Source organism: Oncorhynchus gorbuscha, linkage group LG12, assembly GCF_021184085.1.
Source record: "Oncorhynchus gorbuscha isolate QuinsamMale2020 ecotype Even-year linkage group LG12, OgorEven_v1.0, whole genome shotgun sequence".
NCBI classification, from domain to species: Eukaryota; Metazoa; Chordata; class Actinopteri; order Salmoniformes; family Salmonidae; genus Oncorhynchus; species Oncorhynchus gorbuscha.
Genome location: NC_060184.1, coordinates 34,969,431 through 35,229,583, shown reverse-complemented (window position 1 = coordinate 35,229,583; position 260,153 = coordinate 34,969,431). Strand labels below are relative to the sequence as shown.

At 43.0% G+C, this 260,153-nt stretch overlaps 4 protein-coding genes and 2 long non-coding RNA genes across 9 annotated transcripts; 2 read left to right on the top strand and 4 right to left on the bottom strand.

The window, feature by feature from the left end:
- Nucleotides 1-3,426: 3,426 nt before the first annotated feature.
- Nucleotides 3,427-7,166, bottom strand: LOC123991674 (lactoylglutathione lyase-like). 2 transcript variants are annotated; one of them, XM_046293323.1, is made up of 6 exons: nt 7,010-7,144; nt 6,542-6,738; nt 6,053-6,193; nt 5,590-5,657; nt 5,387-5,476; nt 3,427-5,200 (listed from the first exon to the last, which is right to left on the bottom strand). In XM_046293323.1, the coding sequence occupies exons 2-6, from the start codon at nt 6,616-6,618 to the stop codon at nt 5,058-5,060; spliced, it is 519 nt and encodes a 172-aa protein (XP_046149279.1). In that variant the 5' UTR covers nt 6,619-6,738; nt 7,010-7,144; the 3' UTR covers nt 3,427-5,057. The 2 variants fall into 2 exon arrangements, with proteins under 2 accessions (XP_046149279.1, XP_046149278.1); XM_046293322.1 differs by having other exon boundaries at nt 3,428-5,200; nt 6,542-6,624; nt 7,010-7,166.
- Nucleotides 7,167-15,055: 7,889 nt separating this feature from the next.
- On the bottom strand, nt 15,056-19,298 carry LOC123990929. The gene is made up of 2 exons (XM_046291954.1): nt 16,479-19,298; nt 15,056-15,725 (listed from the first exon to the last, which is right to left on the bottom strand). The coding sequence occupies exons 1-2, from the start codon at nt 18,962-18,964 to the stop codon at nt 15,641-15,643; spliced, it is 2,571 nt and encodes an 856-aa protein (XP_046147910.1). The 5' UTR covers nt 18,965-19,298; the 3' UTR covers nt 15,056-15,640.
- A 5,305-nt stretch (nt 19,299-24,603) lies between these two features.
- On the bottom strand, nt 24,604-31,498 carry LOC123991673. Its single transcript, XR_006830831.1, has 4 exons — nt 31,423-31,498; nt 25,542-25,620; nt 25,144-25,400; nt 24,604-25,008 (listed from the first exon to the last, which is right to left on the bottom strand). It is a non-coding gene; the product is annotated as an uncharacterized LOC123991673 (long non-coding RNA).
- An 89-nt stretch (nt 31,499-31,587) lies between these two features.
- Nucleotides 31,588-34,091, top strand: LOC123991672 (4-galactosyl-N-acetylglucosaminide 3-alpha-L-fucosyltransferase 9-like). Its single transcript, XM_046293321.1, has 2 exons — nt 31,588-31,819; nt 32,550-34,091. The coding sequence occupies exon 2, from the start codon at nt 32,558-32,560 to the stop codon at nt 33,656-33,658; it is 1,101 nt and encodes a 366-aa protein (XP_046149277.1). The 5' UTR covers nt 31,588-31,819; nt 32,550-32,557; the 3' UTR covers nt 33,659-34,091.
- Nucleotides 34,092-57,203: 23,112 nt separating this feature from the next.
- On the top strand, nt 57,204-64,697 carry LOC123991671. Its single transcript, XR_006830830.1, has 3 exons — nt 57,204-57,316; nt 58,547-58,603; nt 60,989-64,697. It is a non-coding gene; the product is annotated as an uncharacterized LOC123991671 (long non-coding RNA).
- A 2,367-nt stretch (nt 64,698-67,064) lies between these two features.
- LOC123990928 (leucine-rich repeat and fibronectin type-III domain-containing protein 2-like) lies at nt 67,065-230,926 on the bottom strand. 3 transcript variants are annotated; one of them, XM_046291950.1, is made up of 6 exons: nt 230,161-230,926; nt 187,814-187,938; nt 143,870-143,983; nt 137,645-137,745; nt 94,782-96,178; nt 67,065-70,021 (listed from the first exon to the last, which is right to left on the bottom strand). In XM_046291950.1, the coding sequence occupies exons 5-6, from the start codon at nt 96,155-96,157 to the stop codon at nt 68,986-68,988; spliced, it is 2,412 nt and encodes an 803-aa protein (XP_046147906.1). In that variant the 5' UTR covers nt 96,158-96,178; nt 137,645-137,745; nt 143,870-143,983; nt 187,814-187,938; nt 230,161-230,926; the 3' UTR covers nt 67,065-68,985. The 3 variants fall into 3 exon arrangements, with proteins under 3 accessions (XP_046147906.1, XP_046147907.1, XP_046147908.1); XM_046291951.1 differs by lacking the exon at nt 230,161-230,926 and adding an exon at nt 203,740-203,869; XM_046291952.1 differs by lacking the exon at nt 67,065-70,021 and adding an exon at nt 93,602-93,734.
- Between the last annotated feature and the right edge of the window lie 29,227 nt (nt 230,927-260,153).

The window sequence follows — 260,153 nt, the reverse complement described above, 5'->3', positions numbered from 1 at the left end:
GATTTATCCAGGATTACATACCATTGATTCCTGCATGAACGCCCCCCTCACTTATGCAATCTCTATTTTTTACACTTTAAGCGCCATCTTCATGCATGTGTGAAACCACAGTTACCAACGTTTTTTTTAATGACTAACCCAGCTCATCTCTGAAGTTACTGTCTTTGTGATACATTTGATATTCTCGGTTTCCTCTCATTGTCTAAGGGGTGGGTGGCACAAGTTATCAAAGCCACAGTCAAAATTGGCCAAATGGTAAAAATTCATTAACACAGGCATTTGCTTTTTGGACTTAATTTAAGGTTAGTCGTAATGTTAGCAGTGCAGTTATGGTTAAGGTTAAAATCAGACTCTAAGAAGATACCTTGTAGAAATAGGCAGAGTTTAGTCATTGTTATGACTGTGGCTGTGGTAAAGTCTACTTTGCCATGTGATTACCATGTGGAACAAATGTAAATAAAAGTATAGTTGTCATAGCTAGCTAGCTACCGGTGCCCCACCTCCCACCTGCTGTGTACCGGAGTCCTAACAATGGCCGTGTTCGAGAGGATCAAAACTGTGATGTATCATGGGTAAATTGTGACTGACTGATCTACAAATAATAATTAGAAGTTATTTATGATAATAAATAATTAGACACTTCTTGTAAATCTACATAAGGAAACTACTGATGCTATGGTTACCAAATAAATAGGCTGAATGGTCTAGTTGGCTAAATCTTTACAATTTGAATAAAAACGCGATGTCGAAAATACGTGAAATGATCCACATCTCTGTTTATTGCAGACACAGGCTGGGATTAGATCAACCTCAGCCAAATAACACCAGGAGCAGCTAATCATCCTGGCTTTAGTAAATCATCTTCATTCTCAGTTTGTCTCATCCAAATATATCCAATAATTTCTCTGTATTGTGTTGATAAAAGGTTATGTAGAAGGGTGAGCCGGTTAAGGATCGATTCAGACAAGGTGTTCAAATTGTACTACAAGCGACAGTTTATTCAGAGTGAGAATATCTGGTACACGTAAATACGGCTCTCCAGTTCGCTCGCACAGAACAGCAGGAAAAGAGAAAGAGTGAACCGTTACAATACAATTTATACAAAACAGAAAGTAGGTTGATCCTGGGAGATCGGATCTTTGGATTGGTTCAGCTGGGCCGTCCGTCTGTAGTCTTCCGCCATTGGCTCAGCTGGGCCGTCCGTCACTCTAGAATCCCGCCGTCACATCCGTTCAGCTAAAGGAGACTGTGTGTGCTGGTTTGGCAGTCAGTGTGTAATGTGGGAGCTATCCTGTAGGGGACCCCACAGGCTTTACTGTGAGTTGTAGCCATGTATTTAGCAGTAGGCTGATCACTTGCATAAGAGAATAGCAATTCTTTACAATTGTTACGAGTAATCCCATCCTTTTCTTTTAGTCAGTTTCTTAGGTGTCCATAGTATACCCAAGCAGATTAAAGAATATATATACAGTACCAGTCAAAAGTTTGGACACTCCTACTCATTCAAGGTTTTTTCTGAATTTTTACTATTTTCTACATTGTAGAATAATAGTGAAGACATCAAAACTATGAAATAATACATATAGAATCATGGAGTAACCAAAAAAGTGTTCAAAATATATTTTACATGTTAAATTCTTCAAAGTAGCCATCCTTTGCCTTGATGACAGCTTTCCACAATCTTGGTATTCTCTCAACCAGCTTCACCTGTCATGCTTTTCCAACAGTCTTAGAGGAGTTCCCACATATGCTGAGCACTTGTTGGCTGCTTGTCCTTCACTCTGTGGTCCACCTCATCCCAAACCATCTCAATTGGGTTGAGGTCGGGTGATTGTGGAGGCCAGATGACCTGTCCTTACACAGCCTGGAGGTGTCATTGTCCTGTTGAAAACCAATTATAGTCCCACTAAGTGCCCCATAGCACTCACTTCTGTCATCATGAAGTTCTTCGAGAGGCTAGTCAAGGATCATATCAGCTCTATCTTACCTGACACCCTAGGCCCACTTCAATTTGTTTACCGCCCCAATAGATCCACAGATGATTCAATCGCCATGTCACTGCACACTGCTCTCTCCCATCTGGACAAGAGGAATACCTATGTAAGAATGCTGTTCATTGACTATAGTTCAGCATTCAACACCATAGTAGGTCTGAATCCCTCATATAAAATTCAACTGCACATATGTTTTGAAAATATACTGTACTTAAATATATTTTGTGAAAATGTAAGTTAAAAATAGTTTAATTGAAAGCTAAACCTTGTTCAAAGTATCTCTGTTTTTCTAACAAGCATTGCAGAACGGGTTACAATTTCAATTTCATCCCCCAGAAAAAATAACAAATATTATGTTTGTGCTGGTTGATAAAATACTTTTATTTATGAAAAAGATGTTTGAAAAGGGTATTTTGTTTTTAAATGATATAGTTATTTGGAATGGTAAAGTTATGTCTTTCATGGAGCTATTGGAATTGTATGGGAAGGTCTGCTCAATCCCAAGATTACAAACAATTGATTACAGCATGAAACCAAAAATGGAAAAGGAGGTGGCAGCGGGAGGAGGTAGGGAACTGGTCTATCTACCCAATATAAAGGATCAAAACTGGCAGAGGTACAAAATAGCATAAATAGGAAAGTATACCAGTTTCATTTGAGGACCAGGATGTTTACAACTGTGCCATACAGATTGCAAAATAGCTGTCAGTCTTGTAACTACCACTTTCTGCCACTTTCAAGGAGCGGGACAAACCCGGAAGCTTATAAGAAATCCCGCTATGCCCTCTGACGAATCATCAAACCGGCAAAGTGTCAATACAGGACTAAGATCGACTCGTGCTACACTGGCTCTGACGCTCGTTGGATGTGGCAGGGCTTGCAAACCATTACAGACTACAAAGGGAAGCACAGCCGAGAGCTGCCCAGTGACACAACACCATTATCCCAGAAACCCTATACCCACTCCAATTGGCATACCGCCCCAATGGTGTCAGAGGAAGGCCCTAAAAATTGTCAAAGACTCCAGTCACCCTAGTCATAGACTGTTCTCTCTGCTAACACATGGCAAGCAGTACCGGAGCGCCAAGTTTAGGTCCAAGAGGCTTCTAAACAGCTTCTACCCCCAAGCCATAAGACTCCTGAACACCTCATCAAATGACTACCCAGACTATTTGCATTGCCCCCCTCCCAACCTTTTACACCGCTGCTACTCTCTGTTGTTATAATCTATGCATAGTCACTTTAATAACTCTACCTACATGTGCATATTACCTCAACTAACCGGTCCCCCCCACACATTGACTCTATGCCAGTACCCCCTGTATATAGTTTCAGTTTCGCTATTGTTATTTTACTGCTGCTCTTTAACTACTTGTTACATTTATTTCTTATTCTTATCTGTATTTTTTTAAACTGCATTGTTGGGGCTCGTAAGTAAGCGTTTCACTATATGGTCTACTACACCTGTTGTATTCGGCGCATGTGACTAATACAATTTGATTTGATTTATTTGGTCAAAATCAATTTTCTGCAACATGACAGTTTGCTAAGAGCTGGCAGCAAGCTGATAGGTTGGCTGTTGGAACCAATAAATGGCGCTTTACCATTCTTGGGTAGCGTAATTACTTTGGCTTCCCTCCAGGCCTGAGAACAAACACTTTCCTCTAGGCTCAGATTAGAGATATTACATTTAGGAGTGGCTATATAGTCAGCTACCGTTCTTAGTAGCTTTCCAACCAGGAGGTTTGTCATTATTAATCCATAACAATAATATTTCCACCTCTCCCCACTCTAAAAAAATCTAACTTACAATGGTTTTCTTTCATTATTCATTTTTTTTATGCATGAATACGATGACTCACTGTTCGTTGTTGGCATTTGCTGCCTAACTTTTCCCACTTTGCCATTTAAGTAATAATTGGCATCATCAAATGGTTCAAGATAAATGAGCCATCTGATTTGATGAAAGATGGAGTTTAATTTGTCTTTCTGCCCATAATTTCATTTAAAGTACTCCAAAGTTTTTTTTCCATCATTCTTTATTTCATTGATTCTTGGCTTCATAATACAGTTTCTTATTTTTTGTTGTTGTAGTTTATTCACATCATTTCTCAATTTGCAGTAAGTCTGCCACTCCTTTTGCCCCATCTCTTTCAACTATACAAAATACATCATACCGGTTTTATTTTTAAAGTTATATACCTTGAAAACGTGATTGCTGACATGCAAATTATTGTGGGACAATATCAACAATGGACTAACGAAACATATACCAACAGATAGTTTTTGGGTGGAGTTTTCTTTAAGTATATTTTCTTGAGATATGAAAAAGGAAGCATGTTCTCAGGAAGCATGTTCCTCAGCTGTGTATTTTTCCTTATGTGGAATAAACAATTATTATCATTGTCAACTTTCTCTTTCTCTGCACTCTTCTGAACAGGAATTCAGAAAGTACCTCAAAACATCTTTTTTGGCACTGAAATTATACTTATAGTGTACTTGATCACTCACAGCAGAGTTTCATTAAACAAATCAATGGTTCAACTTAAAAACAACTCTAAGTGTATTTTTAATGAATATACTAAAGTACAATTAAATTATATGAAGTATTTGTAAGTGTGTTTAAGTGTAATTATTATTATTATGATAATGAACATATAGTATACTAAAACACTGAAAACAATTAATTAAAAATACAATTGTAATAAGTGTGTTAAGTGTAATGATAGGTAACATATAGTTTAAAGACTGAAAATCAATGCATTTTAAGTACACTTGTAATAATTGTATTGAAGTGTAATGATATAATATGTATAGTAAACCTAAGATATACTAGAAAAGTACATCTCGTATTTGCAGTATATTATATGAACTTGTAGTATATTTAAGTATACGTCAGTATATTTGTAATATATTAAAATATACTTCCGCTATTGTTATTTTAAGTAGGCCTTCAGCGTGTATCTGTATGTGATCCCAATCGTAAGCAAATACTCAATCTTCACCTCTTAACTTCCTCACATAACACCCGTTGGTTCCTCCAATTTCTCTCTTACTTTTTCATCACATCCTTTTTCTGACCAAGTCAGTTTGTACTATCTCAGTTTGACGCTTGGATGACGTTACGGTGAACATGTTGTTTGGACTCAAAATCTCAATCCAGTATCCATCAGGATCCTGTATAAAGGCCAGTCCCTTCATTTTACCTGTGTGGAGAAAGAACTTTGAATGTTGCATCCACAAATTGAGAGAATACCAATAAAGCAGACTGATACAGATGAAAGTAAATTGTTATGTTTCCTACACACAAATGTGTTTTTCAGAGAGACCCTAAACATAACACAAAGTAATTGTGTGAGAGGTTTATGTCAGGGAAGAGAAAAAATAAATACCATCATCTGGCTTCTTAACAAATGTTACTCCTTTTTCTTCAAATACTTTGCAGGCTGCATAAACATCAGGTACAGCAATTCCGATGTGCCCTGTATGATAGAGTGGAGAGGAAACATTTAAATCATGTGAAATTGCCTCATGGTGGAAAAGGAAAATGGCACATTCAAAAGGTTGAATTTAAAAGATCACATCGTTTTCTCACCAAAACCTTTTGGCTCAGCGTTTCCGTTGTGATAAGATAGATTTTCATCTGATTCAGAGCCCCAGTTGCTGAAAGAGAAGAGAGTAAAGAGAAAAATATGGCATCACCATCATAGTATTGCGACAGGGTAGGAACCATCGTTTCTAATGAACATAGTAAGAAAAAAAATGACAGACATTGTTTTCAGAAGACAGACGGAAGACAGAGGGACAACTAATGAAACAAATACCGAAAGATCATTTTTGGGTGAAATCATTCTTTAACACCTATGAATGGGATACTTAAAGAGTTACTCATTGACAGCCCACGAGCTACTGATAGCTTGGCGATCTGCCTGTTGGACACCCCTGGTTTGATGTTACTGGATCATCTTCTATTATATTCCATTTTTACAGTTCACTTCATAGTTCTACTTACTAGCAGATCTGAAATCTATGTGCTTGGTTTTAAGTGGGGTGCCTACTGTGTGAGTTCAATGGTGGCTCGTCGGGAGAAAGTCCATGCTGTCTTGTCCTTTATGTCTGCAGGGATTTCCTTCTTTTCCTCATAACCCAGGAAGTAGAGTGTGAAACACATTGATGGGAAGTCTATTTTCTGCAGCAACCTGAGGCAAATAGCAATCACAACTGGTTCAACTGGTGGGACAATTGGAGGTGAAGATGGAGAATTACAACCCTCAAGGATCAATGAAAAGGTCACTACATCACATGCAAAAGCAGAGGTTCATTTCTCATAACTCTGAAGCATCCAGTTCAAACTGATCACTCTACATAAAGTTAAAATGGACAGGGCCACATTAACCACAAAGGTAGAAACACATGGGAGAAGTTTTAGTCGTAAACATATATAAATCACTATTTCTTGTTCCAGAGAATGAGAACTCATCTAGAGGGGTAGAGTACTTGGCCTGAAGCCCCTTCATCTTTGTGTGAGAGAGACGTCTGGGACTCACGTCATGCCCATGATGCGTGTGTAGAAGTCTAAAGACTTGAGTGGGTCTTTCACCCTCAGCATAGTTTGCTGCAACATGTAATCCTGGGGAGGGACAGAGGGAGACAGAGAGAAGAAGGGGGAGTGTCGGGACGAGTTGTTGCTTGCAAAATATGTCTTGACCCCCTTACTTCTCAGCTATGTTCTCAGCTTGCAACTCTAGAAGAAAAAGAAGAACTTAAACTAGAGCCAATACATTACTCAGTATAAGTAATTACATTCTAATGCCTGGGACTAGTTCCCTAAATGTTTTTTTCCATTGGTATTTGCTATAGGGGCTTGGCTATACAGCCTACAACTCACATAGCTGAGGCCGGAGACTCTTGCTCAACAACAGGTTTGCTGAGACAGACTGTGTCAAGTGAGTAAAATAAATCTACTGTGAATAAGTGACAAAGAAATGCTAGACATTCTACTGCGTGACACTAACCTGGGTGATAGGGTCCCCTTCTTTGCAGGCTGCGGACACAGCCTCATCCGTAAGTCCTTTATCTGTCATTTTGCAGTGAAAGACCAAATTGACAGCAGGCAAATTCACAGGCCGAGTAGCTTGGGATAGGCGCTCCCAAAGCTGACTGTGGCAAGTCGAGACAATTGACAGCGAAGTATGACACTCCCTAAAGTTGGCAGGTAGGAGGGGTTCACAAAAAAATGTAACCGAAAGCACTAGGAGAGTATGTTAGTTATAAGTGTATAACCAATGCCGAGGAGGTGTGCATTGCAATGGAGGCTACAACTGTCAGAAAGCCTACTCGGTTTTAAGTGACACAGGACCCTGGCAGAGTAGAGGAGTAGGTGCAGAAGGATCTATGACAACTTTCCCTGGTAAATAATACTGTTGGAGCTATAAATGTGTGAAAAAGCAGGCCCTTACAATCCCCACTGTTAGACGTTTCAAGAATGTGGAATTGAGTGATAGGTTAGACATGTAAATAACACGGAGGGCCTACACTGTATGTATGGTTGAATTAAATGGAATTAATGATTGAGTGGGCATGATGTAATTAAACATCCTAAAAATATATGTTTTGAAAAAAGCACATTCCTTTACCACTAGAGGTGCTTAAAAATCAATAGTTCAAAATTAGGATATTATTTTTGATGTTGTGTTGTTTTGACAAAATAGCAATATTATTTTTGCACTAGTAGGCTTTACCTGCACCAAACTCCCGTATTTTAACTTCCTAGCTTGTTCTCCATCTTCTGTATAAATAGGGAGCCAATTTGTTTTCAACAAATTCCAGTCTTAGCATCTGCTTCATCTTTTGCTTGTAAGCTGGAATCAGGAGGATATAATTATGGTCAGATTTGCCAAATGGAGGGGGAAGGAGAGCTTTGTACCTGTCTCTGTGTGTGGAGTAAAGGTGGTCTAGAATTTTTTTCCCTCTGGTTGCACATTTAACATGCTGATAGAAATGAGGTCAAATTGATTTAAGTTGCCCTGCATTAAAGTCCCCGGCCACTTGAGCCAATCAGTTGTGTTGTGACAAGGTACAGAAGACAGCCCTATTTGGTAAAAGACCAAGTTATTATTATGGCAAGAACAGCTCAAATAAGCAAAGAGAAATGACAGTACCAAGTTACTTTAAGACATGAAGGTCAGTCAATCTGCCAAATGGGAAAGTTTCTTCAAGTGCAGTTGCAAAAACCATCAAGTGCTATGATGAAACTGGCTCTCATGAGGACCGCCACAGAAAAGGAAGACCCAGAGTTACCTCTGCTGGAGAGGACAAGTTCATTAGAGTTACCAACCTCAGAAATTAAAGGCCAAATAATTCCTTCACACAGTTCAAGTAACAGACACATCTCAACATCAACTGTTCAGAGGAGACTGCGTGAAGCAGGCCTTCATGGTCAAATTACTGCAAAGAAACCTCTACTAAAGGACACCAATCAGAAGAAGAGACTTGCATGGGCCAAGAAACACGAGCAATAGACATTAGACCAGTGGAGATCTCTCCTTTGGTCTGATGAGTCCATATTTGAGAGTTTTGGTTCCAACCGCCATGTCTTTGTGGGACACAGAGTAGGTGAACGGATGATCTCTACATGTGTGGTTCCCACCATGAAGCATGCAGTAGGAGGTGTGATGGTGTAGGGGAGCTTTGCTGGTGACACTGTCTGTGATTTATTTAGAATTCAAGGCACACTTAACCAGCATGGATACCACAGCATTCTGCAGCAATACACCATCCCATCTGATTTGCGCTTAGTGTGACTATCCTTTGTTTTTCAACAGGACAATGACCCAACACGCCTCCAGGCTGTGTAAGGGATATTTGTCCAAGAAGGAGAGTGATGGAGTCCTGCATCAGATGACCTGGCCTCCACAATCACCCGACTTCAACCCAGTTGAGATGGTTTAGGATGAATTGAACCGCAGAGTGAAGGAAAAGCAGCCACCAAGTGCTCAGCATATGTGGGAACTCCTTCAAGACTGTTGGAAAAGCATTCCGGGTGAAGCTGGTTGAGAGAATTCCAAGAATGTGCAAAGCTGTCATCAAGTAAAAGGGTGGCTACTTTGAATAATCTATAAATGCAGAGGATGCGCACAGTGCGCACAGTGCAACAATATGATGAAGTGTGAATATTTCTGCCACCCACATACAGGAAAACGGTTCCAAATAAATGTCATTATTACGTGTTCCACCACCCATGTTATTTACATTATTAAATGCCCATGTGGGATGTGCTATGTAGGTAAAACCTCTCGTTCTCTCAAACAGAGAATCAGTCAACATAAAAGTTCAATCAGGAGAAATGACAGGGATTATCCAGTTGCAGTGCATTTGAATGACCTAAAGCATGACATTTCTACCATTAGATTTTGTGGCATAGAGAGAGTTAAGATATCAGAGGGAGGTGATATTAATAATACTCTGAGTAAAAGATAATACTTTTGGATTTTTACCCTCCAGACATTATTTCCTAAAGGTCTTAATGATGAAATGTCTATGTATGTTATGTTGTAAATGAGAATATGAATTATGCCCCCATTTCAGATTTTTCATATGATGTACCCAATAATTAATGAAAACTTGCTTGGTAGGTCTATATCCTCATTGTGGTTTTACAGACGTGTTTAATACGTCTTATTTACACACTTTATTTGAATATTTATGAAATGCATATTGTTATATTTGGTAGCACTTATTTATTTTTCCTTTGCCTCCAACCACTTCGATGCGTGGAACGGATGTGGGTGGGGCCAGGTCTACAAAAGGGTGCTAATTTAAAAAGAAAAAACTCACAAAAGCTCTGACAAAGGCTGTGAGGCCGATACGTAAGCTTATTAAAAAAGATCAGTGCTACTATCAAGAGCAGTGTGTGGTTTCCTTTTTCCTTCATCCTGTTCAACTGTTACCATGCACCTGCAAAAAAGATCGCTCAGATGTGCGAGTGCCTTTTGAATTAAGAATCTATAATCTAAAATATTTTGATTTGTTTAACACTTTTTTGATTACTACATGATATTTGTTACTTTATAGTTTTGATGTGTTCACTATTATTCTACAATGTAGAAAATAGTAAAAATAAAGAAAAACCCTTGAATGAGTAGGTGTGTCCAAACTTTTGACTGTTACTTTATATATATATAAAACAGGCAACCCAAATATTTTGGCATTAATAAGTGTCACATATCAGTTTGTAAACAATGTAAATAAACAATCATTGAGTTAATAAAGCAGCATACAAACATGATGTCATTTTTGCTTTCTTGACTAAGGCAGCTCCAAAATGAAGGCGTTTCAGCCTAGCTCAGTGCTTTCTGTGGTGGAGGGGCAGCCAGCAGAGAATACAGAGCGTGGGGTTTGGTAATGCTCTCTAGTTGTCGTGTGATTTGCTCAGTGTTCTGATGCCATGAGGATACTAAAGTCACCACAAAATCAAAGGGAGAGCTCGAAAATTCAAGCCCATTGGGTGCTGTTATAGAGTTACATCAGAAATGCCCATCCTAGAAGGCTAAAGGTCATAAAATGACGTTAAAACACGTTATATCTACCGTAGCTTTAATTGTATTGATCATGTCAACATCATACTTTCAAAATCTTGGCAAGCAAGCTAGCAGTTATCATCATGAATCAAGTCGACAAACTACTTGCAAATTCTTTTCAATCCTTTTCATATAAAGAGAAATTATAGATAAGACGTATTGGTGCTCATCGGCCATGAACATTAGACAACAAGTTGAAAATCGCAAATTCAACAATGAATGGTTTGGAAGAAATCATTGTCGAACTGAAAACATTGCAAAGCAATCAGTCTGGGTTTAAGGGTCTCTTTTCCAAGCTTAAAATGATAAACATTTGACATTGGACATACTGTCAATCCAGCATGACTTTTGCCACGTTCAAAACAACTGGAAACTCGGAACTAGGAAATCTCAGACTTTAGTGAGTTCAAGACAACTGGGAATTTGGGGGAAAAAACAAGCTTGGACTGGGAAAATAAGTTTTGAATGGTCATCGAACTCGGAATTCGGAGTCAAGAACTCTTTGCCTCTTTCTAGAGCTCCGACCTGAAGATTACTGACATCATGATTCAGTATAGTTTTTTTCTTCAGATTTCCCAGTTGTCTTGAAAGTGCCCTAAGTCCAGAGAATGGTAGACATTGATGAATGGTAGACATTGATGAACCTTCCTGTTCAAGTGAGCACAGCACAACACGTCGAGCCCAAAAATGTATGGTATGCCGCTGCATAAATGATGTAATATGCCAGGGAGATTTGTATAATGTAGCTAAGAAAGTAACACTAAGTGTATGTTGTGTAGTAAGCTGTTTGTAGCCCATGTGCCTCATCCTAAAAATTTGGTCCCTTTCCTCCACATAACTTAGCCTACTGTTCTGACTTGGTGGCGCACATGTAGCCTATAGCCTGTTTTAGAGAAATGCCATCATTGAATATTATAAGAGCTTTCATTGTCTGCTTATATGCCCCCTTTATTTATCATACGGTTCTGACTTGGTATACAGGGAGAATACTGTAAAACGGCCCATGTTCTGAAATCTGACACTGTACAATTAAAAAAAGCTGAACAAATAGTTATATTGACTACGTCCGTCCTAGCTCACTCCTTAATGTCTTACCTGAAATTACGGATGGCCTCTTATCCACTCATTGTCCTCTTATACCATAGTTTGTACATCTCAATTGTCAGTCAAACCACATTTGTTTAAGCAAGTCAGCCATATCAGCTATGTTTTTTAAAGGCAGTAAATTAAGATGAATGAACTGTTTCTCTACCAGACAAAGCTCCGCTGATAGCCAGGTGTAGCGGCGGTAAGGATTCACTCCATGGTGCTGAAAAGAAAGTTCTGCTGTTGGGACAGCTTTATGTATGCCCTAACATACCTCCTTACAGTTTGTGGGCACCGTTTGTCACCGTTGTAGTGCAATTAATGTTGTGATGTGTAGAGGCTTTGCTGGCATGGATCTAATAAATATTTGGGGAGTTCGCCCCACCAAGATTAACATGCTAAAATCGCCGCTGCTAATAATGAAAGAAAATCATTGTAATTTTGAATTCTGTAAAGTTAATGTGGTTGAGGTGGGAAAATGATTGTCGTCCATTTAAGTGATAATGCCCAAGAAGCCGGTGTTTGGACGATTTATCGGCACGGGTGTTGTTTTGTCTCGGGCCGGCAAAACGTGCCAATATATCCTCCAAACACAGGCTTCTAGGGCATTATACAACAGGTTACCAATGTAATTAAATAATGATTGACATATTATAATTAAAAACGTTATTTAGTTACTATTTCATCCTTCCTACCAGATATAGTCCCGAAACAAATCTAGGGTTGCTACCCAAGCAGGCTGGTCATTCGTTTTATTGGTTCCGTTGCCAGAGACGCGACCCAGTCGTTCAGTCTTTTTGTTCTGTATTTACGGACGCGACCCAGTCGTTCGTTCTAAATGTTCCATTGTCATACTGGCTGGCAACATTCTTATTTATCCCTTGCCTGCTAGCTAGCCAACTAATTTAGTTACGTCAAACAGCATAGACAGAATAACAGCAGCAGCTGCATTTGTTTATTAAGCTATTTTTTTGTGACATGTATTTGGATACGTCTATAACGATGAGCTGATGAGGCACTATTTCACCTGCCATAGAAAATGTGCTCTCTTGTTAGGACACTTTTCAGAGGAACTAGCCAACCACACAGAGCTCTAACACTAACTTCAAACTGAAGCTGGAAAGACTGTTTCGTTTGACCTTTTTTTCAATTGACATTTCTTTGTATATATCCATAAAAAAAATGATGCCAGCTGATTCATGATTTCGACTGGCTGAGAAACGCTGCCTGCCTCTCTCTCGTCCACCCCGACCCCTACACGGTCATTACAATGGGACAGTTTGAAATGTAACATTTAAACAATGTTGTAAATGTCAGAGAGACAGACATCAAGGTTTATACAAATCTCTGCTGTTGAAAACTAAATGTTAGTGTAAAAGAAATGTGAGATAATGTCTAGATTCTTTTTATAGTGGAGAGCTGATGATACAGTGGATTGCGCAGTCAGATGGAACAGAGTAAATAGGTATTTTAACGTCATAGATTTAACCGGTGCTAATTTGTGGAATAGACAAAGTCTAGAATGCGCTTTTAACCAATCAGCATTCAGTATTTAATACTTAAATGGAAAGCTACTGAACATGGTAGCGGACTATATTGCCACTCCTATTTTTAATCTTACCTGGAGGGAAACCAAAGTAATTCCGTTACCCAAAAATGGTAAAGCACTGGTTATATCAGTTGACCAATCAGCTTGCTGCCGGCTCTTTGCAAACTTTTGGGAAAAATTGTGTTTGACCAAATATAATGCTATTTTTCTGTAAACAAATTAACAACATACACTCAGCATGCTTAAAGAGAAGGGCACTCAACATGTACTGCACTGACACAAATTACTGATGATTGGTTGAAGGAAATTGATAATAAGAAATTTGTGGGAGCTGTACTCTTAGATTTCAGTGCAGCCTTTTGATATTATTTACCTTAACCTGTTGTTGAAAAAACATATGTTGTATGTCTTTTTAAGTTCTGCAATATAGTAAATAGGTTATTCAAATTCCATATCAATTCAAATTGTTTTAGAAAATGAGCAGTTTACTCTTTCCTGAGGAAGACATACTCCATTATCAGGTCAATTAAAAAACAAGTGTATAACCTATAACAACAGAATATAACCTATAATGATTGTCATGCCAGAGGTGTCATGCCCATAGGGGGCACAAGGGCATGTGCCGCCTCAGATTTCTCCTTTTACATTTTATTTATTTATTAATAACTAAACTTGATTTTTTTTTAGCCCACGTTTGATCACAATTATTTAGAACGAGATCTGTCAGCTGTATTTTGTGCACTGACTGGACCAGACAAAGAATACCTCCCCATTCTCCCTAGTAAGTGTTTCCTTCCAAGGTGCACCACGGAGCAAAGACATGCTAGGTAGGATTCTAGATACTCTAGTATCTAGTGCGTGCAGATATTATCATCAGTGGAAGAGGAGAGAGAGTGTCGAGTGACACACACATGGGGGTTTGATCTGATTTTAGCTGCAGGTGATGGGCAGGACTCGTAGGGGGTATATTTGTAAATTAATTTGATCAATCTACCGTATGCACCATACTGATTCCTTCTTGAATAAATAAAACTAATACATTGTGTTGTGTATCTGTAATACTAGCCACCTAGCTTGCTAGCTAGACAGCTGGATAGGTTCCCAATCTCCCAACATCCTAACTAGCTACCAAGCCGTTTCAGGCTATCAATCAAGTTAATCAAGTTGTCTAAGCGTCTTAGCTGGCATGTTTTAACTATTGGATCATGATACTGTATACCAGTGTGGCAGTTGTACTAAACTCGTAAGGCATAAAAGTTCCTAAATAATCAATGTGTATCATTAATTCAATTGAACAGGTAAACATTATGCATAATTATTATGGAAAGGGCTGTTTCAGGTGTTTGACTACCCCCCTCAATCCTCACATACTTTGTGCCCCCTCTAAAACAATGGGTACATAATGCCACTGGGTGTCACGCCCTGACCATAGAGAGCTGTTTATTCTCTGTTGGTTGGGGCGTGTTAGTGACTAGGGTGGGTCATCTAGGTGATTAATGGTTTATTTTGGCCTGGGATGGTTCCCAATCAGAGACAGTTGTTTATCGTTGTCTCTGATTGGGGATCATATTTAGGCAGCCATTTCCTCATTGTGCTTTGTGGGATCTTGTCTACAGTTAGTTGCCTGTGTGCACACGAGTAGCTGTCCGTCCGTCGAGTTTCTATTAATTAAAATATGTGGAACTCTACGCACGCTGCACCTTGGTCCAATCATTTTGACAAATGTGACACTGGGACTCATGCTCACAGAGAATTGTATGTGAGAGGAATCAGGAAGCTATTTATGGCTGGGTGAGGTAATGTGCTGTTTAAGTTACTACTCTTCTCATGAAGCACAGACAACAAAAAAATGTACAACATTTCTTAGGAACAAAGTTAGGAAGAAGTAGAATTAAACTAAATACAAAAAAGGTGACTATGAATAACAATAATAATAAAACAACATTTATAAGCAAACACTGTAGTTACTGTATAACAAAAATGCCAACAGTTCAAACACAAATGCTAATTCAAAAACAGTATGACATGAACAGGAAACAAATAATTTTACCAGTATATAATTAGTCATAGTCAATCATACATTTTCATTTTCACCAATGTATTGACAGATTGCAAATATTATTATTATCATATATTATATCATTATTAATCTTCAACAAATCCTAATTTAGTACATTTTATTGTTTGTTGGAATAACGTTTTCAGTAATTACTGTAAAACTTAAGATTTCAGAGGAAGTTATAGAACTAACACATGTATTTAGTATTTTTCTCCATTGCAACCTAACACACTTTCTTAGAATAAACGTCTTCTCTCATTAGAAGAGATGGAAAACCTCTAGCTTTCAGAGTCCTAATCCATAATCCCTTTCTATGCTCAATCATCACCCTCTAATTCGCTTGGTAGATTCTGCCCTGGCAGGCTGCCATGAACTACTGCTCAGGGTTCAAGTCAGTAGGAGCAGCATCACTTGGATCTGATTGGTTCTCCCCTTCTGTCACAAGACCCTTGACCATCCTATAAAACAACAGGAAAAGAATAGGCTTCAGTGCATGGGTGGATTATGTGGGGTAGCGGACCAGGTAGCTGAGAGATGCAGTGGGGAAGGAGAGCTAATCTGTTCAGGATTATGCCAAAAGGTGGTTTTCAAGTTAAATCTGGAGCCAGTAGGTAGGGTGTGTGGGTGATGGTGATGGAAACACTGCTAACAGGATATTGGGTTAAAAAACAGATGCCAGCATTCCGGAGTCGCCTCTTCACTGTTGAAGTTGAGACTGGTGTTTTGCGGGTACTATTTAATGAAGCTGCCAGTTGAGGACTTGTGAGGCATCTGTTTCTCAAACTAGACACTCTAATGTACTTGTCGTCTTGCTAAATTGTGCACCGAAGCCTCCCACCTCTTTCTATCCTGGTTAGATCTTCAGTTTCTTGGCAATTTCTCGCATGGAATAGCCTTCATTTCTCAGAACAAGAATAGACTAGTGAGTTTCTGGCCATTTTGAGCCTGTAATCGAACCCACAAATGCTGATGCTCCAGATATCAACTAGTCTAAAGAAGGCCAGTTGTATTGCTTCTTTAATCAGAACAACAGTTTTCAGCTGTGCTAACATAATTGCAAATCGGTTTTCAAATGATCAATTCGCGTTTTAAAATGACAAACTTAACATGCACACGATGGTGCACGCGGACGCCTCCCGGAGCCTGTTTGATCATCACATAAGGTGCATTGAACTTTTAGCTAGACCCAGGGAGTAAAGGGAGACACTCACCTCTCACTGTTATTGGTGATATTTGACGCACTTCCTCCAATCCTGGCCTGTGATGTGCCTGGGACAAGGGACTCGTCTCGTTGTGTCATCAGGCTGGGTCTCTGGTCAGACTGGCTGCGCCTACTGACAGTCTGGGACCCTCGTGTGGACAGCCTTCCCCGGGAGGGCTCACCATAGACCCTGGGTAGCGTAGAGCTACAGGAGGGGGTCCAAATCTGGGAGTTCGATTGGCTATTTTGACAGAACACCGATCGGGCATCATTGAAGGACACTGAGGGTGACCTGTCTTCTTCACCACTCTTCTCTGTGCTCAATCTCAGGACCCGGGGTGAGGATGGACGTGAAGGTGGATTAGGCTGTGATAAAGCAGGGGGGATTGGTAGTTCTTGTTGAATAGAGGGACAAGAGGGTGGTAGGCGAACTCTGTAGACTGTTGGGATGGTTGGTGGCATGCTGGTGGGGTAACACCCCCCCCCATAGTGGTTGCTGCTTCCTTGCCTGAGGCTCACCCCAGCTCTAAGGGGTCCTCGAACCCCCTGATCAGGTCTCGTAGGAGTAGATTCAGTTGCATTCCGCAGGTGGATGATCTTGCAGGCCTGACTGTATAGCGATGTAGCCTGATGATCTCCCCTCACCATGGTATCTTGCCTGATTGGTCCGACACTGCCACGGTTGGGCAGAACCGTCATGGTCTGCAACGAGGCCCTCAGGCGCTGACAGGTGGTGCTTGTTTGGTGTGGCACAGGGTGGCCCCTACTGGTGATGTCCTCCTCTTCCCCGCCCTGATCATCCGGGTTCTCCTCGTTGCTCTCATAGGAGTTGTCCATCAGGACCTCAGGGGGAGGTGGGGGCAGGTAGTCCACATCTAGGTCCTCCCTGCCTTCCACTGGCCAGGGAGGACCTGGAGTTTCACTCCTCCTAGACCCCCTAAAGTGTGTACTAGTGAGACTTTGGACTTGTCTAACATCCGTCCCACCACTGAATGTGTTTATGAGTCTTTTGACGGAGTTGCGGCCAGGGGGTTGTGGTGCTATAGCTGGTAGAGAAGTTGGTGTTTGGTTTGCCTTCGCGGACCCTTTGAGTTTATATCTAGAAACCTTCCTCCTTCCTGAAGAGTGTCTCCTCAGAGTGTCGTCTCCCATCCGCTGGTCCAGATCTTTCTGTTGCAGCTCCTGAACATCGAAAGATTCTATAGACTGTGAGTGTGGCGGTCTCACTGGCCTGCCCAAGGGGGCAGCGGTCTGGGGTTGTTTGGGTGGCTGCCTCTCACTGCACTTGGGGGTCTGAATGGGGTCTGACGAGGAAGAGTTGGACCGCACCCTCCCTGACCTCTCTTCATCCTCCTCATCTTCATCATCATCCACTTCCTCATTTTCCTCCTCACTTTTATTAAGGCACACCTTGTCAGGTGAATGGCTTAGGGGTGTGGGGCGAGCACTGCCACCGGGCCTAGAACTCCCCCGTTGGCGACGTTGACGCTCTGATCCCGTCAGCGACTCATTCTCTCCCCCAATGCCGCTGTCCTCGCTGTGAAGAGACAAGTCATCGAGGTTGCACTTGGCGGCTGCCTCCATGCATTCCCGCACCTGGCTCAGACGCACCTCTACCGCTCGCTTGGCCTGCAGCCTCTTGCCCAGTAGTTTAGATAGCGAGGCAAAGTAGTCTGCCGCCTCTTCCAGTGCGGTGTCTCCCAGGCGTTGGACCGAGCTCCCCACCAGCTTAAACTTTTCAGTGGAATCCTGGAGCAGCTGCTGCAGCAGGTCTGGCGGGGGTTCTGATGGGTCAGCACTGGGCTTGGCAGGGATGGGATATGGGGCCCTTGTCTTGGAGGGCCAGGCCATGTGGTTGCCATGTTCCTTCAGCATCAGCTCGCCATCATCAGCCATCTCCTCTAGGGCCTGGTTGACCTCCTCGAAGAGCATTACAATGACTGTTATGATGGGCTGCAGGGAGAGGTGGGTCTGGGCGACCTGGTCCAGCATCTCCAGCAGGGTCTCACACTTGGAGATGTTCGGGTTCAGGTATTTATAGGCGGCCTGGTGAGCTCTCACAATGTGTATGGGGAGGTCCACCTTCCCCTGCATGATGGAGGTATTTATCTCCTTTTCTTTTCGGCAACCCTGTTTGACGCCCTTATTTTTCCTTTGCTGCTCTACCTTTTTCACCTGCTTTTCCAGTAATTTCTCACCCTGTATGTCTCTCACCTGACATGTCATTTTGACCTCGATTTCAGAGACAGCCCCTGGGTTTGACACAACGGCTGTGTTGGGGGCCATGTCCGACACTTTGCCCAGAGGGGCAATAGGATTCACCTCTGATAATGAGAATTCCTCTAAATCTTTGTCAATATCCATATCGTCAATATCTTGGTTTTCTCCCTCAACAGGTTTGATGTCACCCAACTTTGGTGGTCCTGGCAGCGGATCCTTGTGGATCCCATCTGCGACCCCGGGGAAAAGCTGACCCTTGGATGGGGAACAGCCCATTTTTACGTCCAGATGTCGGAAAAATAGTTTTGATTTAAGTTCTTTGTTTACGATGTAATTTCAATAAAGAGATACAGAACCAAATCTTTAACCGCTTACGTGTGGATAGTCTTGCTCATCCATTGGTGCGTATGTCTGATTGCCTTTGAAAACTTGTGTGTTCAGCAGGGTGCGTATCTTACAAAAACTTAACAGCAATTCAACTTCTCAATCCATCTTCTTTACTGGGTTCTTCAATAGATGGCTCATACCGACTATCTATCATTTTTAACATTCTTCTGTGTTTCGTGGATGTGCAGTCCGGCTGAGGCTTCTGGAAGCTATGCAGTCCTCCCCAACGAAACGGAGCGAGAGAGACTGAGGAGATAAACGGATCAAGTAGGATTGGAGGACTCATGCACACAGATGGTCACATTAAGTGAATGATGCACGCACGCACGCACACAAATGCACATAATACTAAGCCCATCAAGGTAATCGGGGCCAAGTTTGTCAGGTGTCTTTTTCAACCTCTTCCACCATAGGTCTAATGAATGTTTACAGGCAACAGGCAACAGTGGAGTTAAGATACGGGTCAAATCAGAGACAGGAAGCTGCCCATGTTCTCTAGTTGAGTTACTTTGTTTTGTTCCCAACTATCCAACTATTCTTGTTCACAGACACATACCACACTCTGCTCCGTGTGTCCTGTAAAGTTTCCCTTGTCTTGTGGTTCTAAATGTACAGACGTGTTATTTACTGAATTGAAAAACCGATATAAAGTCATCTACAAGTTCTAAGTTCATTTTGATAATAAATCAAACCAATTGATCAAACCAACGGTCCATACTGAATTGCAATACATACAAGTTTGAATATAGTTATGATTGATCAGTAGACACCAGAAGTCATAAAATACAGGGTACATTGAGATGTTATGTTTATAGTTTCACTAACACCTCTGTTAATCTTCTTTCTGAGCAAAGTGACATCAGGGAGCGAGCTTTGCGAGAATTGAAACCCCCCTCGCTCCAAAGCTGAACATTTCCCAGTGAGGTGTATTTTATAACCTTGAATTCCTCTTCTGGTGCGTGCCTGTCAAGTTTCCCAGAAGAGACACATGATTGTGATTATGATACTCTACACAGACGGAAATTAATGAACCACAACAGGGATCATTATGCTAAATTAGACATGCTGTATTTTCTCAGTGCCTAATCTACTCATACCAAAGCATACATAAAAACCTGTTTGCTCTGCTTGGATCGTATACATTTAGACATATTGAATGTCACAGCTGCTGTCATACACTGGACAGGTCATACTTGTGGGCATACATCAGGGCTAAGATAGGAATCCAGGGTAATCATGCCCAGTCTGAGCCCATAGCCAACTGTCTCAACACAGTTAGTATCTCACTGTAATCCCTGCCACACCTGGTTAGTCAGGTGCACACACAAATGTAGGCTACCAGGAAATCACCTCCCACTGGGCACAAACTGCTTTAATCAACATTGTTTCAGCGTCATTGTTCGATGTATTTTGTGATGTGGAATCTAGCTGGAAAATACATTGGATTTGTTGTTTTGAGGCTGGCATTTCAACCACAGGATTTTGTCATCATGGTAACCAGATTTCAACAGACAAACCTTGTATAAAATATGTTGAATTTCTACCTTTAAAACACTGTCAGATCTTCAACATTATATCCACTATCAGAAAACGAACTAAAGGCTGGGCAGCTCCTCCTACTGCAGAATGTATCCACAGCTACCCTTTGGTTTCCCATCCAGGTTTTTAACCCAGTACAACCCTGCTTAGCTATGATATTTGTCACTGACTATTACCAATGTGCTATCATGAAAATGATTGAGAGGTCTCCACTTAAACTAAATAGATTCACTGTTGCTATCGAAGTCATTCCAAAGGATAGGTTTAACAGAGCAAATTAAATGTAACCATACTTTATCACACATACTGTATATCATCATTGAAGCTATTTAGGCCTATATAGCATTTGCAAAGTCATCAACAGCTATCGTTTCAATTGAACCTAGAATTAAACTAAAATACAATACAACAGGCCTAAGATTTCAAGATCTGGTTGATATCAAAATGTATATTTAATGATACTGGATTGTGTTTGGTTGTCAATGCAACCAAAAATCAAAGTTAAAGAATAGGACTAAAATCAAATCAAACTTAATTTAAGCATACAAATACACGGGATGGAGCTAAACACAAGCAAAATCCTAGAGGAAAACCTGGTTCAGTCTGATTTCCACCAGATCTATGATCAACAACCAATTTGACAGAGTTTGAAGAATTTTATAAAGAATAATACAATAATTGGCAAATGTTGCACATTCCAGGTGTGGAAAGCTCTTAGAGACTCCAGAAAGAGTCACGGCAGTAATCGCTGGCAAAGGTGCTTCTACAAAGTATTGACTCAGTGGTGTGAGATACTTCTGTATTTCATTTTCAATAAATTAGCAAACATTTCTAAATCCTTTTTTTCCCCGCACTTTGTCATTATGGGGTATTGTGTGTAGATGGGTGAGAGGGGAAAAAAAACTTTCATCCATTTTGAATGTGTTTTCGGGCCCTCCCTTGGTCGTATTCTCACGGGGCAGAAATCTCAGAGATGAATTGGTAAACTCTGATTTACCACCCCAAGATATCTCTGCACCAACTTCTATTTACATCCCTACTGGATGGAAACTACAAGTTGTACTCAATGCAATGGCACTTATAAATGTAGATCCTTTAAACACCCTCAAACAGGGAAACAGACCCCAATCAAAGGTGTAATCACGTGCTCCACTAAGGCAGTTATTTATCTTATAACTTGTCCTTGTGGTTAAAAACATGTAGGTTAAAACAAAGTATGAATTAAAAGTATGAATCTCTGGGGCATCGTAGCTGCATTTTAATGAAGTACGCTGAGAGTCGGGAGGCAAGTTCAGGGAGTGAATACATTTCATCAATAAATGATCATAAGAAACACAAACAGTGCACCGACATTTCACAGGAACATAAATAATAACGCCTGGGGAAGGAACCAAAGGGAGTGACAGATATAGGGAAGGTAATCAAGGAGGTGATGGAGTCCTGGTGAGTGTCATGAGGTGCTGGTGCGCGTGATGGTGACAGGTGTGCGGGATAATGAGCAACCGGATGACCTAGAGGCCGGAGAGGGAGCAAAGGTGACAGTACCCCCTTCCCGATGTGCGGCCCCAGCCGCAGGACCCAGACCAAAGGGACGATCCGGGGATCAGGAGCGACTGGCCACGTCCGCTGAGGTGTCAAGCCGGCTCATACTGCTCTGTCTACTAGAGATGAATGTACTTTGGTTCGATAAGTGCAAATCAATCCCAGAACAACAGCTAAAGACCTTATGAAGATGCTGGAGGAAACAGGTACAAAAGTATCTATATCCACAGTAAAATGAGTCCTATATTGACATGACATGAAAGGCCGCTCAGCAAGGAAGAAGCCACTGTTCCAAAACCGACATAAAAAAAGCCAGACTTCGGTTTGCAACTGCACATGGGGACAAAGATTGTACTTTTTAGAGAAATGTCCTCTGGTCTGACTCAGTTACACCAGCTCTGTCAGGAGGAATGGGCCAAAATTCACCCACCTTATTGTGGGAAGCTTGTGGAAGGCTACCAGAAACGTTTGACCCAAGTTAAACAATTTAAAGGCAATGCTACCAAATACTAATTGAGTGTATGTAAACTTCTGACCCACTGGGAATGTGATAAAAGAACTAAATGCTGAAATAAATAATTCCCTCTACTATTATTCTGACATGTCACATTCTTAAAATAAAGTGTTGATCCTAACTGACCTAAGACAGGGGATTTTTACTAGGTTTAAATGTCAGGAATTGTGAAAAACTGAGTTTAAATTTATTTGGCTAAGGTGCATGTAAACTTCCGACTTAAACTGTAAATACCAACTCTATATTTGAAAATGCCCCAAAAAACTCTACATACACTAACTCTATTAACACACGGCAAACCCGACTCAATATCTAATCTCTGTCAAAACACTAGCACGTTTTTTCTATCCAGGAGGAACAAATAGTATTTTGAAAGTCGTTGTGCTATGATTGACTAACAGTTTATAGCATTACAAAACTGCATTACTTTTCATGTCTCAGTTCTACCTGCTAACAACAGGCAATACGAAATGCATTGTTTTTTATAAATCAGTTTCCTTTTACTGTAAACCACTCTACATTTTTTGGTTGAGTGTCGAATGTGTGCATTTTTGGCAACAATGCTATCTAAAAGTGAATGAGTCATCTTTACTTTATAGAATGTACAGCAGAAACAAATAGTGACAGAATTGCTGCAGTAAAAGCTTTATTAGCAACAAGAAATTGCTGCCAGTGATCAACAACACATCCAACATACATGGCCTTTGGTTCAACAACACATCCAACATACATGGCCTTTGGTTCAACAACACATCCAACATACATGGCCTTTGGTTCAACAACACATCCAACATACATGGCCTTTGGATCAACAACACATCCAACATACATGGCCTTTGGTTCAACAACACATCCAACATGCATGGCCTTTGGATCAACAACACATCCAACATACATGGCCTTTGGATCAACAACACATCTAATATACATGGCCTTTGGTTCAACAACACCTTTGGTTCAACAACACATCTAATATACATGGCCTTTGGTTCAACAACATGGCCTTTGGAACATACATGGCCTTTGGTCAACACACATGGCCTCCAACATACATGGCCTTTGGTTCAACAACAACACATCAACAACAACATACATGGCCTTTGGTTCAACAACACATCCAACATGGCCTTTGGTTCAACAACACATCCAACATACATGGCCTTTGGTTCAACAACACATCCAACATACATGGCCTTTGGATCAACAACACATCCAACAAACATGGCCTTTGGTTCAACAACACATCCAACATACATGACCTTTGGTTCAACAACACATCCAACATACATGGCCTTTGGTTCAACAACACATCCAACATACATGGCCTTTGGTTCAACAACACATCCAACAACACATGGCCTTTGGTTCAACAACACATCCAACATACATGGCCTTTGGATCAACAACACATCATCTAATATACATGGCCTTTGGTTCAACAACACATCTAACACACATGGCCTTTGGTTCATCAACAACACATCCAACATACATGGCCTTTGGTTCAACAACACATCCAACACACATGGCCTTTGGTTCAACAACACATCCCTTTGGTTCAACAACACATCCAACATACATGGCCTTTGGTTCAACACATAACATGGCCTTTGGATCAACAACACATCTAATATACATGGCCTTTGGGGGGGGCCTTTGGTTCAGTAGGGGGGATAGGAAAGGGGAGTAGGGGGAAACGCTTGGCCTGCCTTAGGGGAGATGTCTCTGCAGGGGGCATAGGAAATTTGGGTGAGTAGGGGGAGGGGAGTAGGGGGTAGGAAAGGGGAGTGGGGGGTAAGGGGGGGAGTAGGGGGTAGGAAAAGGGGAGTAGGGGGGAGGGCAGTAGGGGAGTAGGAAAGGGGTGGTAGGGGGAGGGGAGTAGGGGGAGGGCAGTAGGAGGAAAGGGGAGAGTAGGGGGGAAAGGGGAGTAGGGGGGAAGTAGGAAAGAGGTGAACCAGTTTGTGATTGCATGTGAATGGTGGAATGCTACATTGTCCCATGCAATCACAAATGTCCTCATGTTTCCTCCCACCTGTTCCCTTCCTGCTTCTGGCACCAGTTGTTGGTCAAGGTCATCTAAAAAAAAAAGATTAAAAAAAAAAAAAAGAAGGCGCTCAGTATTGTAGGAACCAATCTGGCATTTCTGCAGGACCAAACCAGCACTCGGGATTGCAGCACACATTATGATACTTGTTCCTCTCTGACCCGGCACGTCAACGGTGGCCCTTTTCCCGATTACGTTTCTTCCCCGCCTCCATGTTTCTGCCAGGTTAAACCCTGCCTCGTCTACATAAATGATTTAATGTGGGGTCTGATTAGCCTCCAACTCCACAACTTTCTGAAAGAAGTCAAACACAGTATGCGTAAATGCTTTTCAGTATGTCCTACTGAATGTACTGTAACCCATGTTTACATTTAGAGTAGCATAGTGTAAAACTCACTGTAGAACAAGACATAAATGGATAGACCATACCTGGACGTATTGGTGCCGGAGATCCTTGACCCGCTCACTGTTCCTTTCAAAAGGAACTGTGCACAACTGTTTCATTCAAACTGTGTTTGGTCAGAGTCCGAGCCAGTGGTAATCAGGCTGATGCTTTCCACGTTGTGAAATACCAGGTTGTCCTCTACAATTCAGGTATGATTTTTTCTCAGTTTTATTGCATTGTCAGCAATGACCAATCCTACAATGGCATGCTCTTGGTCTTCACTGAGGAGCTTTCCTCTTCCCTGAGAGGGAGGAAGACGTTGCGTCCTTTAGAGGAACAAAAATACTACATATGTATTTGCATTGGGACTGGTGGCCTACAGTTACTGTGGGACATAGCAACAGTAATGATAGAAGAAGCCCTTGTGAAATGCATTACTTACCTGTTGGTTTGCTGAAAATTCCAGATAATGGAAGCCATGGTTAATCTCAGAAGATTAGGCAGGACTCTTTCACCAGCCTCTTTCAAATCATATCAAATCAAATTTTATTTGTCACATACACATGGTTAGCAGATGTTAATGTGAGTGTAGCGAAATGCTTGTGCTTCTAGTTCCGACAATGCAGTAATAACCAACAAGTAATCTATCTAACAATTCCAAAACTACTACCTTATAGACACAAGTGTAAGGGGATAAAGAATATGTACATAAAGATATATGAATGAGTGATGGTACAGAGCGGCATAGGCAAGATACAGTAGATCTCAGTGATAGACCATGGTTTATCACATGGTCTATGATGGTGGCTCTTATTTCATCAGTGACAACAGCTCTTACTCGCCTTTGAACACCACCACACATTCTTACTCCTTTCCCTCTACCTCTCCTTCTTCATTGTCCTGGTCCAACTACTCCTCTGCCTGGTCCAGCTACTCCTCTCCCTGGTCCAGCTACTCCTCTGCCTGGTCCAGCTACTCCTCTCCCTGGTCCAGCTACTCCTCTCCCTGGTCCAGCTACTCCTCTGCCTGGTCCAGCTACTCCTCTGCCTGGTCCAACTACTCCTCTGCCTGGTCCAGCTACTCCTCTGCCTGGTCCAGCTATTCCTCTGCCTGGTCCAACTACTCCTCTGCCTGGTCCAACTACTCCTCTGCCTGGTCCAACTACTCCTCTGCCTGGTCCAGCTACTCCTCTGCCTGGTCCAGCTACTCCTCTGCCTGGTCCAGCTACTCCTCTGCCTGGTCCAGCTACTCCTCTCCCTGGTCCAGCTACTCCTCTCCCTGGTCCAGCTACTCCTCTGCCTGGTCCAACTACTCCTCTGCCTGGTCCAACTACTCCTCTGCCTGGTCCAACTACTCCTCTGCCTGGTCCAGCTATTCCTCTGCCTGGTCCAACTACTCCTCTGCCTGGTCCAACTACTCCTCTGCCTGGTCCAACTACTCCTCTGCCTGGTCCAACTACTCCTCTGCCTGGTCCAACTACTCCTCTGCCTGGTCCAACTACTCCTCTGCCTGGTCCAGCTACTCCTCTGCCTGGTCCAGCTACTCCTCTCCCTGGTCCAGGTACTCCTCTGCCTGGTCCAACTACTCCTCTGCCTGGTCCAACTACTCCTCTGCCTGGTCCAACTACTCCTCTGCCTGGTCCAACTACTCCTCTGCCTGGTCCAGCTATTCCTCTCCCTTGACCAGACATTATTTTTTCTCTCTCTGCTCCTCTGTGTTGTTCTGTATCCACATTAAACAAAGAGTCCCCTTTTTACTGTGTATGTCCATGCAATTAAAAGAACTTCAACACCTGGCTATGTCTCCGATTGAGATTGGAATCAACTGTGGTTGGTCTAATTTACACAAGTTACAGTAAATCATCTATTTCTCAATCTGTTCATTCAAAAAAATGCTTATCAGCTATTTCAATATAGCTTTTGAGCTGCTGTTTTTGCAGAAGTAGAGGCTTTATACTATATTTAAGGTTTTGAACATTAGGTCTTCATTTCTGGAATGCTGTGTGCAAGCATTTGTAAATAAGACAAGAAAGATCCATCATTTTGGAATTGGGTGAGCTTGTATGTAAATAAAATGTAAGCATTTTAGAAACGTGTTAATTGACTGGATATTCTGTGAAAACAACATAACTTGTGTTAATGGTGTATGGTCCACAACAGACAGATGATGTGATAGTTGTGTTGAGAGTTTTGAAAATGTGACTATAGATTGGACTAAAGGATGTTAGCGATTGTAAAGACACTCATTTAAAATGGCTGTTTTTTCAGTAAATGTTGATCAATGTTGCCATCAAAAGGTTGTATGAACCTCTACAGGTGTATTCTTCAACGAATATTCTTCACATCTTTAAAGTGTACACGTGGCGCCACCTGGTGGTCTAGATTGACAGTTTGCCTGTTTGTAATAAAATGTTGCCACTGTCAGTAGTTTCCTCAGTAGACAAGGCCACATAAAGTAAGTATGGGAGAGTGGGGTAAATTAAGCCACCACATAACTTGAGCCACCCCTTGTTTTTAGGAAACCATACACAAAATGAATAATTTTACCAAATAGTTAGGAAGACGTCCTAATTTCCTGGAGTCTGTAATATAGGAAACTAAATGGAAAAGTGGTAAGCAAGTTAAGTATAAAAAACTGTTTTTCACCAAGTCAAATTAATTTCTTGTGTTAGAGGTTCCAGTATCTAAACCAAAATAGATTATTTTAAGATTGTTCTATACATCAATTGGTGTCTCTAGCTTCAACATGAGGTTGTAAACCTAGCATGAAGTGCATCCTTGTACCTGTGTGGGCTAATATAGTAATAATGTTCTCCTTGGGGTAAGTGTTTGTTAGGCATTAAGCCTGTGTTAAAAGATGCAATGATTAAAAGACTAAAAAGTGATTGTGATTGTGTGGAATGGTGTTTGGGAAATAAAGATAGACAGGGTTTTAAAAAGATAGAGGTAATATTTAATTCAGTACAGAAATTGGTAGGCGGCTCATCTTACCCTGTCCCTCAGCTCAACTTGTGCCAAGAGACCACTTTTTTTTTGGGACAAGCTATGTTCTCAAAACGGCAATGTTTACATGAATTCTGGTTATTTCCAGGGATACACAACATCCTGAAATGTATGTAGATATATTTGTTAGAAAGAATACAATATTTCCCTCAATGGAGTGATGTTACATGTAAAAAAAGAAATCTCAATTTACCCCACTCTCCCTTAAGTAGCCTTGGCCAGAAAGGCTCATAGGAGCAGGAGCCCATCTCCTGCTTCTGTAGAGTGGCAGCTTGATGTACAAGTACATGTCCTGGACAAGACAGTAGGCTATCGCATGGCCTTACCTCCAATCCATCTCCTTGATGCTGAGTGCCGAGCAGAGACGCATCAGGTCCCATTTTTTTGTCTTTGGTATGACTCGGCTGGGGAACAAACTCCCCGACCTTTCAATCTCAAGGTGAACCCTCTAACCACTGAGTTGGCGAGGCTACATGGTACCACCTAATTGCTATTGTCCACCTTGCAAAAGAGGTTTCTAACCTCAATGGTCTTTTATGGGTTACATAAAGGTTATTTAAAAAAAAAAGAGGATCAATTCAAACCACAGGTTTTCAATAAGGTTTAAGTCTGGAGGCAGAGCTGGCCATTGCAAAATGTTGATTTTGTGGTCATAGGACCGGTTCCAATCCAAGTGCCAATGCTGTCTATTAAACTCTAGGCGGTGCTATTGTCAGATGACATGAGTTCTTTGGCCACGCACACCAGTGGTGGGTTTGGCGTCGAAAAACAGAAGCATTATGCAGAGAAGTAACTCATACCTACGGTAACATATGGCGGTTGCATATTTGATGTTATGGGACTATTTTGTTTACCCTGGTCCTGTGGCCCTTGTTAAGGTCAACAGCATCATGAGCTTTACCAAGTACCAGGACATTTTAGCTCGAAACCTGGTTGCCTCTGCCAGGGTGCCAATACATTTGACACATCTTTTTTTAAAGATTTATTCTACTACTTGTTAAACAAAATCTCTTTCTGGAGCAATTGTATTAATAAAATATAACCTCCTCAGCAGCAGGAGCATGTGAATGTAAGGCTGAGAGATTTACCAGCTAAAGGAAACCGTGAAGCATTTTCCTATCAGAGTTGTGTTTCCATCAAATTGACTTGTTGCAGATACAAACAAGTCTGTTCTTAAATACATAGAGTACTGATGTTTTTTTGTCACTTAAAATGTTGTGTAGGCATAGCGGATGTGCCACTCTGACATTGGCATTTGCGCTCTAGCCAACAGCTTGCAGATACAGTGCAGCTATAAAATAATACATGATGAGATTATTACGGACAAAAGTGCAAGATTATTTTTATCGATCGTCATGTCACCAGAATAAGACCCTCGATATTTATTGAAAGAACCGTCAACCTCATCACTGTGCACTTTTACCACTCTGTGAAGTTCATCATAGCTTATTTAACCTGTAGCCTAATAAACTGCATGCTTTCCCATGATGTGGTGACATTATTATCAGACATGTAGGCTACTTGGTTGATGATCGGCAACAGACAGCTCATTCAGCATCAGAAGAAGAAAATACAGCCAGACTGTCTTCAGTGTTCTTTCATGCACAATGATGCACCTGTCCTTTCTGCTGCATATCAGCTATTCTTATTTGTTCTTGTCGATTCATGTAAAAAACATTTTTTTTAAAAGGTACGCAGCTTTGAATGTTTTTATGTGTGGTATGATTGGTAGTTAGCCTATTGCAGATCTGGGCCTGGCGTCAGGGCTGGAAAATGCCAGGGTACCAGTTTTTGCATGATGAAATTGCAAACTAGTGTGTGTTTGGCATACCAACTACTGACATACTGTCTTTGTTTGACTTACCTGTATAGGTTCAGCTAGGTTGTTAAATGTTCTTCTTCAATAAGATCATTCTGACATGTAAAAAAATCTAGCAGATAGACCTACTAGCCTGACATATAGGCTTAGCCAGCTAGTTGGCTAGCTGCTAGCTAGTAGCCTACGTCAAATCAATTCAGACCTGCTACCCATTTCATCTGAACTATATCAGACACATCTGAAACACAATGTAAAATATACCAGAATAAACCGCTAGCTATCTGCAGTAGCCTAGGTTTGTTTGCATACACTTCTTATGACTGGCAGAAAACAAACCTACTCTACTGCAAGCAGCTGTGTTGTCCAAAAAATTCTGTATTAAATAAATAACACAAAAACAGGGCTACAGTGCATTCGGAAATTCCACATTTTGTTACATTACAGCCTTATTCCAAAATGAATTAAATAGTTTTTTTCCCTCATCAATATACATCATTTGCTGGTGTGGTCCAAGTATGGGTTTAAGGATTTAAAAAGAAAATCTATCTGAAAGTGTCTCTTTTCCAAGATTAAAAGGATAAACATTCACATACAACACCATGGGCCAGAAAATGTTGGATACATGGGCCGTGCTGTCAATGTAGCAGGACTTCATCCAGAGAATACCACAGTTGGATGACAAAGTTTGATGACAAAGTCCTAGCTCGCTCATTAATGTCTTAATCTAAATTACGGATGGCCTCTTATCCGCTTGTCGTCCACGTATGTCGTAGTTTGTACAGCTTAATTGTCAGTAGAAACCACATTTGTTTAAGCAAGTCAGCCGTATCAGCTATATATTTTTTAAAGGCAGTAAATAAGGCTGAATGAACTGTTTTGCTGCCAGACAAGGCTCCACTGATAGCAAGGTGTAGCAGTGGTAAGGTGTTGGGACTGCTGTTGGGACTCTGCTGTTGGGACAGCTTTATTTTGGCCCTAACAGTTTGTGGGCACCATTTGTCACCCTTATAGTGCAATTCAAGTTTTGTTTAGTGCTGTGTAGTTGTTACGGTTTTCTTCTGGTGAAAGAGAGGAGGACCAAAATGCAGCGTGGTTATCTTTATACATCTTTAATGAAAGATGGGGGGGGGCCCACCATGATTTACATGCTAAAATCGCCACTATAGCTAACTAACATTACTTGTTGGTGGCCCTTTATAACTAATCTGGTGGAAGCTAGAAAATTTGAGCGATGGTCAGGTAACGTTATAGTCACACAGCTTTTACTTTGAAAGCTGCAAGCACATGTATCTTGTTGCAGCCCCTCTCCATGCCCAACCAGGCAACTGTTTAAAATGTGATTTTATCTTATTTTACTAGTTTCGGAAGTGTTTGCACATATGCCAAGAGCATGCTTGGCATACGACACCGAGTACCAAGTGTGGAATGTTAGCTTAAAACAGGTCTGGATTTCAGGCTTTACACAGGTATTCAAATTCATTTCACAAAGGTTTTGTGCTTACCAGCTATTAGGTGATATCAGATATGTTTGTTTAGTAGATCTTCTTGGCAGTCATTCTCCATATGCTTAGAGATTGAAGGTTCATCCAGGTCAGGTAAGGGCAAAATGAATGCTCATTGGCTGTGGCTAAGACCTTGCCCCTCCCCTAATTTCCTTTGAAACGTAATGAGAAGGCTTCCTGTTTCTGTAAGAGGGTCTGTCGGTGGTTTCTTCCTTTTCAAACTTAAACAATAGCTATATCTTTTGAAGATAATTGAACAGATTACTACCAAAGTGACAGTTACAAAACTCATACAGCTGCACAGTTCTCACTGGGAGTGTGTTTGAATTAACCCGCAAAGCAAGAATAATCACCAAGCAACTCTGAATACTCTGTGACAAGAACAACCTGTTGACTGGTGAGTCGTTATCTTTCTCTCTTTAATTATATAACTCATTAAACTACAGACTTAAACTAAGACCAAGGTTTGCTATGCAAACATGGTTTCTTAGTTTCATATGTCTGTTGTAAACAGGAAGGGAGGGGATCCTCTTTGAGGTTCATGTCAGAGTGAGTGCAGTTTTGAGTAAAAGTAAAATAATCCAAAACACGTATGGCTGTTTACTGTATTGGCTAACCCTCAGGTTGAGTCTGGTTTAATGTTTTTACACAAAAGAGCACAGCATAAGGCAACACAAAGTAGAACTGCAGGTTAGTACTATTAGATAAGCAAAATTGTAAACATTAAAGCACACCTCACCCACCATTGTAAAAATCCCATTAACTTGTGTTGTACTGAGAACAAAAGTTAACTATTAACTTAGACATAAAACTGAGGTGGTGGGTGAGCCATGAGCACATTTCCTTATTGGAAGGAGGAGGTTTACACCCCAGTTATTGGGTTCATAGGTGGTTGTCTTTCTGATACAGGGGGAAAGTATGGTTAAAAGCAGAATAGGTACTTTTGAAGCAAGTCTGACTAGTTGGTTCAACTTCGCTGATGTGTAAAAGGATATGGTTTACAGTTCCGGGCTTTCTGCCTTTGTTGCATTTGTTATGTTTTCATACTTCCTGTACACAAAACAGGTTGTTAATACATAAAACAAGATTGATCTGACTTAAAATAATAAGTTCTCTGTTTTTTGCAGGACCAAAAATGGCTTCTGGATTGGAACGTGTCATCCTGTTCTCGATTCTTGGTCTAGGAGGATTTCTGATGCTGTTTTTAATGTACCATATATCAGCTCCTTCTCAGATCTGCCCCCCCAAGCCTGCTTTGCCAGGTCCTTACTCAAAGCGACCTGAGAACAGGTCCTTGTCTAAGCAGCCAGAGCCAGAAAAGCCCATCATGCTGTTGTGGTTCTGGCCTGAAAACCGCAGGTTTGATTTTAGCGATTGTGCCACTTACTTCAACATTGATAGCTGCCACCTGACAGATGACAGGTCTCTGTACAACAAGGCAGATGGTGTGCTCATCTTTCACAAATCCATCAAACACGATTTATCCAACTTGCCTCCATCACCTCGACCACCATTCCAGAAGTGGATTTGGTATCACGTGGAATCACCTACAAACACAATTAGGATACCTGGTCTAGATAACCTTTTCAATTTGACCTTGAGTTATAGGGAAGACGCAGACATCCCTGTTCGTTGGCGTTTGACTGCAAGGAAAAGCCAGGGTGAAGACTTTGTGTTGCCAAAGAAGGATAAATTAGTTTGCTGGATTGTGAGTAATAAAGACCCTGCAACTGGAACAGGGGTACGGAATAACTATTACAGAGAACTGGCCAAACATATTAAAGTGGAACTCTTTGGCAAGGCCTTTGCTAGATTCTTGAAATATGAGGATTACTACTCAACACTCTCCAGCTGTAAGTTCTACCTCTCCTTTGAGAACTCAGTCCACAAAGACTACATCACAGAGAAGCTAAACGGACCACTTGCAGCAGGAACAGTGCCAGTAGTATTGGGCCCACCGAGACAGAACTATGAAGACTTTGTCCCAGGAGATTCCTTCATCCATATTAATGACTTTCCCGATGCAAAAGCCCTGGCTGAATTCCTCCTCAAGTTGGACAAGGATGATGAGGCATATCTGCGCTACTTTCAGTGGCGTAGAAACTTCTCTGCTCAGCAACATCTGGTTCAACTGAGTCAAGAGTTCATCCAATCTATTTGTTATGGATGTGACCATGTAGGACAACATAAAGAATACCGGGTTGTTCACGACCTTTACAAATGGTATTTTGTGTAATTAGTCACTTAGCTTTTATCCTAATTTGCATGTCTATTATCTTCAATATACCAAAAGGGTATCTTGATTTATCCCACAGCACATAGGGAGTGCATACACCGCATCAAATGTTTTAGTGACCAGCCACAGATGGGTGTCTGACTGCCAACATTTTTGCGAGATTCTACATGTAGAATCACTTTACACTCTGTTTGCACATTATGGCTGGCTCTCTGTTCAGATGTGTAAAGTACTCTCGGCCAACAGACACTTCTCCGTGCCTTTATACTCACATTTGTCTATGAAAACTTGGTATTTGTAGACTGGCCTAATATACACTGCTCAAAAAAATAAAGGGAACACTAAAATAACACATCCTAGATCTGAATGAATGAAATATTCATATTCAATACTTTTTTCTTTACATAGTTGAATGTGCTGACAACAAAATCACACAGAAATTATCAATGGAAATCAAATTTATCAACCCATGGAGGTCTGGATTTGGAGTCACACTCAAAATTAAAGTGGAAAACCACACTACAGGCTGATCCAACTTTGATGTAATGTCCTTAAAACAAGTCAAAATGAGGTTCAGTAGTGTGTGTGGCCTCCACGTGCCTGTATGACCTCCCTACAACGCCTGGGCATGCTCCTGATGAGGTGGCGGATGGTCTCCTGAGGGATCTCCTCCCAGACCTGGACTAAAGCATCCGCCAACTCCTGGACAGTCTGTGGATGGAGCGAGACATGATGTCCCAGATGTGCTCAATTGGATTCAGGTCTTGGAGAACGGGCTGGCCAGTCCATAGCATCAATGCCTTCCTCTTGCAGGAACTGCTGACACACTCCAGCCACATGAGGTCTAGCATTGTCTTGCATTAGGAGGAACCCAGGGCCAACCGCACCAGCATATGGTCTCACAAGGGGTCTGAGGAACTAATCTCGGTACCTAATGGCAGTCAGGCTACCTCTGGCGAGCACATGGCCACCCCACACCATGACTGACCCACCGCCAAACCGGTCATGCTGGAGGATGTTGCAGGCAGCAGAACGTTCTCCACGGGGTCTCCAGACTCTGTCACATCTGTCACATGTGCTCAGTGTGAACCTGCTGTCATCTGTGAAGAGCACAGGGCACCAGTGGCGAATTTGCCAATCTTGGTGTTCTCTGGCAAACGTCCTGCACGGTGTTGAGCTGTAAGCACAACCCCCACCTGTGGACGTCGGGCCCTCATACCACCCTCATGGAGTCTGTTTCTGACCGTTTGAGCAGACACATGCACATTTGTGGCCTGCTGGAGGTAATTTTGCAGGGCTCTGGCAGTGCTCCTCCTGCTCCTCCTTGCACAAAGGCGGAGGTAGCGGTCCTGCTGCTGGGTTGTTGCCCTCCTACGGCCTCCTCCAAGTCTCCTGATGTACTGGCCTGTCTCCTGGTAGCACATCCATGCTCTGGACACTACGCTGACAGACACAGCAAACCTTCTTGCCACAGCTCGCATTGATGTGCCATCCTGGATGAGCTGCACTACTTGAGCCACTTGTGTGGGTTGTAGACTCCGTCTCATGCTACCACTAGTGTGAAAGCACCGCCAGCATTCAAAAGTGACCAAAACATCAGCCAGGAAGCATAGGAACTGAGAAGTGGTCTGTGGTCACCACCTGCAGAACCACTCCTTTATTGGGGGTGTCTTGCTAATTGCCTATAATTTCCACCTGTTGTCTATTCCATTTGCACAACAGCATGTGAAATTTATTGTCAATCAGTGTTGCTTCCTAAGTGGACAGTTTGATTTCACAGAAGTGTGATTGACTTGGAGTTACATTGTGTTGTTCCCTTTATTTTTTTGAGCAGTGTATAAGGACCTTCTCAGAGAAGGTCTTTTAGAAATGTTCTCTGTTTCTGTTCTGGAGGTGTTTCCCTGGTACAACTTGTAATAAATTGTATAGATTTTTATTGGTATTATCAATGACTGCTCTCCTTTTGTTTCATCTGGAAAATCCCTTTACAACTGTGTTATTGTACAGTGCATTTGGAAAGATTTCAGAACCCTTCACTTTTTCCACATTTTGTTACGTTACAGCCTTATTCTAAAATATATATATATATTTTTAAATCCCTATCAATCTACACACAACACTCCATAATGACAAAGCAAAAACAGATTAATTACATTTACATAAGTATTCAGACCCTTTTCTCAGTACTTCGTTGAACCACCTTTGGCAGCGATTACAGCCTTGAGTCTTCTTGGGTATGACGCTACAAGCTTGGCACACCTGTATTTGCAGAGTTTCTCACATTCTTCTATGCAGATCCTCTCAAGCTCTGTCAGGTTCGATGGGGAGCGTCGCTGCACAGGTATTTTCTGGTCTCTTCAGAGATGGTCAATCAGGTTCAAGTCCGAGCTCTGGTTGGGCCACTCAAAGACATTCAGAGACTTGAAACATGTCAAATGTTTTTTATAATCAATCCTCAGGTTGTTTTTAAAATATATATTCGATAATATATCAAACGGGAGTGTAGGTTTTTCAATAGGACAGGGAGAAACAATGGCCGCTTTACTCTGGTGCGCAAAACTCACTCTGAGAGCCCCCACCTATCCACTTACGCAATGTGATCTTTCTCGCTAATTTTTCAAAATAAAAGCCTGAAACTGTGTCTAAAGACTGGTGACACCTTAGGGAAGCCGTATAACAAGGAATTTGGTTGATATCCCTTTAAATGGAGGATAGGCATGCATAGGAACAGAGAGGTTTCAAAATAAGAGGCACTTCCTGATTGGATTTTCCTCAGGTTTTCGCCTGCAATATCAGTTCTGTTACACTCACAGACAATATTTTGACAGTTTTGGAAACTTCAGAGTGTTTTCTATCCTAATATGACAATTTGCATATTCTAGTTTCTGGGGCTGAGAAATAGGCAGGTTCAAAAATACCTCCCCCTGCACGCAAAAGGTTAACAAAGGGCTTTCCAAGAGCCCATTCTATAGAGTAGAGAGAGAAAAGGGGCAAAGGTATTTATGGGGGTCATAAACCTCACCAACAGGGAAACGTCATGACACTGGCAATACAGATGGTCACAGATACCAAATAAAATAAAATCAAAAAATCATATCAAATTTTATTTGTCACATACACATGGTTAGCAGATGTTAATGCGAGTGTAGCGAAATGCTTGAGCTTCTAGTTCCGACAATGCAGTGATAACCAACAAGTAATCTAACTAACAATTCCAAAACTAAGTGTAAGGGGATAAAGAATATGTACATAAGGATATATGAATGAGTGATGGTACAGAGCAGCATACATTAGATGGTATCGAGTACAGTATATACATATGAGTATGTAGACAAAGTGGCATAGTTAAAGTGGCTAGTGATACATGTATTACATAAGGATGCAGTCGATGATGTAGAGTACAGTATATACGTATGCATATTTTATTTTTATTTATTTTTTATTTCACCTTTATTTAACCAGGTAGGCTAGTTGAGAACAAGTTCTCATTTGCAACTGCGACCTGGCCAAAATAAAGCATAGCAGTGTGAACAGACAACACAGAGTTACACATGGAGTAAACTATTAACAAGTCAATAACACAGTAGGAAAAAAATGGGCAGTCTATATACAATGTGTGCAAAAGGCATGAGGAGGTAGGCGAATAATACAATTTTGCAGATTAACACTGGAGTGATAAATGATCCGATGGTCATGTACAGGTAGAGATATTGGTGTGCAAAAGAGCAGAAAAGTAAATAAATAAAAAACAGTATAAAAACAGTATGGGGATGAGGTAGGTGAAAATGGATGGGCTATTTACCAATAGACTATGTACAGCTGCAGCGATCGGTTAGCTGCTCGGATAGCTGATGTTTGAAGTTGGTGAGGGAGATAAAAGTCTCCAACTTCAGCGATTTTTGCAGTTCGTTCCAGTCACAGGCAGCAGAGTACTGGAACGAAAGGCGGCCAGTATGAGGTGTTGGCTTTAGGGATGATCAGTGAGAAACACCTGCTGGAGCGCGTGCTGCGGATGGGTGTTGCCATCGTGACCAGTGAACTGAGATAAGGCAGAGCTTTACCTAGCATGGACTTGTAGATGACCTGGAGCCAGTGGGTCTGGCGACGAATATGTAGTGAGGGCCAGCCGACTAGAGCATACAAGTCGCAGTGGTGGGTGGTATAAGGTGCTTTAGTGACAAAACGGATGGCACTGTGATAGACTGCATCCAGTTTGCTGAGTAGAGTGTTGGAAGCCATTTTGTAGATGACATCGCCGAAGTCGAGGATCGGTAGGATAGTCAGTTTTACTAGGGTAAGCTTGGCGGCGTGAGTGAAGGAGGCTTTGTTGCGGAATAGAAAGCAGACTCTTGATTTGATTTTCGATTGGAGATGTTTGATGTGAGTCTGGAAGGAGAGTTTGCAGTCTAGCCAGACACCTAGGTACTTATAGGTGTCCACATATTCAAGGTCGGAACCATCCAGGGTGGTGAAGCTAGTCGGGCATGCGGGTGCAGGCAGCGATCGGTTGAAAAGCATGCATTTGGTTTTACTCGCGTTTAAGAGCAGTTGGAGGCCACGGAAGGAGTGCTGTATGGCAATGAAAGCTCGTTTGGAGGTTAGATAGCACATTGTCCAATGACGGGCCAAAAGTATATAGAATGGTGTCGTCTGCGTAGAGGTGGATCAGGGAATCGCCCGCAGCAAGAGCAACATCATTGATATATACAGAGAAAAGAGTCAGCCCGAGAATTGAACCCTGTGGCACCCCCATAGAGACTGCCAGAGGACTGGACAGCATGCCCTCCGATTTGACACACTGAACTCTGTCTGCAAAGTAATTGGTGAACCAGGCAAGGCAGTCATCCGAAAAACCGAGGCTATTGAGTCTGCCGATAAGAATATGGTGATTGACAGAGTCGAAAGCCTTGGCGAGGTCGATGAAGACGGCTGCACAGTACTGTCTTTTATCGATGGCGGTTATGATATCGTTTAGTACCTTGAGTGTAGCTGAGGTGCACCCGTGACCGGCTCGGAAACCAGATTGCACAGCGGAGAAGGTACGGTGGGATTCGAGATGGTCAGTGACCTGTTTGTTGACTTGGCTTTCGAAGACCTTAGATAGACAGGGCAGGATGGATATAGGTCTATAACAGTTTGGGTCCAGGGTGTCTCCCCCTTTGAAGAGGGGGATGACTGCGGCAGCTTTCAATCCTTGGGGATCTCAGACGATATGAAAGAGAGGTTGAACAGGCTGGTAATAGGGGTTGCGACAATGGCGGCAGATAGTTTCAGAAATAGAGGGTCCAGATTGTCAAGCCCAGCTGATTTGTACGGGTCCAGGTTTTGCAGCTCTTTCAGAACATCTGCTATCTGGATTTGGGTAAAGGAGAACCTGGAGAGGCTTGGGCGAGGAGCTGCGGGGGGGGGGGGGGGCAGAGCTGTTGGCCGAGGTTGGAGTAGCCAGGCGGAAGGCATGGCCAGCCGTTGAGAAGTGCTTATTGAAGTTTTCGATAATCATGGATTTATCGGTGGAGACCGTGTTACCTAGCCTCAGTGCAGTGGGCAGCTGGGAGGAGGTGCTCTTGTTCTCCATGGACTTCACAGTGTCCCAGAACTTTTTGGAGTTGGAGCTACAGGATGCAAACTTCTGCCTGAAGAAGCTGGCCTTAGCTTTCCTGACTGACTGCGTGTATTGGTTCCTGACTTCCCTGAACAGTTGCATATCACGGGGGCTATTCGATGCTATTGCAGTCCGCCACAGGATGTTTTTGTGCTGGTCGAGGGCAGTCAGGTCTGGAGTGAACCAAGGGCTGTATCTGTTCTTGGTTCTGCATTTTTTGAACGGAGCATGCTTATCTAAAATGGTGAGGAAGTTACTTTTAAAGAATGACCAGGCATCCTCAACTGACGGGATGAGGTCAATGTCCTTCCAGGATACCCGGGCCAGGTCGATTAGAAAGGCCTGCTCACAGAAGTGTTTTAGGGAGCGTTTGACAGTGATGAGGGGTGGTCGTTTAATATAATATAATATATAATATAATATATATGCCATTTAGCAGACGCTTTTATCCAAAGCGACTTACAGTCATGTGTGCATACATTCTACGTATGGGTGGTCCCGGGGATCGAACCCACTACCCTGGCGTTACAAGCGCCATGCTCTACCAACTGCGGCTCCGTGGCGGATACAGGCAATGAGGCAGTGGTCGCTGAGATCCTGGTTGAAGACAGCGGAGGTGTATTTGGAGGGCCAGTTGGTCAGGATGACGTCTATGAGGGTGCCCTTGTTTACAGAGTTAGGGTTGTACCTGGTGGGTTCCTTGATGATTTGAGATGAATAATATGGTAAGTAAACATTATATAAGGTAGCATTGTTTAAAGTGGCTAGTGATATATTTACATCATTTCCCATCAATTCCCATTATTAAAGTGGCTGGAGTTGGGTCAGTGTCAATGACAGTGTGTTGGCAGCAGCCACTCAATGTTAGTGGTGGCTGTTTAACAGTCTGATGGCCTTGAGATAGAAGCTGTTTTTCAGTCTCTCGGTCCCAGCTTTGATGCACCTGTACTGACCTCGCCTTCTGGATGATAGCGGGGTGAACAGGCAGTGGTTCGGGTGGTTGATGTCCTTGATGATCTTTATGGCCTTCCTGTAACATCGGGTGGTGTAGGTGTCCTGGAGGGCAGGTAGTTTGCCCCCGGTGATGCGTTGTGCAGACCTCACTCCCCTCTGGAGAGCCTTACGGTTGAGGGCGGAGCAGTTACCGTACCAGGCTGTGATACAGCCCGCCAGGATTGTCTCGATTGTGCATCTGTAGAAGTTTGTGAGTGCTTTTGGTGACAAGCCAAATTTCTTCAGCCTCCTGAGGTTGAAGAGGCGCTGCTGCGCCTTCTTCACGACGCTGTCAGTGTGAGTGGACCAATTCAGTTTGTCTGTGATGTGTATGCCGAGGAACTTAAAACTTCCTACCCTTTCCACTACTGTTCCATCGATGTGGATAGGGGGGTGTTCCCTCTGCTGTTTCCTGAAGTCCACAATCATCTCCTTAGTTTTGTTGACGTTAAGTGTGAGGTTATTTTCCTGACACCACACTCCGAGGGCCCTCACCTCCTCCCTGTAGGCCGTCTCGTCGTTGTTGGTAATCAAGCCTACCACTGTTGTGTCGTTCGCAAACTTGATGATTGAGTTGGAGGCGTGCGTGGCCACGCAGTCGTGGGTGAACAGGGAGTACAGGAGAGGGCTCAGAACGCACCCTTGTGGGGCCCCGTGTTGAGGATCAGCGGGGAGGAGATGTTGTTGCCTACCCTCACCACCTGGGGGCGGCCCGTCAGGAAGTCCAGTACCCAGTTGCACAGGGCGGGGTCGAGACCCAGGGTCTCGAGCTTGATGACGAGCTTGGAGGGTACTATGGTGTTGAATGCCGAGCTGTAGTCGATGAACAGCATTCTCACATAGGTATTCCTCTTGTCCAGGTGGGTTAGGGCAGTGTGCAGTGTGGTTGAGATTGCATCGTCTGTGGACCTATTTGGGCGGTAAGCAAATTGGAGTGGGTCTAGGGTGTCAGGTAGGGTGGAGGTGATATGGTCCTTGACTAGTCTCTCAAAGCACTTCATGATGACGGAAGTGAGTGCTACGGGGCGGTAGTCGTTTAGCTCAGTTACCTTAGCTTTCTTGGGAACAGGAACAATGGTGGCCCTCTTGAAGCATGTGGGAACAGCAGACTGGTATAGGGATTGATTGAATATGTCCGTAAACACACCGGCCAGCTGATCTGCGCATGCTCTGAGGGCGCGGCTGGGGATGCCGTCTGGGCCTGCAGCCTTGCGAGGGTTAACACGTTTAAATGTCTTACTCACCTCGGCTGCAGTGAAGGAGAGACCGCATGTTTTCATTGCAGGCCGTGTCAGTGGCACTGTATTGTCCTCAAAGCGGGCAAAAAAGTTATTTAGTCTGCCTGGGAGCAAGACATCCTGGTCCGTGACTGGGCTGGGTTTCTTCTTGTAGTCCGTGATTGACTGTAGACCCTGCCACATGCCTCGTGTCTGAGCCATTGAATTGAGATTCCACTTTGTCTCTGTACTGACGCTTAGCTTGTGTAATAGCCTTGCGGAGGGAATAGCTGCACTGTTTGTATTCGGTCATGTTGCCAGACACCTTGCCCTGATTAAAAGCAGTGGTTCGTGCTTTCAGTTTCACGCGAATGCTGCCATCAATCCACGGCTTCTGGTTAGGGAATGTTTTTATCGTTGCTATGGGAACGACATCTTCAACGCACGTTCTAATGAACTCGCACACCGAATCAGTGTATTCGTCAATATTTTTATCTGACGCAATACGAAACATGTCCCAGTCCACGTGATGGAAGCAGTCTTGTAGTGTGGAGTCAGCTTGGTCTGACCAGCGTTGGACAGACCTCAGCGTGGGGGCCCCTTGTTTGAGTTTCTGCCTGTAGGCAGGGATCAGCAAAATGGAGTCGTGGTCAGCTTTTCCGAAAGGGAAAAGGGAGTACAGGGCCTTATATTCGTCGCGGAAGTTAGAGTAACAATGATCCAAGGTTTTACCACCCCTGGTTGCGCAATCGATATGCTGATAAAATTTAGGGAGTCTTGTTTTCAGATTAGCTTTGTTAAAATCCCCAGCTACAATGAATGCAGCCTCCGGATAAATGGTTTCCAGTTTGCAAAGAGTTAAATAAAGTTCGTTCAGAGCCATTGATGTGTCTGCTTGGGGGGGATATATACGGCTGTGATCATAATCGAAGAGAATTCTCTTGGAAGATAATGCGGTCTACATTTGATTGTGAGGAATTCTAAATCAGGTGAACAGAAGGATTTGAGTTCCTGTATATTTCCTTCATCACACCATGTCTCGTTAGTCATGAGGCATACGCCCCCGCCACTCTTCTTACCAGAAAGATGTTTGTTTCTGTCGGCGCGATGCGTGGAGAAACCCGTTGGCTGCACCGCATTGGATAGCGTCTTCCCAGTGAGCCATGTTTCCGTGAAGCAGAGAACGTTGCAGTCTCTGATGTCCCTCTGGAATGCCACCCTTCCTCGGATTTCGTCAACCTTGTTGTCAAGAGACTGGACATTGGCAAGAAGAATGCTGGGGAGTGGTACGCGATGTGCCCGTGTCCTGAATCTGACCAGAAGACCTCCTCGTTTCCCTCTTTTTCGGAGTCGTTTTCTCAGGATCCGCGTCGCGGAAAACATATTCTTGGTCGTACTGATGGTGAGTTGACGCTGATCTTATATTCAGTAGTTCTTCTCGACTGTAAGTAATGAAACCTAAGATGACCTGGGGTACTAATGTAAGAAATAACACGTAAAAAAAAAAACTGCATAGTTTCCTAGGAACGCGAAGCGAGGCGGCCATCTCTGTCGGCGCCGGAAGTAGTAGATATTAGTAGTAGATACCAATAAAGTTGGTCACGGATACCTTTAAAAAAGATAGGGGCATGGATCAGAAAATCAGTCAGTATCTGGTGTGACCACCATTTGAAACATGTAGGTATTACAAAAAACTTTCCAGTTGGTCCATGCGTGCTTTGAGTACACGTCCTGGAATGTTGCTCACATTGGCTACGGAGAGCATTATCACACAGTCATCTGGAACAGCTGGTGCTCTCATGCATGCTTCAGTGTTGCTTGCCTCGAAGAGAGCACAAAAGGCATTTAGCTTGTCTGGTAGGTGAGGTTTCCCTTTGTAGTTCATAGTAGTTATCATGCCCTGCCACATCCTACGAGCGTCAGACCCGGTGTAGTAGGATTTGAATCTTAGTCCTGTATTGACGCTTTGCCTGTTTGATGGTTTGTCTGACGGCATATTGTGATTTCTTATAAACGTTCGGATTAGTGTCCCGCTCATTGAAAGCGGCAGCTCTTGCCTTTATCCATGGCTTCTGGTTGGGATATGCACGTACGGTCACTGTAGGGACGATGTCGTCGATGCAGTTATTGATGAAGCCGGTGACTGAGGTGGTATACTCCGCAATGCCATTGGATGAATCCTGAAACATATTCCAGTCTGTGCTAGCAAAACAGTCCTGTAGTGTAGCATTCATGTCATCTGACCACTTCTGTATTGAGCCAGTCACTGGTACTTCCTGCTTTCGTTTTTGTTTGTAAGCTGTTATGCTGGTGAATGAGGACCCAAAAGCGACTTAACGAAAACAGAGTCTTTATTCCAGTATATGACAAAAGTAATAATCCTGGATATATCAAGGAGAAAACAAAACAGGAAAAACTGAAATCCACTCGTAGTTGCGAGGACTGACTGGAGACTCGACCATAGACTGCAGGTTGCTTCGGGAAGGCACCGACCGTAGCAGACTAAGACACCTGCTCATACGCAGCCTCTGAAGAAGATAAAACACGACAGGGCGAGACAAGGACACAGAACAGCGAACATCATACAAGGATCCGACAAGGACAGAAGCGGAAAACAGAGGGAGAAATAGTGGCTCTAATCAGAGGGCAAAATAGGGGACAGGTGTGAAAAGAGTAAATGAGGAACAGCTGGGAGCAGGAACGGAACGATAAGGAGAGAGAGCGAGAGAGGGAGAGAGGAAGGGGAAGAGAGGGATAGAAAGAGGGAAAGAACCTAATAAGACCAGCAGAGGGAAACGAATAGAAGGGAAGCACAGAGACAAGACATGATAACCAATGACAAAACATGACATAAGCAGGAATTAAGAGGATATAATTATGGTCAGATTTGCCCTATGGAGGGCGAGGGAGAGCTTTGTGTTCATCTCTGTGTGTGGAGTTAAGGTGGTCTAGAGTTTTTTTTCCTCTGGTTGCACATGTGACATTCTGATAGAAATGAGGTGAAATGGATTTAAGTTTGCCTGCATTAAAGTCCCCTGCCAATAGGAGTTTCGCTTCTGGATGAGCATTTCCTTGTTTACTTATGGCTTTATACAGTTCGTTGAGTGGGGTCTTAGTGCCAGCATCGGATTGTTGTGGTAAATAGATGTCTACGAATAATATAGATGAGAACTCTCTTGGTATGTAGTGTGGTCTACAACTTATCATGAGGCATGCTACCTCATGCAAGCAATACCTTGAGACTTCTTTAAGTTTAGCCCACTGCTTATCAGTGGGCTAAACACCAGGCTTTTATCATGTATAAGCCAGAAGAGAAGAAACAATGATGCGAGTTTCAATTTATTCGTTTATCAAGTTTTCTTTTCTCTTGATAATGAGGAAAGCCATCACTGGAGAAGCATAATGGAATTGTTATTACCATTTGAAATATGTTTAAAAGTTCCGAGATCAAAATTCCTATTAAGATATTATACATATTGAGGTAATCATTAAACAGATAACAAATCATACATTTTCTGTAGGCTACAAAAGCGTAAAATTCAGCACTGCGATTAAAATGTTATCCTGTATTTAGTCTCCAATCTGAGACATTTGCATACAACTTATATAAAAAGGTTTTAAGAAAAAAAAATGTTTTACCAAATATATCTTCCATTTTATTTGAAACTTGAATCACAGATATGATCATAATTAGCATCCATTCATTTCATACAGGGGTTTGCATTTATAAAATCATACATAGGACCTACAGGCTCATCACACAGATATCTTGATCAGTCGTGCTAAAACATTCATATGGGTCAATAAATAAATAATGTAGACAGATTTAAAACACGTTTAAAGCCCGTTAAGCTGTCCAAGCAGTTGGCAGGGTAGTGGTTTCAAGGAGGAGGGTATGGGAAGCTCATCCAGGCTGTCAGCTCTGGGGGAAGCTGCCTCAGATATTTTTGCATAGCGATGACAAACAATGGAGCTGGCATCTGTCCAACAAGTTATTTTAATTTGCGCTCACCAAGGACTATGGACCAACAAATAAATCTTGGGTATAAACATTAACAGGTTGTCAAGACACAGATTTTTGGCCCCGATGTTCACTTTGGAGTCCCACAGCTGTCCCAAAATTACATCTAGTGGTGTCACACCGTTGTGATCCTCTGCCAGTGGCGAGGCTCCATTTCCCAATAACAGAATGAATGCTTCGGAGCTCACAGGCCAGATGTAGTGGGGTCTTACCATTCTTCATGTGAAAACATCCGCCTCGGTTCATATATGACTGCAGACTAGGTTAGTCGATGTGCTTCTAGGTCGCTTACCGTTGCGACCTATTCAACCTGCTCAATGAACTCCATCTGTCACTTCAGGGGAGGATGACAGCTGTCTTTAAGTTGGCAGATAAAGTTGGCATTCAAAGCCAAACTGGAACTGTGGGGACGGCGAGTGGACAGGACAGGGGCATATTTGACATGTTCCAAACATTAGCAGGGATTTTGGGAGATACCGGGCCCGTCTTTATCCCAGCTGGTGCACGATCACCTAGCTTCGCTGTCAACAGAGTTCGAGCGTTACTTCCCAACCGCCAAAGACCCACGAAGTGCGAAGGAATGGATCCGCGACCCATTTGTGAATATCCCAGGTGAATCGTCCATGTCTGTGCAGGAAGAAGATCAACTCCTTGATGTTGTAAATGACGGTGGCCTTAAAAGTATGTTTGAGATAACTTCATCTCTGCTGACCTGGATTAAAATCAAGGCTGAATATCCTGCACTGAAAACATTGCTTCCATTGCCAACATCCTATCTCTGCGAAGCAGGGTTTTCCGCAATGACGGCAACAAAAACAAAATTACGGAGTAGACTGGACATAAGGAACATGTCACTGTCTCCCATCACCCCTAGATGGGACTGTCTTGTTGCCGGGAAACAAGCTCAGGGCTCCCATTGATTCAGTGACATGGTGAGTTGCAATGTTTATATTATATGGTCATTAGAGAAAAATATGCCCTTTATGTTTTTATAATATCATCACGTTAGACCTACTTAAACTAAAATGTTATGAAAAAGCAGCTATACTAAACTTATAGGCCTAATCGATATTGTAGTGTCGTGACCCCCCCAATTGTGCTCTGAATTAAATCGCTACAGTGTAGCTGCAGATGTAGTAGACCCATTTTTACACTGGAGGGAATCTCAAGACATTCAAGAGTGCCTTCCTGCAGAGTCACCTCCCTCCAAGCATTGCAGTGTAAACAGAATTGTCTCATTGAGCCAAATGCTCAACAGTAAAACATTTAATAGAAGAGATATTTTCCTTGTATTCCTCCTGTTTTATTGAGATTTTGCCAGAATATTTTTTAACAGCCTGTCAACAATTTTGAAATTGTAGCAGTTCCGTGAAGAAAAGGAATCTCGACTGTGTTTTTTTTTCTTGGCTGCTCAGAGGGAGCTATCTTTTAAAGCAAGGGATCTTAAACTTTTCAGCCTGGGACCCAAATGAGAAATTCTGTGTTTTCCTGGGCCCCAAGCTTAGGAAAATATGCAACTATATGTAAATATCAGTACATTTCATTAACCTTATGCCTTAAACAAATGCAATATAGACAAAAAAACAAAAAACAATTAAAATAAATATCTATTAATGTTTATTTTTCCCCGTTTAAAAACACTCTTACACATCTGTCTAGGTTGGAACTGTTGCTCTTAAAATACAATAAATCATTTTCATTCCGAACTGGAATAAACTGATTGATCACATCACACAGATGAATAACAGAACACACACACAGGCTTTTTCATAGTGCAACCCTAAGTAACAGTACAGATGAAAAATGATCAGGCCTACTGTACATCTTACTGTATAAATGATTATTGAAAGAAAGTCTAGGTTGGACTGTTGCTGTTGAATTACAATATATTTTTTATTCTGAACTGGAATAAACTGATTGATCACATCACACAGATGTAGACACACACACACACACACACACACACACACACACACACACACACACACACACACACACACACACACACACACACACACACACACACACACACACACACACACACACACACACACACACACACACACACACACACACAGTCCTAATGAGAGGTGTGTGGCTGGTTAAAGTTTTCACCAAGCATGTCTATTCTGGGCTCAGTTTCTGACAGTACAACACATAGGTCATACTCAGCATTGACACCGCTTCTGTACTTGTTTTGAAACTATGCCAGAGTTGAGAACCCTGGCTCGCATAGGTATGTGGTGCCAAACTGGATCAGAACATCTACTGCTTCCTCGGTCAGCCAGGAGACCACTTCCTGCTGTAGATGAGCAACCCAGAACTGTGTGAGTGTGTTTGCCTCAAAAAGCATCTTGTTTAAATGATTTTATTCCAGTTCAGAATAAAAATGATAACTTGTATTTTAAAAACAACAGTTCCAACCTAGACTCGTTTTCAACAGTAATTTCTACAGTAAGGTGTACAGTAGGCCTGATCTAAAAAATAAAAAAAAACTTCTGTGCTGTTTCTAAAGGTTGCACTAAGCTAGGTAGTTTGCTTTGGTTAATGTTAGCTATTATCTGTGTATAAGGCCAAGGGATTGTTTGAAAGAGAAATTCACATCTACTACTATGAGAGTTAGTACGCCCTTATTTCTGCTCATCATCACCCGTTATAAAATGACAACAATGCCCTGCTAACTGACTTACTTTTCCACTGTCGAAGCACTGTTTCCTGAAGCCCTGTTCTGAAAGAACTCCCTAGGTTTACCATCATCCTGTGGATGTTTGGCCAGGATGTGTCGTTTTATTAATTTGTTCATTTTGAAGGACTCATTATTAAGCACTTCCCCGCACAAAACACATTGTGGGAGCTCCTCGTTTTTTCTCAAAGTTTGTATGAACGAGAGAGAAACTCATCGCTGTATTTGCGTTTCATGACAACTGAGTTCAGTCAGAACTTGTGGCTAGCATGAATCCATTTGATGACAGCAGTGAGTGATGGCGAGTTGAAATGACAAGTCAATGTGTTTTGCAGAGTGATCTTCAAGAAAACTGCAGAAAAATATCCGGTAAAGCGCGAAGCACACGGACATCTGCTGTTAAGCAGAGAGCGCACCGAACAGAGAGCGCAGTTGCACTTGGCCAAATCAATTCCAGTAATTCATGAAATAATTATCAAGTTACTTTGACAGGTCGCGACCCACGTTGATACCCATACTTTAGAAAAATAAAAAGCTACGGTTATGCAAGCAAGCAGCAGGGAATTATCAATGTTTTCAGGCGCAATTGAGCGTTTACTAAATATAATCCTTCCATGATACTGATCAAATGAAACGTGGTTTGTTCTAATGCAACTTCAAGATGCTAGCGTAAGAGTTATCTAACTATGGTTCAGCAAATTGTCTGCATTCAGCTAACAGCTAACACGTCCCGTTGTTATTGTGAGGACGCAGAAATGATTTGGATTAGTTGGTTAGCTAACGTTTCCTACCTGTGTTTTGTAGCTCTATTATGCAATTAATGACACTGTATAATAAGGTTACTGAACTTCTATATTCATATATTGATCATGAAGCATGTTGTTAGTTAGCTAGCTGTGTATTGTCTGCTAATGTAATGTGTACGGACACGAAAATAAACCCAGTCTGCACATGCTTGTGAATTGTTTGGTTGCATTATTCAGGAGTGTACAAGTTGGTTGCATTGTTGAATAATTTGTAGCTATGCTTTAATGTGTAATACAAGTGGCTATTGTGATATGTACGTTAAATATGGCTTCGGAATAGAGGTTGACGCACTGGAGTGATGTGATGTGTCCCATCTTGTATTTTTTTTCCCAGCACTGTCTCGATCCCGCAACAGTTATATAAATAACCCCATACATTTCCTGTCCTGTTACGAAAGATCATTACCGTCCTGTGCTCCTTTTAACACCCTGAAATCAGAAATAACTTATTCCGTTAGCTGCGCGTCTGTCTGCCCCACCTCCCTGCACTCTGCTGCCTGTGAGTTTCCATAGCAACACATTTATTTTGGGCTGTGTGAGAGGAGAGGAGAGCGAGAGAGAACTGTCAGCTGTTAGCTAGCTACTTTTTGTTGCCTGCTCATCTGATAAATGCCTATTATCATTTTTGAAATAGTGATTGAAGAATGTGTGTTACACAATTAGAAATTAGGGTTCTTCAAGGGTTCTTTGGTAAGGTTGATGGTTCTTTGTGGAACCATAATGACTCAAAGAACTTGGAGCCCCTCAAGGGGCGGTGGCTCATTAGCATATTTTGGGGCGTGGTTTGTGCACACCTCTTTTCGTGCAACTATGAGTGACATTCCATTTGAGCTAATCTGTTGTGTTTCGCTCTTAGTTAAATATGAATATGGCCAGTTACAGTGTATTGTGGAAGATTCGCTTGTGTTATTTGAGAACAGTTGACTAAATGAGTGGTTTTCAATTCTCACCTCAGGGACCCCCTGCTATTCTAGAGCTAGTACACCTGATTCAATTTGACTATGAACACAAAAATAACACATATGGAATTTAAAAAATATAATATGGCTAACCAGAATAATAAATACCATGTTGGTTGTTAAAAATTATACACTACTCAAAAAAATGAAGGGAACACTTAAACAACACAATGTAACTCCAAGTCAATCACACTTCTGTGAAATCAAACTGTCCACCTAGGAAGCAACACTGATTGACAATAAATTTACATGCTGTTGTGCAAATGGAATAGACAACAGGTGGAAATTATAGGCAATTAGCAAGACACCCCCAATAAAGGAGTGGTTCTGCAGGTGGTGACCACAGACCACTTCTCAGTTCCTATGCTTACTGGCTGATGTTTTGGTCACTTTTGAATGCTGGCGGTGCTTTCACACTAGTGGTAGCATGAGACGGAGTCTACAACCCACACAAGTGGCTCAAGTAGTGCAGCTCATCCAGGATGGAACATCAATGCGAGCGGTGGCATTTGCTGTGTCTGTCAGCATAGTGTCCAGAGCATAGAGGCTCTACCAGGAGACAGGCCAGTACATCAGGAGACGTGGAGGAGGCCGTAGGAGGGCAACAACCCAGCAGCAGGACCGCTACCTCCGCCTTTGTGCAAGGAGGAGCAGGAGGAGCACTGCCAGAGCCCTGCAAAATTACCTCCAGCAGGCCATAAATATGCATGTGTCTGCTCAAATGGTCAGAAACAGACTCCATGAATGTGGTATGAGGGCCCGATGTCCACAGGTGGGGTTTGTGCTTACAGCCCAACACCGTGCAGGACGTTTGGCATTTGCCAGAGAACACCAAGATTGGCAAATTCGCCACTGGTGCCCTGTGCTCTTCACAGATGAAAGCAGGTTCACACTGAGCACATGTGACAGACGTGACAGAGTCTGGAGACCCCGTGGAGAACGTTCTGCTGCCTGCAACATCCTCCAGCATGACCGGTTTGGCGGTGGGTCAGTCATGGTGTGGGGTGGCCATGTGCTCGCCAGAGGTAGCCTGACTGCCATTAGGTACCGAGATGAGATCCTCAGACCCCTTGTGAGACCATATGCTGGTGCGGTTGGCCCTGGATTCCTCCTAATGCAAGACAATGCTAGACCTCATGTGGCTGGAGTGTGTCAGCAGTTCCTGCAAGAGGAAGGCATTGATGCTATGGACTGGCCCACCCGTTCCCCAGACCTGAATCCAATTGAGCACATCTGGGACATCATGTCTCGCTCCATCCACCAACGCCACATTGCACCACAGACTGTCCAGGAGTTGGCGGATGCTTTAGTTCAGGTCTGAGAGGAGATCCCTCAGGAGACCATCCGCCACCTCATCAGGAGCATGCCCAGGCATTGTAGGGAGGTCATACAGGCACGTGGAGGCCACACACACTACTGAGCCTCATTTGGACTTGTTTTAAGGACATTACATCAAAGTTGGATCAGCCTGTAGTGTGGTTTTCCACTTTAAGTTTGAGTGTGACTCCAAATCCAGACCTCCATGGGTTGATAAATTTGATTTCCATTGATCATTTTTGTGTGATTTTGTTGTCACCACATTGAACTATGTAAAGAAAAAAGTATTTAATAAGAATATTTCATTCATTCAGATCTAGGATGTGTTATTTTAGTGTTCCCTTCATTTTTTTGAGCAGTGTATACAATCTCTGCCTTGGTGTCCGCCATTGCCCAGATTGCTCATTTATACGGTTACCACAGTTTCCCTGTGGGTGTGAGCCTTTGGCTGCCATGGTGCGTCCATGAGGCGGCATGGGAATGCACATTATCAAGTCACAGCAGGTGCCCTGTTGTTTTGGACTTGCTGTTCCTTGAACGAGTTCTGACTTTTCAGGCTCGCAAAGTAATTATTGTTCTTGGAACTGTGGGGTCTATGGACTTTGGCAGCATTTTGTCCGGGTTACCACAGTTTGCCTGTAGGTTTGAGACTTGGGCTGCTATGACAGCGCTCGTGTACATAGTTTTTAGGTTACTGCAGGTTCCCTGTGGGTTTGAGCCTGGGGCTGCCGTAGTTCATCGACTCTGGTTGATGCTATGCAGTGTGCGTGTGCGCTTTACCAAGTCACTACATGTGTTCTGTGGTTTTGGACTTGCTGTTCCTTGTACAAGTTCTGCCATTTCAGACTTGGAAGGTAAGTATTGTTCTTGGAACCATGGGGTCTATGGACGTGGGCTGCAGTGGGGATTTAGCTGAATATCGGTACTGAATTGAGGAAATGGATGCAAGCCCAGAAATTATAGGCAGAAAGGATGTGGCTTCAGAGGGTGGACTCGGCATCCATTATCTCATTGTGCGTGAAAGGATTGGTCGTTGACTCCCATGCTATGTTATACCTCATTCCCTCCTTCGGGGAACAGTATATAGCTCTTGTAATAGCCTATGAGTAAGCTACTCAAAAGGCAGAGACCCTCAAATTCAGCTAATTATATCAAAAAGCCACAATAATAATTTACAAAGTCTTGAAATATCGAAAGGAGTACAAGGAAAAATGTTGACATAATAAATATGAATGTTAAAATATTAGTGGTGGGCTTCAATTGCCTATCGATAGTTTGATTGATATGATATCAATATTGTTTAATATCGATATAAGCAAAGCATTGTGATACCGGTTTACCCTTCCTGTCACTATTATTGTAAAAAGACATTACAGGCTCTCAACTTCAGGACTTAATCTATTGCGTTTATTTTCGGCAAACTTAACATAAGATTCAACAACTGAGACATAAGCTAAACAAGTTCCACAGACATGTGACTAACAGAAATGGAATAATGTGTCCCTGAACAAAGGGAGTGCGGGGGGGGTGTCAAAATCAAAAGTAACAGTCAGTATTTGGTGGGGCCACCAGTTGCATTAAGTACTGCAGTGCATCTCCTCCTCATGGACTGCACCAGATATGTCAGTTCTTGCTGTGAGATGTTACCCCACACTTCCAAGGCACCTGCAAGTTTCCGGACATTTCTGGGGGGAATGGTCCTCGCCCTCACCCTCCGATCCAACAGATCCCAGACATGCTCAATGGGATTGAGATCCGGGCTCTTCGCTGGCCATGGCAGAACACTGACATTCCTGTATTGCAGGAAATCACGCACAGAACGAACAGTATGGCTGGTGGCATTGTCATGCTGGAGGGTCATGTTAGGATGAGCCTGCAGGAAGGGTACCACATGAGGGAGGAGGATGTCTTCCCTGTAACGCACAGCGTTGAGACTGCCTGCAATGACAACAAGCTCAGTCCTATGATGCTGTGACACACCGCCCCAGACCATGGCGGACCCTCCACCTCCAAATCGATCCCACTCCAGAGTACAGGCCTCGGTGTAACGCTCATTCCTTCGACGATAAATGCGAATCCGACCATCACCCCAGGTGAGACAGAACCGCGACTTGTCAGTGAAGAGCACTTTTTGCCAGTCCTGTCTGGTCCAGCGACGGTGGGTTTGTGCCCATAGGCGACATTGTTGCTAGTGATGTTTGGTGAGGACCTGCCTTACAACAGGTCTACAAGCCCTCAGTCCAGCCTGTCTCATCCTTTTGCGGACAGTCAGCACTGATGGATGGATTTTGCGTTCCTGGTGTAACTCGGGCAGTTATTGTTGCAATCCTGTACCTGTCCCACAGGTGTGATGTTCAGATGTACCGATCCTGTGCAGGTGTTGTTAGACGTGGTCTGCCACTGCAAGGACAATCAGCTGTCTGTCCTGTCTCCCTGTAGCACTGTCTTAGGCATCTCAAAGTATGGACATTGCAATTTATTGCCCTGGCCACATCTGCCGTCCTCATGCCTCCTTGCAGCATGTCTACGGCACGTTCACGCAGATGAGCAGGGACCCTGGGCATCTTTCTTTTAGTGTTTTTCACAGTCAGTAGAAAGGCCTCTTTAGTGCCCTACGTTTTCATAACTGTGACCTTAATTGCCTACCGTATGTAAGCTGTTAGTGTCTTAACGACCGTTCCACAGGTGCATGTTCATTAATTGTTTATGCTTCATTGAACAAGCATGGGAAACAGCGTTTCTACTAATTATCTTTGAAAGACAGGGTCCTGAAAAAGTTCATATGCTCGCTGAGTTCATATGCTTCTTTCTTGCATACAGTACCTCCTTTGGCAAAAGCAACACAACATGTAATTCCACATAAGACCACTGGATGATGTCCTTAGCAAAGCTATAATGACAGAATTAGCTGAATCAGTCTATATGTTTTGTAGGCTATATGTCTCTGAATAAAACCGGCATAATAACATGGTAATAGGTGGTGGGCACCAATATTGATAGTTCAATTTGATATCATATCATATGCGCAAGGCATGTCCTTCTTGTTGCCTCACAGAACATTCACACCTGTGTCCCAATCAGAACATTCACACAGTTACAATGCTTGTTTTGAAATAAAACTGATATGTGTCAATGTTGTATCAAAGAATGTAGCAGATATTGATACATAGATGAATTGTCAAGACAAAGCATAAATACATATAACATGGGGAAAAAAAGTCACGACAGTAATAAAATATAGCAAGAACATTTTCAGTAAGACCGGAAAGCATTCCCTAATGTTCTTCCCGTTGGGACACTATTAGTGAACTGACAGATGCAGAAATTGTTCACACTCCCCTCAGACAGTTCAAAAGGGAACAAAAAAGGCAATCCTAGTCATAACAACAAAATTACAAGCAACAACATAACAAAACAAAAAGGAATTTATAGGAGTGGAGACATGAGAAGCTAGGTTGACCCCAACATATCCTTTCTGTATGTCAATATTGTTTACAATATTCCTGAGTCCTGTGCAGAAAACAAACAAACACTTTAGTACTTGTTTATGGCTACAAGCTCACAACCCTAATCCAGACAAAATTACAAAAGCTCAAACCGAGAACATATGCTATTTGTTGAGTTCAATTGACCCAAAATATCAAGGCAAGGTATATCACCAGTTGCCTTGACATGAGAAGAATTAGCCGTCAGTTATAGTTATATTGCCATCTAGTGGGACAGCAAATATGTGCCCTGTGGCATATTAAATCATTCCCGAACCAGCATCTCTTAAAAAATTTGAGGCCATTGGGATAGCACATGAATTCACTCCTTCACTGTATTGTTCTATGGTTTGAAATACAGTATTATTCAACAGCTGTCTCCAGTCATCTGTTGGTGCTAGTCACTGGGATGAGTGACCTTTACCTACTCATTTAACATTTGACACCGGACCCCCCCCCCCTTGTGTCTTGGAGGTTCCCTCATCATATGGGAACACAGCTATTAGCTATCACTCACTCCACAAATATCTGGTGCAGAGAGAGGTGTTATGTTCTTCCCAGTGTTCTAGCTAGCTACTGTAGGTTGATGGTCATAAGAGTGACCAACCATTTTTCATCATATGCCCTGAAATGTCCCTGGCTTTTTATAAATGTGTTACATTTCTGATACATTCTTGATGCCCTATGCGATGTGGGTAGGCTACAGCAGTCATGTACACAGAAGGCATATCCTGATTTTATCCAGTGGAACATAAACCTGGGACATTTTTTTACCCAGAAGCAACCACTTTGTTGACCAGTCAAAAATGTGATTGAATGACACAAAGCATCCTCAAATTATATATCATGTTTGTATGGACCTATTGAAAAGATATTCAACTTGGAGGGGGGCAGTCCCGGTCAAGGTGCTTAATGTAGGTAAGTTCAATGAGCTAATATTAGCGTTAGGGTCACTTTCATCTTTCGTTCATAGACATCGGTCATTATGTTGACTTTTGGTTGTATTTGATCGGCCTCTTTACAACCACCTGTAAAGCTACTTTAGAACCACAGGGAGGCACCAGCGTACTATGAATGTAGTTTTTTTAACCCTTTATGCCCAACACATTGGGGTCAATCTTTGCATAAATGTACTTTAAAGCTAATTAATTTAAATGAAGCCACCTATCCACTTTTACCTCATCTGTATTCTCCTTGAGTTCACTTTAACTGAAGTTGCAAACGATACAAAATACAGACATAATCAAATATGGAAAACATATAGACTGTGTATTGTGCTCTCTAGAGTTATTTTAAAATAGATCAACCTTTCCATATGCTAAATAAGCCCATAATGGCTGAGTGGAAGGATTCAACCCATGGGTTCTATTGCCCCAGGCGCTCCCCATGGCTCCAGTCCCCATACGCTCCAGCTCAGAATTCATTTTCTAGTCATGGCAACATGGATCCTATCACCATCCAAGGCCATTCCCTAATAGCCTTGGAAGAACAGCCACACATGGACCCAGTAAATAATGCAAACCAGTCATGATGACCCTGATTCTGTGGTGCAGTAAGGACACACTTCTTGAAGGTTCCATGGAGAACAATCTCAAGCACTTCTTCAGTTTTGAGGTAATGACCATGGACAATGCCTTCAGAAAGTGTTCATACTTATTATTACACATTTTGTTGTCTTACAGCCTGAATTAAAAATGTATATATTTTTTGTTAACCATCTACACACAATACCCCATAATGGCAAAGTGAAAAAATATTTTTTGAGTTTTTTTGCACATTTATTGAAAACGAAATAAAGAAGTGTCTAAGTTACATAAGTATTCACACCACTGAGTCAATACATATTATAATCACCGTTGCCAGTGATTACAGATGTCTTTCTGGGTAAGTCTCTAAGAGCTTTGCACACCTGGATTGTACAATTTTTGCATATTATTCTTTCTAAAATTCTTCAAGCTCTGTCAAGTTGGTTGCTGATCATTGTTAGACAGCCATTTTCAAGTCTTGCAATATATTTTTATGCCGATTTAAGTCAAAACTGTAACTAGGCCAAGAACATTCAATGTCGTCTTGATAAACAACTCCAGTGTATATTTAGCCGTGTGTTTTAGGTTATTGTCCTGCTGAAAGGTGAATTTGTCTCCCAGTGTCTGTTGGAAAGCAGACTGAACCAGGTTTTCTTCTAGGATTTTGCCTGTGTTTAGCTCTATTCCATTTCATTTTATCATAAAAAACTTCCTAGTCATGGCTGATGTCAAGCATACCCATAACATGATGCAGCCACCACCATGCTTGAAAATATGAAGAGTGGTACTCAGTGATGTGTTGTGTTGGATTTGTCCCCATGCAGCTCTAGTTTGTCCCTTTAGTTAGAATGTCCGACAGCTCATCAATCAATCACCCCTAACATGCTATCCAATCAGAGACATTCTCTTTAGCCTGTCGTTTTAAGTTCCGCATCCAGCCTGTGAGTTTTGGTGTAGACAGGGAATGGACAGTTGTGATTATCCACAGAAATAATAAGAAGACATGTTTCAGCATGTTTAACTGTATTTGTGCGTTCATCTAAAACCAAGTAAGAATAAGTCATGGTTATTACACTGTATGTATGCTGTCAGGGGGGGGGGGGGGGGGTTATTCTAAAGTTGTAATTGACTATGTATCGTCATTACTAGCAAATGAAGTTACGGTAGCTACTTAGCCAGGCTAACTATTCTCTATGCGTCATGCACACAGTGCATTGCAGTTATGTTTATGCTTGAGATATAAGATTTAGGTCCCTTTTTTATCGTGGTCATAGATGCACTTTGTCATTACTAGCAAATGAAGTTACGGTAGCTACTTAGCCAGGCTAACTATTCTCTATGCGTCATGCACACAGTGCATTGCAGTTATGTTTATGCTTGAGATATAAGATTTAGGTCCCTTTATTATCGTGGTCATAAGATGCAGAGTTTGTTTACATTGTACAGCCTGCTGGTAACTGCAGCAGCTCATTAAATATAGCAGGTTTAAGTTACGTTAGTGAGCGCTTTCGCTCTGTCCCACCAGTTTCATGGTCAGTACGCAGTTATTGCGCCTTCCTGGTGTCACGTGTCCTTTCGGACCACTTCATAGTTTAAGGTCTAGTTATTTAGCGGTTTATGGTTAGCGTTGTATAGAATGCAGCTGTATTCTGCGGCTGGTATTCATGTTCTCATATACTGCATAATCTTTTAGATGTAATAGGAGCCTATTACATACCACATATCATTTTAAGTCACCATTGTATTCACATCTGTGTCTTGTTTCATTAGGTTACGTTGCCTACGTAGTGTTTGAGGTGAAATTAGCTTTTTGGAACAAGTGAAAAAGCGCAACTTTGTCCATCTTCCTGCTACCCAAAACCTCGACTGAGAACCCAGCGGTCCCGTTCCCAGCTGAAAAGTGCGTGGAAGCACTGGAAATAACTCATCCGATTAAGCCTTTATACTGTATGCATGTTATAGTAATATACACATATTATTGTGTCCTATAATATGTTCCTTTTCTATTCCTTGTAGAACCACATCCTACAGTTGTTATGTAAAGAACCCTAAAGAGTACCAGTGTGTGGTTCATGGTGGTGAGGGGACAAGCCAATTATGAGTGGCATCCATACTGCTCTAGCCGGGCAGCCTTGTAGTGATTCAATATCCAACCCAGCAACCTAGCTTAGCAATCAGAACACCGGTGTAAACCTGCCCTATTTTACAACAAACATAAAGCTTTCCATTCTGGACATAAAGTAATTTTCTTTTACACATTTTTTGCTGTTTTTCTTTAGTGCCTTATTGTAACGGGATTCTTCCGTCGAAGGAGAGGCGGACCAAAACGCAGCGTGGTAAGTGTCCATGGTTTTAATAGGGAAACTCAACATGAATACAACTACAAAACAAGAACCGTGAAAACCCGAAACAATCCCGTGTGGCACAACCACCCACAAAACAGGCTACCTAAATATGGTTCCCAATCAGAGACCATGACTAACACCTGCCTCTGATTGAGAACCATATCAGGCCAAACATAGAAATAGACAAACTAGACACACAACATAGAATGCCCACCCAGCTCATGTCCTGACCAACACTAAAACAAGGAAAACACACAAGAACTATGGTCAGAACGTGACACCTATTGCTATCATGATGCATGTTTTTGGAATATTTTTACTCAGGCTTCCTTCTTTTCACTCTGTCATTTAGGTTAGTATTGTGGAGTAACCACAATGTTGTTGATCCATCCTCAGTTTTCTCCTATCACAGCCATTATACTCTGTAAATGTTTTAAAGTCACCATTGGCCTCATGGTGAAATCCCTGAGTGGTTTCCTTCCTCTCCAGCAACTGAGTTAGGAAGGACGCTTGTATTTTTGTAGTGACTGGGTGTATTGATACACCATCCAATATGTAATTAATAACCACCATGCTCAAAGGGATATCCATTGTCTGCTTTTGTTTCTTATTTTTTATCCACCAATACGTGGCCTTTGGGAGACATTGGTAAACCTCCCTGGTCTTTGTGGTTGAATCTGTGTTTGAAATGTACTGCTCAACTGAGGGACCTTACAGATAATTGTATGTGTGCTGTACAGAGATGAGGTAGTCATTAAAAAATCACTATTTTTGCACACAGTGAGTCCAAGCAACGTATGTTAATTGTTAAGCAAATGTTTAGTCCTAACATATTTAGGCTGTCAGCGATTGGGTGCAGAGTGAAAGCGGAGTCAGGTGCAGGACACAGGTATGGAGTAATCCAACTGAGTTTACTCAAAGAATAAAGCAAAATTCCAAAATGGAACATACAACAAAACTCTAACACGACCACTAACGACATAAACAATCATGGACAGAACAGAAATGTATGTCAGATGGTTAAATAGGGAATGTAATGAGGGAATGTAAAACAGGTGTGTATGTAATCAGACAAAACAAAACAAAACAGAAAAATGGATCGGTAGTGACTAGAAAGCCAGTGACGTCGACTGCCGAACACCACCTGAACAAGGAAAAGGGCCGACTTCTGCGGAAGCCGTGACATAGGCTTGCCATAATAAAGGGGTTGAATACCAGCAGTATTGACTCAAGACATTTCAGATTTGCATTTTTATTAATTTATTTGTGTAAGGGTTTTCGTGTGGTGAAGGAGAAGCGGACCAAAATGCAGCGTGGTGGTTATTCATGTTCTTTAATCAAGGAACTAGACATGAAATAACTAGCAAAACAATAAATGTGCGAAAACCTAAACAGTCCTATCTGGTGCAAACACAGAGACAGGAACAATCACCCACAAACACACAGTGAAAGCCAGGCTACCTAAGTATGATTCTCAATCGGAGAAAACTAATGACACCTGCCTCTGATTGAGAACCATACTAGGCCGAAACATAGAAATACCCCAAAACATAGAAAAACAAACATAGACTGCCCACCCAACTCACGCCCTGACCATACTAAATAATGACAAAACAAAGGAAATAAAGGTCAGAACGTGACAATTTGTAAAAAATAAATAAATAAATACATTATTCCATTTTGACATTATGGGGTATTGTGTGTAGGCCAGTGACACGAAATCTCAATTTAATAAATGTTTTATTCAGGTATCACAACAAAACGTAGAAAAATTCAAGGGGTGTGAATACTTTCTGAAGGCACCCATAGCGGTTGTTTTGGCGGTGTCAGAGGTGGAACTGTGCTAGAGCTGTCCACATGTGGCTCCTGGCATTAGGACATGCCTAATGCGGACAATGCCATTAGCTACACAGAGTCGCATTAAGAGAAATCCCATGCAGTATTGTTTAGAAGTTTGAACACTGGAATGTGAGAGAGCCTAATCTACACCTCGATTAGGTTGACAGAAGCGTCATTATTTCTATATAGCCTACACGTTCTTATTCTGAACTTCTAACAGGAGTGGGACAGATGTGGCTTCATGACAATGATCAAGAGCAGCTGTTGACTGGTTTGAGAGATCCAATGCAGTTACACCTCCGACACCACCAAAAGTTCAGCTATCCGCTATCACTGGTTAACACTTGATCTGATTGAAATGAGGCCTAAGTGTCAAACAGGAGCCATTGTATGTGTACTGACAGTACTGCATGCACCGTTACCTTGAAACACAATGTGACTGGCTTCTGCATCTGCAAAGGGTCCTCATTTCTATGCAAAGCCATTGTTTGATTCTTCCACTAATTGATGCTTTGTTGTCTCCTGCTGGTTGGGGAGGCTGCTGTGAGTTCGTGGTTTGTGGTGGAGCTGATGTGGCTGCTACTCGGGGGAAGATAGCTGAAGCCGAGGGCCCCATATCCTATCCTCTGGATGGATGTGGCGTGAAGGATCCGAGTGGTGGGCAGCCTGCCAATCAAGCTGTGCGACCTCCACATTGAGCCAGCACAATCACTCCTCCCTCTTTCTCACCCGGCACAGAGCGTCTCACACCCTCTGAATATTCTTCCACACACACATTCCTCCACATATTTCTCACATACGCACAAATGAACGTTTGAATGCATGCGCGTACACACTCACAACACAGCCCCTCAGTTGGGACTAGGTCTACTGGAGAAAGGCTGGCCACTACACACAGTGTTGTGGTCAACAGGTAGGGATGATTCTGACTAGAGGAACCACACCGTGACCAACAGAAAGAGAAGAAAGAGTGGCATTTCTGGTCGAGTATCTCATGGGGAGTTGGATTGAATGCTGACTGTTGTTGTGTTGTGTGCCGGTGGTGCCACGCAGAGTGAGTGGACTTTGTAATGAAGAGATGCTGCGTTGTTTGATGTGCATTGTGCAAAAGCCCCGCTCTTTCTGCTTTGTGTTTGTCTTAAGGCTGGAATGTGGTGCAGGGCTGATAAAATGGGAGAATACAAATAAGTCTCCATACTGATGACCTTGGCAATGTGAAGATGCTGGAATACAGTTTCCATTTCTGTCAACATAATCCCTTGATAATGTCGGTCCATCTCTCTTGTTAAGTCAGCTGATCATAAAGTACAGGGCACAGTAAGACTTTTTTGGTTTACAGTTGGACAGATCTCTTATTTGAACCAACCTGGTTCTAGATTCATTTAGACTGGCGCTAGTCGACACCCGCATCAGGCTGGCCTCTGAGCCAGGGCTGGCATTATGGGTGGACCTTAGGGGCCCTTGCCGCCCTACCGTACCTACTTGCCCGTCCAATTAAAATACTGAAATAATTTATATGACCGTGGAGCGCGCCGACAGAAAGACACATCAAGCTCAGTTAAAGTGTCTGAGCGAGCAAAACAGCGCCCCCTTTGTCTCAGTATGTGTAGACCATGTATCTGATGCTGTCTGGACAAAAATGGTATGACATGTCATACTATTTCTGGCCAGACAGTATCAGATACATGGGATACATATAGACGGGTGCTGTTTCGCTCCCTCGGATGCTTTCTCCAGTGATATTGTTTCAGCAGAGAATCATTCTTTGTGAATGATTTGCAGACCTAATCTTGTCTCCTGCCTTACCGCCTTTGGGACAGACTCCCATTGTTAGGGTGGAGACATGAGCCTCTGCTCATTATATACAGATCTATGGTTTAAGCCTCTTGCGAATTGGTAAGGAAAGTTGGTGGGTGCACAATGCTAAATTGATGTTTCACCAAAATTATAATATTGTTATTATTATACTACCAAAATATTTCACCAGGGAGCATGACTTAGCCACAGAGGATCATTAGCTTATTTTTTAAAAGAATTGCTGTGGATTGTTTCAAATCACAAGTGTGCAGGACTATGCCTCTTTTTGGGTAGTGCGTGTGGCAATAGGTCTAGATGATTAAGTTGCGGCTGTCAGTGTGAAGATAATGCGTCTTGAGTATAGTTTAAAATGTTGCATCAAGAAGAAGGGGAGGAGAGGGGTGTGTGGCAAAGATATGGTGCGTCTCTCTCCAGAATGCATGTAGGAAAGAGACAATTTGGCAATGTCTGATTTCTGATTGTCTCAACTCACCACATACACCACTAATATGCTGAGCTTCTCAGTCATTTGGTCTTCGCCTCACAAGTCAACGAAGTCTGTTATTTTAACATCCAGTGTGAATGATAGTTCCTCAATATTTTACAAATCTTTCTAACACTACCGGCCTCAAAGCCTTGGCGTGAAAGAGAAAAAATAGAATGATCTGATGATCCCACATATCCAGTGGAAACGTCATAAAAGACTGTCTGTCCCGAGCTCACTGTCGCAGGAAACCGTGAGGGCCCGGAATATGCTAGTTCACACGTGTCAAACTCATTCCACGGTGGGCAGAGTGCCTGCATGTTTTTGCTCCACCCTTGATTGATTAATTAAGGTGACTAATTAGTAAGGAACTCTACTCACCTGGTTCTATAGGTCGAAATTGAAAGGAAAAACATAAAACCTGCCGACTCTAGGCCCTCCGTGGAATGAGTTTGACACCCCTGCGCTAGTTGATGCAGTGTTGCACTTCACTAGCAAAGGCTCAAGTCAAACAGATAGAAAGGGAAGCAGACAGGTGGAATAGAGAGATTCATGTGATTGAAAGAAACAATTTTCATTAGGATATTTTCTACTGTTTTTATCTGTCGGCTTTAAGCCTATGTATGTTACTTAGTTGATGATGGAAGTTATAGGCCTACTGCTGCATTGGACTATAGGTTATCGCTGAGTTCTATGCTCTCATTTATTTAGCCGCCATGGATCACAGTGTATTAATGTGTCCATATGGCAGAGGCTGGTGCTCTCGCCATAATTCTAATTTAATTTGAACTTTTAGATTTGTATCATTTTCCTACAGATTTTGACAATTAACCACGACAACGATGTTGAGAAACAAAAATGCACATATAAATGATAAACTTCCCCAAAGTTGAAACTCACAAGTTGCTATGGTCTTTATTATTACACCCATAACAAAAATTGTGAACTCGCAAGCGTGTGCACACATAGGAGTTCCTGTGAAAAAACGTGCCCCCCTATGGAAATCAAAGGTCCATCCAACTGATTTGTTCTGACGCCAGCCTTGTTCTGAGGAATAAAAAACATACTTTACGTATTTTACGTATACTGCATTGGTTGGGGAGAATTGGTGGGTATAATCCGTGAACATCTAGCAATCCAAAGGTTGCGTGTTCGAGTGGTGTTGGTGACAACTTTAGCATTTTAGCCAACTCTTCCCCTAACCTTTCTTATAAACTTAACTCAAACAACCTAACCTGCTACGTAAATTCACCTAACCTTTTTTCGTTAGTTTCCCTAACCATCAATGTAAATTATCCCTGTAATTCTTCTTTGTTGTTACAGTGCAACAAGCAAACTGGTCTCAGGGAAAGACGTATAATACAATACGTCATCCAAGAAGGATGATAAATTAAGTAATCCAATTCATACACTACCAGGTAAGTTGACTGAGAACACATTCTCATTTACAGCAACAACTTGGGGAATAGTTACAGGGCAGATTAATAAACCAATTGGAAGTAGGGGATGAAGTCCAGATTGGGAATTTAGCTAAGTCACTGGGGTTAACACCCCTACTCTTACAATAATTGCCATAGCATCTTTAATGACCATAGAGAGTGAGGACACCTTAACTTCCCTTCCAAATGACAGCACCCTACACAGTGCAATGTCCCCAATCACTGCCCTGGAGCATTGGGATGTATTTTATAGGAAAGAGTGCCCCCTACTGGCCCTCCAACACCACTTCCTGCAGCATCTGGTCTCCCATCACAGGGACCAACCAGACACAACCCTGCTGAGCTTCACAGGCAAACCAGCAGTGGGATGCAGCATGGAACACTGCTGGCTGTTGTACAACTGGGTAAGAGGTACTGTATGATACTATAGGTCCTATAATTCATATGCTATTGTACGACCGCTATTGCATTCGTAATATAACTTAACATAGCGTAATATATCATACCTGTAACGTCGTTCTTTGTTTGTCGAAAGAGAGTCGGACCGAAATGCAGCGTGGTGGTTACTCATGACTTTAATGGAAAAAGTGACACATGAAATAACGATACAAAATACAAAACAACAAACGGAACGTGAAACCTATTTACAGCCTATCTGGTGAAACTACACAGAGACAGGAACAATCACCCACGAAATACACAGTGAAACCCCGGCTACCTAAATACGGTTCCCAATCAGAGACAACGAGAATCACCTGACTCTGATTGAGAACCGCCTCAGGCAGCCAAGCCTATACAACACCCCTACTCAGCAGCGATCCCAAATACTACAAACCCCAATACGAAAATACAATATATAAACCCATGTCACACCCTGGCCTGACCAAATATATAACGAAAACACAAAATACAATGACCAAGGCGTGACAATACCTTTGACATGTCACAGATTTACTTACATAATGATACAAATTGCACTGAGACCACGTTGCCAGCCCTGCATAGCGAGAAGGGTACAATTTCCGCCGGCAATTGAGGCCTTTCCTACATGTGGGCATTCTTGTATTTTATTGCTACATTTTTCAGCTAGGACTCCTAATCACAGGTGTGAGACGGTGATACTCCAGTACAGTAGGTGGCGGTAATGCCCCATAACGTTGGGTGCCAACTGCCAATAAACCCCACAGAACAAGAACGGGGTGACAACACTGGTAGCTAGCTAGGACAACAATATACAGTGTCCTTCGACCCCGCCTGTCGAGCACAGTTTTCCCGCAGTTCTGTTAATGACGGCGAGGGCAGGTGTTAGCAAAGGACACTGGGTGCTAGCTTGCTAGTTAGCTTGCTAGTTAGGACTCTGGTACATAGCAGGCGGGATAGGTTGCTAGGTAGCCAACGATAGACAGATAGACAGTGTCCTTCACCCCCCACCTGTCGTGCACTGCTTTCCCGCAGTTCTGTTAACGATGGCAGGTGTTCGGCAGGTGGGATCGAAGGGCACTGTGCGCTAGCTAGAAGGAGGCGGGGGTGACACTGGTAGCTAGCTAGGACACCGGTAGACAGTGTCCTTCGTCACCCCAAAAACTCTGATAATACTTCTATTTCCATTCTGAATATCAAAAGTGTCACACAAGCATGAAGATGGCGTGCTCAAGGGAGGCCTTCATGCACAAACTAATGGGATGCTCGAGGGGGAGGAATACCCACATGCAGGAACGACCCGAATTGCGGCCTGCAATCACACACTATTGTGCATAGCAGGTGTTTTGATAGTGTCGGAGGTGGAGCTACGTTAGAGCTGTCAAATCCACAAGAGGATCCTGGCGTTATACCTATTATGGACATTGCCATTGGCTGCATGGAGTCATGTTAGTATCATTCCCATGCAGCTTTGTTTACACTTTCAAACACTGGAATGTGTGATCTACACCTTTCATAGAAATCCTCATTATTTGGTTTAATAATTTGAGTGTCATTTTTATTTCTATATTGCCTACACTTTCTTGTTCTAAACTTTTAACGCGTGTGGGGCCCATGTGGCTTCGTGATAATGACCAGAACAACCAATTTGAAAGCTCTAAGGAAGTTACACCAAAGATACTTATAACTAACCCACGATAGTTCATCTGCATCGAGCTGCATGAGCTAACAAGATCCTACTGGCGTGTTTGAGCATGTATTTGCACTTCCGTTAGGGAACGCGTACTCTGTAAGTGCAATAACTCATTTTGCCATATTTGGTAATGAGTTGAATTTCCACCCAGACGCTTTAAATTTTCACCCCCCTGTGATCCATCTGGGTTTCCGTCGTCCATCTGTGGTTACACGTCCAACACGACCAAAACACCAGCTATGCGGGTGTCGGCTATTGAGGGTTAATACTTCATCTGATTGAATCTAGGCCCTAGTCTTGGCCCTACATCTAAAATAGACAGTGCATTTCACATTGGATAGCTACACAGATTCAAAGATCAAGATTCCAAATAAAGCTTTGTTAATTAAAAATAATGCATACAGCATAGTATTGCCACTGTACCTCCCTGGTTGATTTAGGTGCCTAATGAATATGACCCAGTGTGCACTCTGCCTGTATTTAGAAGAAAGGGCTTCATACACCTCACTCCACCTTTAACACTTTAAGTCCATACCTGCCTCCAACTCTCTGCCGAAACAACCCAAGTGTGTTTTAACATTATAAATGCATTTCATGGCTACAGATATGAGTGCCTCGAGGCTACAGTCATTTAGACAGGTTACCTCATACAGATCAGATTACGGTTTACCCCAGAACTACCAGAGGCTGACAAAATTGCAATGCCGAACAATTCAATACATTTATATGGAAAATGTTGCACATTAGCATATCTTATAATAAAGGGTCTGACAGAACAAAAATGTTTTAGAATATCTTTATTTGTATTTTTGTTCATTTTGTAGCAAAAAACAATAGGTTTGACCACCGAAACATTGTCTACAATTCCAGGTGAGAAATGTACATGGTTACGCTGTAATGATACAGTGAAGCACCTCTGTATTTCTTTATGCTTACAAAGAAAAGAAAGACACTGGTATACATTATCGTTTTTCGCCATTGAACATTCTCACTCAATTATTGTACAAAAAAAGCCAGTATACAGAGTCAATGTACAGAAGCAATAGAAGTCATTCAGACAACGTGAGAAAGGACAGATCGAGAGAGAGTGTATAAGGTCCTTCGTGGTCTTTATGAGTTAGTCCTCGATAAACATGCAAGTTGTACACGTTACAGAAAAGCCAACAACTTCACCATGGTTGAGAGCATAACCATTGTGGACTGTACGTTTATGGTACCTTACAATGGACTTTTTTTTTTTTTGTAAACTCAAGTTAAATCAGTTGCAGTTCATGTTCTTGAAGGGCTGTCTTGACACGATCACAAAGAGATGGAGGGTTTTGTAACACTGCGAGTTTATGCTACCAAACCAAAAATCCGGTTGGACAATTCCTAGACACAGATAGTTCAGTACGAATTCCCTGTACATTTCTCATGCCAAGAACTGGTAAGGGTGGCAAGCTGTATGCTTACTCTCAAATGTCGATCATTTAAGGTGATGACTTCCAGATAGAGAATAAAGGTCAGTGCATCAAAGTTCATAGACATGTACAAATGTTCCTTGGATTTGGAGAAGAATGCTTGTCTCTCAACAATTGTGCATGTTGAGCTGCAGTTTTTCTGGGGGCTCAATCTTTCTTGCTGGAGAGTGTTAACTTGTGCTGGTTGTGAGCTCTATATTGGGTTAATTCACGATAACAGTTCCATTTTCACGTACGACCTTACCATTTTCACATTGTTAACTTTAAGAAAGAGAAATTGTTTGCTTGCTTTATACATTAATCCAACTTGATAGGGTACCAGATATGGAGCTATTTAATGAACCCTCAAATATATACTCTGTGTATAAAGTTAATATATTCACAGACATTGTTTTCATGAAATCTTTTTTTATATATTTTTGTAAGGACTCATTACATCACTGATATATAAATACCATTCAGTCCAAATGGATTAAGAAACAAAATGGTTCTGTGGATATAAAAACAATGTGGCTGGATATACTTGTATATTGTGGTTTTTCATAATGCAAATATTGAGGTCGGAGCCCCATCTTGTACAGAGGCGAAGAACAGTATTAGACAATGTGTATTTGATCGGCAAAATTAAATATATAAAAATTCATGACATATTTCAGATGAACTTGCAGCAGTAGTATAGTCCAGAGGCATGGCCCAACATCTCAGCAACAAGAGTGGCTTTTATGGTATGCCATTTTACAAGTCAACAAATACAGTGATTTGTTTTACGTTCCTTGTGTCTGAGAAACTAAGGCCCTCGTTTTGAACAACAGGCCTGCTTCCAATTTCTGAGTTTCCATGTGACTCCATACCGCACACAAATTGCACAATCCACTAGGTTTCATTGCATGACTTACTTGTAGTTTGTGGTTGACCATAACTGTGCGTCCCCCCCCCCTCCCCATGTAGAGAACACACACATACAAACATAAAACATCCTCACTCCATCAATCAGCTCCGTCCACCGAGCGTTTTCACCCTATTTACCAATTTGGGGTTCGAGAGGTGTGGTTTGAGCTTTACTTATCTGTCACAACAATGGTGGATCCACAATAGATTAACATGAATTAATTCCATGTAAACAAGGAAGGAGGGAGGAAACAGGGACTTCTCCAATCACCAGTGGGTCTATCAGAACTTAGGCGTATTGCCACCTTCCTGGGGCAGTGTTTAAGAAGATGTAAAGTGTGTCACCATCTCTCCTAGACAGTACTCTCCATGACCCACTCTTGGCTCTCGAAGGTCCCCTTGCTCCCTCCCATGTCACCCTCCTCGTCACACTGCAGCAGCATGCCATTCACAGACAAGCTCCTCTTAGTCCAGATGCTGCTGATGCGCCGGGGGTAGCTGCACACCGGCGTTGTGGCTGTGGAGGCGCTAGAGGCCATCACTTTTTCTGTTTGTCGGTTTTTATCCATACAGTCCCCCATGTCAAACGACTGGCTTCTTTTTGGCTTGGAGTCCAGAGGCAGCATGAGCACCCGGCTGAGCCGTGAGTCCATTGTGTGGCCCAGCAGGGGCTCCCTGTCCGTGGGGGGCCTATCGCCACCCGCCACTAGAGTGCTACTGCTGGAGGATGGCTCCCCCAGGTCTCCCCTACCCCTGGCCTGGCCCGCCCGGAGCTCTAGGGAGTTGAAGGCTCCCAGCAGGTGGTCCAGGTTGGCCCGGGGCTTGGAGGGGGCCGCCTGCCTCCACATGTTGGCCAGGGTGCTGTTGGGGCTGTGAGAGCCACCCCCAACCATCGAGCCACCCGACGAGGAAGAGGAGGAGGTGAGGCTGCTCTGGAGGGATCCGCATTTAAACTCCACCACCTCGTCTTGGATGGTTACTTTGGCCTTGGGTTTGGGCAAGGGCAGGGGCATGCCATTCTGTCCCAGCCGGCCCCCATTGGTCTGTGAGTGGGTGGCACTAACGCTGGTCAGCTTGCTGATCCCCCCCGTGCCACCCCCCTCATTGTCGGTGGCCTTGTAGCGCAGCATCAGGATAATGATGAAGACGAGTAGCGTCGCCACAATGATGCCACCCACCACCAGGATCATGGTTCCCCCTAGGAACTGGCTGTGGAGAGACTGGCACTGGGTGTAGTCATCGCGGGTGAAGAACTGGGCACAGCCCACCACGTTGGTGGCAGTCAGGGTGGTGGCGGTGTCGTCCCAGGCGGCCAAGACACACAGGTCGTACTTTGTCCCCGACACCAGGTTGGTCACCAGGAAGGCATTGCTGGAGGCCGGGATCATCCTATAGAAACACAGAGCAAGTGTTAAACACGCATGGTGAAAACCTAGTAGCTTTGGTACAATTGAATTGATTTGGAGGGATAACACTATCAACATGCGTCTTTCTTCAACACCATACATGTAATATCTACGCAACGGAAAGAAAACTGTGTTTGATTGTTCTTTATGAGGTCATTTCCACTAAAAGGAAAAGAGGGCTTCCGTGTTCCTATGTTCATTCAGGAGATGTCATTTGTGGTTTCTGTTCCCGTCTAACAGACAGCCAGTTGTAATTGGCTTTATCTCTTTAAGCAGTCTGTCCTGCTGCAGCAAACAGACGCTCCACCCCATATCTGAGCCACGGAGATGAGAGAGAAATAAATAACCAGAACACAGAGGAAGAGTGAAAGATAGTGAAAGAGAGAAGATTGAAAGCCTTGTGTAACAGCGAGAGCCTCAGATACCTATGTCGCTCAGGCAGCTGAAAGCGCTTTCTTACATTCAGAATATAGAGTCTCTGAGGCGAGAGACAGGTAGCCTTATACAACAGTAGTGGATGAGACCATCTCACCTGTCCAGGGGAGGGTCTTATACCCCTTAAGGACAGAACAGTCCCTCCAGGATTTAGAGATTTTTTCTTCTCGCAAATCAACAATTCCCCACATATTTGAGGACTTGCAAATTTGACCAATCACCTCACTATTACCGCATAAAACAGCAAAATCATTACAATATTCCTTCATATAACTGTCCGATCACCTCACTACAAAAAGAGGGCTCCCCCACTCAGCGCGTTTTGAGACAAATTTGACAAAATCATTGCAAATTGTCGAGCAAAATGTCAGAATTTTGGTACACAGCTATCAATAAAAAGAAAGAAAGGAGTCCTGGAGGAGCTGTCAGAAGTAACATGTCTGAGAACATAGTGAGTGATGTCCAGGGAACTGGCTCGGAGCTCGTAACATCCTGTCAATTCCTCGACAACATCAGTCATTCAGTCAAGGCAGCTGGCCACGAACGCCCATGCTGGACTAACCCTTTAGTTTAACGGTCTGAAATACATTATTTATAACAAAGCATTTACTAACAGTTTGCTCGTCATTTCTTAATCACTACTATCACAATTGTAAATATCAGTAAACTAGATTTTTACACATTTATTTAAAATGCTCAGTTTCCACTAGATGTTGCCTAAAATCCTTAAACATCCTGTGTTGTGTTCTTATTCTTTTACAGGTTATATGTTTGTTCTAGGTCATTTTCAGCATCAGGTACCGCTGGAATGTCTACCACTGGTCACGCAAAACATTTGTAGAGTATTTATAAAGCATAAAAAGTGAAAAAATACTTTAATAATGATTTGAGAATGGTTTATTAATGTGGGAGTAATGATTAATAAAGGTGAACGAACACATAATTTATAAAGGCATTATAAATGGTTTATTATGGACCATTAAAATAAAGTCTTACCAGCGGGCCATGAACACCTATGTAATATGCTGGCCATGCAGGACCATGTAATATGCTGGCCATGCAGGTCAATGTAATATGCTGGCCATGCAGGTCAATGTAATATGCTGGCCATGCAGGTCCATGTAATACGTTGGCCATGCAGGTCCATGTAATATGCTGGCTTTTCAGGTCCATGTAATATGCTGGCCATGCAGGTCCATGTAATATGCTGGCCATGCAGGTCCATGTAATATGCTGGCCATGCAGGTCCATGTCATATGCTGGCCATGCAGGGCTATGTAATATGTTGGCCATGCAGGTCCATGTAATATGCAGGTCCATGTAATATGCTGGCTTTTCAGGTCCATGTAATATGCTGGCCATGCAGGTCCATGTAATATGCTGGCCATGCAGGTCCATGTCATATGCTGGCCATGCAGGGCTATGTAATATGTTGGCCATGCAGGTCCATGTAATATGCAGGTCCATGTAATATGTTGACCATGCAGGTCCATGTAATATGTTGGCCATGCAGGTCCATGTAATATGCAGGTCCATGTAATATGTTGACCATGCAGGTACATGTAATATGCAGGTCCATGTAATATGTTGGCCATGCAGGTCCATGTAATATGCAGCTCCATGTAATATGTTGACCATGAAGGTCCATGTAATATGCAGGTCCATGTAATATGTTGACCATGCAGGTACATGTAATATGCTGGCCATGAAGGTCCATGTAATATTCAGGTCCATGTAATATGTTGGCCATGCAGGTCCATGTAATATGTTGACCATGCAGGTACATGTAATATGCTGGCCATGAAGGTCCATGTAATATTCAGGTCCATGTAATATGTTGACCATGCAGGTACATGTAATATGCAGGTACATGTAATATGCTGGCCATGAAGGTCCATGTAATATGCAGGTCCATGTAATATGTTGACCATGAAGGTCCATGTAATATGCAGGTACATGTAATATGTTGACCATGCAGGTACATGTAATATGCATGTCCATGTAATATGCTGGCCATGAAGGTCCATGTAATATTCAGGTCCATGTAATATGTTGGCCATGCAGGTCCATGTAATATGTTGACCATGCAGGTCCATGTAATATGCAGGTCCATGTAATATGCAGGTCCATGTAATATGCAGGTCCATGTAATATTCAGGTCCATGTAATATGCAGGTCCATGTAATATGCAGGTCCATGTAATATGTTGGCCATGCAGGTCCATGTAATATGCAGGTCCATGTAATATGCAGGTCCATGTAATATGCAGGTCCATGTAATATGCAGGTCCATGTAATATTCAGGTCCATGTAATACGTTGGCCATGCAGGTCCATGTACTATGTTGACCATGCAGGTCCATGTAATATGCAGGTCCATGTAATATGCTGGCCATGAAGGTCCATGTAATATGCAGGTCCATGTAATATGCTGGCCATGAAGGTCCATGTAATATGCAGGTCCATGTAATATTCAGGTCCATGTAATATGCAGGTCCATGTAATATGCAGGTCCATGTAATATGCAGGTCCATGTAATATGCAGGTCCATGTAATATGCAGGTCCATGTAATATGTTGGCCATGCAGGTCCATGTAATATGCAGGTCCATGTAATATGCAGGTCCATGTAATATGCAGGTCCATGTAATATGCAGGTCCATGTAATATGCAGGTCCATGTAATACGTTGGCCATGCAGGTCCATGTACTATGTTGACCATGCAGGTCCATGTAATATGCAGGTCCATGTAATATGCTGGCCATGAAGGTCCATGTAATATGCAGGTCCATGTAATATGTTGACCATGCAGGTCCATGTAATATGTTGACCATGCAGGTCCATGTAATATGCAGGTCCATGTAATATGCTGGCCATGAAGGTCCATGTAATATGCAGGTCCATGTAATATGCTGGCCATGCAGGTCCATGTAATATGCAGGTCCATGTAATATGCTGGCCATGAAGGTCCATGTAATATTCAGGTCCATGTAATATGCTGGCCATGAAGGTCCATGTAATATGCAGGTCCATGTAATATGCTGGCCATACAGGTCCATGTAATATGCAGGTCCATGTAATATGCTGGCCATTCAGGTCCATGTAATATGCAGGTCCATGTAATATGCAGGTCCATGTAATATGCTGGCCATGAAGGTCCATGTAATATGCAGGTCCATGTAATATGCTGGCCATGCAGGTCCATGTAATATGCAGGTCCATGTAATATGCTGGCCATGAAGGTCCATGTAATATGCAGGTCCATGTAATATGTTGACCATGCAGGTCCATGTAATATGCAGGTCCATGTAATATTCACGTCCATGTAATATGTTGGCCATGCAGGTCCATGTAATATGTTGACCATGCAGGTCCATGTAATATGCAGGTCCATGTAATATGCTGGCCATGAAGGTCCATGTAATATGCAGTTCCATGTAATATGTTGACCATGCAGGTCCATGTAATATGCAGGTCCATGTAATATGCTGGCCATGAAGGTCCATGTAATATGCAGGTCCATGTAATATGCTGGCCATGCAGGTCCATGTAATATGCAGGTCCATGTAATATGCTGGCCATGAAGGTCCATGTAATATTCAGGTCCATGTAATATGCTGGCCATGAAGGTCCATGTAATATGCAGGTCCATGTAATATGCTGGCCATACAGGTCCATGTAATATGCAGGTCCATGTAATATGCTGGCCATTCAGGTCCATGTAATATGCTGGCCATGAAGGTCCATGTAATATGCAGGTCCATGTAATATGCTGGCCATGCAGGTCCATGTAATATGCAGGTCCATGTAATATGCTGGCCATGAAGGTCCATGTAATATTCAGGTCCATGTAATATGCTGGCCATGAAGGTCCATGTAATATGCAGGTCCATGTAATATGCTGGCCATACAGGTCCATGTAATATGCAGGTCCATGTAATATGCTGGCCATTCAGGTCCATGTAATATGCTAGCCATGAAGGTCCATGTAATATGCAGGTCCATGTAATATGTTGACCATGCAGGTCCATGTAATATGCAGGTCCATGTAATATTCAGGTCCATGTAATATGTTGGCCATGCAGGTCCATGTAATATGTTGACCATGCAGGTCCATGTAATATGTTGGCCATGCAGGTCCATGTAATATGTTGACCATGCAGGTCCATGTAATATGTTGGCCATGCAGGTCCATGTAATATGTTGACCATGCAGGTCCATGTAATATGCAGGTCCATGTAATATGCTGGCCATGAAGGTCCATGTAATATGCAGGTCCATGTAATATGCTGGCCATGCAGGTCCATGTAATATGCAGGTCCATGTAATATGCTGGCCATGAAGGTCCATGTAATATGCAGGTCCATGTAATATGCTGGCCATACAGGTCCATGTAATATGCAGGTCCATGTAATATGCTGGCCATTCAGGTCCATGTAATATGCTGGCCATGAAGGTCCATGTAATATGCAGGTCCATGTAATATGTTGACCATGCAGGTCCATGTAATATGCAGGTCCATGTAATATGCTGGCCATGAAGGTCCATGTAATATGCAGGTCCATGTAATATGCTGGCCATGAAGGTCCATGTAATATGCAGGTCCATGTAATATGTTGACCATGCAGGTCCATGTAATATGCAGGTCCATGTAATATGCTGGCCATGAAGGTCCATGTAATATGCAGGTCCATGTAATATGCTGGCCATGCAGGTCCATGTAATATGCAGGTCCATGTAATATGCTGGCCATGAAGGTCCATGTAATATGCAGGTCCATGTAATATGCTGGCCATACAGGTCCATGTAATATGCTGGCCATGCAGGTCCATGTAATATGCAGGTCCATGTAATATGCTGGCCATTCAGGTCCATGTAATATGCTGGCCATGAAGGTCCATGTAATATGCTGGCCATGAAGGTCCATGTAATATGCTGGCCATGAAGGTCCATGTAATATGCAGGTCCATGTAATATGCTGACCATTCAGGTCCATGTAATATGCAGGTCCATGTAATATGTTGACCATGCAGGTCCATGTAATATGCTGGCCATGAAGGTCCATGTAATATGCTGGCCATGAAGGTCCATGTAATATGCTGGCCATGAAGGTCCATGTAATATGCTGGCCATGAAGGTCCATGTAATATGCTGGCCATGAACACTAAGGGGGTGCACAAAGGGGGGAACACAAAGGGGGTGCACAAAGTATTGAAAACAGGGGTGCCAATCATTCTGGCACATTTTTTATTTATTTTTTAAATTACAAATAAAAAATTTAAGATTATCTCTGAGAAATTGTATTAGTATAAAATAATGTGATTTTTTTTGGGGAGCATACAATATAGCTCTGTATTTGTAATATTGATTTTATACAGTCTTTTTTGCAAATCATTATCAAGGTTGGCAATTATTTTAGATGTGCCCGTATAATCATCAACAGGGATGCTGTGGAGAAATTGTCTGAAATTAGAAAACCACATCGACACTGTAGTGAAGAAGGCACGACAGCGACTCTGTAACCCTTTCCTGACTCTGAAAAACACCCTGGATCCCTGCTCATCTGCGTGAACGTGCCTTAGGCATGCTTCAAGGAGGCATGAGTTCTGCAGATGTGGCCAGGGCAATAAATTGCAATGTCCGTACTGTGAGACGCATAAGACAGCGCTACAGGGAGACAGGACGGACAGCTAATCGTCCTCGCAGTGGCAGACCACTCGTAACAACACCTGCACAGGATCAGTACATCCGAACATCACACCTGCAGGACAGGTACAGGATTGCAACAACAACTGCCCGAGTTACACCAAGAATGCACAATTCCTCCATCAGTGCTCAGACTGTCCGCAATAGGCTGAGACAGGCTGGACTGAGGGCTTGTAGGCCTGTTGTAAGGCAGGTCCTCACCAGACATCACCTGCAACAACGTCGCCTATGGGCACAAACCCACCGTCGCTGGCCCAGACAGGACTGGAAAAAAGTGCTCTTCACTGACGAGTCGCAGTTTTGTCTCACCAGGGGTGATGGTCGGATTCGCGTTTATCGTTGAAGAAATGAGTGTTACACGAGGCCTGTACTCTGTAGCGGGATCGATTTGGAGGTGGAGGGTCCGTCATGGTCTGGGGCGGTGTGTCACAGCATCATCGGACTGAGCTTGTTGTCATTGCAGGCAATCTCAACGCTGTGCTTTACAGGGAAGACATCCTCCTCCCTCATGTGTTACCCTTCCTGCGGGCTCATCCTGACATGACCCTCCAGCATGACAATGCCACCAGTCATACTGCTCATTCTGTGCATGATTTCCTGGGTGAGGGCTAGGGCCATTCCCCCCCCCCCATAAATGTCTGGGAACTTGCAGGTGCCTTGGTGGAAGAGTGGGGTAACATCTCACAGCAAGAACTGGCAAATCTGGTGCAGTCTATGAGGAGGAGATGCACTGCACTACTTAATGCAGCTGGTGGCCACACAAGATACTGATTGTTACTTTTGATTTTGACCCCTCCTTTGTTCAGGGACACATTATTCCATTTATGTTAGTCACATGTCTGTGGATCTTGTTCAGTTTATGTCTCAGTTGTTGAATCTTGTGTTTTTACAAATATTTACACGTTAAGTTTGCAGAAAATTAAAGCAGTTGACAGTGAGAGGTAATTTCTTTTCTTTTGCTGAGTTTATATACAGTATTATACTGTATTCTTGTCAATGCCACTCGACATTGCTTGTCCTAATATTTACATATTTCTTAATTCCGTTATTTTACCTTGAGATTTGTGTGTATTTTTGTGAATTGTTAGATACTACAGCACTGTTGGAGCTAGGAAGACAAGCATTTTGCTAGACCTGCAATAACATTTGCTAAATATGTGTATGTGACCAATAAAAATATATTTGATTTGTTTCACAGTAGGTTTGTTTAAGACTACCAAGAAACATTCTGCGCGACCCTGATTTATCCCACTGCAGTAAACCTCAGGAGGCTGGAGAAATTCATCCTGTCCCCCAGAGCCACGGCATGTTCTCCCCACTTCCATCACTTGGACGCGGGCAGTACAGGCAGGAGCAACATGGCAAAAACTAACACAGGCCAATAGCTTCTACCCCCCCCACTCAACAGACATCTACCCTTCCCCACCCAAATAGACATTTATCATGACGAATAGCCCCGTTTTACTGTGCGCTGCTCTCTCCTCTGTCCATGACTGATTTTAAACATATTTGTTTATTCAGATGAATTGAAATACAGAACAAAGTGGAACTCAAGAAAAACATCTGCTGGTGCTTATCATGGGGAGATAAACAAAAACTCTGCGCTGCAAAAGCAGGGCATGAGGCCATAACATTAATCTCAGAAAGAGGGAGAGGGATAGTCCTGAAACATTGCTTCTGGGAAGGAAATGGAGAGGGGAGCCACAGTATTGTCAGTTATAGTTTCAACACACTTCCTCATTGGCAAGAAATAGACCCAAACAAACAAACAAATCATTATTTCAGGCTAAAGCATTTCTTTTTTGGCCATCTAATCTCATTCGTAGAAACTCATAATCGGGTTTAACGGTCATCTCGCGCCGAACTGCGCATGTGCAGTCCATCAAATCAAAAGCACTCCTTCGATATGAAGTTGTTTTTGACGAAAATGTAAACGTGACAGTTTGTCACTTTCAGGAGGTTGGAGTAATAACAAGTTCAACTACTTAACACCATGGCTCGAATCTAGGTTGTGCCTTTAGTTTAAAAAATATTTTTTCACTTCTCTCATTGACTTCCCAACCCTCGGCTGGGTCTGTTTGGTCAGTGGAAGCCTTGCGATGTTGCACCTCTGGGTTTAGAAACTCTGTGACTCATGTTTCAAAGGCATAGCTCATTCTTCTCATTGATTTCTTAAAGCGGCCTCTCTCTGGACAAATTCAGACAAGGTCATGCCAAATGGGTCTCTTGCTCCATTGATTTAGCCTAAACATCAGGGTGCTGGGAAATTTGATTATGCTTTTATAAGCAAAAATCCCTAATGGACTCTGCAGTCCCTGCTAGGGCATTTCTTGGGAGATGCTGCTGTACTGTATTGTAATGTAGCAGCAGTGGGGAGATTAAATGAGCCGTGACTCTCGCCAGTGTCTGTGTCCATACCCTTGAGTGTATATCTTGCAATAAAACTTCCCGCTATACTAACTATAATGGATGAATGCAAAAATAAAATAAAATAGGGTGATAGGTGAGGGGGATATCATTTTTTGTTGCTTTGGGGAGGTTTGTGTCGATTTTTATTGGGGATAGGGTAGGGTAGTGCGTTTTTTTGCCTAGTTTGCATTCACAATTTTGCAGGTTTTCATATATAATCTATTCTATCCTAGTCAACTTTGACCATCTGCTTGCATGCACCTCCCATATCAGGGTTTTTTGGTACTTTCCACATCACCAGCCTGTGCCACAGTCTCCACATGGGTTTCCGCCGTCAGCTCAGGGCTCATATTCATCACACTGGCACAAGAATCGGGAGGTAGACAGCACATGGTGCTGAAATTATCCTAATTTGAGTAATTCATTTCAGCAATCTTCATTTTAAATCAAATTAACTAACAACTAGAGGACTTTGTATTGGAGCCTATTTCTTCCTATTTAAGAAATAGAAATGTAGGCCTACCTGTTTGACAGACTAAATTATAGGCTATCCATAAATATTTTGTCCAATTCCTCTCATAGAGTCACCATTCATTAATTACCCTACATGACCAAAAGTGGACACCTGCTCATTGAACATCTCATGACAAAATAAAGGGCATTAAAATGGAGTTGGTCCCCCCTTTGGTGCTATAACAGCCTTCACACTTCTGGGAAGGCTTTCCACTAGATGTTGGAACATTGCTGCGGGGACTTGCTTCCATTCAGCCACAATAGCATTAGTGAGGTTAGGCACTGATGTTGGGCGATTAGGCCTGGCTCACAACCGGTGTTCCAATTCATTCCAAAGGTGTTCGATTGGGTTGAGGTCAGGGCCCTGTGCAAAGTTGGAATCAGAGAATCGTCTAGTATGTCGTTGTATGCTGTAGCATTAAAACTTCCCTTCACTGGAACTAAGGGGCCTAGCCCGAACCATGAAAAACAGCCCCCAACCATTATTCCTCCTCCACCAAATTTTACAGTTTGCACTATGCATTGGGGCAGGTATCATCCGCAAAACCCAGATTCCTCCGGCAGACTGCCAGATGGTGAAGCGTGATTCATCACTCCAGAGAACACGTTTCTACTGTTCCAGGGTCCAATGGCTGCAAGCTTTACACCACTCCAGCCCATGCTTGGCATTGCGCATGGTGATCTTAGTACTGTGTGTGGCTGCTCGGCCATGAAGCCCCCGACGAACAGTACTTAGCCTGACGTTGCTTCCAGAGGCAGTTTGGAACTCGGTAGTGAGTGTTGCAACCGAGGACAGTGTCACACTCTGATCTTAGAGAGCCTTTTGTTCTCTAATTTGGTTAGGTTGGGTTGTGACTAGGGTGGGTACTCTAGTTTTTGTATTTCTACGTTGGCCTGGTATGGTTCCTAATCAGAGGCAGCTGTCTATCGTTGTCTCTGAATGGGGATCATATTTAGGCAACCTTTTCCCACTTTTCCCATTGCTGAATCCACTAATTTGAAGGGGTTTCCACATACTTTTGTATATTTAGTGTACCTGTGTCCGTGAAGGGTTTGGTCTGTTAAAACCAGTGCTCAAATTGAGAGGGTAGACCTATGTAAGGGTATGCCATTGCCTACTTTTTGAAAAAGACAACAACAAAAAGCATATCCCCTTTCAGCTTAAAATTTGAATTCTGATTATATAAAGCTGTCTATAACAATGTTTTCCTCCGCAATGGTTTATGCTAGAAATTTGCTGAAAAATGCACAAGACAGATGTGACTCTGATGCATATGGGGATGTCTTTAGTTAGTGTCTATGAAATTCAGCTACGATGCTGAGATACAAAGTTCGAGTAATAAAGCCGAGTAATAATTTTAGTTTTTTTTGGCAAGTCATTGAATAGGCCTACAATTTTGACGCTATCAGTTGAGCTAGGCCTATTCACATTCTTTAAAATAAAATATATTTAAATCGAGGCAGCTCTGAGGGACGCACTTGTGACCTTCTCTTGTTGGATTACGCCTAGGAAGAGTAGCCAGCAGTTAAGGATACTTTTTTTATTAAGTCCTCTGTCTAGGGTGGAAAGGTAACTTTTGAAATTAGGCGACAATGCTTATAATCAGTCATATGATGTCTCAGATTTAGTTATTTGCAAACAGCGACTGTTCTGTTACAAGTCAGGTAGGATCACTACTTTTTTAAGAATGTGAAATGTCAGAATAATAGTAGAGAGAATTATGTATTTCAGCTTTTATTTCTTTCACTACATTCCCAGTGGGTCAGAATTTCACATACACTCAATTAGTATTTGGTAGCATTGCCTTTAAATGGTTTAACATGGGTCAAACATTTTGGGTAGCCTTCCACAAGCTTCCCACAATAAGGTGGGTGAATTTTGGCCCATTCCTCCTGACAGAGCTGGTGTAACTGAGTCAGGTTTGTAGGCCTCCTTGCTCGCACACACTTTTTCAGTTCTGCCCACAAATTTTCTATAGGATTGAGGTCATGGCTTTGTGATTGCCACTCCAATACCTTGACTTTGTTGTCCTTAAGCCATTTGCCACATCTTTGGAAGTTTGCTTTGGGTCATTGGCCATTTGCGAGCAAGCTCTAACTTCCTGACTGATGTCTTGACTTGTTGCTTCAATATATCCACATAATTTTCCTACCTCATGATGCCATCTATTTTGTGAAGTGCACCAGTCCCTTCTGCAACAAAGCACCCCCACAACATGATGCTGCCACCCCGTGCTTCACGGTTGGGATGGTGTTCTTCGGCTTGCAAGCCTCCCCCTTTTCCTCCCTTTTTCCTCCAAACATAACGATGGTCATTATAAAAGCCGTAGTCTGGCTTTTTTATGTTGGTTTTGGAGTGGTGGTTTCTTCCTTGCTGAGCGGCCTTTCAGATTATGTCAATATAGGACACGTTTTTACTGTGGATATAGATACTTTTGTACCTGTTTCCTCCAGCATCTTCATAAGGTCCTTTGCTGTTGTTCTGGGATGGATTTGCACTTTTCGCACCAAAGTATGTTCATCTCTAGGAGACAGAACGCATCTCCTTCCTGATCGGTATGATGGCTGAGTGGTCCCATTGTGTTTATACTTGCCTACTATTGTTTGTACAGATGAATGTGGTACCTTCAGGCGTTTGGAAATTGCTCCCAAGGATGAACCAGACTTGTGGAGGTCTACAATTTTTTTTCTGAGGTCTTGGGGGATTTCTTTTGATTTTCCCATGATGTCAAGCAAAGAGGCAGAGTTAAAAGGTAGGCCTTGAAATACATCCACAGCTACACCTCCAATTGACTCAAATGACTAGAATTGTATTAAATGCATTTATAAAACACATTTTTTTCGGGACCCGCAAATAAAACTAGAGGTGCATACAATGCTCTATTATAAAGCCAATTTTTGTTATGCAGGTGAATGAGGACCCAAAAGCGACTTGGCGAAAACAGAGTCTTTATTCCAGTAAAGGAAATAGGCAATACTCCGTACCTGACTCAGACACCTGCTCACACGCAGCATCTGAGGGAAACAAGACACGACAGGGCGAGACAAAGACACAGCACGGCGAACAATATACAAGGATCCGACAGGACAGAAACGGAAAACAAGGGGAGAAATAGGGACTCTAATCAGAGGGCAAGATAAGGAACAGGTGTGAAAAGACTAGATGATTGAGTAGGGGAATAGGAACAGCTGGGAGCAGGAACGGAACGATAGAGAGAAGAGAGAGAGGGAGGGAGAGAGAAAAAAGGGAACGAACCTAATAAGGGGGAAAACGAACAGAAGGGAAAGCAAAATGACAAGACAATATAAGACAAAACATGACAATTTTTTTCAGCCCCTGATTGTAATAATGAGGTAGGCCTAATTTGATCGTAATCATTGTTTTGGGTTAATTCAATGAAGAGGGAGGGTGCTGCCATTTTTTTAAAGTACAAGGGGAGAGTCATGTGAAAATATTTTTTACGTTTCAGACCCTGGTCCCTTCTTACATTTTTTCACCCCTTCTTTGTGGTGTCCAATTGGTAGATCAGGTAGAGGCGAAGTTCGAGAGACATGTGTTCCCTGAAACATAACCCTACCAAGCCACACTGCTTCTCGTCTCACTGCTCATTTAACCCAGAAGTCAGCCGCACCAATGTGTTGGAGGAAACACCATCCAACTGACGACTGAAGTCAGCTTGGAGTTGCCCGGCCCGCCACAAAGAGTCGCTAGAGCACGATGAGACAAAGATATCCCGGCCGGCCGAACCCTTCCCTAACCCGGACGACGCTGGGCCTGAGTTCCATCGTTGTCGGGAAAGGGAAGTGGTCTATGTGAGAATTGACTCATCCTGTTGGAGTCTGTAGTTTCTTTCATCTCAGGGGTTCAAAAGGCTTTGTGACTTTTTTTCACATCTTTACTATTCCTTCTGTGCAGTGGTTTACTAAATGACTCATGTTTCCTCTCTTGCAATACCTACAGTCTGTAGTGACGACTCAGCACTGCAATGCTGTGCCTTATACCGCTGTGCCACTCGGGAAGCCCAGGCTATTCAAATGTAAGAGAATCCTGCTATGAGCCCATCAATACACAAAATGTTCACAAATGGAGTTCCTAAATCCAAAGTGAATTTTATTTATTTGAATTGTTTAACCTTTATTTAATTAGACAAGTCAATTAAGAACAAATGATTATTTACACTAACTGTCTACCAAGAGGGAAATGGACTCCTGCAGGGATGGGGGGAAATAAAATAAATAAATACATGTAGGATAAAACACTACATAAAGAGAGACCTAAGGCAACAACACAACATGGCAGCAACACATGACAACACAGCATGGGAGCAACAGAACATGACAACAACACCGTAGCAACACAACATCGTAGCAACACAACACGGCAGCAGCACAAACATGGTACAAACATTGTTAGGCACAGACAACAGCATAAAGGGCAAAAAGGGAGAGATAACAATACATCACTCGAAGCAGCCACAAGTGTCAGAAAGAGTGTCCATGATTGAGTCTTTGATTGAAGAGAAGGAGATAAAACTGGCCAGTTTTAGTGTTTTTTGCAGCTCGTTCCAGTCGCTAGCTGCAGCGAACTGAAAAGAGGGGCGATCCAGGGACGTATGTGCTTTTGGAACCTTTAACAGAATGTGACTGGCAGAACGGGTATTGTATGTGGAGGATGAAGGGTTGCAGTAGGTATCTCAAATAGGGGGGAGTGGGGCCTAAGAGGGTTTTATAAATAAGCATCAAACAGTAGGTCTTGGGCCGAGTATACAAAGATGGCAAGTTTACAGAGGAGTATAAAGTACTTCTACATCTGCATTGCTTGCTGTTTGGGGTTTATAAATTACGTCTCTGTAATCTAGCATCGATAGGATGGTCATCTGAACCAGGGTTAGTTTGGCAGCTGGGGTGAAAGAGGAGCGATTACGATAGAGGAAACCAAGCCTAGATTTAACCTTAGCCTGCAGTTGAGCCTTGTTTTGGAGCTGTTTAGAGCAAGGTTAAGGGGAGAGAAAAATTATTAGACTTTATGAAAGCTTTGTTATAGAGTGTTTAACACCAAATACTGTATTATCTGCATATAAATGGATGAGTAGAGCTTCTGACTGCCTGAGCAATGTTGTTGATGTAAATTGAGAAGAGCGTGGGGCCTAGGATCGAGCCTTGGGGTATTCCCTTGGTGACAGGCAGTGGCTGAGACAGCAGATATTCTGACATTACACATTGCACTCTTTGAGAGAGGTAATTAGCAAACCAGGCCAAAGACCCCTCAGAGACAGCATTACTTCTTAAGACCCACAAGAATGGAATGGTCTACTCTACTGTATCATAAGCTTTGGCCAAGTCAACAAAAATAGCAGCACGACATTGCTTAGATTCAAGGGCAGTGGTGACATAATTTAGGACCTTTAAGGTTGCAGGGACACATCCATAACCTGAGCAGAAACCAGATTGCATACCAGAGAAATACTATAGACTATAGATCAAGAAAGACAGTCAGTTATTATTATTGACAAGATTTTCCAACACTTTTGCTAAACATAGCAAGTTAGTAATTGACCTATAACAGTTAGGATCAGCTTTATCTCACCCTTTAAATAAAGGATGCACCGTGGCTGCCTTCCAAGCACTGGGAACCTCCCCAGAGAGGTGAGAGAGGTTGAAAAGGTGAGAGAAGAAAGGTAACCTTAAAGAAGAAAGGATCTGAACCATCTAACCCAGATGTTGTTTTTTTGTGTTGTTTAAGGAGCTCGTTTAGCACCTTGGACTCAGTGACCACCTGCAGGGAGAAGCTGTGTAGCGGGGCAGGGGGAAAAGAAGGAGGAGCATCAAGGGCTAGTCGCATTAGAAGGGCTGGGAGATGAGGAAGTGTTGGATGTGCAAGGAGGCATGGCTGAGTCAAATAGGAAGTTATTCTCCAGGTCTTTCACTGTTTTCCAGAACATCTTGGGGTTAGACCAACAGAGAGAAAACTGCTCCTTAAAAGTAACTAACTTTGGCCTTCCGGATAACATGAGTGCACTTATTTCTCATTTGCCTGGACGACAGCCAGTCAGCTTGAGTTTTTGTGTGCTGAGCTTTTCTCCAAATGGTGTTCTTGAGGTGGGGTGACTGCCAGATCACAGTCGAACCAGTGGCTGAACCTGTTTTTAATTCTGTTTGGAATCATATCTTGTGGGAATGGTAATAATATGAGTGAGATTTAGGGTGCCTCATTGTTTTAAGACTTGGTCAGGTGGTTTAAGCATGTCCCAGTTTAGGTCACCTACTGAAGTAGGATAATTTGTGACTTAGTGTAAGGAGCCAGGAGGGAGCTTAAGGCAGGTAGGATACAAGGCCGGTGCTGATGGTGGACAATAACACCCAGCAAAAGTCAACAACGTGCTATTTGAAAGCTTAATGCTTAATGCTTAAAACCAGAAAATCAAACCTCCTTAGGAAAATCTGCATTGTGTAACGATCGTCTTTGGTGGAAGAAGGTGAGGGCCAAAGCGCAGCGTGGGAAGTGTTCATGTTTTTTAATAAAGTAATGAACACTGAACAAAACAATAAACGTGAAGTAATCAAACCGAAACAGTCCCGTGTGGCACCAACACTAACACGGAAAATAAACACCCACAACTCAAAAGTGAAATCAGGCTCCCTAAGTATGATTCTCCATCAGGGACAACGATTGACAGCTGCCTTTGTTTGAGAACCATACCAGGCCCAACAATTCTAAATCAATAGAAAAAAGAACATAGACAACCCACCCAACTCACGCCCTGACCATACTAAAACAAAGACATAATAAAAGAACTAAGGTCGGAACGTGACACTTTGCCAAAAGAGGTTATTACTAGAACGGTTTACATCAGGGTTGAGAACACTTTCTTGACCATGTCCCAGTAATGAACTACACATCTGGATTGGAGCTGTGAACCGACACTTTCAATTGACCAATTTTAGATAATAAGCTTCTAGTATTAACGTGCAGAAAACCCAGGCTTTTACGAGAGCAAAAATCAGTGAAGCCGAAATCATCAGAGCACAAGTCAGAATTGGGGCTATCAACAGTAGACGGGCCAGGGTGTACATGCACATTTCCAGATATTATCTGCAGTAATACAATCATGGCACAGCAGAGGACGGGGAGAGCTGATTTTCTATGATATTTGAATGTGCATCAGATGGCAACAAGATCATAGTGTACAGCAATTTCATCAGGTAACATGAACACAAAGCCTGGCGAGAGGGGGTTTGAATGGAATGGGAGGCCAAGATACCATGCAACCGATAGAGTCACGAGTTGGGGAACAAACATTGCCTGTCCCACAGTCAGGGAACAAGCAAGTTCATGGTCAACAAAGCATGCAGGGGTCATGGAGCAAATAGTACAAACCAGAAGAAAAAAGTTAAATGGTTTGGGGCTAGCCATTGTCACGTGCCCCAACAAAAAACGTGAGAGAGTAGCTCTTTATGAGTTCAGTAGGTTATAAAAGTCTAATATAAAATAAATAAATAGTAGGCTTAAGTTAGTTAATTAAAGTGTTGCTGAGTAAAGCTCAAATAATATGATTCACAAGTTAATTAGCCAACATAAAATTCAGATCAGTCAAAATTCTGTGGCGTGTGTGTATGTGCGTATGTGCGTGTGTGCTCGATGCGAGCGAGCGAAAGCTCGGGAGAGAGGGGGAGTGTGACTAGGGTACCTGTGCCAGACAGGGGGACACAGGCCAGGGCAGACGGGGCCCAGATCGCCGGGTGGGATCCAAGCAACGGTGCAGCAGGCAGCGGGAGTAGGTGTCACACCCACTTGAGAGGACACATTCAACCTTACCAGACACGTGGTGGAGCAGATAAAAACATCCAAAGGGAAAAGCTGAATGAAACACGTTGGGCGCAGACAAAACCAAGACGCCGGTAGAAATGCTCAATTCCAAAGCCAGATCAAACAGAAATGAAAGTAAAGAACAAAAAAGTAAACGCTGTAATATCCCAGCCGCGTCCAGAGCCAGCAGTCATTCGTTAGAAAGGTTTTCATCATAACTTAAAAAGACGAACGTATCCATCTCTACCTCGGATTTCTGTCTGAAATGCACCATTAAAATGCAAATGCAGATCCCATCTCCCTCCCTTAAAAAAACTCATGATCTGCCTGAATATTTCATTACGTTATGACTAACACAGGAAGTCATCCGTTCACACCAAATGGGACACATTTAAAAGAACACATTCTCAAGTATTAATGTCTTGGCCTAAGGATAGGTTCAAGTTCAACAGACAGAAATGTAAAATGGGTTCAGGGAAAGGCTCTAGATGGGCAAGAACCCCCTTTCTGTGTGTACTATGGGCTAATGCTTACACAACATACAGTAAAAAGAGTGGAGAAAATTATCTTGACATTACATGATGTTGAGTACTATATGGCATGAGGCACATTAACCGTTTCTCACAGAGAGTGCTAATCAAAGTAGCATGTTTCTTTGTGATGCGTGAGCAGTGGAGCGTGGATCCACACCACTCTCTTCAACTCCAGCTAATAGCCAATAATAGTGGCCCCAAGAGCTTGCTATCATTTCTGAAGCACATCTCCAAACCGAGGAGAAGTACAGGCATTAAATCACATGGCATGCGACAATCCAAGCATTATATGGGGGGTCTCATTGCAATTCAACTGAAATATCACTGAATGTCCCTGTCTCACACATAACTTCCATTACTACGTCCATATACACTCTTAGAAAAAAGGATTCTTTGGCTGTCCCCATAGGATAACCCTTTTTGGTTACAGGGAGAACAATCTTTTGGTTCTTTGTAGAACGGTCTGTGGAAAAGGGTTCCCAAAAGGGTTCTATCTGGAACCAACAAGGTTCTTCAAAGGGTTCTCCTATGGAACCCTTTTAGGTTCTAGATAGCACCTTCCTTGGCTTCCATCTCTACCTCTAAAATCCTGATGGATAAACATAATGCCCTTAACATATTCATGATGATACATCCTCTGGGTAGACAGCATATTATTTCTATCTTTCCCTAAACCATATGGTAAATCAGTATACTGTTTGATTCTCTTCCAAGCCCTTTGTCAATTCTACATATTTTACCCTTGATGATTTAGGTTTGGGAGATACACGAGGAAGCACGTCATATTTTGAGTGTCAGAGATTTGTGTTGAAGAGTAAGAAGGCCTGTTTTTCTCACTTGCTGTTATCAAAATCAAATAAAAAATTATTGGTCAAATGCGGCAAATACAACAGCTGTAGACTTTACAGGGAAATGCTTACTTATGAGCCCATTCCAAAAAATGCAGAGTTAAAAAGTAGACAGTACCGAGTCAATGTGCCGGAGTATGAGGTAGTTGAGGTAGTTGAGGTATTTGAAGTAATTCAGTATGTGCATGTGGGTAGGGATAAAAGTGACTAGGCAATGTACGCTGCCATTCAAAAGTTTGGGGTCACTTAGAAATGTCTTTGTTTTAAAAGAAAAGCACATTTTTTGTCCATTAAAATAACATTAAATTGATCAGAAATACAGTGTAGACATTGTTAATGTTGTAAATGACTATTGTTGCTGGAAACAGCTGCTTTTTAATGGAATATCTATGTAGGGGTACAGAGGCCCATTATCAGCAACCATCACTCCTGTGTTCCAATGGCACATTGTGTTCGCTAATCCAAGTTCATAATTTTAAAAGGCTAATTGATCATTAGAAAACCCTTTCGCAAATTATGTTATCACAGCTGAAAACTGTTGTTCAGATTAAAGAAGCAAAACATGTCACACCCTGACCATAGTTTGCTTTGTATGTTTCTATGTTTTGTTTGGTCAGGGTGTGATCTGAGTGGGCATTCTATGTTGTGTGTCTAGTTTGTCTGTTTCTGTGTTTGGCCTGATATGGTTCTCAATCAGAGGCAGGTGTTAGTCATTGTCTCTGATTGGGAACCATATTTAGGTAGCCTGTTTGGTGTTGGGTTTTGTGGGTGATTGTTCAAGTCTCTGTGTTTGCACCAGATAGGGCTGGTTTTGGTTTTCACGGTTCTTGTTTTTGTTAGTCTGTTCATGTATAGTTTTCTTCATTAAAGAACCATGAATAGAAACCACGCTGCATTTTGGTCCGCCTCTCCTTCAAGTAAAAAAAAAACGTTACAAAACAACTGTCCTTCTTTAGACTAGTTGAGTATCTGGAGTGTCAGCATTTGTGGGTTTGATTACAGGCTCACAATGGCCAGAAACAAAGACCTTTCTTCTGAAACTCATCAGTCTACTCTTGTTCTCAGAAATGAAGGTTATTCCATGCGAGAAATTGCCAAGAAACTGAATATCTCGTACAACGCTGTGTACTTCTCCCTTCACAGAACATTGCAAACGGGCTCTAACCAGAATAGAAAGAGGAGTGGGAGGCCCCGGTGCACAACTAAGCAAGAGGACAATACATTTGCGTGTTTAGTTTGAGAAACAGACACCTCACAAGTCCTCAACTGGCAGCTTGAGTAAATAGTACTCACAAAACACCAGTCTCAACATCAACAGTGAAGAAGCGACTCCGAGATGAGGCCTTCTAGGCAGAGTTCCTCTGTCCAGTGACTGTGTTCTTTTGCCCATATGAATCTTTTATTTTAATTGGGCAGTCTGAGATATGGATTTTTTTACCCCCTTTTTCTACCCCATTTCATGGTATCCAATTGTTAGTAGTTACTGTCTTGTCTCATTGCTACAACTCCCGTACGGGCTCGGGAGAGACGAAGGTCGAGAGCCATGCGTCCTCCGAAACACAATCCAACCAAGCCGCACTGCTTCTTAAGTAACACAGCGTGCATCCAACCCGGAAGCTAGCCACACCAATGTGTCGGAGGAAACACCGTACACCTAATGACCTGGTCAGCGTGCACTGCGCCCGGCACGCCACAGGAGTCACTAGTGCGCAATGAGACAAGGATATCCCTACCGGCTTAACCCTCCCTAACCCGGACGATGCTAGGCCAATTGTGCATCACCCCATGGACCTCCCGGTCGTGTCCGGCTGCGACAGAGCCTGCGCTCGAACCCAGAGTCTCTGGTGGCACAGCTAACACTGCGATGCAGTGCCTTAGACCACTGTGCCACCCGGGAGGTGAGATATGGCTTTTTCTTTGCAACTCTTTCCAGCTACAATAGTCATTTACAACATTAACAATGTCTACACTGTATTTCTAATCATTTTGATGTTATTTTAACGGATAAAAAATGTGCTTTTCTAAGTGACCCCAAACCTTTGAATGTTAGTGTATGTGAAGTGTGAAAATGTGTCTGTGTGTGGTGTGTGTGTGTGTGTGTGTGTGTTGGAGTATCAGTGTAGTATGTGTCACTGTGTGTGGAGAGTTTTGTGAGGGTGCATAGAGCCATTGCAAAGGAGTATGTGCAAAACAATTAAGATAAAGATATAATTTGATTAAATGCTCAGCAGTCTTATGGCTTGGGGGTAGAAACTGTTCAGGTGCTTTTGGTCCCAGACTTTGGTGCTCCGGTATCGCTTGCCGAATGTTAGCAGAAAGAACAGTCTGAATTGGGTGGCTAGAGTCTTTGACAATTGTTAAGGTCATCATCTGAAACTACTCATATTAGAGGTTCTGGATGGCAGGGAGTTCGGCCCCATTGATGTACTGGGCCATACACATTACCCTTTGTAGCGCCTTGTAGTTGGATGCCGAGCAGTTGCCATGCCAAGTGGTGATGCAGCCAGTCAAAATGCTCTCCGTGGTGCAGCTGTAGTACTTTTTGAGGATCTGAGGGCCCACGCCAAATCAGTTCAGCCTCCTGGGGGGGATGAGGCGTTGTCATGCCCTCTTCACAACTGTGCTGGTGTGTTTAGACCATGATAGGTCCTGAATGATGTGGACAGTAAGGAACTTGAAGCTATTGACCGGCCTCCACTACAGCCCTGTCGATGTGAATTGTGGCAATAAGCTCATTTGTCTTGCCCGCGTCGAGGGAGAGGTTGTTGTCCTGGTACCACACTACTTTTTACTTTTACATTTTGGAACACAGCTTGTGTGTTTTGTAACAGACTTTGTGACGTGTAACTGTAAGTTATATTAATGTTTTATTTTTATTAGATAATCTGATTTCAGGTCAGATTATCTTCTTGACACTGAAATATGATGTAATATTATTACTGTCTCATCATCATCGGTGATCAGGCCTACCACCATTGTGTCGTTTGCAAAGTAATGATGGCGTTGGAGTCTTGCACGGCCACCCAGTCGTGGGTGAACAGGGAGTACAGAAGGGGACTGAGCACACACCCCACGCCCACGTGTTGAGAGTCAGCGTGACAGATGTGTTGTTGCCTACCCTCACCACCTGGGGACAGCCAGTCAGGAAGTCCAGGATGCAGTTGCAGAGGGAGGTGTTTAGTCCCATGTTTCTTAGCTTATTGATGAGCTTGAAGGGCACTATGGTGTTGAATGATGAGTTGTAGTCAATAAAAAGCATTCTCACATAGGTGTTACTTATGTCCAGGTGGGAAAGGGGATTGCATCACCTGGGAATCTGTTGGGGCGGTATGCAAATTTCAGTGGGTCCAGGGTATCTTGGATGATTGTGTTGATGTGAGCCATGACCAGTCTTTCAAAGCATTTCATGGCTACAGATGTCAGTGCTATGGGGCGGTAGTCCTTTAGCCATGTTACCTTGGATTTCTTAGGCACAGGGACTATTGTTGTTTGCTTGAAACATGTAGGTATTACAGACTGGGTCATAGAGAGGTTGAAAATGTCAGTGAAGACACATCCTGGTAATCCATCTGGCCCTGCGTCCTTGTGAATGTTAACCTGTTTAAAAGGTCTTACTCACATCGGCTATGTATCATACAGTCATCCGGAACAGCTGGTGCTCTCATGCATGGTTTAGTGTTGCTTGCCTCGAAGCGAGCATAGAAGGCATTTAGCTCGTCTTGTAGGCTCGCTGGGCAGCTCATGGCTGGGATTCACTTTGTAATCCGCGAGAGTTTGCAAGCCCTGCCACATCCGGCAAGTGTCAGAGCCGGTGTAGTAGGATTCTATCTTAGTCCTGTATTGATGCTTTGCCTGTTTGATGGTTCCTCGGAGGGTGTAGCGTGATATCATATAAGCATCCGGATTAGTATCCTGGTTCTTGAAAGCAGTAGCTCTAGTTTTTAGCTCACTGCGGATGTTGCCCATAATCCATGGATTTCTTTTTTGGGGATATGTATGTATGGTCACTGTGGAGATAATGTTGTCGATGCACTTATTAATGAAGCTGGTGACTTATGTGGTAAACTCGTCAATGGCATCGGATAAGTCCTGTAGCTTAGCGTCTTGTACCAATGCTTCATTGGACCACTTCCGTATTGAGTGTGTCACAGGTACTTCCTATTTGAGTTTTTGCTTGTAAGCAGGAATCAGGAATATAGAGTTATGGTCCCATTTGCTGAATGGAGGGTGGGGGAAAGCTTTGGATGCATCTCTGTGAGTGGAGTAAAGGTGATCTAGAGTTTTTGTCTGTGTGAGTTGCACAGGTGACATGCTGGTAGAAATGGGGTAAAACTGTCACACCCTGATTTGTTTCACCTGTCTTTGTGATAGTCTCCACCCCACTCCAGGTGTTGCCCATCTTCCCTATTATCCCCTGTATATTTATACCTGTGTTCTCTGTTTGTCTGTTGCCAGTTCGTCTTGTTTGTTCAAGTCAACCAGCGTTTTGTGTCTCAGCTCCTGCTTTCTCCAGTCTCGCTTTTTCTCGCCCTCCTGGTTTTGACCTTTGCCCGTCCTGACTCCGAGCCCGCCTGCCTGACCACTATGCCTGCCCGTGATCCTGAGCCTGCCTGCTGACCTGTACCTTTGCCTCCCTCTGGATTACCAATCTCTGCCTTACTCTGAGCCTGCCTGCCACCCGGTACCGTTGCCCCACTGGTTTACTGACTACTGCCTGCCTTGATCTGTCTATTTACTGCCCCTGTTGGAATATTAAACTATTGTTTTTTCAACGTGGTCTGCATCTGGGTCTTACCTTCATACCTGATAAAAATGGATTTCAGATTTCTTGCATTAAAATCATCAGCCACTAGGAGCTCCGCCTCTGGATGAGCATTTATTGTTTGCATATGGCCTTATAGAGTTGGTTGAGTGTGGTCTTAATGCCAGCATCAGTTTGTGAAATATGAAATCTTTCTTGGTAAACAGTATCGTCTACAGCTTATCACGACGTATAGTATCTCAGGCGAGCAGTACGTCGAGACTTCCTTAATATTAGAGATTGCGCACCAGCAGATTTTTCCAAAGAGACACACACACCACCCCATGATCTTAGAGGACACTGCCATTCTGTCCTGCCAATGCATAGAAAACCAGCTAGATGTATAGTATCCATGTCCTTATTCATCCAAGACTACGAGAAATATAGGATATTACATTTCTTAATGTCCGAACGGTGCTTGTCCAGTTTATTCTCCAACGATTGCACATTTGCCAATAGAACAGAGAATGTAGATTCAAATTTTGAATTCTCTACCATATTCTCACCAGGGTGCCCGTGTGCCGGCCCCTATAGAGGCATCTTCACGTCCTTCGAGTGTCAGGGATTAGGGCCTGGTCCAGGATAATCACTATGTCTTTCGCCTCCTACTCATTGAAGTAGAAGTCCTCGATTTAGTGATCGCTGTTCTGATGTCCAGAAGCATAGGAAATGATGGCGGAAACATTATGTAACAAAAAAGTTAAGATCAGTGCAAAAGAAATACACAAAATAGCACAATTGGTCAGGAGCTCGGAAAACAGCTGCCATTCCCTCCTATTCTAAAAATGTTTGATTACACTGACTATAGGTTGCAAGATTTACACTATAATTTTAATCATCCCTGTTATAATGGCAATTTATAATCTACCGTCCGATTCCAGTGAAATAAGTAATGTTTTAAACTAAAACGCTATAATAACGAACTGTAGTGGCAATGACTGGAAAAAACTGATGACAGAGAAATAAAATAAAATATATAACGAAAGGGGTACATCTCCCAAGGCTCTAGCTGAAATTATCTGACGTTCTCAAGGTTTTAACAGAGTAACTGATTTAAATGGCATTAAGTAATTGGATTTCTTTTCTGGCTGGTTTCACAGTCATTTGGAGATGTGCTACTTTACAATGTATCAGCTTCCAGTAATACATTTTCAGCCTCATCAAATAGCTCTTGATTGACAGAATATCCACCCATTGATTTTAGGGATGGAATTCTCTTGCTTATGGCCTACTAAGCATAAGCGAGCCGAACGGCCATGCAGCGCTTAGCGAAAAAAGGCAGTGTAAAATTGGAGAGTGAGTTGTTTCGCTGTTGAACAATTCAACAGACAGACAAAAGCAATGGATGATGGATGGATCACTTTGGATCGAGCTATATTAGCTCTATTATTATGGTCAACTCGGTTTGAAAGGCTGAAGGTTCTGTACACGTGGCACTGTTATTGATGCTGTGCATTTTGTCTAGTGTAAAAGGCATTGTTTACTGTACACTATCTTTGGTGAAAGCTGAGAGACAAATTCTCTTCAGGCAATCAAAACAAGTCACCTGGAGTGTTAAAACAACACTTGTATTGAGTGTCTCCTCCATACAATATATCACAACTTGTTATTTTGTTACGTCATAGATCAAAGCTATCGGTGTACTTTCTCATCTGAAAATGAATTTAAAAAAATTTAAAGTCTGCATTTGTTACCTGTAGATGAGGACTTCGTCATCCGAACAGTTGTACTGGAGCTGAAACATTTTCACCTTGGGCGCTGCCTTGCTGACTGTCCACTTAACCAGAGCTGAAATGGCTGTCACCTCTGACACAGTGACCACTTTCTCAGGCGGGCTCTTAGGAACCCCCTTGCTGATCCTAGTGGTGCCTGTGATGTCTGAGAGGCGGGACTTGGGCTGCGAGGCTTGACTGGTGCCGTTGCTAAGGTGGGGCAGCTGGATGATTGACAGCTCCACAGAGGCGGTGGACTCTCCAGCCACGTTGGCAGCGATGCAGGTGAAGGTACCGTAGTCCTTGGAGGTGGTAATGAGGATTTCCAGGGTGCCGTTGCGGTAGACGGCAGTACGGGATGAGTTGCCAAGGAGACGGTCATCGGGGGCCATCCAGTGGATGGTAGGGGTGGGGTCTCCAACAGCCTCGCACCTCAGGCTGGCCGTCTGGCCCTCCAGCACCAGCATCCTGTGAGTGTGCTGAGTGATGAGTGGCGGCTCGCACACAAACTCCTCCTCCCTCACATACCAGAAGTAGCGCCCTTTCAGGCTGGGAGGGGAAGCGCAGGTCTCCAGGTCGTCATCCCTCTCCAGCCGCCGCAGCCACAGCACCTCGCAGTTACAATGCAGGGGGTTTCCCCCGATGCTAAGGGACAGCTGAGGGGTGTAGGGTGTGGTCAACAGCACCAAATCCTGTGCCCTGGCGAAGATGGGGTCCGGGGGCAGCTTCTGCAGCCGGTTGGAGGTGAGATCCAGGCGAGCCAACCTTTCTAAATTAGTAAAGGTCCCCTCAGGGATAAAGTCCAGGAGGTTATGATCAAGACTCAACTGGTGGAGGGAGACCATCTGCTTGACTGAGTTCCAAGGCAGGCTCCTCAGGTTGTTGTAGGACAGATCCAGATCCTCCAGGGAGGGGGCCAGGTCTTCGAAGGTCCTGTCTGAGATGCTTCCCAGCTGGTTGTTGTTGAGGATGAGGTGCTGCAGGTTAACCAGGCCCCGGAGATCCTCTGGACCCAGCTCCATGAGGCGGTTGTTGTCCAGGTGTAAGGAACGCAGGGTCTCCAGGTCGCCGAAGGAGAAGGGCTGGATGTAGCTGATGGTGTTGCGGCTGAGCGTCAGGTCCACCAGGTCGGTCATGTTGGCAAAGTCCTGCTGAGTGATGCGGAGGATGTAGTTGCCACCCAGCCGGAGCTCCACAGTGCGCCGGTCAAGGTCCAACGGGACGAAGAGAAGGCCTTTGGAGGGGCACAGGGTCCCAAGGGACTCGGATAGGTTCTGGCAGACACAGTACTTAGGGCATGCATGGGCCATCATCCCTGCGGTTCCCAGGACCAGCAGGCAACAGAGGATGTGGTCCATGGTAGAGTCACACAAAGGAACCTACACACAGAGAGAGAGAGAGAGAGAGACATGATTAGTTACTTTATAGTGGGCACTTCTCATTTCACTATTGCTATGGCAGACAATCATGAGCTCATGCTGCTGTAAACTATCTATGTGGGTCTCTGCCTAGAGCAGTGGGGTTTTGGGGCCTGTTGTTGACAGCCTCCCTGGGTAATCTTGATGTGTATTGATTGGACTGCATTTTGATCAAACTCAACAGCTGCCATCAAATCCACATGGATTATAACTAAATTTGATCTGTTATTTATGGCCGGATAGGAATGTGTGTGTGGATGTGTGTGTGTGTGTGTGTGTGTGTGTGTGTGTGTGTGTGTGTGTGTGTGTGTGTGTGTGTGTGTGTGTGTGTGTGTGTGTGTGTGTGTGTGTGTGTGTGTGTGTGTGTGTGTGTATATACAATAAATCTGTGAATCCTAATTAATCATTTAAAAACAATATTAGGTCACTTATCTACTAACAGCTAGTCGTAAAACAGTCATACATAGAGGCAGATTTAACCAAGTGTTGCTCCAGTGAGACATCAAAACATTTATATTTACCATGTTCTATTTGCATTTTTGTCAAAATTAAGTTATAACTTTGTTCTGTTCAATGTTCTCTACATACACCATATGAAACAAGTATGTGGACACCCCTTTAAATGAGTGGATTCGGCTATTTCAGCCACACCTGTTGCTGACAGGTGTATAAAACCAAGCACACAGCCGTCTCCATAGACACACATTGGCAAGTAGAACAGCCAACTTTCAACGTTCCACTGTCATATGATGCCACCTTTCCAACAAGTCAGTTCATCAAATTTCCTGCTAGAGCTGCCCCGGTCAACTGTAAATGCAGTTATTATGAAGTGTAAATGTTTAGGAGCAACAACGGCTCAGCCGCAAAGTGGTAGGCCACATAAGCTCATAGAATGTGACCGCCAAGTTCTGAGGTGTGTAGGGCGTTCATCGAACACCTTTGTGAAGAATTGGATTGTCGACTGCGAGCCAAGCCTAATCACCCAACATCAGTGACAGACCTCACTAATGCTCTTGTGGCCGAACGGAAGAAAATCCCTGCAATGCTCCAACATCTAGTGGAAAGCCTTCCCAGAAGAGTGGAGGCTGTTTTGTTAGCAAAGGGGGGACCAACTCCATATTAATGTTAGTCAATGTGCGGGAGCACTGGTTGGTCGGCCCAATTGAGGTAGTATGTACATGAATGTGTAGTTAAAGTGACTATGCATACATGATAAACAGAGAGTAGCAGCAGCGTAAAAAGAGGGGTTTGGGGGGGGGGGTGTATATCATACTCTAAATACCCCAATTCTGGTTGCTAAGTTCAAAAGAATGCAATATAAAAATAGCTGACACCAGTCAAACCGATGAGGGTTCTGAAATGTAATGCCAATTATCTCAGAATCATCTTTTTGCAGGTAGAACGTTATAGACCCAAGCTCCCGATGTGTTATGGTGGTACAGTAAGTGTGGTAGCACACTACCATAATAGACATGGATCTCATAATCTCATGGATGACTAACTCTGGAAAATCAGCTGTAAATGTCTTCACAACCCATACGGAACAATCTTCAGAGTTGATGGTGTCTTCTGAACAGTCCACAAAGGTTAATTGAGGACCTCTTTGAGTGACGTCATCATTTTTCGTGAGTGTGTTTGTAATTTTGTTAATTTGTATTCTATTATATTTAGTCAATTGTGTGTATGCAGTGCTCCCTTACGAAATAGACCTTGGTCTCAATGGGACTGACTCCCTGTTGAAATACAGGTCAAATGCATCCCACCTATAGGGGGCAGTGGCAGCTGGGACCAGGTAAGGAGCCGTCGGTATGCAGATCAAGTCTGTGGTGTGCACAGGTAGAGGGAATTACCGAGCTAATCAGCTGAATGAGTGTGATCTCCTGACCAGCGGGGCTTTTGATTTGGTGTCTTTCGTTTGACATGCCCTTTTGGAGTTTCAATTTGGTATTATAATTTGTTTATCACTGTCACGCTCGCTATCCTCAAACTCCCTGTCATGAATCGACCAAGGCGCAGCGTGCATGTAGTTCCACATCTTTAAATGAAAGTGAAACCGAAACAACCAAAAAACAAACAGGTAAACAGCAAAGACCGTGATGCAACCGAGGTGCACACAAACACACACGAAAAATAATTACCCACAAAACACAGGTGGGAAAAGGCTACCTAAGTATGGTTCTCAATCAGAGACAACGATTGACAGCTGCCTCTGATTGGGAACCATACCAGGCCAAACACATAGAAATAGAAAACATAGAAAAAACACATAGAATGCCCAACCCAACTCACGCCCTGACCAAACCAAAATAGAGACATAAAAAAGGAACTAAGGTCAGGACGTGACAGTCACCAACTTAAACATCAACGACCCGCCTGTGCTACTTTCACGCTAATGCACACACCTAGTCAGGATACAGAACAATTGTGCAAGCTTAGGTTGTCTAAACAGTTCCGCAACACATGTACAATTTGTCTAAAACACACAGCATTTATGACAGAGCCATTAATCATGGAAAAGGTTGCCCTTTAATGGCTCCTGTCATTTATGGTCCTCTGTGGACACCGTAAGGTCCCTTTCGGGGAAGTCATGTGACACAGGTCAATTCCAATAATGGATAATTCACTCAAGTGGAGATAATTCTGTAAACAGAATGTATTCTTTGTGATCAGGGAATTCAGGGTAATAACTCAAGCCCAAAGCATTGGCGATGTCTATGACTTGCTTCATTAATCTTCCTCTTATTAATCTTGATAATGTCAGCTACACACACATGCGGTCTACAAACATACACACACACACACATGAGGCACGCAAGCGGGCACAAGCGCAAGTCCTCACACAGACACACAGACACACACACACACCAGGTTGTGCTGATGGGACGATGACTCACAATGATGGCTTGAATGGATTAAATGGGATGGTATCAAACACAGGGAAACCACGTGTTGGATGTGTTTGATACCGTTCCATTTATTCTGTTCCAACCGTTACTATGAGCTCGTCCTCCCCAATTAAGCTGCCACCAGCTGCCTGTGACACACACATACACCTCTATGACCTCACTGTCTACTCATCCATCAACATCCACACCCTCTTTCATCACACCGTGATGGACGTAACCTGTTTATCTAACAACATACAAGCCTAGTCTCTCTCTCTCTCCCTCTCTTGCCCTCTCTTTCGCCCTCTCTCTCTCTCTCTCTCTCTCTCTCTCTCTCTCTCTCTCTTCTCTCTCTCTCTCTCTCTCTCTCTCTCTCTCTCTCTCTCTCCCTCTCTCTCGCTCTCTCTCTCTCTCTCTCACCCTCTCTCTCCCTCTCTCTCACCCTCTCTCTCGCCCTCTCTCTCTCTCTCTCTCTCTCTCTCTCTCTCTCTCTCTCTCTCTCTCTCTCTCTCTCTCTCTCCCTCTCTTTTCTTGCCCTCTCTCGCCCTCTCTTTCTTGCCCTCTCTCTCTCTCTCTCTCTCTCTCGCCCTTTCTCTCTCTCTCTCTCTCTCTCTCTCTCTCTCTCTCTCTCTCTCTCTCTCTCTCTCTCTCTCTCTCGCCCTCTCTCTCGCCCTCTCTCTCGCCCTCTCTCTTGCCCTCTCTCTCTCTCGCCCTCTCTCTCACCCTCTCTCTCGCTCTCTCTCTCTCTCTCTCTCTCTCTCTCTCTCTCTCTCTCTCTCTCTCTCTCTCTCTCTCTCTCTCTCGCCCTCTCTCTTGCCCTCTCTCTCTCTCTCGCCCTCTCTCTCGCCCTCTCTCACTCACATACAGGTAACTACCAAAATAGAGGAAACACCAACATGAAGTGTCTTAATAATGTGTTGAGACGCCAGAACAGATTCAATGAGCCTTGGCATATATAAGTGTTTGGAACTCTATTGGTGGGATACGACACCATGCTTCCACGAGAAATTACATAATTTGGTATTTTGTTGATGGTGGTGGAAAATGCATTGTCAGGCGTTGCTCCAGAAATCTCTCATAAGTGTTCAATTGGGTTACGATCTGGTGACTGAGACAGCCATGGCATATTGTTAACATTGTTTTCATGCTCATCAAACCATTCAGTGACCACTCGTGCCCTATGGCTGGTGGCATTGTTATCCTAGAAGAGACCACTCCCATCAGAATAGAGTTGTTTCCCCATAGGTTAAAGGTGATCTCTCAGGATGACTGTGTGTTTATTGGTGTTCACCTTGCCCTCGAAAGGGTTTAGTGGACCTTAACCATGCACCCCTTTCAATATACTTTGTATCCCCCATTTACTCAAGTGTTTCATTTATTTTGGCAATTACCTGTATATTATCTTGCAAGGATTTCCATATAAAGTAGCGTATGCTATAAAGCAGGACATTTTTTTGCATCAATTGATTTGAACCACATTTGTAATTATGTCGACTTGCGGCAGAATTCAAAGACCTTTGGTAACACAAAGCATCTCTGGGGCTTTTGATCTCCAGAAAATGGAGGTGGCTAATCATTGGCCCGGTGAATCGAGAAACGGCAAAGCTGTAAGGATGGATAAGAGAGCACGCTTCACTTTAAAGTGGAAATCAGCAGTTGAAACAATAACAAAGCAAATCCCCGCCCCTGTTTCAGTAAAAAGCTGAGGGATGGGTCTGGAGAAATGTAATCACTCTCAAATTCATAGACAGAGCTATGGACGCAAAGATTGACCGTCCGTGATATCAAAATTAAAGTTTGAACCATTTTTAGGACTATATAGTTTTTGCTTACATTTACCTTGTTTGCAAACATTGGAGTAAAATACATTTATATTTAGGTTCTGATTGAGTCAGACAGTTGAACATAATAAAGCATTTAGAATGGATTAGTAAAATGTTTATTCATATTGATCATTACGCCATTCATAGATGTTTAATATAGGTCCATATTAACCATTTACTAATATTTATTTAAGTATTTTTGTGTGGCCTCATCTAACGTGGGCTTGGCATAATGGTTAGAGCGTTGGGCCAGTAACTCAAAGGTTGCTAGATCGAATCCCTGAGCTGACAAGGTAGAAATCTGTTGTTCTGCCCCTGAACAAGGCAGTTAACCCACTGCTCCTAAGCCGTCATTGTAAACAAGAATTTGTTCTTTAACTGACCTGCCTGGTTAAATGAAGGTAAAAATATAAATAAATACTGTTACAAAAAATGGAGTGACCAGTGTAATTTCTCACAGAAAGATGGACATGCCATTCGTAGCAGTACCTGATTCTGTTTAGAGAGAGAGAGAGGACGTTTAACACAGGACGTTTAAGGAAATATAATTAACTTTTGATTCCCAAAAACTGTTGTGAAAGAACTGCAATTTGAAGTTTTTTTTTGCTAATGAATGTGACCGGATAGGACAGATTTTCTGTTATGGATTTGTATTCCTTCATTACTACTGATATGTGATTGAGGCAGAAGGGGGGGGGGGGGGAGAGTTTCTCTTTGCGAGGGTTGAGATTTCGCATCCCGGAACTCCTGATTTCTGACAAGGGTTTATAATATGACCGGCAAAAAATTCACCACAGGTCTAGCTTCTAACATGCTCACCCACTGGCAGGTGCATCAGAACATTATCACAGAGGTTCAAATGTCTGCTTACAATATGGGCTAATGAGTTGCCTGAGGAAAAGGAGAGGAACACATGGCGCCTGGATAGAATGTTGGTCGCAATGTTGGTAGCATAGAGGCCACGACAACATGATTAATAATTTGTGATAATTCCGGTGTTATCCACTGTATAACAAATCAAATCAAACCCTTATTAGTCAAAGGATTTCAACTGTACTGTGAGCTCTTCAAATCGGATGTTGGTTGTATCGAAGAAGCTCGCTCGTTTCTTATCATTCTTGTATTATTCATTGTTATTGTCAAATCATAATTTACTCAGGGGAAAATAGATTGTCGACGTTCAGATGTTCTTGACGGGGTGCTGACTGTTCAGGTCCTCGACGATAGCACAGCAAATATAGTCGAAGACCTCAAGGTACACTTCCCGGAAAATAAACCATGATTCATATTTCCATGGATATGATACTCCTACCGGTTTCTTGCATTGTTTTAGCAGGTATCTCTCTCATTAAGAGGCTCGGCTGAAGGTGAGATGTTTCCGACCCAGATAATTATCAAGCCTCCGCATCACATTCAGACGTGGATACTTGCAGTTCTATAATTGGTATCGCAGGCAGGTACAACACATCTTCCCTTATATATATGATCATAACATAGCCTACAGGGAAGAACGTGTGGCTGAGATTTATATATTCACCCACACATTTACTTTGACAGTGCCTGCCCGTACATATGCTGTATGTTCGGATTGTATACCATATGTTTTCTAGTGAGATTGAGATATTGGATTGTCTGTGCATGTTAGTATTGTGTGCTGCATAGTTCTAGTCAGATGAAGTTATCGGATTGGGAGAGTTCTGCCTGGCTGCATGTGACAATCCCATCTCTGTCACCTTGCAGACAGAGTGATCCAGTGTAAACGTCTCGATCTGGGTGTTGAGTCTTTGTCTGCAGAAGCTGGATCAGGACTGATACTTTATTTCATCTTCAAGACCGGGTGCCTATTAGCATCCTTCTGCTAGCGGTTTAGTGAACGGGCTCTAAGTAGCTTTCAGAACAGATATCTCCTCTCCCCTATCCCCTTCCTGAATGGAGGGCTGCGTGAGTCTGCAAAGACGTCTGTTCTGAGTGTGCACTTTAGAGAGGGAACTACCAAGTTGATAGAGACGGTTGTGTTTAGGGGAAATGTCAGTGATTTGGGCCGGGAAGTAGGGCCTGAAGGACTAAATGGCAGGGGTACATGGTAGGGTGGGAATTGCGGAGGGAGTGGAGAGCTGTGGTTCACTCGGCTTGTTAAATGGAGCATCCTGCTACAGACACACAGGAGGCAGACAGATATAGCGAGACAGACAGACAGATGCCCGCACGCACGCACATACACACACACACACACACACACACACACACAACATCACGCCCTGTAAGGCTCCGCTCTTGTGATGTGTCGCCTTTTTTCTGCTGCAGTGCCATTTTAATTCTTCCCGCATGGCTGCATGGTTTCTCGGGCAACACTGATCTCATTTATCAAAAGTGACAGCCTGGGCTAAAGATCAGCATATTCTAACTAAGAGAAAAGAAAACACTCTCTCTCCCTCACCTTTGCATAGCCCTGTCTCTTTCTCTCATTTTAATAACCCCAGAACTTTTTATTTGGTTTTGTGTTTTTTTTTACAGACAGGGGGTTATAGGTACAAAAACAATCAAAGAAATGCACAACAAAGATAACCCCAAACCATTCCCCCTTCAGTCCCCATCCACCCACCCACATCCTCCCCACCTGTTTTTCGTAGCAGCGATGCCTGCCAGCTGCAATCTTCTCTGATTGATTGAGAGATTCGAGGGACTACCATCGTCAAGTAACATACTGTAATAGATGCAAAGCATTACATTTTTAAATTACCCCAGAGCTTCTTCATTCACCAACCAGGTCTTCTGTCTTCCGCCGCCAAGTTTCCTATGACTTTGAGGAGCAAGCTCCCATTAAAAAGATGAAAAAGAATAATAGCTGTTGGTGACACAACGAGATGGATTCTCTATTGTCTGCTTAATTAACCTCATCAGCTAATTCTCCGTCCACCTACTCAAAGGTTTCTTTGGCGTGACATGGCAAAGGATTCCTTCCTTCTAACGCAGCGGTGAGATTACATTTCAGGGGAAATGATTTGCCCTTTTGGGAAGACATATGACGGGATTACTTTTACCTTCTCCACAATTAGGAATTGAAATTAAATATATAAACCATTGACAACTCAATTGTTCAGGCCATCATTTGGATCCTTCCTTGGTCCAATAGAGAAGAGTCCCTGGCATGCCTGCAATGTGGTAATAGCCTTTATCTCCCGAGCACCATAGATCACATTGCCACAGATCAGCAGGCTTCATGACCAAATCTCTCAGGGGAGAATACTCAGGGCAATAACAGACTGCAGGGAGAGAGAGAGGCCCTCTCAAATGCCAGTGCAGTCATGCAAGGGGCAATATACGTTAGAGTATATTGGCAGAGCAGTTAAATAGGCATGAAGACACACAGGTGCACTAGCATGCACAAACATGCACGCACACAAACTATGAGTGCGCACACACAGACTACACATGCATGCAAACACACACACGCACACACACACACACACACACCCCCATTTTGCACTGGGAACAAGACATACAGTGGGGAGAACAAGTATTTGATACACTGCCGATTTTGCAGGTTTTCCTACGTACAGAGCATGTAGAGGTCTGTCATTTTTATCATAGGTACACTTCAACTGTGAGAGACGGAATCTAAAACAAAAAAACACAAAATCACATTGTATGATTTTTAAGTAATTAATTAGAATTTTATTGCATGACATAAGTATTTGATACATCAGGAACGCAGAACTTAATATTTGGTACAGAAACCTTTGTTTGCAATTACAGAGATCATATGTTTCCTGTAGTTCTTGACCAGGTTTGCACACACTGCAGCAGGGATTTTGGCCCACTCCTCCATACAGACCTTCTCCAGATCCTTCAGGTTTTGGGGCTGTCGCTGGGCAATAAGGACTTTCAGCTCCCTCCAAAGATTTTCTATTGAGTTCAGGTCTGGGGACTGGCTACTTAAAAATCATACAGTGTGATTTTCTGGAATTTTGTTTTAGATTACGTCTCTCACAATCTCTCACCTATGATAAAAAATTACAGACCTCTACATGCTTTGTAAATTGGAAAACCTGCATAATCGGCACTGTATCAAATACTTGTTCTCCCCACTGTAAATCAAGACGGACACATCTTCATTCCAATCTAGCCTCCCTATTGGGCATATAGTCACAGGTAATGCGATGAGACAGAGAGCTCTGTGTCTCAGGGAGCATCTGCCCAGGCTGACCCCCACACTGTACCTGCCAGTCCCCCTCCGCCCCCCTCAGTCCCCCCGGTCTCCCTGGCTGAGCGGTCAGCTGTAGTTGGCCCATCTGGCAGCTCAGATAGTCAGTAGACTTCCCCTGATGCTGCACCTGCTCTAATGAATGACTTAGAAAATTAGGAGCATTAAACACAGGCTAAGAAATGCTGTCCGACAAAAACAGGTTCTAAATCTCTCTGGGAGAGGCGCTTGTTGTGTTCCAAGTAGTAAGAGTGTGAGAAGAAGCTACCCGCCTGAGGCGATCAATATAAGCACGGCTGTTTGTAAAAAGAGATGCGAGAGATAGAGAGGGGGCAGCATGGGAAAGGGAGGGAGAGATATGAAGGGGAGAGAGACAGAGTGAGATATCACTGATAACAGGGCAGTCTTATTCACCAACTAACAACTAACCAGGGCTATTCCTGCTGCTGTGGTGTCAATTGCACCTGTGAATGAGTGAGACAACACCCACGAACCCCAGCCCCTCATCCTCCTCTTCATCAACATCTCTGAATATAGCACTCCACAACATTGCAAATAGTCACCATCATTTAACACTGTAGTCAATGTTGTTTTGACGTAGCTCATTGTCCAATCCACATCATATGACTCCTGCCCAGCACTTCCTCTCTCTCTCTCTCTCTCTCTCTCTCTCTCTCTCTCTCTCTCTCTCTCTCTCTCTCTCTCTCTCTCTCTCTCTCGTGCACTTTCTCTGCCTCTCTCGCTCTCTCTGCCTCGCTCTCTCCCACTCTTTCCCGCTCTCTCTCACTTTCTTGCTTTCTCTGCCTCTCTTGTTTTCTCTGTCTTTCTCTCTCCTGCTCTCTCTTTCTCTCTCTCCCCATTTTCTCTGTTTGAGTAGGACCAGGAGAGGCGACTGCTCTTATCAGTGTGTGTCAGACAGCATCCCACGTCCTCCTACAGTACACGAAGCCCGCAGGCTCACACACGCAGGAATCACATTTATGCCTAAAAAGAGTCAGTGAAGATCATAGACAAAGAGAAAGAGGACCAGAGGGACACACAGACCCAGAGAGGCAGAGATGGACAGAGGAATGGAGAAAGGGATCGACGGAGATATTTCCTTCTCTTACATACTGCACATTTCAGAACATTACAGTATTTTGGGTGGTGGCAATGGTCATGGTGGTGGCGGTGGCAATGATGATGATTGCGGTCTTGCTACTGCTATGAAATAAGCTACATTACTTCTACTCCTACTGTTATGGATGTCAATGTAATGGTGCAACACTCTACTCAGCCCACAATATATCAAACTCGTAGAATATTTTGTAAAATAGTTTCAATCCCACTTCTGCTTTGGATTTTGTATTGCCAAAGCTGTTTAATAAAAGATTATACGATCATTAGTTCAGAGAGTATCAAATTCACTGGGCTTTTTAGTGAAGCACGATAAAAGGCAGATCTTATCCAGTGTGCCCTAGCCTTTAAACTAATCAAAAGGGAGGAAGCAACATTTATTTTAATCTTTTTAATAAGTGTTACATAACCTTTTTTCATGTAGATTAGAGATTGGGCTAAAAGCACAGAGAGATTTCACTACAGAGACACTGTTGTTATTATGTCGCATTATCTATTGACTTCTGTTGGCGCAGCATGTCTTCCAAGGTCATCTAACCATCATAGTTTTGTAAATGGCTTTCAATGGAGTGGAAGTTAGTTGCCTTGAGAAGATCAATGGAGTTCTCTATTGGGATTCTTCTGGGGCTTTTGTGAACAACAAATTGAGCATGAGTGGTGTTGGCCCACTTTCTAATGTTTTTTTTTCTGTTTGTTAAGCCATGTCTTTGTTGAGGTGCGTCACATAGGGCATTCAAGGGGACTTTGAATACTATACTGCGGATTGTTGCATGCGTACAGTCGAAAAAAGGGATTCATTATCGCATGAAATAATTATAGACAGAGCTCAGAGCAATCTCGAGGTAATGAGAGCAATTAAACGGGGATGAAATATTAATAGGGTAGGATATTACTTTCCTGTACATTTCTAAGTCAATACAAGTGGCATAAAAAGTAAAAAGTCCTGTTGCTTTTCGGGGGGCTCCGCGTGGCTCTTTGGTAGCATCCTTCCTACTCAGGAAAACAGGCTAAAGACGGAAACTAAAAGAAGCAGAAATTGTCTAGAGAAATGGCTTACAGTAAACAATCCCCATCCATAAACAGCCTTCATGTTTATGTGAGCCTCTCTTATCTCCTGTCATATAACTCATTGGAATAATGAAATGCCGTGGAGTCAGTGCCTATGCAGTGGCTGCCCAGAGGGGGTTATAGCTAGCCTGCAAATAAGTCCCATCTGGCCAATAACTAAATGTCATTCCATTGTCTCTTTGAAACTTCCCAAAAAATAATAACGTTGTGCACTGAGTTTACCAAACGTTAATATTGAGTTAATATTGAGTCCCCTCACAACCCCTCTTTGACCTAAGAACTGCCTCAATTCGTCGGGTCATGGACTCAACAAGGTGTCGGACCCATTCCACAGGGATGCTGGCCCATGTTGACTCCAATGCTTCCCACAGTTGTGTCGAGTTGGCTGGATGTCCTTTGGGTGGTGGACCATTCTTGATAAACACAGGAACATTTTCTCAAGGCTTAAAATCCCTCTCTTTTACCTGTCTCCTCTCCTTCTGACTGCAGTGGATTGAACATCATAGTTTTCACCTGGATTCACCTGGTCAGTCTATGTCAAGGAAAGGGTTTTTAATGTTTTCAGTGTATAGGGTCAAATCCAAGAATGCAATCCGGAGAGATCAAAAATGGAATATATACTGTCAAGAGTGTTGGATCAGATTAAATTACGACGGGGTTAGTTCCGGCCTTGCCGTCTTAATTGGAGCCACACGGCGCTGCTGTGAAAGAGACGAGAAGACAAATAAACAATAAGTTGCTCAAGAAATGATGACGCCGCATTTTAAATAGAGTTAATGGTTAGCTCAGGAAGATGCAATTATGTCGACTCAGTGGCGAAGGAAGTGAAGTTATTATATCGCGGCAGATTTTCAATACACACCTAACCCACCCGGGGTGGCAGGTAGCCTAGTGGTTAGAGTGTTGGGCCAGTAACCAAAAGGTTGCTGGTTTGAAGTCTTGAGCTGACAAGGTAAAAAATCTGTCATTCTGCCCGTGAACAAAACAGTTAACCCACTGTTCCCTGGTAGGCAGTCATTGTAAATAAGAATTTGTTCTTAATTGACTTGCCTACTTAAATAAAGGTTACATTTACTCAAGAGTCTCGGGACACTTGAGTAGCAGAGTAGCAGCAACAGTTATTCATACAGGCAGAGGACACCATTTCAAAGTGCCACACATATGCAGTGCATCAGTACATTTCAGATATTTGAAAACATATATTGATAAAGTGATCTGAAATTGAAATTAATAAAAAAATAAGTGCACCAAAAATAAGAAGCAGCAGAAATGACCAAAATTACTATATATAAATGCTGTATAAATTACTATTTGGACTACTATAACTGTAAATAATCAGCACTCTTTACTGTCTCAATGTCCTCTCCTTGTTCGGGCGCAGTTCGGCGGTCGACGTCACCGGCTTTCTAGCCATCGTCGATCCACTTTTCATTTTCCATTTGTTTTGTCTTTGTTTTCTACACACCTGGTTTCTATTCCCCAATTACATGTTCATTATTTAACCCTCTGTTGGTGTGCGTGTTTGTTTATTATGTTCAGGTTGTATCTTTATGGCTGGTATTGTTTGCCGGGTTCATTTTTATGCACGTTATCTACAAGTTGACCGGTATTTTCACGCACCTTTAGTATTTGTTTTATACTGGTGCAGTTCGTGGAATAAACTACCTTGTACACTCATCTCTGCTCTCCTGCGCTTGATTCCATGCATCAGTTACGCACAGCCTGACACTTAAGCTGCTATGTAAAAGTTTTAGGCTCAACTGTTCAGTTGGGTTCTTGATATATTCAGGTGTGTCATGTGTGCTTCCTTCTGTGTCTTGGAGATACTTTTTAGCCACATGTTTGTGCTGATGTGACTGGTGGTTAATACATACAGTATGGTGACTTAGGAAAGTATTCAGACCCCTTGACTTTTTCATTTTATTTTATGTTACAGACTTAATCTAAAATAGATTAAATAAAACTATTTCCTCAGCAATCTACACACAAAGCCCCATAATGACAAATCGAAATGTAAAATATATATATTTAAAAAAAAATTTTTTTTTTTTTAAATAATGTATTTATTTACATACTGTACATATTCAGACCTTTTGTTATGAGACTCGAAATTGAGTTTAGGTCAAAGGAATAGAGCTCTGAGACAGGATTGTGTGGGGAAGGGTACCAAAACATTTCTGCAGCATAGAAGGTCCCCAGGAACACATTGGTCTCCATCATTCTTAAATGGAAGAAGTTTGGAACCACCAAGTCTCTTCCTAGAGCTGGCCGCCCGGCCAAACTTAGCAATCGGGGGAGAAGGGCCTTGGTCAGGGAGCTGACCAGGAACCTGATGGTCACTCTGATAGAGCTCTAGAGATCCTCTGTGGAGATGGGAGAACCTTCCAGAAGGACAACCATCACTGCCTGGTATGGCAATTGCTTGGCCTCCGACCGCAAGGCACTTCAGAGGGTAGTACGTACGGCCCAGTACAGCCTGCCATCCAGGACCTCTACACCAGGCGGTGTCAGAGGAAGGCCTAAAAATTGTCAAAGACCCCAGCCACCCCAGTCATAGATTGTTCTCTCTACTACCGCATGGCAAGCGGTACTGGAGTGCCAAGTCTAGGACAAAAAGGCTTCTCAACAGTTTTTACCTCCAAACCATAAACAGGTAATCAAATGGTTACCCAGACTATTTGCATTGTGTGCCAACCCAACCCCTCTTTTACACTGTTGCTCCTCTCTTTTTATCTTATATGCATAGTCACTTTAACCATACCTACATGTACATACTGCCTCAATAAGCCTGACTAACAGGTGTCTGTATACAGCCTTGCTACTCTTTTGTCAAATGTTTTTTTGCTGTTGTTTTATTTCTTTACTTACCCCCACACACACACACACACACACACACACACACACACACACACACACACACACACACACACACACACACACACACACACACACACACACACACACACACACACACACACACACACACACACACACACACACACACACACACCTTTTTTTCCCGCACCATTGGTTAGAGCCTGTAAGTAAGCATTTCACTGTAAGGTCTACACCCTTTGTATTCGGCGCGCGGGACAAATATACTTTGATTTGATTTGATCTCTGCAGCACTCTACCAATCATGCCTTTATGGTTGAGTGGCCAGAAGGAAGCCAGTCCTCAGGTAAAAGGCACATGACACTCTAGGTCAAGGTCACCAGCCTGCTCATTATTACGCACAGCTGTCACCATCGTTACGCGCACCAACGCCTCATCAGACTCACCTGGACTTCATCACTTTCCTGATTACCTTCCCTATATCTGTCACTCCATATGGTTCCTTCCCATTTTTCTGTTTCATGTCTGTACGCTGCTCGTGTTTCTTGTTTTGTCCAATTTCGTTCATTTATTAAATGTATTCACTCCCTGTACTTGCTTCCCAACTCCCAGCGTACACGTTGCACATGACAACCCGATTGGAGTTTGCCAAAAGGCACCCAAAGACTCTCAGACCTTGATGAACAAGATTCTCTGGTCTGATGAAACCAAAATGACATATTTTGGCCTGAATGCCTAAGCGTCGCGTCTGGAGGACACCTGGCTCCATCCCTACGGTGAAGCATGGTGATGGCAGCATCATCTGGGAGATGTTTTTCCGAGGCAGGAACTGGGAGACTAGTCAGGATCGAGCCAAAGATGATCGGAAACAAAGTACAGATAGATCAAGTCAAGAGTCAAGAGTCAAGAGTCGAGTGTGCAACGCTGTCATCAAGGTAAAGGGTGGATACTTTAAAGAATCGCAAATATAAAATCATTTTGATTTGTTTAACACTTTTCTTGTGTTATTTCATAGTTTTGATGTCTTCACTATTATTCTACAATGTAGAAAATAGTCAAAATAAAGAAATACCCTTGAATGAGTAGGTGTGTCCAAACATTTTTGTTTGGTACTGTATATATAATATTATTCTTTTTTAGTTTTGCCTTGTATTGATTGTATGTGGGTGTTTTAACGTGCAGGGTATTACATTCCTCGTTTTGTTTATAGTGTGCAAGGTGAATTCAGCATGGGAGAATTGTTTCCACTTGCCGCTGCAGAAATGTGTATTTTATGCATATGTATTCTAATTGGTTGGTTGAAGTCAGGTGTCAATACGATGTTGTGTCGTTGGCTACGCTTGCAGATCGCGAACGTAAATACTTTGCAGTCTGATATTGACATGCAAACAGTAGGTCACGGTCTGAAATAATTTATTCTATTTTCATATTTGAAATGAGTACTAGTTCACTATGTACATGTCCTGATGTGTATACACATGTGTATCCTGGGATGTGCTTTTGATTGATTGCTATTGCTGTAAGAGTTAGCCAGCATGTTCTAATTGTAATGGGCACTTTGCACCCTGCTAAGTCACAGTTGTTTCCATGCTAACAGACAAATCACAAATCTACCGCCATCAACATACTGTTGTCCTGCACGTCTAATATGCTTTCTTGTGTCTATCGTCAGAATAAACACCAATCAACTGAGCTTGCTGGCCGGACAACTGGGCTTGCTGGCCGGACGATCTATAGAGCTCAATCTTTTTGTATTTGCTGAACCACTGTTACATTATCAGCCTGGTCACAGACTAGACGTAACATATTGAATGTAAATCCTGTACACTAAAATGAGTATGATACATTACATGACAACGTATGTTGACACCTGCTCGTCAAACATCTAATTCCAAAATCATGGGCATTAATGTGGAGTTGGTCGCCCCTTTGCTGCTAAAACTTCCTCCCCTCTTCTTGGAAGTCTCTCCACTAGATGTTGGAACATTGCTGCATGGACTAGCTTCCACTCAGCCACAAGGGCATTAGAGAGGTCAGGCTTCTTGTATGTCCTGTGTTGGTTTTTGCTAAGTACTTTGTAGCCTCTGCTTTTAAGGTATGTGTCCCCATAGGAGGCAGTGTTTTTATTGAAATTGTTTACTTACTTTGTTTTCTGTTTCCAGGGGGGAAGGGGAAGGCGCCTAAGGAGTGCTTAGGCAAGAGGCCTGTGGGCATACATAACCCATAGTATTCACTGTCTATGCACACTAGGTAAGACCTGGGCGGACCACCCCTGTATATTGGTTAGCGCACCAGGTGGTGCTAAGTATTGGGTAGGAGAGGGGGGCTTTGATATTTACTTTCTTTGGTTCCTCTTCCTAGAGGCGTAGGTAACATCGTCATTTTCATGGTATCCAATTGGTAGTTAGAGTCCTATCCCATCACCTCCCGTACAGCCTCGAGAGCCATAATCTTCTGAAAAACAACCCAGCCAAGATGCACTGCTTCTTGACACAACATCCACTTAGCCCGGAAGACAACCACACCAATGTGTCAGAGGAAGCACCGTAAACCTGGCAACCGTGTCAGCATGCATTGTGCCCGGCCCGCCACAGGAGTTGCAAGTGTCCAATGGTACAGGAACCTCCCTGCCGGCCCTCCCCTAACGACGCTAGGCCAATTGTGCGCCGCCCCATTGGTCTCCCAGTCGCAGCCATCTGCGTCACAGCCTGGACTCGAACCAGATTCTCTTTTGTCACAGCTAGCACTGTGTTGCAGTGCTTTAGACCACTGTGCCACTCGGGAGGCCCTGCACAAACATTTTTTGATTCATCACATATACTGCTGCTACAGTTTACGATCTGTCACTTTATCCATAGTTACAGTGTATACAGCATCTACCCCAATTACATCGTACCGCTACACACATCGACTGGTATCCTATGTATATAGCCAATTTATCATTACTCATTGTGTATTTATTCCTTGTGTTATTGTTTATTTTATCTCTGCATTGTTAGGAACGGCACTTAAGTAAGCATTTCACTGTTAGTCCACGCCACACAAATATAATTTGATTTGATGTACACAGAAAAACATACACACGCCAATTTAGGTAGTATGTACATGAATGTATAGTTAAAGTGACTATGCATATAAGATAAACAGAGAGGAGCAGCAGCGAAAAAGAGGGGTTGGGTTGGCACACAATGCAAATAGTCCGGGTAAACATTTGGTTACCTGTTCAGGAGTCTTGTGGTTTTGCACGCCCAATTTTTCAGTTTTTGATTTGTTAAAAAAGTTTGAAATATCCAATAAATGTCATTCCACTTCATGATTGTGTCCCACTTGTGTCCCACATGATTGTGTCCCACATGATTGTGTCCCACTTGTTGCTGTGATGTTGGGCGATTAGGCCTGGCTCGCAATCAGTGTTCCGATTCATCCCAAAGGTGTTCGATGGCGTTGAGGACAGGGCTCTATGCAGGCCAGTCAAGTTCTTCCACACCGATCCTAACAAACCATTTCTGTATGGACCTTATTTTGTGCACGGGTCATTGTCATGCTGAAACAGGAAAGGGCCTTCCTCAAATTGTTGCCACAAAGTTGGAAGCACAGAATCATCTAGAATGTCATTGTATGCTGTAGCGTTAGATTTCCCTTCACTGGAACAAAGAAACCTGAACCATGAAAAACCTGAACCATGAAAATAGCCTATACCTTCTCCACCGAACTTTACAGTTGGCACTATGTATTGGGGCAGGTAGCGTTCTCCTGGCATCTGCCAAACCCAGATTTGTCCGTCAGACTGACAGATGGTGATCACTCCCAAGAACGCGTTTCTACTGCACCAGAATCCAATGGCAGCGAGCTTTACATCACTCCAGCCAACGCTTGGCATTGCGCATGGTGATCTTAGGCTTGGGTGTGGCTGCTCGGCCATGGAAACCCATTTCATGAAGATCCTGATGAACAGTTATTGTTCTGATGTTGCTTCCAGAGGCAGTTTGGAACTTCTTAGTGAGTGTTGCAACAGAGGACATACAATTTTTACGTGCTACACGCTTCAGCACTTGGCATTCGAGTTCTGTGAGCTTGCCGTTGTTGTTCCAAGATGTTTCCACTTCACAATAACAACACTTACAGTTGACCGGGGCAGGACAGAAATTTGATGAACTGACTTGTTGGAAAGGTGGCATCCTATTACAGTGTCACATTGAAAGTCACCGAGCTCTTCAGTAAGGCCATTCTACTGCCAATGTGTGTCTATGGAGAATGCATGGCTGTGTGCTCAATTTTATACACCTCTCAGCAAAGGGTGTGGCTGAAATAGCCAAATCTATTAATTTGAAAGGGTGTCTGCACACTTTTGTATGTATAGTGTATATTATGTTGGTATGGTTACATAAGACAGAAGGTTACAAAAACAATTAAAGGAGGGGGGTTGGTTGGGCTGGATGGGTAGGTGTATAATGTGAAGATCTAGCAATGCAAAGGTTGTTAGTAAACAAATCTCATTATGCAAACTTAAGCATTTTAGCTACTAAGCAATTTTTCAACTACTTTTTAGCTACTTTGCAACTACTTAGCATGCTAGCTAACCCTTCCCCTAACCCTAATAAGTTTTTATGTAGGCCTATTTCTTCTTCTGAACCTCTTTTCTAATACAAGATGCATTGATAATGCATTGAAGTTGTGTGTGAGTGTGTCCACCCTGAGCACAGGCAATGTGCAGGAGGCCTTTGTGTGTGTGTGGGGGCGTGGTTGGGTGTGTGTGTGTGCAGAGTGGACTGAGAGTGACGAAGACCAACCTGTACATAAATCCGAGACACTCCATTTAGTATGATATGTTACATGTTGTACTTTATGTATTAATTCGTATGATACTGTATGTATTAATCACAATTCGTATGATATGTTACGAATTTGATAAATGTCCAATATGTTACAAATTTGCTGAAATATATAATATGTTACGAATTAGTCAAAGTATGTTGTGGCTAACATTAGCTAGGTAGCTAACTGGCTAACATTAGCTAGGCTGGGGTGAGGGTTAAGTTTAAGATTGGAGTTAGGGTTAGGGGAAGGGTTAGCTAAAATGGTTAAGGCTAGGGGAAGGGTTAGCTAAAATGGTTAGGGATAAACGTCCCGTTAACGGGACAGTTGTAATCAATGCAGAGCCTTATGTCAACATAGCAGATTTTAGAGAAACAACAAATGTCGGTTCATATAAGTGTCTTATATCGGCTAAAAGCTTAAATTCTTGTTAATACTGTCCAATTTACAGAAATGCCATGCTATTGTTTGAGGAGAGCTCCCAACAAAACACGTTTTTCACCGCAATAGGTTTGATAAATTCACCTCTGAAAGTGAAATGTGTACTTACATTCTGAAATCATGCTCTGATTTATCATCCAAAGGGTCCCAGAGATAACATGACGTGTCGTTTTGTTAGATAAAATCATTTTTCATATCCCAAAAAGGTCCATATAGCATGCACTATCGATTTTGTATTTCCACTCTGTCAATTTGCAAAGAAAGGAATTTGTTAAAATCTAACCCTAAACGTTGTTTCAACCAGTAAATTCATGTTTGTATATATTCCTCAGAGATCCTAGAATGTAACCAGACTTCACTATTTCATTAGGTGTGTCGTATATCCTATAGGACACCAAATTTGGTCAGAGAGCGATGCTTTCATGGCACGCTGATGACGAGACCGGACTTCATTTGATCGACTCTATCTTTGTCAAATAAGCACCAATCGGGATCAAACAAAGCTAGCTAGATAGCCAATGAGCTAGGCTTTATGGGAATATCCGGAAACCCTGTCTTCGGTCGCAAAATGTAGGCGCTAACCTTTTGCGAGAGCATGCCTTTTCCTTTTGGACAAAAAGTATAAGAATATGCAGAGTTATGAAGTTATGAAAACTGGTTGTTTTGCAAATGCTGAACTTATATGGCTACTAATACTGGAAAAGCTAAATCAAAATCTAAGTATACAGATTTGACGATATTCTTGCAGAAAAAAATGTAATATGAATGCAAATGGCTCCTTCACAATTTGCCCAAATGTACCTGGTAAATACACACTAAATGTCATGTTGCTAGCTTCAAGTTATCCATCTGAAACTGTGCACATACACTGCTGCCATCTTGTGAACACCATCGGAATTAGAACCAGAGTGATGGCTGGAAGTGGGAGCTTTCTGTTGCATTTCAAAGAGGGTGGTAGAAAAAAAAACATTTCTGTTGCTTCGTATTCTCTTCTACCAGATCTATTGTGTTATATTCTCCTACACTCAATTCACATTTCCACAAACTTCAAAGTGTTTCCCTTCAAATGGTACCAAGAATATGCATATCCTGAGCTACAGGCAGTTAGATTTGGGTATGTCATTTAGGCAAAACTTTAAAAAAGGGGGGCTATCCCCAACAGTTAAAACTGCGTAGTTTGACTGTGTGTGTACCTACATGTATTTGTGTGTCTATGCACGTGTGTATGTTTTTCTGTGTACATCAAATCAAATTATATTTGTGTGGCGTGGACTAACAGTGAAATGCTTACTTAAGTGCCGTTCCTAACAATGCAGAGATAAAATAAACAATAACATAAGGATTAAATACACAATGAGTAATGATAAATTGGCTATATACATGGGATACCAGTCGATGTGTAGGGGTACGATGTAATTGGGGTAGATGCTGTATACACTGTAACTATGGATAAAGTGACAGATCGTAAACTGTAGCAGCAGTATATGTGATGAATCAAAAAATGTTTGTGCAGGGCCTCCCGAGTGGCACAGTAGTCTAAGGCACTGCAACACAGTGCTAGCTGTGACAAAAGAGAATCTGGTTCGAGTCCAGGCTGTGACGCAGCCGGCTGCGACTGGGAGACCAATGGGGCGGCGCACAATTGGCCTAGCGTCGTTAGGCGAGGTTCCTGTACCATTGGCCACTTGCAACTCCTGTGGCGGGCCGGGCACAATGCATGCTGACACGGTTGCCAGGTGTACGGTGCTTCCTCTGACACATTGGTGCGGCTGTCTTCCGGGCTAAGTGGGCGTTGTGTCAAGAAGCAGTGCATCTTGGCTGGGTTGTTTTTCAGAAGATTACGGCTCGAGGCTGTACGGGAGGTGCAGTGATGGGACAGGACTCTAACTACCAATTGGATACCATGAAAATGACGATGTTACCTACGCCTCTAGGAAGAGGAACCAAAGAAAGTAAATATCAAAGCCCCCTCTCCTACCCAATACTTAATTTAGCACCACCTGGTGCGCTAACCAAAATACAGGGGTGGTCCGCCCAGGTCTTACCTAGTGTGCATAGACACTGAATACTACGGGTTATGTATGCCCGCAGGCCTCTTGCCTAAGCACTCCTTAGGCCCCTTCCCCTTCCACCCTGGAAACAGAAAAAAGTAAGTAAACAATTTCAATAAAAACACTGCCTCCTATGGGGACACATACCTTAAAAGCAGAGGCTACAAAGTACTTAACAAAAACCAACACAGGACATACAAGAAGCTCTCTGAGCCACAACCAATACAGGATATAAAAATAAGCTTTCTAAGAAACAACCAACACAAACACAATCAACATCAGCAACAATCCCAGAACATAACCATCAGCTCTATCTGAGAAACAACCAACACAGGATATCACCCTCAGCAACAATCCCAGAACATAACCATCAGCTCTATCTGAGAAACAACCAACACAGGATATCACCCTCAGCAACAATCCCAGAACATAACATAACCATCAGCTCTATCTGAGAAACAACCAACACAGGATATCACCCTCAGCAACAATCCCAGAACATAACATAACCATCAGCTCTATCTGAGAAACAACCAACACAGAATATCACCCTCAGCTCTCTTCTGAGCAACAGAACACTGGCTTATATAGCTGGAGAATGAGTCTGTCATGGGATACAGCCGTATCCTGACGAGGGGGCGTGGTCAGCTCTCCAATTAGCAATGGGGCCGACCAATCAGTTGCTTGGGGGAATTTAAGGACGGCGTCCTGAAGCACACACATACATACAAAACTACAACACAGAAATTGGGGAACGTAACAGAGGAGAAAAAAAGGTTGTGCAAAAAGGGTCAATGCAGATAGTCCAGATAGCTACTTACTAACTATTTAGCAGTCTTATGGCTTGGGGGAGAAGCTGCTAAGACTTGGCGTGCGGTAGCAGAGAGAACATGCATGTGTGTGCGCCTGTGGACGGCATGTAGCCTAGTGGTTAAGAGCATTGGGCCAGTAGCCAATGGGTGACTGGTTTGAATCCCCTAGCCGAATCGGTGAAAAATCTGTCAATGTGCTCTTGAGGAAGGCACTTAACTATAATCGCTCTGGATTAGCAAATGCGAAATGACCCCAAAATGTTTTTTTATTTTTATGTAGTGTGTGCCCACACTAAACAGAAAGCGGGTGGGTCTGTTTTTTGTTCCATTTGAATGCTTTCTCCACCACAGCTAGTGTTGATTCCCTTGCTCTCCCACACGTATTCCTCCGCCGGTTGGACACAGAGTCCCACTGTTGGCATTAAGATGGAAGGAAGGATTACAGAGGAGCTCTGCCTTCCCATACAGGACCGAGAGCTACACTCTCCACAACAGCGCAACTCTCCAGAACATTGCAGCAAAAACCTACGCACTGGCTGTCGGCATCAAATAACTAATCCTTTTGGATGAACACCAGGCATCTCACAGAGGCTCGCAGAGGAACAAACTGGGAAAATATGGGTCCCTTTAAGACGGAAAAATACACAGTGCCTTTTAGAATAAAGGTTTTCCTCCACTGTTGGGGAGAGCGAGACGGTTGTTAATATTGCTGATTAAATTGGGTTACATTGGCATCCATATTTTCTCGACAGTTTGGGGGATTCCCCCAGGGATACCCGGCGATGACATATTTCCTTTGAACAGCAATGATAAGGCTGATTAAATTTATTCTGAATAATGTAGAATATCTTTGCGATCTGAATTTAAAAATGAAATGTGTTATCAGACGTAGTCAGTGGTGAACACGTGTTTGACCAATACAAGCGCACATGTGCGATTGCATGCACAAACATGCACACATATGCACGCATTGTGTGTCAACGTGTGTATGACACTGAGCTGGATGCACCCTCCCTTTCATTCTGTGAAAGTGCGTGTAAAGCCAGAGATGACAGCCGACAGTGTCCATATGGTAGTTCTAAGGAGCCATGACTGCTGCTATTTCTTTGCCAAAGAAATTATCTCTCTCTCTCTCTCTCTCTCTGCATGCTGGGAGTGTTTGGTGCATGCTGGGAATTGAATGAGCGAGCGATTGTATGTTTTCTGGACTTAGATTGCCTGTGTTTTCTTTCTTGTATCCCTTTCTTGGTGGTTTTCCTTTTTCTATGCATGATTAAGGTTATTGTTTATTTAATTTATTTGTTGTGGTAGAATTAAGTATATTGTTTTTCTTGTCTGAATTGCCCTGGCTTTGGCAGGGATGACGACCCACATGGGGACGCCGTCCCTGCCACTTCGGCACGGCTTTAGGTGTATTACTGAAGCTACTGTCGCTGTGGAGGAGTTTCTGGTCACCGTAGGAGAGAAGGTAGGCTATAAAAATGTCTCTTATGCATCGTGGATAAATAAAGCGGTGGTGGTTTTTCTTAAAGAAGCGCATCTTTTTGAACGGATGGTTGAGCATGGCGTACTTCTTAAAGGTATGTTTATTCAAGTTAGCCACTTTTTCTCTCTGTCAACAAGGGCAATGATTTCGAAGGTACTGCCATTTATTATTGGGTTGCAAACACGTCGTTTTGATGACAGACGTTCATGTTTTTGGACTCACCGGAGCAGACTATGCAGTTATAGTTTAAAGTCAAGTATGACAACGGACTATATATGGCTTATGCTAGTACGGGAAGTCAACAGTGTTTTGAGTGTGGGGATGTTGGCCACAAGCAACATGCTTGACCGAAACGGGAGAAGTTGGAGGGAGGGGTGCAGGTGGTCATCGTAACGCCTGGGCCCACTGATGTAGGGAGAGGTGGGCCGACAGTGGTAGACCAGCCACAAGCACCTGTTGCTGAGGAACAAGTTGTCCGTGTTGAGGGTATGGAGTTGCAGCTTTTACCAGAGGGCAACATAGCGTGTGATGTGCAGCATAAAAATATTGTTGTAGGAGGTAAGGACGGATCTGGGGAGACATTTCCTCAGACTTGTGAGGGGGTTCATGTGGAGCTCGTCTCCCAGCTAGTAGAGGAGATGCCCGGTATGATGGGGTGCAAGTGGGGAGTGTTGAGAGGGATGTGGCTGAGGGAAGTCAGGGGTATGTGGCCTCAGTTGAGGAAAATCAGGAGAAGGATATGGATATCTCTATTGATATGATAGCAGCTGGCAATGACTCAATTTACAATCTAGAGGAGGTAAATGGGTCCTTTGATCAGACTGTGAAAATCTGGAAATCTGTGAAATCTGTGAAATTGGCAGATTTTTGGGATGTTGATAAATTTGTGAGGTCAGCTGTGTTGTTACAGAAGACTGTGGGGTTGGACCAGTTGAGTGTGAAGAAGCGTTTTCGCTTGAGGGAATGTGTTACTGCTCTCACGGCAGCAAAAGGTAGTGGGAAACGTGGTAAGGTTAAAAAGAAAATTAAAACAATTATGATGATCATCCCTCATAGGGTGTTTTATTTTCTTTGTCTGGTTTCTCTGTGGTTTGTTATGCTTTTTCTTTCTCTTTTCTATATGGAGGTACTGAGGGTAGGTTCTCTCAATTTTAAAGGGACAGGAATAGGAAGGCATTAGAAGGCATTGGGTATTAGAAGTAATAAAACAGAAAAGGCTTAATGTTGTTTTTCTACAGGAGACACATAGCGATGAGGTTGACTGGGGTATGTGGTGGGAGGGGCAGCATATATTCAGTCATGGTGCTAATTTCAATGCTGGGGTGGCAATTTTGTTTTCCTCAGTCTTAGTGGTGACTGTGGTATTTACAACAGAGATTGTCAAGGGTCAGGATGTTATGTTTTTTTTGTTAGTTTAATTATTGTTTACAGAGCATATTGCTGTATTTGCTAAAATAAAGTCAACCTTAAGACAGTGTGATCAAGAGGGGTGTATGGTTTTAGATGGGACTGGAACTTTACAGTGGATTTTACTGTTGACTGCACTGCTGAAGAACTAAAGTTTCTATTAAATTCAGGTATGTTTATCCTCGTCACAGTTCACTTTCTTAGCAGCCACATACAAACAGCATGATCACTTTTCTTGTTGTATAATTCCTTCTTGCATCTACATGCTCTCCTCCTCTCACATTTTCCCTTCGCTTGTGGACTTCATTGCACAACATAACCACTGTCTGTGACCAAAACTTACATTTGTCACCATATTAGCTAAAGGCATAGTTAACGTAGCTACTAGAACTAACGAGTTAGTAAACCCACTACAATCATGCAGTACAGTTTACAGAAGGCAGATTAGTTTTTACACCGGTGGGCCCCAGTGGCAATACATTCATAAAACCAAAAGCTTGCCTTGACTTGGAAGAGTTCCAGTGTTGGATAGCCATAGCCAGCTAGCTAACATAGCATCCCTCTCTCTTAACTAGGCAAGTCAGATAAGAACACATTCTTATTTTCAATGACGGCCTAGGAACGGTGGGTTAACTGCCTTGTTCAGGGGCAGAATGACAGATTTTACCTTGTCAGCTCAGGGATTCAATCTTGCAACCTTATGGTTAACTAGTCCAACGCTCTAACCACCTGCCTCACGAGGAGCCCGCCTGTTACGCGAATGCAGTAAGAAACCAAGGTAAGTTGCTAGCTAGCATTACACTTAATCAATCATAATCACTAGTTATAACTACACATGGTTGATGATATTACTCGTTTATCTAGCGTGTCCTGCGTTGCATATAACCGATACAGTGCGCATTCGCGAAAAAGGACTGTTGTTGCTCCAACGTGTACCTAACCATAAACACCAATGTCTTTCTTAAAATCAATACACAGAAGTATATATTTTTAAACCTGCATATTTAGCTAAAAGAAATCCAAGTAAAGCAGGCAATATTAACCAAGTGAAATTGTGTCACTTCTCTTGCGTTCATTGCACGCAGAGTCAGGGTATATGCAACAGTTTGGGCCGCCTGGCTCATTGTGAATTCATTTGCCAGAATTTTACGTAATTATGACATAACATTGAAGGTTGTGCAATGTAACAGGAATATTTAGACTGATGGATGCCACCCGTTAGATAAAATACGGATTTCATTGAAAGAATAAACGTCTTGTTTTCGAGATGATAGTTTCCGGATTAGACCATATCAGTCAGGAAAGCTAAGGCCAGCTTCTTCAGGCAGAAGTTTGCATCCTGTAGCTCCAACTCCAAAAAGTTCTGGGACACTGTGAAGTCCATGGAGAACAAGAGCACCTCCTCCCAGCTGCCCACTGCACTGAGGCTAGGGAACACGGTCACCACCGACAAATCCATGATTATCGAAAACTTCAACAAGCATTTCTCAACGGCTGGCCATGCCTTCCGCCTGGCCACTCCTACCTCGGCCAACAGCTCCGGCCCCCCCGCAGCTCCTCGCCCAAGCCTCTTCAGGTTCTCCTTTACCCAAATCCAGATAACAGATGTTCTGAAAGAGCTGCAAAACCTGGACCCGTATAAATCAGCTGGGCTTGACAATCTGGACCCTCTATTTCTGAAACTATCCGCCGCCATTGTCGCAACCCCTATTACCAGCCTGTTCAACCTCTCTTTCATATCGTCTGAGATCCCCAAGGATTGGAAAGCTGCTGCAGTCATCCCCCTCTTCAAAGGGGGAGACACCCTGGACCCAAACTGTTACAGACCTATATCCATTCTGCCCTGCCTATCTAAGGTCTTCGAAAGCCAAGTCAACAAACAGGTCACTGACCATCTCGAATCCCACCGTACCTTCTCCACTATGCAATCTGGTTTCCGAGCCGGTCACGGGTGCACCTCAGCCACACTCAAGGTACTAAACGACATCATAACCGCCATCGATAAAAGACAGTACTGTGCAGCCGTCTTCATCGACCTTGCCAAGGCTTTCGACTCTGTCAATCACCAGATTCTTATCGGCAGACTCAGTAGCTTCGGTTTTTCGGATGACTGCCTTGCCTGGTTCACCAATTACTTTGCAGACAAGAGTTCAGTGTGTCAAATCGGAGGGCATGCTGTCCAGTCCTCTGGCAGTCTCTATGGGGGTGCTACAGGGTTCAATTCTCGGGCCGACTCTTTTCTTTGTATATATCAATGATGTTGGTCTTGCTGCGGGCGATTCCCTGATCCACCTCTACGCAGATGACACCATTCTATATACTTTCTGCCTGTCATTGGACACTGTGCTATCTAACCTCCAAACGAGCTTCAATGCCATACAACACTCCTTCTCTGGCCTCCAACTGCTCCTAAACGCTAGTAAAACCAAATGCATGCTTTTCAACCGATCGCTGCCTGCACCCGCATGCCCGACTTGCATCACCACACTGGATGGTTCCGACCTTGAATATGTGGACACCTAGAAGTACCTAGGTGTCTGGCTAGACTGCAAACTCTCCTTCCAGACCCATATCAAACATTTCCAATCGAAAATCAAATCAAGAGTCGGCTTTCTATTCCGCAACAAAGCCTCCTTCACTCACGCTGCCAAGCTTACCCTAGTAAAACTGACTATCCTACCGATCCTGGACTTCGGCGATGTCATCTACAAAATCGCTTCCAACACTCTACTCAGCAAACTGGATGCAGTTTATCACAGTGCCATCCGTTTTGTCACTAAAGCACCTTATACTACCCACCACTGCGACTTGTATGCTCTAGTCGGCTGGCTCTCGCTACATATTCGTCGCCAGACCCACTGGCTCCAGGTCATCTACAAGGCCATGCTAGGTAAAGCTCCGCCTTATCTCAGTTCACTGGTCACGATGGCAACACCCATCCGTAGCACGCGCTCCAGCAGGTGTATCTCACTGATCATCCCTAAAGCCAACACCTCATTCGGCCGCCTTTCGTGCCAGTACTCTGCTGCCTGTGACTGGAACGAATTGCAAAAATCGCTGAAGTTGGAGACTTATCTCCCTCACCAACTTCAAACATCAGCTATCTGAGCAGCTAACCGATCGCTGCAGCTGTACATAATCTATTGGTAAGTAGCCCACCCATTTTCACCTACCTCATCCCCACAGTTTTTATTTATTTACTTTTCTGCTCTTTGCACACCAATATCTCTGCCTGTACATGATCATCTGATCATTTATCACTCCAGTGTTAATCTGCAATATTCTAATTATTCCCCTACCTCCTCATGCCTTTTGCACACATTGTATATAGACTCCCCTTTTTTTCTACTGTGTTATTGACTTGTTAATTGTTTACTCCATGTGTAACTCTGTGTTGTCTGTTCACACTGCTATGCTTTATCTTGGCCAGGACGCAGTTGCAAATGAGAACTTGTTCTCAACTAGCCTACCTGGTTAAATAAAGGTGAAATAAAAAATACAATAAAAAAATAATGACCAAAGGCTCGCATTTCTGTGTTTTATTATGTTATGATTAATTCTATGATTTGATAGAGCAATCTGACTGAGCGATGGTAGGCACCAGCAGGCTCATAAGCATTCAGTCAAACAGCACTTTTGTGCGTTTTCCTAGCAGCTCTGCTGTTTATGACTTCAAACCTATCAACTCCTGAGATTAGGCTGGTGTGATGTGATGTGAAATGGGTAGCTAGTTTGCGGGGTGCACGCTAATAGCGTTTCAAACGTCACTCACTCTGAGACTTGGAGTAGTTGTTCCTCTTGCTCTGCATGGGTAACACTGCTTCGAGGGTGGCTGTTGTCGTTGAGTTCCTGGTTCGAGCCCAGGTAGGAGCGAGGAGAGGTACGGAAGCTATACTGTTAACACTACTAAAGTGCCTATAAGCAATACTAAAGTGCCTATAAGAACATCCAATAGTCAAAGGTATATGAAATACAAATGGTATAGAGAGAAATAGTCCTTTAATAAATACAACCTAAAACTTCTTACCTGGGAATATTGAAGATTCCTGTTAAGAGGAACCACCAGCTTTCATATGTTCTCATGTTCTTAGCAAGGAACTTAAACGTTAGCTTTCTTACATGGCACATATTGCACTTTTACTTTCTTCTCCAACACTTTGTTTTGCATTATTTAAACCAAATTGAACATGTTTCATTATTTATTTGAGGGTAAATTGATTTTATTGATGTATTATATTAAGTTAAAATAAGTGTTCATTCAGTATTGTTCCAATTGTCATTATTACAAATACATTTATAAAATTGTCCGATTAATCGGTATCGACTTTTTTGCCCTCCAATTATCGGTATCGGCGATGAAAAATTCCTAATAGGTCGACCTCTAATTGAGTGAGTGAAATTATCCAGCTCAAATATGTAATAAATAATTAAATCCAAAATTACAACCAATTGATTACAGCATTACCCCAAAAATGGAGAAGGCAAGTGGCAGCAGGAGGAGGTAGGACTTTGGTCTGTCTGCCCAATTTAAAGAATCAAAACAAAACTAGCATAAATAGGAAAGTATTCCAGTTGAATTTGAGGATGTTGACATCTTTGTCATACAGATTGCAAAAAGCTGGGAAGAGACCTTTGATGTACCCCATGGCACAGTTGATATAGACAACGCAAGATTCAAGACTTTGTTTATTTTCAACAAAAATTATGGTACAGAATTCTTGCCACCAACAAATTGTTGAATATTTGGGGCATACAATCATCGCAGCTCTCCAAATTTTGTTGTGAGGATACAGATTCAATAGACCATTTGTTCTAGTATTGCCCGTCCACCAATGCACCAAAAAAATGAACAAAAGAGAAAAACAACAATGAAAAAACTAAAGACATCAAGGAAAACAAAAATCAAACCAGCAAGGCTAACTCTATGCGTTGGAGTGCATGTGTGGCACTATTTACATGTGTGTGTGTCCGTGTGTGTGCACGTGTGCGCTTAAATGCGATTGTGTGTATGCATGTGTACGCGGGTACAAGTAGCCTCCAGCAAAAAGGTATTGGATGTAACAGTGGTCCCCTCAGTGTCATTCAAACATACTTTAAAAAAAATTGTACTTAATTTTGTACTTTGTCTAATCTAATAGAATCCACAGATTGCGAGTTGAAGATACTTTTACTACGAGTATTAGTAATTGACTGACCAGGTCTCTCCAGATCTCCCCAAAAATGCTATTTCTAAGGTCAATTTTAGATGCATGTTATGTTTTTCATCCATTCCTTTAACCTCATACCAGAAACAAGCTACTGGGACAGTGGCAAGGCATTTTTTTTCAAAATATATACTTTAATGTTCACTAGTTGAACACGCTAACGCAGCCGGGTACTAAACTGTAAAGCAATCACAACCTTTGTACCAGCCATGGTACTATCTCTACTGATCACGTTTCCAATCACATTATCTAGACAGCTGGTGACATCTCAAGAGAGATCTCCATCTGACAAATTGTTATCAGGTAAGTTAAAGTTATTTCTAATCAAACTATTTAGTTATAGAAACATGGCACCATCAATGCAAGCCTTAGAAATGTAAGTAGTGTAACGCTCGTCATCGGTGGAAGGAAGAGTGGACCAAAAACGCAGCGTGTAAAAGTGTTCATGATATTTATTTACAAGAAACACTCAAACAAAAATTACAAATCCAAAAACGAACGCGAACAGTTCCGTCAGGCACAGACACTAAACAGAAAATAACACCCCACAAAACCCAAACGGAAAATCACAACTTATACATATATGATCCCCAATCAGAGACAACGATAGACAGCTGCCTCTGATTGGGAACCAAACTCGGCAAACCAACAAAGAAAAAGAAAACAGATTTTTCCCACCCGAGTCGCACCCTGACCTAACCAAACATGGAGAATAAATAAGGATCTCTAGATCAAGTAGATCTGGAGCAAATAGCTTTATCACAAGCTGCATGTCATTCCAGGACAAGGAGTTGTCAACAAACACACTGTGGTCAAATCTATTCTTGTTGGATTATGCAAGGCTTTAGCTAAGTCATTATTGTTTAGGAACTATTACTTGAATTGCATGACTAATATAAAGTTAAATATTCTAACCCTCTACTTTTCTTTCCCTGAAAGTGGATTTTCAGTCTAAAGGCAAATAGCCCAAAATCCTACAATCTGTGCACGTAAATAGATTTGATGTACATTATATGATGTTTTAGGGCATTCACTTTTACCCTCTGAAAAATATTTTGAAGCAATCATTAACAGTTCTATTTTAAAGGGACGGGGGGGGGGTGTTTTATTGGAATGAATTGCGGATCTCTTTAACAGGAGAGGATTTTCTGCAGGAGAGGATTTGATGTACTTTACTTTCTCAGTCACTGCCCGTCTCTCCGGCTCCACAAAGAGTTTCCACTGAAGCAGAGTGCATCAATATTAGAAATGCCCGTGAAATTCTACGGATTCCTCCGTGCACTGTATATCATTTCACGGATATAGGGGGGATTCTGACATCCTTCATCTCCCCTTTCCACCCTGCCCGACTCAGAATAAGAGGACATATCACCTTTCACTGGCGACAAGACAGGTGTAATAAAACAAGACTGAAACATGTATCCTCCCCTGCAGCATGGTCCACTACATTGTTTTTATCCCCATCGTTGGTTGATGGATTTGGTCTGTATGAAAAACACAGGACACAGCTAGGCATAGTTGGCATTAGGCTATGGCAGATATAAAAAATGGCTGCCATTGAGAATAACCCCATTTACGGCCCCTCTGTTACCTCTCATTATCAAAAGTAACAGTATCCCCACATCTAGAGGTCGAATCTTATCATCCTCTCCATCTAGAAGGAAGCATTACTGAGCAACATAAAGCAGGGCTACCTGTGGTGACTGGGTCAGAGAGGTGGAGGATGTGCCTCCTTCTCACACCATGGATCTAGGCAACTCCAGCTGTGTTCACAACAGAAGCCAGGAAACAGCCCGTTTCAAAAACAGACAAAAACTATTGCTGTCAAAAACATATATAAAAATAGTATTTTTTACTCAAGCAATAAGACTTTTCCTTTACTTTTATAAAGTAACAACAATTGGACAACTTTGATTCAGCAGCACCAGATTTGACTTTAAAGTTGAATGAAATTAGGGTTTGAGATTGAGATTCCTCCCGCTGTTTTCTATTTACTTGAAGAGATACAAATGCATAATAAAAAAAATGTATTCATGTTTTTCTGTGGAAATGAAACAAATCGTTCTGGCAAGGCATGTGAAGTAGGGAGGGACACAACTTTTGAAGACCTCTGGCTTTGTAGTTGGCTAGCAAGGCAAGAGACATTTTTAAATCTTAAACATATTTCCCTAGGTGGTGGGCCATACATAGCAAGCTATCTGCTTTTTAGTTTTCTAGATGATCAATCTCTGTCTAAGGAGGAGCTGTTTTTTACATATTCTGTATATTTATTTATTCTGAACACATTTCCATTTGTTGGCAATGTAAATTCTTGCAATTCTTTTCAAAATACATACTATAATGTTCACTATCTAGACAGGCACATGCAGCCGAGTACTAAACTGTAAACCAATCCCAACTTGTGTACCAGCCATTGTTTTTTTTTGCCTTGTTGTAACTTATTTTTTTACTTGTTTTGTACATAATCTCTCATGACCAACAAATAACTTCTGGACATCAGAACAGCGATTACTCACCAAGAACTGGAAGAAGCTTTTTCCTTTAATGACTCCGACAAGTCCGACTTGAAGGATGTACTGCAAATCCCTGTCATTTGCGTGAAGAGAAGACGGAAAAAAGGGGGGCGGAGGTCGGGCTGTCTTCTGAGAATTCGTAGGCGAGCAAGTAAAACCCCACTGCTATCCGTTCTATTGGCAAACATGCAATCATTGGAAAATAAAATTGAAGACCAACGAACAAGATTAACCTCTTCAACCTATGGGGGCGCTATGTCATTATTGGATAAAAAGATGTGCCCGTTTTAAGCGCAATATTTTGTCACGAAAAGATGCTCGACTATGCATGGAATTGACAGCCTTGGAAAGACAAAACTCTGACGTTTCCAAAACTGCAAAGATATTATCTGTGAGTGCCCCAGAACTAATGATACAGGCGAAACCAAGATGAAGTTTCATACAGGAAATGCCCCAGATTCTGAAGGCGCTGTGTTCCAATGTCTCTTTATATGGCTGTGAATGTGCCAGGAATGAGCCTGCCCTTTCTGTCGTTTCCCCAAGGTGTCTGCAGCATTGTGATGTGTTTGTAGGCATATCATTGGAAGATTGACCATAAGAGACTACATTTACCTGGTGTCCCGCCCGGTGTCCTGTGTCTAAATTATTGCGTAATCTGTAGGTCCATGCGCGTTCCATTAATTCAGAAGAGAAAGTCAACTGCCACGATGGATTTTATCGTTGATAGATATGTGAAAAACACCTCGAGGATTGATTCTAAACATCGGTTTGCCATGTTTCTGTCGATATTATGGAGTTAATTTGGAAAAAAGTTTGTTTTAATGACTTAATATTTATTATTTTTTCCCTTACCCAAACGTGATGAACAAAACAGAGCGATCAGTCGACACAAATATTTTTTGTAAAAACGGAACATTTGCTAACTGAGAGTCTCCTCATTGAAAACATCTGAAGTTCTTCAAAGGTAAATGATTAAAATTTGAATTCTTTTCTGTTTTTTGTGAAAATGTTGCATGCTGAAAGAGAGGCATAATCCTATGCTAGGCTATCAATACTGTTACACAAATGCTTGTTTAGCTATGGTTCAAAAGCATATTTTGAAAATCTGAGATGACAGTGTTGTTAACAAAAGGCTAAGCTTGAGAGCAAATAGATTAATTTCATTTCATTTGCGATTTTCATGAATAGTTAACGTTGTGTTATGCTAATGAGCTTGCGGATAGATTTACACAATCCTGGATACAGATTTTTTTTCGTAGCTAAACGTGACGCAGAAAAAGGAGCGATTTGTCCTAAACAAATAATCTTTCAGGAAAAACTGAACATTTGCTATCTGAGAGTCTCCTCATTGAAAACATCCGAAGTTCTTCAAAGGTAAATTATTTTATTTGAATGCTTTTCTGGTTTTTGTGAAAATGTTGCCTGCTGAATGCTAATGCTAAATGCTACGTTAGCTATCAATACTGTTACACAAATGCTTGTTTTGCAATGGTTGAGAAGCATATTTTGAAAATCTGAGATGACAGTGTTGTTAACAAAAGGCTAAGCTTGAGAGCAAATAGATTAATTTAATTTCATTTGCGATTTTCATGAATAGTTAACGTTGCGTTACAGAAATGAGCTTGAGGCTGTAGTCACGATACCGGATCCGGGATGACTCGACGCAAGAAGTTAAACTACCAACGGGACATTAAAAACTGTAATATCTTATGTTTCACTGAGTCGTGGCTGAACGATGACATGAACATCATACAGCTGCAGAGTTTGACACTGTATAGGCAGGATAGAACAGCAGCCTCTGGTAAGACAAGGGCAGTCTATGTATATTTGTAATCAACAGCTGGTGCATGATATCTAAGGAAGTCTCAAGGTTTTGCTCACCTAAGGTAGAGTATCTCGTAATAAGCTCTAGACCACACTATCTACCTAGAGAGTTTTCATCTGTATTTTTTGTAGCTGTCCACATACCACCACAGACTGATGCTGGCACTAAGACTACACTCAATGAGCCATAAGCAAACACTCATCCAGAGGCGGCACTCCTAGTGGGAATTTAATGCAGGGAAACTTGAATTCGTTCTACCAAATTTCCACTAGCATGTTAAATGTGCATCCAGGGGGGAAAAAACTCTAGACAACATTTACTCCACACACAGAGACATGTACAAAGCTCTCCCTCGCCCTCCATTTGGCAAATCTTACCATAATTCTATCCTCCTGATTCCTGCTTACAAGCAAATATTAAAGCAGGAAGCACCAGGGACTTGGTCTGTAAAAAAGTGGTCAGATGAAGCAGATGCTAAGCTACAGGACTGATTCGCTAGCACAGTCTGGAATAATTTCCGGGATTCTTCCGGTGGCATTGAGGAGTACACAACATTAGTCACTGGCTTCATCAATAAGTGCATCGATGACATTGTCCTCACAGTGACTGTATGTACATACCCCAACCAGAAGCCATGGATTACAGGCAACATCCTCACTGAGCTAAAGCGGGACTCTAACCTGGAAGCTTATAAGAAATCTCGCTATGCCCTCCAACGAACCACCAAACAGGCAAAACGTCAATACAGGACTAAGATCGAATCATACGACACTGGCTCCGATGCTCGTCGGATGTGGCAGGTCTTGCAATCTATTACAGACTACAAAGGACAGCACAGCCGAGAGCTATCCAGTGACACGAGCCTACCAGACGAGCTAAATTACTTCTATGCTTGCTTCGAGGCATGTAACACTGAAACATGCATGAAAGCATCAGCTATTCCGGAAGACTGTGTGATCACGCTCTCCACAGCTGATGTGAGTAAGACCTTTAAACAGGTCGACATTCACAAGGACGCAGGGCAAGACGGATTACCAGGACGTGTACTGCGAGCATGCGCTGACCAATTGGCAAGTGTCTTCACTGACAATTTCAACCTCTCCCTGTCTGAGTCTGTAATACCAACATGTTTCAAGCAGACCACCATAGTCCTTGTGCCCAAGAACACCAAGCTAACCTGCCTAAATGACTACTGACCGGTAGCACTCACGTTTGTAGCCATTAAGTGCTTTGAAATCCTGGTCATGGCTCACACCAACTGCCCTAATAGATCCTAATAGATCCACAGATGATGCAATCTCTATTGTACTCCACACTGCCCTTTCCCACCTGGACAAAAGGAATGTGAGAGTGCTATTCATTGACTACAGCTCAGTGTTCAACACCATAGTGCCCTCAAAGGTCATCACTAAGCTAAGAACCCTGGGACAAAACACCTCCCTCTGCAACTGGATCCTGGACTTCCTGATGGGCCGTCCCCAGGTGGTAAGGGTAGGTAACAATACATCCGCCACGCTGATCCTCAACACTGGGGGCCCATCAGGGGTACGTGCTCAGTCCTCTCAGGGTACTCCCTGTTCACTCATGTATGGCCAGGCACGACCCCAACACCATCATTATGTTTGCCGATGATCACCGACAACCAAGAGACAGCCTGTAGGGAAAAGGTCAGAGATCTGGCCGTGTGGTGCCAAGATAGCAACCTCTCCCTCAAAGCGATCAAGACAAAGGAGATGATTGTGGACTACAGGAAAAGGAGGACTGAGCACGCCACCATTCTAATCGACAGGACTGTAGTTGAGCAGGTTGAGAGCTTCAAGTTTGTTGGTGCCCACATCGCAAACGAACTAACGTGGTCCAAGCACACCAAGACAGTCGTGAAGAGGGCACGACAAAACCTATTCCCCCTCAGGAGAAGGAAAAGATTTGGCATGGGTCCTCAGATCCTCAAAAGGTTAATCAAGAGCATCCTGACTGGCTGCATCACTGCCTGGTATGGCAACTGCTCGGCGTCCGACTGCAAAGCACTACAGAAGGTAGTGTTTATGGCCCAATACATCACTGCCCCCCCCTTTCACGCTGATGCTATTCTCTGTTATCTATGTATAGTCACTTTAATAACTCTACCTAAATGTATATATTACCTCAATTACCTGAACTAACCTGTGCCCACGCACGTTGACTCTATACCGGTACGCCCTGTATATATCCTTGCTATTATTATTTTACTGCTGCTATTTAATTATTTGTTACTTGTATTTCTTATTATATTATTGTATTTGTAATTTTTTTTTATATATAACTGCAATGTTGATTAGGGCTTGTAACTAAGCATTTCACTGTAAGGTCTCTATACCTGTTGTATTCGGTGCATGTGACAAATAAGATTTGATTTGGTAATATCTCTGCTGATCACGTTGCCAATCACCTTATATAGACAGCTGGTGACAAATCTCAAGAGATCTCCGTCTGACAAGTTGCTATCAGGTAAGTCTTTTAGCTCTTTCCAATCTATTTAGTTATGGAAACATGATACCATCAATGCAAGCTATAAAATGCCTCACAACACAGCAACCGTAGTGTTTTAGCGAGCTTGCTAGTGAGCTAGCTAGTTGCAACAAGTAGATCCGGAGCAAATAGCTTTATCACTAGCTAGCATGTCATTCCGGGACAAGGAGTTGTTTATTCCATGCAATAATTTAAGTCAACAAAAATCTATATGACATGTAGTCTAAATCTAATACAGTCATCGGGGCAGAACCCATACATTTAATTCATACTGAAACATGTCAAATGCTACATTAATAGTTGGAGTAGGATAGTTGGAGCTGGAGTCCGACAGGTTCATTTTCTAGCTCACAAACTACATTTCTTTTCTGTAATTATTTATGTTACTCATTCTTGTCTCTCACTTTTGTCTCACGTGGGCTATTCAACTCTCATGTGTCCTGCTCTCAGAGCTCAAACACAGTGCTATTAACCAATCAGGGACTTATTCACTCACCTGTGAGGAGAACCATCCTGCTGCAGGTTGAACTACGCCCTGCCATCAGGATTTAGACATTGGGACCACATGCATTTGCTTGTTGTCTTTTCTTTGTTGGTTTTGTCTTACACAGTCTAGTGCATTTTAAAGTTGAAGAAACACCAACTACAAATACACATGTTTTTTTTGAGCATCTCGAAGACTAAATTCAATGTGGATTTAGTTTAACAAGTCCCTGTCAGGAGCCCAGGCGTATGCCATAGATGATAGTTCTCGTCTTTGGACCACACAATATTTAGACTGCATTCTTCGAAGGGACTTGTCTCTCTCGGTCAGCTACATTGGTGACCAGGCTGGGATCCTTTCGATATGCCTATGGGGCCAGGGTACACACATTCTCCTAAAGAGAAGGGGCAATACTGAAGCATGCATTGATGACCGTTCGACAGTCTCCATCAGAGATCAATTTGTATTGCGCCTTTTTTTTTATGTCAGTCACTGATAGTCAGTCAATTAGCCCATGTCAGCTAACATGTTTTAGATTTCTAAGTTAATTTAGCGGCCAGGTATCTAAACCTATTATCATGGTCGAATTACCGGCCGAGGGGGCCCACTTGATTTTGTTAGTCAGTCTCACTCAGATATTATATTCAAAACTGCAAACATTTCTCTCCACCCAATAGCAACATCTGTGGAATTGCTTGAAATGAGTTATAAAATAACAACATTTTCTATACACCGCATGGCAAAATGTTTAGAATTGCACAGATAATAAAATAACTCCTCTTTCAAGAGGGGGGTCACTAAAATGTTTTGCTCGCTGTGTGTGTGTGTGTGTGTGTGTGTGTGTGTGGGGGGGGGGGGGGTATAGATGTGGGTACGCAGGCCTGCGAGCAACTGCAGCCCCTCATTATGACTTCTGTTTTTTTGTGGCCCCCACCCCCATCAAAGTTGCCCATTCCTGGCATAGATGGTGAAGCTCTCGTTCACGGACTGCAAAATTGTACGATTGTGGCCACCTAGACACTTGTTATACATTGATTGACAAGTTAAACTATATTTAGATACTTCAAATACTGCCTGAGACACCTCACTTGCTATTTGTCTCTGTGAAACACAGTTTGTGACGGTGTTCTTTGTTGGAATGTATATGCATGAAACGTACATTATGGAAAAAATGTCTCACACTCAGTCACAGTCCGTAGAATAATGAATGGATTGGCAAGATTTTGGGACCGTCAACTTTTAGAAGGTTAGTAGGAAAGTTAATATACTAAATATATTCACATTCACTGAACATTTAGTATTTGAAACTCAGACATTAATTTCCCAACTGCCGTTTCTATAATCCTGCAGGCTCTTTATTATTCTCCATACCTTATATTCCAATGCATCCAACATTATGCAGGCCCACCATGGTATTGGGCAGCTGCTATTTGAGACCTCATCTGGTTTAGAAATCAAACTCTGGTTATCTTACTGCAGAGCACATTGTACAATTGTTTTTAGAGAATATTGTATTACAAGGTATGCTACAAGTGCAAGCTATGCCACATGAATTGGCTAATATGCATATATAGCTGTTTTTTTTAAAACTGCATTCTAACATACAGTATCAGTCAAAAGTTTGGACACACCTACTCATTCAAGGGCTTTTCTTAATTTGGACTATTTTCTACATTGTAGAATAATAGTGAAGGCATCAAAACTATGAAATAACACATATGAAATCATGTAGTCACCAAAAAAAAGTGTTAAACAAATCCAAATATATTTTACATTTGATTTTTCAAAGTAGGCATCCTTTGCCTTGATGACAGCTTGGACACTCTTGGGCATTCTCTCAACCGGCTTCATGACTAGTCACCTGGAATGCATTTCAATTAACAGGTGTGCCTTGTTAAAATGTTATTGGTGTTGTGACAAGGTAGGGCTGGTATACAGAAGATAGCCCTATTTGGTAAAAAAACAAGTCCATATTATGGAAATAACAGCTGAAATAAGCAAAGAGAAACTTCAGTCCATCATTACTTTAAGACATACAGTTCAGTCAATACCGAACATTCCAAGAACTTTGAAAGTTTCTTCAAGTGCAGTCGCTAAAACCATCAAGCGCTATGATGACACCGTCTCTCCTGAGGACCACCACAGGAAAGGAAGACCCAGACTTACCTCTGCTGCAGAGGATAAGTTCATTAGAGTTAACTACACCTCAGAAATTGCAGCCCAAATAAATGCTTTACATAGTACAATAACAGACGCATCTCAACATCAATTGTTCAGAGGAGACTTTGTGAATCAGGCCTTCATGGTAGAATTACTACAAAGAAACACGAGCAATGGACATTAGACTGGTGGAAATCTGTCCTTTGGTCTAATGAGTCCAAATTTGAGATCTTTGGTACCAACCGCCGTGGCTCTGTCAGACGCATTGTAGGTGAACAAATGATCTCCACATGCGTGGTTTCCACCGTGAAGCATAGAGGAGGAGGTCTGATAGTGTGGGGGTGCTTTGCTGGTGACACTGCCTGTGATTTATTTAGAATTCAAGGCACACTTAACCAGCATGGTAACCACAGCATTCTGCAGCGATACGCCATCCCATCGGGTTTGCACTTAGTGGGACTATCATTTGTCTTTCAACATGACAATGATCCAAAATAAACCTCCAGGTTGTGTAAGGGCTATTTGACGAAGAATGAGTATGATGGAGTATTGCATCAAATGACCTGGCTTCCACAATCACCGACCTCAATCTATTTGAGATGGTTTGGGATTCCTCTACAGATTGAAGGAAAAGCAACCAACAAGTGCTCAGCATATGTGGGAACTACTTCAAGACTGTTGGAAAAGAGTTCCTTATGAAGTTGGTTGAGAAAATGCCAAGAGTGTGCAAAGCTGTTATCAAGGCAAAGGTTGGTGCTTTGAAGAATCTCAGATATCAAATATGTGTTGTTTAACACTTTTTTGGTTACTACATGATTCCATATGTGTTTTTCTTAGTTGTGATGTCTTCACTATTATTCTACAATGTAGATAAATAGTCAAAATAAAGAAAAGCCCTTGAATGAGTAGGTGTGTCCAAACTTATGACTGGTACTGTACATGACCAACACACACCTTTCTATCAACATGCTTTTATTTGGGTTTCAATGCAAAGTATATGATTGAATGTCTATTTAAGCATGCAGCTAGTTACTTGAAATGAGACATATAATCATGCCAAAACGTGATTAAAAAATGTAGTTCACTGACAAATTGACATTTACAGTAGCTGGCTAGGCCAGTCACACTGTGCCATTGGCTAGCTTTCAATAAATTGGCTAAATGGTCAATAGAGTTACTTCTTCATAAGATCAAGACAATTCGTATTGCATGCTGGGTATTTCAAATGCACTCAAAAAATCTAATCTTATTTCTAGATATGTCTGTTGCTCGTCATCAGACAGCAGCTCACAAGAGGCTGTGTTTACATCATAGATAGAAGCAGGCCTTTGGCTGAAATATACTTTGTATGAGAAAAAGTGCAAAAATTTAATTATCCCCTCTCTCGACAGGGATTGATTGATTTCACGTTTTTTTGGAGGCTGCTGGAGGGCCCTGGCTGCATTCTGGAGCTTCTCTTCCACTCTTAAGGTCACCCAGGTGTTGGTCTGAGAGAAATCATAAACCGGCATGCTTCTACGTGCCCTATGCTGCTCAACAATCACCATGCCAGCACTCAAAACCATCATCAGTCCAGCCTCATACCACTTTGTTCCACCTAAACCCTTCATTTCCCAAGGCTTTCTCCATCAAAAACAAAGGCCTTTAAAGGATTTATCAACCTTTGTTTTTCCTCTAGAGAACTTTGTTTTTGTACCAGTAAGGTTAAGGCTCTTAGGTATTGGGTATGCTGTAGGTGTGTGAGATGAGTGGATTCCCAAACACCTGTGCTGTGTTCTGTGCTTACTTACCTGTATTGTGTTGTGTCACTGCCATAGGTTCACTCACGGGGCATCGCCCGTCAATCACAGCCTGCACGTCTCTTCCCACCACACCAGAGGGAATGGCCAACCTGGAGAGCACACACACACCAACACACAGAATCTGCTCAGTTCACACATGGAAACACGCTTCGATCAGCTCAAACACAGATCATGTGTAAATAGCTAGAGGAATTTTGAAAATCCAATGGAGGTGGAATTCCTGTACAAGTAGTGGTCAAATTAGCCCCTTCCAATAATACAAATCTAGTCCTGGTGGATGCATAAGAGCTATTTATTGGGCATCAATGCAATAGACAGCCTCAACTTAAGTCCTTATGATGTAATGCTTTGTGTTTGATGAATTTGATAAAGATTTTCAGAGCAGCATTGCTAAAAAAAACTCTGATTCCTCTAATAACCCAGTGGAATCTGAATCTGAATATGACCGTCAAATGCCCTGCAAAGGGGATTTCGTTTCTAGCCGTATCCATAGAACAGCCTACGAGATGAAGGGGAGGGGATCCCAGTATCTGGGCGGATTTCTGAGAGCTTTGCGACAACGCTTTAACACACCGTAAGAATGGTTCCTCAGGCAGACCCCAGCCTGTCAGTGTCTGCAAATCCTGTCTGATAAATAAAAAATGAAAGAAAAAAAAACAATGAGGTGCACTCACTCACAGTGCGGGAGCTCAAACTGAATATAGATGAAATGCACATCCATACCAATGTAGTCTGCTCCTGCTCCTGCAACTGGAGCCTGAGTCTCTAATCAAGATAGGTGGCAAAGGGTGGCATGTTACCAAGTCTGCCATCTAAATAGTGCCCAAGTGGGACATAATAAAGATGACTCATGCACACTGAGTATGATGATGCTAGGAAATAGTTGTCTTACTGAATACAGTGAAGAGGGACAAAACAGTAGAATCAAAGAGCTACCTAAACTGTGCCACAACACGAGTAATTGCGTTCCACTAGTTTGAACAGACAGAAAACACAGACACCTCCCAGACAGACAGCTGAATGGGTTTGCTTGACAGAAACATGGATAAATAGTGTGAAGCCTATTGTAGCAGTGTAGACCTCTCAACTACATTGAAGATAATTCAATCTGACAGAGAATAATTGTGATAAGAAAGTGTTTAATAACCTACTTCATATAATTATAACCTAGCGCACCTGCCAAACTCATTAGCTCTGTGATATTAGGGTGAAGGATTGAGACGCATTTATGTAAATTGAGAGCTTGATGAAGTTATAATAAATCGGATAGCACTGGATTGATTATGAGGCTTTATGGGGTAGAGACATTACATGTTATTTTATTGTGTAGCTTCCTATTCTTGCAAAAATTTTCAGTTCCAAAGACACATGAGTCATAAACATGTTAACTGCATAGGGAGATATGTGCAAGACCGATTGCTTTCTGCTTTTTTGCAAGACTTCAGGGAATAAATGTTTGCTTTCTAACATAAATAGAGCCTTCAAATCAATTTCAGGCCTAACCTATTTTCATAATGATCTATCTCTATTCATCTAGCACTTGGATGTGCCATACACTGCAACAAAGAGCCGAAGGTATAAGAGGATTTCGATTCATTCACCCCTTAAAACCCTTGACTGCTCAAACTCATCAACACACACTCATCTATCAGTATTTGAATTCCATCTGTATAAATATGCAGAACATTCTTTGAACACAGTTAGTTTTCGACTAACGACACAAGCTAATGGTCGCTTTTTTCTTTAGCCTATATTGAAAGGAGGATTCTGCTTTCCCATTAAGTGGCTAATGTTCCATAAGATTGACAGATCATCACATTTGCACAGCTATTTTTGCTTCTGCGATGGGCCATCGTGCAAGATAAACAAAGTGCAAAGCAGAATCTTACACACAGGAAGAGAACTTGATCTCTTAGCCTCTTAGCAGCCACATCTGCTTAAGGGACAGATCAACATTTACTGGGGAAGAAGGGTGGTCCAAACTCAGGGAGGGTTGTCAAGCTTCTTCTTTTTTTTTTGCTTCGGGGAGGGTTATGTGGTTTTTGGGATGGCACAGGGGAGGGTAGTGCGTTTTTTCCCCTGCTTTATATTTGCTCTTCTCCTTCTATTTTCACTATAAACTATGGCTTGACTTACTTTTGACATTACCCTACAAAAACATAGAAATGTTTGGTATGGTGTGGCTATTATTAAGCATTAGTTACTGCAGGCCTACGATACAAAGGCAGTGCGCCAAGGCGCTCCAACTGACTCAGACTGTTCAACTTGAGGTGAGGAAGAATGTTTCAGGCCTACCAGAGTTACCCCTATAATCTAACAATATAATGCGTATCTTTATACAAAATATTTGAATTAAAAATCTCTGACAGCTGAAATGTAATGTGGACAATTATTGATTTAAGAAAGTAACCACCCCCCTAAAAAAAGTCTATACCTAGCTAGAGATACCCTAAAGACTCTGGCAAGTGCGCAAGTCCAGTGTTACTTTGATTATGCCGGCACATCATGGTTCACCAGCAGCCCTAAACATCTAAATAATAAGCACCCAGCCAAACAAGCTTCTAAGAATTGTACTAAAACTCCCCCTCATATTCATCTGGAGGTTATTTCTGTGTCAGTATCTATGTAGTGTGTCTGTATCTATGCAATTGTGTATATTTGTATGTAAAACATAGGGACCACAATGGAAATAAGTCCCCGACTTTATTGTGCAATCCTGGTCACTATAAAAAATATTTGTGTATGTATTGTTTTTAATTAACGGACAAAATAAAATCTATCAATCAATCGATCTGAGCTGTGCAGCGGCCAATTGATAAATGGAAAGAGACATCTATTACAAAACACTAAAAAGTTGAATAACATTTGGATATTGTCAAGCCACGCCTTCGATACTGGGTAAGCCTACAAGGTAGGGACAGATGTATTTTCTGTTTGTCAAGACTGACAAAGTCAATTTATTGTGGTGTTGAAAACACAAACCATGATATTGAAGTACTCAAAGTCAGTATGCTTTGTTTACTGGTTGCGTGGTGCATTGGTACAGAAACATTGGCACGGAAATTTGTCGCATATATTTTATATAATTATAAATATGGCATCAAAATGTTGAAAATCTGATTTTCCCCTAGCTAAACATTGTCTGCAGCTGGCTCTGATCATATTGTAATGAAACAGGCAGGGAGAGTGAGCTAGTCTGTGGTGGTCGGCAAACCCACAACCTTCTGGCCTGTAACCTTGTGTGGCATCGACTGTGCCAGAAAAGCATGCTGAAGTGGCAAAGTCGATATCCACATATATAAACAGAGGGTAGCTACATGTATTGTTATTTGTGATCGTAGACATTAGTTTGAGTTAATTTTATGAGGGGGAGGGTGTTCAATTCATTTTAAAGTACAAGGGGAGGGTAATGTGACAATATTTGTAACGTTGGGGAGGGGAGTGCATTTTTTTAATGGCACGTAAATTTGGATCTGTCCCTAATCTCTCATGGCCAGACTGCGTAAATCGAGCATCTGACCAAATTACACCAGGTTTTAGTTCTGTGAAATGAACATCTGCTAGGTATTTCTCACCTCATCCAGAGCCAAATCCTTTGACTTTCAAATGATGAGATCTGAATGACTTCTACCTATTCCATAGAGAAAGATGGAGATAAATGGAGAGAACTCTGCTCCAAACACAGGGCCAGTAATTAGTCAGCTGGCGAAAGAGAAATGGCTGCCAAGTGAGTCAGACTATCTTGGCTGTACTGTATCTCATTCTTAAAAATCACCAGAAGCTTTACTTCAGAATGCTTTTCTACAACATGGATTGATTTAGAGAGATCATTGCTAATAATAATAGTAATATCTACAGGGAACACTTTGGTATGGTGAAATATGCTATCTAATGACCAGCCTTTAAATACGCTGATCAGGAGTGTGTGGGTTTCACAAGCTATCACCAGTTCCCTTAATCAATGACTACTGTTTATTAACCTAATGAGCATAGTTAGAATAACAAATGTTGTATTCGGGAAATATTGGACCTCTGTTTACGAGGTGGCAAGCTGTTTTTGATGTGGCTTGACTGTATGGTTGTTCTAGTTCCCCAAAGAGCCAGCGTAGAAATGAACTCTCTCCAGATCATAAATTCAACATTAGTAATTTATTCCCCGGCCTCCATCAGAACACTAATGAGGAAAACAAGGCATATTCAGAATTTTATACAGCAGGGGTATTTAACTCTTACCCTACGACAGGAATCATCAACTAGATTCAACCGCGGGCCAATTTTTTCTGGAGCGGATGGTCGGGGGGCCAGAACACAAATTCACTCTGACTATCTACTCCGATTTCAGAGAACTTTCGCCTGAGTGTGCCAGAACGCAGAATAACTGATGAATTTATGAATGTGCAACACTCGTTGAATATGACTGGTGTCAGTAAACGTCTGCAAATATGATTTTTTTTCCAATTGTTGCCAGCAGCACAGTTACAGTCACCAACACTCTGGATAACATGACAAGAGCCAAATAAAGGCGAGTAAAATGGTTAAAGTGAGGTGTTATCTCTTTTGTGTCTGGAAGTAGCGCGCAAGCTAGCCAACTTTACCCAGTTAGCTTGGGTGCTTGACTGCCGTTGTGAGGTCAGAACGATTGGATCAACTCTACTCCTTGGCCCGAGCGTCCAGTGTGCACTCTGAACGCTCCAAGTGTGAAACGTTCCGAATTTACAAACGGACAATCTGACAAAGCTCTGAATTTACTAACGACCCAGAGCAAACTCTGGCACTCCAGAGTGAATTTATGAACTCACACATAATTACAAATCATTTGTAGACAAAAAATGGACTGCAAATTGACCACAGTGTTACGACTTCTATGAATGGTGGGTGGAGGAGTCAAGCGCAGAGAGCAGGTAATTCCGTACGTGGATCTTTTATTCCAATGACAGCGGAAAAACGGACATGCAAAACACAAGGCCGCATGAAACAACCAGTCCAAATAAACAGGACTAAAACTGTCCGGAAAAATAGAGATCACACTAATCAACCAACACCAATAAACAGAGAACAAGCCCGCACAATACCCAGCGGGCCTAGGGCCCTTAAATAGCCTACAAACAAAACTAAACTCAAAACAGGTGTAACCAAACTAGACCCAACTAACAGAAACAAAAGGAAAGGGAATCGATGGCAGCTAGTAGGCCGGCGACGACGACCGCCGAGCACCGCCCGAATAGGAAGAGGCACCATCTTCGGCGGGATTCGTGACACACAGATATAGTTTTTGACTGAAACACAATAATTTCAAACCTTGCTTACATTTGTATATGATCATGTCTCTCTATTATGAGTGGAAATAATTGGGAAAAGATTTCCAAAATGAAAATCAATTGGAGCTGATTTCCTGGTGTTTTGAAAGTCTTTTATGTCCAACAATGAACATACCATTTCTTTTTACATGGGGGCCAAAGTAAACCCTGTGCAGGATGCCATTTGGAGAACACTGCCCTTTGAGGTCCGGAGCCTACTGGTTTTCTGTTCTATCAGACAATTCATTTGCAACCACATGATGTTTCGACTTAAGTAGTACTTTCAAGTATTTTTTCTTAAGTACTTTACACAACTGCTCCAGAGCCAGTATTTCCTAGATACAAATAGATTTGAAATGTTCATCCCCCACATATCACAGAGGAGAAGAAATTCTAGTGCTGACATTTTGTGGACAGTTTTACACCATCCTAAGAGTCCTAAGACCATATTCTACTCCTTCACATGTAGACCTTCAGAGGCCCAACACTGAAAAATTAATCTTAAATAAAAGGCAATCAATGGTGATTTTCTCTCCACCAACCAGATTAAACATAACTTCCTGGAAAGCCATCTCCAGGCGCTAAACAGCACTAAGAGGCTGAATTTAAAAGGTGATTCCTCTTGGCGGACACACAGAGGTGTGGATTCTGCCTCCTCTCATCGGATGCTATTTATATCTGCTGTATGTGATCATTCTCCCAGTGGCCACAATCAGACCGCCTGAGGAGGTGTGAGCTATTCTAAAGGGATAGAGGATTGTATAGAGGCGCGTGTGTGTGTGTGTGTGTGTGTGTGTGTGTGTGTGTGTGTGTGTGTGTGTGTGTGTGTGTGTGTGTGTGTGTGTGTGTGCATTAGTGCATGTGTTCATGTGTGTGTGTGTCCTAGTGAGAGATGGATATAGGATGTAAGACTCACAGCGACCAGGCTATGGATAATCAGGTGGAAGATTCTCCTTGGGTCAGGCTTCCATAATTTTCACCTCAGCAAAAGCCTTATTCCTGAGCTCATTCTGACCATCATAAGACCGTCCTGTAGGAAAGAGAGAGAAGGTAAACACAGTTTAAACATCAAATCCACGTCAGAACTTCATGAAATCAAAATCATCCCTCGATTACAAAAGTAAGGTTCTGTTAGTTGCTTCCTCAGTGAGAGGATCTCAGCGTTGACTGTTTTGCCCTAGAGCAAGCCTCCGGGTGTCAGTCTGCTAGATGTGTACACAGTGAGCTACAACAAGAAGGTGAGCTAGACTGACGAGACCATAACTGACAAATTCATGATCCTCATCCATATAGTATGACTACGTATCTGACTTTGGGACGAGCTAGTTCCTTTGCTCAAGGTCACAACACTCTACCGCCTCTCCTGTCCCTTATAGATGGGTTTCTCTCATGAGCGCTGTGACTTCCGCTCATCTTACACCAGACGCTATTAGCGAGCTTTGGTTTTAGCACGAGGCAGCGTCATCCGTCAGAGGGTCAGACAGGCCATGATTCACCACACAGCAGTGACAACAACAACAACAATGGTAAACTAAACCTATCACTCACTCTTTAGTACTCTTTAGGTCCACAAACCACTTACTTAACATTAATATACTGCTTACTGTACTGCCTGCTGTACTGCCTACTGCAATGATAGCATCCGCTAGATATCGATGGGCTTGTGGATTGCACAACTGTTTTGGATGGTGAACTTGTCTACTGGGCCTAAAAGGATATCATGATGCATGATGGTTCCAATATGTCCATTCTTATATCCAATTACATAATCATACATTCTGGGAAGCTCATGTCCCCATAATACACTTTGACATCAGCCATGCACTGTATAGGGCTGTGGCGGTCATGAAATGTTGTCAGCCGGTTATTGTCATGCTGCCGGCCTTATGGTAATTTACCATGAATTAACATAAAAAGGTTTAGCATCACCAGGCCTCCATGCATACAAGCCGTTGATGCGCGCCTTTGAAATAAATCAATCAGTCAATTTCCTTTACACCATCACAATAAATCTACTATTTATTTCCGTAAGATCTAAAGAAACATTACGATATGAAGAGAATGTATTTCAGAAGAACAGAATATGAGTTGGTCTACTCTATGTTATCTGGCTATGCTCCATGCCATAAGCTGTAGGCCCATTCATTTAGCTGACAACATATGCTTATAAGTCCGTAACATGATTTTATATCAAATCAAATCAAATTTTCATTTGTCACATACACATGGTTAGCAGATGTTAATGCGAGTGTAGCGAAATGCTTGTGCTTCTAGTTCCGACAATGCAGTAATAACCAACAAGTAATCTATCTAACAATTCCAAAACTACTACCTTATAGACACAAGTGTAAGGGGATAAAGAATATGTACATAAAGATATATGAATGAGTGATGGTACAGAGCGGCATAGGCAAGATACAGTAGATGGTATTGAGTGCAGTATATACATATGAGATGAGTATGTAAACAAAGTGGCATAGTTAAAGTGGCTAGTGATCCATGTATTACATAAAGATGCAGTAGATGATATAGAGTACAGTATATACATATACGTATGAGATGAATAATGTAGGGTATGTAAACATTATACTAGGTAGAATTGTTTAAAGTGGCTAGTGATATATTTTACATCATTTCCCATCAATTCCCATTATTAAAGTGGCTGGAGTTGAGTCAGTGTGTTGGCATATTGTATGATTTTATAGTAAGAAGGATACAATTGAACTTAGCTAAATAAAATCTAAATTATATTTTCCTCATTACAGTGCGAGTGTGCATATGAAGTGGCTATGTTGAACATAATAGTGATCGTTTGAAACATGCTCGATCTAGAGTAATTGGCAACTTTAGCTGTGAATGATACAAACCTTAGAAATCACAACATATATGGGCTGCATGACACAACGACAGGCTGTGGATGATTTGAGAAAGTAGCTAAAAAGCTTGCTCTCCGTGTCTTGCCTCAGGCTGCACAGCTGTTCTTTCATCAAGTGATCCTCTTGTCTTTACTAACATGTCAAATGAGTTTAGATTTAGATTTAGAACAACAAAAAATACATGTCAACTGTATTCACTCTATCAGCCTAGCGAATGGAGGCTGTGCGCTTTCGCACTGGTCTATTTTGTAGGTTAGGGCTACTTCAGTTTTATAAAGTACGTAAGTAAAAATACTCTAAAGTACTACTTAAGTAGTGTTTGGGATATCTGTGTTTTACTTGACTATTTATATTTTTGACAACTTTTCCTTTTTTTTTATTCACTACATTTCTTAAGAAAATTATGCACTTTTTAGTCCGTACATTTTCGGACACCTAAAAGTACTTCTAACATTTTGAATGCTAAGCAGGACAGAAATGGTCCATTTCACGCCCTTATCAAGAGAACCTCACTGGTCAACACTACAGCCTCTGATCTGGTGGATTTACTAAACACAATGCTTTGTTTCTGAGAGATATCTAAGTGTTGGAGTGTGCCCCTGGCTATCCGTACATTTTTAAAAACACGATAATTGTGGCATCTGGTTTGTTTAATATAAGGAATTTGAAATTATTTATACTTTTACTTTTGATACTTAAGTAAAATTTTGCAATTACATTTAATTTTCATACTTAATATTTCACCAAATATTTTTAAACTTTCACTTTTACTTGAGTCATTTCCTATTACGGTATCTTTACTTTTACTCAAGTATGATAATTGTGTACAATTTTCCACCACTGTGGATCATGTGCTAAATATGCAACTGAGAAATAAATATAAAAACACTTATTTCACTCCACACATCAAACACTGTTTAAGGAGCATTCTCTCGCTGCCCGACAGCTGATATTCCGCCCAAACTCTGTATGCCATGGGCTCTCCAACCTTGCTCTTGCAGCTTCCCAGTGCTTAAGTTGGGAGATCTCTTTGGGAACATCAAGAGTAGTATGTTTTAGCAATGAAAATATATTTAACCAGGCAAGTCAGTTAAGAACAATTTCTTATTTTCAATGACGGCCTAGGAACAGTGGGTTAACTGCCTGTTCAGGGGTAGATGTACAGTATATACATATGAGATGAGTAATGTAGGGTATGTAAACATAAAATGGCATAGTTTAAAGTGGCTAGTGATACATGTATTACATAAAGATGGCAAGATGCAGTAGATGATATAGAGTACAGTATATGCATATACATATGAGATGAGTAATGTAGGGTATGTAAACACTATATTAAGCGGCATTGTTTAAAGTGGCTAGTGATACATTTTTTACATCAATTTCCATTATTAAAGTGGCTGGAGTAGAGTCAGTATGTTGGCAGCAGCCACTCAATGTTAGTGGTGGCTGTTTAACAGTCAGATGGCCTTGAGATAGAACTGTTTTTCAGCCTCTCGGTCCCTGCTTTGATGCACCTGTACTGACCTCGCCTTCTGGATGATAGCAGGGTGAACAGGCAGTGGCTCGGGTGGCTGTTGTCCTTGATGATCTTTATGGCCTATATAATGATCATATAAAACATTCCCTATTACTAGGCTATTCAAAATCAAATACAAATTAACTTATTGCAGGCTAACTGTAAGCAGCCCTACACAATCAACCAACTGTCACACCCTCATCTGTTTCAACCGGCTTTATGATTGTCTACCCCCCCTCCAGATGTCGCCCATCTTCCCCATTATCCCCTGTGTATTTATCCCCTGTGTATTTATACCTGTGTTCTCTGTTTGTCTGTTGCCAATTCGTTTTGTTTCGTCAGGCCTACCAGCTTTTTTCCCTTATGCTCCTGTCTCTCAATTGTTCCGGTCTGGATTATTGACCTTTGCCTGCCCTGACCCTGAGCCTACCTATCGTCCTGTACTTTTGCCCCACCTATCTGGATTACTGACCTCTGCCTGCCCGTGACCTGCCTTTTGCCTGCCCCTGTTGGATTAATAAACTGTTGTTACTTCGACATTGTCTGAATCTGGGTCTTACCTGAAACATGATACCAACAGCATCGCCTAGGGCTATACGTTCTCTCCCAGACTAATAGATAGACATTTTCAAGCGTAGCGTAAGGTAACCAGTCCATCCAGAATGTATAATAATACAGTTCACACTCAGACAACACCTGAGTGTAGACATGATGGTAGGAACACTCATATCCTCAACACCGGGGCCCCACAAAGGTGTGTGCTCAGCCCCCTCCTGTACTCCCTCTTCACCCATGACTGCATGGCTACGTTTGCTGATGACTCAAAAGTGGTAGGCCTGGTTACCAACAACGACTAGAGAGCTGACAAGGAAGTTAAAACCTTTGTGGAGTAGTGTCTGGAAAATAATCTCCCCCTCAACGTAAAAAAACAAAGGAGCTGATCATGGACTACAGGATACAGAAGAGGCAACAAGACATCACATTCACATCGATGGGGCCGCAGTGGAGAGGTTCAAAAGCTTTAAGTTCGTCAGGTTGCTGAAGAAATTCACCATTGAGAGCATTCTGTCGGGCTGCATCACCGCCTGGTACGGCAACTGCACTGACCTCAACCGAATGGCTCTCCAGAGGGTAGTGCAGTCAGCCCAACGCATCACAGGGGGCATGCCCTCCAGGACATTTACAGCACTTGTGTCAAAGGAAGGCTAAGGACGTCAGTCACCCGAGCCACGTTCTGTTCACTCTGTTACCATCTAGCAGAAAGACACTTAGTTCCTATTTATAGCCTAGTGGTCCATTGAGACACAACAATGTAAAGAAATTACAATGATAATATATTTAAAGGTAAATGGCAATTATAGCACAAATAATAAGATAAATAGTGTGTCTCATTAATCAATAGGCCATGTGTCACGAGTCCGACCGAGGGTGGCCTCCCTTCCCGATCGGGTGGCGCTCGGCGGTCGTCGTCACCGGCCTATTAGCTGCCACTGATTGTCTTTCCTCCCCCTCCTTGTATGTTTATTGGTAGCACCTGTTTGTGTTGATTAGTTGGGCTTCTTTAGAACCCCTTGTTGGCCACATGTTTGTCTTAACTTTTTTCCTTCACTTTTCTCCCTCTTCCCAGCATAAGGCGCTAGTCGATTCAGGCGCAGCTGGGAACTTTATGGATCGCGGACTCTCCCTTTCCCGTGCACTCCCTAGATAGCCGGCCATTAGGGTCAGGGATGGTCAGGGAGACCACGGTCCCACTGGACATGGTGACGCAGGAGAATCATAGGGAGCGTATCAGTCTTTTTATTATTGATTCGCCTGCGTTTCCAGTGGTGCTGGGTATTCCAGCACCACTCGTGGAGACAGGGGGTTCTCCAGGGGTGGTCAGAGGAGTGTTCTGGAAGGTGTTTGGGAGTTTCCATCAGTGCCACGTCGGTGGAGAGTCCGGAGCAGAGTTCCACTGTGTGCATTCCCCCCGAGTATGCCGATTTGGCAATCGCTTTCAGTAAAGTGAAAGCGACTAAATTACCACCTTATCGACCGGGAAGGGATTGTACGATAGATCTCTAGGTAAACGCTGCGCTTCCCAAGAGTCACGTGTACCCGTTGTCACAGGAGGAGACGTTGGCGAAGGAGACATATGTCACAGAGTCGCTGGGACAGGAGTACATTCAGCCCTCCATCTCACCCGTCTCCTCGAGTTTCTTTTTTGTGAGGAAAAAGGAGGGAGGTTTGCGTCCGTGTATTGATTATAGAGGTCTAAACACCATCACAGTGGGGTATAATTACCCTCTACCTCTCATCGCTACGGCAGTTGAATCATTTCACGGAGCGTAGTTCTTCACAAAACTGGATCTCAGGAGCGCGTATAGTCTGGTGCGTATTCGGAAGGGAGACGAGTGGAAAACCGCATTTAGTACCACATCAGGCCACTATGAGTACCTCGTCATGCCGTATGGGTTAAAGAATGCTCCAGCGGTCTTCCAATCCTTCGTAGGCGAGATTCTCAGGGACCTGTGCGGACAGGGAGTGGTGGTTTATATCGATGACATTCTGATCTACTCGGCCACTCACACCGCGCATGCGTAATTGGCCGACTCCGACCACGGTAAAAGAGGTGCAGCGGTATTTGGGTTTTGCCAACTACTACCGGAGGTTTATCCGGGGTTTTGGCCAGATAGCGGCTCCCATTACCTCACTGCTGAAGGGGGGCCCAGTGCGGATGCAGTGGTCAGCAGAGGCGGACGGAGCTTTCAACAAGTTGAAGGCGCTGTTCAACGATGCGCCCGTTTTGGCGCATCCGGACCCCTCTCCAGCATTCATAGTGGAGGTGGATGCGTCCGAGGCTGGGGTGGGTGCCGTGCTATCACAGCGCTCGGATACGTCACCAAAATTCCGCCCCTGCGCTTTTTTCTCAAGGAAGCTCAGCCCAGCGGAGCGTAACTACGATGTGGGGGACCGGGAGTTGCTAGCGGTGGTTAGAGCTCTGAAGGTGTGGAGACACTGGCTTGAGGGGGCTAAGCACCCCTTTCTCATCTGGACCGACCACCAGAATCTGGAGTATATTCGGGAAGCTAGGAGACTTAACCCACATCAGGCAAGGTGGGCCATATTCTTACATTTACATTTACATTTAAGTCATTTAGCAGACGCTCTTATCCAGAGCGACTTACAAATTGGTGCATTCACCTTATGACATCCAGTGGAACAGCCACTTTACAATAGTGCATCTAAATATTTTAAGGGGGGAGGGGGTGAGAAGGATTACTTTATCCTATCCTAAGTATTCCTTAAAGAGGTGGGGTTTCAGGTGTCTCCGGAAGGTGGTGATTGACTCCGCTGTCCTGGCGTCGTGAGGGAGTTTGTTCCACCATTGGGGAGCCAGAGCAGCGAACAGTTTTGACTGGGCTGAGCGGGAACTGTACTTCCTCAGTGGTAGGGAGACGAGCAGGCCAGAGGTGGATGAACGCAGTGCCCTTATTTGGGTGTAGGGCCTGATCAGAGCCTGGAGGTACTGAGGTGCCGTTCCCCTCACAGCTCCGTAGGCAAGCACCATGGTCTTGTAGCGGATGCGAGCTTCAACTGGAAGCCAGTGGAGAGAGCGGAGGAGCGGGGTGACGTGAGAGAACTTGGGAAGGTTGAACACTAGACGGGCTGCGGCGTTCTGGATGAGTTGTAGGGGTTTAATGGCACAGGCAGGGAGCCCAGCCAACAGCGAGTTGCAGTAATCCAGACGGGAGATGACAAGTGCCTGGATTAGGACCTGCGCCGCTTCCTGTGTGAGGCAGGGTCGTACTCTGCGGATGTTGTAGAGCATGAACCTACAGGAACGTGCCACCGTCTTGATGTTAGTTGAGAACGACAGGGTGTTGTCCAGGATCACACCAAGGTTCTTAGCGCTCTGGGAGGAGGACACAATGGAGTTGTCAACCGTGATGGCGAGATCATGGAACGGGCAGTCCTTCCCCGGGAGGAAGAGCAGCTCCGTCTTGCCGAAGTTCAGCTTGAGGTGGTGATCCGTCATCCACACTGATATGTCTGCCAGACATGCAGAGATGCGATTCGCCACCTGGTCATCAGAAGGGGGAAAGGAGAAGATTAATTGTGTGTCGTCTGCATAGCAATGATAGGAGAGACCATGTGAGGTTATGACAGAGCCAAGTGACTTGGTGTATAGCGAGAATAGGAGAGGGCCTAGAACAGAGCCCTGGGGGACACCAGTGGTGAGAGCGCGTGGTGAGGAGACAGATTCTCGCCACGCCACCTGGTAGGAGCGACCTGTCAGGTAGGACGCAATCCAAGCGTGGGCCGCGCCAGAGATGCCCAACTCGGAGAGGGTGGAGAGGAGGATCTGATGGTTCACAGTATCGAAGGCAGCCGATAGGTCTAGAAGGATGAGAGCAGAGGAGAGAGAGTTAGCTTTAGCGGTGCGGAACGCCTCCGTGATACAGAGAAGAGCAGTCTCAGTTGAATGACTAGTCTTGAAACCTGACTGATTTGGATCAAGCAGGTCATTCTGAGAGAGATAGCGGGAGAGCTGACCAAGGACGGCACGTTCAAGAGTTTTGGAGAGAAAAGAAAGAAGGGATACTGGTCTGTAGTTGTTAACATCGGAGGGATCGAGTGTAGGTTTTTTCAGAAGGGGTGCAACTCTCGCTCTCTTGAAGACGGAAGGGACGTAGCCAGCGGTCAGGGATAAGTTGATGAGCGAGGTGAGGTAAGGGAGAAGGTCTCCGGAAATGGTCTGGAGAAGAGAGGAGGGGATAGGGTCGAGCGGGCAGGTTGTTGGGCGGCCGGCCGTCACAAGACGAGAGATTTCATCTGGAGAGAGAGGGGAGAAAGAGGTCAGAGCACAGGGTAGGGCAGTGTGAGCAGAACCAGCAGTGTCGTTTGACTTAGCAAACGAGGATCGGATGTCGTCGACCTTCTTTTCAAAATGGTTGACGAAGTCATCTGCAGAGAGGGAGGAGGGGGGGGAGGAGGATTCAGGAGGGAGGAGAAGGTGGCAAAGAGCTTCCTAGGGTTAGAGGCAGATGCTTGAAATTTAGAGTGGTAGAAAGTGGTTTTAGCAGCAGAGACAGAGGAGGAAAATGTAGAGAGGAGGGAGCGAAAGGATGCCAGGTCCGCAGGGAGGCGAGTTTTCCTCCATTTCCGCTCGGCTGCCCGGAGCCCTGTTCTGTGAGCTCGCAATGAGTCGTCAAGCCACGGAGCGGGAGGGGAGGACCGAGCCGGCCTGGAAGATAGGGGACATAGAGAGTCAAAGGATGCAGAAAGGGAGGAGAGGAGCGTTGAGGAGGCAGAATCAGGAGATAGGTTGGAGAAGGTTTGAGCAGAGGGAAGAGATGATAGGATGGAAGAGGAGAGAGTAGCGGGGGTTCCGGTTTACATTGTCGTGTAGACCGGGCTCCCAGAACGTAAAGGCTGACGCACTGTCCCATCTTTACGACACGGAGGATGGGTCCACCGAACCTACTTCCATCCTTCCCGCCTCTAAACTGGTAGCACCAGTGGTATGGGAGGTGGACTCGGACATCGAGCGGGCGTTACGGGCGGAACCCGGGCCTCCTCAGTGTCCGGCGGGGCGTAAGTACGTGCCGTTTGGTGTTCGGGACAAACTGATTCGGTGAGCTCACGTCCTACCCTCCTCGGGTCACCATGGGGTGAAGAGGACAGTGGGGAGCCTTCGGGGGAGGTATTGGTGGCCTACTTTGGCAAAGGACATTAAGGGTTATGTTTCCTCCTGTTCGGTGTGCGCCCAGAGTAAGGCTCCTAGGCACCTTCCTAGAGGGAAGTTACTACAACCCCTCCCCGTTCCACAACGGCCATGGTCACATCTATCCGTAGACTTCCTGACCGATCTTCCGCCGTCTCAGGGGAAGACCACGGTTCTAGTGATTGTGGATCGGTTCTCTAAGTCCTGCCATCTCCTCCCGTTGCCCGGTATCCCTACAGCCCTACAGACTGTGGAGGCATTATTCACCCATGTCTTTCGGCACTACGGGGTGCCGGAGGACATCGATTCTGATCGGGGCCCCCAATTCACGTCCCGGGTCTGGAGGGCCTTCATGGAACGTTTGGGGGTCTCTGTCAGCCTGACCTCCGGTTATCACCCCGAGAGTAATGGGCAGGTGGAGAGAGTGAACCAGGAGGTGGGTAGGTTTCTGCGGTCGTATTGCCAGGATCGGCCAGGGGAGTGGGCACGATACATTCCCTGGGCGGAAATGCCCAGAACTCACTACGCCACTCCTCTACTAACATGTCCCCTTTTCAGTGTGTGTTACGGGACCAGCCGGTCCTGGCACCATGGCATCCGAGCCAGACCGAGGCTCCTGCGGTGGAGGAATGGGTACAGCGCTCCAAGGAGACCTGGAGGGCCGTCCAGGAATCTCTACAACAAGCGAGTGGACGGCAGAAGAGGAGTGCTGAACGCGACCGCAGTGAGCCCCCCGTGTTTGTACCAGGGGACAGGGTCGGCTCTCGACCCGAAACCTACCCCTCCGCTTGCCCTGCCGGAAGCTGGGTCCGCAGTGTGTAGGGCCCTTTAAAGTCCTGAGGAGAATAAACGAGGTGTGTTATCGATTACAACTCCCTTCCTATTATCAGATTAACCCCTCGTTTCATGTGTCTCTCCTCAGGACGGTGGTAGCTGGTCCCCTGCAGGACAGTGAGGTGCCGGAGGTCCCTCCCCCCCTCTGGACATCGAGGGCGTATACCCCCGGCGTATACGATCCGGGCCATTCTGGACTCAAGACGCCGGGTGAGGGGCCTGCAGTACCTCGTGGACTGGGAGGGGTACGGTCCGGTACGGTCCGGAGGAGAGGTGCTGGGTACCGATGGGGGACATATTGGATCCATCCAAATAAAAAATATATATACATAGGTGATATTTGCGTTCCAGTGAATCCAGAGACACAGAGAACCAAATAATCAAGGCAACAACATTATAGAAACGAGGACAGTGACAAATCATCACTTAGACCCTTAGGATCCACAGAGTGTCAGGAGTACAGCCGGAATGCCAATTTTTGTTTTAGTTTACTTATGATGTCACCTCCTCTCGGTGAAATTTGTGATCTATGGCTTCAAAGCACAGGGAGGAAGGTGAGCCAGCACAGGGAGGAAGGTGAGCCATTGTTGGCTTCAATGCAGTGGATCGCAATAACATAGTCCGTGTTTTCATTTTGAATAGCATGTTCTGCAATGCGAAGTTTAAATGCTCAATTAGTTTGACCAATATACGCAGCCCCGCAGATGCATTTCAGCATGTATATGACATTTGTGGTGCTACACTTAATGAGGCTTTAGATTTTGCATTCTTTACCTGTTCTTGGGTGGTAAAAACTTTAGAATTGGTCGTATTGTCACAACGTACACAGTGGCCGCATTTGTAATTGCCATTGGCTGGGCCTGGGAGTAAATTGTCATGCTACTTGGGTAGCTGTGTGCTGTGTGTAACGGAATCGGCTAGATTGCGCGCATGGCCAAAAACAAATATGATGGGGCAATTTTGTGAATTTTTTAAGATGTTCCAGTGTTTCAATACTCTATGGAAAAACACAAACGTGGGGGCGTTTTGTCCTGGTTGCTGTTTCTGACGTTCAGAAAAGGCCTGTTCAATGACACTAACACTGGAACATCCTAAAAATGACCCAAATCTACGTGAGTTCACAACATTTCCCCCTCTCATTTGTTTTTGCCATACGCGCAATCTAGCGGATTCTGTTATACACAGCGTGCAGCTAGCCAAGAAGCTGACACTTGGCTCCCAGGCCCGCCCAAGGGCAATTACAAATGTACATTGTGACAATATGACCAATACTCAATTTTTTACCCGAGAACAGTAAATGAATACAAAATACGAAGCTTTAGTAATTCTAGCACCACACATGCCATATATTTGCTCAAATGCATCTGCAACGTTGCGCATATTGGTGTATTAGTATTGTATTTGTGAGACAATATACAGCACTATTGGAGTTGGCAACAAGCATTTCACTGCACCTGCAATAACACCAGAAAATCTGTGTATGAGACTAATAAACTTTGATTTGATTCTGAAAGTTCTAAAGGAACCTTTACTGAGCATTCTGTTATCTTCCTCTCTCCCTTTCTCCCTCTCTCCCTCTCTCTCTGTCCCTCTCTCTCTCTGTCCCTTTGTCTGTGTGTCTGTGTGTCTGTGTGTCTGTGTGTCTGTCTGTGTGTCTGTCTGTCTGTCTGTCTGTGTGTCTGTCTGTCTGTCTGTCTGTCTGTCTGTCTGTCTGTCTGTCTGTCTGTCTGTCTGTCTGTCTGTCTGTCTGTCTGTCTGTCTGTCTGTCTGTCTGTCTGTCTGTCTGTCTGTCTGTCTGTCTGTCTGTCTGTCTGTCTGTCTGTCTGTCTGTCTGTCTGTCTGTCTGTCTGTCTGTCTGTCTGTCTGTCTGCCTGCCTGTCTGTCTGTCTGTCCATGTCTGACTCATTTCAAGGTCTCCCAGCTCATTAAGTCGCTTTCTTTTTCCTTCCACCTGTATTGCTGCGGGGCTATGCTCAGTGCTCAGCCCCAGGTTGTTACAACACATCAATCGCCTTCATGTCACTTCACAAATGGACACGATTACTGTGACTGAGGAGCCCAGGTTAGATGTGAATGGTGTGCGACTGTGCTCCTAATCAAAGTGACATGGCAATACTGCGAGGCAACACCCACGGACCGGCTGCACCAGCCAGTCAGCCGCCACAGCCAGGAGCAGATTCATCACCCGCCAACTGCCGCCTAGTTGACTGAGTCACCGCCGCTCAACTAGTGTTTTACACGTAATAGCTTAGCTGTCAATCCCACAGAGAATCTGTAATGCACTGTACTGTGTGTGACCAGCAATTGTTGTGACACCTGTTGATAAAGGTTATATGATGTGTAATGGTGTCATATATAACAGTGTCAGACTATTGACTGTGGATTCTCAATTGATTTTGCTTTAAAAATAATCCAGGACTAGCCTTAATCTGTAACCCAAAGTGTTTAGCTTCACTGTAATTGTGTACGAAAATAAACAGCACAATATAATCTCAGTGGACAGTTTATTAGGTACATCTAGTACCGGGATGGACCCCCCTTTTCCTCCAGAACATCCTGAATTATTTGGGGCAAGGAAATGTTTCTCAGTTGGTATCAAGGGACCTAACGTGTGCCAAGTAAACCCTAGACACTGTCGTGCGTGAAAGCCCAGGAGGCTGGCTGTTTTTGAGATACTGGCGCACCTGGCATTGCAGATTATACCACGCTCAAAGTCTGAACATTAGAATGGGTGAAACAATCGAACAGTAACCGAATGCCTCGATGCAGGTCTGCCTGCTTTATATAGAAAGCCGCGACCACGTGACTCACTGTCTGTAGGGGCGAACCATTTCCGTGAGCGGGGTGGTGTAAACAGTCACTCCTATGTAAAACTACGTAAACAGTATGTGCACATTGTTTCTTGATAGCACACGACTGCTTCATCATTTATAACAAACTTGTTGTCCTGTCTTATTTCTTAATTTAACAAATATAATTTAGCCCCCAGCTTGGTTTTATCATTTTGCAAAGAGAGAGAGAGAGAGAGAGAGTGAGAGAGTGAGAGACTCCCAGCTGGGTGCTATGAGCTGACGGTGCAGTTCGTCTGTGATAACTATATATTCCTAACAAGACCACTTTTAATAGGGAAGGAACCCAACGGAGCATTTTAATATACTCTGTAATTACATACTGACTATGACTACCTTTTAAGCAGAATGATAAGACTGGAGCCACCAGCCATGTCTGCATACAGGCATATAAAACCCTATTAGAATACAGTGCAGAGCCAGCAAAAACACCTTCAACTAATGAGTGTGAACATAACGCTCAGAACCAAAACAAATATTGATACTTTTCATTACTACATGCAAATAATATTGCCACTGAATATCTTATGGAATTTGAAAAAAAGCATTCCAAATACATGTTTTTGATGTGATTTCTCGGCATGAAATCTCTGATCTCTCTCATCTTCTGGACCTAAATCTCTCATCACCAATTGGAGGGTCATCAACAAATAAAAACATGGCACGTAAATAAAATTGATTCTGGGAGCATAGGCTTGGTTGCATAAAGCGCTATGGCTCAGTCCTTCAATAGTCAAAGATTTGAAATTAATATTTAATTTAATATCAAACCAAATTCGCCACTCTCCCTGCATTGATTCTTACTCCACAGCGTTTCCATTTAGTTTACAATGGAATAGTTCATGATAAGAAAAACGAAGAGTCTAGCTCTTAAGTGAATTACAGAATGTTGAAATTAAAATATATCACATAGACTGTGTTTTCTACTTTAGAGAGGCGCTGCCGTGTAACAATAACACTGGGATTTGTCCTTCTCCTAAACTGACCCTTTGAAGAGGTACTGCAACTACTGTATCAATGCGAATCAGATGCATTTGAATATTACAGTGTTAGGCTACATGAGGTAAATGGGTTAACACTGCAGACTGCAGCTCTGATAAAGGAGACGGATCTCTGCAAGCCCGTTCATTGTGAATGTTCATTCCCAAAGGATAACGGAACAAAGGAAAGCTATTTCTGTCTGTCCATTGCAGACATATCAAATCCTCTCCAAAAATATGCCATCCCAAAGGGCTGGTCAGTAACACTCGTATCCATTCAAAAAAAATAGGATGCAAGAGAAAATAACACTTCCATTGAAATCCAATTTATCCATTTTATGATACTTGGCATTCTTACTTGTAACTGATTTCTGTTTGCCTTGTGTTGAACTCCATCCCTCTCACTCTACCAATTAGGTAACAGTGCCTAGGCCTGTTCTAAATATAGCACTGCATCGCTGATGAAACCCAACATCTGTATCTAGAGCAGGGATGGGCAACTTTGATGGGGTGGGGGCCACTGAAAATCTGAACTCATCATGAAGGGCCTCAGTGGCTCGCGGGTCTGCGTACCCACATCTATACCCACACATGCAGTCAGAGCCAGCCCCTAGCGTTTTGGGGGCCCTAAGCAAAATGCTGTTGCAGTTTTCAAGCAAGTTTGCTGCAATTGTACAGGTTTGTCTTTTGGGTGGAGAGAAGAATTTGCAGTTATGCAGCTAATTTCCTGCAATTCTACATATTTTGCCATAGGGTGGAGACAAATGTTTGCTGTTTTAAATATGATATCTACTGATCAATGGGGCCACTCCTGGTCTGCAATTCGACCACTTGACTAACTTACCAATATAAAAATGTTTCGCTGACATGCGCTAATTTTGTCAAAAGACAAACTGCTGATGCACAACCACTTTTGGAAATTCATTTTTTTTTTCTCTCAACAGTAAGTTTGGTATTGTTATTTTATTAGCTGTAGCAAATGCAGAAGCTACTCTTCCTGGGGTCCACACAAAACATGAAACATGACATAATACAGAACATTAACAGACATGAACAGCTCAAGGACAGAACTACATCAATTAATTTTAAAAAAGGCAAACAGAGCCTACATATCATTACCAATACATACACACAAACTATCTAGGTTACATAGGGGAGAGGCATTGTGCCGTGAGGTGTTGCTTCATCTGTTTTTTTAAAACCAGGTCTGCTGTTCATTTGAGCAATATGAGATGGCCCTATATAATATTGTACACTTTCTTGAATTTGTTCTGGATTTGGGGACTGTGAAGAGACCCCTGGCGGCATGTCTGGTGGGGTAAGTGTGTGTGTCAGAGCTGCATGTAAGTTGACTATGCAAACTATTTAACACGTTGTTTCTTACAGAAAGAAGAAGTGATGCAGTCAGTCCCTTCTCAACTGTCACGCTCTGACCATCGTGTCGTGTCTTTGGCATCATTAAAATGAAGATTAATCTTTATCAAATAACTCTGTAATTATTATCACTGATTAGTCATGTAACTGTAATTAACTAGGAAGTTGGGGCACCAAGGAAAATATTCAGATTACAAAGTTATAATTTTCCTAATATAACTTTCAGATATTTAACATCTGATCAATTAGTCTTCGAATTAATGAATTATTATTTTCCTCACGTCAGTCTCATTCCAAACGTCGTAAATTGTTGGTTATCTGCACGAACCAAGTCTTCACTATGAGTCATCCATACATCAATTGTCTTAAAATATTTGTTTACTAACTAAGTACTCACATAAATGCACAACAAACAGTAGATATGGTTACAAAGAAACGATAGCGGATGTGCCCTAGTGGGCTAAACCGGCATCGCGGCTTGGTGCACAAAAGGAAAGTGGGGTCGACTGAGATGAGACAACACACAGTTGATAATTATAACAATTGAAATGCTAATCCTTTGCACATGAATGCTCACTCATTCGGGAACAATTGCAATCAATATATATATTTACGCTCAGTGTGTCGTTGGGATCTCTGTTGAAAAGTTTGTTTCTGTTGGAGAGTTTGTCCGCTCTCTCTCTCTGTCTGTCGTGGTTAGAATAGATAGCTCAGAGTGACATTCATTCATGTCGTTATAGAATAGATGTTCCGGCGGTTATCGGTCTTCGCATTCAATGATACCGAATTCCTAGCTGCAGAATTTTTATTAATATCAAAGACTTGTTCTTATTCTGTCACTATTGATAGTCTAAGAGTTTAATCACGTGGTATGGTTAAAAGATTCAGCCATCTACTCAAACCTTAGCTTAAACTCAGGTTTATGGTCTCCTCTCAAACCTTGGCCCTCTCGTTATCGAGGTAAGCTGGTCTCAACCTTAGTCCTCTCGTAATTGAGAGAAACATGGTCAGTTGAGAAATTCTCAAGGTTGGGGTTTTATTCGGAAGAGCAGAAAGGGGCCTGTCCCAGGACGCCAGACCATAACTGTGCTCATGGGCGGTCCTCTGATTTAGTTAAACTCCAAAGGGAATTGGAGTTTCCTTCATTAACTTCTAGTGTAGGGGGCAGTATTTTAATTTTTGGCTAAAAAAACAGACCCATTTGAAACTACCTATTTCTCAGGCCCAGAAACTAGAATATGCATATAATAGAAAACACTTTAACATTTCCAAAACTGTCAAAATATTGTCTGTGAGTATACAATAACTGATATTGCAGGCAAAAACCTGAGGAAAATCCAACAAAGAAGTGCTGTTTTTCCTGAAAGCTCTCTGTTCCATTGGATGCCTTGCCTTCATTTAAAGGGATATCAACCAGATTCCTTTTCCCATGGCTTCCTCAATCTGTGAACAGTCTTTAGACATAGTTTCAGGCTTTTATTTTGAAAAACCCATCCCGTCGGTGGATGGCTGGGTGCCAGCAGAGTTTTTCATGCGCAACAGCCATTTTCTCTCTCTCTCCTATGGAAGAAGCTACATTCTGGTTGACATATTATCGATTATATATTGTAAAAACAACCTGAGGATTGACTATAAAAACATTTGACATCTTTCTAAGCACTTTAAGGACACTATTTGGAATTTTCGTCTGCGATGTCGTGACCGCTCGAGCCTGTGGATTTCTGAACATAACGCGCCAAACAAATGGAGGTATTTTGGATATAAAAATGATCTTTATGGTACAATAGGAACATTTATTGTGTAACTGGGAGTCTCGTGAGTGCAAACAAGGTAAGCGATTTAATTTATTGCTTTTCTGACTTTCGTGACCAATCTACTTGGCTGCTAGCTGTTTGTAATAATTTGTCTACTGAGAGAGATGTGCTTACATAAACGCTTGAATAGCTTTCACCAAAAATATGTATTGAAATCTGACACGCCAGGTGGATTAACAACAAGCTAAGCTGTGTTTCACTATATTGCACTTGTGATTTCATGAAAATTAAATATATTTAGTAATTTAATTTAAATTTGGTGCCCTGCAATATAGCGGATGTTGATGAAAATGATCCCGCTAACGGGATGGGTGCGTCAAGAAGTTAAACAGTCCAAAATCACATTACACGATTTCACAATCAGGATCATCCTCACTCATTAATCTTATACAATACTTAGATGTAAGCCTCATATCTGAGGCTATTGTATAAACAGCGTTATGGTAATGTTGCCATATTTACTCCCATGAGTTTCACAAAATTGTACCAAACGGACCAGTTCGTAGCTTGATTCTTCACCGATCTTTTATACCTTCTCCAGAACATAAATGTTGTTTCGGTCCTCAAGTTCAGTGAGGTGGAAGAAATTAATTTGTTCTCTCTATGAAAACTCACTCTCTCTTTATACTGTGGCCACGAGGAGATAATCTCCTCCAGGATTTACGACCTGAGGTCACAGCAGCCTGAGTGTAGGTGACAGAGAGAGGGGGATGGTGCTCGCTGTACCCAAAGAGGGCAACGTCATGACAATAGAGAGCTGTTTATTCTCTATGTTGAGATTTAGGGTGGGTTATCTAGGGGAATTGTATTTCTATGGTGGCCTGATATGATTCCCAATCAGTGGCAGCTGTTTATTGTTGTCTCTGATTGGGGATCATATTTAGGTAGCCATTTTCCCCATTGTGATTTGTGGGATCTTGACTATGTTTGTGTGTAGTTGCTTTCTGCACTGCATGTAGCTTCACATTTAGTTTATTCCCTGCATTTTGGTCTACTATTTATGACAAACGTGACATCAACTGTTAGCCAAGAGAGACTGGCATGCAAAGTATTTATATCAGCCCTCTGATTACAAGTAAGAGCAAGACGTGCCGCTCTGTTCTGGGCCAACTGCAGCTTAACTAGCTCTTTCCTTGCAGCACTCGGCCACACAACTGGACAATAATCAAGATAAGACAAAACTAGACCTTGTAGGAATTGCTTGTAGGAATTGCTCAAAAAAAGCAGAGCATCTATTTATTGCAGACAGACCTCTCCCGAACTTCACAACCATTGAATTGATATATTTGACAGTTTACAATCTAAGGTAATGCCAAGTAATTTAGTCTTAACTTTTTCAACAGCCACACACTTCATTACCAGATTCAGCTGAGGTCTAGAACTGACCAAATACAATGCTCTCAGTTTTAGAGATGTTTGCTACCAGACACCCATTCCAAAACTGACAGCAACTTTTTGTTAAGGGTTTCAGTGACTTCATTAGCTGTGGTTGCTGATGCGTATATGGTTGAATCATCAGCATACATGGACACACGTGCTTTGTTTAATGCCAGTGGCAGGTCAATTGTAAAAATAGAAAAGAGTAGAAGGCTGTCCTGATGTACACCACACTTTACATGTTTGACGTTGGAGAAGCTTTTCCAATAATGAAAACCTTTTGAGTTCTATTAACAATGCACAGACATGAAACAGAAACAATGACGCCGGGGGGAAGGAACCAAAGGGAGTGACATATATAGGGCAGGTAATCAAGGAAGTGATGGAGTCCAGGTGAGTCTGACGACGCGCAGGTGCGCGTAACGATGCTGACAGGTGTGCACCATAACGGCAGCCTGGTGACCTAGATGCCCGAGAGGGAGCACACGTGACGCAGAGGATGAAAAGTCATAACACAAATGTTTTTTTCAACAACAGGTTATGGTCAATAATATCAAAAGGCAGCACTGAAATCTAACAGTACAGCTCCCACGATCGTATTATTATACATTTCTTTCAACCAATCATCAGTCTCTTGCACAGACCATACAAACGCTCCTCACCGCGTGGCCGCGGCCACCCTACTCTGGTGGTCCCAGCGCGCACGACCCACGTGGAGTTCCAGGTCTCCGGTAGCCTCTGGAACTGCCAATCTGCGGTCAACAAGGCAGAGTTCATCTCAGCCTATGCCTCCCTCCAGTCCCTCGACTTCTTGGCACTGACGGAAACATGGATCACCACAGACAACACTGCTACTCCTACTGCTCTCTCTTCGTCCGCCCACGTGTTCTCGCACACCCCGAGAGCATCTGGTCAGCGGGGTGGTGGCACCGGGATCCTCATCTCTCCCAAGTGGTCATTCTCTCTTTCTCCCCTTACCCATCTGTCTATCGCCTCCTTTGAATTCCATGCTGTCACAGTTACTAGCCCTTTCAAGCTTAACATCCTTATCATTTATCGCCCTCCAGGTTCCCTCGGAGAGTTCATCAATGAGCTTGATGCCTTGATAAGCTCCTTTCCTGAGGACGGCTCACCTCTCACAGTTCTGGGCGACTTTAACCTCCCCACGTCTACCTTTGACTCTTTCCTCTCTGCCTCCTTCTTTCCACTCCTCTCCTCTTTTGACCTCACCCTCTCACCTTCCCCCTACTCACAAGGCAGGCAATACGCTCGACCTCATCTTTACTAGATGCTGTTCTTCCACTAACCTCACTGCAACTCCCCTCCAAGTCTCCGACCACTGCCTTGTATCCTTTTCCCTCTCGCTCTCATCCAACACCTCCCACACTGCCCCTACTCGGATGGTATCGCGCCGTCCCAACCTTCGCTCTCTCTCCCCCGCTACTCTCTCCTCTTCCATCCTATCATCTCTTCCCTCCGCTCAAACCTTCTCCCACCTATCTCCTGATTCTGCCTCCTCAACCCTCCTCTCCTCCCTCTCTGCATCCCTTGACTCTCTATGTCCCCTATCCTCCAGGCCGGCTCGGTCCTCCCCTCCCGCTCCGTGGCTCGATGACTCATTGCGAGCTCACAGAACAGGGCTCCGGGCAGCCGAGCGGAAATGGAGGAAAACTGCTGGCATCCTTTCACTCCCTCCTCTCTACATTTTCCTCCTCTGTCTCTGCTGCTAAAGCCACTTTCTACCACGCTAAATTCCAAGCATCTGCCTCTAACCCTAGGAAGCTCTTTGCCACCTTCTCCTCCCTCCTGAATCCTCCGCCCCTCCCCCCTCCTCCCTCTCTGCAGATGACTTCGTCGACCATTTTGAAAAGAAGGTCGACGACATCCGATCCTCGTTTGCTAAGTCAAACGACACCGCTGGTTCTGCTCACACTGCCCTACCCTGTGCTCTGACCTCTTTCTCCCCTCTCTCTCCAGATGAAATCTCGCGTCTTGTGACGGCCGGCCGCCCAACAACCTGCCCGCTTGACCCTATCCCCTCCTCTCTTCTCCAGACCATTTCCGGAGACCTTCTCCCTTACCTCACCTCGCTCATCAACTCATCCCTGACCGTTGGCTACGTCCCTTCCGTCTTCAAGAGAGCGAGAGTTGCACCCCTTCTGAAAAAACCTACACTCGATCCCTCCGATGTCAACAATTACAGACCAGTATCCCTTCTTTCTTTTCTCTCCAAAACTCTTGAACGTGCCGTCCTTGGCCAGCTCTCCCGCTATCTCTCTCTGAATGACCTTCTTGATCCAAATCAGTCAGGTTTCAAGACTAGTCATTCAACTGAGACTGCTCTCCTCTGTATCACGGAGGCGCTCCGCACTGCTAAAGCTAACTCTCTCTCCTCTGCTCTCATCCTTCTAGATCTATCGGCTGCCTTCGATACTGTGAACCATCAGATCCTCCTCTCCACCCTCTCCGAGTTGGGCATCTCCGGCGCGGCTCACGCTTGGATTGCGTCCTACCTGACAGGTCGCTCCTACCAGGTGGCGTGGCGAGAATCTGTCTCCTCACCACGCGCTCTCACCACTGGTGTCCCCCAGGGCTCTGTTCTTGGCCCTCTCCTATTCTCGCTATACACCAAGTCACTTGGCTCTGTCATAACCTCACATGGTCTCTCTCATCATTGCTATGCAGACGACACACAATTAATCTTCTCCTTTCCCCCTTCTGATGACCAGGTGGCGAATCGCATCTCTGCATGTCTGGCAGACATATCAGTGTGGATGACGGATCACCACCTCAAGCTGAACCTCGGCAAGACGGAGCTGCTCTTCCTCCCGGGGAAGGACTGCCCGTTCCATGATCTCGCCATCACGGTCGACAACTCCATTGTGTCCTCCTCCCAGAGCGCCAAGAACCTTGGCGTGATCCTGGACAACACCCTGTCGTTCTCAACTAACATCAAGGCGGTGGCCCGTTCCTGTAGGTTCATGCTCTACAACATCCGCAGAGTACGACCCTGCCTCACACAGGAAGCGGCGCAGGTCCTAATCCAGGCACTTGTCATCTCCCGTCTGGATTACTGCAACTCGCTGTTGGCTGGGCTCCCTGCCTGTGCCATTAAACCCTTCAACTCATCCAGAACGCCGCAGCCCGTCTGGTGTTCAACCTTCCCAAGTTCTCTCACGTCACCCCGCTCCTCCGTTCTCTCCACTGGCTTCCAGTTGAAGCTCGCATCCGCTACAAGACCATGGTGCTTGCCTACGGAGCTGTGAGGGGAACGGCACCTCAGTACCTCCAGGCTCTGATCAGGCCCTACACCCAAACAAGGGCACTGCGTTCATCCACCTCTGGCCTGCTCGCCTCCCTACCACTGAGGAAGTACAGCTCCCGCTCAGCCCAGTCAAAACTGTTCGCTGCCCTGGCCCCCCCAATGGTGGAACAAACTCCCTCACGACGCCAGGACAGCGGAGTCAATCACCACCTTCCGGAGACACCTGAAACCCCACCTCTTTAAGGAATACCTAGGATAGGTTAAGTAATCCCTCTCACCCCACCCCCCTAAGTTTTAGATGCACTATTGTTAAGTGACTGTCCCACTGGATGTCATAAGGTGAATGCACCAATTTGTAAGTCGCTCTGGATAAGAGCGTCTGCTAAATGACTTAAATGTAAATGTAAATGTCTTGTGTCAGTGCAGTACTCCATATGTTGAGTGCCCTTCTCTATAAGCATGCTGAGAGTCTGTTGTTAATTTTTTACAGAGAAATAGCATTGTTGAGGCCCAGACTGAGTTCCGCGGGCCTACAATGAATGACACACGAGAGGGAGAATGAGGAAAAGAAGAACAAATTAAGTTAAAAAAAGGATTGTTGACAAAAAAATAGGCTGAGCCCAAGTGTTTTACATGGACTGGGCTGACTGCGACGTAGCTTCATAGGTCCTACATACCCCGGACTGTCTCTGACACCCCAATCAGTTGCAGTACCATGGGCCCCCATCACATTTACTATTGATTAATATCAGTCATGTTGGTGGCCAAAGGGTTGGTGTAGAGAGGGTTAGAGAGAGGCGAAAAGGCAGCAAATGTCCTTTGTAGCTCAGTTGGTAGAGCATTGTGCTTGTAATGCAATGGTAGTGGGTTTGATTCCCGGGACCACCCATACATAAAACGTATCCATGCATGATTGTCGCTTTGAAACACTTTTATCCAAAACGACAATCATGCATGGATACATTTTATGTATGGGTGGTCCCGGGAATCAAACCCACTAAGTGGCATAAACTGTATTATTATATTAGCCAGTAATAAGGTTGTCAGAGTCTTGACTAATTGGGGGGAAAACACAGCACCAAAGAAGCTTAGACCTCATTGTGTCTTTGATCCATAAAACATGATGAGTTCCATCCCCTTATCTCCTTTCATTACCTTAATAAACATCCCAGAATAAATGAATAAAACATCCATCGAGGAAAACACAAAGTAAAAAGAAACAAGAACAACCAAAACACAAAATGATTTCGTGTATAAATGATTTGGAGAGATGACAAGAGCTTTTGATGAGGGATAAAATTGAGACTCAACAACAACCACATAACATACATCAAGGCCAGTGTAGCCTTGTGTAGCAAGATCCGACCCAGTCATATTCACAGGGATGTAATCTACTGTATTCGATGCTATGTCCCTGAATGGTGAGCCAATGGCAAATGTGCATAAAGATGAAGGAATTCAGGTTTAACCTTGCTCTTTTGTTTGGGTTACATCCCTGTGTTTTGGTATACATGTTTGTTTTGGGCTTCGTCCCTGTGCCTTTTCATGGCATGTTGTAATTTTGGGTGGAGTATTAAAAACCCCTGTTACGTAGTCCTGCGCCTGTCTCCAATCATTTATACAATGTGACAAGAGCACTGTCCAATCTGGCAAACTTAGCAAATAAGGCGTTTGTGGTAAGTACATGGGGGCCGCCATCTTTCCCTACAGTTACCTTTTGAAGATGAAATCTTTTCTCAAATCTACTGCACTTTAATGCTAGGAGTATCTACACAGTCCCAGCTCATACGGTCACTGCACATCCAAAAGTGCCCAAACGTCCAATATACAGCCTGCTGTACTTCTCTACATAACTCCTGTTCTCAAATAGGGATGTTGATAACTAATTAGGGGGCAATGGAGTCAATTTTTACGAAGCCGGCCTTATAGTGAGGTGAGTAAGAAAAAGCAGAGGAGACAACGGTATTATAGTGTGTTTTAAACACTTTCATACTGCAGCTACAAAAATGGAGCAACAAAAACACATTTGTTCCAATGAGTCTAATTTTCCCTGATGCAATGTGTAGCACCATCCATTGTAGTGTGCTCCAGTTTCAAGTGGAGTGGGAGGTGCTGCACAAATGTTTGCACATGTGCTTGACCGCTTCACCAATCTACTGACAACTGCTCTTCAACGATGTTATGAGGACCACTCAACATTTGTTACATCCTGCATGCAGCTAAGCATGCGACAGTAAGACAAGGTACGACGTAGGTATGACCCAAAAATATATAATTGATTGTTGGCAAGTGGAGGTAAGCATGATCGGCTTTATGCAAAGCAGCTTATAGGATATAGTGGCGATTGAGCATGTTTCATAGATAAATGAATTAACAAAATACAATGAGGATGTTCTGCTTCGGGAAACCATCAAGGTAATCCTCCCCATGGGAATATGGGGGAGTGTCACAGGCATCATTTCTCATAGGAGGCACAAGGGCATGTGCCCCCTCAGATTTAAATTAATTACTCAACTTCATTCTTAAGCCCACATTTTATCATAACTATTTATAAAAAGATCTGTCTGTCGGCTGTATTTTGCAGATGGGGCACACTGACTAGACTGTGCAAAGATGGTGCACCACAGAGCAGAGATATGCTAGGCAGGACGCTAGATACTCTAATGCATGCAAACAGTATCGTCAGTGGAGGAGGAGAGAGAGTATCGAGTGACAAACACAGTGTTTGATTTGATTTTAGCTGCCGGTGATGGGCAGGACTCACAGGATGTTTGCTAATTAATTTGATCAAGCTATATAGCCTATTGATTCCATCTTGATGAAAGAATAAAACACAAATGTTTTGTTGTTTCTCTGTAGTACTAGCCACCATGCAATTTTATGAAGTTGGCTTTAGTGAGCCAGCTAAATACTGTAGGTTCTCAATCTGTCACACCCTGATCTGTTTCACCTGTCTGTGTGATTGTCTCCACCCCCCTCCAGGTGTTGCCCATCTTCCCCATTATCCCCTGTGTATTTATACCTGTGTCCTCTGTTTGTCTGTTGCCAGTTCATTTTGTTTTGTCAAGCCTACCAGCGGTTTTCCCTCTGCTCCAGTCTCTCGATTGTTCCTGTTTCTTATTTTTCCCAGTGATGACTGTTCTGCCTGCCCTGAGCCTGCCTGCCGTCCTGTACCTTTGCCCCACCTTTCTGGATTACTGACCTCTGCCTGCCCTTGACCTGTCTTTTGCCTCTCCCTGTTCAATTAATACACTGTTGTTATTTTGATGATGTCTGCATCTGGGTCTTACCTGAAACGTGATACAATCTCCCAACCTCATAACTAGCTACCAAGGCATTTCAGGCTGTCACTCAAGTTGTCTCACTTTCTTAGCTGACTTCAGGAAAGACCAAAAGTGCTTCCATTCTTGGTTATGATACCTTATACCTGTGTGGCAGTGGTATTAAACTCCTAAGGCATAAAAGTGAATTAATTAAAATTACAATTTGAGGTTAAGATGTATTCTTAGATAACCTATGCAGATTATTATCATTATAATTTTTTATTAGGCATAATTAGGCATAATGATTATGGTTTTAGATTGCAGGAAAAAAAATCAGTCTCAGGTATTTGGAAAAATCTAAGATCACCCCTGCTTCCATCCTCACACACTTTGTGGTCCCTCTAAAATAATTGGTGCATGATGCCCATGGCGAATGTAACAGAAGAGAAGCGAGGTCACTGCTTGGACGATTGTGTGCGTCACAGCTACTGTACAATACTACAGTCGTAATACTATGAAAATCATGTGGCACCATCTGGAGCCGGAAGCCTCTCCCACGCTGTGTGAACACAGCACTAGGTCCTGAGTAATGCAAACATCAGCATATGCATTTGGCCTTTATGTCATCTCTCTTATGGCCCTCTATTACACAGTCACAACCATATAGATAGATACAGCATAGAGATATACACAGTATTGACTGCAACAACTATGATAACATTTTCTGACCTAGTGCTATGAGAACATGACTGGATTTATGAAATGAATGTGCCATTATCCACCAAAACCACACAACTAGGTTTGCTATAAAGCTGAGGGATGGTGTTGGATAAATGTACAGCATTTATGTACATGAACATTGAACAGCAGTTAATGTTGCAGATTGTGCCGTTGTTCACCGATGTATATTTTACATTTCACATTCACATGTCACCTTCATGCCACCGTGCCAATCAAATGGAATTCTCTTATCCTTCACCCACCTATCACAGGTGGTGCCAAAGCTTAGCACACATTAAAGCATGCAACTTAAGCTGCAGAGGGCCACGAACACTAGCTAAAATCCTCCCCTTGCTGTACACTGCTATATATTGTTATCTGCTTTGCACACAGTGTATATGATTCCCTTTAGTGTAACGGCGTTCATCTGTTGAAGGAAGAGAGTCGGACCGAAATGCAGCGTGTTGGTTACTCATGACTTTAATGAATGAAATGCGGTACATGAAATAACTGAAAGACGAAAACAACAAACGGAACGTGAAACTATTACAGCCTATCTGGTGAACACTACACAAAGACAGGAACAATCACCCACGAAATACAAAGCAAAACTAAGGCTGCCTAAATACAGTTCCCAATCAGAGACAACGAGAATCACCTGACTCTGATTGAGAATCGCCTCAGGCAGCCAAGCCTATACAACACCCCTAAACAGCCGCGATCCCAAATACTACAAACCCCAGTACGAAAAACAACATATAAACCCATGTCACACCCTGGCCTACCCAAACATATAACAAAAACACAAAATACAATGACCAATGCGTGACATTTAGTCTGAGAACAGAGCACGTCTATGGATAGCCTTGGCGTGCAATTAGTATGTTTCTGTTCATGGCACCACAGCACATTGTGCCAAAGAAAAGGTTGGAACTTTTAGTAAGTTCTCTCTCTTTAATGGCAGTGCAGCCACCCAGAAAAGAGTTTAATCTCTCTCATGCAACACACATTTGAACAACAATTTGAGTCACACATACGTACCGTACCAGTCAAAAGCTTGGACACACATACTCAAAGGTTTTTCTTAATTTTTACTATTATTCTACATAGTAGAAGACATCATCAACACAATAAAATAAAACATATGGAATACTGTAGTAAATAAAAAAGTATTTAAAAAATCGAAATATATTTGCCTTGATGACAGCTTTGCACACTCTTGGCATTCTCTCGAACTGCTTCACCTTAAATTGTTTTTCAAAAGCCTTGAAGGAGTTCCCACATATGCTGAGCTGCATATGCTGGCTGCTTTTCCTTCTCTCTGTGTTCCAACTCATCCCAAACCAAACCATCAATTGGGTTGAGGTTGGGTGATTGTGGAGTCCAGGTCATCTGATGCAGCACTCCATCACTCTCCTTCTTGGTCAAATAGCCCTTACACAACCTGAAGGTTGTCCTGTTGAAAAACAAATGATAGTCCCACTAAATGCAAACCAGATGGGATGGCGTTTCGCTGCAGAATGCTGTGGTAGCCATGCTGGTGAAGTGTGCCTTGAATTCTAAATAAATCACAGACAGTGTCCCCAGCAAAGCACCCCCACACCATCACACCTCCTCCTCCATGCTTCAAGGTGGGAACCACACATGCGGAGATCATCCGTTCACCTACTCTGCGTCACACAAAGACACGGCGGTAGGAACCAAAAATCTCTCATCAGACCAAAGGACATATTTCCACCGGTCTAATATCCATTGCCTGTGAAACATCTGGAATGTGTAGGTGTGTCCAAACGTTTGACTGGTACTGTATCTGCTATGCTAAATGAGACGTTAAAATGATCCTGGCAACCTAAACAAACCACAACAAATCAAATCAAATCAAATTTATTTATATAGCCCTTCGTACATCAGCTGATATCTCAAAGTGCTGTACAGAAACCCAGCCTAAAACCCCAAACAGCAAACAATGCAGGTGTAAAAGCACGGTGGCTAGGAAAAACTCCCTAGAAAGGCCAAAACCTAGGAAGAAACCTAGAGAGGAACCGGGCTATGTGGGGTGGCCAGTCCTCTTCTGGCTGTGCCGGGTAGAGATTATAACAGAACATGACCAAGATGTTCAAATGTTCATAAATGACCAGCATGGTCAAATAATAATAAGGCAGAACAGTTGAAACTGGAGCAGCAGCACAGTCAGGTGGACTGGGGACAGCAAGGAGCCATCATGTCAGGTAGTCCTGGGGCACGGTCCTAGGGCTCAGGTCCTCCGAGAGAGAGAAAGAAAGAGAGAATTAGAGAGAGCATATGTGGGGTGGCCAGTCCTCTTCTGGCTGTGCCGGGTGGAGATTATAACAGAACGTGGCCAAGATGTTCAAATGTTCATAAATGACCAGTATGGTTGAATAATAGTAAGACAGAACAGTTGAAACTGGAGCAGGAGCATGGCCAGGTGGACTGGGGACAGCAAGGAGTCCTCATGTCAGGTAGTCCTGGGACATGGTCCTAGGGCCCAGGCCAGTTGAAACTGGAGCAGCAGCATGGCCAGGTGGACTGGGGACAGCAAGGAGTCATCAAGTCAGGTAGTCCTGGGGCATGGTCCTAGGGCTCAGGTCAGGGGAGGTCTAGTGGACACAGCTTCAGTCTAGTTCTGGAGGTCTAGCAGACACAGCTTCAGCCTCGTTCTGGAGGTCTAGTGGACACAGCTTCAGTCTAGTTCTGGAGATCTAGTGGACACAGCTTCAGTCTAGTTCTGGAGGTCTAGCAGACACAGCTTCAGCCTAGTTCTGGAGGTCTAGTGGACACAGCTTCAGCCTAAATCAAATCAAATCAAATCAAATTTATTTATATAGCCCTTCGTACATCAGCTGATATCTCAAAGTGCTGTACAGAAACCCAGCCTAAAACCCCAAACAGCAAACAATGCAGGTGTAAAAGCACGGTGGCTAGGAAAAACTCCCTAGAAAGGCCAAAACCTAGGAAGAAACCTAGAGAGGAACCGGGCTATCTGGGGTGGCCAGTCCTCTTCTGGCTGTGGTCCCAGCGCGCACGACCCACGTGGAGTTCCAGGTCTCCGGTAGCCTCTGGAACTGCCAATCTGCGGTCAACAAGGCAGAGTTCATCTCAGCCTATGCCTCCCTCCAGTCCCTCGACTTCTTGGCACTGACGGAAACATGGATCACCACAGACAACACTGCTACTCCTACTGCTCTCTCTTCGTCCGCCCACGTGTTCTCGCACACCCCGAGAGCATCTGGTCAGCGGGGTGGTGGCACCGGGATCCTCATCTCTCCCAAGTGGTCATTCTCTCTTTCTCCCCTTACCCATCTGTCTATCGCCTCCTTTGAATTCCATGCTGTCACAGTTACTAGCCCTTTCAAGCTTAACATCCTTATCATTTATCGCCCTCCAGGTTCCCTCGGAGAGTTCATCAATGAGCTTGATGCCTTGATAAGCTCCTTTCCTGAGGACGGCTCACCTCTCACAGTTCTGGGCGACTTTAACCTCCCCACGTCTACCTTTGACTCTTTCCTCTCTGCCTCCTTCTTTCCACTCCTCTCCTCTTTGACCTCACCCTCTCACCTTCCCCCTACTCACAAGGCAGGCAATACGCTCGACCTCATCTTTACTAGATGCTGTTCTTCCACTAACCTCACTGCAACTCCCCTCCAAGTCTCCGACCACTGCCTTGTATCCTTTTCCCTCTCGCTCTCATCCAACACCTCCCACACTGCCCCTACTCGGATGGTATCGCGCCGTCCCAACCTTCGCTCTCTCTCCCCCGCTACTCTCTCCTCTTCCATCCTATCATCTCTTCCCTCCGCTCAAACCTTCTCCCACCTATCTCCTGATTCTGCCTCCTCAACCCTCCTCTCCTCCCTCTCTGCATCCCTTGACTCTCTATGTCCCCTATCCTCCAGGCCGGCTCGGTCCTCCCCTCCCGCCTCCGTGGCTCGATGACTCATTGCGAGCTCACAGAACAGGGCTCCGGGCAGCCGAGCGGAAATGGAGGAAAACTCGCCTCCCTGCGGACCTGGCATCCTTTCACTCCCTCCTCTCTACATTTTCCTCCTCTGTCTCTGCTGCTAAAGCCACTTTCTACCACGCTAAATTCCAAGCATCTGCCTCTAACCCTAGGAAGCTCTTTGCCACCTTCTCCTCCCTCCTGAATCCTCCGCCCCCTCCCCCCCTCCTCCCTCTCTGCAGATGACTTCGTCAACCATTTTGAAAAGAAGGTCGACGACATCCGATCCTCGTTTGCTAAGTCAAACGACACCGCTGGTTCTGCTCACACTGCCCTACCCTGTGCTCTGACCTCTTTCTCCCTCTCTCTCCAGATGAAATCTCGCGTCTTGTGACGGCCGGCCGCCCAACAACCTGCCCGCTTGACCCTATCCCCTCCTCTCTTCTCCAGACCATTTCCGGAGACCTTCTCCCTTACCTCACCTCGCTCATCAACTCATCCCTGACCGTTGGCTACGTCCCTTCCGTCTTCAAGAGAGCGAGAGTTGCACCCCTTCTGAAAAACCTACACTCGATCCCTCCGATGTCAACAATTACAGACCAGTATCCCTTCTTTCTTTTCTCTCCAAAACTCTTGAACGTGCCGTCCTTGGCCAGCTCTCCCGCTATCTCTCTCTGAATGACCTTCTTGATCCAAATCAGTCAGGTTTCAAGACTAGTCATTCAACTGAGACTGCTCTCCTCTGTATCACGGAGGCGCTCCGCACTGCTAAAGCTAACTCTCTCTCCTCTGCTCTCATCCTTCTAGATCTATCGGCTGCCTTCGATACTGTGAACCATCAGATCCTCCTCTCCACCCTCTCCGAGTTGGGCATCTCCGGCGCGGCCCACGCTTGGATTGCGTCCTACCTGACAGGTCGCTCCTACCAGGTGGCGTGGCGAGAATCTGTCTCCTCACCACGCGCTCTCACCACTGGTGTCCCCCAGGGCTCTGTTCTTGGCCCTCTCCTATTCTCGCTATACACCAAGTCACTTGGCTCTGTCATAACCTCACATGGTCTCTCTTATCATTGCTATGCAGACGACACACAATTAATCTTCTCCTTTCCCCCTTCTGATGACCAGGTGGCGAATCGCATCTCTGCATGTCTGGCAGACATATCAGTGTGGATGACGGATCACCACCTCAAGCTGAACCTCGGCAAGACGGAGCTGCTCTTCCTCCCGGGGAAGGACTGCCCGTTCCATGATCTCGCCATCACGGTCGACAACTCCATTGTGTCCTCCTCCCAGAGCGCCAAGAACCTTGGCGTGATCCTGGACAACACCCTGTCGTTCTCAACTAACATCAAGGCGGTGGCCCGTTCCTGTAGGTTCATGCTCTACAACATCCGCAGAGTACGACCCTGCCTCACACAGGAAGCGGCGCAGGTCCTAATCCAGGCACTTGTCATCTCCCGTCTGGATTACTGCAACTCGCTGTTGGCTGGGCTCCCTGCCTGTGCCATTAAACCCCTTCAACTCATCCAGAACGCCGCAGCCCGTCTGGTGTTCAACCTTCCCAAGTTCTCTCACGTCACCCCGCTCCTCCGTTCTCTCCACTGGCTTCCAGTTGAAGCTCGCATCCGCTACAAGACCATGGTGCTTGCCTACGGAGCTGTGAGGGGAACGGCACCTCAGTACCTCCAGGCTCTGATCAGGCCCTACACCCAAACAAGGGCACTGCGTTCATCCACCTCTGGCCTGCTCGCCTCCCTACCACTGAGGAAGTACAGCTCCCGCTCAGCCCAGTCAAAACTGTTCGCTGCCCTGGCCCCCCAATGGTGGAACAAACTCCCTCACGACGCCAGGACAGCGGAGTCAATCACCACCTTCCGGAGACACCTGAAACCCCACCTCTTTAAGGAATACCTAGGATAGGTTAAGTAATCCCTCTCACCCCACCCCCCTAAGTTTTAGATGCACTATTGTTAAGTGACTGTCCCACTGGATGTCATAAGGTGAATGCACCAATTTGTAAGTCGCTCTGGATAAGAGCGTCTGCTAAATGACTTAAATGTTAAATGTATGTTCAAATGTTCATAAATGACCAGCATGGTCAAATAATAATAAGGCAGAACAGTTGAAACTGGAGCAGCAGCACAGTCAGGTGGACTGGGGACAGCAAGGAGCCATCATGTCAGGTAGTCCTGGGGCACGGTCCTAGGGCTCAGGTCCTCCGAGAGAGAGAAAGAAAGAGAGAATTAGAGAGAGCATATGTGGGGTGGCCAGTCCTCTTCTGGCTGTGCCGGGTGGAGATTATAACAGAACGTGGCCAAGATGTTCAAATGTTCATAAATGACCAGTATGGTTGAATAATAGTAAGGCAGAACAGTTGAAACTGGAGCAGGAGCATGGCCAGGTGGACTGGGGACAGCAAGGAGTCATCAAGTCAGGTAGTCCTGGGACATGGTCCTAGGGCCCAGGCCAGTTGAAACTGGAGCAGCAGCATGGCCAGGTGGACTGGGGACAGCAAGGAGTCATCAAGTCAGGTAGTCCTGGGGCATGGTCCTAGGGCTCAGGTCAGGGGAGGTCTAGTGGACACAGCTTCAGTCTAGTTCTGGAGGTCTAGCAGACACAGCTTCAGCCTCGTTCTGGAGGTCTAGTGGACACAGCTTCAGTCTAGTTCTGGAGATCTAGTGGACACAGCTTCAGTCTAGTTCTGGAGGTCTAGCAGACACAGCTTCAGCCTAGTTCTGGAGGTCTAGTGGACACAGCTTCAGCCTAAATCAAATCAAATCAAATCAAATCAAATTTATTTATATAGCCCTTCGTACATCAGCTGATATCTCAAAGTGCTGTACAGAAACCCAGCCTAAAACCCCAAACAGCAAACAATGCAGGTGTAAAAGCACGGTGGCTAGGAAAAACTCCCTAGAAAGGCCAAAACCTAGGAAGAAACCTAGAGAGGAACCGGGCTATGTGGGGTGGCCAGTCCTCTTCTGGCTGTGCCGGGTAGAGATTATAACAGAACACGACCAAGATGTTCAAATGTTCATAAATGACCAGCATGGTCAAATAATAATAAGGCAGAACAGTTGAAACTGGAGCAGCAGCACAGTCAGGTGGACTGGGGACAGCAAGGAGCCATCATGTCAGGTAGTCCTGGGGCACGGTCCTAGGGCTCAGGTCCTCCGAGAGAGAGAAAGAAAGAGAGAATTAGAGAGAGCATATGTGGGGTGGCCAGTCCTCTTCTGGCTGTGCCGGGTGGAGATTATAACAGAACGTGGCCAAGATGTTCAAATGTTCATAAATGACCAGCATGGTTGAATAATAGTAAGGCAGAACAGTTGAAACTGGAGCAGGAGCATGGCCAGGTGGACTGGGGACAGCAAGGAGTCCTCATGTCAGGTAGTCCTGGGACATGGTCCTAGGGCCCAGGCCAGTTGAAACTGGAGCAGCAGCATGGCCAGGTGGACTGGGGACAGCAAGGAGTCATCATGTCAGGTAGTCCTGGGGCATGGTTCTAGGGCTCAGGTCCTCCGAGAGAGAGAAAGAAAGAGAGAAGGAGAGAATTAGAGAACGCACACTTAGATTTACACAGGACACCGAATAGGACAGGAGAAGTACTCCAGATAAACAAACTGACCCTAGCCCCCGACACATAAACTACTGCAGCATAAATACTGGAGGCTGAGACAGGAGGGGTCAGGAGACACTGTGGCCCCATCCGAGGACACCCCCGGACAGGGCCAAACAGGAAGGATATAACCCCACCCACTTTGCCAAAGCACAGCCCCCACACCACTAGAGGGAAATCTTCAACCACCAACTTACCATCCTGAGACAAGGCCGAGTATAGCCCACAAATATCTCCGACACGGTACAACCCAAGGGGGGAAACCCAGACAGGCTGACCACAACAGTGAATCAACCCACCCAGGTGACGCACCCCCCAGGGACGGCACGAGAGAGCCCCAGCAAGCCAGTGACTCAGCCCCGTAACAGGGTTAGAGGCAGAGAATCCCAGTGGAAAAAGGGGAACCGGCCAGGCAGAGACAGCAAGGGCGGTTCGTTGCTCCAGAGCCTTTCCGTTCACCTTCCCACTCCTGGGCCAGACTACACTCAATCATATGACCCACTGAAGAGATGAGTCTTCAGTAAAGACTTAAAGGTTGAGACCGAGTTTGCGTCTCTGACATGGGTAGGCAGACCGTTCCATAAAAATGGAGCTCTATAGGAGAAAGCCCTGCCTCCAGCTGTTTGCTTAGAAATTCTAGGGACAATTAGGAGGCCTGCGTCTTGTGACCGTAGCGTACGTATAGGTATGTACGGCAGGACCAAATCAGAGAGGTAGGTAGGAGCAAGCCCATGTAATGCTTTGTAGGTTAGCAGTAAAACCTTGAAATCAGCCCTTGCTTTGACAGGAAGCCAGTGTAGAGAGGCTAGCACTGGAGTAATATGATCAAATTTTTTGGTTCTAGTCAGGATTCTAGCAGCCGTATTTAGCACTAACTGAAGTTTATTTAGTGCTTTATCCGGGTAGCCGGAAAATAGAGCATTGCAGTAGTCTAACCTAGAAGTGACAAAAGCATGGATTAATTTTTCTGCATCATTTTTGGACAGAAAGTTTCTGATTTTTGCAATGTTACGTAGATGGAAAAAAGCTGTCCTCGAAATGGTCTTGATATGTTCTTCAAAAGAGAGATCAGGGTCCAGAGTAACGCCGAGGTCCTTCACAGTTTTATTTGAGACGACTGTACAACCATTAAGATTAATTGTCAGATTCAACAGAAGATCTCTTTGTTTCTTGGGACCTAGAACAAGCATCTCTGTTTTGTCCGAGTTTAATAGTAGAAAGTTTGCAGCCATCCACTTCCTTATGTCTGAAACACATGCTTCTAGCGAGGGCAATTTTGGTGCTTCACCATGTTTCATTGAAATGTACAGCTGTGTGTCATCCGCATAGCAGTGAAAGTTTACATTATGTTTTCGAATAACATCCCCAAGAGGTAAAATATATAGTGAAAACAATAGTGGTCCTAAAACAGAACCTTGAGGAACACCGAAATGTACAGTTGATTTGTCAGAGGACAAACCATTCACAGAGACAAACTGATATCTTTCCGACAGATAAGACCTAAACCAGGCCAGAACATGTCCGTGTAGACCAATTTGGGTTTCCAATCTCTCCAAAAGAATGTGGTGATCGATGGTATCAAAAGCAGCACTAAGGTCTAGGAGCACGAGGACAGATGCAGAGCCTCGGTCCGATGCCATCAAAATGTCATTTACCACCTTCACAAGTGCCGTCTCAGTGCTATGATGGGGTCTAAAACCAGACAAGACTAGAATGTGTAAATCACATGTGTAAATCACATTCACTCCAATTTGCATGCGTTATATTGCCTGACACCAGCACCACAGAGACCAATGTACTGTACAGCATCATCAGTGAAAACTATGCCTCAGTGAAAACGCTCTAATTCCTGAGCTCAGAGGGTATCTATCCAAGCTTCAGAGCTATTTCCATATGCACTGGCAGATGGCTGGACACTTTGAGCAGCCCAGCGATATTCACACCTAGGCTCACACACAGCACATACTTGGCTAGCTTGCCATTGTCATGTTGTCCGTGGGCGAGTGACTGTAGGCCAGTGGCGGGTGACCAGCCAGGATGAATCAGTGGGGTCGTGAGTGACACATACCAATGAAAGGCTCTGTAAAGCAGCCTGGGGGTGGAGGATGTTGGCAATATTCTGCAGAGCAGAGTAGAGAGGCCATGCCATGCTTTAGTGTTTCTGGCTCTGAGCTGAGCCTGTATAATAGAGACGGGTGGGCATGGGGGACTTGCTCTGACTACACATAGATCACACACTGTACACAGTGCACCAAACTGCCATGAATTATGAACAAATCCATTTGGAAAGAAGAGAAAGAAAGATCAATCTGTGTGAAAAGGAGAGCACATTAAAGGGGAATGGAAACACTTGGCTTTAGAACACCAGCTAACTGTATAACTGTAAATTGCCATATTGGCATTGTTGCGTCACTGGCAGGAGAGTTTGGGAATTTCTGAATTTACTGACACCTCTGCATGCATTAGTGAGCATACTGTGTTGGTCTTAAACCATATATGAAAACATGATACATATTTTGAAAGCTGAAAAACAGCCCTTTCAAATGATACGACAAACAATAGCACCACATCAATCAAATGGTAATCAGTCAAGCAAAAACACCTGTGAAAATGTGTATCTTATACAAAAATCAACACTTTTATCCCCCAAAAAGCTGCCATTTATACAAATTCCTAATGAAGATAGAGGAAAAACAGTGTCACGCCCTGACCTTAGAGAGCTGTTTTATTTCTCTATTTGTTTAGGTCAGGGTGTGATTTGTGTGGGCATTCTATGTTTTCTATCTCTTTATTTTTGGCCAAGTATGGTTCCCAATCAGAGGCAGCTGTCTATCGTTGTCTCTGATTGGCAATCATACTTGGGCAGCCTTTTTCCCACCTAATGTTGCGGGTAATTATTTATTTTCTCTGTGTGTTTGTGTGCGCCACGGTAGCGTCACATTCGGTTTCTGTTTACCTGTTTTTTTGTGAAGGTTTCACTTTATTTAAAAAAAAATGTGGAATTACATGCACGCTGCGCCTATGACAGGGAGTTTGACAGAATTACCCACCACAAAAAGACCAAGCAGTGTGCTCCAACTTGGAGGACGAGCTGGACCGGGGAGGAGATTATGGCAGGGGACAAAAATGTTTTGGGGGGGCACACGTGGAGATTGGCGGAGTCAGGGTTTAGACCTGAGCCAACTCCCCGTGCTTACCGTAGGGAGCATGTGACCAGTCAGGCACCGTGTTATGCGGTGATGCACACTGTGTCTCCAGTGAGCATTCACAGTCCGGTGCGCTCTGTGCCAGCGCCCCCCAGAAGTGGGCATCCAGCCAGGATGGGTTGTGCCAGCTCTACGCTCGAGACCTCCAGTGCGCCTCCATGGCCCAGTGTATCAGGTGCCTACTCCACGCACCAGGCTTCCAGTGCATCTCCCCAATCCGGTGAGAACTGTTCCGGTTCCACGTACGAAGCCTCTAGTGATGATCCATGTCACGAAGCCTCCAGTGATGATCCATGGCCCGGAACCTGCAGTGAAAATCCAGGGCACGGAGCCTCCAGCGACGGTCCCCAGTCCAGAGCCTCCAGCGACGGTCCCTAGTCCGGAGCCTCCAGCGATGGTTCCCAGTCCGGAGCCTCCAGCGACGGTCCCCAGTCCGGAGCCTCCAACGACGGTCCCTGATTGTCTGAGATAATGGGTGAGCTGGACATCCAGAGAGTTTAGATTGGTCTGCCATGAAGCACATCTTTTTGAGCTGGTCAATATGTGTAGTAGGTAATCCTTTCTAACGAGGCTTTTTAAAAAACAATATCACGTAGTAAAACGGCATAAGTGCTGCTCTCCACTTTCTTGACTGAGTTTTGAAATCAGTGGAATTAGAGTATGATAGCTAATGAGATGGAGAAAACACCTGCCTCCGGATTACATCTTCAAACTAAGTCCAACCATGGCATCTGTGACATAGGGTGAAGCGTCCATTCATATATACGGGTAAGATAGTCTAGCTGGCTACGTTTTCAGACGTTACAATTTTTTTTTTACAGAAAGTTATTTTCACTTTAAGTTAAAGTGTACTGTTAGCTAGCTAGCTAAAGTTAGCTGGCTTCCTCACTAGCTAACGTAACGTGTGATCTGTGTAGTAATATTTTTTGTATTTCAGAGCCATTTGCTTTGCTAGTTATAGCCTGATGTTAGCTATCTAACATTGAACCTGGTAAATTAGCTACCTGCAGATTCATGCAGGGTAGTAACGTCATTAGTTGGGATTATGATTCATTGTTTAGCTAGCTAGCTACACGTCTTAACAAAATACTTCACTATGCAAGTAACCATGTCAATAGAATGTTAATGATGTCACTGCGACAACTGTTGATAGACAGATTTACCAGATATCTACTCTGGCTATTTCAGAAGACTCTTGTCTGAGTGTGCCAGAGCACAGAATAACTGATACATTTACGAATGCTTAACACCCGTTGAATATGGCCGTTGTCAGTAAACATTGGCAAAATGTTTTAATTAAATTGTTGCCAGCAGCACATTTGCAGTCACTAACGCTCTGGAGAACACAAAACCAGCCTAACCAGCTCTGCTAGGGTAAGTAAAATAGTCAGAGTGAGCTGTTCTCTCATTTGTTGTCTGGAAGTAGCAAGCAAACTTGCCAATGTTAGCCAGTTGTCTTGGGTGATTGCCTGCTGTTGTTAGGTCAGCTAGCTAACATTATGTGCATGATCTGTGTAGTAATATTATTCATATCTCAGTGCCATTTGATTTGAAAGTTATATTTAACACAAAACCAGCCTAACCAGCTCTGCTAGGGTGAGTAAAATGGTCAGAGTGAGCTGTTCTCTCATTTTTGTCTGGAAGTAGCTAGCAAGCTAGCTAACATTAGCCAGTTAGCTTGGGTGCTTGACTGCTGTTGTTAGGACAAAACGCTCAGAGCAACCCTACTCCTCGGCCTGATTGCCCAGTGTGCGCTCCTGAAAGAGATGGGCGGGGCTAAAGCTTACGAGGCCGTGAAAGATTCTGAATGTAGACAAAGAAGTCCAGTACTGTATGTGTACCAAAACATTCAAGTTCATCAAAAAGTAGTTTCCCGTTGTTCTTCAACTGTAGTGTATGATATACCATTTTCTATCTCTGAGTCTCTACTTTTGTCCAATGTAAAAAAAAAATCACAATTTCAAATTTAGCTAAATAAGACCGAATCGAGCCGGTCGGCCACATATTGAGTCTTCCTTATTTAGTAAGGGTTTAAAATTTGAAATCAGAATAGTAATATTTTTTTTTTTACTGTGAATGAGTTAAAGCACTTTTAGCGAGAACAGTGGAACTTTTCTATAATTATATGGATGTTCCGTGATCAGACACTTTCTTATCTTGATAGTATATTAAACACATACTGTATGTAGCTGACACATTCTGATGGAATGTTAATTTCTAAACATAGCAATGTGAATGCAAAGAGGACTCAGACCACAACATAGATTAAGTGAACTCGCAAAGAGTTTGTGTCCTCATTCAAAGGCGGGGGCCGTGTGAATACATTGTTTTTGCTTTGTTGTTTTTTTACCCAAAAGTTTGCTTTAAAGAGGACTGAGATCGGTTAAAAGAGGACTATATGTGAAAACACCCTTAGTCTGAAATATGACAAGGAAAACATTTACATTTACATTTACATTTAAGACATATCCAGAGCAACAAATTGTAATATATTGGAACAACCACTGAATAAAACCAAAACTTTATCGAAACAACAAGGCTAGGGGAAGATATTGTCTCATTCAAAGCTGAAAACAATGTGGCTCATTGCGCACATCGCTGTCATGACCAAAACATTACATCCTAAATAAAGAGGTGGGTTTCAGGTGTCTCCCGGAAGGTGGTGATTGACTCCGCTGTCCTGGCGTCGTGAGGGAGTTTGTTCCACCATTGGGGAGCCAGAGCAGCGAACAGTTTGACTGAGCTGAGGCGGGAACAAAATTCATCTCAGGGATATTGTCACCAAAATTGTTATGTAACTACAAAATATGATAAGAATAAGGCATATTATGACATAATATTACAACTTCATTTTATTTTGTATTACATTCCACTAGGCCGATATCCTAATACACAAAGAGTCAGAATGGAAAAAAATGAAAAGCATGTAACAAAGGCGAAATGACCAGTGTCAGTCTAAGATACTTGGTGAAGACTTGGAGTCCCTTTACTCGTGCCTATGTGCGCAATGAGTCACACTCACTGGAGTGCCACTACCTAAAACTATTTTGGTCCCCTACAATTTATTTACCTGTATTTAACTAAGCAAGTCAGTTAAAAATATATTCTTATTTACAATGATGGCCTAGGAACAGTGGGTTAACTGCCTGTTCAGGGGCAGAATGACAGATTTGTACCATGTCAGTTCGGGGTTTGAACTTTCAACCTTTTGGATACTAGTCCAACACTCTAACCACTAGGCTACCCTGCCACCACAGCATAACTGCTCTCCCATTCAGGTGCTACACAAACAAACCACATCGTATTCTCCTTTCTAACTTTCCTGTAACAAAGTCAACGATTTCTACGGAAGTACATTGAAGTTCATCTAGGCTCAGCTAGGCTGTGAGGGTGTGTCCTGTGAGGGTGTAATTGTCCCTCAGCCCTTTTGAAACTTCAGCAGCATCTTGTCCACTCTCTCCAGCCCCTGCATGCCCTCACAAAGGTCTGAGAGCTGACAGTCCACCACAGTGTCAGAGAGAGAGAGATAGAGAGATTAAAAAAACACCCACTAAAATACAGTGCCTTCGGAAAGTATTCAGGCCTATTGACTTTTTCCTCATTTTGTTACGTTACAGCCTTATTCTACAATAGATTCAAGTATTTTTCCCCTCATCAATCTACACACAATACCCAATAATAACAAAGCGGAAACAGGTTTTTAAAAATGTTTGCAAATGTATAAATAATAAATACCTCATTTGCATAAGCATTCAGACCCATCGCTATGAAACTTGAAATTGAGCTCAGGTGCATTCTGTTTCCATTGATCATCCTTGAGATGTTTCTACAACTTGATTGGAGTCCACCTATGGTAAATACAATTGATTGGACATGATTTGGAAAGGCACAAACCTGTCAATATAAAGTCCTAAAGTTGACAGTGCATGTCAGAGCAAAAGCCAAGCCATGAGGTTGAAGAAATTATTTGTAGAGCTCTGAGACAGGATTGTGCCGAGGCACAGATCTGAGGAAGGGTTCTAAAAATGTCTGCAGCATTAAAGGTCCCCAAGAACACAGTGGCCTCCATCATTCTTAAATTGAAGAAGTTTGAAACCACCAAGACTTTTCCTAGAGCTGGCTGCCCAGCTAAACTGAGAAATCGGGGTACAAGAGCCCTGGTCTGGGAGGTGACCAAGAACTCGATGGTCACTCTGACAAAGCTCTAGAGTTACTCTGTGGTGATGGGATAACCTTCCAGAAGGACACCCATTCATGAAGCACTCCACCTATCAGCCCTTTATGGTAGAGTGGCCAGATGGAAGCCACTCCTTAGTAAAAGGCACAAGACAGCCCAGATGAAGTTTGCCAAAAGGCATCTAAATGACTCTCAGACCAAGAGAAACAAGATTCTGTGGTCTGGTGAAACCAAAATTGAACTCTTTGGACTGAATGCCAAGCGTAACTTCTAGATGAAACCCGGCACCATCCATATTGTGAAGCATGGATGGTGGCAGCATCATGCTGTGGGGATGTTTTTCAGCGGCAGGGTCTGGGAGATTAGTCAGGGATGAGGGAAAGATGAATGGAGAAAAATACAGAGAGATCCTTGATGAAAACCTGTGCCAGAGTGCTCAGGACCTCAGACTGGGGAGAATGATCACCTTCCAACAGGACAACGACCCTAAGCACACAGCCAAGACAATGCAGGAGTGGCTTTCGGACACGTCTCTGAATATCCTTGAGTAGCCCAGCCAGAGCCTAGACTGGAACCTGATCTAATATCTCTGCAGAGACCTGAAAATAGCTGTGCAGTGAGTCTCCCAATCCAACCTGACAGAGCTTGAGAGTATTTGCAGAGAAGAATGGGAGAAACTCCCCCAATGCAGGTGTGCCAAGCTTGTAACGTCATACCCAAGAAGACTCAAGGCTGTAATCTGTGCCAAAGGTGCTTCAATAAAGTACTGATAAAGTGTCTGAATACTTGTATAAATGTGATATTTCCATTTCCATTTTTATTTTATTTTATACATTTGCAAACATTTCTAAAAACCTGTTTTTGCTTTGTCATTGTGGGGTATTTTGTGTATATTGATGAACAAAAAATATATAAATACATTTTAGAATAAGGCTGTAACGTAACAACATTTTTAAAAAGTCTGAATACTTTCCGAATGCACTGTATATAGTCCTAATAGTACATAATTTACAATGACCTTCCAGTCAAAAAACTTGGCTTAGCTACTATTTTATGTCACAGATAACAAACACCTAAAGAGATATCTAGCTATGTAGTTATCTAGCTAGCTAGCTAATAATTATAAGTACGGGGATCATACATTTTACTGGTAAAATAGCAATCCTGCATTAGCCCTCTCTGGCTGGTTAGCTACATATCGCATCACTAGCAAATTTTTTGAGCTCTGAATAATTCCTAAAGACAAACACTCTTCAAATTGTCAATAAGATAATTTTATGTTGTACAGATATCAAATAAAATATTAGCATAGACAAGACGAGCTAAATCAAGTACCGTTATGCTAGCCATCTACCTTCCTTGCTGATTGTCTACTCGGCTGACTGTCTACTCGGCTTGTTATGAAAAGTTAATCTGATTAATCAGAAAAAATACTCTAAAATGTAAATATTATAATTACCAACATAAGAGTTATTGTATCAGTTACTTACCTTAACATTGTTGTCCCGATCTCAATGACAGAGCAGTGTCGAAGTTGGAGGCGAGTGGAGGAAAGGGCAACATTCACTTTCAGTCCCCATGCCAAAACTCACCATTTGGTCAACACTGCCAATGACGCAGTCGTTACTATAGCAATGCACGATGGCGCTACCCATACCACTAATAAACATTGTTCAAGATCAAAATCCCCCAAAATAGAGATGTTCCCATGTTCAATGCACATGTTTAGTATTAGTGAATTGAAGACATCTCTTTACTTTCTGACGTGTTTCTAGTCCCCTTTAATTATCCAAAAGATAATTGTTTATCGTGGTGCTTCTTTCTTCATCCTCAATCCTCCTTTAATCTACCCCAAGTTGGACAGAACCGAGGAGCCGGGATATTGAGATTGCTAAAACATTGAGCCGGGCAAATCAATCTCAAATCTAGTGATTTTCTTAATGGTGAAGAAGTGTGAAATGCTTTGAGACCAGTAACAACAGCCACTACAACAGGACAGCCACAAATGGAGTCCTAATGAATATAAAGACTGATAACCACTGTTTGATAAAGCACAGTACAGACTATCAGTGGAGCTTAATTTCCCCAGGCTCCAGTGGCCTGTCTAGTGAGAGTGGTCAAATGTGTGTAATTTACCTCTGTGTGTTCCTTCCTTCCTCCTTTATTTTGCCAAATGGCTTGGGAATGGGGAGTGAGTCAAGGTTAAAAGCATATACCTCCAGGGAGATCCAGCCAGCCACAGACAGGATACAGTTTAGGGGGGTATCTAGTGTAGCTCCAGCAGCACTCAAGGCCCTGGGCTCTGCGCTTTAAGGCAGGATATCTTTGGCTTTGTAAACATCCCCATCTCTGTCTCAGTGAATTCACAGCCATAAAACAGCTGTGGCCGGTATGGGAGAAACCTGACAAACACATTACCCGGGTGCTACCGCGTACGTGCAGCCGTGATCGCATCTGCAATCAACAATTTGTTATTCAATGCAGATGGCAATTACACCGTTTTAGCGCCGTTACCCAAATAAATCTGTATGTCCTGGGAGACGACAGATGAAACCAGAGGGAATCGTCAACCTTGGGAGAAAAAGAAACCTAAGCAGCCGAATCTATGGTAGTGGTACATACAATTAATGCCATGGACTGGGCCATGATTGCGTATGGGGGACACGTCTCACTGTGAGTGAAGAGCAATCAAATTCACACAGAGATTCTCAGTCGAATGAATAAAATAAAGATGAGGCTGTGTCTTTGTCTGACCCTTTCCCACTCCTAGCCTGGCCTAATGGGATTGTGTTAGCCATAGGACAGGTGTCTTGTCTAGTCTCTAATGAGTGACACAGCACAAAAGGGAAACTTCTCACCAACATTGCTCTGCTCATCTGCTGCCATTCTTAGTGCCTTGCGGCTTTGAGAGGTGGATCAGTGTCCGTTTGAAATGGAATCTCTGCTAGGAGGTAGCATTGGCAGGGAGCAACATCACATTGGGATATTTACTATATTTCTACATACATCTAGGGTAGTTAGTTACAGTAAAGTTAAATGACTTAATTGGCGTCACTGTCTGCTGCTAGAAGGTAGCATTGACTGTCGGCAACATCTCACTGGGAGGTTAAGTGTGTTTCTACGTAAATCCAGGGTAGTTAGTCACAGTTCTGTTTAATTAGTTAAAGAAATTAGCCTGATTCCCCACTGCACTGCTGTTCACCTCTGAAGCCAGCATAGGCAGGCTACACTGTTATAAAGTGTTCATCTTGACAAATCCAACAAATGTCTTGTTCAAACATGAGTGAGGTAGAGTAATTTATGGTATAACAAAGAGCACTAACCTTTCTGCCTCTTTGACGGCAGTAAACAAGGTATGTCTCGTTCTCCTCTTCCAGAAAATTCTTGGCAATTGCTCTCCCTTGCATGTGATATACATGTATCATTCTTCATGGGGTTACGCTCTCACCTAAAAGAAAAACACAAACAAACACCAGCGTGAAATATTCATAAACTTCATAATATCGGGACCAAAAAGAGGAACCATACACAGAGGATGCCTCTGCTGGCTGTTCACTTAGGGAAGGGAACTCTGTATTCTAGGTGGTTTTTGGATAAAGATCTCAGGTTGGTCTGTCAATCTGGCAATTAACCAGTGCAAGGAGCCTAAAGGAAATCCAATATATTTCCATTATGGTGTTTACATGGAGCAGCAAAGCCCAGGGACTCCCTCCCCTGCAATTCATTACGCCGATACGCAATCCTTCCCCTGGGGCCGAACCAATGCTATTCCACTGCACCCGCCATTTCTAATTTCGTCTGCTGATATCACAATCTGTGAAACTCAAGAAGAGCTAGTGGTCTTTCACAGTCACTCTCCTCCCTAACAGGTACGTTTCCATTACAACAACTGTATGTGTTCACAATTTATACCCCCACATTGTGTAGGATATCGTTCCCTCGATCCACATTTAGTTACACTCCATGTAATGACACCTCCAGTCATTTTGATTAAGATGGCTTGTTTTAAGATGATTTACAGATACATTGTCACTTGACCACTTCTATCAATCTCAGCGTAATTTACAGTGCAGCATGTTTTTCACAGGAATATGAAGATAATAGAAAAATATCTATACAAATATTTTTTGGGGGGAGTGTAGATTGATCCAGACATGCATTATTGGTTCTGCACAGGCAGGGATATAAATTAAAATGTTTCATTTGTAGCACTTTAAAAAGTTAGGAGCACCACATTCAAATATGATTTCTTAAATTGATTGAGATTCAGCCTATATTGGGCCTATATGAATTCTAGCTACTTTAGAAGCCCTAGAAACTAATATGTAACAGTATAAATACATGAATTTATTATAAAAGCTAAAATGTCGATACCTGCCACTGAAATTACAATGTCATTTGTGGAATAATAGGTTTCTACATTGTGTAAAATCACTATTTTCCTATCTTTAAAAACATCAGGTTTGTTATGACAACATGCAAGAGTTCTCATTCATGCATTGCAAGAGTTCTGTAGTTTATTCATTCACCACCTTTTATTGCACAAAAATGTTTGGATATATATACCAGGTTTTTAGCTCTAGCCAAAAAGTTAATTTGATTGAGCAAAGTGTGAACAAATTGTTGAAAGGATAAGTCGAGATTTTGTCATGAAAAGCGTATCCACAAGTTCATCTGACTCTGAGCAAGTAGATAAAGGGCCTCATTGCCAAAATCCCAAAGTATCCCTTTAACGACGTAGACAGACGCTCAAGTCGTTTTAGAATAGCACAAAGTGGTGTAAAGTACTTAAGTAAAAATACTTTAAAGTACTATTTAAGTCATTGTTTTAGATATCTGTACTTTTACTCCGCTACTGTACATTCCTAAAGAAAATAATGTACTTTTTACTCCAATACATTTTCCCTGACACCCAAAAGTACTGGTTACATTTTGAATGCTTAGCAGGATAGGAAAATGGTCAAATTCACGCACTTATAAAGAAAACATTCCCTACTGCCTTTGACCTGGCAGACTTACAAAACACAAATGCTTTGTTTTTAAATGGTTGTCTAAGTGTTGGAGTGTGCTGCTGGCTATTTGTAAATTAAAAAACAAGAAAAATTGTCCCGTCTGGTTTGCTTAATATAAGGAATTTGAAATTATTAATCTTTTACTTTTGATCCTTAAGTATATTGTAAACCAAATACTTTAAAACTTTTACTCAAGTACTGTTTTTTTACTTTTCAGTGTATCTTTACTTTTATTCAATTATGACTGTTGGGTACTTTTTCCACCACTTCTTCCACCACAGCCCACGACATTGTTTATGGTCCTGGCGATCCGCTAGGTAGATAAAAATGGTGCTCTGGTAATATGGGTCAGATCTTTTGATCTGTTTGAGCTAGAAGCAAGCCATTTTCGGTGCAACGGTGCAGTAACGGTGCAACCATGACTCAAACTAATCTGCACTCTATTGTTCCTCAAGGGCACTCAGAAACAACGGTACAACGAAGCCTTTTTTCGCATGGTTTGTTACGTCATTGTGTACATAATGTCGCTGCTACCGTCTCTTATGACCGAGAAGAGTTTCTGGACATCAGAACAGCGATTACTCACCTCGAAATAGACAAATGTTTTTTTTTCTGTCTAGTTCGTTCAGTCCAACATGAAGGATATACTGCTTCCCGGAGACCAGGCCCAAATCCCGTCATTTGAGTTAAGGAAAGACGGAAATACAGTGCCTTTTGAAAATTCATCGGCAACTGAGTAAACCACCACTACCCTCTGTATTATTGACCAATGTGCAATCATTAGAAAACAAACTGGACGCTCTACGATTAAGATTATCCTACCAACGGGACATAAAAAAAAATGTAATATCTTACGTTTCACCGAGACATGTCTGAACGATGACACGGATGATATAGAACTTGCTGGCTTCTCTGTGTTTTGGCAGAACGGAGCAGCTACGTCTGGTAAAACGAGGGGCGGGGGCTGTGTGTCAATTTGTCAATAACTGCATGTGCGCGTTGTCTAATATTAAAGAAGTCTCGAGGTATTGCTCTCCTGAGGTAGAATACTTCATGATAAGCAGTATACACACTATCTACCAAGAGAGTTCATATCCATATCATTCGTAGCCGTCAATTTACCAACAAAAACCAATGCTGGCACTAAGACCGCACTCAATGAGCTGTATAATGCCGTAAGCAAATAATGTGCAACCAGAGGGGAAAAAACGATTGACCACCTTTACTCTACACACAGAGACACATACAAATCTCTCCTTCTCCCTCCATTTGGCAAATCACACCATAATTCTATCCTCCTGATTCCTGCTTACAAGCAAAAATTAACTCAGGAAGTACCAGTGACTGGCTCAATACAAAAGTGGTCAGATTAAGTGGATGCTACGCTACAGTACTGTTTTGTTAGCACAGGCTGGAATATGTTCCGGGATTAATCAAATGGCAATGAGGAGTATACCACCTCAGTCACCGGCTTCATTAATAAGTGCATCGACGACGTCATCCCCACAGTGACCGTACGTACATATCCCAACCAGAAGCAATGGATTACAGGTAAGACCCATACCGAGCTAAAGGTAGAGCTGCCGCTTTCAATGATCGGGACACTAATCCTGGCGCTTAAGAAATACAACTATGCCCTCAGATGAACCGTCAAACATGCAAAGCATCAATACAGGACTAAGATTGAATCCTACTACACCGGCTCTGACGTTGGATGTGGCAGGGCTTGAAAAATATTACGGACTACAAAGGGAAACCCATCCTCGAGCTGCCCAGTGATGCAAGCCTACCAGACGAGCTAAATGCCTTTTATGCTCACTTTGAGGCAAGGAACACTGAAGAGCATCAACTGTTCTGGACGACTTTGTGATCACGCTCTCTGTAGCCGAAGTGAGCTAGGCTTTAAACAGGTCAGCATTCACAAAGCCAAAGGGCCAGACGGTTTACCAGGGCGTGTATTCAAAGCATCCGGGGACCAGCTGGCAAGTGTCTTCACTACATTTTCAACCTCTCCCTAAATGTTTCAAACAGATCACCAAAATAGTCCTTGCGCCCAAGAAAGTGCAGCTAAGCTGCGTAAATGATTACCGCACCGTAGCACTCACGTCAGTAGCCATGAAGTGCTTTGAAAGACTGGTCATGGTTCACATCAACACAATCATGCCAGAAAACCCAGACCCACTCCAATTTGCATACCGCTCCAAAAGATCCACAGATGACACAATCTCAATCACACTCAACACTGCCCTTTCCCACCTGGACAAAAGGAACACCAATGTGAGAATGCTGTTCACTGACTACAGCTCAGCGTTCAACACCATAGTGACCACAAAGTTCATCACTAAGCAAAAAACCCTCGGACAAAACACCTCCCTCTGCATGAGACAGCCTATGGAGAGGAGGTCAGAGACCTGGCAGTGTGGTGCCAGGACAACAACCTCTATCTCAATGTGAGCAATACAAAGGAGCTGATCGTGGATTATTGGAAAAGGAGGGCCGAACAGGCCCAGGCCCAGTTTCTTACCAAGACATTATCATGATCCAAACACACCAAGACAGTTGTGAAGAGGGCACGACAACACCTTTCCCCCTCAGGAGACTGAAAAGATTTGGCATGGGTCCCCAGATCCTCAAAAAGTTCTACAGCTGCACCATCTAGAGCATCCTGACCTGTTGCAATACTGCCTTGTATGGCAACTGCTCGGCATCTGACCGTAAGGCATTACAGAGTGTAATGCGTATGGCCCAGTACATCACTGGGGCCAAGCTTCCTAACATCCAGGACCTATATACTAGGCAGTGTCACAGGAAGGCACCGAAGCACCAAGTCTAGGACCAAAAGGCTCCTTAACAGCTTCTACCTCCAAGCCATAAGACCGCTGAACTAAACTATCTACATTGAACCACCCCCTTTTTGTTTTTACACAGCTGCTATTTCCTATTTATTATCTAGTCAATTTAAAAATTACCTCGACTGACCTGTACCACCGCACATTGACTCGGTACTGGTACCTCATGTATATAGCCTTGTTACTGTTATGTTGGGTTTTATTGAGTTAATTTAGTAAATATTTTATTAACTCTATTTCTTGACCTGCAATGTTTGTCAAATTATTGGTGACAGGGGGCAGTATTTCCACGTCTGGATGGAATGCATGCCCAAATTCAACTGCCTGCTACTCCTCGCCAGAAGATATGCATATTATCAGTAGATTTTTATAGAAAACACTCTCTGAAGTTTCTAAAACTGTTTGAATCATGTCTGTCTGGAATCAAGATTTCTAAGGGACCTTCTTGCAGTTCCTATCGCTTACACTGGATGTCAACAGTCTTTAGAAATTGGTTGAGGTTATTCCTTTGTGTAATGAAGTATGGCCAATTTGAACGAAGGGCTCTTGAAGTGTACTGTTAGAGGCGCGTGACCAGAAAGCTTGCTACAGTTTGTTTTCCTCCTGTATTGAACACAGATCATCCCGTCTTCAATTTTATTGATTATTTACGTTTGAAAATACCTAAAGTTGTATTACAAAAGTAGTTTGAAATGTTTTGGCAAAGTTTACAGGTAACTTTTGAGATATTTTGTAGTCACGTTGCGCATGTTGGAACCAGTGTATTTCTGAATCAAACACTCCAAATAAATTGAGATTTTGGATATATATTGACGGAGTTAATTGAACAAAAAGGAACATTTTTGATGTTTATGGGACATATTGGAGTGCCAACAAAAGACGCTTGTCAAAGGTAAGGCATGAATTATATTTTTATTTCTGCGTTTTGTGTTGCGCCTGCAGGGTTGAAATATGCTTTTCTATCTTGGTTTACGAAGGTGATATCCTCAGATAATAGCATCGTTTGTTTTTGCCGAAATGACTTTTTGAAATCTGACATGTTGGCTGGATTCACAACAAGTGTAGCTTTAATTTGCTATATTGCATGTGTCATTGAATGAAAGTTAGATTTTTATAGTATTTTTTTATATTTTTTTATTTGGCACTCTGCATTTTCCCTGGCTTTTGGCCAGGTGGGACGTCCCACATATCCCAGAGCGGTTAAGGGCTTGTAAGTAACCATTTCACAGTAAGGTCTACAGTCGTGGCCAAAGGTTTTGAGAATGACACAAATATTCATTTTCAATGTTTGCTGCCTCAGTTTGTATGATGGCAATTTGTAAATACTCCAGAATGTTATGACGAGTGATCAGATTAATTGCAAAGTCCCTATTTGCCATGCAAATTAACTGAATGCACAAAAACTATCCACACTGTATTCCAGCCCTGCCACAAAAGGACCAGCTGACATCATGTCAGTGATTCTCACAGGTGTGAGTGTTGATGAGGACAAAGCTGGAGATCACTCTGTCATACTGATTGAATTTGAAGACTGGAAGCTTCAAAATTAAGGTGGTGCTTGGAATCATTGTTCTTCCTCTGTCAACTATGGTTACCTGCAAGGAAACAGTTACGGTTTTCTTCTATCTCCTCTGAAGAGGAGGTGTAGCAAGGATTGGACCAAAATGTAGCGTGGTAATTTTCATACATCTTTAATAACGATGAAACACGAACAATACAAAACAAGAAAACGTAACATGAAAACCGAAACAGCCTATACTGGTGCAAACTCACACAGAGACTATACCCGACTATACCACAATCCACATATACCACAAGGATATTGCTGCCAGTAAGATTGCACCAAAAATCAACCATTTATCGGATTATCAAGAACTTCAAGGAGAGTGGTTCAATTGTTGTGAAGGCGCCAGGGCGCCCAAGAAAGTCCAGCATGCGCCAGGACCGTCTCCTAAAGTTGATTCAGCTACGGGATCGGGGCACCACCAGTACAGAGCTTTCTCAGGAATGGCAGCAGGCAGGTGTGAGTGCATCTGCACGCACAGTGAGGCAAAGACCTTTGGAGGTTGGCCTGGTGTCAAGAAGGGCAGCAAAGAAGCCACTTCTCTCCAGGAAACAGACTGATATTCTGCAAAAGGTACACGGATTGGACTGCTGAGGACTGGGGTAAAGTCATTTTCTCTGATGAATCCCCCTTTCCGATTGTTTGGGGCATTGCCTTATGACAAGGTGTTCCATCATGCTGGGAAAGGCATTGTTCGTCACCAAACTGTTCCTGGATGGTTGGGAGAAGTTGCTCTCTGTAAGGGATTTCTTCCATTGATGGAGAGGCGGACCAAAGCGCAGCATGGTTATTCTGATTCATGTTTAATTCAAAGATGAACAGAATAGAACAAAACAAAACAAGACAAGACAAGACAAGACAAGACAAGACAAGACAAGACAAGACAAGACAAGACAAGACAAGACAAGAAACGACAAGACAAGACAAGACAAGACACGTGAAAACCCAAACCAGCCCTATCTGGTGCAAAAACAGAGACAGGAACAATCACCCACAAACACACAGTGAAACCCAGGCTACCTAAGTATGATTCTCAATCAGAGACAACTAATGACACCTGCCTCTGATTGAGAACCATACTAGGCTGAAACATAGAAATACCCAAATCATAGAAAAACAAACATAGACTGCCCACCCCAACTCACGCCCTCACCATACTAAATAATGACAAAACAAAGGAAATAAAGGTCAGAACGTGACACTCTCGGAGGATGTGTTGGTACCATTCTTTATTCATGGCTGTGTTCTCAGGCAAAATTATCTAAAGACACCGAAGCAGCAAACTTTATGGAAATTATTATTTGTGTAATTCTCAAAACTTTTGGCCACGATTGTACACCTGTGGTATTCGGCGCATGTAACAAATCAAATGTGATTTGATTTTAATTTGATTTTTACAACTCTTGGTCAGCAAAATACTTTGCTGCATATGTGACCTAATTTGTTGCTCTATAGTGGAGGACGGGACATGTTCCCATTTTGGGAGATGATATGTATACCTAACCCCTGGGACACCTGCACCAGTCCACAGGACGACAGGAACACAATCTTCTCCAAGAAATTACTTGGCTTTTTGGCATCTGCTGTTGAATCGTATTCACACCCCCTGGAATATAAGCCATAGTGCAACTAATATTCTGATAGCCTTGCAGGAAAAATATGTGCACTGCATACATTTAGCATAATTCTGCACAACACGACTTAAATATTCACAGAGGCAAAGGGAAGCACTGCCAGGATAAAGTCTAACGTCTTTGTACAAAACTGATGAACAATTTTTTATGGCCCATTGAGACTTAAGATATGGAACACACTCATTTTCACAACTTTGGAGCACCAATGCAGATGTATTATGACAATGGAGTTTTTTTTTCATAGGCTTGCAATGCCATGGTGAGGGAGAGGGGCAAAAGAGACAAAAAGAGACAAAACGAGACAAAAACAAGCTTAGTACAGCCGTGACCTTCATATGAAATTACAAATGAAACATTAAAACATACATTCATAAATCTTCTACCGAAGAATGAATGCAGCCAGCTGTTATTAACAATGATGGGAAATAATTGCAGCTTGTAGTTTGTCAGCTAATTACAGTGGTTTAAAGCAACATTTGCTGAAAGGTACTCAGTGCTTAACCATTCAGCACAATCTTAACCCCTACCAGCCAAGTTGAATCATACTATGCGAATAGCTTTTTAATTATTAATGAATGTTGGTAAGGAAAAAAATCCTTCAGTAATTATAAATCTAATAGACATCAGGGGGTACCAGAGAGTTTTTCAGGTTCGCCATATTGCTTTGATCACCTCAGTAAGAAGATGCTGACCTACTATGTTTCTTTCTTGTGTTAGTTTCCCTTTATAACAGAGCTGTGATTTGAGGCCATGGCAGATATGCAGCACAGGCACATTCGGTCACGCACCAGTGGACCAAAGCAGTATGTGAAGGTTCCTCTTCCATAGCTTACCCCTTACAAAAAAAACGTATATAAAAAAAATCACGTGATTTTCGGACACGTGTGAACAAACCCCGTACTTTTCAGACACTTGGACTTCAAACATTACTTTTAGGCATTCACTACTTCCAGCTACATTAGTACTATGTCAGGGAAAAATTACATACTTACCTGATTTGTTTGATATTAATAGTAAACAGTTATATATTTAACTAAGAGTAAGACTGGCCTGCTAATGTTGAGTTTTTATGGTGCCCACTCTAGCTTCCTGCAGTTAGTCTGGGCATCTGGTTAAGGAAATGGGTTTTGCTAGGGATAGCTTGAGCTGACAATGACTTGGTGATTAACATCTAAAAGCTGGCATTCTAGAGACAAGATGTTTGTGTGTGACCTGAGATAGAGATGGCCTAGAAGAGTTTAGAACAATTTCTCATTGTCTCATCTTCCTGGCAACTGGGAAACTAAGCCGGTTTGGAAGTAAAACAACATCCCGTGCAGATAACCAGGAGATGGATCAAGGTGGCTTATGGGAACGGTAGAAATGTCTGACTGAGCATTTAGGGCCTATATAAGATCGCTGTTATTTCATTCATCAGCTAAGCTCTCGGCAACACAACCTAGAGTGTGCGGTCGACGGTTTCATTATTGCAATAACTAATCGATGTTGAATAAAGATGATTGTTTGAATAATTGTCCAAGTCTCTCTCTGAACTGAAATTTCCACTACAACTTCCATCCAGGGAATGAATGGTCTAAAATGTGCAACTTGCAAAAAAGGCAGCAATAAGCAAAGGCCAAAGAAAAATAACCAAAGATAGGGGAAATTACAGGAAAGAGGGAGGCGTTTAATTTAATCATGTAATCATTTTTTTTAATCACTGAAAACTATTGCATCCATTTACAATTAATTTGTTCTCACATTTCGAAATGATTTCCTATCAATATTTTGTTTTGCTACCAATACTTTTGGGTTTATGTTTTGCTTGGGACAAGCTGGGACAGCTTTATGCATGCCCTAACAGTTTGTGGGCACTGTTAGTTATCGTTAGTGCAATTCATGTATTGTGCAGTGTTGTGTTGTGTAGTGGCTTTGCTGGCATACATTTTTTGTTTTGTTGAGTTTGCCCCGCCAACGTTTACATGCTAAAATCCCCACTGCTATGGATGCAAGTACTGACCATCCATAATATTACAATTATAGTTTTAACAATGTTTTTAGGCTATACAGTGTTTGATTACATTTATTTTGTTTACAAACATTGGAGTAAAACATGCTTATAGAGCATTTGGGGTTCTGATGGGGTATGACGTTATATTCTCAAAGAATCAATGGGTATACAGTGGGGCAAAAAAGTATTTAGTCAGCCACCAATTGTGCAGGTTCTCCCACTTAAAAATATGAGAGGGGCCTGTAATTTTTATCATAGGTACACTTCAACTATGACAGACAAAATGAGAAGAAAAAAATCCAGAAAATCATTTTTTATGAATTGTTTTTGCAAATTATGGTGGAAAATAAGTATTTGGTCACCTACAAACAAGCAAGATTTCTGGCTCTCAAAGACCTGTAACTTATTCTTTAAGAGGCTCCTCTGTCCTCTACTCGTTTCCTGTATTAATGGCACCTGTTTGAACTTGTTATCTGTAAAAAAAAGACACCTTTCCACAACCTCAAACAGTCACACTCCAAACTCCACTATGGCCAAGACCAAAGAGCTGTCAAAGGACACCAGAAACAAAATTGTAGACCTGCACCAGGCTGGGAAGACTGAATCTGCAATAGGTAAGCAGTTTGGTTTAAAGAAATCAACTGTGGGAGCAATTATTAGGAAATGGAAGACATACAAGACCACTGATAATCTTCCTCGATCTGGGGCTCCACGCAAGATCTCACCCCGTGGGGTCAAAATGATCACAAGGACGGTGAGCAAAAATCCCAGAACCACACGGGGGGACCTAGTGAATAACCTGCAGAGAGCTGGGACCAAAGTAACAAAGCCTACCATCAGCAAGGGCATTGAAGATGAAACGTGGCTGGGTCTTTCAGCATGACAATGATCCCAAACACACCGCCCGGGCAACGAAGGAGTGGCTTCTTAAGAAGCATTTCAAGGTCCTGGAGTGGCCTAGCAAGTCTCCAGATCTCAACCCCATAAAAAATCTTTGGGGGAGTTGAAAGTCCGTGTTGCCCAGCAACAGCCCTAAAACATCACTGCTCTAGATGGATCTGCATGGAGGAATGGGCCAAAATACCAGCAATATTGTGTGAAAACCTTGTGAAGACTTACAGAAAACATTTGACCTCTGTTATTGCCAACAAAGGGTATATAACAAAGTATTGAGATAAACTTTTGTTATTGACCAAATACTTATTTTCCACCATAATTTGCAAATAAATTCATTAAAAATCCTACAAAGTGATTTTCTGGATTTTTTTTCTAATTTTGTCTGTCATATTTGAAGTGTACCTATGATACAAATTACAGGCCCCTCTCATCTTTTTAAGTGGGAGAATTTGCACAATTGGTGGCTGACTAAATACTTTTTTTTGCCCCACTGTATATCCTTGTTTTAATTATATTGACATCATATTTCCACATGTGAGGAGAATAACATTATTTCAACCCCACATGAATCTGGATTTCCACACGTGAAAGTGAGATTTTAACAGTTGGGAGTTTTCTTGCATGTGAACTCTTAAATTAATGTGAAGATATAATTGTACTGTAATTAACTATTTAAGCTCAACATGTAAAACAGCTATTTCACATGTGGAACTGCAGCAAATTCGACATCTTTTTTTGATGTTGTAAGGGACCAGCCTGCTGATGGTGCACACACCACATTCTACGCACATACACCCAGTGCTTTCTATGTCTCACTCTCACTCGTACATGTAATACCTCTTCTTGTTCTTTTGCTAAAATCACGTCTTCATGCACACTGTGGCATATGCATGGCAACAAAAATGATCCACTCTCCATTGTGTGTACACGCGTGTTATAAAATTCACTGTCTGCAAAACCCAGGGAACTAAAAGCACTGCCAATCTAAAGCAGCCCTGAAGTAGAAGTGTGACTGTTAAATCTGCATCAGTACAGAGCAGGAGCTGGGGCAGTCTCTCACGCTGTGAGATGCAGTGAGGTATTCCTCCTCACTCTCTACACCCCACCCTGGTGTGCTGCTCTACATGTCAATGTGTTGGGACTGTTCTACATGCCAAAGTGTTGGGACTGTTCTAAATGTCAATGTGTTGGGACTATTCTACATGTCAGTGTTGAGACCTATTCCACATGTCAAAGTGTTGGGACTGTTCTACATGTCAGTGTTGAGACCTATTCCACATGTCAATGTGTTGGGACTGTTCTACATGTCAGTGTTGAGACCTATTCCACATGTCAATGTGTTGGGACTGTTCTACATGTCAGTGTTGAGACCTATTCCACATGTCAAAGTGTTGGGACTGTTCTACATGTCAGTGTTGAGACCTATTCCACATGCCAAAGTGTTGGGACTGTTCTACATGTCAGTGTTGAGACCTATTCCACATGTCAAAGTGTTGAGACCTATTCCACATGTCAAAGTGTTGGGACTGTTCTACATGTCAAAGTTTTGGGACTGTTCTACATGTCAAAGTGTTGGGACTGTTCTACATGTTAAAGTGTTGGGACTGTTCTACATGTTAAAGTTTGGGGATTCCTCTTGTCATGTTTTGTCATATATTGTCATGTCTTGTCCCTGTGCTTTCTCTTCTATTCGTTTCCCCCTGCTGGTCTTATTAGGTTTCTTTCCCTCTCTCTCTATCCCTCTCTCTCTATCCCTCTCTCTCTCTATCGTTTCGTTCCTGCTCCCAGCTGTTCCTCATTTTCCTAACTACCTCGTTTACTCTTTCACACCTGTCCCCTATTTTGCCCTCTAATTAAGTCCCTATTTCTCTCTCTGTTTCTGCTTCTGTCCTTGTCGGATCCTTGTTTGATGTTTGCTGTTCGCTGTGTACTTGTTCCGTCCTGTCGTGTTTTTGCCTTCATCAGATGCTGCGTGTGAGCAGGTGTCTCTGTCAGCTACGACCTGCGCCTACTCGAAGCGACCTGCAATCTGTGGCCGCTTATCCTGTTATTCCCCTCTACAGACTAGAGGATTTCTGTTATTCCCCGTTTGGACAGTTCCTGTTAAGGATTCAGGATTTGTTATTTTCTGTTTGGACTTGAATAAAATCTGTTTCTGTTAAGTCGCTTTTGGGTCCTCACTCACCTGCATAACACCTCTACTTGGCAGTGTTGGGACTGTTCTACATGTCAAAGTTTGGGGATTCTTCTACTTGGCAGTGTTGGGACCGTTCTACAGGGCAAAGTGTTGGGACTGTGTTAAATGGCAGTGTTGGGACTGTTCTAAATGTCAAAGTTTTGGGACTGTTCTACATGTCAAAGTGTTGGGACTGTTCTACATGTTAAAGTGCTGGGACTGTTCTACATGTTAAAGTTTGGGGATTCCTCTACTTGGCAGTGTTGGGACTGTTCTACATGTCAAAGTTTTGGGACTGTTGAACACTGCAAATTTTGGGGACTGTTTTACACTGCAAAATGTTGGGACTGTTCTACATTGCAAGGTATTGGGACGGTTCTAACCACTAAAGTTTTGGGACTGTAGGATACAGCACAGTTTTGTGACTGATCATACATGGTATGGTGTTCTGCACACCATGATAGCAGAAGCCAGGCACACTCTCTAAGACAAAGTGTGTGTTCACTCACTGCACCTCCCTCCCTCTTCAATGATTCATCCTGACTGAGAGAGAGACAGCTCACCGAGCAGGTGGTGTCACACCTCTCAGCATGCACAGCGGTATTGTATGATGCCCCCAGTCAATGCAGTGAAGGCTTTCCTGCCCCAGAGGCAAGATGTGTCTGTCATAATGGCGTTGGTTGGTCGGCAGCTTGTTCACACTCAGGGCCGAGATGTACTGGAGGTAACACACCGAAGTGGGCAGAGAGTTAGAGACATCAGTGTCCAAAAGATAAGGAACTAAAAAAGGTTGATGTGCAAGCACACTTAAGAGTAGACACTAAATAGTTGCCCAGATAGCTTAGTTGGTAGGAGCATGCATAGTGCTGTCAATTTCAGCAACAGCACATATTTGAGATATCTTGTTAATCAGTACAGTATGTTGCTTTGGATAAAAGCATCTGCCAAATCACCATGCTATTATTATTATTATTATTGCCATTACACTGACACCAATAATGAATTGGCTAGGCTCTGATTGAAACCCCCTGTGTTGGAAGGGTCAGAGGTGGCCAGGAGTCTTCAGAGATTGCGTGCTCGGCTGATTAGCACGCATCCCATCTCATCGTTCTCACGAATGCCAAGGAAACCTTTTTGATGTTTCTGGAGAGCATAAATAATGGATTTATGACTTCTGATGTGTTGCCGGGTGAGTTCTCCCAGGCACAGCAGCACACGAGTAGCAGCAGCCTTCTGGCTGGAGTTGCTTCCCCTTGTCACTGAAACCTATCAGGTACTTTTGAGGCAAAGCTACACAGTGTGTCTTTGGCAAGGGGAAATAAAATGAAATCAAGCAACGATTATAAGGGATCTGGCACTTGATTGGTTGTTCGTTAGTTTTGTTGGCACATAAAGATTACCATCATCAAAAATATGGTTAACTGTTAGCTATAGTTAGGTTTTGACTGAGAAAAAAAAGTGTTTCATTTGAATTACCTCAGCCAAACGTAACTAAAAAAACGGTACACCCAAACTCAAAAGTTGAGCCAAGCCGCCGTGTTATGAAGTTGGACAGTTCTGGTTTGGGTGTAATGTGACCTCAATCCCTGGCCTCCCTGCCTACTTAGATCATCAGTGTCTACAACGGTAAGAGCTGCATCTTCGTCAGGTCTGGCTAAAGAGCTCAAACGCGCACAGACACACACCACCCATCCCTGGCAGAGATTAAAAAGGGGCTATCGCCAACACATGGGTCTGCTTCGCTGTCTCTTCTTATGGACTTATTCTAGAGTTTGTCATTACAGTTAGCTGCTGCAGCTCTGCCCCTCCCGAAATCATCACCCTAAACCCCTAGATGCCATGACTCCCGGATATTTCGCTTGAAAGCATCATCTTCGCAAAGTATAAGCTCCCAAACCCAAATCCAACACAGTCGTGTTGCAGTGAGCCATGGTGCCTTGTATTTCATTCCTAGGTGAGACAAACTTCCTAAATAGGAATCTTGCTGTGTCATGCAAATCGAGCCCCACTGTCAGCTTTAGAATGATTTATGTTCAAATTGCACTACTAATCTCATGAAAAAAAAACAGTGGTTTGGGGCTGTGGAAAGAAAGAGTGAAAGAGAGAGAGGTAGAGAGAGAGATTGAGAGAAAGCGAGAGAGGGAGAGAGAGAAGATTTTCCAGGTAATGAATTAATACTATTAGGTAAGAAGAACACAGGAAAACACATGGGACTGACAGAATGCGCATGGACATGCTAATAGCGGAAGAGTTTCAGACATCTTTGTCTTAAATGGACCATCCTCTGTGTGCTCCACATTTAATCGTCTGTGACTGCACTTCTCTACAAGATGCAGGAGAAAGCGTACACAGTGAAGTGATAATAATTTGCATACCCTTCCACTTTGGTGGCAAAAGGTCTTGGAGAAAAGACCGTTAAGTCCAGAGAAAAACAACTAAATCTTAATGGAACAAAACTATTACCGTCCATGTCTACACACAACAATAAGACATAGAAACAGCCTGCACAGGCCTCACTTACAAAACAATGTCTCGAGAAGCCAGCTAATAAATAAAAATGTGTGTACAGCTGACAGCCTATCCGGAAGGTGTTTTTTTATTTTTGCCTTGAAATGCAATTGTATCACTTTCCGCTAGCTTCTCTGCTCCGCTATATATAGGTCTGTTCTGGGGACAAGAATAAACATCAGTGTGACTTGGTGTTGGCAGGGCCGTCCTCAGTCAGTCAGGTAGGGTGACACGGTTGACAAAGGTGCCCCTCAGAAAAGACGCCTCAATTCCGCCTGTCACCCTCTGAATCCGCCTTAAATCCGCCTCGCTAAGGCATGTTTTTATGCTAAATCAAAGTAAACATGTTTTTAAAATGTCCATCACATCTAAGGGAGTAGGTGCGCTAGGCTTGGGGAGAAAGTGTTTTTGCATGCCCGCTCTCAAACGGGGTTTGCAAAGATTGAACGCTGTTTACCATGTGCTTTTTATCCATTTGTTAAATTGTTTGGAAGAAAGACTAAAACAGAATAAAAACATTACCAGAGACCTAAATTACTTTGACAACAACGATAATGCTCCTGAGTACTAATGCAACAAAGAAGAAAAATGCACAACCCAGAAAAGAGAAAAGACTTACAAGAGGTGACTCATACAAGAACCAGGTATCTAGCTAGTCCACACAAGTATGAATGATTGCAACTTAAACATCTTGCCAGGGGTTGATGTAGACTTGCTCCACCCTGTGCTATTCCTGTGCACAAGGTTTCACACAGAAGCACTGCATGAAATCTATTCTGCTTTCCACTGCATTACCTCCTCCATCTATCTCTTATTCAAATGACACGGCATCGAGAAGACATTATATTTTAATCAGAGCATGATGACGCATGCTTATCAATCTTGACAGGCCCAAATGAACTCTCAGAGGCCGGAGCATGGAATGAAACAAAGCAAGAAACTAAATGAGCAATGGTGTGTTTTTCTGTGCACGCTGTGTGCAGTCTGCTCTGCTCTCTTAACAGGTTCCTGACTCGCTCATTGACACACTCAGATCGGAGACCGCCGAAGGGATGTTGTGACTCTTGTTGTCCTGTGTGACTGGACATGCACACTTAGGGGGAAATCAGCGTGTTTGCCCTCACTGAATGTCAAGTTGTGTTTGGGTTGAGATAGAGTCATACTGTATGTATATGATATGGTTCTGGGTTGAGATGGATCATCTTTATGATGTCTTTCAGGGGTAGATTACATTACTACTGTATGGGCTTGGCATCAGGCATAGGCCTATAATCAGAACTGAATAATCATGCACGGTGAAGAAATATGAGTAGATATCCTCTTAACTAAAACCGCCATTTTGGACTCACATGCTGAATACTTAAATAAAAAAGCTCTCTCCTGGAAGATTAACCCAGTGCAATCATACGTCTCAATTCCAGCTAATATAATATTAGTGTCCATTAGTGTCCATAGTAATTGTAAATCTCCTTCCCTCCATTTAGTATAATATGTTAATCCTACGGTATTTATTAATTTGTGGATGTCCATCATCCATTTCATATGATCTGTGATGAATTGCAATTTGTACAATAACTTAGGGGTTAAGGTTAGGGTCAGGGGTTAGGAGTTAGGGTTAGGGGTTAAGATTGGTGTTAGGGTTAGGGTTAGCTTACAGGCTAAGTAGTTACAAGGAAGCAAAAATGTAGTATACAGTTGCAAAGTTGCTAATTAGCTAGAATTCTAAGGTTGTCTGTGATGTGATTCAGACACTCAACCTTCGGCTTGCTAGATGTTCACGTTATACACCCACCCACCCGCCTAACCTCCCTCCCTCCTTTCTTTTTTGGCTTAAGTAATCTTCTGTCTTATGTAACCGTACCAAATGTAACATTTCATACTCATTTCAGTGTCACAGATTTAGGTTTACTATAGTACATATAGTCTTTGAGGCCTGGCTGGTACAGTTTACTTCTCTCAATCTAAAAATGTATATAAAACCCATATAGGCTCCTTAACCACATATAACTTAATTACATTATTTACTATAAAATCCCAAATGGTAGGACCCTAATAATTGTATTGAAACACAATATCCAGCCCACCAGTAGCTGAAATTCAAATTCAATGTGCTAAGGGCTAAATGACATGCCTATAACTAATTACAAAGTAATGCTTCCTAATAGTCTCCTAATGTGAATGTCCCCTTCCACTAAACTGTTACCTGTTACAGTGAGAATGCTACAATTAAGTAGGTTAAGCACAGGAATGCCCGAAGGCAATTTGTCTTTCATTCCAAGTTTATCTGATTATCTGGGCTAAATCCTCGTCTTCCACACATGCCCACTGTATCGTATCCTCACATGAACACTGCATGGGAGATGGGAGCCTTATCCTGAACTATGGGGATTGAGCCGGTTCTTAACAGGCACCAGCAGGACTATACTCAAACACAGCAGTAGATACTGTAGAGTACAGAAGTGCATTTTTAAACAACTGATCAATAGTTGTTTGTGTGAGTCATCACAAAGCAGTCCCAGTCTCGGTGGAACCTGGCAAAGGAAAGATGGAGTGATGGAGTCATTTTGAAAGGAGGAATAGGCTGAAGGTGCAAAAATACAGTGGGTGCAAAGCAAAGCCTTTGAATACACGCTGACACATGCAGCACCAAAACAAATGCACACACAGGCACAGGCACGAGCACACACACGCAGTTACACCCCCCCCCCCACATACACAGACACTGCAGTTCCCACGCACAACGACAACCTCCCTTTCACACACACACAGCCACCAGTCAACAGAGGCAGAATGGCTCAAGATGTATGTTTTAGTAACGTGCGAAAGTAGAGCTGCACGGCCTCTTCCTCTCACCATCTATCTTGTTGACTCTGTTTACTGTGGACACTGTTGATGGCACAATTCAACTGCCGAAGGAGGCTAGAGACAGCCTAGTAGGAGTCCAACATAACATTATCTAGTATTACTCCTTTATCAGCGTTAAGCACCTTAAATACACCTTTATAGGCAGCCCAACCGCAGTGGCGATAGATCATGAAGAAATGCTCAGGCCATAAATGACTCTCCTCTGTGTCGCCCAAATTAGGCTACTTATCTCAAGTGTGAGTTGCCGGTTTAATACCTACAGTATACATTTACTTAAAACATTCAGTTATTCCATCAAGCGGACTCCTGGACACACACACACACACACTCTGCCTATTCCAATACATGTTAACTGTGCAATAATAAGCATGTAAAATTCCTGTCTGACCTGCATCCTAATGGTGAAAGTCAGTGTCTGACCCTGAAAGACTGTCTTAAGACTGTATGTCACTGATGAGGGTCTCATCTTAAGGTTCTAAACAGACATTTCAAGGGGCTTTAATGAGATGGTCAGAACAGGGATTAAATCACTTCTCAGAATCTGGAGTAATCAAAGCTTTGGTCCACTCTATTTACCTTGATTAAGAAGAGGATTCGGAAACACTGCTGAGGGGTTTAACTGACTGTATGCATGTTGGTGTGTGTGTGTGTGTTGGGCTTTCTAGCATGCCTGGTTGTCACTGTGCTCCCTCTCCGGGCGTCTAGGTCACCAGGCTGCTCGCTTATGGCGCACACCTGTCACCAGCGTCACGAGCATTTGCGCATGACACTCACCTGGACTCCATCACCTCCTTGATTACCTGCCCTTTATATGTCACTCCCTTTGGTTTCTTCCCCAGTCGTCATTGTTCCTGTTTCTGTGTCATGTCGGTGCGCTGTTTGTGGTTCTTGCTTTGGTTATTTATTAATTAACTGTATTAAATGTATTCACACTGTATTCACTTCACTTCCCGACTCTCAGCGTACATCGTTACACTGGTGCCCTTCTGAAGTCTGAATGGGGCTTTTAACCGGTTTGTGAGAACACATTGGGAATCAATGGAAAGCCCTGCCAAGGTATTGTATGCTCACAAAGGTTATTCTAGTGAACTAAACTAAAAGGTTGTGCAATTACTACTATACAGTACATCCCAGTAGTAGACACAGAGAAAGCATTGTGAGAAAGCTTTCTAGTTGGAGAAAGTGCACCAACAACATGCTTCTAATGTCACTTTTATTTATTTAACTAGGATAAGGTTAGGGTCAGACACCATTGCATCATTGCACAACATTATACGCACGATAGAACAGCAGAATATGTATTATGATTCATTTTTAAAAGTAAAAAAAAAAGCTATATTTCATGTGTCTGGGGAAGGGGGGCAGCGCCACAAAATCACAGAAGACTATTTTTCAAATTGGCCTGGTTTGGTGAGGTAGCCAATCGAGAGCCTGGGTTAATAAATAGTTAGAATTAAAGTTGATCTATTTAACCTATTTACTCTATTTGAATTGCTAGAGGGGTTACCAAACCTAACGCGATGCTCGTCTCAATGTGTAGCCACTGAGCCTGTATAGTAGGGTGTCTGACAAAGGGCAAAGCTGATCAAGAGGTAGGGGGTCTAGTGTGCTTGGACTCAGGGTGAGTAAGACAACCAACACGTATACAAACAACAGGGATTTGGTGAGGGTTGAGAAAGAACAGCGACACGTAATCTCATCCAAATATTGCAGCTGAACATGGCAGTGTGTACTTTCTTGTCAAAGTCTATTTTAGCTACTCCAGCATGCACCACATTTATTTAACAGGCAAACATGGCCACAATAAGCAGCTATTTCAGATTCTAGAGGAACCACAACAACCACTCCCCACCACAGAATTGCAGCAATAGTACATCGCTTATCATACAACACAGTGACCTCGCAGGTTTTCAGTCAAGCACTTTGTCATCTTTATCTTTTTTTAAATGCCTCTTTTTGCATGTCCAATAACCTTCAATAACCTATATGATACATCATATGATATACAAGGAGTGTACAAAACATTGAGAACACCTGCTCTTTCCATGACACAAACTGACCAGGTGAATCCGGGTGAAAGCTAGGATCCCTTATTGATGTCACTTGTTAAATCCACTTCAATCAGTGTAGACGAAGGGAAGGAGACAGGTTAAAGAATGAGTTTTTTAAGGCTTGAGACAATTGAGACTGTACTGTATGTGTGCCATGGAGGGTGAATGGGCAAGACAAAATACTGAAGTGTCTTTGAACGGGTGTGATAGTAGGTGCCAGGTGCACTGGTCCGTGTCAAGAACTCCAACACTGCTGGGCTTTTCATGCTCAACAGTTTCCTGTGTGTATATCAGGAATGGTCCACCACCACACAATGGGCATCCAGCCAACTTGACACAACTGTGGGAAGCATTGGAGTCAACATGGGCCAGCATCCCCGTGGAACGCTTCCGTCTCCTTGTAGGTGTCCGTGCCCAGACAAATTGAGGCTGCGCAACTCGAAATTAGGAAGGTGTTTTTACTTTTTTTATACACTCAGTGTATCATGACAGTTTTGATATTGCAGTATTGACCCACATACGTTGGTATTAAAATGAAGTGAGACATAAATAGCTGTATGGTGGGCTGCAGGACATTTTTCACTGGGAAGCAGAGGTGATTTGTATTCTCCTTGCCATCCCCTGTAGCCTTGGTCTTTTTGTGAACTGGAGATTAAATTCAGGAAAGCTGGACTTTATTTTGTAGCCAATAAATGTTATAAATATTACATTGGCTGTGCTTACTAACAGGCCTGAAACTGCAAGGCTGCTCTTTTTATTGCTGGAGCAAGGGCCGTTGAGGAGAACGACTTCCCCACTCCTCCTTAGCGATTGATTTTCATTTATCTTAATTCATTAAATTCATACTGCATATCCATGTCGATGATTTGTGCTCAATGCATCAAAGAGCATATTGAACAATCCAGCAGTTTTGCAATTTAATTTTCAGACAGTGAAACTGTTTGGATTTGGCCACCGTATCGAAGAGGTCTGAGTGTCGCCATACATCCATACAGCCATACAGCCATACAGCCATACATCCATACATCCATCCAGCCATACAGCCATACAGCCATACATCCATACATCCATACAGCCATACAGCCATACAGCCATACATCCATACAGCCATACATCCATACATCCATACATCCATACAGCCATACAGCCATACAGCCATACAGCCATACATCCATACAGCCATACATCCATACATCCATACATCCATACAGCCATACAGCCATACAGCCATACAGCCATACATCCATACAGCCATGATCGTAAGCGGGAAATAGGAGCAGGCTATTTACTTGTTTAGTCACTCAAATCATTTCTAATCCCAGTGGTATAAGGCAGCTGAGATCCTTGAAGAAGTTCAAATATACTATTGAGGCAATCTCCATTTTAAAAGAAGCCATTCTTAGTCCTCTGCTATGAGTTGGCAGACAAACTGAAAGGGTGCATACTGCCTCTCAATGTTTATTCACAAGAATAATTCATTAGCTGGTCCCCCCTGATTACCCAGATGGAATCATGTGATCCTTCCTTAACCCATAAAATGCCCTGCCCAATTGACTACTTCAAAATGGTGGAAGCCCTCAATGGTAATATCCATGCCAAAATGGGTTTATCCATCTAGAGACCTTTAACTAACTATATGGCCATGGCACAACAGCATAATAGTAGGATACATTTTGGGGTTGGCTGAGTTCAATCTCAATCCCCAATGTCCCCTTTATGAGTTTGCATCCACCAAATCATGCTGTAATAATCCAAGGGATCATGGGAGTACTTAACTCCCATAAAATTGACTAGATGTACTCTCGTAGGCAGCGGCAACACCAATGACACCTCTGTATTATAACCCTGAGCTAAGAGCCTCCATTTTGACAGTTACGACTGTTTGTACATCAGATCAGTGCCATTCAAAAGTCAATGCCACAATTCAAAGTTTCAGTACTAACAAGAATACAAGGATGTTGCTTTGACACATTTGTAAGACATTTTTTAACAACCTGTCACTGAAGTACACAAGAAGGTGCCAAATGTCAACATGCATTAAAAAAAAGAAGAAATCCTGTTCCGCATCAAAGTGCTGTGTGTTTCTCTTCCTTCCTCTCGTTCCCCCTCACCTCTGTTTGATGTCACGTCGGTCTGGGTGTGTTCAGAAGAGCCCACCCTGTCTTACATCTGCTTTCACCAGCTGCATGGAGACGGCTAGAGACAACTACAGACGAAGAAGAGTGCGGGAGGGGTAGGCAAAGAAACTGTGAGTACTGTACGGTATAGCTGTGCCTGCTCTGCTTCCCCATGCAGTAGTAAAGAGTGGGGGATAGGCCTCTCTAATGGAGGGCCGCTGGGCCATGTATAATACATTGGGCTGCATTAGTGCTCAGGGTTCTGTTATCACGTTAGCCCCTTTGTTATTGCCGCAACCTTCAGATACAGAGTACAGACTATGAATCCATTTTTGATAAGAAAACAATAACCCTCCAAACACAATACACACTGACACGTCCTAAGGATGCGATGCAAACGGGTCGAGGTGATATGTTCTGTACTGCCTTGCTATTAACTGGTCTCAAAGCTAGCCCGGTTCCCGATCTGTCTGTGCTGTTTCCAAACTCGAAAGAAAGCACAAACAGATCTGGGACCAGGCTATCTCCAAATTAAAGTAGGATGGTTTAAAATACCATTATCTATGTTATCTATGTAAGGATGCATATAGAAATACTGACTTTGCATTAGGCAGAACCCAGCACTTGTCAGTTGGTAAAAACATGATACAGACGTAATCCCTGTCGTAGTCTACAAAAAATAAAACATTACCCGATACCTCCAAAAACACAAGCCAACGTAATATTTCCTAGCAGCTATGAAATACATCAAGTCAAATCTGTCACTGATGAAAATACGATCAAATAAAGTGCTTTTCAGAAAACAAGCTCTTTGACATTATTTACTGACAACTACAGCCCAGATATTAGGGATATAAAATGTGCTAATATTTGAGTATCAAAAGTCTGATCTGTCATTTGTCCTGACATGGGCATTCTGACCTAGGTCAATCCTAAGGAGGCCAGTTGCCAACGCTGGGCCAAAATTGCGCCGGATGGCGGACTGGCAGACTAACTGATTGCCTGAGGGGGAAATGGGGCTAATCCATGGGCGAGACCTTAGCTGGCTTACTTCAAAGGAAAAATTTAACATTTTATGTGTCTAATAGCTGGACCAGTAATGTGGTTCCACAGTACAAGCACAGCCAGAGGCAAGGCCCGAGTAGGGAACAAACTGTGGTCTCCGCTTCACTTAACAACTGATATTTAGAGCAACCAAAAGGTCAGATCCTGCCATCATGCCATGCCAATCAAGAGGCCTTGCCTAAAGTACTGCAGTGAGGCAGTTAGGACTCAGTTATTAAGTAGGCGGTACTGTATCATGAAAATATTAATTATACGATTTTCCAAACTGTGTCGATAACACAAAAAGGGGTAGTACCAGGCAAAAAAAAACGGTGTACCTTGAAGATAAACAAACACTGTGTCACGCCCTGACCATAGAGAGCTCTTGTTTCTCTATGGTGTAGTAGGTCAGGGTGTGACTAGGGGGTGTTCTAGTTTATAATTTCTATGTTGTGTTCTAGTTTATGTTTTCTATGTTGGTGTTTTGTATGATTCCCAATTAGAGGCAGCTGGTAATCGTTGTCTCTATTTGGGGATCATATTTAAGTAGCTATTTTTCCCACCTGGGATATTGTTTTGTTTGTGCATGTGCGTTTAGTTGTTCGTTTATTGTTAAATGTTTTGTTTAAGTTTCTCTTTGAATTAAATTTATGGAACTCAACATCCGCTGCGCCTTGGTCCCGTTCTTACGACAGCCGTGACACTCTGAGTGCACACACACACACACACACACACACACACACACACACACACACACACACACACACACACACACACACACACACACACACACACACACACACACACACACACACACACACACACACACACACACACACACACACACACACACACACACACACACATTTGTTTTACTATCCTTGTGGGGACCAAACAATTCCCATTTAAAATCCTATTTTCCCTAACCCTTACCCCTAAACCTTAATCCTAATCTTATCCCCAAACTCCTAACATTAACTCCTAACCCTCATTCTAACCCTAACCCCTAAGTGTAAAATAGTTTTTTTCCTTGTGGGGACCAGTGAAATTTCCTCACTTGTCCCAATTTTCCTTGTTTTACTATCTTTCTGGGGACTTCTGGTTCCCAAAAGGATAGTATAACCTAAAACACACAAACAGAGACACAAAACACAAAATGACACAAAATGTGGGCCATGAAAAGCAACCATGTGTTTCTTCTTCACAGCCGTATGTAGGTTGAATTCTCCACTATTAGCTTCACTTCAAAGCTCTTTTTTGTGTGCTGCGCTGGTCCTCTGGGCTCTTCCGTCCTCTTTTCAGGCTCGCCTGGCATGAACGGCTATGCAGTGAACGGGATATCAATTACACAATGAAGCTGTGTGAGAAAATTGCCATAAAAACGTAATGCCCTGGATAGAGTTGTCCTCGACAAAAGCCTGCTAATTAAGGATGCTAAGTATTGAACATTTCAGTGATATTAGCGCTGAATTGTTGATATAGTAAACAATTGTATCCATTGGGGAGATTAAGAGAAAACATTATCATGACCTATTTATTTTATACAATCATGCTTCTTCATGAGCCAAATTCAGTAACAAGGTTGAATGAGATGATCCTTGATGTCTTTGAGAGAGGAAATAGTGCCATTCATTGCCTGACTAATTTAATGAAGGTAACACAACATGCTAGCACTTGAGCAGGGGGAACCAAAAGTTTTGAAGCCACTCATCCCTTATACAATGGCTGAGGACAACGTGCAAAGAACAAAGTCATGCGGGGGCCACATGGAGAGAGAACAGGGTGAATTATATACATGTGGAGAGGAGACAGAACTCTCTAAAGGCAGCTAAGCATTCCTGACAGGTGAACAATGTCAGGAGAAAACAATGGGAGGTTCGCCAACATGGTGACAACAATAATCCTGAGCGTTTATCTCTGCCAAGGCCTGCCTGATACTACCCTAAGGGGAGGGGAGGACATATTTCAGCTACTCCCTAAGGAGATAACCACTTTACGAACCGCTCGAGTTACCAGGCAGCTAGGATAAATAAGGGCCAATGTTGTTGCCAAGAAGCCAGAGTTGCATTGCTGTTTGAGGGCGTTATCTTTACACAGCTCTAATAGAACTAATTCATACATCACAACGGTTATGTTTGAGTGTGCATGTGTATTTGTGTGTGTGCGTGCGTGTTTGTGTGTGTGTTTTTAGAGTGTATCCGCGACCTTTAGAAATCCAATAATTGCCAAACAACATTTCTTGCCACATGGCTCCCCGATATAAAAGCTTTATGTAAGAAGAGAGTGCTATCGAAGAAGGGGAGTCATTTCAAAACAAACCCAATCTTGACCTTTCGGGCAGTCATTTTCTGCTATAATATAGGGTGTTATATAGAGAGTTATCAAAGACAAGACGGAAGCTATATTCTGCAGGAGACCCATGCTGAGTTCCAGTGGTTTTAGCATCAGCAGCAGAACCATGCTAATCCTGCTCTTCTCCCTCCCACTACACACTCCCAAAGCTGTTATGGTTGATCCTCTGGGACACAGCTGTGTGTGTGTGTGTGTGTGTGTGTGTGTGTGTGTGTGTGTGTGTGTGTGTGTGTGTGTGTGTGTGTGTGTGTGTGTGTGTGTGTGTGTGTGTGTGTGTGTGTGTGTGTGTGTGTGTGTGTGTGTGTGTGTGTGTGTGTGTGTGTGTGTGTGTGTGTGTGTGTGTGATGTGTAATTGACAGTACTTTCACTTTTTGTTCAACTGTATACAGTATTAGTAATAAGATCAATACTGAGCTCCCTGTCCTTGTCAACAAGTTTATCCACGTTCTCCAACCACCAAATTTCAAAGTGTATTTGTTGCTCCTGCTGCTCTGCATCATTCCATTTCTCTACATTTTGAAGTTACGGGTTAAGTTTAGGCACTCATTCCAAATGGTTATGGTTAGGATTAAGTTTGGGATAGGGTTAAAAACCACCCCAAAGAAAGCCAATGCCACTACAGGGATCGAACACGTAACCTTCTGATCCAGAGTCATGGGATTCCCCATCCAACCTGATCAACAAAGCCCTAGCATTTCCCAAAATCCACAGGATTTCGACGTCAATCTTGAACAACCTGGCTGGTACTATTAGGAAATCACTGTCTAAGATATGGGCATTATTGTGAAAATAACAAACTTTCCCTTTTCCCCTGCATTAGGCTACTGTAGTAGCCAACATGTTCTATCATCTCTATGAGAGGGAGGGAGAGAGAGAGAGCAATGAAGAGAAAGAGAGGAAGAAAGAGGTGAGTGTTCACGTCAAGAGAGAAAGATAAAGAGAGAGTGTTCAGAGAGCGTTCATGTGGAGGCGTTGTCCCCTTAAGCGTCTCCTTTCACATTCAGATCACACTCACTCAGCATGCAGTCAGCATGCCGAGGTGTTGCAGTGAGCAAGGAAATGAGCAGGGCCGATGTGAGCCTCTAATTGGCTCAAGGGCCATGGCGCAGCGTGTGGCAGAAAGCGGGTCAGCTGTGGCACACTGACATGGACACAGTACCCCCCTCAGATAGGGCCCTGTGTTAATGAAAGCCTCTTGCGCAATGCCGGGTAACACTCCTCTCTTTCTTCCCCCATTTCATGGTTCTTGCTCATTCCCCAGCTCTCACTCGCTGCAGCCTACATTCTTTCTCTAGTCTATCATTTTTCTTTCTCTCCTCTGTCACTGTTTTTTCATCATCTCACTCTCTCCTTGTTTCTTTCTCATCATACGTTGCTCAATGATTCATGAGTAAGGCCCTCCCTCATTCTGTATCACTTTGTCGCCCTCAGTACCTCCTCTTTATCTCATTCTGCACCTCCCTTTCTCAATCTTTCCGCTCCTTCTTGTTTGCTCTCTTTGCAGTGTCTCTTTCTCCTCTCTTCTCTCTTCTCTTGCTCTTTCTCTGTGTTTGGCTATCCCTCTGTCTATTCCATGTCTTCCCCTCTTTAAGCCTTTGGTTCCTTCTCTCTGTCTATTTTTGCAATGGCGTCTAAAAATGAGTAGGGCCATTGAGTGGCTAAGGTCTGGCCCTCATTGCAAAATGAATCTTTAGAAAATTACACAAAGGCCAACTGGAGCTCGCCGTAAATCTGTGGCTTAGAGTGTTTCATTTTAGGGCCACAGTGGGGAAGAGCTGACACAGGGCTTCTTCTCTGGTGGCTGAGAGAGACACACAGCTCAATTGATCTATTTTTATGTCTTTACCCCCGTTAGCCATCTTAGTATCCCACAGGAGCTAACAAGTGAGACAAATGCCTCAGGTTACACTTCTGTTAGGCAAAACATTAAAGATGGAATACTTAAAGATGGAATACTTAAAGATGGAATACTTAAAGATGGAATCCAATGCCAGTGAAACTGCCAAGTCCGTTTGTGATATTCCAACAGCAAAGACGCTACTTCAAATAATGAACACTGTTTAATTATCATTGCCCATCATTGCACCCGCCGTAGAACAGCAGAGTACTATGTACTACGTTTTTTTCCCGTTTTTTTACCTTGATGCTGAAGTTCCACTCCACCGTTGAATAAACAAAACAAAAACAAAAACAACAACAAATGCGCCAAAGGCGGCTCCGTTTCTCCTAAGGCGGCCCCGTTTCCCCTAATGCGGATCTAAACTTTAACGGTGAAACAGCAAAACATCCATTTATGATCTTACAACAATAAAGAAGATACTGGAAACAACACACACTGTTTTGTCTGTGGGACATCATTTCCTGTGCGATAGAACAGCAGAATCTGAAGAGTTTATTTCCAAAATACTGTTTCCACCAATTTTTTTACATTTGTGTTTTTTCATCAGAGATGATTGGTTCAGTGTGTGTAAACTATTTGTGAACAAATTTGTTTACATCCCAGTTAGTGAGCAATTCTCCTTAGTCAAGATAATCCATCCACCTGACAGGTGTGGCATAGTAAGAAGCAGATAAAACAGCATGATAATTACACAAGTGCACCTTATGCTGGATACAGTAAAGGGCCACTCTATAATGTGCTGTGTCACACAACACAATGCCACAGCTGTCTCAAGTTTGAGGGAGCGTGCAATTAGCATGCTGACTGCAGACTTACTCATTCTACATTGTAGAATAATAGTGAAGATATAAAAACTATAAAAGAACACATCTAGAATCATGTACAACCCAAAAAGGTGTTAAACAAATCAAATATATATTTTAGATTCTTCAAAGTAGCCAACCTTTGCCTTGATGACAGCTTTGCGCACTGTTGGCATTCTCTCAATCAGCTTCATAAGGAATGCAATAACAACAGTCTTGAAGGATTTCCCACATACAGGTATACTGAGCAATCGTTGGCTGCTTTTCCTTCACTCTGCGGTCCAACTCATCTTAAACCACCTCAATTGGGTTGAGGTCATGTGATTGTAGAGGCCAGGTCATCTGATGCAGCACTCCATCACTCTTGGTCTTGGTCAAATAGCCTTTACATAGCCCGCAGGTGTGTTTTGGGACATTGTCCTGCTGAAAAACAAATGATAGTCGCACTAAGCGAAATCCAGATGAGCTGGCATATTGCTGCAGAATTCTGTGTTAGCCATGCTGGTTAAGCATGCCTAGAAATCTAAATTAAACACTCACAATGTCACCAGCAACGCACCCCCACACAATCACACCTCCTCCTCCATGCTTCACGGTGGGAACCACAGATGTGGAGATCATCTGTTCACCTACTCTCCGTCTCACAAAGACGCAGAATCTTTCTTGGCCCAAGCAAGTCTCTTCCTCTTATTGGTGTCTTTAGTAGTGGTTTCTTTGCAGCAATTCGACCATGAAGGCCTGATTCACGCAGTCTCCTCTGAACAGTTGATGTTGAGATGTGTCTGTTACTTGAACTCTGTGAAGAATTTATTTGGGCTGCAATTTCTGAGGCTGGTGATGAACTCATTCTCTGCAGCAGAGGTAACTCTGGGTCTTCCTATCCTATGGTGGTCCTCATGAGAGCTTATTTCATCACAGCACTTGATGGTTTTAGCGACTGCACTTGAAGAAACCTTCAAAGTTCTTGATATGTTCCGCATTGACTGACCTTCATGTCTTAAAGTAATGATGGTCTGTAATTTCTCTTTGCTTATTTAAGATGTTCCTGCCATAATATGGAGATGGTCTTTTACCAAATAGAGCTATCTTCTGTATACCATCCCTACTTTGTCACAACACAACTGATTGGCTCAAATTAATATAGAAGGAATGAAATTCCACAAATTAACTTTTAACAAGACCCACCTGTTAATTGAAATGCATTCCAGGTGACTAACTCATGAAGCTGGTTGAGAGAATGCCAAGAGTGTGCAAAGATGTCATCATGGCAAAGGGTGTCTACTAGGAAGAATATAAAATATATATTGATTTATATATGCTATTTAGCAGACGCTTTTATCCAAAGCGACTTACAGTCATGTGTGCATACATTCTATGTATGGGTGGTCCCGGGGATCGAACCCACTACCCTGGCGTTACAAGCGCCATGCTCTACCAACTGAGCTACAGAAGGACCACTGTATTTGTTGAACACTGGTTACTATATGATTCCATATGTGTTATTTCATGGTTTTGATGTCTTCACTATTATTCTACAATGTAGAACATAATAAAAAAATAATGAAAAACTCCTGAATGAATGGATGTGTCCAAACATTTGACTGGTACTCTATGTAATGTAGTTATTTCAATATTTCATTCTTAAATACATTTGCAACATTTTCTACACACATGTTTTCACTTTGTCATTATGAGGTATTGTGTGTAGATGACTGAGCGAAGACAATCTATACAGGCTGTTACACAACAAAATTGTGGAATAAGTCAAGTGGTACAGTATGAATACTTTCTGAAGAAACTGTATATGAAAATACATGTCCTTGATGTGTACTGATCAATCATGACAAGCATGCAGTTACTTGCTGAATAACTCTGATGATAGAGGTAAATGTGGAATAATCAGAAATGTGTAGTTCTGAATATGTTCTTCAAAAGGTGATGATATTAAAGCCGAATAGTTCTGATATTTATTGATCATTCCCTTGCCAACGACTCATAGCTGTCATTGGTCTTGGGACTCCCCCCCCCCCCCCCCAGCAGCCAAATCGAACGCTCTGCACCATAATTTGACGTTTTAATGTTAATGATAACTGATGTCATAAATGTATTATTTGTATGTTTCTTTATAAGAAATGTTGTCTTTTGTTACATTATTAATCATAATAAGAGAACATGTAGGCAGCAGTTTACTCAACATTAACTTCTAGTAAGTATGCACCGTGTGCCTAAATCACTCAAATATCTTAATCAATTACCAAAACAGGAAATGCATGCAGCATGGACTGAATCATACATTTCCACTTGACAAAACAACTAAATACTGTTCAGTATACAATTCTGCTGGGGCAGGTTTCTAACTCTCTATGTGCTGACCTGTCAGTTGCGGGATTGGGTTGTCCATAGAAGAGAGGGATCAGGGAATCATGAATAAATATATAAATAAGGAGTGGATTTGGCTTTGGCCACAGTTTGGCTATGCACAGACAGGTTTGAGACAAAGGAATTATGACATTTTGTCCCACGATTGAGCTTTGATTGGCTGCAGACATAACCCACTGTGCACATCACGTCATTTAACTGTGGAACCTTGGGTAATATTTGGTTGAGACATTGATCAATAAGATTTCAACCTTTATTCACCCACCCCAAAAAAAGACAGCCAGAAGTTTGTTGAATTCCCAATGTGTTATCGCTATGCTTTCAACCGTCTAAAGCACAACCAAATTTCAATGGAAAAACATTGTCGGATTTTTGGTTTAGTTGTCATCTAAATGTGTCATCACTTCGCTTACAAACAATTTAATGCACAAAAATGTTCAAACGGGAACGCAATGTCAGATATTTTTGTATTTACACAACAACTTCATGTTTTATAACTGTGCTTCATCTAATAGCCCCACCAAATGACCTCAATTGAAGTTGATATTCCATTAAATGTACATAGTGCAAGTGATCAATGCTGTTTAAGATTCTGCACAGATTATTAGAGGAATTGTGAAGATCTCCACATGCCTGTGACCTTTGCATGCTATCTTGAACATGCATGCTTTCTATGATTACATAAGAAGACATTTAGTAAAAGTAATCTCAAAATGTGGCTATGGATGTGTGTTATTCATTTTAAGGCTGAATAAATACTGTTACATAAGTTTGTAAGATCGCCTTAACTTTAAGGCTATTAACTATATTTCGAAAGTAATATTGAATTGTTTTTGGTTGACAACGCAACCAAATATCAACATTTAAAAGACATGGAATCTAATACTTGGATAGTTTCATCAAAGCCTCTGGCTTAATCTTATTATTTAACTTAGATGTTTGGTTGAGATGGAAACATGAATCCAACATAAATTATACATTTTTAGACAAACTGACATTAAAGCCAAACTAAGTCAGTGGGGCACAGATAGAACTATTAAAGCATAAGTCACATCTCCTTCAAATGTGGTTGCATTGACAACTAAACATAATTCAATACATAATTTGTCTACAAATTCATATTGGATATATTGGATTCATGTTTCCATCTCAACCAAAAAGTTAAATTAAAGAATAGGACTAAATCAAATCAAACTTCAAATAAATGTTTAGTGTTTAGTGTTATTCTTTAAATTGAATTTTTGGTTAAAATGGAGATGAGAAACTTGAAGATTACATTTTAAATCAACCAAAGCTTGACACTCTAGGCCTATATATACTGCCTATTGTTAGCTTATTGATGAGCTTTGAGGGCCCTATGGTGTTGAACACTGAGCTGTAGTGAATGAATAGCATTCTCACATAGGTGTTCCTTTTGTCCAGGTGGGAACGGGCAGTGTGTCGTGCAATAGAGATTGAATCATCTGTGAAGCTGATGATTCAAATTGGAGTGGTATGCAAATTGGAGTGGGTTTCTGTGATAATGGTGTTTATGTGAGCCATCCCCAGCTTTTCAAAGCACTTCATGGCTACAGACGGTAGTCATTTAGTCATTTAGGCAGGTTACCTTAGTGTTCTTGGGCACAGGCAATATGATGGTCTGCTTAAAACATGTTGGTATTACAGACTTGGACAGGGAGAGGTTGAAAATGTCAGTGAAGACACTTGCCAGTTAGTCAGTGAATGCTCGCAGTACACATCCTGGTAATCCGTCTGGCCCTGCGGCCTTGTGAATGTTAACCTGTTTAAAGGTCTTACTCACATCTGCTGTGGAGATCACACAGTCTTCCAGAACAGCTGGTGCTCTCATGCATTTTTCAGTATTATTTGCATCGAAGCGAGCATAGAAGTAGTTTACCTCCTCTGGTAGGCTCGTGTCACTGAGCAGTTCTCGGCTGTGCTTCCCTTTGTAGTCTATATTGGTTTTCCAGCCTTGCCACATCCGACGAGCGTCAGAGCCGGTGTAGTACGATTTCAATCTTAGTCCTGTAATGATACTTTGCCTGTTTGATGGTTCGTCGGAGGGCATAGCTGTATTTCTTATAAGCTTCCAGGTTAGAATCCCGCTCCTTGAAAGGGGCAGCTCTAGCCTTTAGCTCAGTACAGATGTTGCCTGTAATCCATGGCTCCTGGTTGGGGTATGTACGTACGGTCACTGTGAGGATCACATCATCGATGCACTTATTGATGAAGCCAATGACTGATGTTGTGTACTCCTCAATGCCATCGGAGGAATCCTGGAACTTATTCCAGTCTTGTAGCTAAACAATCCTGTAGTTTAGCATCTGCTTTATCTGACCACTTTTTTATTAATCTAGTCACTGGTGCTCCCTGCTTTAATTTTTGCTTGTAAGCAGGAATCAGGAGGATATAATTATGGTCTGATTTGCCAAATGGAGGGTGAGGATGACATTTGTATGAGGTAGTCATTCAAAAAGCATGTTAAACTCTTTTATTGTAGAGACTCAGAGCTACAAAATGGTATATCATTCACTGCATTTGAGTAAAAATGGGAAAGTAATTCTGCTTTTAAAGTTGATCAACTTGTAAACTCACTTTTGAGAAAATGGCCTTTGAATGTTTTGGTATCTAGTGAGGAGATCTTCTTTGTCTACACCCATTCAGCATCGTTCACACCCCTCTTAAGCTTTAGCCCCACCAATCTCATTTAACTCTCGGAGCGTACAGTTGGCGCTCTGGCCGATGATTGGATAACATGAAAACAGCCTAACCAGCTCTGCTGGCAACAATTTCAGTACGCTTTTTTGCAGACGTTTACTTACTAACGAGCTCAAATAGACAGAAGCCTTCTATATGGCAGACCAATCCGAACTCATCTCTCGACTACCACCTGAACCCTCGCCAGAAGGCTCATTACTTCCACCTCTGGATGACTCAGAGGTCACATGACCTCCTGCTCGACACTGAGGAACAAACCAAACATGCCTGGTCCCAAATCGGTTTCTGTTGCCGAATCGTGATGATAACCATAGGATTTGGCAAGACCTGGAACCAGGCTAAACCAAATACATCGTCCTGTGTATAATTCACCTCCATGCCTTTGTTTGAATACCCCTCTCCACCCATACATGTTTCTGTACACTGGATGATGGAGTGGGCTGGCAGGCATGACCTTCTAATCCCAGTTTTAGGGATGCTACTGGTCCAAGGACAGAATAAATGGCTGATGAGGAGACATTGTACTGGCTGTAATGACAAATTAGACTTGCTGCTGTCTTGTCCAACATGACGAATAAGGCAGTTAGGAAGACCAGGCTAGGCCTATATAGTTGAGTGCAGTGCCTGTCTGTGCTGTGCAGGGGATACTTCATCTCTTGAGCCTTTTAGTCTAATGCCTTTTCTGCTCTGACTGACATTCAGGCTAGCAGCCTCCACTGGCAAGCACAACAGTAAGGACACTCTGACCATTCATGACACAGCACCAAACAACACTCAACCCAGAGATGAGAGTGAACACATCCTAGCAACAGCATACAGTGCCGTCAGAGAGAATTCAGACAGATTGACTTTTTCCAAATTTTGTTACGTTACAGCCTTATTCTAAAACTAATTAAATCGTTTTTTCCCTCATCAATCAACACACCATAATGATAAAGCAAAAATGGGTTTTAGAACTTGTTGCTAAAGAATAAAATAAAATAAATAAAAAAATATCACATTTACATACTGTAAGTATTCAAACCCTTTACTCAGTACTTTGTTGAAGCACCTTTGGCAGCGATTACAGCATCAAGTCTTCTTGGGTATGACACTACAAGCTTGGCACACCTGTATTTGTAGAGTTTCTCCCATTCTTCTCTGCAGATCCTCTCAAGCTCTGCCAGGTTGGATGGGGTGCGTTGCTGAACAGCTATTTTCAGGTCTCTCCAGAGATGTTCGATCGGGTTCAAGTCCGGGCTCTGGCTGGGCCACTCAAGGACATTCAGAGACTTGCCCTGAAGCCAATTCTACATTGTCTTGGCTGTCTGCTTAGGGTCGTTGTACTGTTGGAAGGGAAACCTTTGCCTCAGTCTGAGGTCCTGAGAGCTCTGGAGCAGGTTTTCATCAAGGATCTCTCTGCACTTTGCTCCGTTCATCTTGTCCACGATCCTGACTAGTCTCCCAGTCCCTGCTGCTGAAAATCATCCCCACAGCATGATGTTGTTACCACCATGCTTGACAATAGGGATGGTGCCAGGTTTCATCCAGAGATAATCTTGTTTTCATGGTCTGACAGTCTTTAGGTGCCTTTTGGAAAACTCAAAGCAGGCTGTCATGTGCCTTTTACTGAGAAGTGGCTTCCGTCTGGCCACTGTACCACAAGGGCCCGATTGGCCCGAGTGCGGCATTGATAGTTGTCCTTCTGGAAGGTTCTCCCTTCTCCACAGAGGATCTCCAGAGCATTGTCAGAGTGGCCATCGGGTTCTTGGTCACCTCCCTGACTAAGGTCCTTCTCCCCCAATCGCTCAGTTTGGCTGGGTGGCCAGCTCCAAGTAGAGTCTTGGTGGTTCCAAACGTGGTTCCAAACGTCTTCAATTTATGATGGAGGCAACTGTGTTCTTGGGCTCTTCAATGCTGCAGAAATGGTTTGATACCCTTCGCCAGATCTGTGCCTTGGCACAATCATGTCTCTGAGCTCTACGGACAATTCCTTTAGCCTCAGGGCTTGGATTTTGCTCTGACATGCACTTGTGCCTTTCCAAATCATGTCCAATCAATTGAATTGTAGAAACATCTCGAGGATGATCAATGGAGACAGGATGCACCTGAGCTCAATTTCAAGTCTCATATCAAATGGTCTGAGTACTTATGTAAATAAGGTATTTCAGTTTTACATTTTTATGACATTTTCCCAAAAGGTTTAAAACCTGTTTTCACTTCATCACTGTGGGGTATTGTATGTAGATACCTGAGGATTTGTATTTATTTAATCTATTTTAGAATAAGGCTGTAATGTAACAAAATGTGGAAAAGGTAATGGCGTCTGAATACTTCCCGAAGGCATTGTATATCTTCACAGCACATAACACTTTCGAGAGTTAAAATGAAGGGAGGATGTCATCTCTGCACTATCACTAATATACACCATGATAAATAATTTGTGCCAATGCACAAGAGCTCAGCTTTGACAAACTGCTTAGCAATATGGAACACGAAAGGCAGTGTATAGATATAAAAAGGCTCCTTTAAGGTGGCTACATTTGTTTTACATTTTTAATGGGGTAGATCAGCTTTAATTTTGCAGAAAGATTGTGGCTTCCATGAATGTGACTGTCTGCGTCATTTCCAATCCCCCATGTAATGTTTTGTAAATATATACATATATAGATGAGATTACATTTGAAATTAACTGAAAGTGAGAGGTTGTAATCTGAATGAAGGGAAAAAGGCCATTCTTGAACATTCGGTGAGACATTCTTACTAATTTGCTAGAGTACCAGTTTGGATTTAATAAGTACAACTTTTGTATGACTGAAGCCTTTAGTGAGAGGTTTAATGCTTGAATATTTAATCTGCCCATATTAATTATACAAACAGGCCCGTTTCATTTTCTCTGGTTTGCCGTTCCAAATGAAGGGAAAGATTTTTTGCTCATATAATTTAAAACCCGTCACTAGGTGTAGGTAAGGCCATAACAAATAGGTACAGTTGAAGTTTACATACACTTAGGTTGGAGTCATTAAAACTCGTTTTCAAACCACTCCACAAATTTCTTGTTAACAAACTATAGTTTTGGCAAGTTGGTTAAGACATTCCAACAATTGTTTACCGACAGATTATTTCTCTTATAATTCACTGATAAATTCACCCCATAAATAATTGCTGAAATAAATCATTCTCTCTATTATTTTTCAGACATTTCACATTCTTAAAATAAAGTGGTGTTCCTAACTGACCTAAGACAGGGAATTTTTACTAGACTTAAATGTCAGGAATTGTGAAACTGAGGTGGTATGTAAACTTCCGACTTCAACTGTAAATTACGATATGACTAAAGAGTTAATCGGGGTGATTTTTCCACAAATAGACAGGTATTTTTCTTTCCATAGTAGCAAGATCGGATCTATTGTTGCTAACTTTCTATAAAGATGTATTGCAGCGAGATCATTTCTTTGAATACCAAGTATGTCCACATCACCGTCAGACCGTAATTGGTAAACTACACAAGTTGTATTTCTTTGTGACCGAATAAGTAATATAGTATACTTATCATAATTTGGTTGTAATCCAGAGTGGTTAGAAAAAGTATCTAAGATACTTGGAGGAATCTATATTGTGGATTCAAAAGAAAACATGAATCATCAGCGTACAATGACAACTTTGCTTTTAAGCCGTGGCTTTCTAGCCCCTTGATATTATTGTTGGATCTGATTTTAAAGCTAACATTTTTGATGGCCATAATACAGTAAGTAGACAAGGCGATAGTGGACAACCTTGTGTAACTCCTCTTGACAGTTTAATACTTTCTGAGAAGTAGCCGTTATTTACTATTTTAAACCCATTGCATAAAAGAATATCCAAAATTGAAATATTCCAGGCATTTATGTATAAATTTCAGTTGTACTTTACCGAAATACTTTTCAAAGTCAGCAGGCCTGGTTTCCCAGATTTTTCATAGTGTTATATTTGTGTTATATATTATAGTTTCCAGTACTTGTCTTATATTATCTTCAACCCATCATCCGTGTATAAAACTGATTAGGATGAATAATATCCAACAATACCTTTTAAATTACAGTATATGAGCTATGCATTTTGCTAAATGGCCTAGAATTTTTTTCCCCCTGTTTCAGTAATAATTAAATCAGACTTTCTTGTTGAGTATCTGATCATCAAAAAATTGTCATAGGAGTGGTTAAAGCATACTAATATTGGTCCTCTGAGTACATAAAAAAGGTTTGGTATACCTCAACTGTTATGCCATCCAGTCCTGGAGTTTTCCCGGACTTAATGGCTTTAATTACATCAAGAAGTTCCGCCTCTGCAATTTGGCCTTCACATGAGTCTTTCTGTACAGATGTTAGTTTTACATTATTAATAGAAACAAATCCATACAATGAATTTGGTTAGTGGAAATGAAGGAGACTGAAACGGAAGCATATGCTTAAAGAACTTTGCGTCCTCTTTCAAAATGTTGAATGGTGAATCATGGGTGACTATAAAATTTGTAAGAAGTTTCTGTAAATTATTTTGGGTAGCATTTCTAAGTTGAAAATCTTAAAAGAATTTGGTGCATTTCTCCCCAATATTCCATCAGTTCATTTAATTTTTATAGTACATTGCACTTTATCTTTCTTGAATAAGTTCCTCAATTTCTTTTTGTTTTTCCTCTAACATATTCTGTGCCTCTATGGTACAGTTTGTATTGCTATATATCTGTACTGTTAGTCCTTGTATTTCCTTTGTTAATATGGACTCTTTTGACCTAAATTGCTTTTGTTTTAGAGATGAGTATTGAATTGTATGGCCACTAAAGTCACATTTAAAAGTGTCCTATACAATAAGGGGATCTGCTCTACCTACTATGTTATGTTGGAAAAAGTCAGTTATAAATTCTTCTGTCGTAGATAAACGTTATCCTCCAATAGGCTTTCATTGTCCAATGTCCTCGCCCAAGTGAGAATTCTGTAAGAGTAATGTATATGACAATTATTTGATGGACCAGCGATGTTGTCACTCTTTTGAAATGCATGCTGCGTTCTAGAGCAGGACCGATATAAATTCATATTTAGCCATATTCTTGCTATCAGATGACGCTACTCTTTGTCATTTGTTCCAACCATGCTATAAGAACAATACATTACTTCAAGGGGGTATATACATAAGGCCTTTAATAACAACCTTTATGAAACCAGTCATCACAACTTCATGGGTGTTGCATTATCAAAAGTGTTATAAATGCCTTATTTACAGGAGGAATGTACACCATCAATGAAAGTGTTAACTCACTATAACTTGGTACATGGACATTGTGGGAATGCCTGTAGCTGAAAAGCTTGTGAATTCATTTTTTTTGTCCCATCTTACACCTGATATCCGGCCTGTTGGCCAGCATTTTTGTAGTAATTGTGTGTGTGTCCCTGTGGTTGGTGCTGTGGTTTAAAACTGTAATGCTATTTTCATGATATCAGTGCTTAGCACACCAAGCAGTTTTTACATGTCCCATGGTGATGCTATTGTTTCCTTCTGCTGATGGGCCTATAAAATTATCTGAAATATATTTGGCCAGTAACCTCTTTCTCTGACAGGTTAAGAGTCTGCCAGTCAGGAGTGCAAGCTGGGTGGGAGGAAAATGAAGGGGTGGGTGTAGAGAGGCAGAGGGTAAGAGAGAAATGAGATGAAGAAAACAACAGTGATAGGGTGAGGTTATAGTGATAAAACAAGAATGACAAATATGACGAGAAAGATGAAGAGATAGAGGGAGGCACGCCTGAGGCCTATGTCACCCCCCAATACCCTACAGACACACACACACGCACGCACGCACGCACGCACGCACGCACGCACGCACGCACGCACGCACGCACGCACGCACGCACACACACACACACACACACACACACACACACACACACACACACACACACACACACACAAAAGTCCTATCACTCAGCTCCTCAGTCATACCACACAGCAGTGCATGCAATGAGCTCTTTGTACTGTGTGTCCCAGTGTACTGTGCAGGCAGCTAAGGATGGGGCTTAGCGTGCGTCAGCCAGAAGCATGGCAACATATGTGCCATTATTTATAGCCAGCAGATCCTCTGAGAGGCCCAGCCCAGGGGCTGCTTAGAGAGGTGTTATTTGAGAGCCCAAAGACCTGTCTGCGTCGGTGCCATCCAACCCAACCCGCAGGACATTTCACAATGAATACTGAAGTTCTTCTTGAAAAATTAAGTAATTCAATTCGATTCAATTGACCAAAAATGACAACTGCATAAGGAATCAAGTATACTTATTAGAGTGGTTGTAATGTAGTCATTTGAAGACAATTATAAGAATACGTGACCATTTACAGAACTGCTGTATTTACAGTGTATACACATAGGCACCCAAGATACAGATGGGGAGGAGGGGATGGATTCATATGAATGCATGAGTTAGCAATACAGATGTCTTATAAAGACAATCGGTTCCCTGATGGTTGCAAGTATATTGAATGTTTTGCAGTAAAGATGCAAGGCACATATTCAATGTTGCCTACCTTAAATGTAAACAAAACTCACGTGGGGTACCTAATATGTGATTACCAAGAGATTAGCAGTTTGATTGGGCTAAGCCCAGCATTTGTTTCACACACAGGGCAGCATACATTGTAAAATGATGGAATCTGGCTCTGGTCTTATTGGCTGTCACTTAACCTCTCCGCCACATCATGGTGATTTGAGCTAGGATCTCCATGCATGTGTCACCATGGGTTTGGAGTGTGCTTGTGAGTTGTATGGTGTAAAAGGGTTCATGCTAAGTCAATTAGAGGCACGCCTCTAATCCCTGTGAGGCAAACGCCATCTCTAAAACAGCAGACAGTGGGTTCACAGTAAGCACTATAGCGAGGTTCTCTTTCCTTCTGTATGGCCTGGCGTGATGTTGTAGTGAGCTCTGGCCATGAACAGCTAGCACCGCCAGAGAAGGAGTTAGTGTTCCTGCATGCACAGTACAGGTATTCAAGCTATTGTTGGCCCTGTATTCGCAGGGATTTCTTTCCTCTGTAAAACACTTCACACATACTGTACTGACCAACCCATCTGTGGACTGACACACACAGCTCTGGCAGGACTGAGAATCTAGGAGCAGTGCCACAACTATCTTCGAAGCCGAACTGGAGGTTTGGAGAACATGTTGTGGAAGGTGCTCATTATTTGTCTTCTTGAACTTGCGGCTGCATGGCGTTTGACAGGAGAGTCCAGGTCATCAACTAGATACTGGACACAGAAGCATGCCAATAGTGCCCAAGAGTTCAACTGACTCTGGGGAAGTAGATAAAGGGACTCATTGCCAGAATCCCAAAGTATCCCTTTGATTCTTAAGAGTCTAAGCCATTAGAGGGGAGGGTCACAAAAGTTTGAAGCCCAAACGGTTCGGACGCTACAAGCAGAAGTTGGAACTTTGACGGTACCGAATTCAGACGAGTCCCGTGGGACTTGCAGTTTCTAGGCCAAACCGTTCAGAAGCTACAGAGGTGTCCGCGAGAAGAACCATTTTCCGGATGTCCCATGGTGCTACAAACATCGAGGTGGCTCGGAGACCTTCCACCGCAGATTATCCCTCGGCAGGGGATAAAACCTGACAGTGAAGTGATCCAATGTGTAGAACTTCTAATTTATTTAAAATTTGACCTAAATAGATTTATAGTTGGTATTGTAAAAATCCATAACGATTTATGGATCCATACCTTAAAATACCTTAAAATACAATATATCGGCCAGCCCTAAAAAACACATTAGAATGATACAAATTGGACAAATGACTTGTGGCAAATACAGGCATGGGCATGTACAAATTGGACAAATGACTTTAATTGCATAAGCGCTTCAAATGGAGAGTAAAAAGAATGGGTGACATCAATATCCAACACATTGTTTTGGTGTTTATTTTCAATGGTGCTCTTTCACATCCACACCACTAAATGGAACCCATCCTATTCAGGATGACTCCACACTTTGAATCAGATTACTTTCCCAGAAGTACTTCAATGTGTGAAATAGGGAGTCCTTTTCAAGAACTAGTGAATACTATGGCTACTCTGCAAGTACCATAAACACAGTATCCAGTAGTGTTGCTTTCCCAAGTTGACTAATCTTAATAGATTGATGAAAGGTCACCAGAAATTCCAGCCATGCAAGCAGTTCACTCTTTAGTCTGGGTCACATGTGTATTATGCAGTCATGCACAGGAGAGATTGGTTCATATGTTAAGGTCAAAGATGGCTCCAAATTGTTAACATGCCCAGATAGTCAGTAACATGCATTTAGAAATCTTCGTTAGTCATAGAATAACTGCCGTTCATCTGCACTGGGGTCTTACTAAGATAATAATCATGTCAAATTCCATTCTCCTTTCATATGTCCCCTAAAAACGTATACTTGCATCTTTGCCTTTCTATAAATAATGGAAAATCTGAATGGATATGGGTATTGTTATCTTACATTCCGGTTTGATCATGGGTGTTGAATATTAGTTAATGTTTCAGGCTACAATAACCTATCAATGGGGCATGGATGCGACTGGGGTAGGGGCGCGGGTGAAAAATGATATAATGCAGAAATATATCCTAAACAACAACAAGAGTAATTCCATCTAACATCAAAATATTTAGCCAATAATGGCACAATGATTTGCCACACATTATTAGAACATGTTGATAATAATTTACTATACATAAGGGCATAAGAAAGTATGTTTAGACAAATTAATGGACTTTTCAATATGCCATTCTAACGACTTGATAATGATTAAACCTCACCCAAAAACGGACAGGTGCTTTTCTTACCATTCATGGCAGGCGTTTGTCCATCGTGTATTCTACCAAGGAGATGTTGCATCTTCGGCGTTCTTATTTTCACTTCACCATTATTCCAAAATCGTTTTTAATTTCCAATATTGGCTAGCCTACTGATCGCAATCCCGACCTTTTTCACCACCGGCTCCCTCTGTGGATAGCGCGCGTTCCAAAGCGACTCATTCAGTGCGAGACAACCTCTCCAGTCTCTCAGCAGTTTGAAAGACGGGCACTATATTGGTGCAGCGAAACTGTCCAAATGTAGTCTATGTTGAGTTATTTCAATCAAACTCGAACGCTCACTCAATTTGACTGTAATCTATAGTTCTGATCTATCGTAATTCGTCTTTACTTGAATCGATTTCCATTCGTCCTTAAAATACTTGAAAAATAGCACAGGATTAAAAGCATACCAGGACAAATTAATTAAAAAGCAATAGCCTGTGGTTCAATTCAGAATTAGTTGATTTTTGGCAAAACACCTATACTAGATAATTTTGCGTTCCGAGCAAAACCTTGTAGAAACGAGTAGCCCAATCCTCTGCAACAATCACACAAGCTGTACACCGCGGCACAAAGGGGATAACGCAGAGCAGCAGATAGCTGGTTGAGGTATTTAGGTGGCACGACCAGCCTGCGTCTCGGTAACCGCAGGAGAGACAGGCAGTGAGAGACTGAGAGGAAGCGCTCATTCGCCCCCAACAACACTATTATAGTCAGGGTTCCATCTAAACTTTGACCAACATTGACCGCATATTGCGCATTATCGTCCTCTTTGTCGCACATTTAATCTAACGACATTCTTTTTTTTACAGCCTAATGAAACGATAAGTGGGTCTATAAGCGTGCATTCAGAAGATGATGCCAAACGCATTGGTTGAAATGTCACATTTGGAGTCATAGTTAAAACATTAGGCCTAGATATTTTAATATAAATAGATTTAAGTGATTCAAGATTGAACATGCTTGCATTTAACAGCATTTAACAAAGTGATTTTCGGTCCTCCGTAAAATTGCGAGGGCGACACACAGGCCACTTGCAATAGTCTGAGTCAGAGTTTTGCAATATCATTTCACATGTCACTTGCTTTATTTGTGTTAATTTTATGTTTTCAAATGGCGCAAATAACCCCAATCATAATGTTATTCTTTCATAAATACACACAGAAAAAAACGTCATATATAGTGCCAAATGAGGGTTATTTGGCTTGTAGGCTAACCATAGCAGATTGTGGTGCTATATAGAACCCTTTTTGTAAGGTTCTATAAAGAACCATGTTCATAAGGTTCTACATGGAATGTTTATGGTGCTATAAAGAACAGTTCCATAAGGTTCTATAAAGAACCATAAGAAAGCCCCTTTATTTGTTCTTTATAGAACATTCATGGAGAATGGTTCTATATTTTTATTTATTTAACTAGGCAAGTCAGTTAAAAGAACAAATTCTTATTTACAATGATGGCCTACCCCAGCCAAACCCAGACGACACTGGGCCAATTGTTCCCCGCCCAATGGGACTCCCTATGAGATGTGATGCAGCCTGGATTTGAACCAAGTACCTGTCGTGACACCTCGTGCACTGAGATGCAGTGCCTTAGAATGCTGCCCCACTCAGGAGCCCAATCTTAAAGGCTCTACAAATAACCTTTTCAAGAACAATACAGGGTTTTTTAAAATTCTGGTTTAACATGCTATTTGTTAAAATTCCATAGGTGTTAATATTGTATTAATTGACAAGTTGAATAAGGTTTGGTAGCTCTGGGACAGCTGATTTGGTCAACATTTCTCAATTGAAGCAATTGAAGACTTGAGTCTTTCACAAGACAGCAGAACTGTCCATGGTCATATTCAGTGCTGTGAAAAAGTATTTGCCCCCTTTCTGATTTTCTCTATTTTTGTGTATTTCTGTCACTGAATGTTATCAGATCTTCAACAAAACCTAATATTAGATAAAGGGAACCAGAGGGAACAAATAACACAGCAATTACATACTTATTTAATTTATTTCATAAACAAAGTTACGCAACACCCAAAGCCCCTGTGTAAAAAAGGTATTCGCCCTCTTCAAATCAAATCAAAATCAAATATATAGCCCTTCTTACACCAGCTGATATCACAAAGTGCTGTACAGTAACCCAGCCTAAAACCACAAACAGCAAGCAATGCAGGTGTAGAAGCACAGTGGCTAGGAAAAACTTCCTTGAAAGGACAAAATCTAGGAAGAAACCTAGAGAGGGACCAGGCTATGAGGGGTGGCCAGTCCTCTTCTGGCTGTGCCGGGTGGAGATTATAACAGAACATGGCCAAGATGTTCAAATGTTCATAAATGACCAGCATGGTCAAATAGTAATAATCACATTAGTTGTCGAGGGTGCAACAGGTCAGCACCTCAGGAGTAAATGTCAGTTGGCTTTTCATAGCCGATCATTGAGACTATCTCTACCGCTCCTGCTATCTCTAGAGAGTTGAAAACAGCAGGTCTGGGACAGGTAGCACGTCCGGTGAACAGGTCAGGGTTCCATAGCCGCAGGCAGAAGAGTTGAAACTGGAGCAGCAGCACGGCCAGGTGGACTGGGGACAGCAAGGTGTCATCATGCAAGGTAGTCCTGAGGCATGGTCCTAGGGCTCAGGTCCTCCGAGAGAGAGAAAGAAAGAAAGAAAGAAAGAAAGAGAAAGAAAGAAAGAAAGAAAGAGAGAGAGAATTAGAGAGAGCATACTTAAATTCACACAGGGCACCGGATAAGATAGGAGAAATACTCCAGATATAGCAGACTAACCCTAGCCCCCAGACACATAAACTACTGCAGTATAAATACTGGAGGCTGAGACAGGAGGGGTCAATAACTGCTTGTGCCACCATTAGCTGCAATGACTACAACCAAAAGCTTCCTGTAGTTGTTGATCAGTCTCTCACATTGCTGTGGAGGAATTTTGGCCCACTCTTCAATGCAGAACTGCTTTAACCTCAGCAACATTTGTGGATTTTCAAGCATGAACTGCTCTTTCCAAGTCCTGCCACTGTAACAGTATAATCAACAACAGTCACCCACGAAGCATCGTTACCCATCGCTCCACAAAAGCCACGGCCCTTGTAGAGCAAGGGGAACTACTACTTCAAGGTCTCAGAGCAAGTGACGTAACCAATTGAAACGCTATTTAGCGCACACCGCTAACTAAGCTAGCCGTTTCACATCCGTTACACCACAACAGCTGAATTGGGATTAGGTCTGGATTTTGACTAAAGGCCATTACAAAACTTAATGTGTTGCTTTTTAGCCATTTTCAGACTTGATTGTGTAGACCTGATTGTGTGTTTTGGATCTTTGTCTTGCTGCATGACTCCGCTGCGCTTCAGATTCAGCTCCCAGACAGATGGACTTACATTATCGAATTCTCTGATATAAAGCAGAATTCATGGTTCCTTCTAATGAAACCAGACTCAGTAAGCGCTAAATTAAATAATGCACTTTCTATTTTGGTTTATATCTCCCAAATAAGAGATATTACGGCTTAACTATACCTATTCAATGCTTTGACGCCACAGCACTGGAAATACCCAAGCTTTTTTAAATATTCACCCCTCCAGGTTTTAAAAAAATATTTTTCAGTTGATTTCTCAGCCAGGCGAGGTGATGACATAGGGCTCGAGTGTAGGCAATATGTAATCTCGCTCACGTGCTGAGTGATGTTTATAACTCAACTGTCACTCTGCCATATTGCAGTTTAGCCTTGCAGCCAATCCAGTCGGACTATAATCCAAAAGTACTTTTGGAATAAAACATTCAATTATTTTATGTGATTAGCCATTATGCATTATATTGTACACTTTGTTCTGTTCTGGAAAATGTCGTTTCTGATAACCTGTTCTGCATGTTTTGTAGTGTTTAGCTGTGTTCCGCCTGTTGGCTAGACTCGTGGGCTAGCTAGCTGGCTAAATTAGTTAGGGAGCTAGTTAGGGAGCAGAATAACAGTTAGCTAAAGTTAGGTTCATTGTAATATAAAATGTTTGTTTTCATTTCATGTATTAGAAAACATTGAGTGCATTTTTGTTCGCTAATGAGTCACGTTTGTCTTTCTTCCACAACATAAAAATCCAAAGAACTAACATTATCAGAGATGGCAGATCATGTCGAGGTAATATAGCTAATATTTAATGACCATATAAATTTATCAATAGTTGTAGCTAAGTTAGCTAGCTACTTATCAGTCAAGGCTTGGTTAACAAAATATTTACAGTAAATACTATTACCATCTACTAATTGTTATTCATACAAAGAGTATATTTTCTGTCAATTGTTGGCAGCACCATTTCACCAGGTCAAATATTTGGTACATGTAAATGCACTTGGCGGATCCTGATTCTCGAATTATTCCCTTTCGGATAATCTGTTGCCTGAACATGGTACAGAGAAGCATTCACAGAGAGAGAAAGCCAGGGGCAGATGTCAAATGGTCCGTGGAGGACTGCTGAGGGCCAGTGTAGAGACAGGGGCCCATGTAATGAGTAGGGCAAGAGGATCAACCAGTTCTAGGGGAGGGAACAGGGGAAGAGGTAGAAGGGGCAGATTCAGAATCTGGGAAATATCCCTGGCTGACAGGGAGAGAGTTGATCATCATAATCAAGATAGAAGTGCACTGGTGGAGGTTTGTAAGCCACATTACACCATGTCTGATTAGTCTAAACCAAATCTAGACCAGATTATCATCTCCGGTACTCATGTCAACCAGGAAATATAGCTCTTATTTTTACTCATGAACTTTAGTTGTATCATAAACAGCTGTCGTAGAGAGAGAGAGGCATGATGTATTGATGCTGATGCTGGAGAGGACATCCAGGATAACCAGGGAGGTGGTGGAGATGTGGGGGGAGGCCCTTTTTGCACTATTGGTTAGAGCCTGTAAGTAAGCATTTCACTGTTGTATTCGACGCACGTGACAAATCAACGTTGATTTGATTTTTGGTGCACCTGTGGCAGGTGTGGTGAAAATGCCAACTGACTTTGAGAAGAAGGGCTGCGGTGGGGGGCCAAATACCTGAATCAGTACAATGCCACACACATACACATACTGCCTGGAGCCTGGAAACCTAAGGAACACCAGGCTTATAGGAATGATCTGTTATCCCTGGTTGAAAGCGAGGAACAGGGAGAAGACCACGCAGAGTACAGGCATGCTGCCTACCGGCAGTTCATCTGTTGGCAGCGTGGCACGCTTTGGCAGGGCCACAGGATAGTTATTCCAAGCTGCTGCGTGTGGGACATCAGAGACACTTTCCCTGACCCTAATGGCCACTATAAAGGATTCACTCCTGGCAGACTGACCTAGAGAATTCTGTCCATGTATTATGAACTGTTTATGTGTTCGCTAACTCTAACCCACTGTTTGGTAAAAACAACTCATGTTACAAACAAAGGTTGAATATAGTGGAAGTGCAAAAGCAGTTATTTGTTCCACAAATAGTAAAGTCTTTTAAAATGAAACGGAATCATAGAACAAATCATTTGACTCGGTGTACCTACATTTATTTAGATGTAAGACAACATTCATGAGTGACAAAGTATTCATAAGGTATATTTGCAGGTGGTTTGAGTCGAGGGGACTCTATAATACATTTATTTTTTTATTATTTTTATTTCACCTTTATTTAACCAGGTAGGCTAGTTGAGAACAGGTTCTCATTTGCAACTGCGACCTGGCCAAGATAAAGCATAGCAGTGTGAACAGACAACACAGAGTTACACATGGAGTAAACAATTAACAAGTCAATAACACAGAGAAAAAAGGGGAGTCTATATACAATGTGTGCAAAAGGCATGAGGAGGTAGGCAAATAATTACAATATTGCAGATTAACACTGGAGTGATAAATGATCAGATGATCATGTACAGGTAGAGATATTGGTGTGCAAAAGAGCAGAAAAGTAAATAAATAAAAACTGTGGGGATGAGGTAGGTGAAAATGGGTGGGCTACTTACCAATAGATTATGTACAGCTGCAGCGATCGGTTAGCTGCTCAGATAGCTGATGTTTGAAGTTGGTGAGGGAGATAAGTCTCCAACTTCAGCGATTTTTGCAATTCGTTCCAGTCACAGGCAGCAGAGTACTGGCACGAAAGGCGGCCGAATGAGGTGTTGGCTTTAGGGATGATCAGTGAGATACACCTGCTGGAGCGCGTGCTACGGATGGGTGTTGCCATCGTGACCAGTGAACTGAGATAAGGCGGAGCTTTACCTAGCATGGCCTTGTAGATGACCTGGAGCCAGTGGGTCTGGCGACGAATATGTAGCGAGGGCCAGCCGACTAGAGCATACAAGTCGCAGTGGTGGGTAGTATAATGTGCTTTAGTGACAAAACGGATGGCACTGTGATAAACTGCATCCAGTTTGCTGAGTAGAGTGTTGGAAGCAATTTTGTAGATGACGTCGCCGAAGTCGAGGATCGGTAGGATAGTCAGTTTTACTAGGGTAAGCTTGGCAGCGTGAGTGAAGGAGGCTTTGTTGCAGAATAGAAAGCAGATTCTTGATTTGATTTTCGATTGAAGATGTTTGATATGGGTCTGGAAGGAGAGTTTGCAGTCTAGCCAGACACCTAGGTACTTATAGGTGTCCACATATTCAAGGTCGGAACCATCCAGTGTGGTGATGCTAGTCGGGCATGCGGGTGCAGGCAGCGATCGGTTGAAAAGCATGCATTTGGTTTTACTAGCGTTTAAGAGCAGTTGGAGGCCACGGAAGGAGTGTTGTATGGCATTGAAGCTTGATTGGAGGTTAGATAGCACAGTGTCCAATGATGGGCCGAAAGTGTATACAATGGTGTCGTCTGGGTAGAGGTGGATCAGGGAATTGCCCGCAGCAAGAGCAACATCATTGATATATACAGAGAAAAGAGTCTGCCCGAGAATTGAACCCTGTGGCACCCCCATAGAGACTGCCAGAGGACCGGACAACATGCCCTCCGATTTGACACACTGAACTCTGTCTGCAAAGTAATTGGTGAACCAGGCAAGGTAGTCATCCGAAAAACCGAGGCTACTGAGTCTGCCGATAAGAATCTGGTGATTGACAGAGTCGAAAGCCTTGGCAAGGTCGATGAAGACGGCTGCACAGTACTGTCTTTTATCGATGGCGGTTATGATGTCGTTTAGTACCTTGAGTGTGGTTGAGGTGCACCCGTGACCGGCTCGGAAACCAGATTGCATAGCGGAGAAGGTACGGTGGGATTCGAGATGGTCAGTGACCTGTTTGTTGACTTGGCTTTCGAAGACCTTAGATAGGCAGGGCAGGATGGATATAGGTCTGTAACAGTTTGGGTCCAGGGTGTCTCCCCCTTTGAAGAGGTGGATGACTGCGGCAGCTTTCCAGTCCTTGGGGATCTCAGACGATATGAAAGAAAGGTTGAACAGGCTGGTAATAGGGGTTGCGACAATGGCGGCGGATAGTTTCAGAAATAGAGGGTACAGATTGTCAAGCCCAGCTGATTTATACGGGTCCAGGTTTTGCAGCTCTTTCAGAACATCTGCTATCTGGATTTGGGTAAAGGAGAACCTGGAGAGGCTTGGGCGAGGAGCTGCGGGGGGGGCCGGAGCTGTTGGCCGAGGTAGGAGTAGCCAGGCGGAAGGCATGGCCAGCCGTTGAGAAATGCTTGTTGAAGTTTTCGATAATCATGGATTTGTCGTTGGTGACCGTGTTCCCTAGCCTCAGTGCAGTGGGCAGCTGGGAGGAGGTGCTCTTGTTCTCCATGGACTTCACAGTGTCCCAGAATTTTTTGGAGTTGGAGCTACAGGATGCAAACTTCTGCCTGAAGAAGCTGGCCTTAGCTTTCCTGACTGACTGCGTGTATTGGTTCCTGACTTCCCTGAACAGTTGCATATCGCGGGGACTGTTCGATGCTATTGCAGTCCGCCACAGGATGTTTTTGTGCTGGTGGAGGGCAGTCAGGTCTGGAGTGAACCAAGGGCTGTATCTGTTCTTAGTTCTGCATTTTTTGAACGGAGCATGCTTATCTAAAATGGTGAGGAAGTTACTCTTAAAGAATGACCAGACATCCTCAACTGACGGGATGAGGTCAATGTCCTTCCAGGATACCCGGGCCAGGTCGATTAGAAGGGCCTGCTCACAGAAGTGTTTTAGGGAGCGTTTGACAGTGATGAGGGGTGGTCGTTTGACTGCGGCACCGTAGTGGATACAGGCAATGAGGCAGTGGTCGCTGAGATCCTGGTTGAAGACAGCGGAGGTGTATTTGGAGGGCCAGTTGGTCAGGATGACGTCTATGAGGGTGCCCTTGCTTACAGAGTTAGGGTTGTACCTGGTTGGTTCTTTGATGATTTGTGTGAGATTGAGGGCATCTAGCTTAGATTGTAGGACTGCCGGGGTGTTAAGCATATCCCAGTTTAGGTCACCTAGCAGAATAAACTCTGAAGCTAGATGGGGGGCAATCAATTCACAAATGGTGTCCAGGGCACAGCTGGGAGCTGAGGGGGGTCGGTAGCAGGCGGCAACAGTGAGAGACTTATTTCTGGAGAGAGTAGTTTTCAGAATTAGTAGTTCGAACTGTTTGGGTATGGACCTGGAAAGTATGACATTACTTTGCAGGCTATCTCTGCAGTAGACTGCAACTCCTCCCCCTTTAGCAGTTCTATCTTGACGGAAGATGTTATAGTTGGGTATAGAAATCTCTGAATTTTTGGTGGCCTTCCTGAGCCAGGATTCAGACACGGCAAGGACATCAGGGTTAGCAGAGTGTGCTAAAGCAGTGAGTAAAACAAACTTAGGGAGGAGGCTTCTGATGTTGACATGCATGAAACCAAGGCTTTTTCGATCACAGAAGTCATGATCAATAACATGAGGTTATTTACAATTGCTATTTATAAGCAATGAGGTATATTTAATTGAGTGGAGGGGACTGTACAATAACACAATGTACAATAACAATGGTGGTTATTTGTAATAGCTTTTTACAAGAAACTATAGGAACTAATTGTTAGCTATTGGTATTCAGTGTGTGTGTGTGATTATGCATGCATGTGTGTGTGCTTGTGCATGCATGTGTGTGTGTGTGTGATTATGCATGCATGTGTGTGTGCATGTGGACATGGGGTTTCCAGTCAGTGCAGCTGTTCAGATCCTAGGGAGAGGGAGGAAAAGATGCATCTAGAAACACTCTGTTTGACCCTCCTTTGTAAAAACACTGTTTTAAATCTTATCACTCATACCTGGGCCCCCCAGCTGACGTGTGCCTGACCCAGTTCCTGGATGGGTGGTGTTGCAATGTCAGGGAGAAGGCCAAGATTTCTTGGGTCGCTGGCTACACAAGGGATGATCCTTGGCATTCCTAAATTGGATGCCAACCTCTGTCTGACCACACCTGCTTGCTGCTCAGAGATGTAGCTAGGGGTTTTGGGGTACTTCTTCGCAAGCACTGTCCATCTTTTGGACTTGTTTTGAAAGTGTCTGTACTGTGAGTAGCTCAGGGTATAAAACGCCGAACAGCGAGGAACAAGTAAGATATAACCAATAGGCAGGGAAATGTGCTGCTGCATTGAATATGTTTGGGCAGGTTCTGGTTCTTACCGGAGATGTACATAACAGATGAGTGCCCAAAACGGGTACGGAAACAGGAATCACTCACATCTTGTTGCCAGCTTTGTTCCTCGAGAGTAGGCTTCTCTCGATGTTGATTGTCGTCCAATGCTGCCAGGAGAGTTCTGTCCTCATATATGTGCGGTGGGAAGGCAAACCTATTGCTATATATTGGAATGCCTCCAGCTCTGCAGTTGACCTCAGAAAAGCATCACAATTAGCCTTATGCGTGTCAGAAAAATATATGACACATATATGATTTACAAGACCTAAAAGCCAGGTGTTTGGGGATAACTTTAAGCCACCTCTTGTTGAGCACAATTTCAGTCAGTCTTGTGGGCTGCTGAACCTCTCTCCATCCAGGACTTTGGGCCTTTCTCAGGAAAACTGTCATGCTGAAAGCTGCCGAAGGCCCATTCATGTTCTACAACATGGTGCAGGATGCCTCTCCTGTTCTACTGCAGTGAAAACCATTTATCAGTAACCATTTATTTACAACACAATTGCCTGACATATCATTAATCACTGTAATGGCAGTGCTGAAATTACAGTCAAGTACGATACCAGCCATTACAAATATAAATTTCAAATATAAATCATCCAATAGTAAGCTGTTCTTAGTGCCACAGTATTTCACTTAAAATGAACTCTTCCTATGTCCCAGCCTCCTTACAGCTCCACCAGAAGTGGTTGACCACAGGAGCTTGGTGGCACCTTAATTGGGGAGAACGGGCCGGTGGTAATGACTGGAGCGGAATGGTATCAAATACATGGTTACCAGGTGATTTCTGCCATTTCATTGGCTCCATTCTGGCCATTTATTATGAGCCATTCTCCCTCAGCAGCATCCACTGTGTTTGACAATATCCGTACTCCACTGGAGAAGGATGGAGTACGCTGCCAGCTGCCCAGCATTTCTTGAGAGAATGTTTGAAAAGTGAAACATTTCTGTTGAAACATAAAGTAAAATATAATAAGCAGTAGAGATTGCATGACTTCCTCAATATAAATACTTTACAGCATCAATATTGTGTCCTTTGACCCATGCCACATATGAAGCGAATGCTTCACTTCTTTGTATCGGCCTGTCAGGTTCTGAGGACAAAACATTGCACATCACTGTGTGTGATGTTTGAGAATTCAAGTCTGTGGAATTACACAATTTGACTTCCACTGAGAGATGAGATTACTATTGTTGAATTACTATGAGTTGATACTATTGGAGCCATGTGTTGTCCAGTTGTGTTTGTTTATTGTTGGTATTGAAATTAAAACCAAACTCATTCATTATGGCAGAAATGTGGGTGTGGGCATCATTACAGACTTACAGACAAGCAGACAAGCAGTGGGACTTGGGTCACCAGGTTCATCCTTACGAAGCCCTCTTTCTCCATTCTGCAATAGCTCTGCTAGGTTTCCTTTTTGTCGATGGTCATGATGGAGAGGATTTCCTTGGTCTCATTCTCCATTGCTGTATAAGAACAGTACTGGGCACAATGTCCAGAACCGTCCATATGACCATCAGCTGCAATCCCAAATACAATTGTAAAATGTCTATTGTATGTAATAAGGGTTATTTCACACCAGGAAGGTCCAATTTTCTTTTGGGTGGGTATCACAGATTGTTTTGGAAAATATCATATATCTTCATTGGGAGGAAGGATGTCTAATTTGCTTTTGTATCACAAACAATTTGAGAACTTTGGAAGATATTTCCCATTTTATTCATACATTTACAAACATCCTTCCTCTTAATAAAGGTGCTATGATTCTAATTTCCAAACCTTACAAAAATTATTAGTATTTTATTTACTAAGTATGACAACTGCATCTTTTGTTTTCAGTGGGTCAATGGTTTCATTATGTTTGTGCTGCCAGAACGCCTTGATGGCCCCAACAGCTGCTGTACCTTGAAGGAGGAGTCTGGAAACAACCCCCATGTGAACGAAAGGGAGATCTTTCTGTAGTTGGGAGCAGGATGTTGAATGCCAGCATGAAATTCCCAGCCTGCATCCCCAACATCATTGTTGGTTAGGAGTTCCACTTATACAGTGCCCTGCGAAAGTATTCAGCCCCCTTGAACTTTGCAACCTTTTGCCACATTTCAGGCTTCATACATAAAGATATAAAACTGTATTTTTTTGTGAAGAATCATCAACAAGTGGGACACAAGCATGAAGTGGAACGACATTTATTGGATATTTCAAACTTTTTTAACAAATCAAAAACTGAAAAATTGGGCGTGCAAAATGATTCAGTCCCTTTACTTTCAGTGCAGCAAACTCTCTCCAGAAGTTCAGTGAGGATCTCTGAATGATCCAATGTTGACCTAAATGACTAATGATGATAAATACAATCCACCTGTGTGTAATCAAGTCTCTGTATAAATGCACCTGCACTGTGATAGTCTCAGAGGTCCGTTAAAAGCGCAGAGAGCATCATGAAGAACAAGGAACACACCAGGCAGGTCCGAGATACTGTTGTGAAGAAGTTTAAAGCCGGATTTGGATACAAAAAGATTTCCCAAGCTTTAAACATCCCAAGGAGCACTGTGCACGCGATAATATTGAAATGGAAGGAGTATCAGACCACTGCAAATCTACCAAGACCTGGCCGTCCCTCTAAACTTTCAGCTCATACAAGGAGAAGACTGATCAGAGATGCAGCCAAGAGGCCCATGATCACTCTGGATGAACTGCAGAGATCTACAGCTGAGGTGGGAGACTCTGTCCATAGGACAACAATCAGTCGTATATTGCACAAATCTGGCCTTTATGGAAGAGTGGCAAGAAGAAAGCCATTTCTTAAAGATATCCATAAAAAGTGTCGTTTAAAGTTTGCCACAAGCCACCTGGGAGACACACCAAACATGTGGAAGAAGGTGCTCTGGTCATATGAAACCAAAATTGAACTTTTTGGCAACAATGCAAAATGTTATGTTTGGCGTAAAGCAACACAGCTCATCACCCTGAACACACCATCCCCACTGTCAAACATGGTGGTGGCAGCATCATGGTTTGGGCCTGCTTTTCTTTCGCAGGGACAGGGAAGATGGTTAAAATTGATGGAAAGATGGATGGAGCCAAATACAGGACCATTCTCGAAGTTAACCTGATGGAGTCTGCAAAAGACCTGAGACTGGGACGGAGATTTGTCTTCCATCAAGACAATGATCCAAAACATAAAGCAAAATCTACAATGGAATGGTTCAAAAATAAACATATCCAGGTGTTAGAATGGCCAAGTCAAAGTCCAGACCTGAATCCAATCGACAATCTGTGGAAAGAACTGAAAACTGCTGTTCACAAATGCTCTCCATCCAACCTCACTGAGCTCGAGCTGTTTTGCAAGGAGGAATGGGAAAACATTTCAGTCTCTCGATGTGCAAAACTGATAGAGACATACCCCAAGCGACTTACAGCTGTAATCGCAGTAAAAGGTGGCGCTACAAAGTATTAACTTAAGGGGGCTGAATAATTTTGCACGCCCAATTTTTCAGTTTTTGATTTGTTAAAAAAGTTTGAAATATCCAATAAATGTCGTTCCACTTCATGATTGTGTCCCACTTGTTGATTCTTCACAAAAAAATACAGTTTTAAGTTCAAGGGAGCCGAATACTTTCGCAAGGCACTGTATACTGTGTGACCATTGAAACATTTCTAAAACAGAAAAAAGTAAAATAAAATAAATACATTTGAGTCATTGTTTTGTATTGATTTTGTATATCTATTTTTTCATAGATGTCGATAGATTGTAGCTTCCATCAATGTAATTGGCTTCCAATATATTTTTCCACTGGTCTAATGTCAATTAATTGTGTTTCTTGGCCCAAGCTTGCCTCGTCTTTGTGACAATACAGAGACGGATGCAAGATGCAAGCAACGATGGTTTAATGAATACAATTTACAGCAGCAACAGGACAGACAGACTGTACTCAGACGGAATCCGACCCAGGGACTAGGGCGCATCTTCCGGTGATAGCGTGCTGAGAAATCCAGGGGAGTGTGTCCGGATGGGTAGGAAGGAGCACAGCAGATAATCCACACAAGGGCGGCGAGAGATGAGCACGGACACACGACACAACCTCAGGGAAGTAACAACACAACCTCAGGGAAGTAACAACGATCTGACAACAAGAAACACTGGTTACAGAACATATAAAGGGAAGATAAGTGGTTCCAGCTGGCGCAGACAATCAGGCCGAGATTGGGAACCACGCCCACACAAACACGGGAGAGAGAGAGAGAGAGAGAGAAAGAGAAAGAGAAAGAGAAAGAGAAAGAGAGAGGGAGGCAGTGGATTCATGAACCGTGACAGTCTTCTTATTGGTGTCCTTTAGCAGTGTTTTTTGCAGCAATTCAACCATGAAGGCCTGATTCATGCAGTCTCATTTGAACAGTTGAAAGCTGTCATCAATGCAAAGGGTGGCTACTGTAACGGCGTTCGTCTGTTGAAAGAAGAGAGTCGGACCGAAATGCAGCGTGTTGGTTACTCATGACTTTAATGAATGAAAATGCGGTACATGAAATAACTGAAAGACGAAAACAACAAACGGAACGTGAACCTATACAGCCTATCTGGTGAAACTACACAAAGACAGGAACAATCACCCACGAAATACAAAGCGAAACTCAGGCTGCCTGAATACGGTTCCCAATCAGAGACAACGAGAATCACCTGACTGATTGAGAATCGCCTCAGGCAGCCAAGCCTATACAACACCCCTAATCAGCCGCGATCCCAAATACTACAAACCCCAATACGAAAAACAACATATAAACCCATGTCACACCCTGGCCTACCCAAACATATAACAAAAACACAAAATACAATGACCAAGGCGTGACAGCTACTTTGAAGAATCTCAAATATAAAATATGTTTTGATTTGTTTAACACTTTTTTGGTTACTACATGATTCCATATATGTTATTTCATCATTTTGATGTCTTCACTATTATTCTAGAATGTAGAAATAGTAAAAATAAAGAAAATCCCTGGAATGAGTAGGTGTGTCCAATCTTTTAAATATATTTTCCTTTGTTATTTTCCACTAACCCTACCACCCCTCCCATAATTGGAGTAAACTAATTGTCAACAACACTTATGCTTCTACTTCCAGCTTAAACATACTATGTTTAAGGGCACAATCTATTTTATGATAGTTATCTTTTGTTTCTTTTTACTCCTATCCTTCCACTGCCCTCAACACTTCCCATGTATTTCTGAAGACCATCCAGTTCTATTTTCCATATATTTGTAACTGTCATTCCTGAACCTGTAATCAAAAACAAGCTACATATGGACAGTACCAAAGTAAGTGATCTAACGATTCTCTCTTTGCAACAACATCTGCAGAGCATCCGACGGCGGGCAGAGGGGGGGGGGTGAGCGCCTATTCCAACTTCGGCAGGATGACCAGACTGATGCCGAGTACGTGCTTAACCTGGTGAGTAGCAGCATCCAGCGAATGGAATGAGCCGGTACTCTGTATGCTATTCTGCTACCCTCAATGTGGAGTCCATTCATCAGGAAAACATTTCCTTCTTCATCATTAGTGCACCAGCTCACAAGATCATCCTCGGCATCCAATGGCTCCAACGACATAACCCCACCATCTCATGGTCAAGGATGATAATCACGGACTGGGTACCCGAAAGCCGGAGGACCGTAGCCCCTGTGGTCTGTGACGTAGATGTGGACATTCGCCAGGCTCTGGAGAGGGAACCTGCACCCACTACCTGTCCACCTGAACGCATATCTGTTCCCACAGGGAGAAGGGATCGGCTGCTGACCTGGGCATAAACAGCTGTCATCGCTGGAAATCCAGGGATCACCCGTACCATTCAATCTCACTCCAAAAAATATTGGTGGCCCACCTTGGCGCAGGACGTTATTCGCTACGTCAACTCCAAACTAAATCCCCCCCGGCACACTCCAGCAGGAAAACTCCCTCCCCTTCCCATGCCTCAGCATCTCTGGTCTCATCTATCCATTGATTTTGTCACTGATCTTGCCTCTATGACGGTTTCACCACCATTTTGGTGTTGTGGATAGATTTTCCAAATCCTGTCATTTTAACCCTCTCTCTGGTCTCCCGACTGCTCTCCAGGTCACTGAGTTACTATTCCAGCAGGTCTTCTGGCATTATGTCCTTCCAGAGGACATCTTCTATGACTGTGGCCCCCAATTCACATCACAGGTATGGAGAGCCTGTGGACTGGGGGGGTCACGGTCTAGAGGAGGGCAGGTGGAGTGGGGTGTTCCTGGTGGAGAGCCAGACACAATCACCAGGATGAAACATGCGGTGGCGATCCGCCTGCTCCTTCTGACAGTTGACGGTGCACTGGAGTCTCACGTGGGCATCGCTCCACACTTCATCTGTGTGCCTGAACCATTCATCCACCGTACGATCTTCGGATATATTTTTCAGCCTCACTTCCGGTTATAGGCCTCAGTCTAACGGGCAGGTGGAGAGGACGAACCAGGAGCTGGGGAGGTTCCTGAGGATCCACTGCCAGTACCGGCAGGGGGAGTGGGCCCGATTCCATCCCTGGGCGGAGTACGCTCAGAATTTGCTACGTCACTCCACCTGGCTGACTCCCTTCCAGTGTGTTCTGGGTTATCAGCAGGCCGTGTTCTTCGTTCCAATGTTGTGCCCCTTCAGAACCCAAAATATATCTGAAGATCCTGCAGTGGATGAGTGATTCAGGCACACAGATGAAGTGTGAAGCGATGCCAACGTGAGACTTCAGTGCACCGTCCACTGTCAGAAGGAGCAGGCGGATCGCCACTTGGTCCCCTGGCTGAGGTTGTCCCCCACGATACCACTCCACCTCCCATGGATGTCGAGGGAGGTCCCGCCTATGCCCTCAGATCCTTACTGGACTCCCGATGTCATGGGGCTCGGCTACAGTACCTGGTGGACTGGGAGGGTCACGGTCTAGAGGAGCAGTGTTGGGTTTGGGTGGAGGACATTGTAGATCCCAACATCATCCGTGATTTCTAATTTTGTTATATGGACCAGCCCGCTCCACGCCCTCTAGGCCATCCTCATCTTGCGGCTGGATCTGTACATCAGGGGGGTACTTCTAATTTCTGCTCCCCCTCTCCAGCACTTGATGCTGCTGGTTTACTAATTACGTGCACCTGCACCTCATCATGTGACACACCTGGAGTCTATCACTACCCCTATATCTGTCACTCCTGTAGTTGCATTTCCCAGTCAGTACTGGTTATGTGTTTCATGTCCAAATCACCTCCATGCACTTGTTTCTTAACTCCCAGCATCTCCGTTACAAGATAACATTCTATTGGTTGTAAGAATTTTGAATCCGGTGTATCGGTAAACCGATACATAAACCATGTGCCATGGAATCAGTACTTCTAAAATCTCTTTCCAACTATTTGGCAATCTACATGGCACAGCTGTCAATTTTTGGTACTGAATTTAAACGGGTATACTTTTTTATTTACCACAATTTTCTTTAATGCAAGGCTGACAGACAAATATTTGAGGCATTGTTTGTCACGGACATCGTCATGGAAATGACCGGACCAAGGTGCAGCATATATAAATGTCACCAACGAAACAACGCAACGACCGTGAAGCTTATTAGGGCTATAGTGCCACTAACAAAGTCAACTACCCACAAAATACAAAGGAAAAAAGGCTGCCTAAGTATGATTCCCAATCAGAGACAACAATAGACAGCTGTCTCTGATTGAGAACCATACCCTGCCAAAACATAGAAACAGAAAACATAGAAATAAAGAAACTAGAATGCACACCCTGGCCTACCCAAAATAGATAATAAAAGTCTCTCTATTTCCAGGGCGTGACAGTATCCCCCCCCAAAGGTGCGGACTCCGGCCGCAAAACCTGACTTTAAAGGGGAGGGTCCGGGTGGGCATTCCCTTACAGCGGCGGCTCTGGTGCGGGACGTAGACCCCCATCCACCTCTGGCTCCCCCCACACCCTCGTCGCGTGATGAGACTTTACTGTCAGCTTCACAGTGGTCACAAGTTGTCTGCCACGGTTCCTTGTCTACTAACAGTTCCTCTTTTCCTATACACATACATTCAATAATTCTAGTCTTATGATTCAAACACATTTCACTCCATTATACTGTGACAGGGTGGAATACTTGTTAGTTACTGCCTTAACTGTCATGCCCTGGCCTTAGTATTCTGTGTTTTCTTTATTATTTTGGTTAGGCCAGGGTGTGACATGGGTGTTTTATTGTGTTTTGTATTGTCTAGGGGTTTATTAGATTTATGGGGTTGTGTTCAGTATAGTTGTCTAGGAAAGTCTATGGTTGCCTGGAGTGATTCTCAATCAGAGGCAGGTGTTTATCGTTGTCTCAGATTGGGATCCATATTTAGGCAGCCATATTCTTTTGGTATTTACATTTACATTTACATTTAAGTCATTTAGCAGACTGCACACGCAATTTTTTTTTGTGGACAGTGGTTAAAGGCGCTGTATTGCAGTACCAGCTGTGCCACCAGAGACTCTGGATTCGCGCCCAGGCTCTGTCGTAACCGGCCACGACCGGGAGGTCCGTGGTGCGATGCACAATTGGCCTAGCGTTGTCCGGGTTAGGGAGGGTTTGGCCGGTAGGGATATCCTTGTCTCATCGTGCACCAGCGACTACTGTGGCGGGCTGGGCGCAGTGCGTGCTAACCAAGGTTGCCAGGTGCACAGTGTTTCCTCCGACACATTGGTGTGTTGGATGCGCGCTGTGTGAAGAAGCAGTGTGGCTTGGTTGGGTTGTGCATCGGAGGACACATGACTTTCAACCTACGTCTCTCCCGAGCCCGTACGGGAGTTGTAGCGATGAGACTAGATAGTAGCTACCAAACAATTGGATACCACGAAATTGGGAAGAAAAAGGGGTAAAATTAAAAAAATTATATACATATTTTTTTATCTGCAGTTACAAGGAAGAGGAAACAGTCGTGGACATGGTGGAGAAATTTGAGGCCTTTACTAGGTATCTTGAGTTGTTCGATTTGGACTTGTCACCTGGAAGGCTACTGCACTTCAGCACACTGAAGAAATGACAGGCAGAGGGAACAGGCCGCAGCATTGTCACAGAGGTGATGGAAGATGTCATCAAGCAGCTGAGGGACAACTTATCCACCAGATTTGAAGATGACAGCATGCCCAAGGATATCATTGCGTTTGTGCATGATCCTCTCACTGTCCGTCCAGGTATAAAATTCTCCTCCCTTGCTAAGAAAACGATACCCTCGCTGGATGAGGTAGCAATTCAAACAGAGCTGATTGAATTCCAGACATCGAGCCAAATCAGGGATGCGCTCAGGAGTGCCGAGTCCCTGTGTGCATTGTGGGTGGCATGCTCAGAGGGTGGCATGCTCAAAGGGTGGCATGCTCAAAGGGTGGCATGCTCAAAGGGTGGCATGCTCAGAGGGTGGCATGCTCAGAGGGTGGCATGCTCAGAGGGTGGCATGCTCAGAGGGTGGCATGCTGAAAGGGTGGCATGCTCAGAGGGTGGCATGCTCAGAGGGTGGCATGCTCAGAGGAATATAGCACAATAAAAAAACTTGCATTGTATCATCTGACACCTGCAAATCCTCATTTTCCTCTATGAACACAATATAGACTCACGATAGGAATCGGCTATCACATAAGTCAATCGAGGTCTGCCTGCACATCAAAATCACATTCCATTGGTGTGCAACACTTGCATAACAAGTTATCTATATTTTTTTATTCAGGTACAGTGACTTCCTTTTTGGGATATTGCATTTGGGAGTATTTTTTTTATAGTTATTTTTTTATGAAAACCATTTTCACAATTAATATGGGCGGCCAAATAATATTGCCGCCAGTTGTTTTTAAAAATAAGCAAATCAGTTAAGAACCAATTCTTAACTACAATGACTGCCTTCCCCGGCCGAACCCGGTTGACGCTGGGCCAATTGTGCCTCGCCTGTTAATAGGCCATCCTAGAAACGCTGTTTGCAGAATTCACAGTCTGCGACGCAGGTGAAAAACAAAATGCCTCCAGCTGTCCAACACTACTGTAAATAAAAAAGGTATTTTATATAATTATAATGCAGGGTTAATAATAATACTTTTCTCCCCTTCCAGTTGCTAAAGGTTCCAATTGATATTTTTTTTAATCAATTAGTTTATTTGAGTTTAACGACAATATTTCTTGCATTATTTGCTCTGTTTTTTTCTGGTGCGCTAAACTGAAATTGCAACCAACTTTCTACAGCTTGTTTAAAAAATAACGATATTTTGGAGATTATTTCCTTTTCAAATAACCAAAAGTGAGAAATTGAAATCTGACGAAAGGGTAAAATGACATTCTTGAACATGGGGTGAGACATTCTTACTAATTTGTAAATAATAAATAATTTAGAATGATTTCTTTCTGTTTTTAGAGGCAGAGAAACCAAAAGCATCTATTTTCTGGACAAGAACATCCTGGCCGGCCAAACCCTCCCCTAATGACGCTGAGCCAATTGTGCGTTGCCCCATGGGTCTCCCGGTCGCGGCACGGGTATCGAACCAGCATCTGTAGCAACTCAGTTTGAACTGCGATGCAATGTCTTAGACTGCTGAACCACTCAGGAGGCCCCATCCACACATTTTTTAATGCTGATCTATTGCTTTGCACAAAGTATCAAAATCCTAAAATACTACTTAAACAGAGCCATTCAGTGACATCAGCAAGAGTTGTGCTGGACCCTATGTCAGAGAGGTGTTTTTGGGACCACATCGTGTCTATTGTCCTGCTAATAGCCCTTGTGAAAAACAAGTGTTCGAAAACTTTAATGATATTTTGGAGATGATTTTGTCTTCAAATAACTGAAAGTTATTGGCTGTACAAGATAATTTAAAACCTTTTTTTTGTAAGAACATAGCACATGGGATTGATTTTAAGAAATGTAGCTTCATTAATGTGATTCATTTTATGCTTGTTCTATTACAAGAAAAACAAAAAAACTAACCCCTCAGCGTTTCCGTTAGGAAAATATGGCGTTGTACTAGGTGACCTTTATTTAACTAGGTTAGTCAGTTAAGAACAAATTCTTATTTACAATGATGGCTTACACCGGTCAGACCTGGATGACGCTGGGCCAATTGTGCGCCGCCCTATGGGACTCCCAATCACGGACGGGTGTGATACAGCCAACCTAACTAAGAAATACATTTGACAATACAATTCTCCCCCTACCCTCCTTCTTGGCAAGAGTCTATTGTCCTGCTAGTATTATTTATGTAGGTGGCGAGGTCTATACCACTGCGCCATCAACTTGATTATTTAGCAGTTGCTTATATTCAGCGGAAGCGACCGGCCAGCTCATGGTCCTCCGGACCGTCCCTCTGGGGGCCATCGTCTGTCGGCTGGAGCCGCGGGTCAGGGAGGGGGTACTGTCACGTTTACTACCTGCATCCCCTCTCAGGCGCTCGACGTCACCAGTTGTCTGATTATTACGCACACCTGCAACAATCGTTACGATCACCTGCGCCTCATGACACTCACCTGGCCTCCATCACCTTCCTGATTACCTCCACATATATTTGGGTTTCCGAGTGGCACAGCAGTCTAAGGCACTGCATTTAAATGTAAGCGGTGTCACTACAGTCCCTGGTTTGAATCCAGGCTGTGTCACATCCGGCTGTTATTGGGAGTCCCATAGGGCGGCGCACAATTGGCCACATGTTGTCCGGGTTTGGCCGGGGTAGGCCGTCATTGTAAATAAGAATTTGTTTTAACTGACTTGCCTAGTTAAATCAAGGTTACCTTAAATATATATATAAATATATATATATATATATTATATATTATATGTTTATATATATAATACTCCACTTGGTTCTTTCCTCAGGTGTTATTGACTTTGTTCATGTCTGGACGCTTTTAGTGTTTCTTGTTTTGTTCCATGTTCGTTTATTTATTCAATTTGCACTCCCTGTACTTGCTTCCCGACTCCCAGCTTACACGTTACAGTTGAACAACAAGTTATTGAGCGTAAGGGGCCAATTCCTTTTTCACAAAGGGGAATTGGCTGTTGCAAAACTTTGTTAATTAAATAAGTATGAATTTTCTTTGTTATTCGTAGACTTGCGTTACTTTTATATAATATTAGTTGAAGATCGGAAAACATTAAGTATCACAAATGTGCATAAATAGAGAAAATCAGAATGGAAGCAAACACCTTTTCATGACACTGTACAACACAAAACATTAGATAACCTGGAATGACACTCACTCACGGTTGCACAAAAAGATCTTGTCATCTCCCGTCTGGATTACTGCAACTCGCTGTTGGCTGGGCTCCCTGCCTGTGCCATTAAACCCCTTCAACTCATCCAGAACGCCGCAGCCCGTCTGGTGTTCAACCTTCCCAAGTTCTCTCACGTCACCCCGCTCCTCCGTTCTCTCCACTGGCTTCCAGTTGAAGCTCGCATCCGCTACAAGACCATGGTGCTTGCCTACGGAGCTGTGAGGGGAACGGCACCTCAGTACCTCCAGGCTCTGATCAGGCCCTACACCCAAACAAGGGCACTGCGTTCATCCACCTCTGGCCTGCTCGCCTCCCTACCACTGAGGAAGTACAGCTCCCGCTCAGCCCAGTCAAAACTGTTCGCTGCCCTGGCCCCCCCAATGGTGGAACAAACTCCCTCACGACGCCAGGACAGCGGAGTCAATCACCACCTTCCGGAGACACCTGAAACCCCACCTCTTTAAGGAATACCTAGGATAGGTTAAGTAATCCCTCTCACCCCACCCCCCCCCTAAGTTTTAGATGCACTATTGTTAAGTGACTGTCCCACTGGATGTCATAAGGTGAATGCACCAATTTGTAAGTCGCTCTGGATAAGAGCGTCTGCTAAATGACTTAAATGTAATGTAAATGTAAATGTAAAATCTGTGCTCAAACCATGGCCCAAAATATTCAAATGAGCCAGCAGCTCTGCATTTTCATTATCAGTATAAGAAGAAAGAACCCTTTTCTGAACTGCAAAGAACCATTGAAGGGCTCAAAGTCTTTATTTGGGTCATTATGGTTCCTCAAAGAACCATCACCCTTCCAAAGAACCTTTGAGGAACCCTCTTTTTGTAGAGTCTATGCTGTGCATCTCACTTCAGAATCAGTGGACATCTTGTTTTCATTAATACTCGTTTTCTTCCTGTCTGTGACCAAGCATGGTAGATAGTTAGAACAACAGAGACAAGGACAATTGTACATTCCTGTTCCATATCAGTATATCAAAAAAAGCTCCCCAAATTCCTTTTCATTTGACAATAATCACAAGGGGAAATTGTCTTTAGGGTGAGACATAGAGGTAAAGTAAATGGTTCATAGAACGAGAGCAATTTGATGCTGGGTTTCAAGATTCCACTCCTCTCACTCTAGGTTTTTAATTAGGCTTTTCAGCACTGGCCTACAGCAAATTGGCCTGAGAGAAAATAAAACACTAATATTAGGGTACGATTGCTATGCAAATTGAAATGGAAATCAGCTTGAAATTGTTTACTTATCATAGAGAAATAAAATCAACTATGTAAGCTGTGTAGAAAGCAGTCAACACTATCTATTTGTCTGGTTAATTTATACCTTGAACCAAGAGCAAAGTGTTATGGCATCTCAGTTTCATGCTGTTACCGATAATTGAAAGAAAACACAATGATTGCACACAAAGTCTACACTACACTAAACGGTGTGTTAGACATCTGTATTAGTATCTGTATTAGTGTGTGTGTGTGCATGCTTGCGTGGGGGAATGTGTGTGCAATACTCTCCAAGTGCACATGTCTTTACATGGTTGTTGTAAATGTACAGCAGAGAGTCTGCGAAAAGGAAAAAGGAAACTAAGCTTTAGGTTGATACCCATCCAGGACTATTTTAGAGATTACAGTCATGAAAATTATATACTTCCATGTTCCATGTTGAGGCCATCCTTAGAAAGGCCCTAACATGTCTGATAGGAACTGTCAATTTTCTCAGTTAGCTTGTATACATGCAAGCATCTGCTACGGAGGCGATTCATTTGTTTTATCTGTCTCTGGTTGATGCAGGGTGTGTTTGGGAGCAAGGTTTAATAACACCATTTTTTGATACTTAAAATCTAAGAAAATGCATCTTTAATTTTTATGATTTTATACTTTGTTATTTATGGCAGATCAGTTCAATAATATGCCCCTTCTCTCAATTGACTTTGCTGATAGAATATGGCCTGTGGCAAGTGCATTTTGTCATAATAATGCCTTCTGGGCAGATATGAAATGACTGTGGTAGTTGGCTATTTTGGTCATGCATAGAAAAAGAGGAAACTTTAACCGAGCAAAAATGTGTTCTGTTCTTCTCAATGCTTCTTCCTTCCAATGGGATGCAAAACCTCTTGATGAATGCAAGATGTTTCCTGCTTTGTACTGAGATCTAAGTTGCACAGGCCTTTTAAAACCTCTCTGGGATATGTGGGACGCTAGCGTCCCAGAGCGCCAAATTCAAATAAATGACTATAAAAATCAAACTTTCATTAACTTCTTGGTGACAGGGGGCAGTATTTTCACGTCCGGAGGAAATGCAAATTCAACTGTCTGCTGCTCATCCCCAGAAGATAAGATATGCATATTATTCGTAGATTTGGATGGAAACCACTCTGAAGTTTCAAACTGTTTGAATCATGTCTGTGAGTATAACAGAACTTATTTAGCAGGCGAAACCCAGAGGTCAAACCATATAGATTGTTTTTTGAGGTCACTCTCCTTTCAATGGGAATCCAGATTTCTAAGGGACCTTCTTGCAGTTCCTATCGATTCCACTGGATGTCAACAGTCTTTAAAAATTGGTTGAGGTTATTCCTTTGTGTAATGAAGAAGTACGGCAATCTTGAATGAGGGTCACTTGTAGTGTACTCTTAGATAGAGGCGCGTGACCAGAAAGCATGCTTCAGTTATTTTTTTTCCTGTATTGAACACAGATCATCCCGTCTTCAATTTTATTGATTATTTACATTTAAAAATACCTAAAGTTGTATTACAAAGTTTGAAACATTTTGGCAAAGTTTACAGGTAACTTTTGAGATATTTTGTAGTCACGTTGCTCAAGTTGGAACCAGTGTTTTTCTGTATCAAACGAGCCAATTAAATTGACATTTTGGATATATATCGACGGAATTAATCAAACAAAAGGACCATTTGTGATGTTTATGGGACATATTGGAGTGCCAACAAAAGAAGCTCGTAAAAGTTAAGGCATGAATTATATTTTTATTTCTGCGTTTTGTGTCGCGCCTGCAGGGTTGAAATATGCTTTCTCTCTTTTATTTACGGAGGTGCTATCCTCAGACGTGTAGCTTTAATTTGGTATCTTACATGTGTGATTTAATTCAAGTTTAATTTCTATAGTAATTTATTTGAATTACTATAAAACGCTCTGCATTTTCCCTGGCTTTTGGCTAGCGTCCCACATATCCCAGGGAGGTTAAATCACACATGCAAGATAGCAAATTAAAGCTACACATGTTGTGAAACCAGCCAACATGTCAGATTTCAAAAAGGCTTTTCGGCGAAAGCAAACGATGGTATTGAGCATTTCATCCAGACAAAAACTCGGAAAGTTCCATTACAGTCCTTTAGAAACATGACAAACGATGTATGGAATCAATTGTTAGGATGTTTTTAACATAACACATCAATAATGTTCCAACCGGAAAATTAATTTGTCTTCAGAAAAATCACAGGAACGCGAGATAACTATGTCGGGAGCGCGTCATGAGACCGAGGCACTATGCCAGACCACTGACTCAAACAGGTCTCATGAGCCCCTCCTTTATAGTAGAATCCTCATTCAAGTTTCAAAAGATGGTTGACATCTAGTGGAATCCCTAGGAAGTGCAACCTCATTCATATCTCAATGTGTACTCGGTAGGCCAAGCTTTGAAAAACGTCAGATGTCCCACTTACAGGTTGGATTTTTCTCAGGTTTTCGCCTGCCATACGAGTTCTGTTATACTCACAGACATCATTCAAACAGTTTTAGAAACGTCAAATAATTTTCTATCCAATACTATGCATATATTAGCATCTGGGACAGAGTAGGAGGCAGATCACTCTGGGCACGCTATTCATCCAAAAGTGAAAATGCTGCCTCGTATCCCAAAAGAGAGTATTTTGAAAACACCTTTTGGGGTTTCATTGCATGGAAAAGACAGGCTCAAATCACACAATTGTTCTTTTTTGCAGACAGTCTCTCATACATTTAAATGGTTAAGAAATGCAAATGATTTTATTGCCTTAAAATTGTTGAGTAGGGGCCAGGGAGATTTTTTTTGTGGAATTATTTTTTTATATTGACATATTAGAAACAGGAGGAGACAGGGAAGGAGTGAAAGTGGGACAGGCGGAAGCTGGCATTGAACCCCTGATTTCTGGGTCAGCAAGATGTTATATTTCATTGGAATTTTACAAACTCACATCACAGCTACATTGTATAAAAAAAAGATTTAAAAAAAGATTGGTTTAAACACTTGATTAAACATGTAATGTTTTAATACATCTCAGGATGATATGTTTCAATACTCCACCAAAGTTAAGGTTTCTTCTCCTTGGTGCTGGGGGCAGCTCAGTTGCCACAAATAACTAACAGTATAGAGACAGCTGGGAAATGCAACCATTATGTCCATTAACACACTTGCTACTCATACTCTATCATACTCGAAGTCAGTGGAAACATCAGGCTACCTCAGGATAAGACAACAGCATGTTTTGTCTCATGAAGAGAAGATAAGCAATCAAGAAAAATGTTTCCTTTCACATAATGTATCCTGCATTATAATCCCTGTTCTATGGATTAATATTGTTCAATGCATTTGTTTTCAATAACATGGATTACAATATTTATTCAACCGGATGTTCACTTTTACATGTCATTCATCTATTTCCTGGTAATAATAATGCAAATGTATGTTCCCTGAGATTATAATGTTGATAAGCATTTAGAACAGGCAGCTAAGGAGAATCAGTCAGCGGACAGGGATGATGTCACGACTAGTGATTACAGGCATCTGTCATCTGTCAAGATCTAAAAGGGGATTGGTACATTTACATAAGGGACACACAGGACATATATGATATTACATGCATGCCTAGACATGTGTGTGTTGTTGACTGACATTAATGATTGCAAAAATCGGAAAACAATAAGTGTTGTTTTCCAATGTTTGCATTTCTTTGCAGACACCTACCAATTAGAAGATAGCTATTGTACTTCTTAGAGATTTACAGCATTGCAATTATTGGTTCTTAATCTCTACAATGTTGCATAACCACATGCCTTGTCATTACATGTACTGTATCTCTACTGTTGGAGGGGAATAGCACCTTTCTCAGATGAAACCACAATTGTTTGTTCTGCATGGGGTGATTGCCTCCTGCCGCGTGCCCTAGCAACTGTTAACAAACACTTGCCTTCCACTCAAATTGCTATTACCCACACCTGCCGCCATCGTTACGATCACCTGGACTCCATCACCTTCCTGATTACGAGTGGCGCAGTGGTCTAAGGCACTGCATCTCTTCCCAAGAGGTGTCAGTACAGTCCCTGATTTGAATACAGGCAATTGGCCCGGCGCAATTGGCCCAGCGTGGCGCGCAATTGGCCCAGCGTTGTCCAGGTTTGGCCGGGGTAGGTCATCATTGTAAATCCGAATTTGTTCTTAACTGACTTGCCTAGTTAAATAAAGGTTACATTTAAAGAAATATTTATGTATACAGTGGCTTGCAAAAGTATTCACCCACCTAGTAATTTTTTATATTTTGTTGCCTTACAACCTAGAATTAATTTTGATTTTTTGGGGGGTGTTAGTATTATTTGATTTACACAACATGCCTATCACTTTGAAGATGCAAAATATATATTTTTTTATGTGAATCAAACAAGAAATGAGACAAAAAACAAAACTTGAGCGTGCATAACTATTTACCCCCCCCCCCAAAAGTCAATACTTGTCACGCTCGCTATCCTCAAACTCCCTGTCATGAATCGACCAAGGTGAAAGTGAAACCCGAAACAACCAAAAAACAAACAGGTAAAGACCGTGATGCAACCGAGGTGCACACAAACACACACGGAAAAATAATTACCCACAAAACACCGGTGGGAAAAGGCTACCTAAGTATGGTTCTCAATCGGAGACAATGACAGATAGCTGTCCCTGATTGAGAACCATACCCGGCCAAAAACAAAGAAATACAAAAACATAGAAAAAACAACATAGAATGTCCACCCTAGTCACACCCTGGCCTAACCAAAATAGAGAATAAAACGCCTCTCTATGGCCAGGGTGTGACAATACTTTGTAGAGCCACCTTTTGCAGCAATTACAGCTGCAAGTCTCTCGGGGTATGTCTCTATAAGCTTGGCACATCTATCCACTGGGATTTTTGCCCATTCTTCAATGCAAAACTGGTCCAGCTCCTTTAAGTTGAATGGGTTCCACTGATGTACAACAATTTTTAAGTCACACCACAGATTCTCAATTGGATTGACGTCTGGGCTTTGACTTGGCCATTTCAAGACATAAATGTTTCCCCTTAAACCACTCAAGTGTTGCTTTAGCAGTATGTTTAGTGTCATTGTCCTGCTGGAAGGTGAACCTTCGTCCCAGTCTCAAAGACTGGGACAGGTTTCCTCAAAAATGTATCTGAATTTTGAGCCATCCATCATTCCTTCAATTCTGACCAGTTTCCCAGTCCCTACCGATAAAAAACATGCCCACAGCATGAGGCTGCCACCACCATGCATCACTGTGGGGATGGTGTTCTCAAAGTGATGAGGTTTTGGGTTTGCCCCAGACATAGCGTTTTCCTTGATGGCCAAAAAGCTTCAGTTTAGACTTTAATATTAGGGTACAATTGCTATGGCAATTGAAATGGAAATCAGCTTGAAATTGCTTACTTATTATAGAGAAATAAAATCAACTACTCAAGCTGTTTAGAAAACAGTCAAAATTATCCATTTGTCTGGTTAATTTATACCTTGAACCTAGAGCAAAGTGTTATGGGATCTCAGTTTCATGCTCTTACCTATAATTGAAAGACAACACAATGATTGCACACAAAGTCTACATCACACTAAATTGTGTGTCCGTTGCCCATATCTGAGGTCCTGAGCGCTTTGGAGCAGGATTTCATCAAGGATCTCTCTGTTCTTTGTATTAGTGTCTGTATTAGTGTGCGTACTTGCATGTGTGTGCAAATGCTGTAAATGCACGGCAGAGAGCCTGCGAAAAGGAAAATGGAAATTATCCCTAGAAGCTTTAGGTTGCTACCCATCTATCTTAGGGATTACAGTCATGATAATTATATACTTCCATGTTCCATGTTGAGGCCGTCCTTAGAATGGCCCTAACATGCTTAGCGTTCGGAATAAAATCCCTACGCCAATGGAATTGACCAGGGTGTGAGGAATCCATGAACTTTGTGAACTTTGTTGCTGCTCCTTGTCTGAGTGAGGGGTTGATTGGGTATTACCTGTCATGGTCCTTCAGCATCACATCTAACAATCCCTCTGGCTATGGCACAGTCCATTTTCTCAGATAGCTCGTATACATGCAAGCATCTGCTATGAAAGCAAATTATTTGTTTTATCTGTCTCTGGTTGATGCAGGGTGTGTTTGGGAGCAAGGTTTAATAACACCATTGTTTGATACGTATTTCAAATTGTGGATGTGATAAAATCTAAGAAAATGCATCTTTCATTTTCATGATTTTATACTTTGTTTTTTATGGCAGATCAGTTCAATAATATGCCCCTTCTCTCAATTGACTTTGCTGATAGAATATGGCCTGTGGCAAGCACATTTTGTCATAATAATGCCTTCTGGGCAGATATGAAATGACTGTGGTAGTTGGCTTTTTTGGTCATGCATAGAAAAAGAGGAAACTTTAACCGAGCAAAAATGTGTTCTGTTCTTCTCAATGATTCTTCCATCCTTGCAATGGGATGCAAAACCTCTTGATGAATGCAAGGTGTTTCCTGCTTTGTACTGAGATCTAAGTTGCACAGGCCTTTCAAAGTGTCGGCTCGATTATAGCTTACACACTCTTCTACAGAGATAGAAAAGGAGGAAAGAGGCAAAATCCATCGCATCCAGTTTGATCACCTTCACTTTTGGTGTGCTACATGACAATTAGCCTCTGCCTACTTGAAATAAATGAAGTGGAGTGTGTGTTCATGGATGTGTTTGAGGTCGATGGGATTGGTTGAAATGACATCACTTCAACCTGTCGAGAGGACATCTAAAATCCTCTCAGACCCAGAGGTGTTTGGGTATGGTGAGTCAATGCAATTTCAAAGACCACCTTAGACTCCATACTCAGAGTGCTTTGAAGTTGTGAAAAAAGAACACCTTCT

Coding starts and splice junctions, on each gene's coding strand:
- LOC123991672 (XM_046293321.1), top strand. CDS start 32,558: ATGGCTTCTGGATTGGAACGTGTCATCCTGTTCTCGATTCTTGGTCTA.
- LOC123990929 (XM_046291954.1), bottom strand. CDS start 18,964: ATGGGCTGTTCCCCATCCAAGGGTCAGCTTTTCCCCGGGGTCGCAGAT. Junction 15,726..16,478: donor ATCACCAATAACAGTGAGAG/GTGAGTGTCTCC, acceptor GTTGTTTTATAG/GATGGTCAAGGGTCTTGTGA.
- LOC123990928 (XM_046291950.1), bottom strand. CDS start 96,157: ATGGACCACATCCTCTGTTGCCTGCTGGTCCTGGGAACCGCAGGGATG. Junction 70,022..94,781: donor GACGAAGTCCTCATCTACAG/GTAACAAATGCA, acceptor GTGTTTCTATAG/GATGATCCCGGCCTCCAGCA.
- LOC123991674 (XM_046293322.1), bottom strand. CDS start 7,078: ATGACAGATAAAGGACTTACGGATGAGGCTGTGTCCGCAGCCTGCAAA. Junction 5,477..5,589: donor CGCTGAGCCAAAAGGTTTTG/GTGAGAAAACGA, acceptor TCTATCATACAG/GGCACATCGGAATTGCTGTA. Junction 5,201..5,386: donor TGTTAAGAAGCCAGATGATG/GTATTTATTTTT, acceptor TTCTCCACACAG/GTAAAATGAAGGGACTGGCC.